General features: G+C 49.6%; 14 protein-coding genes across 20 annotated transcripts; 5 read left to right on the top strand and 9 right to left on the bottom strand.

The window, feature by feature from the left end:
* Window positions 1-39,642: 39,642 nt before the first annotated feature.
* Window positions 39,643-44,250, bottom strand: JKAMP (JNK1/MAPK8 associated membrane protein). The gene is made up of 7 exons (XM_064461011.1): window positions 44,141-44,250; window positions 43,898-43,989; window positions 43,126-43,280; window positions 41,919-42,125; window positions 41,310-41,491; window positions 40,508-40,584; window positions 39,643-40,194 (listed from the first exon to the last, which is right to left on the bottom strand). The coding sequence occupies exons 1-7, from the start codon at window positions 44,151-44,153 to the stop codon at window positions 39,976-39,978; spliced, it is 945 nt and encodes a 314-aa protein (XP_064317081.1). The 5' UTR covers window positions 44,154-44,250; the 3' UTR covers window positions 39,643-39,975.
* A 62-nt stretch (window positions 44,251-44,312) lies between these two features.
* L3HYPDH (trans-L-3-hydroxyproline dehydratase) lies at window positions 44,313-47,846 on the top strand. Of its 2 annotated transcripts, none has more exons than XM_064461012.1 (5): window positions 44,313-44,846; window positions 45,147-45,316; window positions 45,659-45,781; window positions 46,664-46,805; window positions 47,345-47,846. In XM_064461012.1, the coding sequence occupies exons 1-5, from the start codon at window positions 44,318-44,320 to the stop codon at window positions 47,464-47,466; spliced, it is 1,086 nt and encodes a 361-aa protein (XP_064317082.1). In that variant the 5' UTR covers window positions 44,313-44,317; the 3' UTR covers window positions 47,467-47,846. The 2 variants fall into 2 exon arrangements, with proteins under 2 accessions (XP_064317082.1, XP_064317083.1); XM_064461013.1 differs by having other exon boundaries at window positions 46,715-46,805.
* Window positions 47,847-49,408: 1,562 nt separating this feature from the next.
* GPR135 (G protein-coupled receptor 135) lies at window positions 49,409-52,113 on the top strand. Of its 2 annotated transcripts, none has more exons than XM_064459999.1 (2): window positions 49,409-51,651; window positions 52,027-52,113. In XM_064459999.1, exon 1 carries the CDS (start codon window positions 49,451-49,453, stop codon window positions 50,744-50,746), a length of 1,296 nt encoding a protein of 431 aa, XP_064316069.1. In that variant the 5' UTR covers window positions 49,409-49,450; the 3' UTR covers window positions 50,747-51,651; window positions 52,027-52,113. The 2 variants fall into 2 exon arrangements, with proteins under 2 accessions (XP_064316069.1, XP_064316070.1); XM_064460000.1 differs by having other exon boundaries at window positions 49,409-51,127; window positions 51,462-52,113.
* Window positions 52,114-61,842: 9,729 nt separating this feature from the next.
* On the bottom strand, window positions 61,843-158,538 carry DAAM1 (dishevelled associated activator of morphogenesis 1). Of its 5 annotated transcripts, none has more exons than XM_064461016.1 (27): window positions 158,456-158,538; window positions 140,147-140,244; window positions 122,518-122,741; window positions 108,371-108,460; window positions 95,959-96,030; window positions 92,929-93,023; window positions 90,752-91,085; window positions 90,173-90,283; window positions 89,952-90,055; window positions 89,437-89,503; window positions 88,976-89,093; window positions 88,715-88,853; window positions 88,173-88,231; window positions 87,656-87,843; window positions 87,027-87,335; window positions 86,808-86,915; window positions 81,804-81,833; window positions 80,282-80,385; window positions 74,953-75,037; window positions 74,100-74,206; window positions 72,275-72,363; window positions 71,891-72,059; window positions 71,017-71,124; window positions 68,827-68,887; window positions 68,045-68,176; window positions 65,140-65,310; window positions 61,843-64,685 (listed from the first exon to the last, which is right to left on the bottom strand). In XM_064461016.1, exons 3-27 carry the CDS (start codon window positions 122,698-122,700, stop codon window positions 64,476-64,478), a joined length of 3,243 nt encoding a protein of 1,080 aa, XP_064317086.1. In that variant the 5' UTR covers window positions 122,701-122,741; window positions 140,147-140,244; window positions 158,456-158,538; the 3' UTR covers window positions 61,843-64,475. The 5 variants fall into 5 exon arrangements, with proteins under 5 accessions (XP_064317086.1, XP_064317085.1, XP_064317084.1 ...); XM_064461015.1 differs by having other exon boundaries at window positions 158,434-158,531; XM_064461014.1 differs by having other exon boundaries at window positions 158,430-158,531.
* A 27,514-nt stretch (window positions 158,539-186,052) lies between these two features.
* On the bottom strand, window positions 186,053-187,554 carry LOC135315059 (inositol 1,4,5-trisphosphate receptor-interacting protein-like 1). The gene is made up of 2 exons (XM_064461021.1): window positions 186,551-187,554; window positions 186,053-186,333 (listed from the first exon to the last, which is right to left on the bottom strand). The coding sequence occupies exon 1, from the start codon at window positions 187,461-187,463 to the stop codon at window positions 186,882-186,884; it is 582 nt and encodes a 193-aa protein (XP_064317091.1). The 5' UTR covers window positions 187,464-187,554; the 3' UTR covers window positions 186,053-186,333; window positions 186,551-186,881.
* A 71-nt stretch (window positions 187,555-187,625) lies between these two features.
* On the bottom strand, window positions 187,626-189,262 carry LOC135314962 (inositol 1,4,5-trisphosphate receptor-interacting protein-like 1). Its single transcript, XM_064460011.1, has one exon. The coding sequence runs from the start codon at window positions 189,260-189,262 to the stop codon at window positions 187,679-187,681; it is 1,584 nt and encodes a 527-aa protein (XP_064316081.1). The 3' UTR covers window positions 187,626-187,678.
* A 1,876-nt stretch (window positions 189,263-191,138) lies between these two features.
* Window positions 191,139-192,775, bottom strand: LOC135314963 (inositol 1,4,5-trisphosphate receptor-interacting protein-like 1). The gene has a single exon (XM_064460012.1). It carries the CDS (start codon window positions 192,773-192,775, stop codon window positions 191,192-191,194), a length of 1,584 nt encoding a protein of 527 aa, XP_064316082.1. The 3' UTR covers window positions 191,139-191,191.
* A 1,876-nt stretch (window positions 192,776-194,651) lies between these two features.
* LOC135314964 (inositol 1,4,5-trisphosphate receptor-interacting protein-like 1) lies at window positions 194,652-196,288 on the bottom strand. Its single transcript, XM_064460014.1, has one exon. The coding sequence runs from the start codon at window positions 196,286-196,288 to the stop codon at window positions 194,705-194,707; it is 1,584 nt and encodes a 527-aa protein (XP_064316084.1). The 3' UTR covers window positions 194,652-194,704.
* A 1,876-nt stretch (window positions 196,289-198,164) lies between these two features.
* Window positions 198,165-199,703, bottom strand: LOC135314946 (inositol 1,4,5-trisphosphate receptor-interacting protein-like 1). The gene has a single exon (XM_064460001.1). The coding sequence runs from the start codon at window positions 199,694-199,696 to the stop codon at window positions 198,218-198,220; it is 1,479 nt and encodes a 492-aa protein (XP_064316071.1). The 5' UTR covers window positions 199,697-199,703; the 3' UTR covers window positions 198,165-198,217.
* A 1,974-nt stretch (window positions 199,704-201,677) lies between these two features.
* Window positions 201,678-203,216, bottom strand: LOC135314947 (inositol 1,4,5-trisphosphate receptor-interacting protein-like 1). The gene has a single exon (XM_064460002.1). It carries the CDS (start codon window positions 203,207-203,209, stop codon window positions 201,731-201,733), a length of 1,479 nt encoding a protein of 492 aa, XP_064316072.1. The 5' UTR covers window positions 203,210-203,216; the 3' UTR covers window positions 201,678-201,730.
* Window positions 203,217-205,190: 1,974 nt separating this feature from the next.
* Window positions 205,191-206,827, bottom strand: LOC135314965 (inositol 1,4,5-trisphosphate receptor-interacting protein-like 1). Its single transcript, XM_064460015.1, has one exon. It carries the CDS (start codon window positions 206,825-206,827, stop codon window positions 205,244-205,246), a length of 1,584 nt encoding a protein of 527 aa, XP_064316085.1. The 3' UTR covers window positions 205,191-205,243.
* A 13,329-nt stretch (window positions 206,828-220,156) lies between these two features.
* On the top strand, window positions 220,157-221,964 carry LOC104040657 (inositol 1,4,5-trisphosphate receptor-interacting protein-like 1). Its single transcript, XM_009508690.2, has one exon. It carries the CDS (start codon window positions 220,232-220,234, stop codon window positions 221,903-221,905), a length of 1,674 nt encoding a protein of 557 aa, XP_009506985.2. The 5' UTR covers window positions 220,157-220,231; the 3' UTR covers window positions 221,906-221,964.
* A 10,450-nt stretch (window positions 221,965-232,414) lies between these two features.
* LOC135314948 (inositol 1,4,5-trisphosphate receptor-interacting protein-like 1) lies at window positions 232,415-234,222 on the top strand. The gene has a single exon (XM_064460003.1). The coding sequence runs from the start codon at window positions 232,490-232,492 to the stop codon at window positions 234,161-234,163; it is 1,674 nt and encodes a 557-aa protein (XP_064316073.1). The 5' UTR covers window positions 232,415-232,489; the 3' UTR covers window positions 234,164-234,222.
* Window positions 234,223-244,677: 10,455 nt separating this feature from the next.
* LOC135314950 (inositol 1,4,5-trisphosphate receptor-interacting protein-like 1) lies at window positions 244,678-246,485 on the top strand. Its single transcript, XM_064460004.1, has one exon. The coding sequence runs from the start codon at window positions 244,753-244,755 to the stop codon at window positions 246,424-246,426; it is 1,674 nt and encodes a 557-aa protein (XP_064316074.1). The 5' UTR covers window positions 244,678-244,752; the 3' UTR covers window positions 246,427-246,485.
* The last annotated feature ends 7,456 nt before the right edge of the window (window positions 246,486-253,941 follow it).

Raw genomic sequence — 253,941 nt, forward strand, 5'->3', positions numbered from 1 at the left:
CATACTGCCTGGGTAAAATGGCAGAGGAAGGGAGGGCATTATACTATTGTCTTCAGAACGTTCCTTGCCAGAGAAACCTGGCCATAACACCACAACACTAATGCTTCAGGACTCAGGTTGTCCCCCTTGTTCAAAGGCTGCTTTAACAAGATATGCCAGTGTATGGATGTTTTGAAGACCCATCTAACCAAGTGAGGTTGTTCAGGTGGTTGGAGTTAGGTATGTGCTAAATACCTTGCCCAAGCAGCATCTCTCATCCTCTGTCTCCGGGTGGTTTGAGATGCTGATACTCCTTTTCTGGAGAGGAAGCTGATAGGTTTCTAAGGTGGATGTCTCAGCTAGGAGGCTTGTTTAGATGCAAGGACAGGCCTGGATCAGGCCTTTCCACAGGTGGGAACTGGCTGGCCAATGTAAGGAAGACAGTTGTGTGTTGATCTGCTTAACACAGTTCTGCCCTTCAAAGAAGATAACAGGTCTGCCTGCTGAGCTTTCCTTTGAAAGCCATCCCAAATGACTGTGCTAATTTGAACTGAAACCAGTTTAACTCTGGCTTGGGGATATGTAATTAGGAGTTGCATGCTGGTGGGAAAAAAAATTTTGTTAGAACGTCTGCATATACAAATGTGTCTCCTTTAGGCTCGATGACTTTAAAATGTCTTCTCCATGGTTTCACCTGTACCTTCCAGAAACTTCATAAGCCTGCTCCTAAACTGCTGCCTGTTAAGAAGTTTGATAGTTACTGAAGAACTCTGTCCGTGCTTTATGTCACTTGAATATCTGTCTATATGTACCTTGAAATGAAGACTCCATTGTAGTTTGATGTGAAATGTGGATACTCTAACATTGTTGGTTTTGAGTCCCTGCTTCTTGGTGCGTCAGCAGTATTCCACTCTTCTTCTAGCCTATTTTCCTCTGAGCTGTTACTGATCTCTTTCATGCTTCCTCTCCTCTTTAATATTAATCTAATGAGAGTAGGATCATAAAACTCATCAGTGTCAGGAAAGCCTTGGAACTGGGAGGAGATAAGAATGATATAATTGTCTGTGAGCAGCTAAGCCAGTTAAAGAGAGTCTGTCTTCTTCCCCACAGCTTTTGCTATTTCCCTGCATGCTTTCCGATGGCAGCTGGCTCCCATCTCTGCCCTCGTGGGTTACAAGTCAGTCAACTGTAAGCTTATCAGCCTTTCCTTCTCCATATGGGCCCAGGGAAATATGTGACAAGCCCATGTGTTTGCCCAGTGCAGCTTTGCAAACACCAAGTGGGATGTATTTCTTCCTGGCTCTTCTTAATATTTTCTTTTCTGAGGCACAGAATTAAAAGATGCTCCATCAGTGAATGTGCATGTGAGCTTCCTGGGATGCCGGGAATCAGTGGAGCGAGGCTGCTGGCATGAAGGAGCCTGGTGAGATGGGCTGGCACATGCAGCCACTGTGGGACATATGGCATTTGGATAAGGGTGAGACATGTCCACTGATAAAAGAGTCAATAGCTGCAGTGCCTGAAAACGGAAGGAGGAATGATCTCTACTTATTTCTGCCTGGACCTCTTGCTGCTCAACACCTTTATGGGAGAGAGTGGCAAAACTGTGCTCTCTGCCATGGTGGGGGAAAGACACTGAGAGTGGATGTTCCTTCTCCACAGGTGCACACGGAAATTGGAGTTAGCTGTCAGTGGGTACATGGGCTTGACCTGCTTCTCTCTCTTACCTGACCTATTCATTTACCTGTCTTTGGTGTTTGCTTGTAAACGAACAGCCAGCTCACTTTCTCTTGGTGCTCTCCTCTGGCCAGCATCTAATCCAAGTAACTGCAGGCTAGTAAGTCAGATGCCTGTGACTTGCTACTTCTACAACTCTCTTCTTTGTATGGGTAGCTGATTTTGGGGGAGGATGAGCTCTGTAGAGCCAGAAAGGGCACCTGATCCCCCTGAACCTGCTGCAAGCACAACTATCTTCACCACCTCTGCAGCTCCCCTAGAAAGAGTGCTAAATCTACAAGCATGCCGGATTTATAATCTGGGAGACATCACCGTGTATGTGCAAGGCAAGGTAAAGTTACATGGGCAGGTAGGTTTGTGGGCAGACTGTTCTGCCTAGCACCCCAGCAAGCCCCCGCTGACTGGGATGTGCCCATTCTGCATTTCCCGTGGTCTCGTCTTCCCTTTCACGCCTGCTCCGCCTCAGCCAAAATGCTGGGAGGTGCTGAAGGGACCAGGATGAAAGTAAGAGGATGGAATAGAGCTGCAGGAGTCTATCTAAGAAAACCAAATGACAAAGTAGCCCTGTGCTGACATGCTTTCATTGCTTTTCCCTCCTGTCTGCCTCTTAACTAGCAAGTCAGACTCATTTCTCATGTTCACTGAATATCAAAGTGATTCAGCCTCAAGGTTGCAATTTATGCCTCCTCATGGCTCTTTAAGTTGAAAAAATAATTCAGTCCAGTGAAGATAATCATCATTCATGGTAAGGCCCCTCTCCATTTATTTCCCTTTATGAGGGAGCTGTTAAGAGGATATTAGTTACAGTTTTACTTCTTTTGTACAGCCCTCTAATTTAGCTAAAGTGATGTAAAGTAGCGCAGACCAGTTCACAAATGTCTATAATGTTTTATAGGTGTAACAACAACAACAACAGAAAATGATATGTTACATACAGGCAGCAGTGACTTGAATGGCAGATGTCTTTATACAAAAAACTCTTCATTTGCCAAGTTAGATAGGAGGCCTAATTTCATTTCTCCTAATTCTCCTAAAGATGTTTGGAGAAACCACCATCCACATGATTACTATCCTGTTAAACTAAGTGAAAGACGGTCACCTTCAGCACAGGCTAAAAGTGATCACTCAACAGTTACCAGCAGAACATCAGCTTAACTTGTTAATTATCAGCAAATTTGCAGCACTTCATTAGGAAGCGGTGGGGCTGTAACCTTCTTGGAAAAACTCACTTGAAAAAGCACCTCTTCTGTTCCTTCTTGTTGGAAAATTTGAAGTCCTGGAAACCTTCCTCACCTCTCTCCCCCCTCAAAACCTAAACAATTCACAACTTTTTTTTCAGCTGAAATATAAAGTTGTAATGAACTATGGAAAGCAAAATTATCAAAAAGTATACTCCAAGTTTTCATGTCAGCTTAAAAAAAACTTAAGGAGTATAAAATTCTGATACTACTAGTGTCACTTTTGAACACCAGCCTTTCAGAAATAAGCTTAAATTTTAATTCTGACATCAGGAATCTCTTTTTGTCTCAAGTGTTTTTTCTCACCCCCTTTCCCAACAGCAGTCACAAGTCTGTGACTCACATGCTATACCAATACTGCAAATTAAAAGAAAACGTTGTTTCTACTGCCGTTTAGCCAAAGGTACTCCTGCAGCTCTCCAGTCACAAGAGGCCTGAGTAAGTCTGCCTTCTAGAGTGAAATGCTGTGGTCTCTGTTACGTGGGATGAACTATGGTGCCATAACTTAAATTTTGCAGAAGAAATCAGACAGAGAAACTGCTGTAGAACTGTGTACCTGGAGCCTCTGATACAGTGCCATGAAAGAAATTATGAGTGAAGCAGATAAACCTTTGATTAATAGAAGATTTTAAGGAGATCTTCAGCAGCAGATGGTAATTGGTAGCATTAAAAAGAGAGGTCAGTACTGAAATTTCCCAAGTATCAGCCATATTTCAACTTTCCATACATAAAATGAAAATAAATAAAATGCCCCTAGTGCAGATGCTAATGAGCTTTGCTAAAGATACAGAGTGGTGAAGTATCAGAGGAGACCACTGGGATGCCATATGGAAGGAGCTGCATAATTTTGAAGCCTGTGAGCAATAAAAATTGGACAATATTTTGCATCAGAAATGCGACATTATGTCCTGGATTGATAACAGAAAATTCTCTTGTTGGCTAGAAGCAAATGTTGATGAGAAAACCCTGGTCGAACACAGTATGAAAGTGCTTTTAGGGGTATCCAAGGGAATGTAGGGACCTTTACAGGAGTGGAGTCCAGAAGAGTTTGGCTTCATTATACTAGCAGAATGAAGGGTAGGAAAGGGGGGATATAGTTGCCCTTTACATGTAGACTGGGAGGCTGAAAGCTGTTTAGTGCTGACACAGGAACAAAATTACATTCCATGGTTTTGGTTTGGAAATTAAAATTTATTATTTGTCAGGGAAATTACCTCTAGCTCCCAAACAGGAATTAGAAACAAGCACTGCGAATCTAAGAGTCACTCAAGGTAGGAAATAGGTTACATACAGAAAGCAGATAAAATAAATTGATAAAATAAGCAGATGGCAATTCCCCTTGTGGCTCTTTTTGTGCAGAAATTGAGATTACAAAAGAGGATTGCAGGGAATCACACAATTTTTTTGCCCAGCAATTATTACACTAGTGCATTAACTATTAGAAAGCGTCTCTGTTTATTTAGCAGGAAAGGAATATTACAGATGCTCATCTGATATGGACAAGTAGATCTACTGGATTCAGAGCAGCTCTCTCCAGATCATATGAACTCAAAATTTGGCCCATTCTCTTTGGGAAGAAAAGATTGCCATTGTCATTTATTATTAACTACTAAAGTTTGTGATTCCAAGAAGGGTATTCCAGGCTCAGGAGAGACAACCAGGCACCAGTGAGGCCATCATTAGACTTGTGACAAAATTTTAAAAGCTTGCCAACTCTTGCAAATGAACATGGGGCTTCATGCCTCCTCTTGTTTCCTGGGAGTTAGGAAGATGCCATGAAGAAAGACTGGTCCATGTCTCACTATGAATCCTGTTTGTTGTGACATAATTTTGTATGTAGGGAAAAGGGCAACTGGATTATATTCAGGTTGTGATGGATAGGTTAGTAGAAATGAGTGAAAAAAAAAAACTTTTTTTATGGCAAAAGTAAATAGAGGAAGAAACAATCTACTGGAATTCACTTCTTAGTGTTTTCTCTAATTAACTTGTCAGGAAGAAGATGATTTATGAGACATGTAAATTTTCATTTATGTCGACCATGTATTTATTTTATCCATGTTTAGACTGTGAGTTGTAAAAGGAAGGAGGGACCAGATCCTCTTAGAAAGCATTACCCCTGCTTACTCAGACCTAATATCCTGGTAGCTCTTGTAAGCTGGTGCTGTGTTGCCCAGCTTCTCTCACCATAAGGCTGGGCAGGGATTTGACTTTTCTCCTTTGGTGATCAATGCAGTAGCTAAATTTATTTCTGATACAGGGCAGTAATAAATTCCTGGAAGTATGAAGCTATAAATCTAAGTATTTCTTAGCTTAAATGTCCTGCTGCAGTTGTAAAGCCATCCCAGTTTATGACCTGTCCTTTGCTCATGTATGCACTTTATATGTCTGTACCATATTTACAATGCTCATCTTTGACAGGAGTTTGAAAGGAACATCTGTGGATAAGACCTTGTTGGACTTGCACAGGTAGCATGATAGAATTTGAAAAGGCATGTCTCTAGGAGAGGAGATAGCCTGTGGAGGACGTTGCATGTAAAAGCCACTAGAAATTTTCTGTTAAGTGTTAAAGAGCTTGAAGGCCCTCACAACTGTGGAAGTGTTTTAAGTTCTAGTGAAGCCCTCTCTTGAAATATCTGCTGGGAAAAACAGTTACTGTTTCACATCAGAAGTCCTGATTTTGAGTCTGGTTTTGCAGAAAAAAAAAAAAAAGGTTGTATTTCATTAGGAAACTGGAAAGTTACTATTGTTTTTCTATTAAAATCTACAATTCCACTGATAAAATTTATGAAGCTATCTGTATCACTGCCACAATGGAATAATAATTTTTCAAAAAAACTAGGAAGAATGGCTAAAACTACGTAGAAATGCTTCATTGCTTGAAAAGGAAACAACCTATAGTTTTTCCTCAAGTATAATTTCCAGCTGAGGAGCTAAATTCACCAAAGGAATTGAGAATTTCTCGCCAGTACTTTTGTATTATAGAAATCAATTTGTTTACTTGGCCCAGAGGTGCCTGACTTTCAGCCAGGTACAAAACTGCTTGTACTCTGCAACCACTGAGTTCATTGAGGCCTGACTCCTGCCTGAGGCTTAAAAAGATTTTCAGAAAAAGAGGGCCCTTCGCTTCTTCCTAGCAAAATTTTATCTTGTAGTTACCAAATTGGCTGTCATGCAATGAACAGACACTTTCTCTTTTTTAAAGCCTGATAGGATAGGTCTTCTACCAGCCCAGGTCTGTGAGCAGGTCCAGAGATTACTATGTTGACCCAGATAATGGTATTCTGCCTGCAGTGAAACAAAGACATGGATCCATCTATTCTGGTACTTTGCATATTCAAAATGCAGAAGAGCATTACCACAGCCTACAAGGCAGTGGACACTGGTTGCTCACATTGTCTGCAAACATCAGGAGGAGAGGAGGATGCTCATCTCACTTGGGATCAGGTCCTGTGTATGTACCCAACACACAGGATGAACAGCAGATCATTTAACACATGGCTGTTCTTGGCACAGTTCAATTTCCAAAGCAATTTCTTGGAGTGCTGGAGGTGAAGGATGGCGCCACCTTTGCTGATTGTCCCTTGCTGAGCCATAAATTGACATTGATTGTGAATGAAGAAGGTCTCCAGTAATAGCTTGGCAAGGTGGCAGCAGCCATAAATATGTAGGAGAGAAAGGGGCCAACTCCTAACAAGATGGTTATCTCCAGAGGAAAGTTGCAGCATTTTCTATTAGACTTTTTTAGATAATTAAAAAGACGTGATATTGTCCTGCTGTTTATTTGTCTTTATGAGCTTAGTTCACATGGAAATAATCAGCAGTGCCACCTGATATTCCCTCATACAATCACTATTTTATCTTCAATTCTGAATAGAGGATACTTGTTCTTGGAACCCCTGTTTTTAGTGACAACTGTAAAACACACATGACTGCACACACAGATGACTGCATTTAAAAAGATCCATAGGAAAACTTCAAAATGCAAGTCAACTGCAGCCTGCAGGCTTGGAAAAGCAAATAAAAAAATCTAAGCTTTATTATAAGTATATTTAAGTCTTACAGTTTTTGAAAGGTTAGGATGCCAGCATAATCTCCAAGACCAGAAATTATAAAGTTTAACTGCTAGGACCTAAAAGTACAGTATGCAGTATGTTTTGTGAGAAGGACATTTCATATGTTGGCCAAGACTCTTCTAGGTTTACTGTAATATTTTGATCTAATCTTGATGTGATTCATTATCTTTGACAGAGGAAGGCCTTGAACCAGAAGCACAGCGGTTGCAACAATGAAGAAAATTCCTGGTCAATCATCTGCTCCCCCAAAATTACTTTTACAAGGAACAACAACCCGGCCGTTCTCCCCATGGATGCGATGCAGGGAAGATGGCGAGGTCTTCCCCTGCCCAAAACATCCCTTGGATGCCTGTGCATGTCATGACCTCCCCATCTGCGCCTCCACAAGGCTGGCATGGGTGGGGGCTACATCTCCCCATAACCCTGGGTGGTCTGTTGTGGGGACAAACCCAGCCCGAGCCCTCGGGACATCTGTCCATCTGCCCTGGTCTGAGGGGATGTGGTGCAGCCCTGGGCCCTGAGGGCCTGGTTACCTGGCAACGGCGAGGTCTGGCTTGGGCACCACGTTGAGGCCTGGTCCGGCTGCCATGTTGAGGCCTGGCCCAGCCACCATGTTGAGGCCTGGTCCATCCACCATGGCACTCTCGTCCTCTGCGGTGGCGCCAGCCGCCCTCAACCGCCTGCAGAGCCTGGGTGGGTTTGTGCAGGGCTTGGGGGGCTGCTGAGGTGCCTCCTGCCCCTGTACTGGGAGAGAGGGCTGGTCTCCCTAGGGACAACCTCCCCCAGCCCCAGGCAGGCAGAAGGAGGGAAACCCCAAACCCTGTGCTCTAAATATATTTTGTACTGTGAGGATGTGTGGAGCCAGGGCTTAATAGGGAAAACGGGTATTATTTTGCCTTAGCATTGGTTGCCATTTTAAATATCTGCCTAAGAAAATATGGCTAACATTATGCCCATGGCTGCAGTGGCCATGGACTGTCTTTTCCCGTCTATCTGAAGCCTGGTTTACTAGCGTTCATGTAGAAGACATAAAATCTGAAAGGAAGAGTCACTGCGAGTGTTTGGTGGGGAAGGGCCCTGGGTAGGTCATGTTTTTGTAAATGAGATGGCTGTCATAGTTAATGCATTTCCTCCTCGTCCTTTTGGTTTTATTATCACATATGGGGCCATCTGGTTCCTCTGTGGGACTCCCAAGACTTTTTGGCAAACACATATGTGATGATGTCTAGGGTTTTTCCTCTTCAAGCCTTTTTACTACATCTTATTTCTGGAAACCTTGCTTAAAAAAAGAGTTTTCATGGACAGTTACAGTCTCTACCTGTAACACAAACCTCCTTGCTACCAACAGTGCTGACATTGTAGGTCAGCACTGAGAAAAATCCTCCTTCCACTACAAGTCTGGTGGCACATTAAGAAGGCAAATGCACTTTGCACGGTGGTTCAGGTGCTGTGGCAGGTGGTGCGAGACAGATGCTTGTGGTCCCCTCGGCCTCTGAAGTGAGCATGTGGCATGGCATCTGAAGGGAGAAGCATTTTAAAAATGCACAAAGCCCAAATTAATTCCTTTCAGGTCTTGAGAAGTTAGAAGCCCTTGAATGGTCTTGAATACTATTTTTTTTCCTGAGCCGTATCAGACAAGAACCTGCTTATGGAGCTGTTAGGCCTTCTTGGAAGATAAATGTGACCTATAGAATCACATTTATCACGGTGTCTCGTAAGAAATACAGCCTGCTTTCAGGGTAGCTGGATGGATTACAGAGATGTAAAACTGGAACAATTCAGCAGTCAGCAACTTGGTGCAAAGGCCTTCATGAAGGAGATGAAGCAATGACTAAAAACAGAATAAATTTGCTTTAGAAAGAAAGATTAATCATCATGCAAGAGAAGGATTGCTTCAAATGTAAGCAAGGAAATTGCGCTATGAGTAATAAAGTTAGCCAGAAAAAAGGCACCAAATAAATTAAGTACCAGGAGATACATTCCAAACAAGTTCTATCTGGCTCTAAAATACTCTTCTTTGAGAGGTGGGGGCAGACATGTATTAAGGCTGAGCTGCCTCGAGGGAGGGATTCCATCCTGGGGGACACTGCCTCTGGTTATAATTTCAAATTTTCCAATTTCAGAACATTCAAAACTTTCCATCGCTGTCAAATCTGTTTAACTGTAATGGAAAGTTATTCTTGTCTAACAAAACTGGTTTCTTATAAATAGGCAGGATTGGGTACAGCTTGTGGTTATAGATTTATATCACAAAATATTAACTTCTGGGAACCTCAGCTGTCAGACTAAGGACTGTATGGGACTAGGGCTGAGCTTCCGTTACCTCTGAGATTACTTGTAGGGCATTATCTCAATAGCTTAGTTTCAAAGGCTGTACAATTATAATGATGTCCCTCAAAAAGCTTATAACCTAGGGGTCAGAAAAAACTATACACAGATGAGACAAATGGCTTGGGGTGACATAAGCTGTAGTATGAGATCTAAGATCATGTGGAAATACTTCACCAGTCCATGGTCTCAGTACTCTTCCCTCCCAGCCACTGCCAGGTTGCAGTTCATCCTGTGTCCAAAGGAGCCACGGGGGTTGAGGAGAGATTTCAGGTGGGACAAAGCAGTAACTATAGTGTTTGAGAATGTGATATGCAGGTAACGCTCTGCTGTGCAGGGAGGATGAAATGCTGCTGTTCTGAAGCCAGAAGTTTGTGCCTGTGGCACTGAATGAGAGGCCAGGAGGGACAAAAAATGGATAGCTGACATGTTTTGCATATCACCTGGGGAGTTTTGGCAGTGAAGAGGGTGGGATAAAAGGCTTCCTGAATTTTGGAGCGGCATGTAGGAAAAAATAGCAAGACTTTTCTGAGGGATTTTTTTTTTTTTAATTAAAAACCCTGTATCTGGGGAACCTATACTTCACTAATGTTAGTTTACATTTGGCTTTTAGTTTTGGTTTAATAACAGCCATAGAAGGAAATTGAAAATATCTGAAAACTTTATTGCAACTTTTTTCTGAAGGAGATGTTTCACCTAGGAAATACAGATTTTGAGAAAGCAAATGTAAGCACAAAAAAGGAGAGAAATTCAAATAGAAAAAAAAATCAAGAGAGGGGCTGGAAGAGAGGAGACCTAAAGGGCTGGAAAAAAAGACTTCACAAGTAGAACTTAAAATAGATTTTTAGCATTGATTTTCATCTATGCACAATGAGTCATATATTTTGTTATGTTTCTGAGGAAAACAGCTCATAGTTCTGTTGATTTTCAGATGGTAAAAACTCTTTGATTTCAGACTGCTGTCATTAGAAAGAATTGTCTGGAATTACTACTATATTGGTGAAGCTGGGGCAGATTCTGCAAATTATGCCACCCACTCTGCTGTTTGCTGGATATATGGGTTCGCTTTCTGACATCTCTCCTGCTGAGAGTTCACAGAAAATGCCATAAGGGTAGGTGATCATCACCAAGCCTGAAGGTGAGCAGAAGTAGTGGCTGCTCCTGGCCTTTGCACCCACCAACTCTGGATAGAGATCCTAGTGAAATGAGACAGCTGCTAGTTTTCAAATAAGTTAGTAGGTCAAATTAAAAACAGAGCTCTCATCTCAACTGGCTCATTGCTTTGCCTTCACTAGAAATTCACTTATGCTCGGATTAAGAATTTTCTTTTTTTACACCCATGAGGATTTAGCCTCTGTTACAAAATCAGAGTATATAAAAAATTTTATGCTACTGTAACAGGTACAATAATCTTTTGGATGAATTCAAATCCTTGCAATTATTATTCCAGCTCAAGCTAAATCAAATTTAACAATACAAAAAGTAGCTTTTGGAGTAACATAAATCTCACTTCAGGCTTTGATGAATCTGGATTCGTATTTTTGGTGGGAAAGAGACATAATGAAGCCATGACTGCTTGGAAAAATTCTAAAGATTATCTACACCCTCGTTAAAGGGAAATTATTTTGATCCACACCTTTTACTTCAATTTAATAACCTCTCTAAACTTCTCTGAATTATTCTTTTAAAAGATTAATTCTTCAGAATTTAGATTAGAAGCATTTTGTGACTGAAAATTTTACCAGGTCCTGTAGACTTCATATGCCACTTGTGCATCTGCCTTTTCTGTGCACCAGGAACAGTGTGAAAGATGCTGACCTACTTTAGAATGAAGCAAAACAGATTTAGCAAATAATTTAAAAATAAATCCTTCTCTTTCAGAATCAGTATTGCAGAACAATAGAGCAATATTTGAAGCTTAAAGACTATAAATTTTAATTTCACTGTATTTTTCGTTTAGAAAAGCACTTGAAAAATGAAGACCCTGCCTTTGGTGGGGAAATTGTGCAGTGTCTTGAAGACACCATTGCTGCTATTAAGAAATTGGTAAGAAAAATCTAATATTTAGTTTTAAGTATATGGGAAGGAGTTTGTTGGTTACCATGAAATAAATCTTCTATGATTGTAATATTAGAAATGTTCTCTTGAGCAAGTTACATTCTACATTGAGAGAGATAGGCAGTTTGGAGTGAAGTTGGTGGATGCTTGCATGCACTTTGCTGCTTGCAGAAGTTCGGCTATAACAGAGCAAACCAACGTGGTTAGCATAGATCACACAGCCTTAGCTTCCCTGCTGGTGTTTTAATGGGGGAACAGTAGATGCCATTTATACCAGGGGCTAGTGAAATTTGAGGAGCGTACAGACTTCTGTTGAAGTAAAAAGAGGGAGAGCCTTATGGTCAGCAGAGTAAGGGGCTCAGGGTTGAGGTTCTGGTCCCCAGTTCTATTGTCTCTTCATAGATGATTGCTTTTGTGCAAGAGGTGTAAGCTCTGCACCTACAGCGACTTAGGAATATCACAAAAATTACCTGAAGGCAAAAGTCCACTTGTGTAGAGCTTTTTACATCATAAGGGCCTTAATGCAGACGGTGCAAGGGAGGAAGATAATGCTTCCCTTTCAGGGCTGCTGTGAGGATACACCCACTAACATCAGTGCATTCAACAGAGGGTACTGAGTTCAGCAGGTAGGTGGTTTGCCCTATGACTGAATGCAAAGGGATTTTTTTGTTAACAGTTTGTCTTTCCTTGAAACAATTGCATTGTGTGTGATAATAAGAGACCTTACAGCAATGGTGAGCTGAGGGTGGCTGTTCATAGGTAGCTAACTTTTGCTTAAGACCTCTGAAGCCGTTAAAGCCAGAATGGCTTCAAGCAGAAGGCATTTTAAAAGTAATGTATTTGTCTAGGTACTGTAAATCTTGTAAAACTTTCCTTCCTCCTTCGGTAGGTCTCTAAATCATCTATTTCAGACCAGCTCTGCTTTAGTCTATCAGATGAGTGTTTTATGTGACATGCTGAAATCATAAAGCTGTTTTCTCTTCCACTGCTTCAGCTAAGTGAGGATGTAACTCATATGAAATTAAAACCTTTTACACATTTATTTTACACCTCTAAATATTTCATCTTCCTAAGGAAAATGAGAGTAATTTCTATGCTTGCATATAGAACTTGCTCTGTAGACAGGAAAATTCAACAGTATCCTTTCTTCCCACAGTGTCTCAGCTGGTGATTGTAACTGCTAGCAAAACTGGAGGAGAATTATAGGATTGGTTTTATGCATCAGTTGTGATGCCCAAGTCAACATCTGTTTAAGAACTGATTTATTTTCCCAGACATTCACGGCTTCATCAACCCACCTACAACTCTCAGTTGTACAAATCTGGGGATTCAGTTGTTTGAGGGCTTTTCCCACAGTCAGTTCAGTCTGTTTTCTCTTGCTCCACCATCATTCTAAAAGTGGCCCTTCTCATGCCATGAACCAGAAGATGACTTTCTAGTGTGTCTCAAGGCCATCTGGAGTCCCCCTTCTTCAGTGTAACTTCAGGCCACAGGGAAATGAGGCTCTTCTGTTGATTAAATAACCCTTTTCATGCACCATGGCAGAAGCTGACAGCTAAGACCTTCCCTGCCATCTCAGCTTTTGTAGCAGAGATGTAGGTAACAGTTTTCTGAAGATTTTTAAGAGTCAGAAGCCAACTGCTCCTGGAGACACATTGGTTTGTTCAGTTATCTGTAAAACTAGATACTTCTTATTTTGAAGAGTGAAGGAAAGGAGGAAAGAGCAAGTATGAGCTAGGGGAATGATATATCTAGGCATGGAAAATATTTGGTATCAACTAACTAAAAACAATATGAAATAAGGGTTTGTAAGGAAGAAGTGCTTCTTCATCTGTTGCTGTATTACTTGGTTCTCACTTGTGGATTTTTGAATTGTCAGGAAGAAATTCGAAGACATACCCTTGAATGCCTAGAAGAGGAGACTATAAAAACCAGCAATCTTCGCTTCAGAGCGCAAAATTTTCCAAGAGAGATTATTGCAGAGATGACAGGTAGCACTGACTTAACCAGCTCTGAAAAACAAAAGACTTGAATTTTCTCTGTGTTTAAACAATTTGAAGTATTCTATGAAATAAATCTTACTGCTAAAGGTAAATAACTTTCAGTAATAACTCATTAATGAAAGAAGGTAAGTGTTTGCTGATGTATGATACTGTAGGGGATTATTCTCTCACATAAGAGTGTAAATGAGAGATATCTTCACCGAAGACCATGCACAAGCACTAGAGGAATGACTAGAGAATTGCAGCATTCAGTTCTGATCCCAGCCCTGATGCAGCCTTTCTCTGATACTTGAGGTGGAGCACTTCAATGCTCTGTGCTGCAGGTTCCCTTTTGGTGAAGCATCTGATGTGATATAACTTTTGGGCGGGGTTCACCTGACAAAATATTTATCAGCTGTCTCTTTCAGACAGTAAAGAGGCACTTCTAGGCATGATTCATCTCACCCTATAATGGATATTTAAAGCAAGTCAGAAGAGTCTTGAAGTGCCTCTTTCTCTCCACTGGCTATAAAGGGAGGCTAAAGCACTACCTCAAATATAGGTATCTAGATGAAAATAAAGTCTGAGCTCAATTTTTCTTTTTTTCTCAGGTATGGCTTCACTTTTAAGGTGACCAACCCCTATTCTGCCCGTCTACTTGCACTGTAGTCACAAAGTGAAGTGGTCAGGGGGTTGATCTAGATGAAGGTTAGGATTTGTTTTTGGGAGAAGCAAGGGAGTTGGAATTCTTTACCCGGCTAAGCACGAGGCTGCATGATTGTTAGTGGTGGCACAGGAGGAGGGATGGCAACGTGGCAGGGTGGCCAGGGAGAGTAGGACTATGCCTTTTGGAGTACTATGGAGCTAGATCAGATTTAGGTTCATCATGAAACACCAAGCAGAGCTTTTATTTTTTTTTTCCAGCTACATTCTGTGTTTGTTGACTACTTTCTTATAGTCAGTTTCCTCCCTCACCTTCTCTCTGCCTATAGCATGTGGTTGCTGTGCAGTTAGTCGGTTGTTTATACTAGCTGCTCCCATTCTGCACTGCCTAAGTGTTTTTGTGTGGGTGGATGTACACTAATGTGACTGTTACCTCAGAAGCTGAAAAGATGTTGTAGTACAACACCCCTGCGCAGAGGAGCTTTATCCACACAGCCTCTTCATGCAAGCTCTTCAGTTTCACACAGTGGTGCCTCTTCTGGGAGAAATGCTACTGTATTTCAAGCAAGGTGATCCTGCTCCTTGTCCCTGGCTGCCAGAGCTGGTTGTGCAGAAGATTTTTTTGGGGGAAAAGGAATAGTTTTTATTAGTTCACTATATGTCTAGGGTATTTCTTAGACATAGAGTATGAAGAAGAGCAATAGTTCTGTGAGAACACAGCAGGCTTCTTGTTGATAAATGCAGATGACTCAGGGAAACTGTGATAAGACTAAACTACTGAAATTATTTCAGGGATGTTAATGCCTTAGAATCACAGCTATCCCCTACCAGGTGACAGTACCTGTAGCAGTGAACTAAGGATTATGGATCAATCCCTTAATGCATTATTCCATATATACCTTTTTATAGCTAAGAGGCTTCTGCATATTTTGTATTTATTTTTTAGCTCTCGTTACTGCTGCACGTGAATCTAGTACTGCTAAGATAAATCAGCTGCAGTCTGCACTGAAAAGCATTTCTGATGAAATTGAATTACTGGATGAGAAGCAAACCCTTTGTGAAAGACAGAATGCTGCACTGCGGTATGTATTCATTTGAACAAGGAAAACCATACTGGCAAGATGATTAAGGAGAACTGAAATGTTATCAAAACATGGTGAGTAGTGCTTGTCCCTCACCCCTGCAGCTAGCCGCAAATGTTCCTAGGCAACTCTTTGCTGCAGCACCAAGCCTGAGTTTTAAGATCTTGTTCCTTGAACAGCAGAGCCTGCCTGCTGCTGCCTGCCCTCTGAGAAGCTCGCTTAGGGGAAAGTGTCTGCAGTTTCGCTTCTCACACTGGCGGGGAGAGTTTACTTTTTCAACAATTAATGTTAAGGTACTACTACTAACAAAAATCATAGTTTTCAGTTTAAAAACAAAAACAAACCAAACCAAACTGTGGAAGGAACTCAGGAAGGAAGGAATCAGTAAATGTGCTAGAGATACATCTTCCTCCTCAAGAGTTACCCCAACAGGATACAGAGACTTGGGAGATATTTGTTTTCTCCCTGCCAGATTTCATGTTACTGGCACGTTCTGCCATGCTGTAGAGCTGTTCAGAAATAAATCACAATGCATTTTCCTAGGCAAAGCCTGCTTTCTTCATTCTTTCAGTACTTGCAAGCAGCCCTTCCATTTTTAATTAAACTTGGGGAAAATAATCACATCAGAAAAAGTAAAACTTTGAAAAAGTTACAATACAAATAACTGAAAGCTGTTTCATTGGAATGCAAGGTCGTAGATGGTCTTCATCACAGGTACTGGTGCACGTCATGCTTTATAGTATGCACAATGCTATAGTAGACTAAGTTGCCAACGCATGGATAGGCAAGTATTCATTTCAACGAACATCTGAAGCAAGCTTTTGATCTGAATGAATGGTAAGAAATATAATTTTCACCTCTTCCTTATTTTTTTCCAGGAAGGAACAAGAATACTTGCAGACACAGTATAAAGAAAGAGTAGACTTGCTGAATGAAAGGATGGCAACGAAAGTTAACACAAATGTTCTCTTAAATGAGACTTGCAATAAAACAAGAGATATGGAAAAAGAAACAATCAGGGCAAAGGCAGCTTTAGCAGAACTGAAAGAAAAAATAGCTGAAAAAATAAGTAAACTTGAGAAAGAGAAAGAAGAATGTGATAAAAAGGTAAAGGTTTTGAAACGTACTTCACAGTTTTACAGATAGTTATATAGTGCCAAAACTGAAATGACCTTAGAAATTATTCCAGATGTATTTTGCTTTCTCATATGGAGTGAACATATGTCTCCACAGAAGCACAAATAGAAAAGTGACTCTCTTGACATCGGGTGCACACATGCTGTTTTGACTTCTGTATACACGTGCTTGTGTGTGTGTGTGGTCTGTGTGTATATATATGCACATACACAAACTTGCACACATCAAAATTGCCTGGAATATGAAATTTGTGTTCTAGCAGTGCATCTCAGAACGTCATGTCTGTACTGGGGCTTCTTACTGACTGTGGGACAAATAATCATGTACTGGGAATTCAACCCCTAGGCAAACTACTTGAAAAGAAGGTACCTGTATTTTCCAGCAAGCTATGAGATAAAGTTTTACCATTTTTTATATTCTGCCCTACTTTTAGTTGTGTATATTTGATAACCTGTCTGAATGGTAACATAAAAACAGATGATCAGATTAAAAGAAAACTTTCTAGTAGAAAATATGGTATAATCAGGTTCCTACACTGGAATAAAATCACATGAAATTTTGACAGATCGGGTCCTAATTGGTTATATTAATTAATTATTGTTTCTTTTTCTTATTGAATTTGGTAATTTGGTACATAGCTGTGGCTATGTGCCAAAAATTATTTTCTTCCAGTCTAAATTTAGTGGTCATTCAATTTTGGGAGGCTTCAGATGTTTTAATATAAATTTTTAAACAATGCACAGTAATTTGCTCAACTAAGTGTATTATTTTTAATCTAGAAGACAGAAATGAAAAAAATCCTTGACACTCAGGAGGCAAAAACTTCAAAGAAAAAGCTTGAATTTGAAAATTTGAATAAAAAGTTTTTGGACCTACAGCATTTGATAAGTCTGAATTCAATGGTAAGTTATATAAACATTTTTTGTATTCATTAGTGCAAAGACCAAAATTCAATTTCATAATTGTTCAAAGTGAAGGGAATTTATAGAAAAAGGCAGTCCCTACCTTTTAAGAAGAAAAATAAGCTTGCATGATGTCTAATTGACTGATGTTATTATCTGATATTACTCAGTTATAAAGTCGCTTTCAAAAATAGAAGGTCCATATAGACTGTTTTTACCTGCTCAGTGAAACAGTTGGCTACTCTGTGCTGGTCAGTATATTTATCAGGACATTCTTAGAGGGAATATTAAAAAAAGTCAGTGAGAGGATGACTTGGATCCTAGTCCAGCACATGCCTCTGGTGGAGCTAGTTGGTGGAGTAGCTGAAAAAGAGAAATTATTATCAATAGATATTTAGTGGACGCAAACTATGATACAGTGCGAAGAAACTGGAAGAAATTTAGAGAACTGTCCAGGTATTATTAGTTTGTACTGGAAAAGTGTTGTAGGAACTAAAATGCGCAAGATTATATTATGCTCAAGTGCCTAGGAATGCATTCAGCAGTGTAAGTAACTCCACATTGGTGGGCATGACAACTTTAAGGAGGTTCAGGATTTGGAAAGTCAAATCTAATAGGGCTAAAAGACAGCCAGGCATTCTCTGTCTGCCTCTTATTTGAAATTTTCTTCCAGTTCAACCCTGCCTACTCTAGAACTGGTTTTCCATTCTGCAGGGATAATTCATCAGAGAAAAGTAAGGAAAGATCAGTGTCTCCTTTCCTTTTACAATTTCTTGCAGAGTTAACTGAAACTATGCATTCTGTTTAACATCTGCTGAGTTACCTCAGCTCTGCTGAAAGCCACCATACTGCAAAACTAAAATTTGTGTAATGAGTTGAGCCACACTGAGATGTAAAACATAATTTTCTGCCCTAGTCTTGCCAAATTCTGTTAGAAGCACTGCTGCCTTCCCAGTAAAAGTCCTTCCTGTCTGAATGAATATCATGTTGGTAAAAATTCCAAGACTGTACTTGAGTTAACTCTGCAGTGAGGTTCCTTTAAATGACAGATTCCACAGGTTACTTTTTTAAAGTTTCTTTTCATTACTGACCTGCACTGATATTTTTTTAAACTCTTTCAGTGATTAAATACAATAAATACAGCCTTTATCACTGCTTCCTCAGTATTCTTTCTTTGCAGGCTGTAGTAGTTTTGACTGTGAAATCTCAGAGTGGCTAGAAAAATAGTTACGTCTCATACAGATGTTATGAAATCTTAAAAAAAAAACAAACAGCAGCAGTAAAGGGATTCATTAACTGCTCTTTTGGAAATCTCATATGTTTTGACATAGTATGTTGTTTTTTTTTTATAGGCTATATTTAATGAGGAAATTCTCATAGCAAAACTGAAAGAAAAAAGCAAGCAACTGGAAAAAACCTTGGAATTTAAAAAGACAGACATGCTGGCACTCTCAGAAAAGAAGTAAGAATTATTAGACCATTTGATTTGATCTTTTTGTTAAATCTGCATCAGTGTTTCCTGAGGGAATTTCTCCCCAATATTTAAGAAAAGCCAGCCAAATTTTATAAAGTATGTGAATTATATAATGGGAATCTTTCTATTGGCTTCAGCGGGCATACAGTAAAGACTCGGAGGACAGCCAGACTTAATCTGAATTCACTGTCAGGGAACAAATATTCACAAATTGTGCCCTTTGGACTAGAGTTATACTGTTATTCTAACAATACGCATGGTAGGAAAGTCAGTCATTACTCCTTGTATATGCTATCATCGTCCTATCAGCTGTAATACTTAGCTTTGATGTGGTACAGAGATTTCTTCTTCTGTGTGTTACCTGAGATGCAAAGCATCACAAATTGTGTGAATAAGCAAAATAATCCAAATATCATTCTATGGGCTTGTCTATGTTACACCCATGGAGCTCAATGTGGAGGTCCTCAGTTTAGTACTATCCAGGCTAGCTTCAAAGCTGCTTCTCTTCTGACTCTGCCATAGGCCTTCTGAAGGGTTATATGACCAAAGTGATGGGGAGAAAAAATTGAGACTTTTCCTGGAGATTCAAACTTCTAGTTTGAACCCATTTCCCTCTACAAGCTGAGCTAAGAATCCCTACAAAGAAGAAAATGAGTTCTTGGAAACTTGGGTAAAATTATTGCTCTGAACTCTACTATTTTTCTTGATGGCAGAACTAATTCATTAATGTCATAATAAAATTAATGTTGCCATTAATTAACAATGTAATTACCGTAAAAAATGAGCTGCAGCCAGCATCTGGCCGTGACCCTTGATCCTGTAGGTGGTTATAAATTTCTTATCTTTACTCTCCTGAGTATTAACTTCAGTAGGAATATCCATGCTAGGGATGGTGAACATACTTATGTTTTGAGGGTCCAAATAGTTATGACCTGGTGATGGCCACAGACATGTGGGCTATGGCCAATTTATAGCCTGAGTGTAACAAAAGCATTGTCTTTCTGGTTTTTTGTGCTGTATTTTTATAGATGCTCAGTGCTGTGAATATCTTTATTTTAGAGTGTTTGTCCTTCATAAGTCATTCGACTACTTGATTTAACAGTTGAGTTAAAGGATCTGATGAATGTATTTTTCCTTCGCAATGGCAGATGCTTGCAAAGCCTGGTCAATATGAATTTCTGCTTCTATATTTGTTTGCTATGAAACTACTAGGATGTTAGGGCTTTCTCTTCCTTCTTTTTCTGATATCCTCACCTTCTTTCTTCAAACATTTCTTTAGGTAGGCTCATGCTTCTTGCATGACTCCTGGTTTGTATAGAAGATAGAAAAAGGAAGTGATTATCCCTTGTTCTGACTATATCCTGTAAAACATACAAACACACGATGTCCATCAGAAGGAAGAAGAGTAAATCTATGCTCAAATTTTCTCATTTTAACCTGTAGACCTGTTGCTGGTAGGACTTATCTACCTGAAAGCCTGTCTGCGTTCTCCTTGTGTACTATTTCTATCAGTTTGTCTATAGACAATATTGCCTCTCCCCACAAGCCTTCCTTGGCTTGTATTTTAAGATCTTGCAGTAGAAAACCTACTAGTTCTGTATGTCCTTACCTTCTTTGCAGGTTTTACCCTCATCAGATATATTAGAGGGAAGTAACGAATAACGATGTCTGAATGGAACAGAGCTCAAATGCATGCAGACATTCACATAGCTTATGTTCACATGAAGAGCCTGAGAATAAGAATGTATAATTTTTAATAGTTCTAAAAATATTTTTTGTTAATATGCTCCTAAATATGTCTACATTGGCTTTGTTTAATAGAACTCAACTTGATTCTGATTTATTGCTTTTACAATTAAAAATTGCCCAAGAAAAGGAGGATTTCGATAAGAAACTTGAAAAGGTAAGAGAGGTATTTTTATTCTGGCTCAGAGTTTTTATCAGGCCATGTCTTGTTGAAACACTCAGTAAGAACAGGCCTGCACAGTGTAACATGTGAGGTGCTTGAGGTGCTTTGATTTGCCTGTGCCTCTGTGCTCAATGAGTGCGAGCAGGGAAAAGGGGTGCAGACACTTGCAGGACATGTGGCCTCTGCCTTCTACTCCACTTGGGCTCCAGAGGTAGATCTGGAGGTAGAGGCAAGATCTGCTCTTCAACTGAGACCACGGGCTGGTGTTGAAAGACTTAAGGTGGGGTGAGTTTGAGGGTGTGGTCTTGTGACCTGGGATGCAAGGGAATAGACAGTTATGAGATCAGCATGTTGATTTGGGAGAGAGTGTATGTGCAGTAAGAGAAAGGGGCAGACAGATACATATAGGAGGATTGTGGGGGAGACTTATTAAGAAGGAGGTGGTTGGGATCCTGGTCTGGAAAGCTGAATGTGCAGTTTTCATAGTAATTTTTGCTGACTTGCTCCATGCTTTTTACATCATTATTAACTTTTATTGCACCACTAGTGGTGGCACTCCATCTGCTGAACCTGTGAAGGAACGATGGCTGCCTGAGATTATTGTTGTTATATAGACTACGCACATCTATCAGGGGGTGGATTCCTAGTTATGTTCATAACCACTCCTCCAGAGGTGTACATATCAAACAAGGTGGTGGTCTATCAACAACTCTGCCACACTGCCATTAGGCAGCACTAGGTGGGACCCACATTCTCCCCATCCCATGGCCACCCCACCTGCATTCCTACCATGAAAAGCCAGGACCGCAATCATCATCTTCCTATTTCCTTTTTCTCTTCCATCTTCCTGCCCTTTCCTCTTTCAGCCAGGACCCATGACTCCTATTTCCCTCCACCTTGACATTGTGCACCCACCATTCTGGTGTTCCTTCATAGGCAAACCTTCCCCATTGCCACTTCACCTCTTTGCGGTCCACACAGTGGAAGTCACTACCTCCAGCTGGAGCAAGGCACTGTGTGTCTGGGAGCAGCACACAGCTTGCAGGCTGTTTCAGAGTGGTTGGTTGAATGAGGCCATGGAAATGAAGATCCAGAACCATGATCCTGATGTGATAGCCGTATATGTTAATTACATACATGCCATGAATCTTGATTCATTATAAAGTTCTCTAAGATGTTTTGATGAAAGGCACTATAGCAGTATCGAATGTTATTATAAGGTAAAACAGAGACATAAATGTTAACTGAACATCTGCGGTCCTTATTTCTAGACTAAGGAAGATCTACGCAACGCTAAATGCCTGAATAAAAAACTTAAATTAGAAAATAAAGCTGTGCGCCAAAAGTATGAACAAGCACTGGAAGAAGAACAACACTGGGCTATAAAAAGGGATGAGACGGTGGCAAAGTAGGTTTTACCTGTCAGCTTTTGAATAAAAATTTTTTTTAAGTTCGTGATTTTTTAACTAAGGCTTTTCTTGCCACATAGTGAAATCATGTTTCTGACAAAGTTTCTAACATTTCTTTTTTCTTCTGGTAGATCAGGGAAATTATCTGTTTTGTTGGAAGGAAAGCTTGAATTTCTGGCAAATCATATGATGGAAAAGCAAAACCTAGAGAAGGAAATTGAAAATCTTGAAGACAGCCTACAGTATGTAATCTTTCAATATTGACAATAGTAAATGGTCTCAGTACCGTTTACTCAGGAGTTCAGCATGTTTAAGAGATTCTGAAATGTAACATTAAATAAGGAAGTAAAATGGGTTTATAAACTATACTAGGTAGGCTGGTATGAAACTTCATATCACAAAGAGGTTAGCTGCCAGTGACCCTAATTTAATCTGCAGTTTCTTATCACCAAGCAATGAATGTAGAACTATTGAAGAGTATTGAAGCAGTGCAGAATGTAAAACTTCACAAATGGTTGTGACTGAATTCCATACTGTGGTACCAGGTCTTGGACCAAGCCATTACCCATTTATAGTGGTATCTAAGAAAATCTGCTTTTACTCAGATAATTCTAAGAAAGCACAGATTTGCTCTGTGTACAGAAGTGCTCTGAAAAAGAAGTCTTTGGCTTGTGTAGTCTAAGCAGAACAGACATCCTGTGCCCTGTGCAGTGGGGTATGGCTTGGAGGAGCGTGGCTGAAGCACTGCAGCATTCTGTAGCCTGTAGCTGGTGGAAAAGATTTGGGATTTGGCTGCCATAGGTGAGGGCAGGCACGTGTATATTGACCCCAGATATCCTGCATTGGACCCAGTTCACTTATTTGCTAGAGAATCAGGAGACCAAAGCCTTATGTTGTACACTAATAATCAAATTCTGTCATGTAGGAAGGGTAAACCTGACAGAAGGGAGAGCTTTTCGTCTCTGCTGGAGTGTCATCCTTTGCCAGAGAAAGTAAAAAGTTTCATCTGGTTAATCTTATGTCCCCCAAACCTAGCAGAGCCAGAGTTGCACACACTCTGTGTTTGGAGTGACATCAGTTGTGCTGGTTCTGTGCGACACTTTCACAGTGTGGCAGGGAAGGGGCTGTGCTCTTAGGGTCTTCCTGTTATCTGAATTCTCCTGAGGAATGCTTTGTTAATATGGAGTTGCCCTACTTATGGATATAACTAAAAAGTAAGAAAATAATTGCTCCCCTCCCCTTTCATACCAAATAAGAAAACATACATTTATTCTGCTTTGTAGGAAAAGTAGTACATTTCTATCTTGATAGGATCAATATCTGCATTTTTCCTGATAAATGAGGTATTGTTGCTATGTATTGATGCAAAAAATAAGACCATGGCATATCCACACACTGCTAAAAAGGAGGTAGCCATGCACTGGTAAAGAGGAGAACTTGTAATGAAGTGCGATGTAGTCTACAGTATAAAACTAAGTTAACAAGATAATGAGGTGAAATAATTGTCACAGAGTATCTTGACACTAATTGAATATCTACATTAATGATAGTAAAAGAAAGGGCTTTCTCCCAGAGTCAATCAGCTCTTAATTTCAGAGTTTTAAACTAGACTATGTAGAACCGTACAAAATGCCTCGCAGCTCTGACCTCTTAGAAGAACTGATTGAAAAATCCCCATATCCCAGTCCCTTCTTTGCAGAACCCCAGAAGCCCCATACTTCCCTAGGTTTTATGTTTGTACATAATTATCTTGCTGTGTGAATTTTCACCAGCCTCACAACATCCCTTTACATCAAACCCAAAATAACTTAACTTCAGTGTACATCACACAGATCTCCCAGTAACTTTATCAGGGCCACCAAAATGGAAATCAAAATTAAGATCTCTTGTTAGTTTTTATTTTCTCTAAAAGTAATATACAATGTATTCAGAATCTCACCATTCACCTTACAACATTGACCAATTAGTTTTTTAAATGAGCAATTTCAGATTAAGTCTGTCATGTTTCATTCAAAGAGGGTAGTATTTAATTATTAAACCCCCTGAACTGGGAGAACCACTGACCTGACAACAGTGAACATAGTTTTGGAAAGTATGGAATAGAAGTAGTATGATTTTTCAGAGGTATCTAAGAATGATTTGGGACAGTCCACTACTATTAAAATGCTTTACAGTAGTGGCTTGATACCTTTAGCTTTGCATTTGGAACAATACAACCTCTGGAGGATAGCCCCATACTACCTCTTTGTAAATCCTCATGGGGTTTGGAGTGGGTGCTTCCCCACTACCTTTGTGTCTCGAAGGAGTGAGAATCACTGGTTTCACACTGTCAACGTTTTCATTGTATTGCACTCTCCTAGTATGTGTTGAATACATGTAAATTTCATGCATTTGAATATTTACTATACATGATACACTAGAAAGTACATACTAAGAAATTCAAATAAATTGACTTGTCCATCTGCCCAGAAGTTCTACTTCTGAAAATACCATTTTCCCAGTACTTGCTACTAATACATTGGAGTAATTGTTCATTTCTGAAACATCTCTGTTTTGCATTTGGTTGTTTCTGGCTTTAAAAAAAATACTCCTGGATCTGGCCTGGTTCCTAACAAGAGCCTCTTAATTTTAAGCTGATGTTTCCAACCACAACAATGTGTTAATGGACAGCTATGGCTGAACACTATGATTTGTGTAGGTTTGAGATGTGACCCACAGGCACCTTATTGTCTCTCTCCAACTAGAGCAAGTGCTTAGCAAATTGGGTGGTGGGAAGGAAATTTTGAAAAACTATACTAAAATTTTAACCTAGAGTAAGCACTTGACTCAATCCACTGTGGGGTTGCACAATTTAGCAGAAGTTGAGCCCCCTTGCTTTCTAACCAACCTCAGGTAATTCTGGGTGGCTAGGGGCGGCTGAGCTTCACTTCTGAGTGATGTTCAATTGGATGTGTTATCGTGACCAGGCTTCTTGTATTCTTGGGAACAGAATTAAGACTCAAAACAGAGCCAAGTGCCAAGTCACTTTATTTGGCCGCCAACAAGTACACAAGAGAAAAGGGGGGGGGGAAAAAAAAAAGAGAGACAGTTACAATAGCTACCACCACAGCTCTGCAGCGTCCCGTCAGTCCAACGCCTCTTCAGCCCTGCGAGAGAACACCCACACCGGCCTCCGCTGGTTCCGCCATTTATAGCGTTGTCCCGCGGCAGAGTCAATGAGCTGGTTTGCATGGCCGCACCTCCCGCCCGGCAGTGGGGCGCATGCGCAGTATCGTCACTAGAGGGGGCTTGACCGTTCCAGAGGGTTCCAGGGGGTCCAAGCCCCCCTCCCATATGTTGTAAGATGACCCTGGGGCCCGGGGCATGTGCAGAGGACTGGGCCTGTGTGCTCCGAGACAACGAGATATAGAGATATATATATTCCTGTTGGGTAGAACTTCCTTAGTTGTCGTTGTGGTGAAGACTTGGTAGTCAAGCCGTTCTGCCGACATCGTTGAGACAAGTTTCTAGTCCCTTACAGCACTCTCCAAAGCTTCATCATTACTTCTGAAAGTTTATCTTTCCCCCCCCCCAGAAATATCAAGCAGCGCCATGCAGAAGAGCTGGCATCTCTAAAGCAAGATTTAAAGACAGAAAATAAGATGAGGTAAGATAAACTAGGAAGTGTGCGCTGTATCTTTAAAACAAAGCAGCAAATTAATGAATTACTGCATTTTGTTGCTGTTCTTATAGCAGAGTTATAAAACCAGAGCCTTACTTTGCAAATATTCAGTGATATAATGGAAAATGAAAGGGCATCTTCTCAAGTATATCCATGGTTTCCTTTGAATATTATTACTATACTGCCAAGTGGTGAGAACCACTGAACTTACCCTACTAGTGGCTTTTAATCATTATGACACTAAATGTTCTACTTTATTTTATAACCTATTTGGGATTTTCCCTGAATATGGGCACTTGTATAAACTGTAAAACTGGGTTTTTAAAAAATTTATTTATTTTAATTCATATTAATGGATGTTCACTGGTAGCGGATCCTACACCTTTGAGGTCAATGAGAGCTGGGGCATTGAATTAAATGAGAAAAAAGTGTCTCAATTCCCTGTAATATCAAGCTCCCACAGCTCCAGCCTGGCAGTATGGGAGCTTTGTGTGCTGAGCACCTTTCAAACTCAGGTCCTCAAACTAGTGGGATCTGAGGTTCCAGCTGTCATACAGATAAATCCTTTGACAGAATCAGTAATAATGAGATATCCTTGCATTTTCAGGCATTTCATCTTTCTTCCTTGGACTTAATTATTTTTCATTAGTTAAGCAGTGTCTTCTATGGAATCTGTCTTTTTAGGAAACTTTTAGAGAGAATTGTAATGAGTATGTTACTCATAGTCTTTTCCAACCTTAATGATTCTGTGATTCTATGATAGGTCACAAAAAGAATAAGGGTTATTTTATTTATATTCAGAACATCTGGCATGAGGTAGTTTGCATCACTCTTCATCTATGCACACATACCTACCCACAGTGGTGTGAGGTACCTATAGAAAAAGCCTTGAGTGGGATAAATCTAAGTGAATTATTGTAGCTGGAGCTAAAGTGAGAGTGATATAAAGCTTTGCTGTTAGTTTTGAGTTTCTCAGCAACTGCCATATTTTAACTGAAGCTCTTGGGGGTGCGTTCATACTGTTCGTCTAAACTCAGTTTTGTGTGTCTGGTTCTTGATGCGCTATCATTCCACACCAATATGGAGACACCTTCTTGTCAGAGCATTAAGACCTATGTACTTGAGAGGTTTTAGTTTTGGGTTTTTTGTTTCCTCTTCCATTAATGCTTCCTTGTATGCGAGAGCCCTGAGGGGTTTTTACCTCCTCTTTACTATTGGCAAGAAAAAAAGTGCATTCCAGAAGGGTGTTTAGCCCCCTACAGCTGGTAGGATACTCTCCAAAACAAACCCATTGTCTCCTCAGCTACTTCAGACTAGCTCTGCAGCTCTGATTTCTCGTTTGATTATTCTGCCATGTAAGGTGCAAAGAGATCTGGAGATTTCTTTGTCACCTAGTTCAGTCTGGTTCTCCCGACGATTCCATCATAATTTTGTCTTAAAAAAATAATCATGCTCAATCCAAAAAGCAGTTGTTTCTTCCCCCCTTTACTCTCATTAAGATGTCATTCTAAAATCTTATTCTTTTGATAACTAACAACAGTTTTTTCTGACTTCCAGTCTGCATTTTCACATAGACAGCTAGTGTCTTTTGGGGTTTGTATCGGTGTTGTCTTTTATCCTTTTCATAGTTACAAACCATGGGTTTTATGAACATGAAGTCTTGTCCCTTCCAACCTTCCAGTTTGCTAAATTATCCAGATTATTTGGTCCAGACTTATACTAACTAATTTTAGGCACATAACAGAAGCACTGAAGTGAGACTAGTCACCCTAAGACTCCTCCTCCAGGTTCAGTACAGAGAGACACTTTAAAAGGTTTATATGCCTTTTCATGCATCTCCCCTAGATTTTGTCAGGATCCCAGACTTCTATTTGAACCACTTTGATTGTATCCTGAAGTTACAGGAGACACATTTGTGTCTTCCAGTCACTTAAATTAGGCTTGCAGTGCTTCTGAGCCTCTGATAATGTTGTCTCTCTCCTCTCTTTTTCTCCCAATTTCAATTTATTTCTGCTTATGTGTCTGTCACTAGAGTATTGCTTCAGTGGAAGCTACTGTACTTAGCAAAGCGGAGAAAACACTTTTTCTCAGAGGAGGAGAGCAATAACAGAACAGTTAATGAAAGAATAGAGGCTGGCAAAAAAAGGCATGCTGAACTACTTCTGGAGGTATGTTAAAGAGAAGTTATTATAACCCATTACATCCACTGTTTTGATACATTCATGCTGTACATAATCAGAGTAAACTGATACCTAAGTAAGTAGTGCGCAAGGGCCAATTCTTCGTAAGCTATTAAACATGGTATCAGGTCAAAAGGCCTTCGGTGTCTAAATACCTCTATTCTTGGAGATAAGCCATTTGGACATGGTCCTGGGCAACTTGCTGTAAGTGGCCCTGCTTGAGCAGGGGGATTGGACAAGATGACCTCCAGAGGTCCCTTCCAACCTCAACCATTTGGTGATTCTGTGATCTGACTTTAACTCCTATTAATAACAATTTTAAAGCAATTATTTACCGTAGCAGATACTGTATTTTATATGCAGATTGCTTTCAGTTTGCTCTAATTGCTTATTTCTGAGTGGTCCAGAAAGACCCTAAGTATTTCAGAAATCACTGACCTTCATTTTGCTTTCCATTATGAGACTGAAGACCTTGAGGAAGAGCTTTTTCGGTCTGAAAACCAACTCAAAGCCCTGAGTGAAAAAGCAAGTAAGAGGGAAAATGATTACAGGAATTATAATGAGGATTTTACTAACAAAATAAAATGTCTGGAGGTAAGTTTTATTGTTCTTTTTATTAACATTGGGAAGATTTCTGGTGGATTAATTGGTAGTGTTTGTTGCACCTCATTGCAACTATGCTCATTGGAGCTATGGTCAAATGTGACCGATCTGTCAGTAACCGTTTCAAGAAAATTCTCTACTCAGGTTGGTGTTTTGGGTTTTTTTAATGGTCAAAAGCACTTAAGACCCTCAGATTGAGACACTGGAACCAGTACACAACCATATATGTATGTGTACATATATATATTCATGTACATATGATTGTTTTGATATTTTTTGACATATGTCAAAAGAATGCAGTGAAGGTGTTTCTCAGAAAGGACGCCTCCCATTTTAAAATAAAAATATGTGCAGGACTGGATTCAGTCCTGAGATGAGTCTGGTTTAGCTTTGTAGTGAGCCTCCCAATGTGTAACCTGTTCACATGGAATTTGTTTCACCATTTTTCAGTAAACAGGCCAACATTCGCGGAAATATGACAGCTTGATTTTAGACACTGGTCAAATTCTCCTCTGAATTATTGTTGTTGTAAATCCATTGGAGTGACTGATGGTGCGCAAGACATAACCCAAGGCTACTTAGTGTCAGTGTTCTTTAAAACACTGATGAGCTTTCTTTCGCAAAGAAAGTAGGACACTGAAATGCTGAACATGAGCTATGCAGAGCTTTCAAATATTTCAAGTGCTTATCTGATCTTTGGTGTATAGCATATGCTCTATCCCCAGGGAAACTGTCTGACTCTTGGTCAACAAGTCTGATTTCAGATAGGGTAGATCAGGTGCAAGGAGTGTAGGAAATATCCTGTTTGTATGTCTGACCTTAGAAAGGTAAATTTGCAGAAGGCCTTGTGGATCTTTTTCATTTTGCTGGTGGAGAGGTTATGCTCCCATATCACGCAAGAGAGTTATGATCATGTAACTACTCAAGCTTCCCTAAAAATTAGGGCTGAGGCTGTCACTGCTAAATAAACAATTGTGCTGCATTCATTCTCATGCTCTTTCTGGCAGTTGAGCTATGCAGAATATACAAAAGAGATGCTAAATATACCTTGACTCTCTCTGTCTTCAGTAAGATCCCTTCTAAAAGAATTTTCCCTTCATTTAATATAGTGTTGATGAAACTGTTGTCAGAGGGTTGCCCTTTCCTTTGTGGCCTAGACAGGGCCAGGTTGAAAAAACAATTGCAACTGTTTATTTTCATTCAGTGGCATACTCTGACATTTTCCCATTTTTTAATTGTTTTCCAGGGTTGCTTTCATTTCCTAGCATTTTGATGAAACAATCAAAGTTGTCTTTTTTCTTCCCCATTTTTTTTCAGCTTTCAGCATTTTCTTGCGCTTGCTCTCCATGATTTTCATCTGCAAAATTTTTCTGTCTGAATGCTGTCTTATGGAGACTGTCTGTGTAAGGGGAATAAATTCCTTTGTAAGAGTCATGTCAGATCAGGTTCATTCTGCTCTGTCTGGAGCATCATGATGATGCATATTATCAAAGTAGTCCACAGAAATGAGACTCAGATGACCTTTCTTTCTCTGCCTTCTTCACATACCTGTATCTGCTAAGGGAGCCATTGAGTCTGTTCTCCTCATATTTTCCATTTTTCTCTTTCTTTTTGCCCACCCTCCTGCTACAGTCCTTCAAAAAAGAATACAGCTCATGAGCATATCCAAACATCTATACTTCGAGGTTTTCTGGTATTCCTAATTTCTGAGCACAGGAGTGGACATGACTTACCTGACTTCAGAGTCTTAGAGGGAACAAAAACAGGCAATGCAGCATTTGACATTAATGTCCTCTAAAGAAGCGAGTTCAGAGTCATGGTGTTACTTTACATCCTGGGCCCATTTTAATTTCTTTGTATGGCTTTATTTCCTGGGTATCATCTTGTCTCTCTCTTAACACTGTTCTTCAAGTCTCCCAGCCTATATAGCTTGTTCCTCTTCTGCCTTTCTGTGTTTTCATCTGTTGCAGCAAAAAGGAGATTTTTTTTTCCACTGAAAAGTCATTCAACTCGTTACTTGTGTTCCTTTGGCCATAACCAACATGAAATTCAAATATGCTGAGAGATGCTTTAAAACCAAAAGTGAGATTTTTTTACAGCTAAGGAGTGAGGCAGAGAGAGATTAAAATGTACAGATTTGTGATGGTATTTAGGTGATGATCTGCTTAGTTGTTAAGAGCTAATAGTTCTTCTTCTCCATGTTGATGTAAGAGAGTGCAAAGATTCCCAGGCTGGTAGGTCTGTGCAGGCCTGTGATAGTGGGATGTACAGCTCAGATCCAGGAACATTGTAGTTACATCTGTATTGAACAAATATTAGTATGATTGAAAAAATATGCTTATGGCTGGGCATGGAGCAACACATGAGACAGGTCAAGCCACAGAATGACGTGCTGATAGGAAAGGACATGTGGAATAATGTGAAAGCACTCCATATTTGTGGTAAGGCAAAGAAAAATTGAAGCTTGTTTTGCTTCACTGATGGGTCAGCAGAATCAAATGCCTGGTATGCTAATGCCAGTGTAAGAAAAGTAACATCTCAGGCAAGGATAGAGAAGGAACCAGTTAGCAAGTGTACCTAGAGAACTTCAGGTCATCTGAGTGTAATGAAATTCACCTTCAGGTAGTTAAGTGGCTGAAGCTATTTCAGAGTTATTCATGATATTTAAGTACACGTCAAGAATAAGTAAGTGAAGCTCAAATCAACTTCAATTCCCAAAATAGCCATGCTGGGTAAGACACAATGTTGGTCCTACCAGGATCCTGTCTTCTGCAGTGATCAATAGTTCTGCTTGAAGAAGTAATGTAAGAGCAATCAAATATAGAATGGACCTTCTTCTGTATTATCTCCATGACAAATGAAGTGTCAGGAACTTCTTTGGATGGAGATGGTATCTGCATTTAATAGCTTTTGATGGAATTTTATGCTATGCTGGATCTTCAGTGCAATATTCTCCTACCACTGATTGATTCTTTTAGCTCACATAGACATTTATCCTCCATAACAACCTATAACATATAATTTATTTAATAAGGACAAGAGTTTTCTTTTGTTTTAGACCTGCTCTCTCAAAACTTTATTGGCATCTTGCAGTACTTGTGTTATGAGACACAGTGAATAACTGTTGTCTTCTCATGAATAACTGTTGTCTTCCTATCTTCTCCAGCAAAGGTGTATGGTTTTTACACACCTTTATTGTATGTCCCTTCAGTTATCACTTTCCCAGGCTGAAGAATCCCAGATACAAAAACAGTTGGAAAAATCATCCTAGATAGTAGTTCCCCATGCTTTACTGAAAAATAGAATAATGGTCCCCATAGTTTGTGGGAGGTGTGCTCTCATATTGAATTAATCTGTTTTTTCCTTAATGACTCAGGTGATAGGATAGAGCGAATGCTTGTCAGATCTGCCGATGGCAAACACTATAAGAGTGGGAGCACCCTCTGCAGGGCAGAACTAGAACTTATAATTATTTTAGCAGGTTGAACAAGTAATTTGGGGGAAAAAAGGTCACAATAAAAAAAATGCATATTTTTGTGTTTAGGTGGTAACAGTTGTCTGTGCAAGTGCATCATGAGGAAGATATTTAGACAGTGATAAATAGTACTGAAGCTGAAAAGTTGAACACAAGTCCACAAAGATTTGTAGTAATATAAAAAGCAACTGTCAACCTAGTTTGTACAAAAAGGCAGACAGTCTAGCAAGGCTTATGATGTAGGTTCTCTACTCTAGCTGGTTTTGGTAGGACAGAGCTGGAGTACAGTGTCCGGTACTGATCTCCTCATTTAAAGGAGATTGTATATTATTTTGAGATCCGAGAGGAGTTCAGTAAAGATGATCAAAAAAAGGTTGAAGAAATGTGCAGCTTTTCATTTTAAATAGGTAAATCTAAAAGAAGACGTAGTAAATAAGTGTTATTACTTAATATGACTAAGTACTAAGTTACCAAATAAATAAAAATTCATAGCAGGATGATAAACTTTTCTCCTTGTCCACTTGTTGAGACAAGTAATTAAGAAAAATTTAGGCCCAAAGAGAGCATTGACAGCACAAATAGTAAGACCCTGGAATTAGTTGTCTGAGACATGGTATCTCTACCACTAGGGTTTTTAAGTACAAATCAAACATCTGTCATGGGTACTTAGGTCTAATTTATTCTGCTGTAGAACAGAGAGATGGACTAAGATGACCTTTTGGGATCACTTCCAGTAGTCTATTCTCTGGGTTTTTTTCCTCTGGATATGTTGAATTATTAATGCATTAAATGCTGCTTAGATAGATTATTGATTAATATTTAGTTTCATTAAAGAATGACATCAAAACTGCAACTGAAAATCTACTTAAAAAAGAACAAGAATTAAACATAAGCAGGCTAACGTTGGAAGAAACCCAGAGAGAAACAGAAGAGAAGTATACAAAATACAAAGGACTGCGGAAATCATTTTTAGGTAAGTATTAAGTAGCTCCTCTGCAAAGTGGGGCTTTCTCTTGCTGTTTCCAAAAGTGGTACGCCATAGCCCTTTGTCTGCCTATGGCTCAGGTGAACTATGAAACACATATAAATTGAGCTCTTTGCAACAGCTGGAATCTCTAGACTTGGCCATAACACAAATATAAAGCATTTTTTAAAAATGCCAGACCAGTTAAACAAGACACTTACTGATAGAATCTAGTTTTATTTATAACAGCTTAACTCTAATGTTCAGTCATTACGCTGTCTAAAACCTGTTTCTCTGCTTTGTAGAAAAGAAAGATGAAGAGGAACGAGTAAAAGGAGCCATTCAACAGTCAATCAAAACTACTGGGAAGCTCAAGGAGGACACGGTAATAACTTAAAACTTAGCTGTACTACTTCTGCAAAGTTACCACCACCAGCTTTATTTCCTCCCAGTAAAGAGCAGGCACCCATGGAGAGTGGTAGTGGGGGAGACAGGCCAGGTCTGGAGACATACCTTCCTCTCTGCTGCTGAGCTCCCGCCTGGGGGATGTCTCAGACCTCAGCTCAGCCTGTAACCCAGCATTTATATCAAGCTGCCCTTGCGCTTGATTTTGCTTTCCTTAGGCACATGAGCAAGTCCAAAAGAAGCTGGTGCACTAAAGGCATTTGTGAACCTGTTTCAGTTCAGATGGTTGATATTACTAGGGCAGGAACATCTGCCACTTAGTAACTCAGATTTGAAAAATCTTTCTGTATCCTTGCCTCTTTACCTGTATTTCCCATTTCTGACTTCAGGCATTCAATCAGCACCAATGTGAGGAGAAACAAACTTGTACAGCTATGGGGGTAGTTGCAGCAAGTCAAAATGCCTGAGGCATGGGACATCTACAGCTCCCAGCCAGAGCATCCCTGCAGAGCTTGTGCAGTGACTCTGCCTGACAGCCACCCCCAGACTTGCTATAGCTGATGAGCCTGATGCAGTAGCCACAGTGCACGCCAGACCTGCTGTGCCCACGCTGGCCTTTTCTGTGGTGCATACACAGCCAGTCCCAGTATGAACTGGGGCTGCTGGGCATCAGGCAGCCTGGCCAGAGTTGCTTCAGCTGGGCTGTACATTCCAGGCAAACAATTAGATGGCTTTTGTTTTCTGTTTCTCTGCCAGAGCAAAACTTTCAGGTGGAAGAGGAACACAGTCACACCTTCTGCTGTTAGTAGGAAGAATTAAAGTGCCTTTAGTTACCAAGAAGCATAAAACAAGCTTCATAACTACATAAAGGGCTCTTAGGAGGCCGATCAGATTGCAGGATTTGTTCCCTAGTGGGCAAAGCTCTCTGATGAGCTCCACAGAAGCCACATCAACACAGAAATTGTCTCTGTTCAGAAGAGGGAGACCTGTTTCTCCACCATAGTAGAATAGAATAGTACAACAAAAGAGTTGTGTACCCTGAGCCTCCCATGACAGAAAAGTGATGTTCCTGTCACTGGGTGACCCTGCAGCAGGAAGGTCACTTCATGGCAGAGCAATTTCCTTTCTTGTGGACCATAAGCAATCACTTCATTACTCCGTATCTCTTCCTCCTGTTGGTAACAGGGCATAGATATGTGTCTCAGATGGTACTTTGAAATTTTTAAATGAAAGCTGCCGCACAACAAAAACTGTTTTCACTTTATTTAATTACAAAAATCCTATATAAAGATCAGTTAGCAGTGAAGAGTTTATTATTAACAGCTGGAGCTGAGGAAGGAATTGCGGATCAAGCGTGATACTGCAATTGGCCAGTTGAAAAATCATACAGAGAGTATGAAGCTGCTAGAACGAGATATCTATGAGATCAACAGGAAACTTGACATTGTGAACACTGAGAACTGCAGATTCAAATTAGTGAGTATATTGAAGCTTGACGGTGTTCCTTCTCAGTATGAAGTTCTCTGTTTTTCATTTCACAGAGAAGTAGCTGTGGAAGATGATGAAACATAAACGGCACAGGGCAAACCTGGCCTTTTAAATGAATGTGTGGGGCTGTGTTTAATTTGGAAGGAAACAGAGGAATTATCCAAGGGCAAGGCGTCTCCCTGAGGCGTAACCATTATCGTGTATCTGTTGCATTCATTCAGGGATTGTAGGAAAAGGCCTTCCTTTCTCATGAAAGGGGCTGAGTTGAACGTGAGATGTACAATAGGCCTGTGCAATTTGGAGTATATACTTTTGAAAATATTCTGTATACCTTCCAGGCCCTAAGCTATTGGAGTGGTAGAATATCATTCCCCATAAAACATATGAAGTAGAATTGGTCTTATTGCCAGCTGTTACCAGGCTGCCATCCAGATCTGAACCTGCATTTATGCAGCCACATGGACTATGCTTCTGAGGCAATCTGAACCTGTGCACTGTTTGCCTCCTGCAAGCACAGAGCTCTATTACTGCTAGAGCAGCTGCCTGAATCTGTGTGTGCTAGCACTGCCAGCTACTCGGCAGCTCTATCTGATCATATCCTTATGGAAAAAAAGGCTTTCCTCAGGAAGAACACTCTTGGTTACACTACAAACATCCCTCTCCATATGTTCACTAACAGAAGCTGAGAAGCTCTGGTTTCTCTAATGCGTATATTACACCAGGGAATGCTGTTTATTGTGCTTGACCTGGGCCACCTAAAGCATTGTTTGGTTGGTTTTCAGCCAAACCTAGCACAGCACAATCTGGGTGCTGGTAGAGCTGATCCAACATGAATGAGTCCATCCTATTTTGGGGGAGTGAGTGAGGAAGAGTTTCCCGGTTTGTGCACGACCTGTGCTGCTCCAGCATCTTCATCCATTTTATTCGGTAGCATAGACATAGTGTTGATTTTGGCAACCGCTAAAATTTGTTCAACAAGATGAAATGGGTGCTGTTGTTGAAAGAAAGTGTGCCCAAAGGAATGCACTAACCTTTGTATTTCTGTAAGTTGAAGCTCAGCTAATTCTTCCTGATCTATCTAGAAACAGTGAAATCACTTGGAAATTATTTAGAAAACTGTGGCAAGTAATCTGTTGTAATTATTTTTTTCACAGCGCAATGCACAGATAAAAGCAGATATTTTTGCAATGGATTCTGAAGCAGAAAAGCACAAGTCAGCAACAGTCAAAATCCTAAATGACCTAGCAGTGCTTCATGGTAACATATTAATGACCTCAAAACAAAAAGTGACATTCTTTTAAGAATATCTTTCAGTCCTTATGTCTTTTTTTGGCACAGCAATCTAACACATTTTAACTGTTGCTTCTGTTGTAGATCTTCTTGTGAAGGGATGGTCGGAAGAGAGCCTTATTCAAAAGGTAAATTTCAATTTTCTATCATACTGTTTTGCATAAATATTTTTCAGTTACCATGTAAAAAATAAAATTTCATATTGTAAATAAAGCACTACATTTTGGGAAGTCAAGCAAGGGCAAAGTACTAAACTTATGTTTTCCAGCATTGTATAAAAGTCCTGGCTATAATATTTTTTTCCTAATATTGTTCCTTTTGCTGGTCTTATATTCAGCCCTTAAACCTGTGCAGTCTCCCTGTATGTAATAACTTGTTGCTGTTCTACATTCAGCTCATCAGCCTTGTAATATTTTTCCAGTTGGGGATAGCCTTCATTCTGAACAGGAGTTAAACCAAACTATCATGTAAGAAAGTTATTCTGTTAGAAAGGCGAACTTTGCTTTTTTTATGCAAGGCTTGGTTAGCTAATGAAAACTATCAGCAAAGCTACAGGTCTCAAGCTGTGGGAAAACAAGATAAACCAAGTTTCTTAACTCTGTGTCATTACAGAAATTTCTGGAGAAGGAGCAGGAAATACTGAACACAGTGACAGCTCTAAAAACAAAAATTCAGCGACGAGAGGAAAAGATTGGTGATATTAATAGCAGGCTACAAAATAAGCTGGAAGGATTGACTTCTCTGCTTGACAAAAAATCTAGACTAGATGATCACTGTAAGATACCCTAAACTTTTTCTTTTTTGCTCTTTTTTCTTTTTTACTTTTCTTTTCTTAAATCCCAGAACATGTTAATTCTTAGCAGTTTGTGATAGAACACAAGTAGTACAGCCACGTTCTATCTGGTCACTCTGCTGCAGATTGAGAGCTAGTGGTACATTTATTAGAAGAACTAGGCATGCTTTATAACACAGCCTGGATATTATTATCGTTAATTTCCACTTTCTAAAAGCTTGTGATAATAACAGTGAGGGGGCTGTAAAATAGTCTGAGCATCACTGATCCTTCCTGAACTCTATGTTTGCTTTTCCACGAAGGATAAATGAAACTAACAGATCCCCCTATTCCCGCAGCTTGTGGTTGTGTGGTTATCGCTGTAGGACTATATAGTTAATTAGTGTTTACGTTCTCCAGAATTTTATGTGTGGGCAATTTGTACTGCTGTTTCCATATTCTATAGTCTTGTCTTGTGGAGGGGTGATACTACACAGGGGGCCTCAGTGCATAAAAATCACTTGTTTCAGAGCCTCCTTTTAACTCAAACCTGTAGATACCTGCTCATTCACAGAGCTCTCATTTGTAATGAGTCACAGGTTTGGTCACTGTATGACTGTTGTCTTGTTACAGAATGGGGTTCTTTACATATTAAAGCTGAGAGGCTATGGCATACAGGCTGCTTCGAAATCATTGGGTCTGGGTAATGTGACAGGAAAACAGGGAGATGAATGATGAATTTTTAGAGGAAGGGTATGTCCCTGGGTGGAAGTCAGGCAGAGAGGGGAAGGTTGGTGAACATACAGCAGAAAAGAATCCCGCTTCATCTGAAGGCCAGTGCCAGTACTATTTTCTGTGTCAATTGTGCAGGGCAGGTTTCCTCACAAAGAGTCTGCACAGAAACATTGCTTAGTCATTCAAAACTGCATTTATTAACTTCGTTGCACCCACCTAACCTGTTGACTGCCATTACTTCTTTTTTTTTTTTTTTACGCTAGCGAGAGATGGTGATAAAAAGAGTTTATTAATTTGTATTTTACATTGCAGGATTTGCTGAAGGCTAAAGCACCGGGGGCCAGCAGGAAGGTCAGTGTCTGGTTATGCCATGCAAGGGCCGTGGGGTGCACTGCTTTCCTGTGAGCTCTGCTTGTCAGAGTCCCTCATTCTGCAGCCTTTAAAATGAACACAGGATTCTCAGACCTATCAAAAGATGTACTCTTTACTACAGCTAATGTTACCTGGGAGTTGTTGTTACTTTTCTTCTTAAAAACAAGATATAGCCCAACATTTAAACCCAATACATATAGTCCATACATGGAAGTGCACATAAAAGTGTACAGTCCTCAGCACTGCACCTCTGCAAATGGCTTTTCCCACAGGGTGCTGTACTGGCTGCTCACATGCCTGCTGTGTGTGTACCGATGTGACAGCTGGGCAAATGTAGATGCAAAACTGGTTTTAGGACATTTTAAATAAAAATATGCCTATGCCTCTGTCAGTTATGGAAATGGTATTTTAACACGAGTTTTAAAACCATACTTTTTGAACTGGCCTCTAAAATTGTGTGTCTGCAAATTTCATTTTGTACTTAGCAGTATAGACAGAACTTCCTTAAGGAGCTCACTTCCTTCTTTAATCCCTAAATAAAACCTCACTTCTGCATGCAAGACCTAGTTTGTTTGCACGCTGTTTTTAGAAGCAGTGAACCTGTCAATTGGCATGACACAGAAAAAAGCTCAGTGAAGGCGTATCAGATGTAATGAAATCAAACCTGTGGAGAAAGAGAAGGGCGACATCTCGAGGCAGCATGGCTGACATGACACCCCTCAAAGCCCCTGAGCTTGGCAAGCTCTGGCCTTAGCAATGGTGACAGGTAACGGAATAAAAAAGGCATTACTGTCACATTCAAATATAGACACAGCTATCTGCACTGCTACAGCCAATGATCTGTACAGAGTTTAAGTTGAGAAGATCTTCCTATTACTTGTCCTGCTCTGTTTAGACCTTCAGCACTGCTCTGTATCTTCTTCTAGACCCTCTATAGCACTAAGTTACTGGTGACTAATATACAGGGTACACACTTTGGGTATCTTCCTGTACAATAGAGAGAGAAGACTAGAGTCTGTCAGTGGGTATTTGGCTTCAGCAAAGCCTAAAACTCACTTCTTAACAGCCTCAGAAGCTTTAGCAACTCTTATCAAGGTGCTCACGTAACATGTAAAGGTTTTGATGAACATAGAGCAGCGCTAATGGTGTCTCTTTAAGGAGATAAGGAAGCCCCAATTCTTTTTATTAAATCTGTGCTGGTTTTGTACTTCAGTCATCCCAGAAGTTTCTATCATCATTGCAGTGGTGATATTGTATAGAGCTGTTCCTTTCTCAGCTGCTCAACCCCACTCCTGTCCGACCACCACTGTTGCTGTATGACAGGTACAGCTGCTGCCACACCGCAAGAGCTGTGAGCTGTTGGTATCACCAATACACAGATAAAACAGGCACGAAGCGCACTGCCAGGAGAAAGCCAAGGTGACTGTGCTGGAAGGTGCAGAGATGGCTTCACCCATATGTAGTTTAACAGCTGCTTTGCAGGCTTACCCACACTCACCTGCAGCCAGCAGGTTGCTGACAAAAGGTGCAGGCCTTCAGAAAAAGAAGGCCTTTAATCTGATCTTAGATGGAAAAGTATAGTCAAATTATAGTGGGAAGGCTACTACTGTTTCATGATCACTGGGAAGTGGTCTCCATACATGAAGTACACGGAGCACAAACTATACTTTGTGGAGAACTTTACAACGTATTTCCTTTTCTTCCACATAGCAACCAGACTGAAAACCAGAATCTATTATTTTATTCAAACAACACCTGAAATATTGTATTAGGAAATAAATACATACACACAAACTGCTCTACTAGAATGTGTCACAAGCTTTTTATACAGATTTACAGTGATAAATAGATACAAAGACATTCCCTTCGACCTATACCAGGTATTTGTGAGGAATACAAAGTGCAGCCTTTTAATATTACACAGTCTCACTCAGAGGTGGTTCACCTAGAAGGCTCATACATAAATAACTTCCTTTGTAAGCTTCTGTTTTAAAGCATAACAAGCACTGATATTGCTTCATCCAGATCATTAGGACAGTGCTGTTGGCATGGGCTTCTTTCAGTGCCCATTTCCACCTTCTGAGAGTATGCGTGATGGCTCGGTGTACTTTGCTGTCAGTAGGTAGAAGAGGGCAGGTGCGGGTACCAAGGCAAGCAACGGGAGGTCCTGCTCAAGCTTATCCAGTTTGGAAATGGAGATGATTCCATAAGCATGAAGTAACCAGTGGCTGACAAGGACAACAAGCCTTTTCTTCCTGACAAGAAGATCCTTGAAAGACTTGGAAAACAGACACAGCATCCTGTTAGCATTCAGCCTGTTACCTAGCACCCACTGTTTAAGAGACATTATAGGTCATGCACAGAGACTGTATGAAGCCTCCTGGGTTTGAGCCCTTCCAGCGCATAATGCAGTTTCTCAGTGCGCCACAAGAGGGAAGTCTCCCCACAGCTTCCTCCAGCTAAGAGAAGTCATAACGGTAGAGGCTTACATGCACAATACATAACTGAGAAAAGGCAAGATACAACGTGGGCTCTGCTTGTTCCAAGTATTTTATATTAGGAGTTTTAACGTAGGAAACACGTTTACCTACCTCCACTTCAGAAGCAGACATGTACACAGCCAGCGTAACCAAAGACAACACCAGTATGATGTAAGGGAAGGCATAATCTAAAGGCAAATATTGTACACATTAGCAGAAAAAAGAATGCACTATATACACTTCAGCAGAGATAGGTTTTCCACATATACCATAGGTGTGAAGTAAACTGAGCTCCTGTAGCCCACCTCTTGTCATCACATCAGACATGCACTGCAGTAAGGGTCAGCCAAGCACAACTGTTCAGTGCTTCCAGCTTGGGTTTTCAAATTCAACTTCTGTCACATGCAAGCGATGCAAGTATTTCTAGCTGGAGTTGCTGTATGCTTAAACCACTAATTGAAAAAGGCAGATAATGCGAAAAGCAGGCTGCAGGGGGATTTTGTGGCACCTGTCCCTGTTGTGTGAAATATGCTGGAAGCTAAACCAAAAAGAAATGATCTCCCCAAACTTATACTTTAATCCATCTCTGAAATCGGACAAACTCTACCCTAGCAGAAAGTGGAATTAATTCCCTCTGAGGTAATTTCCTCTCATACCCCCTCTATTCCCTTTTTCAGAAGGGGACAGTCTCTAGCAGCACCAGCAGAGGTGAAGCAGTGCTGGGCCAGAGCCTGGTTAGGACAGGGCTACTAATGAGTAGCCTTTCCAGGTGAGAGCCCTTCCAATAACCTTAAACAATGTCCTTATTCCCCAAGCAAAAGGGGCGTCATGTCCCTTCCTTCCCTCCCCTAAGTAATTCTTTAGAGTGTGTGTTTATGGGTATGTTTATTAGTGTTATTAGGAGAGAACTCACAGAGCAGGCCTCCTCCCACGGCCTGAAGCACGGTGAGGATAGGGAAGAAGTACAGCGCTGCGTAAATGCTTTTAAATCGATCAGACTTTCCTAAACCACAGGCAATTTTCTTAACCAGAAGAGGCCGAAGTAGCATCATTAACACAAGACAGAAGGCGTAATATATAAACACAATGGTGTACCTGGGGGGGTGGGGGGAAAAGAAAAAAAAAATAAATTCCTTAAAACATGCAGTTCTTTTTCTCCAGCAGGCTCAACTCAGAGCCAGGGAATCAGCCAAGTCAATTTACGGTCAAAGGTTTGTAAACACAGAAGGACAGGCTCACTTTTCCTAGCGGAAACTGACAAGATCCAGCAAAGGGGAACAAAAATGAAGTCTTAAGCTTCACAGCTAAATAAGCTTAGACTACACCACCTTCTTGGCAACTCAGAAAGTCATTAGGTGTTGCTAAGTGTTTCAGGCATAAAACAGCCGACGCACAAAAAGACTTCAAGGACTGATACTCATTGGTCCACGTTATGTCTGAACACTTTGAGAAGAAGCACAGGCAGAAACACGCTTGTATGAAAGGCAGGGACAGACAGGAGTACAAAAGCCTTTAGACTCACAGGGGATAGACTGCTTCATGAGTGCAGTGCACTGTGGTGATATAGTCAGGACTTGGGTTGTAAAGCATTGTGTACCAGTCCGAAAGCTTCTTCACCTTGCAGGAGCGGATATGCAGAGAGCCGACGGGGTCGCTCACGAGCAGCGTAACAATTGCCGCGATGCTGCACTCGAACAAGGCAGTGACATGCTGCAACAATGCACTGGAACTGTGGAAGGAGAGAGATTTACTACTGTTTTGCTAAACGCCGACTGAAAAGTGGAGGCCCTTAAAGTACACAGAACCTTCTACACAGTTAATATTCACCATGACCAAGGATAGGACAATGCTGGTTGAACAGAAGTATTTGAAGCTGAATGTGGAAACTCATTTACAATCTCAGATGATTTAGTGTATGAAGTGTGACTGAACAACATTCTAGCTCCTTAAATGAACGCTTGCTGTAGCACAAGCAGCCTGTCAGGGGAGGGACAACACCGCTGCTGCTGTTGCAGTTTCGAAGAAAGGAGCAGCGAGGATAAGACACGACACGTCTTGGAAGGGATGACATTGTTACATATGATATAAGCAAAAAAAGCTGCAAGTCCTTGTTAAGGATGTGATATATTCATATATCACACTCCATCAGTCCCCTGTGTTTTCTGTGTTTAGTACACCCCGGAGTCATTAGTTCTTAAAAGTTCCAGCCTAGCACCCAATGGCTACGTGCATCTGTGGTTTTAAACCCCTGTTTTACAGAACTTCCTTGATGCACCACGCAAACCTAAAGGTTATACCAGCTACACTATCAGGACCAAAACCCAGAATACATATTCCTAAAAAGAAAACTCAAACCCATTCTCATTGCACGCAGGCAGCCCACTGACTGGGGCCGCTGCAAGTGGTGGGTCTGGTGTGGAGAGGGGGTGAGGTGCTCCTGCATGCTACTGGGAAACCAGTCCAGCCCAAATTGCCAGAGGGACTGGGCACCGCCACACTAAAGAGATACCAGCCATGTCCTGAGGGCAGTGACTGGCAAGGAAGACCTGCAGGGGTCTTACATTTGTAAATAAAACCCACCTCCAGCTGCCCAAAGCGTATATTCTACCATATCAGCTCAACCAACAGCATGAACTGCTGGACAGTTCAACTCAGCATCTCAGACTCATCAGTCATGGATCGGAGATTTCCATTTTTAAATGACTTTTTAAAAGGAGGAATATACAAACCTCTTTTTTCCTGAATACCATTCAATAAAGAACCAGTGTAAGACCAGGGGAAGCATGGCCATGAAACCAAGGTACAGCCAGTCATAGCGGTCCGGAGACCCCATACACTCCCGGCAGATTTTGTTGTCATCGGTTCTTTGACCCCTAGGGCATACCTACAAAAAGCAGAGACTGTATTTACAAAGCACCTGAGTACCAATAATGATCCGCTGCAGTTTCTAGAAAAAGTTTGGAGAAATATCAGAAACATTGACCTCAGTGATTTCTCAGCTTGCACTGACCTCACTCTCTGGCTCTTGCTTCTTAATATAGACAAAAGCAAATTATGTTTAAAAGGCTTCATCCAAGACTCCTGTCTCCTCTCCTGCTGCCACTCCACCTCTCTCTCATCACTAAGCTCACCCACCAGGCTGCTCACAACCACTACCCCGAGTTTCTTGCTCCCCGTTATTCCGCTCTACCCGGATCTTGTCTCCATTAGTATTTTACAATCAAGAGAGCAGAGCTACTTCAGCACATCTCTCCGTACCGCCCCGTCCGGCTCCAGCCTTCGCAGCCCCGCCGCTCGCCTCCCGTTTCGCACCAAGCCCTCAGCACCTCCTTCGGGGAACGTTGCATCGCGCAGCTCCTGCTCTGGGTAAGGCAGCTCTGCCACCCCCCACCACGGCCCTCATCGCACCCGCTCCCCACGGCCAACGGCGGCTCACGGCGGGGACCGCGCCAGCCTCCAAAGCCGGGGCCGCCCCCGCCCCAGGCCGAGTCCCACACTTACCCCACAGTCCCCGTAGGTCTCCAGGGAGCCGTTGACCGACAGGACCGTCCTCCCGCAGTACAGCCCGAGGCAGGCAGGCTGGATGTCCACAGCTGTGGGGAGAGCGCAGCCCGCCTTACATCACCGCGCCGCGGCTCCCCGCAGCCGAGAGGCGCCACCGGCACCACACCCACCTCTCCCACCTCTCCCCCCCCCTACCCCCCGGTACCGCCGACCCCGGTGCCCCCGCCCGCCCCGTCCTACCGGAGCGGACCATCCCGGTAAACAGCCCAGTGCCCTCCTCCCTCCGACGCGCTACTTCCGCTTCCGACGCGGGGTAAGCTCCACCCCGCCGGGGGCGGGGGGCGCGGTCACGCAGGAGAGGCGCGGCCGGCGCAGGGGCGTGGCCGGCACGGCGCCCGCCCCGCCGAGGCGTGGGAGATGGCGGCGGTGCGGGAGGGCGGCGCGGGAGTGTGGCTGCCGCCCCGCTCGCCCTCGGGGCTGGTGCTGCAGACGGTGGAGATGCACACGGGCGGCGAGCCGCTGCGCATCGTCCCGCGGCTGGAGGTGGCGGAGGCGGCGGCCGAGAGGGGCCTATCGCTGCTGTCGCTGCGGCGGGAGGTGGCGGCCACGCAGGACCATGTGCGGCGGGCGCTGGTGCACGAGCCGCGGGGCCACGCCGGCATGTACGCGGCAGTGGTGGTGCGTGGCGGGGCGGCAGCCGCCGGTGCTCACCTCGCGGCACTCTTCCTGCATGGCGCCGGCTACAGTGCCATGTGCGGCCATGCCGTCCTGGCCCTCGGCCGCTTCGCCCTCGACTACGGGCTGGTGGCGGCTCCCGTCAGCCCCGAGACTGCCGTCCGCCTGCGCTGCCCATGCGGGACCGTCACCGCCTTCGTGCCCTGGGACGGCAGCCGCAGCGGCAACCCGGTCCGCTTCCACAGTGTGCCCGCCTTCGCCGCTGCCACCGGTGGGGACCGAGCCTGCCACGCTGGTTTTGGGGGGTGGGGGGCATTGGTGCTGGCCGTGCCAGGGTGGGGGCTGGTGGCCTGTCTGAGGGGCATCTGGCAAATCCCTGATTCCCTTGTCTCCCAGATGCAGGATGAGGCCATCAGGGATGGCACAAGGCATCACATGCCGCTCTGTGGCATGGGAGCACTTGAGTTGTCATCCCCATCCCCTTCCTTGCATGCAGCTTGGTTTGCTCCGCGTGCAATCCCATGGCTCGGCACAGTTTCCCCTCCTCACCACCCTCCCTTTCTCTGCCCAGACTTGGCCATTGACGTCCCCGGTCACGGGAAGGTGGTGGTCGACATTGGTTACGGTGGCACTTTCTATGCCTTTCTCAACGCCGAGCAGCTGGGCCTTGATGTGTGCTCTTCAAAGACCAGAGACCTCGTCAATGCGGCAAGCGCTGTGACGGAAGCAGTGAAAAAGCAGGTATGGTAGCACGCTGTGGTATTCTGGCAGGTTCCCTTCGGGGTGACTGCACCAAACAAGGCCCTTTATTCCCCTGAGCCGCTTAGGGTGGGAGGGATTCCCCATCCTTCCAGCCCCATGTTGAATATCTCAGTCCTCCTCCAGCCTCACAAGGATGTAAGAGGGAGTTTTTTTGCTTTCCTGCTGCTGTGTCCATCTCTGTTACCAGAGAAGCAGAGGTGCAAACACAGCAGTGTGGCCTTGTCCCCTTCCCCTGGTCCCTCGAGGAAGCTGTACTGCACTTACTGCTGACTGCCCAACTGCTGCACGCATTTTTGGTGAACCTGTCTGTGCTGTTCCCAGTTCAAGCTTCATCACCCTGAAAGCGAAGACCTGGCGTTCCTCTATGGCACTATACTGACGGATGGGAAAGACGCCTTTAGTGAGGAGCCCACCACCAACATCTGCGTGTTTGCAGATGAGCAGGTACAGAAATGGGCTCTTCTCAGACACACAAGGTGCCACCTTTTTCCCTTCTTACATCTACTGCAGAGATGAGGATGGTTCTGTTTTTTCTCGTTTTGGGTCAGTGATCATTGCTTCTGCTACAGCAATGGCTCTGAGGAGCTGAGTGTCACCACAAGCAGTTTAAGCTCCTAATGACAGAAATAATTCTGCTAATCTTAGGTGGTGGCATTTTAAAAAGGTTGATACCCACACCCCATAGCTCAGAATTTCCCAAGAGCTAAGGGGCTGAGGTGGGATCCCAACAGACATAGCGTGTGTTCTTCAAGTCCTAATCTAGGGAACAGCTGCTGGGGATCAACAGAGCAGGAGGGAAGAGAGAGGGTGTGAAATTTTATCCTTGTCTGCCGTGGATAAGGTATCACATAAATAGCAGGGGAAGTTTCAGTTGGACTTCCTAGCAGTGAGGAGCGTGGAGCATTGGAACAGATCGCCTTAGAAGCTGGCCAACGTGGTGGTTCTGGAGGTTTTAAAGACCAGGCTGGCCAGCTGCTCTCACAGTTAGTGTAAGGAGAACTGGTCCTACCTTGACACGTGAGAGTGGGGAAGGTGGCCTCTGCTCTTCTCAGTCCTTTTGCTATGATGCTGGGAAGCTTTCAAGCACTCCCTAAATATCCTCAATATTTATCAGATAACTCATCCCTACCAGTTTGCCAAAGCTGATCACAGTCCAAAAGTACCCCAAACCTGCGTATTTTGTCTTCTGGCTTGTGATGTATCCTGATTCTGTAGAAATCCCTGGGCTCAGTGGATTTCCCCCAAGCACAGTATAACTGGGAGCAATATTGTTTTCTGTTAAAACCCAAAATACAAGAGGTGGTTTGTCTTCTCTTCTGAATGTAGGTTGACCGAAGTCCAACAGGTTCGGGTGTGACTGCTCGCATTGCCTTGCAGTACCATAAGGGACTCATCCAGCTGAATCAGACCAGGACCTTTCGGAGCAGTACCACGGGGTCCTTGTTCACCGGGAAGGCAGTGCAGGCAAGTGGCTTGTGCTGGACTTTGCCTCTGTCTTGAGGACGACTGGAAGAGCACTGTTGCCTTGGCTCAGTGGAGAAGCCGAAAAGCCTTTCTGTTCTGGGGGAAGGGCATATGGAAGGAGGGAGGTGCCTGGGGTCTTGCCTTCCCACAAGCCTCAAGCTTCAGGATTTTTATTAGGGAAGCAAGTAACAGTAAGACCTTGTTCTGCTGTGTGGCTTCCCTTCAAATTGTCCCTCAGCCATCGGGAAAGGACTGGGCACCTCAGCAGCTTGGCGACCTCCTTTGAGGCAAACCCAGGCTGTGGCAGTGCCAGGGGCTCGTGAGCTCAGCGCAGGGGCAGCAGCAGTTGTGCAGGTGTGGAGCTTGTGCAGGCAGGGTGAGGTGGTAAAAGGGCTGCTGCATCCTTTGGGATGTACCTGGGCAGGGCAGAGCGCTCGGTTAGGGGTATCTGTGAAGTGCCAGGTAGCGCTGGCATTTCGTGGGGTTGGGAGAGAGGAGAACCTCCTGTCACCCCTGTCCTGATCCTAATCCCTTTGCAGGAAGCCAAGTTTGGGGACTACAATGCTGTCGTTGTGGAAGTCTCAGGAGAAGCCTTTTACACCGGTACAGCCACCTTCACTGTCGAAGAGGAGGACCCGCTGAAACACGGCTTCTTTTTCAAGTGACCTGAGCCACTGGGCAGTGGCAAAGCCTCACTTATGGTGCTGCGCTTCTCCTGCCCACGCACTCCTGTTCTGCTTCTCCACACGCCTCCTCGCAATATGCCAGAGCAACAGGAACAGCCTTTGGTGGTGTGACAGCATCTGCCGTGTTACAAGATAACAGGCAGTTCCCCTGTTGTGATTAGCGTATTGGGTGCAATGTGATTAGCATATATGGGCTGCTCTGAGAAGCCATAATCTTTTTCTTTTTTTTTTTTTTTCAATAATTATTCACAGAAAATTGAGCTGATCTTGGAGACCTGTCTTCAGATTTATGTGCCTTATCTATGTCTGCAAATTACTAATTTCAAAGCCAGCTTCCTATTAAACACCAGCTGAAGGCACTGCCTTTCTCCTCTTGTTTTTACTCCTTGAGCTCATTTCCAGGACTCACGTGTACCGTGGCTGTTGGTTTGGATTGCCTGCTCTTCCTTGATGCCTCCCACTCGGCTGGCTGTGCTGCTCCATCTCGTGCCCCAGCTTTCCCCGCTCAGGACTGTCCAGACACCCCATTTCCTCACCACACTCGCTTCACCCCTGCCAGAGCCCTCCTGCATCCTGGGGCTGGGTGCAGGTGCTCAGAACTTCCCACTGTCCCTGCTGCGTGTCCACGTTATGCTGCTTCCCTAAACCTTCCTGTCTTGCTAATCTTGGATCATTGGTGGCAAATACCCTGTGGTTAACTTTCAACAGGGGTAGGTAGCTGTATTTGAAGGTCTGATCCATTGTGACCTTTGATTGCAAAATTATTTAATGATGATTTTGACTCAGCCCAGGGGCAGCTTGTGCAGCAGAGTGCAGTCAGTGTGTGCTTTGCCAGAGTCCATCGAGGGAGGGTTGCTGGTAGAAAAAACAAACCAAACCCTGGCCCCTGGAAGGCATTTGCAGTGGCAGAAGCAGAGCTTCAGACCACTTGGGGCCTGTAATTTTCACTGTGTCTCTGGACAAAATGGTGTTTGTTTATTGAAGACACTCATGGGAGTGTGCCTTGTTAAAATGAGACATGAAAATGAGAATGATCATCTCCCAGTAGCTCTTACAGCAGAAGGGAGCAAGTTGCACTTGGAGAGCTTGGAAGAGGTTGGCATGGAAAAGCCTGAGAGGAAGATCTTCTCTCAAATTGAAAATTACAACTTTGGAAAAGGAAGAAACAAAATTCCCCACAATCAGAGAGTGGCTGCGCTGTTTTCCAGGTTTTCCAGGCTGGTGTCTGTGGCTTTTGCTCCCAGCTTTCCTCTAACACCCAGGTAAATCCTGTACAGCCTCTGGTCGGGAGCAAGAAGTGACACACACATCCTCTGAAGGAGCAAAGTCGTCAGCATATTTCTAGCTTCTGGGCATCTTCCTTGTGATCAGTCCCCCAGCCTGGCTCCTGGAGAACAGCTGGGGCAGCAAGTCATGAAGCCCAGTGCAGAAAGGTTGGAAGCTCTTCAGCCATTAATTCAGTCACAGCCTTTCTTATCTATTCACTGTCCCCATCCCTAAGAAATTTCTCCCGTAGGGGCAGGCAGCTCCAGCATGGCTGAAAGAGGGGGGACAGGGTCCTGCTACCTATGTGGGGGTCCCCGGCCTGACCTCTCCACCCCTCAGCTTGTGAGACCCCAACCTGGAGAGCATGGGGGGTAGTCCCAGCCTCCACCTTAGTGTCTGGGAGTAGCTGGCCCCTGCCCCTTCGTGATGGGCTGCAGGGCCGTGAGGGGAGAGGGGCTGTGGGGACCCATCCCCGGCTCTGAGACGGGGCTGACGCCGCTGTGGGGTGAAGGGGGGGGCTCCCTGTCCCCAGCCCGGCCGTGCCGGCCGGGGTCTCCGTGCCCCGCCCCCGGGCGGCGGGGCGGGCGGGCCGGGCCGGTTCCCCGGGCAACGGCGGCCGGGCGACGTCAGCGGCCCGGGGCGGGCGGGGACCGGGGCGGGCGGGCAGCGCCTCTGCGGCCGCGGCGCGGACCGGGGCATGAGGCTGCGCATGGAGCCGGCGGCGGCCGTGCCGGGCAACCTCTCCCGCAGCGGCGGCGGCGGCGGCGGCAATGAGAGCGGCGGGGCGGCGGCGGCGGCGGGGGGGGCGGCGGCGGGGTGGTCGGCGGCGGCGCTGGCCTCGCAGGCGCTTGCGCTGCTGCTCATCTTTGCCATCTCGGCGCTGGGTAACGGGGCGGTGGTGCTGGTGATCGCCCGGCACCGGCAGCTCCGCACGGTCACCAACGCCTTCGTGCTGTCGCTGTCGCTGTCGGAGCTGCTGGGTGCCCTGCTCTGCCTGCCCCTGGCCTTCCTCAGCCTGCTCAGCCGCCCGCCCGGCGCCTGGCTCTTCGGGCAGCGCCTCTGCCTGGCCAGCGCCGCCCTCCACGCCGGGCTGGGCATCGCCGCCACCCTCACCATGGCCCTCCTCTCCTTCGACCGCTACTGCGCCATCGTCCGCCAGCCCCGACACAAGATGGGCCGCCGCCGCGCTGCCCAGCTCCTGGCCGCCGTCTGGCTGGCCGCCCTGGCCCTGGCCGGACCCTGGTACGGGCTGGCGGGCGAGGGGCAGCGAGAGGCCCGGCCCGGGGCCTACCGCTGTGTCTACGTGCTGCCCTGGGGCTCCTCCCGGCTGGGGCCGCCGTACGGCGCGGCCCTCATCGTGCTCTGCTACCTCCTGCCCTTCGCCCTCATGTGCTTCTGCCACTACAACATCTGCCGGGCGGTGCGGCTGGCTGAGAGCCGCGTGCGGCCCCTCACCACCTACGGGCACCTGCTGCGGGCCTACGGGGAGATGCGCACAGCCACCACCGTCCTCATCATGATCGTCTCCATCATCTGCTGCTGGGGGCCCTACTGCATCCTGGGGCTGGTTGCCGCTGCTGGCCGCTTGCCCTTCTCACCCACCATGGACGCGGTGGCCAGCGGGATGGCCTGGGCCAATGGTGCTATCAACCCCCTCATCTATGCCGCCCGCAACCCCAACATCTCTGTGCTGCTGCGGCGCAGCCGTGAGGGCGGCTACAGGACTAGGAACAACGTGGCGGCCTACCTCTCAGCCTCAGGCCACCGGCCGGAGCCCCGGAGCCGGGCTGACCGCGTCCGGGAGCGCTATGTCAACCGGCAGAGCGGCCCCCAAGGCAGTGCCCCATCCTCCTCCAGCCCAGTGAGTGGGGGAGAGGTGGCCATGTGGGCCTGCAAGAACCCCGCTGTCCTCTTCTGTCGGGATGGGCAGCCAGACACCATCTCTGAGGCAGCCTTGCAGGCCAAAGTGGACACTGTCAACACCAGCCTCTGAAGGGATTGGGGTCCGGGATGGAAGCCTTGGGCCCTGGGGCCCTTTCCCTGAGGAAATGTGGGGACCCCTGGCCCTTGGAGCCCTTTGCAGCCAGACTACCAGGAAATTGGAGAGACAGGACTGTGCGAGTCACAGTGTGATTTCTTCTCCATCGTGTGAGCTCTGGTTTGGCGACCTAGTCTGCCAGGAGTGAGAGATCCATGGGTAAAGGGAGCGCCTCTTCCCTTTCAGCAGGCCTGACACACTGGTGGTAGCCACTGAACCCAGCCAGCACAAGAGTCTGACTGCAAGAACAAAACAGGGTTTACTCTGGTCCTGCAGAAAGTGCCGCAGTGGAGCTAAGAGGCAGACACACAAATACAGCCCAAACCAACTGACTGTGTGAGCTATTTGTTAAGTGCCAAAGAGGCAATTGAAAGCTGAGCACTGGCAGCTGGAATACACTTGGAAAACACCACACTGTGAAAACTGCACCATGGCAGGAAAATGCTGCTTTAACAGTTACACATGGATGTGCTGATAGTCAGAAAGTCATAGACTGTAGGACAGGCTAAAAAAGCAATCTATTAAGATGATTGATTTTTTTTTTTCAAACTCCCAAGCATAACAAAACAGTAATTGTTGTGACAGGGAAGATATATGATACTGGGAGGGAAGGAAAGGAAGATGAAACCTCAGTTGTCAGAATTTCAGCAGCCTTTTCTTTTTTTTGCAGGTACAGTCAGCTTAAAACAGTATGAATATGAGAAGTGAGAGTTCTTCAGACAGACTGAGGAAAAGGGTGTGGGTGTAGACTATGGTATCACTGAGTTTGTGCACAAGGTGTGCATTTTCTTTTTGAGCTCATCCGAAGCGTCTCACATCTCTAAGAGTGTAACCATGTTTAGAGGAGCCATGCGAGAGAGGTGAGTATCTGAAAGCAGAGGTAAAGCAATTCCATGCGCTCTTCGTGTGCTCTTAAGCATGTGAAAATGTGTATATGCAGAGAACAGATATTATTGTATTGATGGTGGCAATCCATCTGGAGTGTAATATTTAAAAATCAGCTGTTTGCTATTGAAAAAAAGGAAAATAACACAATGGAAGTGCAATTGCATGGCATAAATTCAAATGAATTTATCAGTATAATTTTTTTGTTCAAAGGCCTAAAGCCTTAAATTAGTATTTTGAATCAGAAACTGAGATTGGGCCTTCCTTTATCTTTGCCAGAGTTAAATATGAAAGACAAGCAGTGTTTTTCCTTGTACAGGCTTTAAAAATGCAACGTTACTGCTTTACAGGCTTTTTCAACTGTTTGTGACCCAAGTGAACATACTATCGTTATTTTGTAAGTGAGACAAGAAATAAATTGTCTTCTATGCAGGAGATTTAAGTGTCTCAGCCTGGCATCATTCTCAGCACAGCCTTGAGAAGGGAACTTCTGTAAAAATTTGCCAGATGAATGATAGTAGAGAGAGACCTAATTGTTTGTGAAATTTTAATGCAGCCATTTTTCATGCTGTGAGCATTAATGTAATGTCCTTCTGTGATGCTCCTAAAGTCCACGAGGAAAAGATTTGACCTTTGACTACTCCTCAGTACAGATGCTTTGCCCTACAAGTCTTGGATTTTGCAAGTTGAGTGGTGTATTCATACTGTTTCAGAGAGAAGCTGCACAGAAAACCCACAGCTTTTCACAGAAGCTGCTTGGACCCTAGTGACCTGTTAGAAGGGTAGGACAGGAATTTCTTGCATACCTGCCCTTCCACAGCAAGGTATGGCTAGTGTAAAGTGAAAGACGTGGTTGTGAATGATAAGATTAGATTTAACTCTTACCTAGGTAGCTGGCAGGGGGTAACAAGGAGATTGGTGCGGGCTAATTTGCCATACAGAGTTCTCTGGTGTTTGAAACAGCTTCAAGAGCTTTTTGCCTGAGTTCCAATAGTCATTAACTGTTATATTATCTATAGAAAAATTCAGCTGCAATCCAGGAGGTAGACAGCAAAGAAAACCCGCAGGGGTCTGCCTTCCCAAGAGGGATGTTTCTCCATGAGTTGTAGCCATGGTCCTTGGAGTAAGTTCCTGTGCTCTGTAATGTAGTGGGGAGGACAGATGCAAGGAAAACTGTCCAAGCTCAATACTCATCAGCCTTAATGTGTGTGTAGTATAGACAGTGGGCAAAGGCATACCGCTTGTAGTTTGTGCATCGCCTGCAGAACAGCATCCTAACTCAGATCCTCTGGCCGTGGTACAAGTAGCATGTTTGACATGAATCCGTTATTGTGATAATAAGTCTGTGTCGCAGGAGAAAGGATGTTGCTGTTTGTAGCTTGGCTTCTCTGCAGCTCTGACGCTGAGCCTGCACTTCGACCATTAGTGATGATTTAGAGCCTTCTTACCACCACACAGATTTACAGGTTTGGGTTTTTTCCCCACACTTTTTTCATGCAAGAAGAGCTTTGCCAGTTGGAACAAACTTGGTAGGAATAGACAAACTAAGGGATAGTTCTTGGGTTAAGAAAACAAGTAAGATGAAGGTCCAGCACTGCTGTGCCTGACTCATGGGGTGCTATGGCTGCATTGATCATATGACTAAAAACCCCTGAAAAGGGTGGTCGTGCTCCCCTCAGTGCTCAACTCTGGCCACCTTCCCAGTCGCTTCTGTCTGCACCACCCAGCTGACTTGCTAACCAGCTCAGGCACTAAACAGAAAACCATTGATTCCCTCCTTTGCATGCTGGTTTAGTTTTCTATGGATTTCATGCCCTGACCAGCGTACCACAGGCCAGGTAAGCATCCTTGTGCAGTTACTACTGGCAAGGGCAGGGCTGGGTTTTCAATTCGAGTTTAACAAGCGCTGGCCAGTGCTTGTACTTCGGACTTGTATGTGCAGAGCTGAATGAGGGCAACTCGCGGTGGTCTTTGAGCTGTCACAGATCAGCACTTTTCTGTTAAACACTAACTTGGGCTGTAGCAAGGGGAGATTCTTGACCAGATCCTTTTTGACGTGGACCTGCTGCAGCTCCAGTACAGAGCCAGCCTGTGCTTTAAAGCTGTGCTGGTCCTGCACTCCTCATAATCACGTGCTGTTGAGCAAGTCAGATACAGGAGTGCCTACAGCTGCATTTTTAAAAGTGTGCTTCAAAAAAATACAACCAAAGGGTGAAGTATCTTAAATAAACCACAAACAGCAAAGACAGACACACACAAATGCACACAGGGTGCACACAAAACATGCCAAAGGCTGCCTGCTGAAACGGTACTTGAAATGCTATGTGTCCTGGCTGTGCTGAAGGTTGCTGCCTCTCACCAGCAGTGCAGACCAGCAGGGCGAGAGGGTCTTGGCCGTGCTAACACAAAAGCCAGTGTGTCAGTCTGTCCTTGTACCCGACAACAGCTCCATGGGTTCATCCTGGAGAAGGAGACTTGAGGGTTACCTTGCTGTTTTACCCTAGCTCTGAAAGCTCTGGCCATGGTTACAACTGCTTGTTCCTGGGTAAGAAAACATTGCAGGAGGTGGCTCCTGGACAAGCCTCTATGGGGACATCAGCTTCACACCTCTTACATGACCATGCTGGTGTCACCCCACTTAGATATTCCCTTTCTCTGGGCTGAAGAGGAACTCAGAAGGTGGCAAGATGCCAAGGGTTTAGACAGTGGAAAACTAGCTTTGAGGCTCCAGCCCTCCAGCCACAACTCTGCTAGACTTCTTCCCTTCTTCCTCCCTTGAGCCTGGATGCAAGGCAAACTGCAGTCTCATTAGCACAAGGATTCTGAAGGATGTTGGGACGCTTTTTAGCACCTCAGTTCAAAAATCATGAGTGATTCAGTGCAGGATATTCAGCATAAGCGAAAGAGCAGACCACATGATTTGAAGATCACGTCAACCCTGGATACGAGTGACGTTAGTCAAAGTCAAATCTAAAGATTAGTCCTTGGGCTGTTCAGGCCCTTGTCTACTTTCCAGCATACTTACCTTCCTTCAGTTTAAGAGTGCCATGCTATTTGGCAATGATACACATGGCGCTGATACATCTTAGAAGGGAAACATTAAGTCTTGCTGAATGAAAAGTACTTTAAAAGGTACTGTTCCAACTGGTGTCAGTGTAGTTTTGCCATTGATTTAGTCATCAGATTCATTCAAGTCATTATTTTCCCCTCTCTTCCTAAAGTCTAGACGAAGTCTAGGTTCAAAACAAATGCTTTGTGCATAACTTAGGTAGTATGAACAATTAGCTGTTTGTAAGTGACAGCCTGATGGCTGTATTAGCTGACAATAATCACCAGAACTGGAACAACTCATGTGAATAAGATCCCCCATCCCCACTTCTCTCTCAGCAGTGGTTTTGGTTTGCATATCCAGTAGATGCCATCAGAGATCTGAGTAGCCAGCACTGCTTTTCCACTAATGACCCTAAGAAAAGCCTCATCCTGTTAATGAGATCAACCACTCTCCCCTCAGGACTGCCACGTCCCAGATAAAAACATACAGAGCAAGGGTTGCGACCAATGCAGTGCAAGGCCTAAGTGTACCTCTCTGAAACCTAGTTTCAAAGATGGATTCAGTAGTCATCATTAAGGTCAACACATGCTGCTCTTTGAAAGGTTTGTTGTAGAGGCTGAAATGAATAATTTGGAAAGCACATCAGAAAAGCGGCATTGTGTGCAACACTGGCTAATGTCTGTGCTGCACGCTGTCCAGAGCTGCAAAAGCTGCAGCCTGGATGCCTGGTGAGATCAATCCTGATGCTGGCAGCGTGCTGAGTTCAGCGGCAGAGCTGCCTCTTCCCTCTAGATACATTCGTAGTTTTACATGGTGACTCTGATTATCCATAATAAATGGGTGAGCCTCTAGAGCTGCTTGCAAAGCATTACACAGGAACAAGGTAGTAACTAAGTGCCGGAAGAATAAAATGGTCCCAAATCGTGCAGGAGGAGTAACCTGCAGTGGGATGCAGGCTTGGGTGACCCCATGCCCAGCTGCGCTGTGCTGCTGCAAGCTGCGGGGATCAGCAGAATGAGTCCCAGTGGTTTCACTGGGGCTCAATGTCAGAGGATGAGGCACTACCCATACTGTGGCCAGCCCTCTTGCTGTTCCCAAGTTGCAAAGGAACAATGGGTTGCTGTGCTGCTTGCAGCACACTGCCTGAGTCTTGAGGTGTCTACATTCACCCCAGCTGAAGTGCTTGGTGAACAGCTCTGCTTTCCTAGCAAATCACCACTGTGAGAAGCAGGAGGAGAAATGGCATGGAGAGACAGACTGTAAATCCCTCTCAGTGGTATAAAATGGATGATTCACTGGGGAAATCAAACTGAAAGTAGCAGAAACCCCAGGGTCTGCGTTAGTCTGGCTGGAGAGTGATGGATGACCCCAGGAGGCTTTGATCAAAGCCAGAGGGTATTTAGCAAGAGGACTCAATGGTGGAATACTGGCACAGCATGGTGTGCGCTGGGAGTCAGATCCTGCACTGGATTCACTCGCAAAGACCCCCTCTCCATTAGGCATCTGTGCCAGAGGGAAGGCAGGTGGTGACACCCTCCAGCATTTCTGTCCTGGGGAGGTGGCAGCCCTGCCCTGCTCCTGTACCCATCACTGTGGGCATCGCCACTCTGTGCTCAGCTCCACACACACCTGAGGATGGGTTTTTGGCTGAGCTTTAAACCCAGGCTCTTCTAGTGCAACCTGTAATAGCCACAACTGAGGAACAATCCATGTGTTTTCTGCAGGGATCGTTGCGCTCATCTTGCCACCCCAACTGGAGGGGTCATGCTGGTACTTGCTACTCAGGCAGCATTCAAGCCCTGAAGCTTGGCTCAGGCTGTTTGAACTGGGTGAAGCAGCACATCAACATGCCCACAGGCTTCTGGGCTGATCATGAAAGATGAGCTGGATCCAGCTATGATTCAGCAGAGGAAGTAAATTCACTCTGAGAGGAGCCATTTGTTATTTGAGCTATTTCTTGTCTCTCTGGGACTGAGCTCTTCCAGGTTCAGCTGGTTTCAAAAAGGCAAGCACTGGCAGAAGACCACAAAACAGATCAGGGAGCAATTTCCAAATACTTGAGCTCCTTAACTTTATGCATCCATTATCCTTGCCTTTATGAGGTATTTTCAACCTTAGCTCTTCCATAAATAGTCGGCTCAGAAACTAATAAACAAGGGAGCATCTAAAGATATTCAGAGACTGAAAAATTGGGGGTTTTGTTTTAAAGCTTTGCTCTGAAAAGAGGACTGCAGCTTTTCTCAGAGGGGTTTTTACTGTTGTGTGCACTGAAGAGTTAAAGGCATTTGCAAACTTCAGTGCTTCACATGTTGTGGGTGCTTTCCCTTCAGACGTGGGGACACCAGCTCCTTGACCCTGCTGTAAGAAGCAGAAGGGTGCAGCAGGGGTAACTTTGGGGCCATCACTTAGGAAGACAATGCTCCTCAGCTCCTGGGGTGGAGATCTGGAGTGGAAATATTCAGCGCTACTTTTCTGCATCTGGAGGAACATTTCTGCTTCTGCTAGGGGCTGGAGCAAGGCTGGGTGAAGGCAGCAGGAATCTCTCCACCTGCTTCTGCCAGTAGTACTGATGTGCAGGCTTAAAGACTTAGTTTTATGCTTGGGGGCTTGACCAAAGGGCTTCACTGAAGTGTGAGCACTCAGAGCAAATGGAAATTCTCCCCAGGCTGGGGCTGCATGTGGGTGCTGGGCTGGCTCCTAGGCGAGGCTGAGAGCTAGCACCGGGCTGGGCCATCCTACCACACCACAGTGGAGAGCAGCTGGGGAGATGCCAGTGCTGCAGCTGGTGAGGGATGAAACCCCCTGGATGAGTCCTAAAAATTAAAAACCCTCAGGGTCATAGACGCAGCAAGATAAATTTATCTTAAATCTCTCACCCAGCAATTTCCTTGCAACCATGTAAATGTAATTTGCTTATCTGCTCTAACAACATATTCTGAACAAATCTCAGCATCAGGGAAAAAAATGCTCTGAGTAACCAGGTCACTTATTTCTCCAGTGAAATCTGATGTGCTGTGGCACTTGTGCTCCTCCCTGACCTGTGCCTGTGGCTGCTGTGCTGTCTGGTGCATTTTACAGAACATTTGGCAATATACTGTCCCTGAGGTCATGCCAGGTTTGAATAAAGCATCTGAATTGTGGAGTCTTTCCAGAAAATGTAACTCAAATAGTAATTGCCCCCTGCTATTAAATTGGAAAGATTTGCTGTAGAAACTAGGTCTTCCCTGAGTGCTTCACACTCCAATTTCAAGGTAAAAAGGGTCCCAGGCAGAGGCTGGGAGCTGGGCAAAGCATATAGCTGGAGCTCCCTCACCTTTCCTTCGGCCCAGGGGATGCTCTGTACAGAGCTTGGCAAAGTAAATCCATGTGAAATACACAAATGCAAATTCAAGCAGAAGGAAATCTCCCAGTACCCCACAGCACCCAAAGCCAGGGGTAGGTCGTGGGCACCATCCCAGCCCAGCTTTGCTTACAACAGCATCTTGGGGAGGGACCCCAAAGGGATGGGTTAGGCAGTAGGAGTATAGCTATGTTCAGCTGTCCCGTGTCCTCCAGACTTGCTGTTGTGGTGCCCAGGGTAATCTTGGTTTAGGGCAGCTCTGCTGTGCTTGCCATTGCCCAAATATACAGTGCATGTGCCCTATCCCTCCTGCAGAGCCATGGCTGAGCTGAGAGCATGGGCATAGGAGCAAATGCTGGAATATGGGCTGGTAAAGTAAGTAATGGAAAAAATGACAATTCAGTGACTTATCTTCATAGACCTACCTTGGGAACTGAGAAACCACCCTGATGTTGAGTTCATGCAATATGACAACAGAGTGCAAGGAAAGCTGGGTTTTAGCAAGTGGGGGGTGCTGCAAGGAACAGGCTCCCAGCAGAGACCCTAGTGTCAGGAGAAGTCCTGGGGGGACAGTGTTGGGGACTCTGATTTCAAAAGCCATGGCGTTAAGTTCAGATGAACCATGAAACTATTTTGAGTTAGTTTACCTTATACATACATGCATTTGTGTTGCCTGCATGCATGTGTGTGGGTGTGCACACACACAGAGACACAGACAGACAGACATGCACACGCAGGCAGAGTGCACCAACCTGAAGCTCAGGCAGCACCAAAAGTCGCAGAGAAGCCACGCATGGTGACCTTTGGCTATTTGACTCCAATTACGACAGACAGAACTAAAATTATCCCTCCTCAACTACGTTGGCAGAAACAAATATAAAATTCAGCATTTTCACCGTTCCACAGTTAGAGAAAAGTGAACTTTTCACACTACAATAGAGATCTGGCAGAGGAAAGCAAGAGGCAGGATTGATTTTATACTCAAGACAACTCTAAAACTGTGAAGTCTGGAAAGTGCCGGCAGATGGTGGTGCTGCCTTTCCTGAGGCTCTGCTGGGGCCCAGCAGCACAGGCTCCTGGCTTTCTCCCCGGCCAACCTGCACGCACTCATCAAGCCTGCTTTAAGGCTAAAAATAATACAAAATGCGCAGAGCTCTCAGGTCAGAGCACCTCTGATTAAAACGGAGACCTCTCCTTTTCACATGCATATATTGCAGGGCCCCGAGCAATGCCAGGGAGAGAGCTTGCAGGAGAGATGTCTGTCTACAGGATTTGCTGCAGGAGAGGGGATGGTGCTGGCTCGCAGCCTCCCTCCTGCACCCATCAGCCTTCGTGCCAGCTTGGCCTCTCCATCCCCATCAGAAGCACAGCTCGAAGGGCATGTTCACCCCACTGCACAGACTGGTACATAAATACCCATGCGCTTTTATGGGGTTTTATTGCTACACTGGTCTCTGCATTGAGGGATGAGCCTGTGCTTGGGGCGCTCCAGCAGGGCCAGCCCTGCACAAGGGCCTTAGATCTGGTGATTGGGCTGTGAGAGATTGTGACATTGGCAAAGTGCAATTTTACCCCAGAACATCTGCTTGAGCTGTGACATAGGCACTGGCATCAGGGCCAGAGGCAGGCCCAGCCACAACACAGCTGGGAGGGGGACTGGCAATGCTTACCTTGTCCTGAGGGTCCCCAAGAGGGATGTCAAAGCCTGACAAATCCATGCTCCCATTGAACCCTCCCTTGGGAGTAATTATTTTTGGACATGAAGTTTAGCAAGCTCCTGCCGACCCGGCACCCTGCAACCCCTTGCCAGCGGCACCAAAGCAGCATTGCTGCCAGCCGGGCTGGGAGGCTGGTGTCTCTCCATCGAGCCATGTCTGTGCTACTTGCTGAGCGGAGTTTTGCATGGATTGCTGTCTGTGTCTGCATCAGGTCATTGCCCCAACCTCTTGACTCATCTTTTCCAAGCCAGGGCATGGTGCCAAGGACAACAGGTTGAGTGCGGGAGATGACACCCGACACGCCTCGCTCCGGCAGGACTCTCAGTTGCCTCAGCCTTCGGCAACAGGGAGAGCCACTGGGCTGGAGCGGAGCACAGCCAAGGCTGGCTCAGCAGGTTTGGTGCCACCAACCCGAGTGGCCCCATGGGGCAATTCCTCTGGGAGCGCCATGCCCAGCAGCTCCCCTGGCACCGGTGTGTCTGGGCAGGTTTGGCCCATCCAACACACCCTCCTCATGGCTTTCACTGAAGGGAGCAGCCAGAATTTGAGGCGCAGAAGATGGTTTTCAGGCGAAAACCCAGACAGACAGGTCATCAGTGGACATGAGCTCCTGGTGACTTGGGCTTACACAGCACAGCCAGTCCAGCACAGTGCCACCCCACTCCCCTTTCCTCTGGGATGACAAATATTCTATCACAAATTTATGTTCTCAAGCCATAGATGCTGCTATTTCAGTCCTGAGGAAGGGTTTGCGAGCTAGGAAGCTTGCACATTACTAGGCTTTTTTTTTTTCCCTCATAGATCTTGGTTGAGTAAAAAGCTATGCCCTGTTCTTGCTCACATCTCCCATAGCCACTCCATCCATGTCCTAGGGACTGTCCTGTGTCACACACTGGTGTGGCCCAGGAAACCTGCAGTCTGCCATCAACCAGAATTTCAGGTCTTCATTGGCTTGGGGTTTGGCCGGCTTGTTTGCATCCATTTATGGATATACCCCAGAGCACCCCTGTGCTGGGGACACAGGGATTAATGAAGGAAAGAGCAGCTGAAGCCTCTCCCCTTTTGCTTGGGTCCTTTCACTACACAGCCCAGGGCTGCTTTTGCATGGCATCACCAGCCCACCTGACCGCCGGGTGCTGTGATGGTAGCTGTGCCCATCACCACCCCCCTGTGCTCCCCGCCATCCCACATCAGACCAACCCTGGGTCATTCAGTGCGTGGTAGGAAACATCAGATATAAATAGAAGCTGCCATATCTGCCAGACCCGATGCTGGGTGGGATAGCACCAAAGGAAGGCCCAACAAGTCCAGGAATGTGTTACATGTCCCATCTGTGCTGGCTTGGGGCCAGCTTACTGGTTATACTGGGGAAAGGCCTGATCAAAGTGGGAAGCATATGGGTCTGAGCATGATGCAGGTGCACCCATCGCTACAGACAGTGAGGTCTGGGGATGCTGGGTGCTGCAAAGGTCACTCATTGCAAAGAGCATTGGAAAAAGATGAAAAATAACACAGAGCCCAGATGGAAAGGTGTGCTGGAAAGGCAATGGTGAGTGTGAAAAGGCCAAGAAGGGTTTGGGCTGCTGCCAAGAAAACATCTCTGCTGCGTCTAGATAGGCTTGCTAGAGGTGCGCTGGCCAGCCCAGCCAGCACCGGCTTGGCTCCGTCAGCTGGAGAAAGGGAGGCAATCGGATGCCGTGATGCAAAATGGGCAGCTGCCTCAGCGCAGGCTCCTAGAAAAGCCCGTCACCAAGGTGTGAACAGGCATTAGCAACAACGCAGCAGGGAGAAATGAATGGGGTCACTAACTGGGAGGTGTTTCAGAGCCCAGTAGTGGGTGACCATGAGGATGCTGTGAGCCAGGAGGGTGGAAAAACCCCCGCCTGCCTAAAACACAGCAGGGAAGTGGTAAAGTGGGGTTATCAGCCAACCCCAGCAATGTCTGCAAATACACCTGAAAAAGAACAACCCATGGAGGGCCTTTTCTTCAACACCTGTCTCAATCCCCAAATATCCCATTTCTTTCCCCCCCCAAAGAACTCGTGGCTTTGCCATGTACACTCACCGAAGTAATTTTTCTTTATTGCATATTGCCGTCTTAGAAAATGTACAGTCTCATAACATTACACAGCATTTCCTGCTAGCTAAGACTACTAACATCCTTGCACCTAACAGACTACCTTGGTCACTACGAAGCTAATAAGGTCCAAGACATATACTTCAGTTTACAAATTATTATGGAATTTTTTTTTTCCTTTTTGGCATTGTTAAAAAAAAAATCATCTTTAAAATACACACCCAAGAGAAAAGAGTGGCTACTTACACCAGCACCAATCTAAAAGTAGTTTTCAACAATGGCACATGGAATTACCTGCACACAGCCTTTGTAATTATTTATAGAGATTTAATTTTTTTTTCTTTTTTCTTTTTTTTTTTTTTTTTGGAAAGAAAACAAAGAAATGGCAAAGTCAGCCTCGTAATGAGGCTGTTGTAGAACAATAAAGAAAAAAAACAAACCGGGTTTGGAAGGGCAAGAGGAAATCTGTCAGGAAAGGTCCTGATGTGGCACTGGGGTCGTGGAGGCAGGAGCCGGGGTGGGTGCTGGCGGCTGAGCCCCGCACCCAGGGACCCCGGGAGGCGATCACCCTGTCCGACTCCCACCGCCTTTCGAATTAAACACGTGTGACCAACCATTCCTTAAACCATCAGAGGCCAGACTCTTTTTTTTTTAACCTTTTTTTCTTCTTTTTTTTTTTTTATATTTTAAATTCCCCCCCCCAAGTCCATTCCCTCAATTGTATCAGCCCCATTTTTTCCAGCCATAAATAAAAAATATAAATAGAGGCACTTTAGTTAAGGAATAGTATTATCATTACCTTCTGTCTTTATTTCCCCCTCCTTCTTAAAGCAAAGTGCTTAACTCCACCTTTGAACATAATCTGCAGGTTTTGCAGCTGCTTGGATACGAGGTGCTGAACTTTTTTTTACGCTTACCTGCTTTATTTATTACTGCTTTAAATGCTACTCAGAAAGTCTTTTTTTTTTCTTTTTTTTTATCTACAGTGCGTCAAAAGTTGCAATGAAGAAAAGAACAAAATGGTAAAACCACAGCTCTTGACAATTCTGCTTAGAGAGAGATTTCACAGCTTTCACTCAGCACGCAGACCCCACGGCCTTCTGGTGCTTAGAACCATATTTTTTTTATACAAATTAGTTTAAACAGCACTTTTGCTATACAGTACATATAGTTAACTGACATCCCATACCCCACCAGTAATACCGATTATCTGACCAAAAAAAAAAACCAACCAAAAAAACAAACCAATCTTATTTCAAATAGTGTTAATATCTAGTGCAACAGGGACAAACTCATCTCTCCACAGGAAAAAAGAACAAACAAACAAAAACCCAAAAAGGATCAAAAAAGTGTTGGTGGTATAAAAAGGTTTTGTTTTGTTTTCTTAAAAAACACACCACAAATAAATAAAAGTAAAAAGTAACAGTCCTCTATATACTCAGCATAATTTAAGAATAGAAATGTTAATATGTTAATGGTGGTTACTTTTTATTCTCCAATTCTTAATTTTCTAAACCTTTAAATTATTACTCCCTGAGAGCTTTGAATTATTTTTTTTTGTCTTTTTTTGGACTGACATTTGACAGGTAGTTCTGCTTACAAATTTGCAATGACAATGAACAGCAAACCAGTCAAAAAAGGACCTGGCTAAGAGACGAGTGTTTCTTGGCATCGCTGCTTCTGTGTGTCCGATAAAGAAAAGAGAAAAGAAGGTAGGTGAGAGCCAGGGGGTTTTGCACCAGCCCCTTTGTATATCAGAGACCTTCGGTCCTGACCCACCTTTACAGAGGATTCAGTTTGTCCCATTGAACAGAAAGCAAGAATAAAAATTACAACACAAAAGTTTATGCTCCTCGTCTCCTCTGAGAACTGACCTTTCCCACCGTCTTGGGCCAGAACACGTTATAAAAGTATAAATACATCTGTGTGGCGTTAGAGCGATAAGCACTTTGGGGTGAACTTTTTCCTTTAGGAAGATGGCGGTAAGAGGAAAAAGAGTGTTTCCCAAGGACGACGGGAAGAGCATCACTGGGAGCGCCTACGGCGCCAAGCTTGGGAGCCAGTGCGAAAGCACAGATCTGCCAGTTTTTTTGAATAATCACAACAATGAGAAAAAAAACAACCAACATATTAAAGTTCAGTCAACTTTGTTTTTTTTCCTTTTCTTCTTTAAACTGCTCGGTTTGTGTGCAAGGCGTCTCCTGCAAATGGCCCGGGGAGGGTCCGAGCGGGAGGGTGGCGGGGAGCGGCTTCCCATTGCCTTTGGGGACCACAGGGACCGCCGGCATCTCTGGGATGGGTCCTCTCTTGCTCCGTGGATGCGGCATTGTGCTTGTGCATGGGGAGAACTACTTTATGGAGTGGGTCAGAGGGGAGGAGGTGGCGCTGGCACCCATCAAGGTGGGCTGCCCACGCACCTCCATCCGTGACCCCGACCCAACTATATACACAGTATATACACTCACACACACTCGCCCGCGGGGAGAAAGAGCGTGACACTGTTTTGCTTTGAATTGCAAGGCAGTATAATGGGAATAAAAAACCCCACTAGCCACTTCAAAAAGACTAACCCGCGTTTTTTATTGTGTTTTGTTGTTGTTGTAGTTTGTTTTTCAGAAGTTGAGCTTGGTGACGGGCCTCTCGCGGCCGCTGTCTGCCAACTGGTTGGCGATGCGCTTGCGGTTGCGCTTCAGCTTGGAGAGGTCCTTGTCAAAGACTTCACCCGAGCGCAGGGCTGAGACGAGGTCGTCGAACTCTCCACCTTCCTCCCCGCTCTCCTTTGCCTTCCTCGCCTTGCGCTCCCGCTCCCGCTGTTCCTTCAGCTATGTGCCGTGGCAGGGGTAGGAGGGAAAGGAGACATCTAATGCAGGTGGTTGTGGGGGTGCCCAACACATGCATGGTGACCCCCCAGACTCATGAAACATGAGCGTTTTCCCACCCTAGTGCTTAGCACACGAGAGCTGGTCAGGGTTATTGATACGACCTGTGGGCTGAAGTCTGCAGCCCCATGGTTGCTGCTGGTGGGTCACAGCAGCTCACAGGCAGCACTAACACTGCTGCACATTTTAGCTCCAAGATCTCACCAACCCAAGGTCATTAGTTAATTAAACAATCAGCAGTAAAAAGCAGGTGGGTCTAAGAGCGCAGAAGCTCCATGCCCAGCCTTCAGTGCTCCCCGTGCCACTGTGGCCAAAAGCAACTGTTGGGGACAGCATGGCAAGGCTGCAATCTCTGGATGTCCTGGGGTTGCTGCCAGACTTGCCAGTACCCACTCACCTGGGCCTCCATGCGTGCCCGGCGTTCCTCCTCCTCCTTCCTCCTCCTCATGTTCTCATTCTCCTGCTTGGCCTCAGTCACAGCTTGAAGGAACTGGTCAAAGATGCCAAAGAACTCATCGGGCTGCATTTTGTCTGTGTCTTCTCCGAAGTGCTTCACAGCCTTGGAAAACTGGAAGAGAGAAGACAGGGGTCCGTCAGTCCCAGAGATACCCTCCGCACAGGCAAAATCCTCCGTGGGAAGCCTTCACCCTGATGGAGCAGAGAGAAACACTTCCAGTGGCCATGGCAGAGAGCAGGGATTTGCTTCATCAGGCCTTGACTTAAACATTAAATAAACCATCTGATATTTTACCTGTTGCCCTGTAAATGCTGACCTGGATGTCTCCTGAGCCCCCTCTCCAAAAACATCTCCCACACAACCCTTCTCGCCTCCGGCGCTGCTGAGCCTCCCCCTGCCCCAGCTCGACTTTATTAACTAAGCAGCAGTAAAAACAAGGAAGCAAAATATTGTGGGACTGAAGGCTGAAGACATAAAACTAATAGTAAACACGGCAGGGGAAGGGAAACTCGCACTTTTAAGTTTTTCTTTGAAGTATTTTTGGGGTATTATTTATCATTGCCACATGCTCTGCTATTGAAACCAAATGTGTTGGTGAAACTTCTAAAAGACGTTTCTACCCAGGCTCAGGCAGAGCCCTGGGTAGGGAAATAGGGAGTTTTCCGGCCTTTCATGCTGTTTGCACACCATTAATGTAAGGGAGTCGAATGAGGCCGTAGCAAGGGTCAGGACAGGACATCCATGATCTGCTGATGCGTCCTGGTCCCCAAGGAGCCCATGAGTCATTCTTGGGACTGACATCCTTTGTTCTCACTTCCAACTTGAAGGAGACTCTGTCCATAGAAAGTTTGTTAAAATTGTGACGGCGCATTCTGGAGATAAGCACACTTAAAAGAAAAGAAAAACAAAATCAAAGCACAGATTTATTAGTTGCTTTGATTTTGCTGCGTAGATCGAGAGGAACATTTTTAAAGCCTGCCTACATGATGTAGTTTTATTTGCGGGGGTGCCCAAGGCTCTTAAAAAGACATTTAGGGCATTTTTATTTTTTGTTTACTTAAGAGACTTAGCACTTCAAGATGCAGGGAGGAATCTGAGAGGAGTCACTATATAAGTCAAAGTAATTGAGGTTATTGTTGATTTTCATCAAGATACTGGATTCTCTGCCATGTTGCAGGAGATTCTGGTGGGAGAAAGGCTGAAAATGTTATCCTTGCAGGATGTAAACTTTATAAAATAATGATGTTTCTGCTTTCCTAAGAGAAAGCAGTAACACAGTTTGAAACTGGACGTGTGTTTAAAAAGTGAAGAGCTGGAACACTTTGCACAGCCCATCCTACACAATAACCATGGGACCAGCTGTGCTTTGCTTCAGACTGGACTTCGATGGGCTCTGGGGACCATGACCAGGCCTTCTCCTCCAGATCCAGCCAAGTCAGCAGAAGATGATACAGTTTGCAGAGCATTTGTCACCACCTCCACAGTCCTAACTCACTGCAGGCAAGGTCTGCCAGCTTACTGTCAACAGGTTAAAAGGAGGGCCTGGGTTAGCCATGGCCTCAGGACGGCAATGGTCAATCATAACGCCCAAGCATGGGTGGATGGTCTGAAGGACAGTGCCAACTGGACATTGGTACAACCAGGGAGAAGGAGGTAGCAGCACTTAGTAACTTCAGTCTTTGGAGAGGTAGATCATGCAGTGGGACAAGGATGGGACCTGTAAAATGGTCTGTGCTGGACTACCTCCCTGCTACTTCAACCAAGATGAAGGCCAGGCCAAAGAGGAGATACTGGAGGACTGTTCTTGGAGGAAATGGAAACGAGCTGTGTGCCCCTTTCCTGAAAGAGGGGAAGCAAAAGGTGCTTGGGAATCACAGGTGTCAGCCAACGGCCATCCCTTTGCTGTTATTTAAAACAGTGGTAGGGACAAAAGGACAACATGGCAAGAGGTCACTGCATGTGGCTGCGAAGCACTCACCAAGGCATTACTCTGGGGAAGGCAAACATTTTAAGTAGCTTTTCTAACCAGGTCTGAAGTTGGCCTCCATTCATGTCACTGAGCTCCTCTCCCTCTTCTCTGGAGAGAAGAGCTGGGCAGGTCTCAGACTGAAGTTACCCATCGGATGTTATTTTGCCCTGCAGAAGTGGTGTCACTTGGGCAGCCCATGTCGCTCTGATATCAACCTTTGGGTGACCTCACGTCCAGACTGAAGATCTGGTTGCTTTTTTTCCTCCTCTTCCAACAACACCAGACAGAACTCCCACTTTCTTGCCACCTTCAGCCTTCACTGGCCAAGATGACCCAATGGCCACACCTCTAACTCTAAAGCCACCAAAACTGGGATATTTCCACTTTAAGACAGGGAAAGCAAAGCAAGCCCTCTAGGCTTGAGTGAAAGCTCTTCACCAAAACTCAGATCCTTACAAATGACCTATTATCTCCTCTGCCCTTGGACACAACTCTCCCATAGCTAGCTCCTGTCTTGCACTTCCAAAATACAGACAGGTATCTCATGGCTTCCTACAGCACATCTTGCATCCCAGAAGCAAGCAGTCTGTTGGCCTGACCTTCAATCCCTTGGCATGTTGGGTTGTGAAGCAGGAGAAAGACCCTGGGGACAGACAGGGATGTATCCGCCCACCCACTCCAAACAAACCATGAAGAGCAGCCCAGCACCTTTCTCATGTCATGGTCTCAGCAGGACACTCACATGATCTCATGGGGAAGGTATCTGAGATGTTAGAACCCAGCATATGCTCTGGGAAGGCCACGACCATCCCTCCCCTGCTGGCTGGAGGAAAGGCTGAAATGCTAACCAGATCTCAAAGATGTTGTCGACCTTACCAGTTCTTTTGCTTCCATCAGGAGATCTTCAACATCTGAGAAGCTGAAGCTGGCTAATGTGATGAACTGGCTGACAACAGATACAAACTTGTCTCCCGTTTGCTGAACCTGAGACTTCTGGAAGTCCAGCTCCTTTGGGGAGAAAATATGTAAATCTGGTCAGGTCTTGGCTGATGAGGAACAAAAATACCATCGGTCTCTGGTAGTGCTGTTGGGTGCGTGCCTACATCAGTGCCACGGGTACTGGCTGCACTGCCACTGCTGCTCTCTCCTGCCATGTGTGAGACCATGGATTACCCTGTTTTACAATACTATGCCTGCAGTATGCTTTTCAGGCCAAATCCTGCAGGAAAGATTGTGGAAGCAGCATAATTTAGCAAGACAGTGAGTCCTTCGGGATACCTCCACCATTTCATCACCACTCCAGCTGGGCTGCAGAAGTGCTCCCCAGCCCGAGCCCCAGCCCTCTGCAGTTTTACAGCCAAAGGGAGACCCCTCGGCACATCACAGGTCCTCCATGGGCATCATCACCAGACTTACTCAGCCTCCCTTGGCGTATTAGATATAAACCACGCACGTGCCTAACCACGTACAGTAACTTCAGTGCCAAAACAGCCCTACGAGGGTAGGCACACGTGCAGGACAGGAAGGAAAGACAAACAGATCTCCAGGATGTGAGATAAAAGCAACTTCGCTGGGAGCTCCCTCGCCTGCCTCCCTAAGGAGGGATGCCACGGTGCTTGGAGCCAGGCTGGACTATATTTAATTTAAATAATACTTACAGTCTCCACCGCTCTCAGGCCGCTCCTCAGGGTGTTTATTTCTTTCTCCAGCTCAGTCATGCTGTTGGAAATGACAGGATGTTAATTTTCAGCCTTCCCCAGCAAATTCTACAGCTCTCCAACCAACTCGACCATGTTTTTCCACTGAAAAGGCCCCAGCACTGCACGTATTGCCTTGTGTCTGCAGACCAGCATGTTTTGAGCAGCAAAATGGGCTGACAGCCTCTAAGCTAGGGCAGCCACCCATCTCAAAGTGGCTGCAGTTGTTTGTTTTAAAGCAAAGCACTTTTCTGTATTTTTAATCAAGGGGACTGTGCAGGCTTAGCAAGCTCAGCAGCCTCCAGACCTCTCCACGCAAAAGGGGAGCTCAGGAGAGGGTTTTGTTGGGCATGGATTTCTCTCTCCCTCTCGAGGGCCAGCAGAAGGTAGGCTGCTTGTCTCATTACACAGCTGACTTTTTCAGGGAGCGATGGTTAGGTGAATGCCATGCAAAGCATCCTTCTGAACAGCAAGGCTTTCATAAAGAGAGACAACCCAAATAGAGAGAAATGAAAATAAATCATCACGTCTGGTGCTGACTGTGTTTACACAAGGCTCAAGCCCCTGATGAGCATCATGTTCAAGTACTTAAGGGTTTCTACCACTACATCTGAGTGGAAGCTTTCTCACAAAGACTTGATGACCACAGGCTTGACGTCTTTCCAGGGGTGTCTGTCCTATGGCTGGGGTCCCTGGAAATATTGACGCTGGGTCATGGGGCAAGCGTTCCTGGCAGGTTTAGTCTGGGAAAATGCAGTTTTGGGAGCCCTGTGCTCCAGCAGTTCATTACTAGTGGTGGGATTGACAGAGGCGGCAATTTTGCTTCGCAGCTGCAGGGCTGGGGGGAATTTAGGGTTTTCCAGAGCTTTAGAAACTTTTTTGTTTCACTCTAGATTGGACCAAACCCAAATATTACATATGCTGTCCAGTTTAGAACAAAATGATAAACTTCGGGGAGGGGGGAAAACCCTCTATGCAGACGTTTTCTTTCCTGTACGTGTATCTGTACAACAGCTGCAGATACACGAGCACGAGAAAACTGGAGCCTCCACCTGTGAGGAGCGTGCCTTGCTCAACCATGTTCTCAGCCAGTGCCTGTGGGTGCAGCCGCTACACACTCCTCCTTACACGCCAAGATTTGTCCTGTCACTTTGTTTAATCTCTATGGTTGACAATTATTTTACATTTTAAACGTGAGGATGCTTGCTTTGCACATTACAGATCTTCCATGAGGAAGCCACCATTCCTACAAGAGCACTTTGAAACTTGAAAGACCCTTGAGCTCCTGTAAACTCTGTGCATATTTGCCATTCCCTCTCTACAAAGGTGCAGTTTCAGGTCCTTTCATGTCCACAGCTAACACACACGTGTGCTGACTGCAGAAACGTGTGATCTTTGCTGCTCAGGTCCCCAAAGCAGCAAAGCCGTAAGCTCTTGCTGAACTTTAAAACTGAAACAGAGCCTCATTGATTTCAGAGGGACTTCAGCACATACTCGAGGGCTTTGCAATGCAACAGCAGATTCCTCCTGCACTTTTAAGTTCAGTGTGTGTTTAAGGGCTTTGCTGAACGGGGGCCTCCGCCTGCAAAAAGACAGCAGCAGCCTGCTCCAACAGGTCACCGGGAGGCAGGCAGGGTTTAAAAGCTTGTTGCAAACACCAGAAGCTCCATGGTGGTGGTGGAATGAGGGCCAGGCAGGACCCAGAGGCAGGTGAGCCCCTTGTGCTGCTGCCTGGTCCTGCCTGTGCTGCAGGCAAAGCCTCCCAGCCACACGCAGATAAACAGCTGCCCTTTATCTGCAGCCACACCGCAACCGCTTCCTCCCAGATTACTTAACGTACCATTAGAAATTAATTAAATGCTTCTGCGGTGAGATAACAACAGGAAATGGCTGCTCCAGGCAGCTCCCCTCCCTCGTGGTCAGAGGCTCGCAGCCCTTTGCTGCAAGGGCTGAGATTTAAAGCCATCAGGTGATGTTTGCTCCAGCCTCCAGGGCTGCTCTTGGGCCAGCGTGGCTGCAGCACAGGGCCCAGCCCAGCAGCCAGGATCTGGCTGGGAGCACGAGCAGGGGAGGATGACACGGAAAGGCAGGCTGGAGCCAAGGGAGAGGCGCACCCGGCCCTCCCTAAGCACCACCTAAATCCTTGCTTACTTGACTTTGGCTGCTTGCGGGATGTCTCGCAGCTCCTCATGCAGGCGGAGGACTTTGGGATATTTCTTTTCAACGATAGTGATGAGATAGTGCAGAAGGGTGATGTTCCTAGGAGAAAGGAACGGCAAGGTTAGTGTGGCAACACCATGGGGAGCCAAGAGCTCAGTTGAAAACCCTGGTTAAATCCCAACCCCGGTAATGAACTATTCTGGGATTTCTGCAAGGATGCTGCTCACTGCCTGTCCGGGGCCACGGGATGGGCCTGTCCCATGCACAGCCACAGTGCAGAGCAGCCTGGTCCCTGCAAGCAAGGGCCCTCCACAGGAGGAACCCAGGGGAGGCAACTTGAGCATCACTGCTCCCATCCTCCATTGTCTTTACTGCTGGATGAGACCAGGCAGATTTGAGACCTGACCCAGCTCCTCTCACTCTGTTCACGGAGCTTGATGGCTGAGAGCGAACCAGGTGATGGCTGCAGCAGCTTGGGGGCCTGCAGAGGGGGTTCCCGTAGACAGGAATCCTTGGGACCCCTCCTCCCACCACTGTGCCACAGCATGATGGCTTTTGGCTTCTCAAAGGGGGGAAAAAGCATTTGGAGGGGATGATCCTTCCTATCAGCCTTGGCTGCAGTTTAGCCAGCCCAGGAAGGAAAGCCCCCGCCGATCCTCATACTGATTGGCAGCTTGGCTTGCCTTGAAATCTGTCCTGCTCCAAAAACGAGTGCTTGTACCATGAGGTGTGCCAGATGGGGGGATGGAGGGAGGGGACTGCTCCCACCTACCCACATCCCAGAGGCAACACTAATGAACCCTCTGTTCCCCCTGCATCCCGGGGGCCGTGGACGATACCGAGGACGAGAGCAAGGGCTGCTCACTTGTCAATGCTGGACTTGGTGTCTGCGATCTTGTTGAGGCTGGAGATCTTAAACCCAAAGGCGTTGCCCCTCTGGCCTTTGTTCATGTAATTCCCGAAGGCCAGGACCACCTCCAACAGCTGCTGGAGGCTGCTGCTCTGCAGCACTGCCTTGGAGCCGGCACGGATGGCTGAAAGCAGAGAGGTGTGGGACATTACCCCCTGCCCTGACAGCACACTGGGCCCTTGCAGCAACCCCTTCAGTGCCCCCATGGTCAAAGAGCAGCCACCAGCTCCCTCCCTTCCCCTGCATCACTGCAACCTCCACAGAGGGATACTCTTTCGACAAACACTCCCTGTGCCGGCACAGAGCCCCTTGGCGACCTTAGCAGGACCAGTCACTTGCCTTCCACCTTGGGTTTGACCTCTGCAACTCTCTCTGCAAACTTCTTCTTGAAGTAGAGGGACTGCAGCCTTTGTTGATAATGGTTTATCCTGGGAAAAAAAGAAGAGGTGCAGGTTGAGGTTTGCTTGCTCCAGGCAGAGCTCAGTTGCTCTGCTGCTTGCAGCTGTGCTTACAAAGCGCACTTGAGCCACAGTGATTAAAAAATAATGACCGCATTTCTCCCTGAAACTATGCTGGGATGGGAAAAAAATGACAACTGAAGCTACAGCTGTCCTGGGGTAGATCCAGGTGGGCTCTTAAGCACATGCTTAAGCCTATCCTTAATTCAGCAGGTTCAGCAAGTACATTTTCACACCCTACTGCTATGAACAAACAGTTCATTTACGACCACTCCTTAGCAAGGATGCTGATGAGGTCTGGACTCCCAATGGTTTTGTGATGAGCTGTAGCTTGACACAGGCACACCAACAACTAGCACTAACAAAACTGGACCTTCAGATCCTCAGAATGATGGCCTGGGCTGGAAAGCCACCAACACAGCCCAATCCAGCCCTTTCCTCAGCAAGTTAGGGACAGCTCTGCTCATGTCAGTTGTATTTATGCTAAACAAGATCTCACTTGTATGCAAACAGCAGTCTAATTTGAGTAATTTGGACCAAGGACCCATGGGAGATGTGCTCACAGAAAAGGCCATGGGCTGCGCTGTTGTTGCACTAATCAGAGGTGACAAAGACATCACACTCGGTTACAGACCACAGGGCAAATTAGAAAGCCAGAAATCAAGGAAATTATTTGCATCGGCACATTGTGCTTTCCAAAAGATGAAGGCATGGGAGCAACACTTGGGCAAGAGACTGTGAAGAAGAAAGGTGACCTGCAATAGGAAAGCTAATTCTGAGCATCTTCCAGCCCCGAGGGCTCAGGTCTGAACTTCACAGCTCTGTCCTGCTTGCTTTTGACACTCAGCAACTACATGGTGCATCGCCCCAGTGTTCATTGGTGCATTTCTCAGGGAGGACAGGAGCGTTTCTATTTTTGATCTCCCATTGTAAAATTCACTGACTTTGCAAACAAGTGACTTTCTTGAAGTTCACCTAAGAAATTCAAGGAGCTCAGTACTCAGTTGGATTTAAATAAGGAGCTTCAAGATTTTAAACCAGCACCTCTAGAGGATGTGCGGGCAAAAGATAAGGTTATTCATCCCTGAAGACTTCTAAGCCTCAATGATTGCTACCAGGAGCAGGAATAAATGACATTTCTTTTCCATCTCATATATTCTCAAAAGCCCCAGGGACGAGTCAATCCTGAGGTTAGGAGTGGGACTCGTCTACACAGCAGGGCAAAATTTACATACATCAGCCTTGATTTTTTTATTAGGATATGTTCATGTGAAGGGGAAAGGAGCATTGCATTATCATTCAGAAAGCACTTCCCACCTGGGCGATGATGCAGACAATGCAGTCCTTTGCAGAGCTGTGCCACACTGAGCTTTTCTCCCCCAAATGAGAGGGCAAATGTGTTGGGACATGACCTCAGAAGCCAGCACCTGTCTTGAGAGGATCCATCTCTCCATCCCTCCCCCCTGCTCTGTCCAGCTGCTGCCTGCCTGGGATGCACAACCCTGATTTTAGGAGCACAGCAGCATCATGAGCAATCCTTATGGGTGGGACCACCTTGCTTGCCCTCCCATCTGTTTGGCCCACTTATTTCTTGATGTAAAAAACAGTAAGCAGGGCTTATTTCCTAACAAGGCTCCATGAAACAGCTACCTCGTGACCAGCCCGTGCAGCCACTGGCTAAAACACATGTCCCCTGGGCCACCCACCTGCTCATTTCGAAGAGGAACCGGTCAGCCTTGGCCATGCGGTCCAGCTCGTGCTTATGCTCTTCCAGCAGGTCAATGTCACCCTTTTCAGGAACAAACTTCAGGAGCTAAACAAGGGAAAGCACACTGGTGGACATGAGGTCCGTGCAGAGATTTTCAGGAGACAAATGGGGATTTAGTTGCTTGAATCTACTACCTTTCAGTGTGCACAGAAAGTGACCCCAAAGCACCTATGAAATAAGTGTTATCACTGTCCCTCAGCCTCCCTCCTATAACCCCACCACATTAGTGCCCTGCCATCACTCTGGTTTTACAACAGATGCACTACATCTGCTCCAAGGAGTTTTCAACATCACCTCTGCCAGAGGGGATCTGAGAGGCTCATTTGCTGCAACCCTACCTATATGCAGATGGAAATTTTGTGCAATGAATCCTCCCATGTCTCTGCTGAAAGTGCAGTTACCAGCTCAGCTTTAAGGACATGCAGATAAATGCTTCCAAACGGATTCAGAGGGGGTGAAAAATGGGATTCCCTTTCTGACAACTGCACAAATGCTGAACAAGCTTTCAAAAATAAAACCACACGAAGCATGAACTTTAAGCTGCAGCCACAAAACAGGCAAGTGGCTCAGCCTTGGGGTCCCAAGGTAGACCATGATGCTCCCAGCGCTGATGCTATGACTGAGCTGCTTTCCTGCTGCTCCAGCCCACTTGGGTGGTTTTTCACCATGCAGCTGGTAAATAATGTGGGGCCCTGACACACTTCTTAAAGCTGCGGTTTGGTCCCGAGCGCCTTGCACAGTGTGGTCTCGGCATGAGGCAACCATGGAGGAGCACAAGGCACATTGCCCACCTGCTCCAGCATGTCTTTTGGGAGGTCCTCCTGCTCATCCATTGTCAAAATTGCTCGTTTGATCTCGTCGTTCGAGAGTTTCAGCCTGGGAGGTGGAGGGGAAGAAGAGTTATTCCCAGCCCAGCAATCGGGCAAGGTTCAGGAGCATTTCGTTACACACCCATGCAACATGAACAGCTTAACTCCTGGCCAGCAGCATCATCACAAATAACACCATACAGCGTCTTATGAAGGAGGATGCACGAGAAACATGGTAGGACTGTGCTCTGCCAAGGCACAGGACAGAGCAGCCCTGGCCCTGCTGTGAACAGGGGGTCAAACCCCACCAACCAATTCCCTCTCCCTGAACCACAGCTGCCATTCCCTATTTTATAGTATTTTATGTAAGTATTGTAAGTGCTATATTATATGTGTATTAAATATATATAGCTTCTATATGTAACTCTTGCCCATAACAATGCTGTTCCTACAGTGCCAGCATCCCCAAGGGCCACGGGGCCAGAGGGGGTCACACTTCGTGTTGGCAGCCCAGCCCGGGCTCAGGAGCACAGCTCAGCACTGCTCCTGAACTCACTGCCACAACTCCTAAGGAAAATTTGGCCAATTTCTGCTGCTTCCTCTTGGATTTTAAAGTTGTCTCCCCCACCTCTCCCAGCTGCCTTTGGTTGGAGTCTCCTTCTAGGAAGAAAAAGACATCAAAAATTTGGGGAAACGGATGCTCAGCATCCCAGGAAACCCATCACTTTTTTTGGCGGGTGGGGATTCAATGTGTTTCAAAGTGTAACAGATTGGAAAACAGCACCCCCCTCCACCTTTTTCTTCCTCCACTTCACGTAACAGGAATTGAAGATGTAGCCTCAAACTGGATATTTCTAAATATGGATCATTCTATCACAGCAAGCAAAAACAGGCTGGTCTTACCCAGCAGCCCACACTGAGCTGAGGGAATAGATAGATTGAAAGACGCCCTCAGCAATTCCTGGGCTAGAGCAGCCATTAATTACAGTTTTATACGTCTGCAGCACTCCCTGTGACCGCTCCCTGCAATGACTTTGATTGCAAAACCACACATATTTTTCTTCATGTTTTTACGTTGTATTTCATAAAATAATCTAAATGCAAAAAAGGGAAAGCCTAGAAACTCCTGCAACTATGGCTGCCAATACCCTACCCCCTTGCCCAGCTTGCAGTGATGGTTAAAGCCACTGCAATAGATATAGTTTAAAAAAAAAATCCCCCGTTCTTGCATGCAGGGAAAAGTCACACAGTTGAAAAGACCCATTCATGGGCTTTAAGGAAACCCATCGCCCCAGTCTTGGTGATCAGTGCTGCCAAGGGATGCTGAAACACTGGATGTGGCTCAAAGGAATGAGCTGAAAACAGAAACACATCCTATGGCGGGATGTGACACCTTGTGTCAACCTGATCAGCAGATCAAAAAGAAGATTGAGAGCTGACTTGATCACTCCAAGTAATTAAATGAGGAGGATGTTTTTCATCCTGGCATTTCTTCAGCTGTGGAGCTGGCTTTTGGAAGATGAAGCTAAAACAGGAAGGGTGCTGGGCTCTAAGATGAGGGTTTGGTTTAGCTTGAAATCTTTTGCTCAAGACTGGAAGTGAAGGATTGGCATGTGTACACCTGGCAAGTAAATATTTGTTTCTTGTAAGCCCATGTTTCTTGTCCCGCACATGGTCCTCTCTCACCTCCTGCTAGAGGGAGCCCCCCAAGAGAGGGTTTGTTAAATGAGTTGTCAGTTAAAATCTCACCTCAGCCAGGGAAGGAAGCACAAAGGTTGCACTGAGAAGCAGCCAGCACAATTGCTAGGGTTGCTGTACAAGGAGCAAACCCAGGATCTGTGGAAAATGTCCCCTTTGCTGCTTGCAGTGATGGGAGCCATGTCCTGCGGACACCCTACCTGTCCCATATGTGGGCAGTGGCCAGGATGGACATGACCCGAGGTGGGATATGAAGCTGCACCCAAGCAGTGACACAAGAGCTCAGACCAAGAACAAAATGTCACAGGTGAAAAGTGGACACTGGCTGGGTTTGGACATTTGGGGGATCCCTGGGAGGCAAAAATGCTCCTGGGAGAAGCAGGCAGGTAGGCAGCTACCCCTCATCCAAAGCCAAAGTGAACACCTAAAGCACACACTTTCCACCGTGATCATCTCCAGGAGGCCGTGAAAGACGAGGTTGACTTCTGTAAGCCCTGCTCATTAAAAGCAAAGTCAACAATAAAATATATTTAAAAAGAAAGAGGTTGAAAAAAATTTTCTCAGGAATCATCATAACCCAATGCCAAGAACAAGAGCCTGCCCCGGCACCGGCAGAGAGCAAGCATGGGGCGCCAGAAGAAAACAGCTTCTCAGACGATTTGATGGGAAAGGGGCCAGTGAAAGCTAGAAGCTTATCTATAACCACAATAATTATCATTGTTGGCAGCAGCTGTCGAACGTGAGCCGTCTGAGAGGAACGAGGTCACAGGACTCGCTGTCACAGGGATTTAAAGCCAGCAGCCTGCTGATGCGAAGTGACAGCTCGCCAGCCTGACAAGCGTGGGGCTATTTTGCGTGGCTTTTATAGAATCCCGCAGAGGACGTAGTAAGTGTGAAGGGGAAAAACCAATTCTGCCAGGGAAAGGGACGCGCCCTCTTGAAAAGCCACATTCATTTGAGAAAAATGCTCCACGCTGCCTCACTGGAGAGAGGAATCAAACGAGCCATTCACAACCAGCACAGGCAGAAAGCGATGGAGCAAGGGCTTGATTTGCATCTTACAGAATGCAACACTAAAAATACACACATGTACACAGGGAGCAAAAGCAAGGACGTGGTGGGTACATGGAAGAAGATCCGATAATGCACTGACATTGGCAAAGCATTCCTCAAAAAAAGAAGAAAAAAAGAAGAAAAAAAGCAAGTGTTAAAAAAATTCTTGTGCTGCATTACAAGCCAGAAGAAAATCCAGTGATCTCACTGTGCAGTAATTTCTCTCAAAGCAAGGGAAACAGGCAAAAAAATAAATCTACAGAGAGAGATAAAGTATCTCACTGGCCGTAATCTTTCCATGCTGCAAGCCAGACAATGCCTGGTGAGCTTACAAACGTCTGGGCTAAATCAGGGGCCAAGCTTGCAGGTCCTTTTGCATGTGAATGTACTTGTCCCTGTGGTGGCTGCGAGCGAGGCCGGAGAGCAGCAGCCCAGCTGCAGTGAGCCGCCCTGCGAGACCAGTCACTTTGCAACACTGGGACCAGGGACCCGCTGCGCTGCCCAGATTAGGGATGGGCAGCTGGGGCAAGCAGAGGTGAAAGTGTACGCCCAAGGTCACACGGAGTCTGCTGGAGATGCAGGGGCTGGACCTGAGCCCACCAGCAGGATGCTTGGGCTTCATCCCGACACTGCCCTTCCTTTTAGCCACTTGGCATAAAAAGTAAATCACCCAAAGGGATTTTGGGGACAGAAACTCGATTGTGGTCCCCTGCAGAAACAGGGGAAGGAGCAGATTTGGCTGCTTCTGCAGTGCTAGAGAAACGCCTTGGCTGGCCGGCCCCTCTACCCACACATCCCTGGGAGCACCATGGGATGAACCCCAAAGCACCTCCAAAGCAGCGGCTGGCACAAGGCACTGCTTCCCCAGAGCCAGTTGTCCCTGCAGGGCCCCGATGCTGCGGGACATGCCTGGGAAAAGCTGTATGATAGTCCTGGGGACCACCCTGCAAGGCAGGCCTGATCCCACTTCTCCCTTAGGAAACAACCCAAAGGGGAGGGCAGACAGGCAGCAGACTCTGTCTTGCTATTTTTCTTGGATTAATTACTGACAACTCGTTTCCAGCCATCACTTTCTTGGAAGTGAACGATTTGCTGGTGAGATGAAATTAAGACCTTTACTCAGTAAGACACACAAGATGCCTTTGAAGTTAAGTGTTTGGGTAGCTCCCCTTCCCAATGAAGGGGCTATTTGTGTGCTTAACTTTCAATTATACACTTAAACCTCTGGCTGAATTACACCTAAACCCACTCTGACTACGCTCAGCCTAAGTACACCAGGGAGCAGACCAGCCAGTGCACCGAATCCCATCGCTTTACTTGCTAATAGCTGGCTGCCACAGATGTACTCATTTCCCTGCTTCTTTAAACGCTGCTTTCATTGTCATCCTTTTTATTTGGACTGCTAGGAAGTACAAAAATCCCCAGAAGCAACCCAGAGCAGAGACGGCCATAAACACAGCAATTTTACCACCAAATGCTGCGGCACACGGCTCACTGCACTCATCGCTCCCGCTGCCCACAGGGCTGTGGACCACCTCTGGGAAAGCTTAAAGAAGCACTGGGGACTGTGAGTTACCCACACAGAGGGTTGGGGTTTTTTTGCAGACATCAGCCTCTGCATGCTTTCTAGGGAAGGAAGCCAGCCAGGCTGCCCAGGTAAGGCACCAGCTCCACTGACCCACAGTCCAAGAGAATACAGAATTTGGGTGCTGTGGCTGCAAGCCCAACATGCCAGTGATGCTGCTCCATCCCCAGCTGGACCTAGATGGCACAAAATAAGCTTCTGCACTTCCAGGCAGCAGAATGAATTTTCCGAATGAAGCTATATTTTGCTACTGTTGTTTTTTCTTTTTTTAATGTGGGTCAGAAACAAGTGGCATTTTCTGCTGCTGTTTGGGTTTTTTTTTTCCAAGTAGCTACACTGATGGTTGATCCTTTCAGACCACTGCAGCCTGGCTTCTCCTTTCTCAGAAGTCTTATTGGTATAGTTTATCTTGCCAGAAAATGCACTTTTTGTCCTCTTGGCAGCAATCTGGGGATTGAATTAAATTGCTGGTAGCAGTGCTAAGCAGTGCTAAGCCTGCCTGGTTAGCACTGCCCTTCCCAAAATCCAGATGTGCCACAGGACACCCATGCGGGCAGCCAGGACCTGACTTGAATTACACTGCTGCTCCCTGCACCCTGACATACCCAGCGCTTTCCCAGCCCAGCAGAGACTCTCTTCAACCACCACCAAAGAGGAAAAAAACCCAGGCTGAGGAAGATAAGAGGTGAAATCAAACCCTGTCCCATACCCTGTAAAGGCTCTCTGGGTACCCCAGCCCCTCTGGGGCTTTCCAGGGACACTGAATTGCCACGTACCCAGTTAACTGCATTTCCCCCCTGTGCCACCCTGCCATGAATGGTGTAAGGCTACAGCTGGGTTCAGGTGTCACTGGCTCTCCTCCCATGCTGGCTCCTGTCATCAACCCTCCCCCAGGATGAGGAGAACCCCTCCAGCCCAGGGAAGGTTATCAAGCGACCCCCCACTCCCCAGAGGGCGAGAAGGTGTTAACTTTACCTGGAGAGGAGGATATTGCAATTCTGAGCTCTCCGGCCGTCTATGACTGAAAGCTCCTTGACTTTATGCCGGGAACTCAAGGTGTCATCAATAGCATCTTCCTTCTACAAAAAAACAGGGGGGGAAAAAACAAAGCCTGGAGAAAAGCCATGGAGGAGCAAAGACATTTAGTACTCTCAGCACATAGCAGCGTGATACTTAGCGGACCCCCATTAATCAGGATTGTCACCACAGGTTACAGGTAAAACCCATCGCCTGTAACTGAAACACAGTAAGTAATTTCATAAAACAGAGCTAGCTTTGAAGCACTGGTTAGAAATGTAAATATCTTCTCCGACAGGGAAGATTTAAGAATCTGCAACACACAGGTGCTGCTGAATAAATAAAACTGGGCTTTCTTAGCATACATATTTGTGATACTTCATTAAATCCTCGCATGAAATATTTCATTATGGGCTGATGCACACACTCAGCATCACTCTTGTTCTTCACCCCCGCTCCAAACATCTGCAGTTGCCCTTCACGCATCAGTCCTCCTGAGCAAGCTAGCCAATACAAGCCACCAGACTTGCAAATGCAACCTGCAGCATTTGCTGCTCTTTCAGGGAAATTCTCTCCAAATAAGGGATTTGAAAGCAGGAATTGGTGTGGCATAAATACCTACATCTCCTAAGCAGCTTAAGTATGTTACCTTCAAATGAGTAACAATATACCAAATTGCAGTTGCGGGCAAATGGGCAGATCTAGATAACAGCAATCTTGCAGGGTTGCCCAAGGGATTCATGTTGCCCCTGGTTTTAATTTACCATATTGCATGTTTTATTAAGGTTAATCAATTAAAAGCCAGCTATTTAATCCTTCTGGAAGGAACACAACCTGGAGCTGCAAGGTCCCTTGCGCTACAGACCCGCACTAAATGTCTATGAGCATAGGAGACCTGGCATGCAGCCACTGCACGGGTTGAGAGTGAGCACAGAAGTTGCCATGTTTTACTCTTATTCTTGTTTGAATGAAAAAAACCAGCTATGAGAAGTGGGAAGCTGCTGGGACAGGTAGTGTCAAGCAAACGCAGTGGCAGGTGAAGGAAGGTGTGCCCCAAGACACCTACTACCAGCTGCCCTTCTCATGCACCTTGCCTGATCTGACCGCAGTGAAACAGAGAGCTTCAACCCACAGGTATGAGTTTATTTATTTCCATCTTTTGAAAAGCGAAAATGCTCAAGTGTAGGAGCTTCTCTGTGTTAAGCTGCATCTGAAAATTCAACCCGTGGACTCAGATGTTGGCTGCAACATCCAGCCAGACATCAGAGAGGGCACCTTTGTACTTACCAGCCTCCCTGGCATCAAGGCATCAACACTGAAGTTGCTCCTTCTGGTGATCTTTGTAACTCTCTGATTAAACACCCATTTCGCTGCACATTAACCCCTCCGCAGCACTGTGTGCATCCCTTGTGTCCCCAGCCCCATGCTTGCCCTGCCCTCACCGCTCGCAGGTGCCGGGCTACAGCAGGTGCTCGCTTACCTGTCTGGAGCTACCGTTCACAAAGAAGTCCTATGGCCATAGCAGAAGCATGGAAAAAGGCAGTAAAAACACATGCAGTTCAGTGATCTCAGCAAAACCAAAAGGAACTGAAGCACAGTCAAGGGGAGGGTGCAAAACAGGGGTCTCGGCAGCACGGGAAGGCACTCGGGGTCCACCAGTGCCGAAATAGGGGGGATGCACATGAAAATGTGGTGAGGATTAAAGGATGCGCTGGAGGAGAGGACTGATGGGAGAGAGAGAGGCGGCTCCATGAATGGGTCAGGCAAGGTGCTGGTGTGCAAGGAGGTGAGAAGGGGACATGGGACAAGGTGGGAGGATGCTGGCCAAGCCCTGCCACTGCTCTGCATAAGAGTCAGCAAGTGCTGGCCCAAAGGCACAGCACTGCCCAACCCGCTGTGCCAGGGAAGAAAATTGCTAGTTTTTGTGAATCCAAGAGACTGAAATGCCAACGTGACTGCCAGGAAAAACAGGGCTTTCAAGTGGAAACAACGAGAGGTTCATCCCGGAGCAAATCTGGCCACAGCAAAATCACCATTTGCCGTGGCAACACGTTTCCCCTTGATTTCTCCTCTGACAGGGACAACTCCCCTCCTCCAGGGCTTGGCAGCCTGGCCAAATGCCACCCTGACACCCTGCTGGCACCACTGGTCCTCCGAAGACCTGGTTGTCCTGCCAGGCTCCCCCCACCAGACTGAATGCATCCATGGCAAAGTCAGCACACCACACACACACACACACACACACGAGGGTTTTCCCTCCTTGTTCCCTAGGCTGCATCTTTTTTTCTTTTTGTGCTTGGCTCAAGAGACCATCCAGCAGCTCCCTGATGGGGAGGGCAGTTTCAAAGGTGCATAAACGGTTTATTTTTTTTTAGTAGAAGGGTAAGGCAGTCAGTGAGTGGAGGAGGTAGGTGGTTTCAAACACAGCTGGTTTATAAGGGCACTTCCCTCCAGCCCCTCCGTGCCAAGGCAGCCAATGGCCCATGTGCCTTGTTCAAGTTGATAATTTCCAAACACAGACCATCACTGCTGCCTTTTTAAAGGAAACCTTTTTACACAGGTTTTCCCCTGACCAGCTGCTGAGGCTGGATCAGCCCAAGACCCACACATGGCTCTGGGCAGGAGGATGGGAAAGGGCTCTGTTAGACGCCACCGAACACCCAGGGCTGGGGTACTGGCACCTGCTGGGGACTGAACTGTGCTGATCACAAACCCTGTGGCTAAAAACCAAAGTGTCAGGCTTTCCTTGAGGCCACAGAGATGCTGTGGCTATGAAACAGAACAAGACATGCCAGGAGGCAAAGAAACGTCAGCCAAGAAAAGCAGTGACTGACCCTTTCTTTGGCAGAGGGGTGGGCACCCATGGGGTGCAGTGTGGGCACCCCACTGCAGGTGCTGCACTGAGTAGTTCCATGAGGCAGTGTAGCACCCGTCTGCGTAGAAAAGTGCCAAAGAGCTGCCATGACCCTCCCCAGGAACAGACATCTGGCAATGCTACCAAACTGGTAGCAAGGCAAGGGGGACCTGCAGACCCTGAATAAGGACACCCAAGCTGCCACTGCCGTACTTCAGGGAGGTTAGATGAAAAACGCTACAATTTAGCTGGATGAGAGGCTGTTGCAAAGACAGAATTAACTCCATGGATCAGTCAAGGATGTAAAGGATTGGTGTTTCATAAAGCAACCTCTTCCCAGCAGGCTCCTTCATGGGACAGACACAAAGCACACACACAAGCAGCAATGAGAATCTTCTTGTTCATTTAACTGGTCCTTAATTAGGAAGCCCTCCTTCTGTCCTGATGCTCAGACCTGCCCCATGATGCTCAGACTTGCTCCATGCTGCTGGAGAGGAGGACGCGGTGGTCCTCCTGCAGTCTCCTGCTCCAGGAGAGGGAGGGCTCCCCATGCATTAAAGTAGAGAAAAGGCTTGTTACAAACCCCCTCCCTCTCTGCCTCAAACTAGCCTCATCTCTGCCACTTCCCCTCACATGAATTCTGATTAGCCTCTGCTGCAGGATGGTTGTGTAAGAAGGAGTAGCTTTAAATCTGCTGTCACTTCCCCCACAAACATTCCCCACCCCTGTTGTCTCTGGTCCCTGCACAGGTCGCTCTCACTTGCACAGAGGAGCTGGAGGCTTTTCTTCTTTCATCCCTTTTTGGGAGATGAATTATTTACCAGCTCACTGCTAAGCCCCTGGCTCAACGACATGTATTTTTTCCACTTGGCCCCAGCTCTTTTACATCAGTCACCGCTGTGGGACCTGCCAGGACTGCCCTGGCTGTGTCACTGCCACTTATCAGCACCACTCCCAGCCTCTTGCCCTTGCAGGCTCTCAAAATATCTCTGCTGGAGGAGCAGACCCCTGTGTAACACATCTAAGCCCTGATGGCCCTAAGACTTGCTTTTCTCCATCACCACATGCATGTCCTTAAGCAGATACCCACAGTCCTGCTGGGTCCTCATGCCACAGCCTGAAATGCAGAGGTCCTGCAGGTTTTTCTATTATATCTAGCAAGATTGGTAAATGCTGGTATCACAGACAGCTGTGTGGCCAAGCCCTCTGCCCGGGATGGGGACATCTGCAGAGCTTTGCTAGCAAGGATGGGGAGGATATGGACTCTCCTGACAGCATGGGGCAGGGATGCTCCCAGGCTGAGCTCCAGGAGGCCCAGAGAGCTCATGTCCTCCCTGTGCGGAAAGGGCCTTTCCTGAGAGCTCCAGAGCTCACTTTATAGACTGTGTTTACATCCCAGCCTGTGACATGGGAAAAGCATTTAAAGAGATGCTTAAAATTAAGTACCTCATTAAAGTCTCAGGTCTGTGCACTACTTAGGGATTATCAGGCCCTATGTCAATAAAAATAGCCAAGACCCATCAACAGCAGCCCTGCAACAGCTACTAATGGGGGGTCTGAGAGCTCTCTGCCACACACACCTCTGCATGCTGGTCCCAGACACTGCTGGGACATTGGCCACAGCAATGTACCACCCAGCCATGTGACTTCGGAGCCCCGGTTTGCTCAGGGCATGGGCGGGCAGGCAGGCAGCTCCTGATGTCCCACGTTGTGTCTGCAGACAAGTGAGAGGTGTTGTCACCAAGGAAGTGATTTTCAGCCAAGGGCTCAAGACAGGGAGCAGTGAGAAGAAATACCTACTCCTCCACTGCTTGCTCAGAACAGAAACTAACTTTTGCTAGAGCTCAAAAACGCTGCAAATTATTAAGGCATTAGGTCATCCTCCTTCCCTGCAGGGACAGGTCATTTGCATGGAGCTCCCCCAGCCCCATGCCATGTGCAAAGTGCCCCATGGTGCATGTGCTATGTCAAGGAGTGCATCTAACCCTGCGTGCTGGTGCATGCACAGCAGCTGTCTGCACAGCTGTGCTGCCAGCAACACTGGGACATGCAGCCAGGCACCCCCTCCCCATGCTGGGACTGCAAGTGGGGGCACCCTGGGGACTTGCAGGCGAGCAGTTATATGACCTCAGGTCCAGGGGGATGTGTACCATCACTTGGCTCACACAAAACAGTGGTATGATGTAGCCTGGGTGAGCCACAAGGCACTTGTGCATCATGCTCCCAAGGGTGGCTCCAGCCCCAGCAGCACCTCACAGGTGGGATTTCATCTCCTTTTTCCCAATATCCCTTCCAGATGCTCTCACAGCAGCTTCTGCCAGTCCCTGGCTCCCACATTCAGCTCCGTTTTGGTCCTTATCCCATCTGGGGTGAAAGCCTGTGTCACAGCTCTCCTTGCAGTATCTTGCCCTACTTGCTGGCCCTGAACCTAACCAGACGCTTCACCCAGCAGAACCTTGGCCAAGCTGAATTATTTTCAGACTCCTGCCTGGCAATAATCTGCAGCACACCAGGTGATTCATAGACTCAGGCAGACAAGCCAGAGGGCAAACCATCCCACTGACACACCAGGTTTTTATTGCATTTCCATCTCATCTTCAGATGTGCCCTTCAGAAGGCATGAGTTAAAGCTCCAAAACACTGGGGGAAAGAGCCAGCACTGTGGTCACCTATTCCCGAAACACAATGGGGCAGCATGCACCTTTGGTGGGTTACTCTTGATATTTGCCCTGCTCTAATCTGCCCTGATCTTTCCATCAATTAGTCTCTGTAAGAGATTAAGCTCTCACGTTGCCTAAGGAGCTTATGTGTCGGGTCTATTCCTTCCCAGAACCGTCCCTCCACCTGAGCCTGGCAAGAGCGGGACAAGCTCTTTCTCTCCTCCCAGCAATGCAGCCAGATGTTCAGCAGGTGAACATGACTTCTTCAGCTTCTCTCCTTGCTTTTTCTCCTGCCCTCTTGAAAAACTCATTGCTTTTGCCCATCGTGGTTCTGCTTGGGGTAAAATAAGTGTCTAATTTTCTTTGTGTGCTTTGATGCCTTCCAAACTGGGGCCATATTGCTTGAGCAGGAGATTAAAAAGCAGAGACTTTTGCCTGCAGTGTCATTATTTTGGTTTGGGATTTGATTTTTGTTCAAAGTTCACATTTTGCTCTGGGCTCACTACAAAAATAAAAAGAAGAGATCCACCCATGGTAGATGTGGGCAAAACTTAGTCCTTCTTGGCCAGAGCGGGATAGAAATTTTCCACCCAATAGGGACACATGAAGCAGTTGCTCTTAAGAGTGATCCAAAAATATTACCCAACCATGGCCACATCTGGGGGCTATTTTCATACATTCCCTGTCTCTTTTTTTTTTTTGGTTTTTTGGTGATCCATCTTCATGACACACGTGATCAGGTGCATGGGCAGGGGTGAAATCCGGCACAGCGAGCTGTGAACGGCCACTTCAATGCAAAGGCACCGGCACGCGGATGACAGGATAACACAGATCGAGTTGATCTGGCAAATGCAGCGTTGGTATGAAATAATGATGGGAGATGTGTTTTGAAACCACAAGAGAAACTACATGATCTCATAATGGCGGCGCCTTGCCCAGATGCCCGAACGCGCCCCAGGCCAGCCACTACCTGCTGTCTTTGGTAGGCGGAGAAGGTCCTTTCCAGGTCTTCGAGGTCCAGGATTTTAAAGACTTTTGCGTCATCTATGTCAGTCCACACGGTGCCTGCCAGCTTGTTCTGCAAGACAGCAGAAGCACTGTAGGTTGGGGATCCCCGCCCACCTGCCCTTACATCACTGGGTGGCTGTCTGGCACCTCGTTTCACTGCCCGAATTATTGTCCAGCTTACCTCTGGCAGCTTGGACCAGTTGAAGGACTTAAGGGCGTTCGTTGGCTGTGGGATGCTCTTCTTCTTGAGGGCCAAGCCCAGAGGTGCTCCGGGGGGAGGCATCACCCCATCCAGGGGTGGAGGGCCGGGGGGAGGTGGGGGACCACCTGGAGGGGGTGGTGGTGGGGGAGGTGGTGGGGGACATCCCCCTGGGGGTGGTGGTGGTGGTGGTGGGGGAAGAAGGGATCCGGGAGCTGGAGAAGGTAAAGGGCCACCAGGGGCCCCTGGTGGCAAAGGTGGTCCTCCGGGGCCAGCAGCACAGATCGCCCTCTGGGAGAGAAAGAAGAGGAGGGATCGGTCATAGGGAGCTGGGGGACACCACCCAAGAAACATCCCTACCCTGATTTTTAATTTTTTTGCCCAAAATTTCACCAGCATAGCAAGCACTCAAAGGCTTCAGCATTGCTGACTGAAGTTTGGTGCAGCTGAAGAGGCAAAATCACCCCATCACCATGGACAGACATCTTGGTGGCCCTCCCAACAAGCACCCTTCTCAGCCCCCTGTGCAGCTCAGCCTCCAGAAATCACCCCATGGTGTTTGCAGGGGGTTTGGGACTGGGCCACAGTGGGGAGGAGGTTCGGGGCCTCACCCTGCTCATCTCATGGAGTTGCGCCGTGAGATCTGCCACCTGCTGCTTGACCTGCTTATGCTCACTGGACTCCTTCTCCAGCTTCTCCTTCATCTTGTTCAGCGTCTGCATCATTTCTTCCTTCTCCTGGGCCTTGGCATCACACTCTCGCTCCTTCTTCTCCAGCTTCTGCTGAAGCTCAGTGTGCTCTGAAACAGCCCCATGAAACCACTTTTGGGTGACAAACACTCCCTTCTGGCAAACGACAGCACGCAGGGGACTAAACCCCATGGTGCCCTGTGGAGAAGCTGCACAGTTAAGAAAAGGGCGCGTGTGCTGTGCCTTAATACCCTGGCCAGGGCTTCCCCATGAAAAATTAGTATCCGCTTTGCTTGTTTCCCTTGTAAGCCCCATAGGGTGATATTATCTCAGCCACTCAATAAAGCCTGCAGAGTCCATCCAGCTAAGTACGTGATCTGTTTAGCTTACCATGTCCGCTAAGTTTAATGTTAACACTGTATACCTCTCTATCACTCACCTTTTCGCATTTTTTCTGCTTGCTCTTTCCACTGTTTCACTTCATTTTCGTTGACTAACCTAAAAGGAAAAGATGTGTAGCATGTGAGACAATGCTACCGCAGTAAACAAGCAACTATCACCAACAAGAAACACGACTGAGCAAGTCTGGACAGTAGAATTTAATGCTCCCAAAATGGTATTTCTAACACCTCTGCTCTGCCTCCCCCCGGCAGGGTTTTGCAGGCTGGGATGCAGTGGTGTCTCAACAGCTCCAGGGATGCTGGCTTGTCCAACCAAGGAGCAGAAACTTCACTGGCTGACAGTAGTGATGAATAAGGAACAGTGACAGCAGCAGTCAGAGGAAATAGCTCACTGAGGACACAGAGGCTCAGCTTAATTCACCTGCACATTGTGCTTAAGAGGTCACAGTGATGCCAGCGTGGCAGAGATAACCCCCAGCCCTGGCCCTCTCATCTGCCAGAGCGGGAGGCAGCAAAGCCACGGCGGTCTGTGTTGCTGCTGCTCAGCAGCCAGCCCTGGGAAAGCCGGATGAGCACTTACATTCGGACAACGTTTTTAATATTGAAGTTTTCCAGGGGAGTGGCGTCGGGGTCCTGCCCTTTGTCACTCTGGATGACAATCTGCTGCACGATCCTGTCGAGCAGCAGCCAGTACTGGACAGTGTTGCCACTTCTTTTATCTGTAGGGGAGAAGGGGAGAGACTGAGGGGAGCGGCAGGGAGGTTGCTGCTGCCCCTAGGGAGGAGATGTGGGCTGCCAAGCCCCTGGCAGCCGCAGTTTCCTTGACTGCCTCGGCACTCACAAGGCATTTGGAGACAGTGGTGCAGGATAGACATAAAGTGCGGGTATGCCTCGGTGTGTGTCAGCCTCTTCCTTGTCAACTCAAACATCTGCGTTGCACTTTTGGTGTCGATGTGGACCTGTGGACAGGAATGAAGTGAGGTCAGGCCATCAGACCAGCGATGGCACTGCCTGTTTCCTGGAAACAGGGTCTGAGTTCCAAACCCCACGAGCCATGCCCTCCCCATGCCTGACGGACAGACAAGCTCCACTGCCCTGCAAGGGGCAAAGAGTTCTGGTCAGCAGCCAGGGATGAAGCAGGCTGTAGGATGGAGGCCACAATAGAGGAGGGCAACAGGAGGCAGATTTCCAACCTCCAAATTTTATCCAAAAGATGGCACTTCATCCCAGGCCACATAGGTGCTTTTAAAAAGAACCGTGACATTGAGTGCCGGTATCTGCATCAGCAATGTTCACACTCACCAGCTCAAATCTTTTGGCAAATTCCAGTTCGTCTTCATTTCTAAGCATTTCGAAAAAATCTAAGTGTCTGAGGAAAGAAACGGGGGAAAAAAGACTATTAAAAGTAGATATGAATGTGACAATTAATAAATCGCAGGCAGTCAGTCTGGCAGAGCTTCTAAGGCAGCCCAATAGCTGGAAGCAGCCCAGAGAAAAGCAGGACTTGAAACATCAACTGGATCTTCAGTCTGGGAGCTCTCTCCCAGTCATTACAGCCTTTCCAAGGATCTTCTGGGATAAGAAGAGAAGGAGCGCTGGCAGCATCCCCCAGGCCCACAATGGCTCAACCCTATGTTAGAGCATAGTGAAATAGCGCTGGGGTTTTTCCTCTCCCTCTCTGGTAAGAGCGAAGAATTTCCTCAGGAGGGGCCAGATCGACAGTCTAGACTCACATGCTTTCCCCAAAGGCCAGGTCCAGAAAGCAAGGGCGCAGGGCAAGGGCAAAAATAATTGTTGGGCTGTGGGTTACTACTCACCGGTCGAGGGTTGAATTTTCATGCTCTCGTAGTTTATCAATGACTGGCTGGATCCCAAGCATGAGAAATTCGTATCTCAGGTGGAGTCTGAAATCCAGGCTTTCCTGCAGGGCACAGTTGTGGGGTCAACACAGCAAGGTGCACGTCCTTGGAGGCCTTATTGAAATATAAACACCCAAACCCACCAAAACACCTCCCTCTCTGAGAGCCCCGGTGCTCACCACGCCTGCCCCCTGGCTCAGGACTGCATTGATGAAGGACATGATGGCTGTCTTGAGGCTCACTTCGTCCCGATACCGCCCTGTGCTCTTGTCCAAGTCATTGATCAGCGTCTGCCAAACACACAACATCAGTTACATGCCCACTGACAGCCCCAGTGCAGCACAATCGGCCACGGGACACATGCAGGAACAATTCCTTGTGGTGCTCCAAAACCCCCCACAGCAACCGACTGGTGAGGGATCATCAGCTGCTGCCTGCTGTAATGCAGCCCACACCCGCAGCCGTTTTGACTAACATCAGCCCATCCAGATGTGCTACAGCCTTGCCAAGCTGCAATCCCAGCGACCCTGCACAAGTAAGCATTCCTTTTTTGGGGGGGTGCTGCCTTAAATAACTGGTTCCTCACTCTTTGCTCAGCTACAGACCTCATCAGACATAGTTCTGGAGTAATTCCCAGAGTATCTAAGTTGCAAACGGCCATAATAAATCATTTGCAAGTGGCATTTTGATATCCAGAAGGAGAAAGGGATAAGAACACTGAATTTTGAGAGCCGAAGCGCAAGTCAGGACCCACCTACCTGAAAACGAGTCCGTTCGCTGGCGTATTTCTGGTAGTGCAGCATCGCCTCCAGTACCTTTTTGTGGCCCCCAGGAACCAGGCACACAGCGCCCATGATTTCCAGCACTGCCACCTTCGTCTTAATATTCTCTGTGCTCAGACTCTGAGCAATTACGTTAATACTCTCCGAATGGGCCAGGACGTGAGCCCGGCCTAGGGAGTTGTTCATTAGTGCTTTTATACATCCAATGAGCGAGGTATGTATTCGAGACTCTGCTGTCTCATAGTCCATGCTTTTGAGAAAGTTAAGAATACACGACAAGCCATCCAGGTCGATGAACCGGGTTACAAACCTGCCAGAAAGAGGCTTTTTAGCTTTAAAACCAAATGCTGAAGGACCCTTTTAACCTCAAACAGGGCTGACTTGTCTGTTGTTGCAAACCCAGAACCTTCTTATCTATTTTGTCCTGGACTTTGGCTAGCAGAAAGCCTGCAGGCTTAGAGCACAGCGACAAGGTTGCAAAAATCTTAGCAATTTAATTGGTGCCTGGTAGCATAGGCAACCAGGCACAAGGTTGTCCAGAGATAGAATATTAGGAAGAGAATGAGCTAACCCAGCCACCAGCACAAGTGCCAGGGTGGAGGTTTGGAGTTTGCAGTCACGCTGCTGCAAAACCTTCCCAGTCCCCAACCTGAGTCTTAAACCCCACTCACTTGGGACCAGTTTTGCACAGGACTGGTAGAAGCTCCCAGGCCTCGGGGTCACCTCCTCATCAACCACAGACACCCCAACATCAGCTGAGCCCATATCCATGACGCCTGTCAGACTTTCTGCCTCCTGCTACCTCTCCTGCCTCACCACCCACATCCTTCTCCTCCCTTAGGCACACCTCACCAATTTTAAGGGATTTCTGATTTTTGTGATGACTTATAATGTCACTAAATAGAAAGCAGACAGTAAATGCACAGCAGTGCCCCAGGCAGATTCACTAGAGCAGGCAGACATAACACTGCATGCTGCTCAGGCATTTTAGGACCTCCCTGCCCAATGCCATCCAGGCTGGGTGTATTCTGGTTTGGCAAAAGGCATAGGCTCAGAAAGCAAATGAGCCAAGAACATCCCAGCACTGGGATGATTTTAATTCGAAACAAGCCATGCTGATGCGCAACAACAAAAGGGGTAATTGCAGGCTTGGGGAAAACTGATTTCTGTGCTTCAAAGCCTGCTCTTCTTCCAGGCAAAGTCAATAGGAAATTTGATGTTCACTACCCTGGGAGCAAAAGCAGGTCCAACAGGTAAAATTTTCTGTAGAGCCTCCTGGATCCTTCTGACTTGCAGTGAGACACTCACAAACCACTTTCAAGGCCTTTGCAAAGTTTAATGGCTGGGTACCAGCCCTGCTCCCAGGGCGCTGCAGGGAGCCAGCACCCAAGAGGTCCAGGTTTCACAGGAATCAGGTGCTCACCCTCGACCCTGGGAATTTCTTACTAAGCACCATCACCAGAATCATTGCAAAAGAGAAATGGAAGAGGGGAATGTATTTGCAAGCAATAACAAATTTTTTTCTTCCATAACCAGGTCACACATTTCTTAATGAAACATTTTCCCATCAGAAAATGTTGACCTGAAGCATTAAAGGTTTTGCAGATGTGGGTGTACAGACTCCAGAGGAACTGAATTTAGGAAAAACTACAGACATGTAGAAAGAGTCCCACCCTTTCTTTATCCTCCCATCAAAACCTCCTAGCAACTTTTTTTTTTTTGCATTTCATAAAAGCCTGAAGATTCATGTGATTTTATTCCTTTAAAAAGTGCAAGAGAAGTTGAAGTTGAAACGAAGGGCCTGGTTGACCAACAAAAACTGGATTATGTTTTTGAAAAATTCAATCTGGAAGGAATTTTTACATTCTCTTCCAATGAGAACAACAGTAAATTTTAAAAAGAACCCCAGAAGTCGCTTGATTTGCCTGAACAGATGTGAAGGTCCTGGTGGCCCCTGGCCCCTAAAAGGACTGAGGAAAAGGAACAAAATGACAAAAGGTGAATTGAAAAAAACAAGTGCTGTTTCAGGGTCCTTGCCTCCCTCATCCTGCGCAGGCCCCATTTGTATTTCTATTTAACCACCCGCTCTGCTAGAGAACTCATATCCAAAGCCATGACCGTGGCAATAAAGCCAGGAAAGAGAAGGGAATTGCCTCATTGGTTTCGTCCGCAGCGCAGTCTTCAAACTTTCGATTGTTTTATTTCTCTCCTCCTCATCTTCTTTTTCCAAGGCGATCAGTGATTTTCTCTGCAAAAGGAGAAAGACAGATGTGAGAGGGGAGGTCTCCCTGGGAAGCTCGTGGCTGAGGAGTGGGAGCACCCACTGCCTCGCTGTGCCAAGCTGCGGGGACAGAGCTGGGACCCTAAACCAACTCTGGAAGTCTAAAAGTCCAGATCCTTATGGCAATCGCAGGACTCGGGAAAAGGGGCAGTTTGGAAAAAGCCCCGTGGTCTGGACGGAGACAGCCTGGTCTGGGAACAGCGGGGTGAACATGTAGCTTTAGGCTGAAGATGCTGCCTGCAAGCACACAGACAGCTCGCTAGCACATGTAAAATTAAGCTGCAAGTGTTTGGGGCATCACAAGTCAGCAACACCCCAACCCACATCGGCTTTGGAGCCAGGTTGCTGATGGCCTTGCATCTCCCTGGCCACTTAGGCTTTGTTTCAAAGCAGTGGAAAACAAATATCGGCTGGTGCTGAGCAAGGCTGCAGGAACCCAGTGCCCTCTTCCCCAAACTGGTCCTCGCTCTGCAGCAAGCCCTGGCAAGACTCCAGGCTTCGCTGCCCCGAGACGATCAGGACAGCGGGATTGCCACCTTGAGAGGACATGCTTAGCACTGTCCTGCATGATCATTAAGCTACAGAGTTAATGTCCTGCAGGTAGGAGTGGTGCCACCCCACATTGCTGACCTGCAACTCATCCAGGCAAGCCCACGTTGGAGAATGCTCTTGACTGTCCACCTGCAACCCTCAGACTCAAAGCAGTGAGAGAGAAAGGCTGCAATTCAGGAGACGAGCATCCCAACTCATGGAATCTGGATGTAAATCCTGGCATGTCCCCTACAGCCCACAACACTCCAGGAAACACACTTTTTAAAAGAAACGGGTAAATAAGTGCATCACAGTATCCCATAAGAAAGTGTCCAGCTGAACCCTGCTTAGAGATGCTGCAGGTGGCATCCAGGTGGCAGGAATCTTTATGCATTTCCAGATGATGATCCCAGGGCTGGAGGGGGATGTGAGGATGCAGGGGGCTAAGCCAGCACTAATTGGGGGTTTACAGAGGGAAGGTGCTAAATAGGGGCACAGAAGAAGGAGGGGTCCTTTAGCCTCCCCTGGTAATCTGGGTACCCAACAGGTACCCATGTGCCCCTGCAGAGGATGGGGGGCTCAGGGGATGCCCCACCACCTGGAAGGGATAGGATGCTGCATCCATGCTCAGGGTCAGCCAGGTGGGTCCTCCCAACCCTGTCGGTTCCAAGTCTCCCAGTGCAACCCACCAGTGTACATCTGGGTTGGGGACAGCGGCTGTGTGCACAGGATGCCCATGGCATCTCCCACACTGGATTTCACTGTCCAGCTGGCACTGGGGGCTGGGACCCCAACTCCTGCAGCTCTACCTGGGTAACACAGCTGCCTCCAGCCCTGGGCATGCATGTTAGTAATGGACACAAGTTGCTCTTGGAGAGATTCCAATTGGACATGAGAGGGAAATTTTTCACAGTGAGAACAGTCAACCAGTTGAATAATCTCCCCAGGGAAGTGGTTGATTCTGTCACATTGGACACTTTTAAGATTTGGCTGGACAGGGTGCTGGGCCATCTTGTCTAGACTGTGCTCTTCCTAGAAAGGTTGGACTAGATGATCCCTGAGGTTCCTTCCAACCTGGGATTCTGTGATTCTGTGGTATATGACTTGCTCACCCCAACACATGCCGCCAAGGCCACAGCTAAAGCAACACCCTAGGTGCTCCCTGCAGCATCTGCTGGTGCTGGGCACTCAGAGGTGTCAGGGTGAGCCCTGCCAGCACTGGCTGAGGCTAAGCCAAAGGAGAGAGAAAGGGTCCCAGCAGATATTAAGAGCTGCGCTGACCCCCGCATTTAACCCAGCTCCTCTTTGGCAGCGTGTCAAGGAGATCAAAGCCACCCTCCAGGCATCTGGCAGGCTTTGATCACAGGCTCTGCTCAGGCTCAGGGCTTCGTCCGGCTGGCAGCCCATGGCCAGACCCCTGTGTCCCTGCCTTCCCGGAGAGGAACAGCACACTCCCTCCTGGCTCACAGCCCCTGCTCGCCTCGATGTCCCTGCTCCCCCACCCAGCCCTACCTTCCCTGTCACCCTGTCAGTGTGACAGCAGGGAAAACGGGAAGAAAAAAAGAAAAATCATGCTTTTCTTTTTCGTTTTCCATGCTACTCCCATCCCTAGTGCAATGGCCATGAACCTTGGCACCTTCAGCCTCTGAAAGCAGGAGTGAGGATGCAGGGGTTCTGAACTGCACAGCCCTGCAGGAAATACAACTGTGTTTCCTACACAAAACAGCACTATTTCTGTCTCGCCTGGCATGAATTTGACAATAAAGTATTTCATAAAATTACATCTAAACATGTCCCTCATGGGACAGACAACCGGCAGCATCGTGTTTTGCCGTGGCTGCCCAGCACAGAAGGGTGTCTCGGGAGCAAGGCGGTAGCAGGCATCCATGAAAAAGCCCAGGAGCTATCAGCTTCAATGCAACCACAGCAGCTTGGTGCCCCAGCAGCACTGCACAATCAAATGGGGTCTTTAAAAACCAGCCTGGTGCCTTTATAGGAAAAGCTGCTGTTTGCCATCCATCTCGCAGCCTCCCAGCCTAGGGCAAGATGAAATGCCCTTCCTGCCATGGAAAATGCCTCTGTTTTCCAGCTGTATCCGTTGGTCTAATGGAGGATATCCTTAAATCCTTACATCAGGGGTTTCTGAACTGAAATTGCAAGCTACTGCGAACTATAACTGGCAGTATTATTGACTATTATTATTGAGAAGTCTGTAGACCCAAAATGCTAAAAACAGCCAGGTCACAACTTTGTGGCTACACACTCATTGCCCTCTTGGGCATGATGCTGGCTGTGCTGCAGACTGTCACCACTGCGCTGCTGCCACATACGGGGTTCACAAGCACCGCCAAAGCATTGGGAAAATACTTACAGCAGCCATTGAATTCAGCTGATCGATATAAAACTCTGGCCAGCTGGTAGCTCCTTTGTTTTCTTCCTGGTCCTGGATGGGGGATGAAAAAGTGAAACAAAGACAGCAGATTAGTGGAATTAGCATTGACATCCCCTGCATTTCATGACCAAGCACCTCTGAAGTGCTCTTGAGCTCTTGCATTACTTTATATCAATATAAGCTTGACATTCTACATTCTGAGCTCACCACTGACAGCTCCAGCTATGGAAACATTACCTGATTTATTGAACTAGCATATTTTATATACAATTTATGTTACACCTGTGACCAAACTCCGCCCCAATGATACTTCATCTTCTTGTAGTTATCAGCTTTGGAGAAACCACACTGCAATTTTACATCCAGATTTCTCTTGAACTGACTCTACAGTGCCCTTGAAGTTTTGGCCGCAGAGCCTTGGTGAATGCCCTGTGTGGGGAAAAAAGAGTCTCTTACAAGTAGCGAAGAGTGAATAAATGCGACATGTGCTCGGCTTCACTCTTGAAGCCGGACCATGACTTACTGTCATGGTTTAACTGCAGTCGGCAACTGAATACCACACAGCTGCTCGCTCAACCTCCCACCTCTGTGCCAGAGGGATGGGGGAGAGAATTGGAAAAGAAAAAGTAAAACCGATGGGTTGAGATACAGACAGTTTAATAGGGCAGCAAAGGAAGAGAAAATAATAATATTAATGATAAAAGAATATACAAAACAAGTGATGCACAACGCAATTGCTCACCGCCCGCTGACCAATGCCCATCCCATCCCCGAGCCATGACCGCTGCCCCCTTGGCCAACCCCCACCCCAGCTTATATACTGAGCATGACGTCATATGGTATGCAATATCTGTTTGGCCAGTTTGGGTCAGCTGTCCTGGCTGTGCCCCCTCCCAGATCCTTGTGCACTTGGCAAAGCATGGGAAGCTGAAAATTCCTCAACAGTATAAGCACTACTTAGCAACAACTAAAACATCAGTGTGTTATCAACATTATTCTCATACTAAATCCAAAACACAGCACTATACTAGCTACTAAGAAGAAAATTAACTCTGTTCCAGCCGAAACCAGGACACTTACCAACATTCTAAGAGTGACTCCAGGCACAACAGACAAGTCCTCTGGGGGCTTAGTTTTTAGGAGGCAATATGCACCTGGCAATGCCCCCTGTGTTACTCCTGGGCCCATGATCTATGACACCAAATGATGCAGAGCCTCATTTGGTCATCCTGGTCTACAATGCCCTGCATCTGGTGGGACTTATAAGGGGTCTTCAGGTTCTACCATGTTCTTGCAGGTCATGACTGAAGGACGTCTGAGCCCAGCTCAGATAAATAATGCTCTACGTCCCCAGGGACTGCTTGGAGCAAGTAGGCAGATTTTGAGGGAATACTTCAAAACCAACCCTTTTCCCCACTGTATTCTCCTAAAAACATATCAAAAGAAGAAAGAGGATTCACAGCAGAAATGCCACACATGTCTAGGCTGGAGTCAACTGAAACTATGCAAACCCCAGACGTCTTCCCTTCATCTTCAGTTCACAGCCTGACTCGCTGCACAGCTTCGCCCCCTCCCTAACTTTGAGATGTTTGCAAGGGTCATCCTACACCGCAGTTGCCTGCAATGGTGGGACCTTGATGACCTACTCTTCTGCCCCCACGTCCGTGCATGCAGACAACTACCAATCCTCCGTCTGATTTCAGCAAGCCCCAGGAGCAAAGTCCCAAATATTTACTGCAGTTCAAGAGGCATATGTGGAAAATATTTGTGCATCCAAACTTCCCAAGCTGCAGCTTGCCAAGATGAGAACACACGGAGTTAGCGATAGGTAATTTGGATGTGACTCAGCTCCCCCAATGGGCAGTGCAGCCCATCCCTGCAGACCTGACCCTTTGCTGTGCCTGGCTCCGGAATGGGGACAAAAGAAGTTTGAGAGCAACCAGGGACCTGGCAACCCCTGCTCTCTGCTTTAACACTTTGGGTTGTTCTCCCCTCCTTCTTCTGCCAAGAACCGAGGTTTTGAATGAAACACTTGATTCACCTGCCCTCCACATTTCATTTTTTTTAATCAAGTGGGAATTAGCAGAGAGTGAGAATTTTTCTGAGATGTTAGAAAAACAACAAAAAAATCTGTCCTACCCATGCTAGTGCCAAACCTAATAAACCTGAAGGAGATTCCACCACCTGTCTCTGCATGGATGGAGGACCATTCATAGTCATGCTCTGATGACTAGTTATTGGAGCAACAAATAAAACCATCCCCTTCCTGTCCAAATAGTGCTTAAAAAAAGAGAAATGCTCATCATCTGGCTGAGTGTGCAACACCCACCCTGATGGGGAGAAACACGGGTGCCTTTGGTCTTTTCACAGCCAGGGAAAAACAGGATGCGCTGGCTTTGCTCTGCCTTCCCCTCTCCCGAAAACTAGCCTCCAGCAAAGGCAAGAGAACGGACGGGCAGAGACCTCTTGCCATTTGCTGGCAAATGGACTTGGTGAAGCAATCCTCTCCAAATAACGCAGGGACCGTCTGGCTGTCCATCCTGCCACATCTCTGGCCACGTCTGCGTCCACATGCAGCAACTGTCACCTTCCAGCACTGAGTCTGGCCACCCGAAGCCATGGCCAAGGGGAGATTTCCGCCATGGTGGGGGAAACCCAATGCCTTCCCAAAGGGGTGGGAAGAGGACACCCCTTTTCAGCTGTCTGGTTGGTCAGAGCTTTCCACCACTGGATTGTGCAGAGAAGCACCTGCCATGCCTGCAGGAGCCCTGGCAGCTGGCGTCTCCATTCACACACAGCCTGCCAGAAGTCATCCTTGTTGTCAGAAAGATGCTCAGGAGTACAGAGAAAGTGTCAGGGGGCTTGAGAAACAGAGGTGTAAGTTATATTTACAAGTTGAATGGAAAGGCACAAATTATACCAGAACCTCTCACAGAGCTGAAGGAAGGTCTTCTGCTTCTCCTGAGCGGGGTGGGAAGAATAAACTGCCATATTTTGCAGAGTATTTGTCACCTCTGGGAAACACATGTCATTTCTGCAACCTGTTGGTTAGAGCCCTTGCTTTAACCCAGGGGGGACCAGCAGCCCACAGGAGCGAGGTAGAAGCAGGATACGGGGGAACTGCCCATGGCCAACCACCTTGGTGATGCAGGGATGTGAGGTCACGCTGCACTTGATGGCAGGTTCAATCTGCAGAGCATCGCTTGCATTATTTTCCTGCAACTGAAGGGCAGTTTCTTGGTGCTAGTCCTATTCAGTGCCACACACCTGTCCTGCTGGATGACCCCATGGTCCCTCAGTGGTGCCAAGCAGCCGGCATGAGGCTCAGGCCACCTTCCTGCTCAGTGAAGAACCCATCTGACACAGACAGCCAGGTCTTTCTGGTTTCTCATCTCACATTGTGTGCCTTCCTAATGGACACTCTCATCCACTTCTGTGTGCAAAAGCACACCTCTCCCTGGTATACACAGCACACTGCTATATGCACCAGAAACAGGAACGAGCACGTACACGTGGCGGAGGCACTGAAGAAGAAGGGAGGGGTGCTGTGGAGCCCAAAGCCCTGTACATGTCTGCCAATCCACCCCTCTGAGACATCTTACGCTCTGCTACAGGAAGGCTCCACACAAACCCTGCAAAGCCTGTGGGCAAAGACTGTGATTTTTCCCCAGCTTTCCTGCCTCACTTTAGAGGCTGGCATACAAATGGTGCCCTGGGGGATGGCAGAGCCAGGGTAACCCACATGCACCTTGAACGTGGCCCAAAAAGGGACCAGCCCCTGTCACCTCCTGGAGACATCACTAGAGGGCCTCTCCATCACTGTGGGGTACCATCAGCACCTCTTATAAGGAGCATCCCTCTTCCACCAGTGCTCCCAGCAACACCAGCTGGGAAGGATGGTGAGGTCCCCACCACTGCACAGCACCAAGAGATGATGGCCTGTACCCGGACGGAAGATTTGGGCAGGGAGCAAGACCCATGCTGAGGAATAAGGTGGGAAGGCAGCAGGAGCAGCTCATCCTGTACCCCAGGACCTTTCTGCATGGTGCAAACACCTGCGAGGCAGGCAGGGATCTGGACCTGCTGCTTGTTTAAGGCTGAAAGGAAGCGGTGGAGCAAAAAAATAAAGGTCTCCAGGGGGGTGGAGGGGAGGCTGAACAACAAAATTGGCTAAACTGCTCATTTATAATTAACATGCTGCATTATAAATATTTCCCTTTGCTCAGCTCCCTCAGGCTCTCACATTTCCTCCCTGAAACCCCCAATTTAGAGAGCGCTCTCAATTAAGTGCAGCAGAACCTCATTAATTCAGATGAGCAGCCGGGCAGGCTCCTTGAAGAGCAGCTTCCCAGGCAAAGGGGGACTGTACAATAAAGCAGGCAAAGATCAGGACCTGGGTTTCCCTCAGCTCGCTGCAGGACATTGCTCAGTGGTAATTACTGTGGCTAATGGTCTACAGCACACTGTTAAGTGTCCTTTAGTGCATTCGGTGGCAGTAAAGAAATCCCCCAACAAAGCTACTAGCCCGGAGGGAAGTGACTCACAAGCTTTGCTCAGAGCCAGGAGGAGGGAGGAACCTCTCCAGGCATCACAGTTTGAAAGGGTGAATTTGTGAGATGGTGCTGGGGATATGAGTTTTGCAGCCTGCCTTCGACAAGGGATGCCCAGCTGCAGAGCTGAGTACTGCTAACGTCAGCTCTCCAGGATGCTCCATCGCATCCTGTCCAGCTGGCACTGGGGAAACTAACATCTCCCAGTTTCTTCTCTGGGCTGCATTTAGGTCTTTGCTGTGTTTGCTCTCAAGAAGCGTAGAAGTGAGGGCTGATCGGAACCCTGCTGACAGCCAGGTGCTCTGCTGCTGCGGCTTACTATGAGCTGCTCTTTTAGAGGCAGGCTGATGGCTGTAATTGCACAGTACAGGAACGGGTATCCCTTCTCGTCTGTAACATCTGCACCAACATCCCTTGCTCTCCTCCGGGAAGTGGCCCAACATGCCACCACACACATGCTCTGCTGCAAAAATTAGGAAACGCTGAAGTCGTGTAGCCAAAGGCAACCTTTGCCCCATTCCCCACTTTGTTCCCACCTGCTACCCCTGAAACCCACTTCTTCCTTCCAGGCATCTGGCAAATATACAGATCACATCAGCTGTGGCCCTGGTGTCACTGTGTCCTCTCCCCGCCTCTGCTGCCCCTTTGCCCCGGGCTCCGTGCACGGGGCTGACGGATGCTGCTGCTTGGCTGTTTCATACCACAGTGGCTGGGGGGGTGTCATGGTGTGAATCCAGTGAACAAGCTCCATTCTCTCCATTGGCACTGCGTGCCGCAGGGAAAGCAGCGCCCAGTCAAGATGCTTCGTTAATGGGAGCTTTTCCAAGCAAAGGTCACCAATCTGCCAGCTCCAGCCATTCCTTTGCCCTTCCTGGTGAGATTTGATGCTCCCCAGCCCTGCCACATCTTGGTTACAAACTTGACACTTCCACAGCACGCTTGCCTCCCCCTCGGGGTGTCGGCAGCTCCCACAGCCAGAAGTGCCCTTGCTCTTCCCAGTGACCCTCCTTGGGACACCGGGCCGCAGCACAGAGAAGGTGGTGGCACTGGCCTTGGCTGTATTTAGGCACCATTATTTGCACCTGGAAGGTGCATCTGCATGACCTCCTGCCCCTCTGACCTGCAGGAATGCAGCCACCGGATGCAATGTACCCTCCTGCTTGTAACATGTCCCCACGGCAGTGGGGAGAAAGATGCCTGTGAAGCTCCTCTGTGGTTCATCACAGCCACTTTGCTTCCAAATCAAGCTTCTGGCAATGCCTTTCAGGTGCCCAGCCTGTGAGTGATGTCTTTGATCCAGCAGCTTCCTTCCCACACCTGCAGCCTGTGGTGGTGGTGATGGATCTGGAGCCGCTCTGCAATAACTGAGCCCTAGAAGGCAGCTGGCCAGGTTCCGCAACCGACTGATGTCCAACATACCAGATCAGATCCTTCAAGGTGAAACCAAGTCAGAAGGGCTGGCTTGCAGCAGCCAGCTTCAGGCAAACCCCAGAGAGCCCTTTAGCAACAACGCTTGTGACTTTGATGGTTCACTTCCCTCTTGGCACCACCTGCAAGGCTGGTCTGCCCCAGGGGAACTTCTCACCAGGGAAGTCACAGCAAGGGGTTAAAAAAAAAATCCTCTTCAGTATGCTGCAAAAACAGAAGCAATCCCCTTTGGTTTTACACATCCTCCACATTGCATTTTTATTTTGCAGTGTTCCCCATCCCTCCTTGCTGCTCCATAATGGTGGAGCAAGGGAAAGCTGGCAGCAGCTGGCAGCCCACCATGCTTCGTCAACCCCCCCTCCCTGCCTGCCGCAGATGATCCACCTGGATGCTGTTTGCAAGGTCAAAAAAGAAGTAGACAGTGGCGTAGATGGGTTTTAAGCCAACAGGTCTGCAGCCTGCATGGGAAATCTAAATCCAGCCCAGCTCTGATGACATGGCTGAGCCTTTGCCAGGCACGCTGTGGCAGAGGTTTTGGCCCACCGTAGCCCTCCAGGTCTTCCTCGTCCCTCCAGCTGCTCAGCTCCCCCAGGTATCCCTGCAATAAAAACTAAAGGATGCAACTAAAGCTGTTCCCCCGTGCCCTGCCAAAGGGTCGCTGCAAAGGGCTGTAATTTCATTGGATTCTCCCCGAGTTGGGATCTTAGGGTCCAAACCATCCCAACTCAGACCACTCTGGTTTTCCATATGCTAACATTTCCTATACCCTCTCCTCTAGAAATACACACATGCCCTCATACACTTTTCCCAGGGTTTAAAAATTATGCTCCCCATAAGCAAATATAGCATGACCAGATGCCTTTCATAGTCAGCTGGTTCATTGTTTGAAAAGCTTCACTTTAAAATCCAAAAAGATTGCTAACAGATGCATTTTTTGGCTGGAGAGGGAGAAAAACCTCGCTTAAACAAAAGTGTGTTGTGATTGGAACTAAAAAGGGAATTACCTTTAAAGATAAAAACTATAAACATTTCCTATTGAAAAATACCCCCAGCCATGCAAACAGCCTGTTTCCCTTGGTCAGCCCAAGAAAATGACACCTGAGATGATATTTCAACCTGCTGCTGCAATAACTGCAGGAATATCTGCATGATCAAGCACCATGAAATGTTTCTTATCGATCCCAGGTGACCCAGGAGCACAGTAAAACACCAAGCTTTTTTTTCCTCCTTCCCTTGCATGCCATCTTTGTCAGCTTTGGCTCTTAGTTCTGCTACTGCAGCTTTTTGCTTAATTTTTTTTTACAATAATGTTGTTTTTTAAATGAGGTAAATAGAAACACAAGCCCTGTGAACAACCCACAGGACTGATCTGCAAGTGGATGAGTGAGCTGGAAAGCAAAGCTCTCTGGAGGGAGTGGGTCAAAGGCACAGTCAAAGAGGAAAGAGGCTGTCTGGCTGGGAAAAATAGTATTACTGGAGAGCCACCACTCGTTTCCCTATTTATCACATTTTTTTCCATTCTCCCCTGCAAACACACCACTGCTGCCTTCTCCTAACATGAAGGGATCCTAGTTTTATATCTGATGAGGAAATTTTAAATGTAAGCTTTGCTTGCCAGGGACAGCTTAACACTCCCTAGAGCTATGCACCCAGCATTAGCGATGTCGACGGGTTTTCAATATGAGCTTAAAGAGTGCAGCATTGCTTGGCATCCCTGCAGGTCATTTTTCCCCAACCCCGGCTTTACAGATGCTCAGAGAGCTCAGCCGAATCGAAAGGGAGAGGGGCAGAGTCAGATCCTGCATTTGCCTGAGCTGGTTTTCCGTACCAATCCCTTCCACCTGGTTATTTATGCTGAGCTTCTGCCTGAACACCTCTAATCCACCCATATTTTGAGGCACATGAAAATTCCCTGGTGAGCTGCTTTATTAGCTTGACGTTATGTACATCAGTTGGCAGGAGCCAAACCTCCTGTAATTAAGAGGTGCTGTGGAGTAAGTGCAAAGTGTGAATTATTAACTCCCTTTGGAGTGTGGCCTTCTGAGAAAGGCCATTCTGAGTCACCCTCTTCCACTGAAGCAAATCCACAGCCAAAGAAACAGTAAAGCTGGAAACCCTCCTGCTTCCTCCCTGTGCTTCCGAGCAATATCCTCTCCTGGAGAGCGGGACCAGCAGGGAGTGAAATATTTTGGGATGAGGTATGAAACAAGTCATCGTCCAGAAATACCACTTCTAAAAGCAGATTTCATCCCGCTGTTAATGCATCTCCAGCTTTGCATTTCTCTGCTTTATTACAGCCATAGAAGAGGCTGACAACTTCAAAGACGGTCTCTCCAGTAATCTTTAAATCTCTCTCTTGACCCAAGTGCTGCACAGCTGCTGGATTTAATGCAGACTTCAGTTCTCGTGTGGGTCCCTGCTGACAGATTCACCAGCCCCCATCATGAGATGTTTTTTATCCCTTTGCCTCCCCCAGAGCATCACAGGGTGATGCAGGTGGGACAGAACCGCAGGGAGTTCATCTGGTGCATCCCCCTGCTCCAAGCAGTGTCTGGGCTGGGATCAGACCCGGCCTCTCCATGAATGGACAATCAGGGAGGACAAAACCTCTGCTCTGTCAAGCAGGTACTGTGGGCTGGGATAAAAACAGCTGCTTGAGCGGCAGAGAAACCAGGATATGGAGCTGCAGGGCAGGGGAAAATATGCCAGGGAAGGATATATGATGGTTTTCCTGTATTTCCTCTTGAAAAGCTCTGCTGAGGCCAGGTGCTACCAAGTCCCTTGCCAGGACAACCCAGCACAACAATGTCTCATTTTGTTCACCTTTTACCAAACCTTACCTATCATGGGAATATATAAAATGTGCAACAACTGGGATATGTTCTGCAGAGCTGAGCATGACGGGTAATGCTGACAGCAAAGCAGAAGTGCCAGAGACGGCACACGGCAGCAGGGAACATGCTGAAAGGACAGATAGATGTTTTCTGTGCTGCACTCACCTTTGACATCAGTGAATGCAGGGGGAATGCCCTGGCTTCTCAGGTTACGGACAGAGCACAAGATATTTTGGAGCCTGGCAAAGCTGATTTTCAAGGAAACCCCGTGGGAGAAGGCTGGGCAGCATCTCTATCCTACCTCATACTGCTCTTTTGAGAGGGAGCTTGTTGCAACTGGTCTCAAACTGGACTTTCAGACTCAAAGTCTCACTGAAGTCATCTGCCTCTCAGCAGCTTGTTTCCAACAGGAGCAAAAATTGGAAGCAGAGGAAAGAGCAAAAACTGCTCAGGGGACAATTCTGGATCCTTGGTAAGTCAGGCATCTGCCTGTGACTGATGTCCGCCTTCGCCAGCCCCTCGGGACCCACCAGGCAAAACTGGGTGTTACCAGCATCTCAAGTGATGACTTGCTATTAAACACAGGCAGGCCAAAGGGTTTGGGTGCATCCTGGACTTCCAAAATCACTGCCACTCAGCCTGCAGCCAAGGTGGGGAGGTAGGACCCTTGCTCTGCCTCCAGCTCTACTGCCCTGGTGAAAACACAGCCATTGCTCTCAGCTGGAGAAGCCCAGCCCCCCTCCTCAATGCCAGGCTACCCCGCAGGTAATTTGTCCTCATAAAAACATAGTACACAAGTAAGTTTTACCATGAGCCACTGGGATAGCCACCAATGTTTCTGCTGCCTGACAGCCCTCATCACATAGGAGCAGGACTACCTAGAGCCTGCTGTGCATAGAGACATGTTCTCCAGCCCATGTGACTCCTGGTTTCCTCCACTGCTAAAGCCTTCGTTGATAATTTTAAATTCATTTTTAATTAAAAAGCAGGAGAAAAGCATTTGTCTCCACCAGCACATCTCCTTCAGAGCAAGCAGTGGCACGTATGCTCTGCAGCTCATCGAGATGGCATCGTGAGTAGGGAAGGAGCAGCTGAGAGCGGCCAGAGGAAGGAGGACCAGGGCAGAGCAGCAGGCAGGATCCAGCCTTGGATGGGCTCCCCCTCCGAGGACCTCTGAGGATGCCACAGGGTGCTTCTGTGGCTCCTTCCTTCAATATCTCCCAGGAGGAGGGAGTTTATCAGCATGGTTTTTAAAAAATGGTGAGTGCAAGGAGGTGCTGGAATAGGAAACAGGTACTATCAGCCCCATCTAAACCCTTCCCCCAGAGATTAGATAGCACATAATCTCCACTCAGAATAATAATGACATGGCTTTGCTTGATTTCGGTCTCCATTGTCTCCCCTTATCCAGACACACCAGAGCATGGCTCCTCCACTTATCTGACAGGCAGTGACGAGCAAGCATCTCCTGCCTGTTTTCTTGTTGATTCAGACCAGTGCCTGTAATTTGTTAACATCTCTTCTCCCCTCCGATTTAAATCTTGGGCATGGCAGGCCTCTGTCTAACAATAATACAGGGATTTCAGGGGTATTTATGAGAGGTTTAAAATTTAATCCTACATGAGCAAGGTAAGCCTGCTCTTGGCCTAAAATGCAGCTGGGAAATCTGGTGCCATTGCTACAGCAGAAGAAAAGAGGCATTAATGGCAGCGAGCGCCCTTCGAGCAGAGCCAGGCAACCGCCAGCACTGCTGAGCCAATTCCTGCAGCCAGGTTAGGGGACGCAGTGGTGAATTTGGGAACTGAATCACAGAATCATAGGATGGTTTGGGTTGGAAGGGACCTTTAGAGGCCATCCAGTCCAACCCCCCTCCCATGAACAGGGACATCTTCAACTAGATCAGGTTGCTCAGAGCCCCGTCCAGCCTGGCCTTGGATGTTTCCTGGGGTGGGGCATCTGCCACCTCTCTGGGCAACCTGGGCCTGTTTCACCATCTTCATTGTAAAAAATGTCTTCCTTATATCTAGTCTAAACCTACCCTCTTTTAGTTTAAAACCCTTCTCCTATCGCAACAGGCCCTGCTAAAAAATCTGTCCCCATCTTTCTTATAAGCCCCCTTTAAGTACTGAAAGGCTGCAATAAGGTCTCCCCAGAGTCTTCTCCAGCCTGAACAGCCCCAACTCTCTCAGCCTTTCCTCATAGGAGAGAGGTGTCCCATCCCTCTGATAATTTCTGTAGCCCTCCTCTGGACCTGCTCCAACTGGTCTATGCCCCCATCTGGGGGCATTTCCCTTGCAGGCCTCGGTGTCCTTCCATCTGCTTGCAAAACTAAGGATTTTTGCCCCGTTTCTCCCCACAGTGTTATGTCCTTCAGGATCTCTGCTTTGGCCAAGGCTGGGAGAAAAATGAGTCCCAGCTCAGATAGCTGGACCTAACTCCTGTGCCAACATACAGGGGCAAAAATGTTCAGTTTACTGGGGAAAAAAAGAGTGATTTTGGCTACCTAGGAGGTGGTCAGCCTGTGGTACCTTGCAGCACTTGGGCTGCCCACCCCCAGAAGCAAAAGCAGATGAACTGAGGGAGAAGGGTAGCAAGGCAGTCTGCTCCATCCTGGACTGACCATGAGAGGTGGCACCAGCCTTGCTCCATGCCGCAACCATGAACCTGCCCACAGGCACCACAGGCTTTGGCCACCCGGGCTCTGATTTAGCAGCAGAAATACAAACGAACCTCAATTCTTGACCTCTATCTAAAGGGTGACACAACCAAGCTCAGACATCAGTGTATCTCAACATTGGGAAGACGTCCATGCATCTTAAGTTTTCAGCTTAAGACACGTGGCCGTGAGGGCAGCATTGCAGAGCTGCGTCCCGACACACCGGGAGCTCGGCAGACAGATCAGTGACTCTCATCAACCCTTGTCTCTTATTAGTGACATCTCAGTTACACCCATGAGGCTAGAGTCCTTCATTGCCCCAGGGGTGAAACAGCTTCACCCTACAAGCAAGCTCTGCACTGCCGGACCAAATCTCTTGCAGGCTGCACTGTGGGCACACAGCCTCCCCAGCGCCACTTTCCATTTGTGCAGTCCTCCAGGAAGAGCTGGTGGGAGGAAAAAAAACACCCAAGCCTGTCTTATTGCAGCAAACTGGAAACCCAGGGGAGGGGAAGGCTTTTGGGCAGGCTGTAATCAAGCCCCCAGACACAAGCAGAGAAGAGCAGGGCCAAGACACATGGCGACCAGAGCAGCCCCTTGCCCCTGCAATGCCAACCTCAGTGACCACAGAGCTCCACATGGCCCTTCTTGTGCTGGCAGGGATGAGCACAGAGTGGAGGACACCCATGTGGGGTGTGGGCCACCTCCTCCAACCTGAATGGGCTCAGGAGGAAGAGCTCTGCATTTTGGAGACTGAAGACATTGCTTCCTCAGGACCACCCCGGGGAACAGATGCATTTCTGTGACACCCCAAAAAACACTGATCATCCCAAGAAAGCTGTGTCCCTCCCCACATCTCCTCCCCACCCTGCACAGGAGGGAAAGGGCTCAGCCCCTGACTGCAGCGTGGAAGGGTCTCTTACTTTCTTCTTGCTGCAGTATATCTGCCACTTCTTCTCCGCCGGCAGCGCGAACATGGCCTCTCTGTGCTTGTCCGTGAGGTCAAGTTCATCCTGGAAAGGGGAAAAAAACCCACAAAACATGCAACATGAGTACACAAATGGGTAATGGCCCAGATACAACCCCAGATAAGTGGTGTAAATCAATTTGGGCCACACCACAGCGCAGTGGTAGTCCTGCAGCATCGCCCCGTGACTATCGATTTGTCAGGGCAATGATGCTAATTCTCATCCTGCTGTTGCTGACCTCCCCCTGACTCCTGGGCTACAGCTGGCTGCCGGGAGGACAGGGCTGCAAACCTCTCTGCCTTGCTCCCACCGAACATTGCCTTCATCACTTTTAAAGGCAGCAAGTGTTTTAGAAAGGACAGCCATGAAGCCAGTACAGCTGCCTGCAAGATAGCTTTGCACAGAAGATTGAGAGCTCCGGATGATAGAATATATCTAAGATATGTACAGTGGAGAAAAATTCAAATAGGACCTTTCTTTTTTACCACCCCAGGTAACTGCTTCACCACTGAGCACCCCAAGTGGCCCAGCCCATTTCCATCGCTGACATCCTCATATCATTGAAAATAGGGGGTTTTTTTCTGGCTTTTGGTTTGTTTTCCTGGAACTAGAATTAGAAAGCACCTTTCCCAATATCTACAGTTCATAAAGAGGTACATCCTCTCCATCAAAACCGGACTATGTATTGGCTGGTAGAGATAAAGCTGTTTACTGACAGAAACCTTTATTGGTTTATCTGATTTTATTTCAAAGGACACATCCATTTTTGACTTGGAGGCTCGGTTAGCAGCGTGCCCTCCACCGAGATGCCTGAGTATTATCAAAGCCTCGTCACTTCCTGTTGCTAGATGTAGGTCAAATCTTTTATCAGACAACTAACTAAATAAAACACTCAGGCAGGGCTGGGAGGCTCACTGCTAAAGCCAAATTGATCTTACAACCATGGATGTCTCTTAAAATCATCACCACTGATAACAACTCTCATGCTGGAGGAGTGTTGGTGCAGCGGTGGGAGCACTGTAGATGCTCTAGAAGGTCACAAGAGAGCCCTACCGTGGCATCCAGCCAACTCATCCCACCCAGCCAGTAGATTTAATTAAGAGGATCCCCATTAAAAATTACACTCTTAATTCCAGCAGCTAAAAAAGAGAAAGGAAAAAAAAAAAAGAAAAACCGTATGGTGACCCATTAAAGTTTCCCTGCCTGAATAATAACACTTATCAACTAAAGCCCCTGGTACCCCAAACAAAGGTAATAGCCCCATTTGGCAAAGTTTGAACAAGAGGCCTATGGGGAAAGATGGGTCCCTGAATCAGCCACTTAGAAATTCAGCTGATCTAAGTAAATCTCATATTGCAGCCAGTAGCCAAGGAAGGGAGCCTTCAGCTATCTTGTAACCCAAACCGAAGGGCCCTCCAGTGTAACACGCAGTGACAGAGGGCTGCGCATTGTCCTGAAGTCTCAGAGAGGCTTATACATCTACTTTAGGTATTAATCTAACTTCCCAATGAAATTACTCCTCAAAAGGAAAGATGTCATGAAGGTTTTCCTGATATGTACGCATGGAGGAGCTTTGTGTCTTCCTTTATTTTCTCCCCCCGTATCGACTGACTCTTCAGACCACCACAGAGCACACAGCTGATGTTTGTGGAGCTCTGGAAGCAGACTTGCAAGACACCCTTACAACAGAAATAAACATGCTGCCACAACAGAAGCTTGGAAAAAAGTGAGGACTGAGAAAGCCTGAGCCCAGTCTGAGACACCTCTCCTCCCCCTGCGCCCAGGGAGGAGAACCTGGCTTAGGGACTCCTCCAGCAAGTGCCGCTTTCAAACCTTGCCGTGCCCCTACAGTCTGGGAGGCCAGGGATTCATATCCAGCAACCAATCTGGGGCAAGTCTTGTCAGTCTTCCATGTCTTGTGCACGTGAAAAACAGAAATCACACACGATGCCCTTCTCCCTTTGTGTCTCCGCAGGCTATGAGCTGGTCAGACACCCAAGCTCTGTTTCAGCCCCAGATCTGCAGGTCTAAAGGTGGAAAACAGGATGACACCTGACACAGGGACTCAGCTGAAATTCAGCTCGTTGGAAAAGTACATCTGGGAGTGTGGGAGGGATCAAGGGTCTCCTGATAATTATTTACCCTCTGCAGTGAGGGTTTGAGTGAGTGCAGGAAAATGCTTCCACTGCGACCCTGCGGCCCTGCCACGGGAATCTGGGATTCAGGCATGAAAGCACCAGCCAAGCACATCTGTACTTAAGTTCTTAGAAAAATATTTATTGAAACTTTCAAAATACCCATACCCTAAAAATATAACTTGTGCAAATGTGAAGATTTATTAACCAAGGAAAAAAATATAAACTGAGCTGAAGCCTAAGCGGGAGCAAGAAAGAATAAAGCAGAAGAACATATTAGGTTCTGGTATATGACAATGTGCAAACACATCCAAAAAAGGTGCAGAAATGCTTCTGAGCCCCACACAGCATGTTTCATTGTGCCCGGGCTCTAACACGTTCCGTCATCGCAGCCCTGCATCACTCAGTGACACCTACCTAATGATATCTTGCAGGATGCTAGGGAAAGGTGTTTAAATAAATAATACATGGCACTCAGTGAATAAGAAAATCCTCATAATCAAACAGCGACTAATGACTGTTATTCCAAGCAGTAACAGTGACTTAACCGTGAAGAGTCAGGTCTTTGCTGGTTATATGTGCATGGGGATTCCTGCACCCACCTCCAGCCCCTTGTTTACACTCGCTGATGGGTATCTCAGTACTCCTTGGCCTCAAGCAGGCTGCTCATAAACTGCCCTTCAAACTCTAAAAGATCAAGAGGGGACACGAACATCAGCCATTTGCCGGTGGCTCACAGACTACTGTAAAAACACAGCTTTGACAGAGCCTTTTGCAATTGCATGGTAGAGTTGTAACATGGCAGAGGAGCTGTGCACAACCTCAAACCCATATGTGCCTTCAATTAATCAGCACGAGCTTGATAATTAGGTGATTCTAACTGGCAATTAATTTTATAGGCCATTTGCAAGCCGTGCACTCCCACTACAGCATGCGATGTTGGCGGCTGTTGAAGAGTGAGAAGATAACCAGTGAGTCAGTGTCCCTCACCCCTCACTTCAGCCTCACCTTTCACAGCTCTGCCCTTTCCACCTGGCTGCATCCCATGTCAGAATCTGCCAACTTTGCTATTTAAAATATTTTTTTGGAACTGCGTCAAAGGGACGTAAAATAACAGCCTCATTTTGCTACCAAAAGGAAGTCTCTGCCCAGAGTGTTTTTACTGGAAAGAAATATGCTTCTATTAAATATTTATTCCGTACAGTTAAACTATTCACCTTTAGATCAGGAAACATGTTTCAACATTAGATCTTCATTTGAATATGATTTAACAAAAAACTCATAGGCGAGACTTGATTCTCAGTATTTGCTATTTCTAGGAGGTAAAATACTTCCGTGTAGCTTGCTTTGCTGATGGCTCTTCGCTCAAGCTAAACAAACCTCCTCCTCTCTCCAAGCACAGCAGAGCTCCAGTGAAGATGATCCCACACCGTTCTCCTAAAGCTACCTTAGAAACATGTTGCTAAGCTCAGCATGCTGTGAGCAGGATCCCATGGGCCAAACAAGTTTTCATCTCTCCCTACACCTTTGCCTTGGAGGTGCTGAGGGGGAGATCTTAGAATAGAATCTTAGAATCACAGAATTATTAAGGTTGGAAAAGGCCTCTAGGGTCATCAAATCCAACCGCCAACCCAACACTACCATGTCTCCTAAATCATGCCCTGAAGTGCCATGTCTATAGAAGTGCCACATCTTACCATGGTCCCTACCTCCTCAAGCTGGCAATCAGGAGGTATGAGGAGCCCAAGGCACCTGAGGTCCTCTGGTCCAACCCCCTCATCAAGCAGGGCCACCTAGAGCCACTGCCCAGGACAATGTCCAGAGAGCTTTTGAATATCTCTGAGGGAAACTCTACCATCCTCTCTGGTTTGCAGTCAAGGTAGTCTCCACCCACCTTCTGAAGGCAAAGCCAGATGAAGCAGAAAAGCGAGGCACTGCTGTTGGAAGAAATGTTTGACTCTCCCAGCAGAGAAGGCATCAAGTCCAGCCCCTGTTACAGGGACGCTCACATCATGATGGTGTGGTCCTTCAGTGCAAGTTCCTGTCCCTGCAGCTTCATCCATGCCATGGCAGATGTTTTAATGAGCATCTTCCATGAGCTGAGAGCCATGGGCTTTAATGGGGGCAATGGCAGGAAGCCAGCAGGATGCTGCAAATCTCTGACCTCAGAAACAAGCTCCAGGATGGGCTCTCAGAGCTGGATGAGCTCATGTGCTGCCCACCCATGGCTGCAACACCCCAGCACGACCATCACTGGTTCTTTCCCTACGCTCCACGAGTCCTGCAGGCCACCAAAAATTCTGCAAGAAGTAGCTGGGGAGTAGAGATTAAGTAAGGGACGACCCCCTTTACAGGGGTCTGCACCTCCGGAATATCTTCAGAGGGGGTACGAAAAAAGATGAAAAACGTATCAGTCTAATGCACCTTTCTGGCTGATAAATTGTGTAACCGTAATACATGGAGGTGACAGGGGAAAAAAGGAGTTTATCCGTTGTCATAACTGAAATAAAAATTAATTAAAATTTGCTGGCCTGTTCTGGGTTTATGTATACATACATACGTGTGCATTTATATATATACACACACACATAATGACAGACATCACTGCATCAATAAATGACCGATGTAATACAGAGCAAGTGAATTTACTCCCGATGAATGGATGCACAGAGTTTAGAAGCTTCTGAAAGGACACCAGTGAGACTACAGCACGTAGAGGCAAGATGTTCTGCATCCTCTAATAAAGCATGAGAGATCTGAGACTGCTCAAAAAAGAAAAAAAAAAAAAAAGAACGAAACAAGCAGGAACTTTTTGGCAACATTTGGCATTAACTGGTACAGCATGGGAATTAATAAATAAATAAATAAATAATGGCCTGTTGAAGCCTGCATCAGCTTCCTTTCTCAGGGGTCATATCGCTTTTTCACTCTCTTCCAGGCATTCTTCTCCAAGTTCATCAATTTGATTTATCCCAGAATGCTGCAGTGTCAAGGGAAATGGCAATCAGCATTTTTCCCCCTGTACCTCATCTAATCACTTTCCACTGTGTGAAGGCGCTGCCTGCACAGCCAGCTGGGCAGCTGCCTGCCCACGACTGCCAGCCCTGACTGCGATCTGCAACGGCACATGATAAACCTCCACCTCAGAACTGATCTTGCTTAGCTCGTTATTTTATTTTTAAGCTGTTTTCCTAAAGAAACAGGCTTATTAATCAGCGGCTGTTACAGTGTAAGCAACAACCGCCTTCACATGCATCCTGCACCACAGGAGGACCTCCTCTACCTGCAACCTTTATTTAGGCAATTACAATTCTCAACATATGTGGATTTATCTTTTTTTTTTAATAGGAACGTAGTGAATGAAGCCTTTTATTTTTAGTATTAGTAATAAAAATACCTCCTCCCTAGCACATGTCTTTTCAGCCATAGGACCCTGAGAACTTAAAAACAACCTCCCAGACAAACTGGTTCCAGCCAATATTATCACTATATATTTGTAATTTACCCATAACAACCTGCAGCTGGAATTACAGAATATGAACAAAATGCAACTATTTATATTTATTAATGAATAAGCACAGAATCATATAATCACAGAATCGTTTCAGTTGGAGAAGACCTTTAAGATCACTGAGTCCAACTGTTAACCCAGCACTGCTAAGCCCACCACTAAACCATGTCCCTAAGCACCACATCTACATGTCTTTTAAGTACCTCCAGGCACCGTGACTCGACCACTTCCCTGGGCAGCCTGTTCCAATGCTTAACCACTCTTTCAGTGAAGAAATTTTTCCTAATATCCAAACTAAACCTCCCCTGGCACAACTTGGGGCCATCTCCTCTTGTCCTGTCGCTTGTTACTTGGGAGAAGAGATGGACAACCACCTTGCTACAACCTCCTTTCAGGTAGCTGTAAAGAGCGATAAGGTCTCCCCTCAGCCTCCTCTTCCCCAGGCTAAACAACCCCAGTTCCCTCATCTGCCTCTCATAAGACTTCTGCTCCAGACCCTTCACCAGCTTTGATGCTCTTCTGTGGACACGCTTCAGCACCTCCATGTCTTTCTTGTGGCGAGGGGCCCAAAACTGAACACAACATTCAAAGTACAGCCTCACCAGTGCCGAGTACAAGGGGACAATCACTGCCCTGCTCCTGCTGGCCACGCTATTGCTGATACAAGCCAGGTTGGCCCAGCAGATAGGTTTGTATTAATTTTGCCTTTATCATGTAATTAATTTTTTAATAAAGGAAATTGCCCACAGCAAGGGAATTAGCAGCAGCAACAAAGAATAATGTGTAAACACTTTGAAGTGCTTACACCTAGTCGATCTCCTCCCACACTGACATTTTAGTCCCAGACTGGAAGAGGAAGGACCCTGATCCACCCTGCTCTGCAGTTTTCAGTTATTGACCTGAATGTATTGGACAGACGTAAATAAAATATGTATTCCTTTCTTCTTCTGCAGGAATGTCATCAATAGCTGATTTAGCTCCTGAATAAACTCTAGTTGCAGCTGGTTCATGTTCCCATCAGTTCAAACACCTAAGGCAGACAGCACATACTGCTTTAATATTATTTCATTTAATTATTTTAATAGGCTACAGGTTCTAAAAGTGTTCATATTCCAATATTAATGTCTTTTAAAAAAGAAGTATCTACTTAGATTTCTCAATCTCTTTTTATTTTGTAATATGTATCTATAACTACGTATATAAATTTTTTTTATTTCTTGACCTCGGCCTTCTGTGACCTTTTCACCGACATTATCTGGAAAACCTTTCTCCCATTTTAATTAACACAGGGTACTTCTACAGCCTGAGTTATTGATCTACGCAGTTTTACCCTGAAGAGAACTCTCAGATCTAGAAGCCCTGCAGGTGGACCACCAGAGTGCTTTTTTTCCCACACAATTGTATATAAACCCTGAAAACAAAAAAAATAAGATGTATCAGCCCATTATTTACTACTGTGTTCACTAAAAGTGGATTAAATTCAAGTCAAACACAGTTGGGCATGACTGCCCTTTGCTGGGTGCACCTTGTACCATAATAAAGCACAGAGCTGGCAAATAAGTAAGACGGAAGTTTCAGATGTGGATTTCCCACCTACGTATGTACCCAAAGAAGCAGCTCTCTTTTCAATCAGTTTTTAGATGCCACCTTCACTGGTATCTTTGAGAGCTACTGAAGTTGAAAGTCAAACCAACAGGCCAAGTATAGCTTCAGATGTCACCTGCCTGATGTGGATGCTCACTTAGGAAAGCTGTGCCTGGTTAGTCTGGGGCTAAACTGCCCCAAGGTTTCCCCAGCTAAGGCCCTAGGGAGGACATTGAAAAGGGGCTGGATGGGAATTAGTGGCTGCAAAGCCCCACGCCAAGTCAATCTTGAAAGCTTCCCAAGATTTGTTGCTCTGCACACGGGACCCTAAGGATGTGTCTGAGGGGAGCAGGAGCCAGCTACAGTCTGATGCTCATGCCAACATAAGATGGAAGTGGGCTCCTTGCATACCTGTGGTTTGGGTGGGACAAGTGGTCCTCATTTCCCCACAACCATGGCTTTGGTCACACCCAGCATCCTCAGGTCATTTTTAAGAACTCGAGCAGGTTTAAAGCAGAGTCACCCTGCAAGGAGGCAATTTCTGACCGAGATTTGACATCCAGCAAGATGCCTAGTGCAATCAGGTATCAGATGGGCTTATAGATGTTAGGTGTTACTGGGGAAGGGAAACTGATCCCTGTAAGTAACAGTATTGATTTGAACACTGGAGTTGATGGGAATTAGGACCACTGGGCGTTCAGGCAGGATCCTGCCTGTGGAGCTGCAGAAAACCTCAGCTGCCAAAAGCTGACCTTGGTGATGCTCACATGCCAAGGACTGCCCAGCACCTGCCAGTGACAGATACTACAGTGTATGAACAGCTTTCTTTTGCATCTGCAAACAGATACGAGGCAGGCATGGGCTATTCCCAGCAGGAGCACTTCCTGCTGAGGTTGGTGATGAAGGACAACCCACATGCTGCTCAGTCCTGCCCGTAACTCCATCACCACCACCCAACCACCAAGCAACCAGGAAGGAGAAGACCACTGCTCAGCAATGAGGCTGGTACCCTCCGTGGTGACCTGCGCCAGAAACACTTGGAGCTGGTGCAAGCCAAAAACCTAAATGCCCCAATTAAGGTCACAGACGCGTTACCGAATGAGCTGCCCAGGCATCTCCCAGGGATGTGGCCTCCTCTTTTATGAAGTGCAAAGTGGAAAGCATTTAGCAGGTAGACCATATATTTTTTCCACTTCAGCTGTACTTCTCTTGAAAACAAAGGGGTTTCTTATGTGCTCTCTACCTTCAGCTGGGGTTCACATTTTGCTATAACACGGCTCCTTTATAAAATTACGGGTCAGGAGCAGCATGGTTTTTGGGCAAGCCCCCTACTAGTTTGTAGCTGTAATAGATATTGCAATTACACGAATGCTTCAGCTGAAATATAGTGTTCCTCAGTGGATTACTTCATTCAGGTCCGTGGAACACATGTAGGCAGAAAATCCTTATTTTATCGCTAAGTAAGTATGTGACTGCTGTATCAGATGCTTACCTATCAAAATATATGTTTAAGAGATTATCTGTGAGGGAGTAATGCCATGAGGTGACAAGACCAAGCACTGTGAGCGGCAGCCTGGGACTAGAGTGTGGCAGGTCTGGGCTGTTTGCATCTAAAGAGCAGAACTTGGACAGCCCAGTAAAAATGTCCGCATGGTTCCCTGCGGAGTGAATTTAAAAGCAGACATCACTAAATCACTTAGTTTTCTTCCTTAAAAGCGATTCTTAAGCTCAAGGGAACTTGGTCTTGGGAGACAGTGGTGGGATGTGGTCAGGAGCCCTGTGCTGAGTGTCTGGCCCTGGACAGACTCTGCAGAAAGAAGTGTTTTGCCCAGGACACAAGGGCTGTTGTAATCATATTTTTTCTGGGTACCAACTGCATACTTTTTCTTTGCAGATACAGGGGAAAATGGCTCCAGCCACCATTTAGTGGTTCTCAAAATCCTGAAGTCCTTAATGCTGCAAAGACCAGGCAGCAAAAAACGACAGCTGACCTGCAAGCATAAAATGCAAAGCTTGGCTTTGCAGCTGATCCCTCAGCTGTTACTTAAAAGCCGTGTTGTTTTGCAAGGCCCAAAACCTCATACTTTCTCCTTATCGGATTAGAAACCGGGGGAAAAGCACATTACTTCAGTTCCTAAGTAAAACTGGACATCACTACCAGTGAGTTCCCAACCTGGCGCTGCTATTAACACATAAGAGCTCTCACACTGACTGCACCACCACCTTCTCCTCACATGAGAGTTGTCTTCCGCTCCCCATTTGAGCAGTATATAAAATAGCAGTCATCCTGGCACGCCAAGAGGGCGGGAAGGCACGGCTCTGCAGGACAGTTATGCATGGAACATCTTATGCGAGCACCCCACATCGCGAGCCACAGACCGATCGCCCACCATGAAGCATTTTAAAAGCGACACAGAATTAATCTCTGTGACGGGGGATGCTATCTCCTAACAGATAGCATCCAAAGAGCGGCTCTGATGAAATGCATTAGTTGCCCCAAGTACAGCAAAAACAAATGGTGGGATAAATCTTGTAAGCAGCCAGAGACCTTTTTTTTTGTTTCCCAGGCTCCCGAGTTTCCACTACTTTATAAAGCAGCAGGGATGGAGCAGCCTTCCATGTTGCGGGAGAGGAAGGCATAAAGCCCAGCACTTTGGAGACTGTGTGTGAATATCTCCCCTCCAGCAGATCCCTGTGAAGGCAGTCACTAACCCTGTGTAAAGTCAGTGGGCAAGGGTCTGCACCCGTCTGAGCCCAGGGGGCTGGGGACACTGCACAGCCACCAGCCACCCGCCTCAGGGCGTCACCTCCCCAGGTCTCTTAAGACCTGCTGGCTGCTGGAGTGTGGGCAGAGGGACCCAGGGAAGGTTACCTGCTCTGGTTTCATAGGCTAAAAATGAGCTGCTGCACATCATGGGTGGGATGCGGGGCTAGATGGCACTTGCTCAAATTTATTCTGTATCGCTGATGGCAAGTTGGAGGTGAAAAGTCTGCAAAGCCCCATCGGTACAAGTAACTGGAATTTCTTCAAACCCCAGGTATTTGGGAGGGCAAGCCTCGAGCGGTGGCTGAGGCAGCACCTCTTCTGAGCCATTCCCTCCACTGGCAGGGATGCGAGGAGTGGGACTGAGGGGAGGCAGCACCTTGTGCTCCAGGGGCAAGCGAAGCAATGAAACCACGCTGGACCCAGCAGCTCCTTCGAGTATCCGGGCGGTCTGAGCAGCTGCTGGAGCAGTTGCTCTCGTGCTGCCGGGATGGGGACCCTGCTGTCACCCGGGAAGAGCCAGTGAGGGGTCCTGGGTTGTTCCAGGGCTCCCACTGCCCTCTCTGGACCAAACTGTGCAATCCCCCCATGGCTCCACCCCCTACCCGGTGCACGTCCCATGGGACCAATACACACCACCACACACAGAGCGTTTCATTACAAACCTCAGAGTGACAAGGAGTGTTAAGCAGATATAAAGGACATCAGTCATTCACCCATCTGGTGGAAAGTCTAGCTGCTGGCAGAAAATAGAGAGGATTGTTATGGCAAGATCTACCATATGGCACCATTATGTGGAGCTTTGCAAGTGCTTTCTCTGAGCGTGCAAGCAAGATTTCAGCCTTTGAAGAAACGCTGTATTGTTAGCCTGGATATACAGGAGCCTCTTGAAAGAAGCCGTGGCAGATGGCACAGCTTTGTTCTCTTGGTTCGCAGGCAGCTCGTGCAGCCCCAGATATTCCCCCTTGCTGGGGCTGAGCAGCCCCACAGCAGAGCGATCCTCCTGATGTGTCCTACAGGAGGACCAATGGCTCCAGAAACTCCTTAAATCTGCTGGATGTTGCCTGGCAGGTCCCACACCACTGTATGAGCCCCAGGAAGCAAACACCGCCGACCCGAGATGGTGGGGTACACCGGTGTCGATGCAAGGAGAGCTGCACAAAATTGCAAAGCCTTTTCCCAGCTAAGGGAGCTGCAAATTAGTAACCTTCCTGAAATACCCAGCTTTTGTCTATGCCTCCCTGCCAGCACCTGCTCCTCCCTGGGTGGCTGAGCCTGGCCGGAGCCCCGGCAGGACAGCGGACAAAGAAAAGCCTTTCAGATGCGGCCGGTGCCCGCTTGAGCGACATCCCAACAATACCCTGACGAAAACCCATTCAGCCCAGGCGGGGGAAAAGGAAGGGAAAAGGAAAAGGTTCCACTGGGAGGAAGCTGTCATAAGTCACTGACCACAGCAACAACATTTGCAACTGTCCTAAGCCAGAGGAAAGCCCCTGCCTGCTGTGTACTGCTGCCTGGGACAGGGCACACTGTCCCTGCAGCTCATGATGGACATGGGGCATTTCTTACAGGCTAATTGCTCCTGTTGTGCCCAGGGAAAGAAAACATCTGGTTTCCCTGTTCCTCCTGAGAAGCACTTGCACAGCCACAGAATAAAACCTTCACTATTTAACTATTCTAGTTAACTAGTCTAGTTAAAATCCAAAGTGTCCATCTAACATAAAGCAGGCCATAAAACAGACACTGGGAGAGCAAATTGAGCCTTTAGCTGACCTTGGAGTCACAGCTGCTCCACATCCCTCTGCAGCTCAGGCCCTTGTCCTCTGCCACTGGCACGGGACAATCACCGATTTCTCACGCTATGGATGTTTCCTGACTCAGATGAACAGGTACACTTAAAACACCCGAAGCCCAGAGAATATTTTGCAGGATGGCTCCGAAAAGAAATAGTTTCTGCCCTTTAGTGTACACAGCAGGCTGGGATCTGCAGAGCAGGGACCCTGCTGGATTGTTGGTTTCTGTGGGAGGATCGTCCATCCAAGTGACCAAATCCACTGCTGCAACATCCCCAAAGATACTGTCCATCCCAGGCCTGAAATCTTCCACCCCTGCTACTCTAAGTCCTCAATGGGAACAAATGGGGCAGAAAGGTCACTATTAAGCTGCAAGAGAAGAGCTGGCCAAGGACCAACCTGAGCTGGCAAAGTGTCCAGATCCCCTCCAGCCCCTTTGATTTCCCTCAACCCAGCTGACTGAGCTGACTGAGACAACTGAGGACTTTGGAGGGAGTCCTGGTCCCACAGAGTGGGCACAAGCCGTCTTGCCCTGGATGGTCGAGCGTGACAGGCCGGGTGGCATCAGGCTCCTGCAGGCGTAAAAATCAGCCCAGCGCCTCTGAGTGCTTTCTCTGTCTCTCTTCCAAATGTTACATAGTGGGTTTATACAGAAACAGTGGGACATTTTCCAAACCATTTAACTAATGCTGAAATTTAATACCCCAACACCAACAGGTTACTGAGAGAAAGAAGGAGCTGTTGTAATGGGGGGGGCAGGGGATGATTTGCAACTTCATTCCCCGCAAATGGGAATCTGCCCTCTTGTGCCCATGGGGCAGAGCTTGGCTTCCCCCTCCCTCCCACCTGGCACTGGCTCAGGTCGAGATCTGCCTGATGGGTTTTTTGGGGAGCCAGAAGGTTGCAGCTGCTTGCATGGGAGCATGGAGGGCACCCGCTGTCCTCTCCTCCCTATATGACTTCAGTCCCTGGGGAGCCAGCACAGCTCCTGCTGCCGGTGTGCCCTGGAGCAGCAGCCATCTCTGAGCCTTATTCTCACCCTTGGCTGAGAGACAAAACCCAAAATCTCAGCAGCATGGAGCAAGGGATGGAGAGCAGAAGGGCCACACCAGGGCGTGCCCCGGGCCCAGCTGGTCCCTGCGAGCACCGCTGGGCTCCCATCTCACTGCACACACACAGCGGTTCCCTGCAGCACAGCCTCTGCATGAAGCATCTGGCTCAATTTTGCAGAGATGCTTTGAAAATCCTGGGCTGAGGAAAGCACTGTGGGCATGCAGGTTTGATGGGGCTCCAGTCCATGAGCCTCTGCAGATGCCGAGCCACAGCACAACAAGCCCTTACACTGCCTTTGGCTAGGGCACAGCGTGAGTTTTCCACGGGAAAGAATTTCCCTAGAAAACTCTGATTTGACCAAGTTATCAGTGGAGAAAAATGTGGACCAGAGGTGTGTGTTTGCTCCACCTGAACAAACCAAATCAGACTGGCAGCGTTTTGCTTCTTTGCAAGAAGAGGTCCTGCTGCAGGGACGTCTTATGCCCACCATGTCAGGTGCCCCAGTCTGCCTTTTCATCTCACCCATGGAGAAGGACATCTGGGCAAAACTGGCTTTTGTAATACAACCTGGAGCTCTCTATCAAGTGGCGTAGCCCATCAGAACCATGCTGCCTGGCATCTAGTGGGACATGCTATACCATGAGGTGTGACCAACCAGTATCACAACTCCCAGCTCCCTCTATGCATCAAAGCACCATAAGGACACCCCATTTCACTACTGCATCAACTCAACGTGGAGCACTCTGGGTCTGTCCAACAATCCACACCAAAATGTTTCTTCGCTTAGGGGAAATTAAAGCTTTTTTGGGCTGTCAAGGTTTTTTTGATCCATGTTTTTCACAGTTTTGGTACAGAGGAATAAAGAAACAATATCCTGACTCTCCAAATCTCAATTTAGCCCACACCCAACGATTACTCCGCAGCAGACTGCCCAGCAAGTAAAGTCACTTTGCACCTGTGGGGGACAACCTGCTTCACCAGCTTGGACACCCCTGCATCACCCTGGAGGTGCACAAAGCGAGATGGCCCTCAAGCTGTGCTCTAAGAATCAAGATTTTCTAATGAGAAAGAGAAACCACCCCAAACTGGCAGGACTTCAGGGACAAGCAGAGCTCAAGGTTCAGTGCAGAACCGCTCCCAACAGCAGTCCCTGATGCTACCTTCACACCAAAGCTTGCCTGAAAACTCAAAAACAAGCCTTGAGAGACTAGAAAAAATGGGAGGAAAAAAAAGAAGAAAAAAATAAAAAGCATCCTACTTACCACCAGCTCAGTGAACATGACATCCAGCTCCTCCACCGGTGGCATGGGCAGTGCAGGCTCCATGGTCTGCAGGGCAAAGCTGCTGTCATTGCGCAGCCGGTACGTGATCTCAGGGTGGTCACTGCTGCGAAAGCAGCAGAAGATGAAGGAGATCCCCCGACCGCTCCTCTTCCTTGGGGCCATGGCCAAAATCCTCTGCGTCCCTCCCTCCTGGGCACTAGATCCTGAGGGGAAGAGAAGAGAGGAGGCTCTAGCAGCTGCCCTGCAGTGCTGCTCTCCCGTCCCACGAAGGGGAGGAGGAATCAAAGCCACCCACGCGCTCAGCACTGAGGGGAAGAGCGGAGACGGTTTACATGCCAAATATTTCTGTTCAGATTTGACATTTATGGCCCTGGCAACCTTGACTACCACGTGAGTTAAAAAGATGCATTTGCTTGCCTCGTGCCGAAGGAGGCAGCAGCAGGGGGGCGCATCACCGTTCCTGTGGGGAGAAGGGTCCTGGAGCCCCACCACTGCTGCAAATCCCAGCAAATCCCTGCCAGCCTCCCTGTGCTGTGGCAGCCAGGCCAACCCCCATCTCAGTCCAGCCAGGGGTATGGCAAATCTGGGAGGCTGCTGCCAGGAACAGCTGGATGTGCTCGGGGCCACCAGGTACGTGGTCCCTAGCACGGGTGACTCAGTGCTTGAAGACCTCATGTGGCTCAGGATGCCCTGAGTCACAGAAGGCAGCAGAGCTGAGAAAATATCCTAATATTATCCCCCAAGCTCTTAAACGTGTCCCTAAACATCCACCACCAAACACCAGTTGGGCGGCTCTTTTTCATGGAAAGTTTTACTTGGCTTTAATTAGATAAACCCTACTTGAAATTCCAGTAAATATTTACAAGACGTGATTTCAGCTGATAAAAATCACACGGTGCTGGTAGCTCAGACTTTCCTACGCAGTGCTTATGTTGGGCACCACTTGCGCTGGCAGACGCTTGGGTTTTGCTGATTTCTGAAATTCAGGTTGGGAGTAAAGCTCAGGGCAGATGATGTGTCTTGCCTGACTGATAATGGCAAGGACCAGGCAAATACTGCCCAAAAATTGGGACTGTCAAGCCAACGATACAAGAGGAGGGCCACCTACGAGGAAGCAGGATGGCAGCGAAGCACCCTAACGAGAAAAATCAACCAGCAAAGTAGAGAAATTTTTAATAAGCCTGAACATTTGTCTTATAAAGCCACACACCCACACATTTATCTCTGTGAAAAAAGACGCTGAGATGTTAAGAGACAGGACAAACAGCCAAGGTTAATGCAGAAGGCTGAAATATGGATGACTCAGATTTATTAACAAAGCTATGAAGAGACTTGGGAAAAAAGGTCAGCATTTGGAGAGGAGAATCTGATCTCTCTGGAGCCAGCCATTCCTGTCCAGCTATGGATTTATATGTCCGAATAAACAGCTGCTGCGCCCTGTGGAGAGCCAGCGCTGGAGGCAGGTTGGGGCAGACCTGGGGTTGGACCCTGCACCACCGCTTGCACGGCAAACACGCTGCCCTCTCGAAATAGGGACATTGCAGAAAATTCAGGCTCTACCCACATTACTTTAATGGAGGATCTGACCCTTGAAATTGTCTTCAATTGCATATTTTTAGCACATGGTGTAATCATCTGCTGAACCACAAACAATGGGAAACAGTCGTTGGGTCTTCATGGGGGATAATCCCAGGCTGTGCAACTGCTCTGTGCCTCCCCTCCCCAAAAAGCCCTAAATCTCATTTCACATTTAGCATCTTCTATGTAGAAAAATGCAGCCACTGGAGGAATTTCAGCTGCCATGAAACCTCTCTCATCACAGCTCCCCGGCAGCCAGCACCGCAGCAAATCCATTAGCAGCCTGCTGGCATCCCTTTGGTGTTAGGCGGGTTTTGGAACCTGCTGGGGACTTTCTTTCCTAAACGAGGGAGGGAAACAAGAAACCAAAGGCAGATAGACCTCTGTTTCCTCCAGCATGGGGGAAAACATTGCAGGTTTGGGTTTTAAAGATCCATGAGGAGCAGAGCGCAGAAGGAAATGCTGGTGGCTACCCAGCGCTTCGTGCCTGGTGTGGACCTTGGTCCTGACCCACATATCCTCAGCTGAACAAAGTTCGGTCACTTGGTCATTCCCAGTTCACAGGTAGGGCTGTGCATGCCCAGAGCAGGGCCTGATCCTGATCCTGCAGCCAGTCTGGAGCAAATGGACCTGTTCTCCTCTCCACAGGGCATTTTCCATCCCCTTTTCAACACCACATCAGCCTTGTCCTTGAAACCTGCTGCTACATACAAGCTCTGACTTGGGCTTGCAAAAATGTACAGTAAGCTTTTACCAGAAAGACACATGCTCTTCAGAGATACACACTCCTGATGATGTTTTACGAGGAGTTTGAATGACAGTCCAAAAGGCAAGATTTTATTCTGGGTTTTAAAGCAGGCAGTCATGTAGCAACCAAGACAAAGTATTTTTGAGCTGCTTCCAGCTTTGGAGCTACTGAGGTTCCTCATTTTCATGTATAAACAATTAAAAAAACCAAACCACCCTATAATGTAGGCTGAGTGGGCTGTAGGTTATAGCAACCAAGGCTAAAAAAGGTTAGAGAGAGAATATGCTAGCTACCAGGCAAATAGCATTAAACCTTCCGAAGGATTATGAATATTCATTGACATGATGGATCAAAATCAAAACACAGCTTCCTGGCAGGTCGTGGGGAGCTGCAGACAGCACAGATTGCACTGTCAGAACAAAGTCCAGCTATGCAACCTTCTCCTTCCCTGCAAACCCTACAGAAATCAGTTATTCTTGGGGAAAAACTGACAGCCCCTGGCAACCTGGAGGCTTGCGTTAAGGAGAGCAGAAGGGACTAGTTCCACGCAGCATCGCATGTTAAGTGTCCTGCCCCCACCTCCCATTTATACCTTTGAGTGCTAATTAGTTCAATAAATTTAAGTCAGATTGTGATCTAATAGTGCCTTCTGGCCTCTACTACTGAGCGGGTCAGAATAAATTAAGTCTAATTGCCCCTATACATACAGAGCCAGGGAAGACAGGATGGGAAGGGTCATTGAGGGAACTTCTAGCCAAACCCCAAATCCCATGGAAGGACTGATGGGGCTGAATCATTCCCAAATAACGCTGCTTTCACAGAAACAAGGGTGGAAATGTGTGTGTAATGGGCTCAGCCTGAAAGACCAGGGAAAGGAGGAGGAGGAGGAGGAGCTTAGCCCACATGTGTCACCAGGACTGACCAGGGTCCCCACACAGGACAGAGGCCATAGGCTGCAGCTCAGTGATGCACAGAAAGATGAGTCTTGTTTTTCCCAGCCCTAAAATAAAGCGCCAAGCCTACATTGCCCTGAGCAGTGCTTAAATGAAATCAGTCATTAGGAGAAAATTGGACCCTGGTGTCGCTTCCGCCTTTCCTTTAAGGAAACAAGAGCAGCAATTAACGCTTGCATATTCAACAGCCTCCTCAGCAAGCTAAATTAGCCCGCGTGGAGCAACACACTGCCAAAGCCTGCCTGTGACCGATGCCCCAACAAGCTGGTTTAAAGCCAGCACTGGTATTGCAGTGTTGCGGTCTGCAGCCTAAAAATACCCAGCAAGGATACAAACGCATGCAAAAGAGCGTGCACACTCCACTTCACACCCGCCTCCAAACCTGCCCAGAAGCTAGGAGCTAAATCTTCAAATGTGAATATTAGCGTGTTGTTTTTCTGGCTCCTCTCCCATCCCCTCCCAAATGAAGGATGCAAGGTCCTGAGCGAGCTCTTTCTCAACAGTGAGCTTTATTTCAGCGCGTTGCACAAGGGAAGAGTATTTTTGTGCAAGTGCAGTAACACTCACTGGCCGTCTCTGCTGAGCCCTGAAAGATTCCAGCATCTTGGATCACACCAAGCTTTGCCACTCCCCACCCCACAGAGTTTTGGCGCAGCCTGGGATGCTCCTGATGGATGGAAATTTTCTGCCTCTCTTCACTCACTGCAAAATGACCTCCTTGGCTGGCGGTGGCTGGGAGGTGCTTGGCCTTGGTGATTGCCTTTTCCCCCTCCATCCACTCGTGAAACAGCAGCCACAAAAGGGGATGAGGACAGGACCCTTCCCATGATAACACAGGAAAACCAGCTGCCAGGAGGAGCCTGACTCATTGCTAAATCACAAGAGCCATAATTATCAGCGTAAGCAAATCTCAAAGACTTGGGTTTCATGGATTTATAAATACATCTGCCAAATCCCGAATTACCCCAGATCCTCATTCCCCTTCCCAGAAATCATGTTACACTCCCTGAAACCAACAAAGAGCATCTGGCATCTCCAAGCACTGCTAGGGCTTCCCAGTACCTGAAGGCCAGCGGCATGTCACCCCTGTGATGGGCAGGAGCTGGCTGCAGTCACAGGCTCTTGGCTCGCTCCCAGAAAGCCCCATCTGCCAGCATCTCAAAAACCCAATGCCTGCCTAAAATGTGTCGCCTACCCTTCGTATTCTTTCCTTTTATTGTGGCATTCGTCACAACCTAAAGCATGTATCTGGGCCTGCTCTCTCACAAGAAACCATTTTGCTCTGCTCAAGGCAAGGACAGATGAGCTTTGGGGGGCTCAATGGTAAAATTCAGGTTGCAACAAGAAAAATTAAACCAGGTTATTCACAGAGCTAGTAAACACTGATATGTTCACCAGTCAGGTAAAAGAAAGTTTCACAAATTTGTAACACACAAGAAAAAGCCTTCCTTTTTCCATCTAAACAAAATTTACACCTACTACAAGCAGCAAAAGTGCTGGGAGAGACTTTTATTGTACATGTCTGCATGGGGTTCCCATCTGGAGGTGTTGATAATGCTACTTGGGGAAAAGAGCAACAACTTCCATTGCATTGTAAGAATATCATGGTCCAGCTTGCAAGTTGCCTCTCCAGCGCCTGAGCGAGCTCCCCGCGAAGGGAAGCATACACGCTGTTGACTCTGCAATCCAGTTTTCAGAGGGAAGAGCGTGGCAGGTTGAGACGGGGTCTGTCTTAGTGCTCACCAGCTGAAATCAATGCTTGGAGCAGCGCTGCTCGGTTTGGCAAGCCAGCAAAAGACCAGAGCAGGGGATGGCTGCTGGCATATTGCAGGACCATGTCTGTCCCAGGGCATGGAGATAAGCTTGGGTCCACAGCGAAGATGCTGCAGCATCCATCAGCTGCCCCGGGAATCCACACACAGCCTTTCTACCCCTGCAGTCACAGAGAGCAGCAGCACAGCTCTGCACAGACAAATCTGACAAAGGAAGATGCTGCTTGCACTGAAACTTTGTTTAGTTTTTGAGGATTAAAAACCAAACCTTGCTGGAAGTTTCCCAGGCAGCAAGTGGTGCAGTAACACTGAAGGAGGTCACGAATTCTCCATGAAAAGGGTGAATTTAACCGGTCATGAGCTGAGTACTGGTGCCAGATCCTCTAAACTGCTACAGACTGCTTCTTATGGGAGCTCCAGCAGATCAGCTCAGGCAAATGCCATTTATTTCAGGAACAAGGACAACAAGCATGGAATAACAGACAAGACCCAGTTTGGGAACCTATCTATATATATATATATTTCTTAATACTCACTAGGGTGTTAAATGACCCAATTCTACAAGCGCACACATGACTTTTTTCCAGCAGCCGGGTGGATTTGTGCTCTTCCTTTAGCAAACCAAAAAGTGGGGTGGGTTGGCAGTGGGAGAAACAATGAGTTTAACTCGTGTATTCCTCCCTTAAACACCCTGAATGATTTGCATCCCAAACCCAGGCACAGCACTTGTTGGAGGTGGGTTGAGCCCAAGAGACTTCCAGGAAGGTGGAGGGAGGCGAAGGCAGCAGGAGGCTCTCCAAGGAAGGATGCTGGAGCATTCCCCTGCCCTCCCCATGCCCCAGTCCAGCTTCAAAGGGCAGCATAGAAAAACCCAGCAGAAAGGAAAGGCAATGCAAGGGGCTGTCCCTCCCAGTGCTCCCCTCACCCCGCTCTTGTTTTGGGGGTGGCAGCTGCTGGCACTGCATTGTGGTGGGGCTCCAAGGGGCAGACACAGACACAGCCCTTTCAGAGCTGAGGTCACGCGCAAGGAGGGATTAGCACTGATCTGGGGCTCTCCTGAAAGCCTGCAGCCTTGTAAAGAAGGCCCTCAGAAAAGTTGTCCTTTGCCATTTGAACCTGGTCTCTCAGGGACCTTTTGCAAGTGTCTGGGCTAGGTGATGCCAAGCCTCGGCCAGGCAGCCCTCCAGGCTGAAAACAGTCAAGAGAGGGATACAAGACCGCCTGCGCAGCTCAGGGGGCTGCTACAGCACTGCAAAGCATCCCAGGGCAAACATCCTCCTCCATCCTGGCTCCACCCTCAACACACAGCACAAGCACAAGCCAACATCCACCCCCACTTCATTTCCATGGCTGGTTTTGGCCCCAACAGGGGGAAAACACTCACACAAAGCACAAAACATCTCCAGGAGGCTGACAATACCAGGCTGTGAAGCCCACCCCAGTGCATCACAAGTTACATATAATTAGCCAGGAAAGAGCAGCTCCGGTGATCAGAAACCTCCCAACACGATGGGCACCTGGACCACCTCCCAGCCCGGCTGCTGGAAGGAGACCTTCCCTCTCAATACTTCCCTCTCTATCTGAAAGGACGTGGATTTAAGTCACTTCATTTCCAAGATCACTCCCAGCTCCGACTACTCCCTTTGACGATGCAAAGCTTTTGTCAATAAAAGCTCAACAGCCTGGCAAGTGGGGAGAAAGGAGCTGTATTTCCCACTGGAGGAAGAAATTTGTTTGCCAATTAGCCTTTTCCTGGAGAACAATAGTTCAATAAAGACCTTCCTTTACTTTAATTCCCCCTTTTTGCCTCCCCCCAGCCTCAAGCCCTGCTCCTCCAATGAATATTTAGGCTATGACTTTGATTTATCTTATGCAAAGCCTCACTGCTGAGCTTTCCATTTCACTGCTCCCCATTTCAGCAGTAATCCCCCGGGTGAGACAGGCTCTCCAAGTATAAAACGGAGGGCGAAGGCAGGCAGACTTTTCCTCTCTTAAAGCCTGTTAATTAATTTGGTTTTGCAAACTGGAGTTTCCAAGTTGCTCGCCAGCAGATGCTTCCAGTCCATCAGCACAGTGACATCTTCCACAGGGCCACACCATGGCAAGGCAACAAGGAGCTACCAGCTGAGTCCCACAGGCTAGTTTTGGGTTGTGTTCGGAGATTTTTAGGATTATCCATGCTTAAGGTGGGGCTACTGGTGTTCATGCAGCTTGTGGTGTGTAGCAAGCCAGTTTTATTTTCTCTTTCAAAATGCAAACTGAGCGGAGGCTGCTGTAAATAAGAGTCCTTCCTAACAGGGACCCTGATGGGTAGATATCACTAAGCTTCAAGATATCATTAAACCTGTAGTCCAGAAAGTGCCCAAAGCAAACAAAACACATTTGTCAGATCTCTCAGCTGGCCTACCCATCTGCAATGCTAATTTTCCTTTAAAGATTTTTAAATCCTGATGTTAATCCAGAGTGATTTTTCCCCCTAAAGCATGAACCTGGGTTGAGAATTCCTTGATAAATATGTGCGATGACAGAAATGGCCCCCCAGCCGCTTTCCTTCCAGTATGACACTAATACCTCCCCATGCTTCAGCAGATGAATGCTGAAAAACAATATATGTGAGCTTGCATCAGGCACAACGGGATCCCAACAGCTCCAGCACAACGCCTGCTCCCACCCAGCCTGGGAAAAAGCAGCAATTTTTTCACATTACACTAAAAGACTGTTTGCATTTAAACATAATAAAGAAAAGCAGGCGAGCACAGCAGGCGAGACTAATTGGAAGGCTTGATTGTATTTTTTAAATGTAGATGCAACTTGATGTAGCTTATGGCAAAAGCCCCACTTTGACCAGGATGGAGCTGCACCACCCCATGAAAAAGGACAGTGGGACTCTGGTTTCCCAGTAGACCTGCTCAAACCCACCACCTGCAATTCGGAGAACCTGGCTTAACAGAGGCACAGAGTTTTAACTGCCTAACTATCCTGCCTCCCACTGATGGCAAGGAAAAAGGAAGAGCTTGCTCCAAAGTCAGCCAACCCATCGCTGCATGGGGTGGACTGAAGAAAGGTCCCTCTTTGCCGGCGGGAGCATCTAGAGGGGAACATCCGTCCAGTGGAGATCCAAAGGGGGTGCATTTAAAAATCAGTAGAGGCTATTTTAAAATAATTAATTTTCTGGATGAATGCTTAATCCAGAAAAGTATCAGCATCAGCAGCATCAATACAAACCAAATGTAAACACACTGAGTACACGCACAGGATTTTTATTTCCTGTGTGCCCACTGCTATCTCTGCAGAGATGCTGCATGGTTCAACACCACCACTTGCCTTCCTGCATCTTTGAACCAGTCGTCAATACTCCTGGCCCTTTCCAAGCTCACAACTCCTTGCAGATGACTTCTTGCTTGAGGTTGGAGTCCACCACTCTGGCTAGCAAAGTGAAAGCACTTCTCCCCATCAACACCAGTCCGGTTTACTCATGATCCAAAGCAATGGAGAACTTCACCTCTTTGAGGGTTCCAGAATCCTGGTGGTGGCAGAGTCTTGCAGAGGTCTTCACATCTGCCACCAGGGCAAGGCTTCATTGTACCACTGGTGATCAGCACATTCCTTCAAAGCTCACCTCCTTTCCTGGCTTCAGGGCATTATATTCAATGGATATCAGGTCTGCCCAGCTCTCCTGCAATAAAGTGTGTCCCCGACACCCCAGAACAGCCCCCCATTCCTTTAGCAGCTTTGAAGCTGAAACAGCTCTAGCTGCAGAGATCACGACTGAGGTTCTTGCCGAGAGGAGCCATTCAGGGCTGCAGCTTTCCATTAACGCAGCTCAGACAACACCGTTGATAACAAAGTAGGGTGCAGCAGGTCCAACCAAGCTTGAAACTCAGTGAGATGAGCCTTATTCCTTGATTTGTCCTTCCTCATTCCCACACTATGAGGGTCACAAGCCAGGCAAGCCATGTTCATTGGCCTCCTGAAGTGGCTAAGCAGAGCCCTTGCAACAAAGAAGCAAAGCCAAGCCAGCAGGGTTGGTGCTTTTCAGCCCAGGGCCTGCAACAACATCAGAGCATCCCTGCTTACAGACCCAAAGGTATAATTGCTGTACGCTTTGCCACAAGATGGAGGTCACCATGAGCAGGGGCTGGATAAGAGGCAATTTTCTGCTTAGCTCTTCGCACAAGCACACCCATCTCAAACCCTCCCTAAAATGGACAAGAACACGCAGAACCTCCAACATCCAGAACCTCCATCTCAAACCCCTCCCCCTACAATGAAGAGCCTGAAGGTTTGCTGCCTAGCCACTGCACTAAGCCTTGAAAAACATTTTCCTCCATATCTAACCTCAGTAGCCCATTGCTCCTGATTAACCTGCAGTTTGGATGCCCTAAACACACACTAATGAAATAACTCCAAGAGAAAGCAACCCTGAGATCATCCGCAACCTTGTGACTGTCCACAGGGGAAAGAAATTAAATGGCTGTTGGATAACAAATCTTTGCAGCATTTTCCAGCAAAAGACTTGTAACATTGCAGTGAAAGCTTGAAGAAGCTGCACATTGGATTTAGGAACCTGAAAACTCCAGATTCACTTTACTACCACAGCACATTGCCACAGAAAGAGAAATCATCCTGAAATAACTGCTTCTACAGAAAAAAAACCCATTAATGCAAGTTTTTAGAGCTGGCAAGAGCTACCCATCTGCATCAACTGCAACACAAGCTCTGAGAGCAGGAAGAGAAGAGAAAAAGCATCTTCCACGCAATGACAGGCATTTTTTGCCCAGTTAAGTGCCTTGTGGGGGAGCAACCCATGCATCAACAGGATCATTCGAAGCACAGTGGTGCTTTATAAATTCACTTTCAGTAGATTTACCAACATGTCATATAAAGAAGGAATGTGTGCTATGCAAATCCAGCCCCAGACTGCTCCTTGCCTAATCTAGCTTTAGATTCAAATGCTTATTACCATGGCGTCTAATCGGGTAATGCGTAATAGACAGGTTTGGTTTGGGCTCCCAGTACTTCAGCTCTGTTCTTACTAAGGCAAAAAATGGAGGGAAAAAAAAAAAGAGAAAAAACCCACACTGCAAAGAATTCAAGCTCTGGTGGAAGCAGAGAATAAAAAACAGGCATGGAAAAAAGTATTGACACCTACCAGTAAAAGCCAGGCAGATATGCAACATTTGGCAGCTCACCAAGAACACAATGAATGTTGAGCCCTGTTTGCACCACATCATATCCTGGTAGGGAAGTAGGTGGCTGGTCTTTCAGGGTCTCTCCCTTTTCCCACCCCAACTCTGTGAGACATAAGGTGGTGCAAGGATATCACACACACACGTAGGGGACATATACCAGCAGCTAGCTCCCAGCAACACTGAGCACAGCTGGTCACACGGTAACCTCCAGACTACCTTATGGATCCTCCGGGCACCCACACCAGGACCTCCAGAGCCTGGGTAACATATGCCAACCAGAAGCTGTTTGCTGATTTGGGGAGGAAGGGTTCCCTTACTGCATCAGGGTCTGCAACAGGACACAAGGACCATGGGAACATCTTTCCTAGAGGCCACCACTTCCCTGTTTGCTGGCACCAGCCACACAGCAGGTCTCACGCCACTGTCAAGGTCATCTCTGCCCTTACCTGCACCAGGCAAGGTGATTCATTTCACTTCTAAGTTTGTCAAATACCATTGGTCTGTCCAAGCCACACATCACACATCCTGGTACCTCCAGGATACAACCCAGATGTCAATGTCTTACCTCTACCATGCAGCTACAACTCAGCCACTGTGCACCAGAAATAACCCAGGGACAGGCACACACCAGACCCACCACTCAGGCTTCTCATATTCGCCTCTTCACCTGCTGCTCATCTGCAACACTAAGCTTTTCTGCGATGGGAGATGGTGAGGTTTTCAACACCATCATCCAGCTCCCACCTTCAGAATGCTGAATCCCAGCAGCTTGCCCTTCCCTTCCTCCGCAACACTTAATGGCATGCAGAACTGCAACCAGCTTCAGTTAAGGGTCAAGACATGTAAATGTTGCTACCAGCCTCTGAAGACCCTACAAGACTGCATTGACTTTGCTACACTACAGAAACTACAGTCGGTGGGGTAAGCAGCACTAGGAATACCAACACTAGCAAAGAGGCAATTTCCCTCTGTGAACCTAAGCAATATAAGCCACTTTTATATTAAGGCTGCAGGATGAACTTACATTTAACAGACATCAGAGAATTCACATAGCAAACATTCCCTCTGCAACACCTACATGTCTGTGCATAGTCCTGCAGTGTGGGCTCTCTGGTGGCTCGTAAGATGGTAAATCCAGCTAAAGCACTCTTTACAGCTTGGATGTTCATAACACTCGTGTATTCCCTAGTGTCTAGTACAGACTGAGTTTTCACTGTATCCTTTCCCTTAAACAACCTCCACAATACCCTTCTAATATGATACCTGTTTTGACAAAGCTTGCAACAGCTCCACATATTTGAGATGAAAATCAACCTGGAAGAGAGGACAAATCCAGCCAATGGACTTGATGAATTGTCAGTGACGGGGGAGGAGAAGCAGATGGACAGACCAACTCTAAAGCTTCCTTTCTTTAGAAACTAAGCTAAAATCATAGGTTAACTTTCAATTATGCACATTATTACTGAGGAAAGTGAGGCAGCTGATACTCTGCCTCTCAGGCAGATGTCCTCTATGTTTCATCATTTACTGAATGAATATTCAAATGCTTTCAAAGGAGAAGGAAAACAAACCCAAAAATACCCAGAGGTTTCAGCTCACAGTGTTTTCATAAGCCTGTTCAAAGACCAAGCCAGATTTACCAGTGCCTGTGTTGCTGCCCGGCTACGTGGCGGCTGGCCAGGCTCTCCCTCAGGCTCTGCACCTCCCCAGCTCACGGCAGTGCCTGGAGCTGGTCTGGGAGACTTTTTCCCTCGCTCCTGTAGCCAAAACAACAGCAGGGGTGGTTAAACGAGGTGGAAAGACCCCATTTCCCATGCAGCCCAGCCCATGGGCAGAGAGATGAAGCCCTTTGCGAGACTCCCCACCCAAGGACATGGATGAAGAGGCTTGTGGGGAAGTCCTTCCCAGCACCAAAGAAGCCATGCAAATAGTATCTACCTGGCCCTGGGGACTAAATATCACAGCAAAGTCATACTCATTTGTGAGCCAAAAAAGAAAAAGTTCACATTCCTGTATTTACAGCCACTACCGCTTCCGGAGCTCTGTCTACAACAGTCTCTAGGAGAGGGTCATTCCCAGTGATGACAGTGAAGATGTTCCAGTGAAAAGGTCCTTCTCACCCCACCATGGCACAGCAACTCATGGACAGTTCACACACATGTATTTCCAAGAGAAAAAGCATTTCAAAGCCTCAGAAGCTGCATTTCTGCTGCTGTGGATAACACATATGTGAAGAGCATGGTTCTCTTGTGATAACACAGGATGGCAACCCACTTGGGATGTAAAAATAATTTAATGAATAAGTATATTTAGATTTATAAACCCACAGCAGCTTTATTTATAGAGATGCCAATCACTTCTACAGATAGAAAATTGGCTGGCAGAATGCCTTAGACTATACCCAGAAACCCATCTGTAACAAATCTAAGCCGTGATATCTCTGCATACGTTTGGCCAAACAGTAACGCTAATGCCAGCCATCTTGACTTTAAACATACAGATGGGCTGGGGGGGGGGGCTAACCAAGCCTGCCACATGGCCAAAGAAAGATTAATTTTGCTATCACCTACTATAAACTGGCTGGGGAAAGGACCAGATGAAGGAAAACCAGTCACTGTCTGGGCTGTGTGGATGCTAATACCAATACAATGCTGGCTGGAGAGCAAGCCAGCATCCGGCTGGCTACAGGTGAACCTCTTCCAAAACCTTTAATCACTGAAATGTGGAGCTATAAGCAAGGAAAAAAGACCCAGTGGAGCTCTGCAGCACCTTTAGAAGGTGAGGGGATTAAGCTAGGGCTCTTGCGTAGAGTTTTTTTGATCCATTGCTCAAGATGCAAAGCTGGGACAGAGGAAGATGCAGGAGAAATTAATTGAAAGTCCTCTCTTAGCTGTCCATGTCAAAGCAGGTGAGGATTTCTAGTGAGAATGCTCCTCTCCCACCACTGCCCAGGATCTCGCAGCTTTATCTAAACCTGCAGATGTTAAGGAAAGATGTTGCTGTTGATTTCCATGGGGCTGGTGTGACAGCATCCCAAACTACCCCATGTTGTTGGGGTGGATTTGGGAGCTTTCTGTTGCTCCCCCTCCAGCTCAAGCACGGACCAGCTGGAGAACTGAAAAGTCACATCTAATCACTGTTGAAAAAAACCTGTTCTTCATCCCAGTGGGGCTTCTGAGGTCTGGTTGTCTCAGAAATGGGGCAAAACAAGGATGGCTCCATGTCAAATACAGACTACAAGTAAATGCATCTCATCCACAAATTTTGCCGTATTTTGGAAATGCCAAGGCAGAAAAGGTTACTCTGGAATATTACTTTGAATAGCTCTGGGAACAAACCCAGCATTAATTTTCAATAGTTATTCAGCAAATGATTTGAATAAACTGAGGGAGGCTTGCACACACATACTAACAGCATTATTTGGTAGACTTTTGCCTCTGCTCCTTAGATAATTTATGAGAAAACAACTCCCAGCAAACACGATCGCCTTCCAGTTCGATGCATGGATTCAACTGACCCTGCCTTGGGAACAAGGTAACCTCTTAAGATCCCTTCCAGCCCAATTTTAATACCATTTTATATTGCAAACTATTTACACGCTGGCATTTGCTCTGATTCATCCCTGGAAATAAGTATGTCTAAAAGAGTAATTGATGGAAAGAAAAAACAGAAACCCAACAGCAGTTCCCTCTCTCAAGGACAAAGCAAAGGAAAACAACCAGACGCAGAGCTATGACATCCTAGATCCAAATGTTTTCCAAAACATTTCCAAATGTTTTCCAAAGCTTCCAGCTGAAGCCTTCACAGCTAGGCTGTGACTCCACCAAAGCCTCGGGCTACGGTTGCAGCCCGTGGCACTATTTGAGCGTGGCTTCATGGTGCATTGCAGCATGTGCCGAGGAGATGGTTGGCGATGACTTTTCCAACAACACACCTGCCAAAACACACACAAGACCACTGTGCAAAAAACACACCATTTTGAAGAAAAATTGCCTCTGCTTTCTCAACAGAGCATCTTCCAACGTAATGGAGCTCAATTGCTATGTGGGCTTTCAGGAAGAGAAAGTCAGTGAATACATGTGGCCAGATGTCCTCACCTTCACGGCAGGCTTCTGAGTTTATTTCAAGCACCTTGGGAAGTCACTCCTCTGCCTCTAATCCTTTGGAATGATGTAAAATAATAAAATTTTTAAAAAGGTAAAGTAGTAAAAAAAATATTTTAAAACCCACTTATGGAAAGCAAAGAGAAAAACATACATTTTCTACACTTAAGCAAGAAATGCTGAAGTTCTATCCAAACACCAAACGCGGACATTTATGGTTATTACACAGCCAAAACTGAAATGGTTGTGGGAGATGCTGGTCTGAGCCGCTGACTCCAACCACAGCTGCCAAAGGGTGAGCAACGAGGTCTCAGCAGTGCTCAGCTGCAAGAATTGACCACTCTGGGGACCAGGGGTATGGCACATGGCAGGTCCCCATCCTCACCCTCCTGCTGACACAACAGCTTCCACCCATGCTAATGGCCTCATCAGAAACAGCAGTGCCTGTAAAGCAGAGTCTCAGAGGTTCTTTAAAGTCCAAAGGTGATCTCCACCTCTTTTAACTTACTTCTGGACACCATCAAATCCCAGAGCAGGCTCCTTTCCGAAAGAGCCTTCCTATCAACGGTACGTGGGCTTTTGATTAGACCTTTTGTAGATTTGAAAAAAAAAAAAAAAAAAAAAGCCTTGCTCAAGGATGATAAAGTCTAGACACTACAATATACTTTCCAGCTGATCCAGCACACCTAAAAAGCCCTGCCTTGATCTAAGACTGCCATGATCAAAGCCATTATCCTGTTTGGAGCCCTTCTGAAACTTCAGCTTCCAAATGTGCAAGTTATTTTTAAAATCTAAAACAGGCTAACCCTCTTCTTTGGAGTTTTATGAGGAAAACGGGGTGTGCTCCTCCCAAACCTTCCCCCGCCACGTCTGGAAGTGGCTGGTGGGCACGTGGCCAAGGGCAAGAGTAAGAAAGCAGCCCCATGCCTGGGGGCACCTCAGTGGCACTTGGTGGCCATGGTCTGCTTGTGTGTGGGGACACAGCCCGTCCCCCAGGGTGGCTATGGTGTGTGGGAATATTCCCCATTCTTGATTGAGATGAAGTTTTTTGGTGAGCAAACATCCCCTGCATTCCCATCCTCAGGATTTGTGTCTGCCTTTGGCATCCTCCATCACAGGAGTGTGTTATTCTGGGGCCCAAGGAGAGGACACAATTTGAAACACTTTCATTTTCTACATTAATTAAATAAAACTAAGCGCTACAAATCTCCTTTACCAGGTAACAGGGCGCCCAACCACAAAAAGAACATCCAGTTCTGCACCAAGGGACAACTGGGGAAATAAGGTTTTCCAGAAAAAAAAAAAAAGTAATTCTCTCTAGTCTTTTGGAGGAGTGTTCCAGGTGGCTGAAAGGAAAGAAGAAACACACAGCCCTCCAAAAGCACAGAAAAGCCAAAGGGGCATCAGCTCTGCCTTACGTGGGATGCTCAAGGAGAGATGATGGAAGACCAGCCAGTGCCATGTGGTGAGCACCAAACTTCCTGGCATGCAGTGACCTCCACAGGAGAGGGGACCTGTGGTCAGTCCTGATCACCAAGGCTCACAGCAGCCGGACTGGGAGGAGTCAAGGGACAAGTGGTCTGGAGTGATGAGGAACTTGGGGAGAACTGGAAAGGATTTTTGAAAGCATGTGGCCACCAAGCTGCACTTCCTGTGTCCCACGGTGGACTTTAACAGGGGGGCATTCTTCAAAGAGAGATGGGGACAGGAGGTGACTCCTGCTACAGAAAGGAGAGATAGCAACATGGAGCATTCACATGCTCCAAAACTATTTAAAAGCCAAATGTAGCTCCCTTCATTTAACTAAGCAGCTCCTAAAGCACCAGGCAAACAAGCCACGTTGTCTCCTCCTCCCAGCATCCACCCCCATGATGCTGCCCACCTCCCTCCCCCTCTGTGCCTTCACCCTCAACTCCCAGAAGCTCTGCTCCTCCTCCCCCCCTCTCCCTCTGCCCAAGCCAAGCATATCTGCAAGAATGACTGAAGCAGGCAGGCACACACCAGTAAGATGGGGATTAGAGACTTGACACCCCCTCTGGCATCCCTTGCTGCAGCTGGAGAGGCCATGTCAGGCAGGAGCAATGGCTGTGCTGCACATCACACATCCCCAGCGCTTTGGAAGGTGTCGTCTGAACCTCTACCAGCTTTCCAGCTGGGTAAACATCAAAGGAAAAATCAGGTCGACAGCCTTCCTTAAGAATATTTACATCAAATCAGACTTTTCCCACCCCCACGGGCACCAGAACGGAAAAAGTGAGGGCCACTGGCAACCCGTTGCTAGCTGTGACAGCCACCATGTCAGTCCCAGAGGGGACAGAGGATTTGCTGGTGTCTCTCCAAAATCTGCTCAGGAGCTGTGTGAGGTGGACAGGACATGGGAAACATGTCCAGCTTCAGCTCTGCCACGGCACAGAGACCAACACATGCCCCAGCAGAGTGGTTCATCTTCACTCTCCCCAACAAATGCAGAGAGGAGATGGACTTCAACCTTAGCCTCCGTGCAAGCGTGTTTCGCTGAGTCCACTGAAGCCACCAAAGCCTCACAGATCCTGATGGTCCCACCTTGCCCTCACCCTAGCCCCTTCAAAATTGTCCAGCCTCACACTGCCATCAGCATGGCAGGTGCCTTCTGCAGGGAAAATATCATGCAATTTGTCTAGGTGCTGAGCATGAACTAGGCATGGGTTCAGCACCACATCTGTCTAATTATGAGGCTTTCTAGCCATCCCGTCCTCTTCTGCAGTGTTTTTCTGTGTCTTTCTCACCTCCCATGTTAAAGAGATGGGAAATGTGTGCGTCACCAAATCCCCTTCCCAAATCAAATGTGCAAATGCAGGCTGAAAACCACCCAATTTCCAATCCTGTCATACTTATAGCAGTAACTTATTTCCAGGCAGATCTGTGATTTTTATAAGGGATGCCACCGGGTTAAGGAGTCAAAGGTATAACTGGACAAGTGAAAGCAAAAGCCCTTTATTTCTGTAAAGATTTTTTTTTCCCCCCTCCTGAAATGACAGGGAGGAACACACCTCTTGCCAATTTGGTGGGGTATACATGAAGGCTTGGCTGAAAGCAACCTCATTAAACTGGCTGGGTCGTTAAGACCCAATCCAAACACACAGTCCTCTGATCACTGCATGATGGGCTGGGAACTAAAGGCAACTCACAATTAAACCCATGACAATCAGGAAAAAAATCCTTACAACCCCCCCCAGGCAGAATCCGCCAACACTATCTCCCCCCCCTTTTTTTATTTACTTACATAAGCAGCATGACAGATAACTTGGAGGAAATCAGATGCTTAATGATTAAGTGACACTTAGGCAGCACTCTGGAAGATAAATACGCCCTTTGGAAACCCTGCAACAAAAACAGAAGGTATAAACAGACAGTAACTAATTATTCTGATTAAATCTTGGAAGACCTGAAATACCCGACTGCAGCAGAACAAAGCCGGTGAGTGTCAGGACAGCTCACAAAAATAAGTCACACCCTTTTTTAAAAGAATTCACCCAAATAAACCTAAGTGCTTCTGTGTTGTTTTTGTTTGTGTTCATGTTTCTTAAGGTGTAGGCTGATAGGAAACCTCTGTCGTACCCTGGAGGGATCCCATCGCCTTCAGCTAAAATTAGACTTCAAGGAAAGGCGGGTGTCTCCAACAAGGCGAGACTCCCTCTGTGCGCTTGAGGAGTGGCGCATCAGGGTTTTTTCTCCTCCACTCTCATCGAAACCAAGAAGAGAGGGTTTTTTGGTTTAAAAGAAATTAAGGAAAAGAAATAAATAAGGCGTGCTCCGAGGGAGAAGGGAAGGGACAGCAGGCCTACCCTGCTGCCAGGCTCAGAGGGATCCCTGTGAGGACTGGGATGCAGGGAGGTGAGGATGCAGCTGAGCCACAGGGACAGAACACGATGCGATGGGATGCTCAACCCAGTGGTGAAAGGAATTTGCAAAGCCCAGCAGCAGCTCACCCACCATCATGGATGCAGAGTAAGGCACCCAGTTTATTGTGGTCCATGATACCAGCACTGGGAGCCTCTGTTACAGCAGACAGTGTGCAGAGCAAGACAGGGGATGTGCTCAGTAGACATTCCCCTGCTCTCCTTGCCTTGGAGAAAACCATAGTTTTCTTCCTCCCCTTCTCTCTGCCCTTCCCCCACCACATTAAATGCCAGCAAAGCTCAGGGGAATATTTAATCTCAAACCTCAGTAATCAATCAGTTCACCCTCACGCATGAGAAAGAGTCACAGCAGTAAGCACCAAATCCCATTTCTACCAGCAATACAATGTTTTAATTACATACATAAAATTTCCCTTTTAACATAAATCCTGAACAGATCCAGGCAGCCCCAGGGTTGTGGGTGGGGAAGGACACAGTGCCAGGGAAGAACATGGGGATGGGGTTGGGGGGAAAGGGAGGAAAAACCATCCTGGCAATTATTTTAAATGACAACTTTATACGGCTGCTCCAGTTTGCCGTTGGCATGATGATGCCTTGACCTTGCATTCACTGTCCCAGAGGATGGGCAGCAGCATGGCAAACAGCAACCCCACATCCAGCCCTGCCACCAGAAGCTGCATTGGTTTTATCCCGACATGCCAGCAAGCGTGCAGGAACATGGGGACAGAAGATGCAAGACGGACACACATGGAAAGGCTTAGGCCAGGCTGCAATACATGTAACAGCAACAGGGCCTCTCCACTGATGCAGTGAGACTTATGCAAAAGCCTGTTCACATCAGAGGGAGCTTTTCTAGCTGGGTTTGAGCAGGTTTGGGATAGTTCCCTGTAAACACTTGCTTTTTCCAAGTGCAAGCATGGCCAGACATGCAGGACCATCAGATGGCTGCCAGTGCAACAGGTAGGCAGCTGCAAGCAACATCCCTCCTTCACCCAACCAGACCAGTCCTGAGTGGCATAGATCACAAACAGCTATGGTAAAATATATACTTTTTTAAAAAAATATAAACACATGCACAGACGTTTCTCATATATCAGAACAAAAGAGGGGACACCCTGCTGAAACCCCGTGTGCAGCTCAACTGCTTTCTAAAGCGTTGAAGGAAATGAGAAGCAGAGACCAGGCACACACCCGCTTGCTGTGGCGTGGTTTGGCTCTGGAAATGTTTCTGGATTTCCCAGCATGAGCTCTGACCTCCAAGAGCTGCAAAACTGTCTTGGAAGCACTCTGGAGGAGAAGTGGAGTGGTCCCTGGGTGCTCAGCCAGGCAGGTGGAGTGGGATGGAGAGCCAGGCTCTGGGTACCCACAAGGACGGCTGACCCCAGCCCATGCCACATCAGCTCATAGGTCCCCAGAACAGTCATCATGCTCCAAGAACAAGTCAGAAACCACCTCCTGCACACAACAGCAGCCTTGCACCCCTCAGCACAAACACAACATCCCAAATGCATGGTGCGCAGCAGAAAGCAAGGTCCCCTCCCAGGGGATGAACCCACTCATGATCACTGCTCCAGCCCCAGCAGACCACGGTGCTCAGACAAAGCAAGGGGAACAAGTTCGGCATTGGGGATCTTGGGGTTATCTTTGACTTCTCTATCTGTAGCACAGCTGGGTTTTTGAATCCTCTTTTTTCAGGCAGATCCCATGGCAGGCTTCTTCAACACACGTGCATCGCTTTCAAAAGACATGCACCCTTGGCTTGCAGAAGCAGTTTTTGGAAGGGGAAGTGGTGTGGCATAACAGGAATTTTTCAATTCCTCTCACCAGGAAACATCATGCAGAGGTCTGCAAGGGAAACCTACCTGTACCAAGATTTCCACATCATGGTCTCCTTCCAAAGGCCAACACTCCCTCCCCCCCTTTAATTTTTGGCTTCAGTTTCCCCAAGACCTGTAACATCAGGAATTGCTTGCCACGAGGGACAAATTCCTCAAGCTCCACATGCATACCTAGAGAAACTATTGCACTTACGCCCTACCTAACCACTTTAGCCCACACTGGGAGATGCACAATTAACAGGGACTTGGCACGATCAGCCGCCCGCAGCATGTTCCTGGAGGATCCAGCTGTATCCCCCATCCTCTCCTGAAGAGCAGGACTTTGCAGTGCAATTCAGGACAGAGATATTCAGTGCAGTCTCTTGAGCAAGTTAAACCTCCCAGGCACAGCAGCAAGCATGGATTTAGATTCATGGAAAACATCCTTATAAATTACTTCATTCAGATCAATTGGATGAGACAAAACGAGGGCTATCCTCAGCAGCGGGAGGCTGCAACTTTATCATTTCAGTCCCGTACTTGAGAAAAAAACACTCTTTCAGTGCAGACACTTCTAATAGGGCTTCACAGGGCTGGCAGAGGACGATACAGAGACCAGCAAGGATCTGTGCCACATCTCACCTGCCCCCCACCTCTCTGCCCCAGAGCGGGTAGTCCTGGTGGATGATTTTTGCAAGCAAGTAGGTAAAAATGCTGCTTGACATCTGCTTTGGATCCACAGAAGCTCCATCTACACCTGCTTGTTAGCTCATGTGGGGCTGCAGTCACCAGGCAGGGTGGGAGGCAAGGTCTGGATGCAGAGGCTGCTGCCAATGGCATCCCATGTGCTGCTCACCCTAACGGAGCTGCCTGCTGTGGGGCAGGGAGGTGGGGACCTGGTGAGACGTGGCACAGATCCACACTAACCTCTTCTGCATCATCCTTCTCCAGCCCCACGAAGCCCCATTAGAAAATTCTGCTCTGGAAGAGCGATTTCTCCTGGAGTATGGGACTCCCATGCACTGCAACCTGTTAATCTTACCCACTTCTCTTGATGCCAGGGGCTGAACGCACTTTTGTCAAGCTCAAGCACCCTCCTGGAGCCACCAGCGGTCTGGACCCAGAATACCAAGATGAGGTCGAGGCCATTTTCTGTGAGTGTTTGTTCTACTGCTTAAATGGAGCTCAAAAATAAATGAATATACAGATGTACCTGTGCCTTGCTCTGGATAGCACACATCCGGCTTTGGCTTCCAGACATGGACTGTTTGATAGACTGAAGAGCTGCTGGATGCCCACCACTGCACCCCTGACAAAGTGACACACGCTTACATTTTTCAGCTTCTTGATGAAAAGACGAGAGAAGCACTCATGTTCCCCCAGTACAAAGCATTTCCTCAGCTTCTATGCACTTCCCCACACCCTCATCAATCAAACCGTCCCTGTCAAACACCGAGGGCAGGGCCAGGCACTGCCCTTCCACCACAGGCTCAGCAGCAGCTCTGCTCCCAAACTACCTTTGGAAGGAATGGTTGCAGCTGATCACGCCTTGAACTGCTTTCCACGGCTCCAGATCACCTCCTGGGATCACTTCCCAGCATCCCCATCTTTTAAAATTGGCACCAATTTGAGACCTACTTTAAAAAAATATCAGCGAAGACACTGAGTCATGTTGGATGCCTCCAGGATGGTACCTGCGGAGGTCTTCTAGGAACACCTCCGTCTCATGCAAAGTCCCCCGCTGGTAACATTAAAACCACAATTATCTCTGCAGATTAATAAAGGGTACCACATCTCTGGCAGCAGTCTGAGGCAGGCACTCCCAGCAGTGATGAGTTCAAGTTATCAGAGCACACAGGCACACACAGCTGTGTTTGTGGTCCCCATCGCTCAGACATCCACGCCTTGCCACACTGCTTCACCTGTTCCCCAAAACACACCTATCCATCCCCCTGGCACCAATCAGTATTTTGATAAACAAACATGTCTTGTCACATCTATTCGCTTAGTTGGCCATTGAGGGGTTGCCATTCCTATGTGCATTGGCTTTGCAGAATAAAACGCTCATATCCTCAGTGTGACACTGTTCCTCCTCCCAGCCCCAGGGCACGGTTCCTGGCTCCACAGCATTGTTCTGGCTTGGGGACTGGTAAACACCACCCTGGATGGACCAACTGCACCCATCCTGCTATTTGGGGGTGGTGGGGAGAGAATGGCTCCTTTACATGGTAAGAATGTTAAAAAAAAAAAAAAAGGATTTGTATGACTGCAGCAGCCTGGGATGCTTGCGATTGTCCCCTTGGAGCAGATGGGCTGTGCACAGCACCAGGGAGCATCCAACATGAGTGCAGGTGATTGAAATGAAAGGCACTGGCCCCTGCTCACAGCTCTCAGGGACACAATAAACAACACTACAGAGCTCAGAGCTGGGAAGGCTGCAAGCCCTGTCAGTCCTTCCTAGCCCAGGCAAGAGGTAGAGCAAGCTGGCACATGTGCTTTATGCAGGTCCTTACACTCCTGTCTACCGGGTCCAAGCACTTTCTGGTTGCACCGTCTCAGAAATTGCCCTCATTGCAAATATCTTTGAGGCCAGGCACAGCAGCATTCAGGGACTATCGCTCTCCACTGCAGCCCTAAAATGAGCTCTGCGCTCTCGCCGTGGCGTGGCTCGTACCCAGATGAGACAGGTGAGCCTGTGAGCACCAGATGCTTCCCTTCAGCTGCTGCCCATGCACACCCAAAGCAACACAGAAGAGGCAGAGATAAATGTTTAAAGTTGGTGCAATGCAGGAATATGCATCCAGCACATACCTGCTTCTTTGCTCACTGGAAATCATTTAAAATGGTAGAAAGGAAAGGCAGAGTGCAGGGCTGGAGCCAATGCCAGCAAATACTGTGTTGATGAAGGGGCAGAGGGCTGAGGACATGCCACCACCTGCTGCAGTTTTCACCCTTGCCGAGGGACCTTCTTCTGACTGTACAAGTGCTGCTCTGCACCAGGAAAGCACAAACTGCCCTGCCCTTGGAAAGCGGATCTCTACTTTTCTCAAGTAACAAACCCAGGCATTGCCACAGAAGCCAAGGAGCTGATCTTTCAAGGGCAAAGCTGATTTCCCCACCTTTTATCTAAAATTTGCCACCCCTCTCCATCTATAAGCCAAATCAGGGATAAAGCAGGTCAGTGGGTCAATCTTTTAGGTACCATGATGATAACTATACACACTTTTTTTTTTAAATTAAAGGGAAACTCATCCATGTAAACATTTCAATCGGCTTAATTATCCTCCAGGAGTTTGGATTTTGTTTTTGGTTTTTTAAATAACAGAAGCAATCAATCATCCCAGAGGGCAAACACTCATTTCCCCCGGAAGCCCCCACGTCCAGCCACGGCTGCAGCCATCCGGGCTCCTCCCGGCTCACCGGGAGAGTGTGGTGGGCCGGCACAGCACACCACGCTGGCAACACACAGGAGGATAAGAGGGTTAAATCCAGCTGCTCAAGGATAAGCTGGTCACATACAGCAGATAAGCAAATGGTGAATAGCGGTTTGCCAGCCTATGGCAAATAACTGCACAAGTCACTTGCATGACTGTCACTGGTTATTTAACTCAGAAGTTGCCAGTATTTGAGACCCTGAAGCCACATTTCGTTAAAGCTTTCCTGATGAACTGCTTTCTTGGCTATTTTTAAGCTTGCAATAGAGAAGGCCGAAAAGATGAAGTTACTCTTGGCTTTGAGGCTGGTACCCCGGAGAAGATGCAGCAGTGCTTTTTACCCGTTGTAACTTTTTGGTCTTCCAAGGAATCTCGTGCGGCCAAACACAGAAGAATCGGAGATGCTGTCACACAAGACAAACCTCAGGAGATAAAGCAGAGACCCACCCAGCAGCTCTGGAAGAGCACTAACCCAGACAGACTGGGATGCAAACAGGCGGCTCCCAACACGCACATGGTCACAACTTGCTGATCTTAATCCCAGGCACATGAATTCGTCAGTGGCACCTCTGGACTAATACATTAAATTTCCCCACTTGCATTTCATTTCCCTTTTGCCTTCCAAGACTAAAACTTCTTCCGATCGTTGCTCAAGCTGACCAACAGTGTTTTATTTTTTTGCACCCAGAAATACTGAACTGCTGCCTCTGGGAATTATGGAAAGAGGTAGTGGGCCCTTTTCTCTGTCCGGAAGCCACCAGCCACGTCCAGGTAGCTGCAGCACAGCCACTAAACTTTAAAACTTATCAGATGATGGGAAGCTTATGGCTACACTACAAGACCTAGTGCTTCCAAAATCCGCATTGCCTGAAAACTCTGAGCTAGAGATCTCCACACAGCTGCCTATTGAGCATCCTGCACCTTGGCCACGATCCAGATACAGTTTAGCAGAAGAGCGTGATGAGGGTCTTGGCCATGGGATGCCCCGTCGTGCTCTCCCCCAGCTCCATTCAGAGGCAGCCAGCTGCACCCTGCGTTAGTGTGTTTTGCATAATGAAAATTAGAGTTAGCCTCCGTAACCACAACTCAAAGGGTATATTTAACTCAACTAGAAGACAAAGCAGATTGGGTCCACCGCAGATTAAATTAGCTGAGCCTGCTTACGCCAGGAGCTCCTGTCTGCCATCGACCACGCCTTGCATGGATTTATTCCTCCTAGCTCCACAATTTGGCTCATCTGCAGCAACCATGTCTTTGCACAGGCGCAATATCATGATCCTACCATGAACGCCCCATAACCTACCGCCGGCAGAGCCCGCAGAGCTGGGGTGGCAGTGGTCAGCTGGCAGCCAGGAGGGCTGGGATGGGGAAAACAGGATCCTTTCCAACTAAGGGAGCACAGTTCACCCAGTGTTTTCTTTCCTTCCTTCTCTTGAGATCACTCTCCCCACTGTTTGGCCATGACAGAGAAGCCAGGCATTCAGGGAAGAATATATTAGGCTGTGTGCTGCTTGTCTGCAGTTACTTTATAAATAAGGGTGACCATAACAAACGTTTGCACCCTAAAAGAAATCCCAGTGCCCTTCCCCCACCTACATGTCCCAAAGCAGAGCACAAATCCAGCTGCTCTGCTATCTTATCTTGACGCAGAAACAGTCTGGGACAGAGATATAAAGGTTCCCCGAAGGCACGGTTTATTAAAGGCATCTTTATTCAGTCAGTTCCCTTCAAAAACACCACACTGAAGTGCTGTTCCCAGACCAGTTTTCATCACAGTGGCAGCACCCAGGCAGGGTCTCCAGGCCCAGTGATGCAAGATGCACCCCTGCTAAAAAGCAACTCTGGTCAAGGGGGATAAGCTCAGGCCAAGGCACTTTGGGGGACCCACAGCCAAGAGTCACCAGGAGTTCCCAAATGCACCCTGGTCTCACCCGAAGATGTTACAGGGATGGGAACCAGCATATTAATGAAATCCACCGGATGTTCCCTATTTATCCAGCAGCTCTGCCTCTGACCCCACGCTGGGCATGCTACCGCAGAGGTTTGCATACTAGCAGCCAAATATATCTAATCCCAGATTTCAAGAGCCAGAGCTACAAAACCATCGCACAAAGAGGCAGCAGTTCGCATGCATCCCAGGAAACCTCCCCGCAACCAATGCCTGTCTATTTATCCAACATGCAATCTTTACATGTTCAGCTATTTTCATCCCACCCGCTATTAATGGATGCAAAAGGCAGTTGGGTAAGGCATTCGACAAAAATCTCATTTAGAGATCAAGACAAGCTTAATTGGTTTCTAGCCAGACCTGCACAAAGATGGGTTACTCCACAAATACAGTTGCTAATCTGCCCATTATACTCCATAAGCTCCCACCAGCAAAAAAAGAAAATAAAGAAGAGATGCACAAAGGAATGCAGTATTTTGAGCATGTTACTTCCAGCAAGTAACACAGCAGAAGCGATGAATGCTGTAAGAACAAGGGCTTTGCTTCTCTTTGACAGAAAAATATAACAAAAGGTAAACAAAATAACAAGATGACCTAACATAGATCAAATCTGCATTTTCCACAGGCAATATCCATCCATTTCAGGTTCCTGAAAAGCATTTCCAGCAGCTATTGTTTCTGCACTCAGGCAGAAGCATGGGAAAAGCTTATGCAGCCGAGGAGACGTCACGCCACAAGTGACAGAGTAGAAAGGATAGAGAACCTTATGATTAAAAAGCACAAGACTGAAACCCTGGAGAGCTGAATCCACTTCCTATCTTAGCTGTAAAAAAGAAAAAATTGCAAGTTTCCTGTGTGATCATATCCTAGATGATTTATTCAAAAACCTGGTGTTGAAAAGCAAGGGAGGGGGAGGAAGCAGGAGGAGGAAGGGGAAGACTCAGTCCTGTGGGCTTTTAAGAGGCTTGGGGTTAGACCAGCTCTGGCAAGTGGTTAACATCCATCTCTGCTGGGCGCTGTGTGACCTGGAGCTGGTGCTAGGAAAGCACCAAGCATCCCACAAGTGCAGGTAGGAGACCACTCCTGCTCCTCCGCCCAGATGTATGGCACGGTCTCACCAATGCCAAAACTCCAACAGCAGCGTCCCACAAGCTTTCATAATGCAGAACTCCAGACAGAAAAAAAATGTGCAAAATGGAAAGGTTAGTGATAATTTCCCCTCTTGGAGCTACACAAGAATTTAGAAACAAGAATATAAAGCTGTCCTCCAAATGCAGCATATTTTATAATATATTTATATTAGACGGCAACGCAGTTACAGCACGGCAGGGCCAGCTGCAGCGGTGGCACAGGTAGAGAGGCAATGAAAGGGCCATTTGGTTACAACCTTCTCCCCTTGTGCAACAGTCTGGGACTCCCAGCTCCAGCTTAGGTGGCTTTGGAGGTGTGTTTATTTTCCCAAATCCGAGCCAGTTCTGCTCAGCGGGAAGCACTGCACCCAAGGGAGAGCAGAGCTGCAGATCCTCTGGCAGGACAGAGCCAAAAGCAAGGCCAGCACTGGAAAGGACAGCAGTGGTGTGTTTTGGACATTTACAGCAACATCCCTCAAGCTCCAGAGCATCTTTGGAAGAGCTTTTTGCAGCAGGTGGGTTCACTATAGGGCAGAGAGCCAGTAAGGTGTTTTTCCAAGTCCTTCCTCAACCATGATGGTTGCTTGTAAAACCAAGGCTTGGTGCAAGCAAAGGGCAGCCCAGTCCCCAGCCTTGGACAAGGGCTGCCAAGCATGGTGCTGGTGCCATCCCAAAAAGCTGCTGTGGGAACCCCAAAGTGAACAGATTAAAACTTTTATTTTCAGCAGCAAAAGCAGCTGTAATTAGCAGCACCGAGTACAGCCCAGAGGCTGGATATGGACATGCCTGTAATGTTTGCTGACAAGGTGACTGTTGGATGTGTTTTGTTTGGCTTTTTTCTACCCCCTGGAAAAAACAAGCACCCATTTTTCATAGGTCTGTCTCCCCCTGCTCCCTGTGTTACCCAAAGTCAATTTCCCAGAGCAAGAACATGCATCTCAGGATGCACTGTAACAGCCCATTGCTGTAGCTGTAGCTCAGCTCTTGGTATCCCCTGAGATGGGTTCCTCCTTAGTAGCTCCAGCATCCCACAGCATACCAGGGATGCCAGACCCCAAAGACACAGTCTCACCCCTGACTCCCACCAAAATGAAAGACGTAGTCCAACACACGAGGCAAAGGGAAGAAAATGTGGATGTGAGGCAACCGAGCCACAGCTATGAGACATCATCACCACTGTCTCACACGTCTCTCACCTAGTTCAGCCTCATCCCTTGTGCTAAGACAATAGACCTTCCTCTGATACAACTACAGCGATCCTTTGGAAATCCATCTGCTGAATATTTTGAGGTTAAAGTCGCTCTTTACTCTCTTTTTCTCATGCTGAAAGCTGTCACGCTATAGGATGGATTCAAAAGCCAGGGAGATATTGTATTTTATAGATGTAAGGAAAGTCCTGGCATGCCAACTAAGGTAATGGCACAATTTCATGACTACCCAAATCACAGCCCATCGCACATCACTGCAGTCTGAACACAACTATGACCACTGCTGCATCACTTGGCAATTTTGTTGAAGCTGGGGAATGGAAAAGCAGCATTTAATACAAAAAGTGAATGTAAGAAAATGATAAGCATAAAGACTCATTTCCTGCTCCATACCCAAAAGCAAACTGACTGTAGGGATAATGATATTTAGCATGCTCCAGAAATCTTCCTCAACATCTTTTTGCTCTGTATGATGGGTAGAGATTTCTCGTGGCTCCAGAGCCACCAGATATTTCACGCGAAACTTGCCAGGCAGCCTCTCCACAGAAGATAAAAGGAGCTGGAGTTTATAAACCGATCTGAGTTGTCCCCAAAAAGCCTCCAGTCTCTTTGCAGGATGCCTCTGGAATGCCAGGGCAAGGAGGCAGCACGTGGGCCGAGGTCTCAAAACCAATCTCTCATATCCAGGGACTTTTGGTAAGCAAATGGCTTACGTAAAATATCTGTCAGGATACCCGTTTGAAGCACCAGCTCTTGTAAACAAGCTTGCTCCAGAGGCACCAGGGATTAGCGCAGTTCAAACAGTTCTTGGCGTAACTTACCGGAGCACCCAGGAACAGATTTGCAAATTCAGCTTTTCTCCTGCCTGATGCTTGCCTGGCACTGCTGAACAACACCCAGGCTCCTGACAGCCTTAACCCTGCCAACTCCTGCACATGGAGGCTGAGAAACAGGGATGGGAGAAGCCCTGTGCTTGACCACAGGATCTGAAAGCAGAAGAAAACCCAAGGCAGCATTGCCATGGGCTGCTTTTCTCCCTTGCAGCTGGAGGAGCTCCAACATCAGGGTGTCCATGAGCAAGCTGGGTGAGAGTCCCTCAGCAGAGGCCTGGCAGCCAAAAGTTATGCATGGGATACGCAAGGAGAACAGTGCCAAGGAAAACAGGGCAGCTGAAAAAATCACCATGCATCTTAACCTGATATTAAGGCAGAGAGCAGCCTCTCTTCGCTGCACTGGGCACACAGCTGCAGCCAAGACACTCCTAGTGCCTTGGGGGCAGAGGGGAAAAAAACCTCAGCAAACGCAGCATCCTTTGCATGCAATTTCTGTGAAAACCGGGCACAGCGAGCTTATCTACTTTCCCAGCTGCATCTCCCCCATTCTCAGCTCTAGCTCAGGTGAGAAGGTGCTTCAGTTTCCAGGAGCATGCAGGAATGTGAAATCAAAGGGTGCCTGGCAGCCATGGGAGAGAAAGCTTTACGCAAACAGATTTATGGTGGCTTACATCCACACAAGTATCCTTGAAGAAAACAGCTGCACTGGACCTCAGCTACCACAGACTCTCTAGAGTGGCATGCAAGAGTTCACAGCTCCTCTAAGCACTGTTCACTTAGAAGATGCTGAGGCCAAGCAAGGAACAGGCACCCGAGGGGGGGCGGGGGGGAATCTCACGACTAGATGAAAGTCAGATGGACGCGTGGCTCCAGAGAGCCGCCTCGGAAAGGTCTGCACAAAAGAAACATTCAGAAGCAGCAGCAGGGCAGACCCACCACAGCCTAAGCTAAATGTCATGCAATAGATCTGAGCCAGAAAATAACCCGGCTACGCTGCCTCCACGGCCGTGCCATAGCAAGCAATTAATCTTGCTTGATTGGGGTGGGGGAAATGGTCTCCGTGTTCTTCCTCCTCCTCCTCCTTCCCTCTGGAGCTGGGAGCAAGATCTGCTGCTGGCAGAGGTTGCCCATAACAGACACTGACCTGCTAGGACATCACCTGAGCAGTATAAAACGCCATGGGTCTTTCCACCACCCTTGCCCGCTGCACTCTCCCTTACACCCAGACCCAAGCGATTGCAGATCCCACCCCAGAATGATGCCCCTCTGCATCCCCCATTCTCACACTGCAGTCTTCTTTGATTTTTAGGGCAACTACCATCCTCTCCTCCTGGCCCAAGCAGTGCAAAGCTGGGTCCTGGGTGCAGAGCACAGACCCAGCTCCTGTGCCCTGCAGCCTCGGGGTACGGGCTGTTTTGTTCCTGTCTAAAAACAGTGCATGCACTTTCCTGCTTGCTGATAGTCTACCCTCAAACGTTCAACCCTAAAATCTCTGAGGATGCCCCGCTTGCTCGAAGGACCTCCACCAGGAAGGCAAGCTGATCCTCACTCTTGCAAAGCACTGAAGGAACCAATGCCTCTGAGAGCCTTTCCCAAAAGCTGCCAAGCTCCATAGCTAAGTTTTGCACATTGGTACCGAGCCTAGCTGCTGGTGTTTCATGCAACACCCCTCAAGTCAGCCTCTGAATGGCATAATTTTGAATTGCCTTCCTGCTGCCATAGTGCCCCAGGGCAGGATCTGCCAGCAGCCCAGCCCATCGCCATGGGGAGACAGGCATGAAAGCCCCACATGAAGAGGCACAGCAGGGAGCAACAAACACCTGGAGGTCCTACTGCATTTTCCTCTGCTCTCCTGAGGATGGGCACAGGTCAGATGAATTAATTAGGTCCTTCCCCTCTCTTTATCTCAGTGTCTGGCAGCTGCTGCTGGGTTGCTTTGAGCTTTGGCAGGCCACTTTCCACCCAGGGCTTGTGCAAGAAGGGACGAGGAGCCTCAGTGCAAAACTCCTGGCAACAGCCCAAATCCAGAGGTTGGGAATTGGGTCACTGGGTTCAGCTTCTGAAAACCATCCCTTCAGAAGGGGTGGTAAAAGCAGTAACAGTCGCTCTTTGCCACTGAAGACAGAGTCCGGCACTTCTGCTGATCCTCCACCACACCCTCCACACATTATTTCATTTACCCTCTTGTAAAAACACTCGCATGTTGATAGAGCAACCTGGAGAGGGATAGCCCTGACTTTCAGGTAGTGAAGCTGTGTGCACAGAGAAGACATGATTCAGGTAAGCAGCACGTAGCTGAAAGCACCTCACTATGCAATGCTCACCCGGAGGAATGCAGAAGGCAAAACATGAAGCCACTTGTCTGGCAAGGCAAATAACCCTTCAATCATCTGCCAGGCCCTGCAAGCGCCAGAGCTCGGCGCTCTGGGTTGAGAAAGACGAGGATGTCTCCAATCAGCAACGTACCACCTCTTACTAGCCACACTGTGGATGTGCTGCTGTGTTTCCTCATTGCCAAGTCCAGAAGAGCTCAACAGGAGAGCTCCAAAATGACGTTAAAGAAAAGCACGATCAGCAGCAAAGCAACAGGCACTTCATCTCGGAAGACACAAGGCATGAAGAGCAACCCAGCTCCAGTGGTTTGACACATTAGTGCCAGTCAGATCTGCTGCGATGACAGGCTGGCATGTGCTGCGATGAGCAGGAACATGCCCGTCCACCAACACTGCCCCTCAAGTGGGTCAAGGCAATGTTTTGAGTACAAAGGTGCTCAAGGCAACTCAGGCCACAAGGAGTAATATATTGAGTCATGATAATATTACTGAGTCATGATAATAATGACTCATCAATGACTGTCACAAGGTTGGGCCACCCCATCCATTGGGTTGTTTTAGGAAGAGGCCAGGAACAACCTCCTTGCCCAGGTGCTCCAAGCAGCACAAATCTCTTCCATTTAGCAAATTCACAACAAACTCCTTCAAAGGGCTGGGGGTGAACGCAGGAGGGAGCACAAACAGGACAGGGTGATTGGAGATTCACGCAGAGCACACAGAGGTTGCTCCAGACCGGGGTGCAGTGTGGGACGGGATGACCTTGGGAATGACCCCACCCAACTTCACCACGATGAAAACACAGGCCAGATGTTCAGACAACTTCACATGTTAATTTGGTTAATTTGCTGTAATTCAGGTGGCTGGTGCTCAGGCCACACCAATCATGAAACAAAGCACTGTCAGCTCAGACCATGAAAATCTCCAGTGAATCACATCTTCATGGTGTGCCAGGCTGCTTCTCTCATTTCTATCTCCTTTGGTTTCTTCTCAGCAGCCACGAAGATGTGAAAGCTTTATGACTCACTGAGCTGAGATTTTTCTACACTACCCCAAAACTCCTGGTTTTGCAATGTATTCTAAAACGTTATGACACACCATGAGGATGGGAGATACCAAGGGCAAATGATGTCCTGAGAGGGCAGGAAGGTAAGAAGGCACCAGCACAGCTTTCCTCCCAACTCAGCCTAGGTTGAAGAAGTGTTGGGGGGAAAGAAGAATCGAAGGCAAACAGCAAATCACACCCAGCATCTTTTGCATGAAATAGAAAGTTGGAAATGTGTCATTAATGAGGTGAGGGAGCTAATGCAATATGCAGAAAAGCTTCTGCTGGCATATTTAACTTCCAACCCTTTACTAGTTGTTTCTCTCATCCCGTAGTATCGTAAGCACATACAGTAAGTAAACCTAAATGGCTTAGCATTTAGATAACCAACAAAGAAGTCAGGATCAGACGTTCAGTATCTCTTCCCCAACTTACAGTCCTTTGTTCAGATCACCTCTTTTTTCAGCACAGCACTGATATCCGTTGTGGTGCATGAGTGAAAAGTACACATACAATTATCTTAAGAAAGGGGGAAAAAAATCAATATGGACATGATTTGAATTTTACAGCATTCGGCTGCCATGACTTGCAAATAAACAGCTGTCCCAGCAGGTCCATGCAAGCTTAACAGCACAGCAGTAAAATGCAAGATTTTCCTTCCCCTTTTAAGAGAGCTTTAGCTATATAAAAAAGTGTATTTAAAAAAAAAAAAAAAATCACAGGCTGAAGAACCGTAGTTAGGTCACACTCAATTCCAGCACAACAAGAGCATCCTGCTTCACGTGGCCTCACCAGTCACTCCATGGCAGTGGCAGCTTCCTGAAGCCAAGTTTAGATATTCAATTACCAGCATCAAGTCAGAAACCAAAGCGTCCAACAAAATCCTCATTTGTGAGTGAAGCCTGCAGAAATCTCGTTGAGCAGGCTTTGGCAATCTCCAAAGCTGACAGCTGGATGCCCTGGCTTATCGACTGCTAGAGTGTGCACAGAAAAAAAAAAACAAAAAAAGATCTGAATACTTGCAGTGCTGAGCAAGCTCCAAGGCAGCCCTACTGGCCTCTTAAAAAGGCTCATATAAATAGGCAAGCTTCATTTATTAATACTTCTGAGATAAAAGTGTCTGTGTAGGAGTGGCTCAGTGTGTATCTGCACAGTAGGAGGATGGGCAGAAGACGACCACCCACTCCGGGTGGTGCATCTATCAGCATCCCCAACCTGTTTTTAACCAGTTCAGGTTATAAATGCAGCAGGTAAATTTGCTACCTGTGCGTGTGGCGGGCTGCCATAAACACATGAGCCAAAGATCTTCAGGCAGCAAGCCAGGACCAATGGTCGACACATGCAAACTGCAAAGCAGGAGTACGGAGCAAGCTCCTGGCTGGCTAGTAAACAGTACTTGCAAGGAGCCCAGCTGTCAAACAGCTCCATGTCTCCCCTGTGCTGGGTTCCCCAGCCATGGCAATGACAGCGCGGGAGAAGAGGGGGAAGAAACCAAAACAAAGCACAGAAGCAAAGGGAGATAAACATGACCTAGTTAGACCGGCTGTCCACTGCTCCTGCCCATCCTCGGCAGGAGGGCTTGTCTGAGACCAAAGGATCTGGCCCACTACCGCCATTCCCTTTCCTGCTCCCTCCCACACCCCTGCTGCAAACAAAGGGTCAGATAATGAGCCAGCCCAGGTCAAGACCGGTTTGACTCCGTTTCGAGCCCAGGGGAGCAGATTCGGTGCTGATTTTACACCTCACCCATCTTGTTTGCCTCCCTGGGGCGGAGGCTGGGATGCAGAGCAGTGTGCATGCCTGGCCGGCTGGACCCAAAAACCTCGGGGCTGTGGCAGGCACCACCAGCAGAGCCACACACCAGCTGAGAGCTGGCCGGAGCCAGGAAGCGTCAGTTCTTCCGGCTGTCCTGGTGTCACAAGTCGGGCAGTCGGAGATCACGGACTTTGGCTTCTGCTTCCTGCTCCTGACGGAGCAGGGGCAGGTCCCGGCATACAGCCACGGGGAGAGCAAGGCAAGTCACTCATTAATCAAGGAACAGCAAGGTAGATGCCCGACCCGCAGGGCTCAGTGGGCAACGCAAAATGAACCCCAGCACCCACGGAAAAAGGTCTAGACACTGCCGAACCCATTTACTCCTGGTGGGACCGACAGAGGAGCAGGCAGGGAATGCCAATGGCTTTGGTATACATTGTTTTCAAGGGAGGGAGGATAACTAGGTTGCATTGTGGCTCACCATGGTGGCCTTAATATAAACCACCACTCAATTTTGTATGCAGTATCAGAATCGACCTCTAGACAGGGGAAAAAAAATGAAAAAGCCTTGTTCTGCCATCCGTCCTGGTGCAGCCAGGAGAAGCTGGTTGTACAATGCTGAGCGTCTACAGTGCTCTGGACTGGCCGAAACCACAGGGGCAGCCCGGGCCCACGGGCTCCCCTTCCCTGGCACCTGGCAAAGGGAGCTCAGCCATACCCCATGATCTCCCACCTGCCTCCGATTTCCATGGGGAGCTCCTCAACCCCCAGTTTGGCAGCATGCAGCCTTGTCAGTTCAAGTGGCTTTCACCAGGAGGAGAATTATCGTCCATTTTTGCCTTAAATTAACCTTGATCACTTGAAGATGCAGAAAGCCTGTTTCAACCAGGCGCTGACACACGAGGCAGCGCAGCCGTCCGCAAGTGGTACGGACCCCAAGGAAGAAACCCCACTGTTAATACTGATGACTTTGTGCCAAGTGAGTCAAGATCAGGCATGATCCGAAAGCAGCTACTGCACGCTAGTGGCGGCGGGTGCCAACCCCTGAGGCTCACATGCAGCAAGGGCATCATCCTTCTTCATGCAGGCCCCCTGACCTGAATCACCCCAAATTTCCAGCCCGGTGCAGCCAACGACAGACCCAGCCTCCCTGCCTGGCAGCTCTCTGGCTGATGCCTGAACCACAAACCTGCTCATCCTCCGCTGCCAACGCAGCCATAGCCTGACACTGAGACACACCAAAATCCTGCTCCTACCCCAGCTCCCACATCAGAGCATCGGGCTAGACCAGAGCACGCCTGCAGCAAGGTGTTTTACACCAGTGCTGGTGGCTCAACACATACAGACGATTAGGCAGCCCATAATTGCTGTACCTGGTGGGGACTGGGGAGGCACGGTGGGGACTGGGGAGGGAGGGCCCAGAGACACCACCACCCCCAAACCCGCTTTGCTCAGCCAGGGGAACCCCATCCCTGGGGCTCTGCGGGTAAGCAGAGAAGGTCACACCCCTCCCCTGGGTGGCACAAGCCCGGTTTGGGAGGTGCCGCACGGGTGGGAGCCGCCGTGCCAGCAGGAGCCGGGGACGAAGCAGCCCTCGGAGGCGTTGCCATGGAGAAGGCAGCGCAGCAGCATCCCGCATCCCACGCCCGCGGGTGGGCGCCCCCTGCCCGGCGTCCACAGAGGCGGGCACCGCCCGGGCACAGCGTCGGGGCCCCGCTCCCCTCCACCCTGCCCAGGCCACACCGCGGCCGAAGGGCACGCCAGGCCCCGCCGGGCTGCAGACCCGGGATGGCGGAGGATGGGGCGGGGGGGAAGGCGGGGGCGGCTGGGCGCCGCGGGGCGCCGGCGCTCCTCACCTCCCCGAAGGCACAACCCCACGCAGCTCCCCGGGGTGGGGTGGGGCGTGGGCTCGGCTCCCCCACCTCCCATCAGGGCGGGGGAAAGGCAGCCCCCGAACTGAGAGAAGCCTCGGCCCCGCTGCCGGCGCTCCCGACCCCCGACCCCCCCCCCCCCGCCCCAGTACAGCCAGCGGCCCCGGGGCACGGGAGAAAGGCAACGCCCCCACCACCCCCCAAAAAAAAAAACGCGCAGAGGAGCGGGGAGGAGAGGAGGGGAGGGGAGGGGAGGGGAGCGGCGGTGGACTCACCCACCCGCGGGCGCGGACCTCCGTACCTGCCGGCGCGGCGCGGCGCTGCGCGGCGCGGAGCCCGCCCGGCCCCTGCCCACAATGGGCCGCGGCCGCCCCGCCCCTCCCCGCGCGGCCCCGCCCCTCCCCGCGCGGCCCCGCCCCGCCCCGCCCCGCGCGCTGACGTCACCCCCCGCCGCCGCACCCCTTCCCTCCCGCCGCCGGGAGGTGTAGTGAGGGAGGGCGGTGCCGAAATGGCGGTGGCCAAGCGGGTGCCGCGTCGGACGGGGGTCCCTGCGCGGAGCTGGGGGCACGGTGCGGGTCTCCCGCCGTTGCTTGTGCTGCGGGGGGACCCCGGGCCACCTCCTGGAAGCGGGAGGGTGCAACTCCCACCCAGACCCGCGGTGAGGATAGTTTCATCTGACTGGCAGCGCGGGTGACGACAGACGCGCAGGATCAGCGTCGCAGCTGCCTGACAAAGTTCTCCCAAGCTACGGCATTCTCCGCTTGTCAGCTCGGATTTAAGAAATCAATTTTCCAGGGGTTCCCGTTTCACGTAAATCAGAGCAGCAATCTGATATATGGCTGGATTTCCACATGCACTGGAATAACCTCGTTGCATGAGATAAGGGGCTTCTTTCAGATAGTTATAGCTTTTGGTGCAAATAAAAACTCCGGATCAAATTAATAGTGTGTAACATTTTAGCTTAAGTAAGCTTTTTTTTTTTTTTTGGCTGGATAAGAGGTCACGCTATTTATATCTTGTATGAATTATTTTCTCAGCAACAACCATACAGGAGGGTCTGAAAGGCTGGAAAGGATTTACAGGGATTGTTTTTCACATGGAGCCCACACAAATTGATAGAGAGACAAAGGAAGGGCCAATGATGGGAAAGTAGAGAAAGAGCATCCTTAGGGGACTTGATACCAAAGCATGGAACAAAATGTAACGTGAGAACCGGGATAGGTTATACACAGCCATCCAGACTCTTAGGTGGCCCTCTGTACAAGGGAGAGAGAGAGAAGTGTATGTATGTATAGAGTCTGTGCAAGTGCTAGGCATGTTAAGCACCTACAGGCCTGCCCATCTAACCTCCATCACAGGACTAAAAACCAGGGCCAGACCCGCAGGGTTTCAACCCTTCCTATACCATTTCAGTCCCAATTGCCATGCTTCATACCAAATTCCGTGTTCCAAACAAGTGGTCTATACCGTCCCTGGGGGAAAATGCAATAAGAGTCTCAGGAATGGTTTTGCCCATTAGAGAAATTTGTTAAGACATCAGCTGGACTTTTTTGTTTTCAAAGCAAGAAGGCATATTTATCTCAGCAAAGCCATGCTTTCAAAAAATAGATTTTCTCCTTCTCACTATGGCCAGTCCTTTTCCTAACCACTTCTGCTCTCCTGTAGCAATGAGCTGCACAGGATAATTGTGTCTGGCCAAGGAAAAAACTATTTTACTTTATTGGTCGTGAATTTCAAAGTCCAGCCCAGTTCCCTGTTACTGGGCTGACTTCACCTCTAAACTTTTTAAAATCTCTCTTCGCAGCCTAGCCTTTGCTAAACAAGGACCAGCCCTTGAGCTGTCATCCTGAGAATGAATCTTTCAGCAGGGAATCCATCCTGCACCTTCCTGGAAACTAGTCAATACTCTGAAAACTGAAATAACCCCTTCTGAAACCATCGACACCTTTCTACAGACATGCTTGTTTTGCCAATGACTTAGCCAATCCCCGGAACCACACAGAGATGCAAACTGCCAGAGATTCCCCAGAACCTGTCTCTGTGTCTGTGCTGGCCCACAGCAAGAGATGTATTACTGTAATTCCTGTTCTAATGCGATGTAATGCATGAGGTGTCCCATCTGGATCATGGTGGGGCTTGGGAGATTCCCAGTGTTGGGACCCTTCTTTGCAGAGGGACACGTTGGAGGCTTCACCTGAAGCTGAAATACCAGAAAAAAAGGCTCACAGATCATACTGACAAAAGGAATAATGACAAATTGCCACAACCAGCTGGTTTTTGCACAGGGGTACTGCAGGGACCCAAGGTGCAAATGGCAAAGCACTCATTGTAGTGTGCAGGTGCTCTTTTAACATTACCTTGGTGTTGGAGCAATGGGAGGAGGCAGTCATGGAGGCAGTTTCAGGATAAAAGGTGTCAAGGGCCGATTATTGGGAGCCGTAAGCCCAATGACGGTGCTGTAAAACTGGTGGGACACAAGGATAAGCATATCTGTACTGGGGAAGAGCCAGCGCAGCTTTTGGTGAGAGAAATTATAACTCTCAAAATCTATCGCAGTCCTTGGATGGAGCCAAATATTTGGTGGACAATGGAGATCTAATGGATATAACAGATATGGATTTCATAAAGGCTCTGACAAAATCCTTCATCAAAGGCTCTTGAGAAGAGTAGGAGCTATGAAAAATTAAGTGGCTTAAAGACAGAAACCAAAAAGGCCAGACAGGGATGGTCAGTCTCCTCAGCGGAGGGATGCCCAGGGGAGTTTGATGGAGATCTGTGCAGGGGTCTGTGCTGCTCAGCATGTTCACCAATGATGTGGAAGTGGGCATGGGCAGGAGGGTGGTGGTGGTTGCTAGTGACACTGAGCTGCTTGGAAAGGCCGATGGCAGCAAACTGCAGAAGGACCTCAGGTCACTTGGTGATAAAATGACAGATGAAATTCAGTGGAGGTGAGTAAGTGATGATCCTCAGAGGAAGCACTCCTAATGTCATGCACGCAGTGACGGGCTCTGAACTGACTGTCACCCCATAGGAACAGGATCTTGGGGTTATCACAGGAAATTTGATGAAAGCCTCAACTCATTGCTGAGCTGCAGTCAAGAAAGCAAATAGACGGGTAGGAGTTAATGAGGAAAGAGGAAAAAACTACTGTACACATTCCTGGTTTGCTCTCCTCTTGAATACTGTGAGCACTTCTGGTCTTTGTTCTCACCAAAGAATTAATGATCAAAGATATGGAGCATTTTTCACCTAGGTGACTGGCTAGACTAGGACTATTCAATACAGTATTTCTATACAAGCCTGGGGTCAAGAAGTCCTGGAGCTGCAGCCTGCTGCAGGCTTGGAGAGTTTACAGGAAAATATCTCTGTACACTTCTGATATTCTTGGCTTATCATGCATTATTGGCTATGAGAGAGAGAGGATGCTGGGTGGGATGGTCCCCACATCCAAACCAGCACAGCTTTTCTTACACTCTTGCATTCACCTTTTTTCCTCCACAAAATGTCCTCCCAGGACTCCCCTTGCCACAGCCCTCCTCAAGGACGTTCATTAAGTGATGGTTTGATCTGGAAGCTCCCAGCTTGGGCAAGCAGCTGTGTAACGGTTGGCATCTGGAAGTGCATCTTCTTCATCAAAACAGCTCAGCCATTTTCTTCTAATTGCCTCCTCAGAGCTTGTTTGGAGGCTGCTTATCAAGTCCCATTGTGTTGCTTTCCTGCTTGTTTTGCCAACAGCTGCCTATTAAATTAAGCTCCTATATTCAGACAGGAAAGCGCAATAACCAGCTGCCCAGTGCCTCTGTGGCTAAGTAGGACACATGCAATAGTCATCCCGTAAGATGGATAAACATCCAGCCCTAAGAAGGGGAGAATGTGGCTACCAAACCTGCCCTGGAGAACAGTCCCTATAGTGCCTTGTAACAGGAGGTTTTTGATAGGGTTTGTTCATTGGATGCAAAACTAAACCAGGACTTTCTTTGAGCTGAGGGAAAGAAAATGGGTTTCTATTTCTAAATCTGTAAGAATATTCTTGGTATTATTAATCATTAGCTGCTCACTAGACCCTATAAATGTTCTCTGAGCTCAATCCGTGTGAGATCAATACTGTTGTATCCCTGGGGGAGAGTTTTTATGCGTCTGCTCCAGTGAAACTTAAAAGGACGCTCTTGATTCGGCTGAGAGTAATGGAATATGGAACCCATCCCCTTACAAAAATTAAATAAAATTGATTTTGGAAGAAAAAAGCCCTCTCTTCTTGAGGTTATAGTCTTTCATGTTGCACAGATGATATGCTCAGCAGAAAAAATGGGCCATAGCTTTTATTTAATTGTTGTTTTGGTCTAAGCTGAAGACTTGCGCCAAACAAACAAAACCACACTCTGAGCTGCTACCACCATCCTGCTCCACTGGAGCTTACGGGAAGATTTCCATCAACTGCAGTCAGGGCTGGGTTTAGCTCAAAGGTAGGAGACAGCGTTATGCTTTTTGCTCTTTCTTTGATATGAGGCTTTTAGAGTATGTGTAGGACCTTTTGCAGCTCTGTATCTGAGCTGGGAGGTTCTGCTTGAAAACAAACCGCACCCTAAGCCAGCATTATCTCTAACAGCGCTGAGCCCAATCTTGCCCCAGGATTCACATCAGCTCCCGGCAGCTGGCAAGGGGAGGCGAAGCTTCGGCGTAATATTTCATAGCCTCAAAAGGGAAAATAAATGTATTCCCAAGGCAGGACTTAGCCATGCCTGTGTTGGCTGGGAGTGTTAGCAGAGACTCAGTGGATTTAGGCCCTGATTCTGCAAAGTCCTTAAGCTTGTAAGGAATTTGTAATTTGCTTGTAAGCAAATTCCCGTTCGCTTCAATGGCATTAAATCATATGCACATAAATGCTTTGTGGCATACAAGGGAGTTGTACCTTGGTGGAGGTGGGGAGCCAAAGCAACTGACTTCTTTTCCAGCATGTTCAGAGAAGGGTAAAATGTAAGAAATAATTAGAGAGCAGATTGTGAGACTTCTTGCAAACAGCTAATACCTCTTGTTGAGGTTTTCCTCCAGACCTGCCCTGTCCAAGCCCACTGTCTGCTGGGAGATACTGGGAGAGCACAGCCACTTCCCCTGCATAAACCGCTGTGTCCTGTGGGGAATGGATGACTCGGACGAGTGGCAGCAAGATATAAAGCACTTGCAGGCATACCGGGCGTGTAGGAAGCCATTAATAATCTCAGTGCTGTGGCCGGGGTCTTTCACCCCACACCTCTCTGTAGCTCCTGCAGTTGTTTTCCTTCCCTCTCATCTGCTCTCTGCAGCTGCCAGAAGCACCTCATGCTTTCCTCTCCATCTATCCTCCTGGCTGTCTTCCACAAGATGCTGTGCATGTGGCCATGCCCTGGTTTGGATCATCATCTTGTGCCTGGCCTGTCTTCAGCAGGCTCCTGCCACGTAGCTCCTGACTGCTCATGAAGCCAAGGGTGAATCCTTCTCCCTGGATCCTCCTGCCAGTGCCAGACTTCACTCACAGCTTTGTGCCAGCATCAGATGCTGGGTCTGGGTGAAATGTGCTGCTCAGGGTAGGTCAAGGGCACCACATCTTCCCCTCCAAACTCCTCACCCTGCTAGAAAGCAAGACATTCCTGATTGGGGATCTGTAACTTTGCCCATGTCTTTTTTTCTCTCCCCTATTCCTGGAGATTATTTTACTTGCACTGAATTGCTATCAAAGGTACCAGACAATAAAAAAACCCTGTTTCAAGGTAGATGGAGCAAATTCTCAATGATGAAAGTTCAGTGCCCCATTATCTTCCTCATATCCAGGGTTATTTATCTCCCAAGAGCAGGGAGAGAGGTAAGGTGAGGGGTAGTGGCCAGGGAAGATGTGAAGCAGGAGGAAGAGAAGAGAAGGGGTGGGAGAGGGGTGTAAATCAGTGCCTCTTTCTCAAGCCCAAACACTGCTGCAGATTTACACCAGCTGTTGCTCAGGCTGTCAGAAGAGGGTTTAGCAGAGATACATGCATAGACAGCCTACAGGGAGAGCTGCTTTTATTTGTTCACATCTAGCAGGGGTTGAATTTATTGCCTTTGCAGAGGGGCCAGCAAAAAGCCAGAGCATCACTTAAATCCCATTTAAAACCTCAGATTAAGGCTTTGAAGGAAGTGCAAATGGGGAGGTGGAAGTGGCCTGGCCAGATGCTGGCTCCATTGCTTGGGGGAGCAGGCTACAAACCCACCTCACCATGGTGGACAGGGAGGCAAGTGAGGCTGTTGCCTTATCAGTAGAGCATCATTTGCTCCAGAGCTGCAGCAGAGACAGAGTGAGGAAGTGCCAAGTTACCTTAGGCTCATGCTGAGCCTACATCCTCTTAATGGAGCATAAGACAGTTAACCCCCAGGTCACCAGGTGGGTCCCAGCCCAAATCTGCCAGCTGTTAGAGAGAGGAGTTTATCAGGAATTAGGAGCCCTCATCAAGGGCCTAGCTGTGTTTGAAATACCTTAATCCTCCTGATTTTTTATATGATTCAGTCTTCTAAGCACCTATCCTACATCTGTAAGATGCCTAAGCCAATTCTTGGCAGTGTTTGACCCTAGTGACTCAGCCAAGGTGACACGTGGAGCCTGTGGTCAACCTGGGAACTGCTCCCAGATACCCCAAGTCCTGGCTGAGCACATTAAATCACAAGACCTTCTCTATCTTGCTTGCTATTTTGGTCACCCTGATTTGTCCTGCATCATTAAATTTTTACAGTGCCTGACTCCAGATGACTTCAAGTTTGTGCCTCCTGTCTCCAGTAAGTGCAGAGCTAAGAGGTTTTTTCCTCTCAGCGCAGGGGCTGGAATGTGAAGGCTCAGTGACCAGCACAGGCAGGAAAATTTCTCCCATCCCTGGCAGCTGTGGTACTGGACATACATGCTCCCAGTATCTTTCAAAGCATCAGTGTGGCTTTTTCAGGTCCTTATCCTGGATTTCTTTCTAATAAGCAGGATTCAGGTCAGATCTGATACAAGACTTGAACAATGACGTTACAGTCAGCAGAGCAGTGGGTCCTGTCACATCCCTGTCGAGAGATTGCAGGGCAGGCGTCCTGCGTGAATGGAGTGAGCACAGGACTGCTCCAGCCTCCTTGTTCCATCCCTGGGCACTCCCAGGGTGACATCAGCGCCCTGAGATCATCTCTCTTGGCTGGGTATATTCACTCATGGGTTTTCCCTGGAGAGCTTCTGGTTGCTTTCCGGCTGCAGTTTCTCTGCTGGGAGGTCTTTCACAGGCTCACATGCCTTTTTCCATGGTACCCAGATGCAGCTCTACCCCTGGGTCTCTGTGCTGCTGTGGCTTCATCAGCTTGTCAGAGCCACTGTGCTGGGAGCAGTGTTTGCAATGGGGAAGAAGTATTGCAGCCACCTGTGACTGCTCTAGGCTGCACCTGCAGGAGTAGCCAGGGAAGTTTTCCTGGCTGGGAATGGGCTGCACACCACAGGAAAGCTTTTCTCTTTCCTCTGCTCAGCCTTTTCCCTCATTACCCAAGCACACAAACCTCTCCTTCTCCTCCATTTGCCTTGCAATAATTTTAGGCCCATGCACAATGCTCTGTCTGATATCCTGGCAGGACTGGTGTCCTCAGCACCTAAAAGCTGTCCATGCTGGTGCTGCTTGGAGGTCTCAAACTCAGACTGTAGCCTTGGAAGAACGCCACCTCCCCAGCACAGAAGAAGCCCCTGGGAGAGCGGGGGTGAGTGGCTCTGCTGTGTGGTGGAGGGCTAGGGGTTGTAGGAGATGCAGCAGTGACAGCAACCGCCCTACACCACCTGCCCCAGTGAGCTGGATGAACCCTGGCCATTCCCTCTCTGCCCCAAATTGTTGGTGACACAAGGGTGTTGCCAAGCTGGCAGAGAGGGAAATCATGGTCACACCAGCAGCAAGAGAGACCTCCCCAGTTGCAACCTCCTTAGTCACTGCTGGATTACTAACCCCATTCTTGTATTTTCCACGGAGGCGGCATGAGTAAGAGCTGACTCCTAGGGCTGGTTGTTGCCTCCAGAAACCCTTAAGGAGAGAAATGCTGACAGGACTATCAGGCTGTTTAAGTTTCAGGCCAAATCAGGGGAGCCAAATGGTTGTGCTAGGTGTGGGATGCTGACTCAGGCACAGGACAGAGCCAGCCCAGAGGGGCTGGGATGGAGAGGGCTGCCCCAACCACCCTCCAAGGCAGTGTCACTAGGAGGGGATGTGCATGCATAGCTCAGCCTTTTCCACCATCTCTGAAACACCTCAGTCCCTCCAGAGATTATATCTGGGACACGGACCTGCCTTGGAGAAGAGCCCCCAGCTCCTGCAGCAAGCCGGGTCTGCTCATGGCTCTGCCCATTTTGACCCACAGCAAGTTGGGGGTGAGATCAGGTCTTGGGAGTGTTTTCACATGTCCCAGATGCCTGGCTTACATATAAGGGACAACACAAATGATGAGCATAGGTTATAGGTTTCAGAACTCAAATACATGCCAAGTCTTGCACACCTCCTGCAGCTCCCAGCTGTGGGTATTGCAGCAGCCCCGGGCTCCTGGCTCCAGCCTCCCCACAGCTGTCCAGGCGTTTGCAGTGCAGGAGGTGGGAGATGGCCGACCCCCAGCTCCCTCTGGGGCTGCAGTCAGGTACTGCCCCCAGATCCTGGGGCAATTCCCCTCCCTGTGCAGACCTAGGAAAGGGAGGAAAGGCGAAGAAGAACTTTCCCACTTGGGCTGAGACGATGGGAACAAAACCTCACTCGCCAGGCACTGACTGCCAAGGCAGTGGGAATGTGAGCTCAGCCCCCAGGCAACTTAATGGGCTTTTTAAAAAAACCTTTGTATCGGATCCATTCTTCTTCCCAAAGCTTGCTGGCTTTGCTCCAAGGGGAAACCTTTGATTCTGCAAATACACCACAATTATCATCCCTATGAGTCTCAGCTATTGGGCTCCCCCCCCTCCCCGAAAGATCAGCAGGATGCTGGAGAGGTGCTTAAATCATTTCATCCTAAGAAAGCCTTGGGCTGTAACAGCTTCCCTTTTGCTCTGAAAAAGCCACCCCTCTCCCAACATCTTGGCTCCTTTTTTCTTCCAATGATACCATCGCTAGTGGAGGCAGGGCCGGCAGTGCTGCGGAAACCGGGCCACTGGGGTTCCTGGTGATTTCATCAGTCCCGAGACCTGGGCTTGCAGTGATTTATGAGCTTGCAAGAATCTTGCCGTGGAGTTATCTCCCTCTCCCCGCTTTTTATCACTGTGCAGACAGGGATTCAGCAATAGAGCTCTTCTGGGTACCATAGCAAGCTCAGTCTCGTTGACAGTTGCACAGGTCCGTGTGCACAGGCTGCCCTCACCAGCATTGCCACCACCCGGCACCAAGAAGCCCAGCTTGGTCTGGGGGAGCCCAAAACCCAAAGCTTGCCAAGCCCAGCACCCACTCCCTGACTCTTATCCCTTGCTCACAACTCCCCTAAGCTCCCGCCATCTCCTCAAGGTAGGTTTTTTATTACTTTTAAATGGCTGGCATTTTTTTTTCCAGAAATATTTTTATTTTCTTCAGATTATACAAATCCTGCTCTTCTGCAGCGCTCTCCAGTCTAAGGCTGGGATTTTTGAAGAGGATTTAGGGGAGTTAGGTGCTCCGCTTCCAACAGGGGCCCAGCGCTTCTCTCCTTTTTGAAATCCCCCTTTAAAGCAGGTCATCAGTATTTTTCTGCAGCTGTTTTTCTTAGCAGTCTAAATAAAGCTTTCAAGTAACAGCTCATTGATGTGAGGCCAGATTCAGAGGCTGTCAGTTCCTTTGTGTATCCTCAACTTGTCCGGGGGTGTTTTGTTTTATTTTGGGATGGCTGCTTGCTTCTGAGGCTTGCTGCAAAGCTGTGCATTTAGCAGTCCCCTCCCGCTATGTCCACCCGCTTGCCACTGATGGCGTAAGCTAGCAGCACTGGTGAATCCAGCCATGTAGCTCCCTTGCACTGTGCCTGCCTTTCTGCAATGGCAAAGGATTTTGCAAGCAGGAATTTGCTGTGGCCATGGGATCACCCTTCTTTTGACACTACAGGAACCCCAGGGAAAGGTATGCTTCACTCTGGCTAAGCAGCCACAGCCAGTGTCCTTCCCAAGCTGCAGTTGCAGCCCTTGCAGCCCCAGGACACAGATGGAGTTTCTTCCTCATGGAAATTAATTATATGAGGAAGGCTGATCCCCTTTGGTGACACATAGCTATTGCCACGCGGGTCTAGCAGAGGCTGAAAAGGAGGCTGAAACCATGTGGCGTCCCCTTCTCCTCCCCATCCCCGTCCGGCCTCCATGAGCTTGCCCTGGCCATGTGCCACTCATTTGGTCACACTGGTGTGGCCGAGCCAGCCAGTTTCCCAGGCCAGACCAAGATGAAGGCGATGGGAGTGCAGGAGGCTGAGCCAGCTCTGCCACCAGGAGAAACATGGACCCACAGCTTAGGGACCAACACAGCTCACCCCAGAAATCTATAAGAAAGCAACAGGCTGAAACCAAAAATCCACTCCTATCCTTTATCAAAACCACTGCCACTTAGTTAGGATGCTCCAGGCATGATTCAACACTCATTATCTTCATTGTGCTGGAGATTAGGCTGCAATCTTTCCAGATAATAGCTGTATTAGCTCTGTATTATTCTTTCTACATTATTTATTTACACTAAGTCCAGAACACTCAAAGCTTTCACTGGGACAGTAAGATCAGTTCAGCGGACAACATTTTATGCTGTGCTTTTTACACTAGCAAAGATCCTGTGTAGAAGAAGCTATCCCAGGCCAAATGTGCTCTTGCTGATGAGGTATCTTTGGCTCAGTGAAGCTGTACATGTTATGGACACCTCACCAGACACTAATAGTGAGGGAAGGTAATTTCCTAGGGCTTCAGCACAGGCAATGGGCTGTTGTGTCCCTTTAACTGCTGCACTGGGCAGATGGCTCTGCCAGGGCTGCTCCTGGCCAAGGCAAGAGCAACACCCGTGGTGCAGCTCATGGGGGGGGTCTTTTTTGGGCTCCCATGACCCTTCTGCCTCCAGCCATCCATCCTGCTCTGGCACCAACCCTCTTTTGGCTGGGACAAGCTTGCACTCTCCCCCACCGCTCCTGAAGCAAGGCCTGGAAAAGAAATTAGGCTCCACTAATTACTGATTTAATAATAATTGCATGGGCTCCTGTCTTTGGGTTTGCTCACCAGAAAAGATCATACATGGGCCACTGCAAAACCATGGCAGCCGATGTACCAATCTTGGGTGTGAGGGCTTGTTTGAGTCAGCCTCGGGAAGGGCTGTCCGGGAGGTCCTGCTGTGTACATTGGCAAAATTACCCAGCCCAGATTTTCCTCTGACTTGGCGTCACCATAGAGGATGACCGCAGGGGTAGACAGTAGATGAGTCTCCATTCATCTTTGCCCTGTCCTTGACAAGCTTGGTGTGAAAACCAGGAGCTGACAGCCTGACCCTCCGACAACCAGCTTCTCTCTGAGATGCAGTGGTCTTTTTCTGGCACAGGGTACTCAACTCCCTCCATTCTTTTCTAAGTGACTCTCTTTGCAATTAGAGGTGCCAACCATGCTATTAGCACACCTTCAAGTCTGGACTAAAGGGACCAAAATGAGGCTGACTGTTTTTTTGGCTCACAATCTCCCTATCGGCTCTTGGTACCCATTGCTTCTGGCACTGAGCACTGGCCCTTATGACACCTGACACGCTCCCTGTGGAGGATGCTCCAGGAATGTCCTACCACCCGCCTGAGTCCAGTAACTGCAGAAGAAGAGCTGGATACAGGCACTTCATGCATGTTCTTAATAGCCCCAAACGGCCTCATTCTCCCCAGTTCACTCCTGGAAGAGGGATTGCAACTTGGGGAGTGAATGCTTGCGACCTACCCATGACACAGGCACTTCAGCTCCCCCAGAAAATGTGGCAGACGCTGTGGGCTAGGTTTGATGTGTATTTCTTTGCTATTTGAAACAGTCTCTCCTGGAAGGGTTTGGACTGGAGGCTGTATATAAAAGCTGCTGTTGTTTTTATTGGGCTACCATCCATCTTTTTAAAATATGGATGCCTTGAGCAATTCCGCTGGTGGAAAGCGGAGGTGAAGAGGCTCCTTTGGATGCACTCGGAAATCATCTCTGCATTCAGGACTCCTTTTAGAGATGTTTAACATCATCCATCTTTCAAGCCTCTCACAGCACTGCCACATCTCTGGGTGTTTGGTATAAACACTCAGCTTCAGAGGCGGTGAGTGCAGAGTGGGTGGTGCAGTTATGAGATGTCCTGCGTCAGAAGTGGTGCAATCTGTAGCTGCGTGGAAACGCCCCAGCAGAGAAACAGGGGATCTGGGAGATGCACCTCTCCATTCCCGGCCCAGCCCAGAGACAGCCTGCCAGCTCCAGAGCTGGTGCAGCAATGCTGCCCCCTGCTCTGGGAGCACAGGGACGAAGCTCTAATGGAGGTACAATAGAGACTGTGCTCGTTTGTGTTTGCTTGCTGTCTGTACTCCCTATCAACCAGAGCTGTCTGGAAGCAAGTTCTGGATAATATTTCCTGGACTGTTACTCTTCAAAAGCCCAGTTCCAGCTCTCTGGCACTGCCAGCAATGTACTGCTCTGGCACTTCCTCTAACTGAAGCTCTAGTCAGCCAAGAAGGGACAAGTTGGCTGGTACCTCCTTTTGAACCACAGGAGGGGAGTCTCCATTCCTCTCCCCACTTGTGATCCACCTGCCTGTATCCCACCTTGGACTCTGCTACCCGACAGCCAGCTGTCACCACCCAGCCCAGCTCCATCTGCTCCTCTCTCCCACACCCATCCCTTTGCCATCGGGACATACCTTCCCTGGGTGCAGATGCCCAGGGAGGCTGCAGGGCAGCACAAAGAGAGTCCTGGTCCCCCTTATGCCTCTTGCAGCCACAGCTCCTGGGACTCAGACTGCAACTAGATGACTTGCCCAAGACCAAGAAGTGTACCAGTGTCAGAGGAGGGAGGTGGACATCCCTCTCAGAGGCTGTGCCTCTGACCCAGCCTCATTCTATGTGAAAAGCGCACAAACTGGACATTCAACTTACCACGTCTTTGCACAAGGCTGTCCGCCACTGGGGCTGCCAGGGAATTATCAGATGCTCTTGTGGCTCTGCAGAGAAGCCAGGAGTCTAAAGGAAGGGTTACTGATTGCATTTTGGCCCTGGGGAGCTGTGTTGGACAAACTGCTGTATAATCACTGCACAATCCAGCCTGCAGAACAGCATTATAATATTTTTCTCTTATCACCATGCAGCTTTGGAGGCTCTTATTTGATCTCCTTTATCCATGTGAATGTGTCCAAGAATGCAGCAGCCTCTGCCTGCAGAATGGCTCCTATTGTTCCCTTTGTTCGTGTATCTGGGCTGTTCCTCAGCCTCCACTCTCCCTTCCTGCAAAAAGACAAACTCTGCATGGTTAAAAAGTATCTTTACAGTTTGATCTTAAATATGAGGACAGCCATGGAAAAGGCAGAGGGCATATTTTCTCGAATATGGCAGATAGGCTTTCTGTGATCCAGAGCGGGGTGTGGTGGAAGGTATCCTGAGCTCACACAATGGATTAGCTGCATTTAACTTTGACCAGGATCTACTCACCCATGCCCACAGCAAACTGCTCTGAACTAATGCTGAAAATAGACAGCATGGGACCGGGCATTTTGGCTGATTATCTGTTCTTCCTGAAGTGCTGACCTTTCTTCTTTGAATAAATCCACAATAACACAGTAAATCAGCTTGGAAAAGAAACAAAGAATCTGAGGGACATGAGAAATATAGCTCTGCATTTCAATTTTTTTCCCTGCTTTTTTTCTGATACAAAAGCTTTTACATGTCTTCATGGTGAAAACAAGCTGGAATCAACTTAGGTTTTAAGAGTATTTAACTTAGAGATTTTTTTTGTAAGCATGGAACTGGATTCAGTGTTTTTCAAAACCATGCCTCCAGCTTTGCAAAAGTCTCTCCAATTTCTAGATCAGCCCTTTCCACTTCTCATTTCAGATGGGTGTGCAGCAGTTTATCCTAATGCAATCTGTGCAATCTATACACGCTGTTGAGCACACAGTCTCAAAACAAACCTCAATCAAATCTCAGCTCCTTCTGAAAACTCATCTCCTCTTAATCCTCCTCACAGAGAACCTGTAGGAAGATGTCAAGTTATACAAATAAAAACTTTGGCACAGCTGGGTTAGAGTAGGCTGAATTAGTCATTAAAGTTACAGCTGGAGATTGTTAATCTGTTGGTGACTTCTAAGCAAATTATTTTTATTTTCTGTTTACAAAATAATAGAATGAGATTATTGGTTAGGCCTTGTAGCATGATGCATCACCGTCAGTGGTAAAACAAAGATGATGTGGAGCTTGCTTGCACGCAGATGAAGGTGTGCTCCTTCGTTAAGCGTGAGTCATCAATTCCATTAGGAGCAGGAGTGAAGGATGGTGCAGAAAGGCTGTGCATGCACCAGAGCTGCTTGCTGCTGTGGGACTACCAGCAGTGGCCAGTGCCTGCTGAAAGTCCTGATCCTGCACTTTGCAACACTCTGGCTGTGGCACGCACAACTGGTGAGACAGGTTGGAAATCGCTGGCTCAAGGCTGGATGCGTGCTTTGGCTTTCCCATCTGCCTTGCTGGGAATTGCTCTTTAGACTGAGCTTGCGTGGGCTGGAGGCCAAAGGCTTTTTTTTTTTTTAAGGTCTTGTTACTTTTTTTTGTACTGAATTCAGTAGGGGAAATCACTTACTGCTGTTCAAATCTCATGGATAAGCAGTGCTGTTAATCTCAGACTTCACAAATTGTAAATTAAGCTTCCCCAAATCATGAGATTTTTTTTTTAATAACAGAAGTTTGCCCTCTTCATTGGGGTTTTGTTCTTTCAGAACACGTCTTGGCTTTTTTCCCTGCACATGTAGCAGCTGAAACAACCCCTTCTGCAAAAGTTAAAACCTATAACACAATTGCCTGACTCCAGAAAAAAGAATTTAGAAGAACACCTACTTCCTAAAGACCCAAATTAAACCTTTGGACATGGGCAGTATAGGTGGGAGCAGTCATTGCAGGTGTCAAGCTCTTTCTGACCTGATCTCATTGCTCATAGCAGAGGACTTTTTAAGACTGCCATTCCTGGGCATCTGTTATTTGATCTGCAGACTGAGGAAAAAAACCTCAAAGAGAAGCTGATTTTCAGCGTGGCCTCTCCTCTGCTTCATGGCAAAGCCCCTTCCCACAGTGCAGAAAGCAGCAAAACCCTCCTGACCTGGTACTTCTGCGTTCAAGCAATGTCAGGGTGAATTGCCCCGCTAGATAACGTGGTCTGCATGTTGGCCACCCAGTTTTTCATGAGCTTGCCTGCTGGTGAGGAAGAGCTGGTGCTCCATTCCCCAAACTTGTCGCTGAAATGGGAAAACTGAGGTAAACGAAACACCTTGGCATAGGGACGAAGGAGCAAATAACTACCAGCCGGCTGAGCCCCAAGTGTGTCTTTCCTCTGCTCAGCTCACAAAACAAGAGCAGAGAACAAACCTCCTTTCCTGTCCCTCCACAAATCCCTTCATACTAAGGAAAGAAAAGGTCAGTTTTGACAGTGTTGAAATGAAGCACAAGGACCAAAACACCTTCTGTGCCTGGTGCAGGGTGCTGAAAGCGCCAAGTATGAATCAACATTTTCCAGAGCCTGTATCAGCTTGGGGTGACTGCTTTGGCTTGCCAGTGTGCAAGGAAGGAGCCTGATTTCAGGAAGCAATTTCCAACGAGGCCCTTAGGAGGCTAGGGGAAAAAAAAGCACCTGTGAGTGGGTCATAGCTTGGCCTCCCCAGACAGAGGTTTGAAAAGTGTCTGACAATTTGGGAAATTCAAGAGGTGGTAGACAACCCCCACCAGGAGGATATTGAGGAAATCTGCAGCTTGCTATGCCAGAGAGTCCTTGGTGAGACTTCCCCAGCTCAGCCCAAGGTACCTGCTTCCCTCCTTGCAGCATCTGTTTGCCAATCCATCTGTGCAGCCAAGCCCCGACCCAGGCCTGTGTCGTCCTCAGCGTGAGTGCATCTTCTCAAATGATGCATGAGGAGATGGTGTTTCCCACCCCACCACTTTACTCACCCACCTCACCTCTCTGCAGCTGTCTGCCATCTCAGCTCTCCCCAGCACATCCATAACTTCTTTGCTTCATCTCCATGGCCCAGCAGATGCTCTCCTGGCCAAGCATGGGTTTGGTCAGTGGTAACCGCCTTGCTCCACTTCCGTTCCACCACCTTCCTGTTTTCTCCTGTGCTTCCCCTCATATTTCCTGTTAACATCTTGTCACCCTCTTTGAGACCTGCCATGGATCATCTGCAGTGATGGATGTAGAGATCACAGCTGGTAGTGGCACCCGAAGTGTTGAGGCTGTACCCTCATGGAGAGTATACTTTTCTGCATCCTTGTGCTTTTCTGTCTGTCCACCTCCATCCACCACTTATCTCTGCTCTTAAATCCCTAGGCACCCTGGTGGAAGGAGATGCCCCTTTGGTCTGTATGTATCCACCATCACTTAAAATGCTGTCCTGGGACCCAAGCAGAGCCTGGTGGGCTCTGTGCAATGTAGACCTCGAGGGTGGCTTGAAACAGTGGAGTGCCAGGCTCGCACATTTGTTCTGGGCATTAGTTGGAGCTCACTTACTCCTACAGCTGGTCAAGGACTTTGTGCTGAAAGGCATCCGTGAGGGAAATACCTGTTGCTGCAAACAGAGACACCCTATAGGATGGTGCCAGTTGTGCTGATGTTTTCCTTTTCCTTATCTTAACCTGAAAATAAACCATTTTTTCCCCCTCGTTTGGTCATTCCAAGCTTCACTGTTTCGGTTTGGCTAGTTGCTTTTAGCTGCTGTGAGTTTGATGTTAATCTGTGTCCATCTGAGTTGCTTTTTACTTGGGTGCATTGTGAGAGATACTGCCTAAGCCTGGGCAAAAAAGAGGGGCAAAAGCCCCTTGGGACCAGCATTGCAGTGAACAGCTTGTATGCTGCAAACTGAGCAGGTCTGGAAGGTTTAAATGTGTCCAGAAGTTTGTGACAAATACTGTTCTGTGAAAAATAGGAATATTTTCCCTTTTCCTGCCCTGATTTGATATCAAACCAAGTGTTTAAAGAACCTGACTTTTCCCTAGGAATGGGAAATTCGATTTTTGACCAACCTCCCACTTGCAACCTTCAATCTATTTTAGCATGAACCTTTCTTTTTTTTTTTTTTAATTCAGTGAAAACAGTCATAATTGGTATACCCTTCAAATACTCCTTTCTTATGTACCAACAATGCAAGACATTTACCTTGGCCTACCAGGTACAATGGTGCCCCGAGGCAAGCTGAATTAAGCCCTGGTGATGAGTTACAGTGCATAACACTTCCCAAATGCAATCACTGCAATTTATGACCATTGACATGACAAAGATTTTGTTTGGTAGTGAGTGGTGATGGCTGATGTCCCTCTAAATGCTTATAATTTCTGGCAGCTTAATTGAATACCGTTAACAGATACAATAAAACTGAGAAACATTTCTCCTGCTAGCAGCCCTCATTAGACCAGCAAAGCCCAGTGTTGGCCGTATTTCCCTGTTTTCAGGTATTTCCCTTTGAAGTCAGAGGGTGCAGAAATGATCTTCCTAAGAGAAATATGCTACAAAAGGAGCATATTATTCATGTATTTGATGTTAGGACACCCTGGCAGGAGAGCAGCCTCCCACGATGAGTGGTAAGAGGAAACCCTTGGCAAGTTGCTGCAGTTTTCCACTGTGGATTGATGTGTCCCTTATTCAGCATGCAGAGGACTTGGGCTTAAGTCTGACTTGGAGCCTTGCCCTCCTCTTGGGGATTTTGAAGCTCTTTGGACCAGTTGAGCAAAAACCCAGATAACCGTGACAGCCAGGGTGCCTAGCCCTGGCCTGCAAGGCATTTTGGGAGCAGCTCTGCAACACAAGAGATCTGGTGGATGGGTGGAAGAAGCCAGGCATTTCTGGCAGATTTGCAGGCAGCTGGGAGCTTTGCAGGAGATCCCACTCCCTTTGGGCGGCCTGAGCACTGCAGGAGGGCAGCTTTTGCTCAGCACCCAAGGGAGCAGCAAACCCAGGCCCACCGGAGTCAGGTGGATGGAGAAAGCTCATTACTTCAAAGCTGCTCTGTGCAGGAAGAGGCTAACACGTGGGAGATGGTTTTTAACAGGGTTCTTCAATAGCAGCAATAGACTCCTGTGGCCTGGAGTGACTTTTAGAAAAGATGAAGTTATGCACACAGTGGGTCCTTTTGTAGCAGCTGAGTTGGGCTAGTCTCTCATCCAGCTTCATGCACCAGGGTGTTATCTTTTTCTTGGGAAAGCCATGGAACTGGGTAGAATTTAAATTATACCCCAGAGAAATTGGCTTGCTTCTCTGATGGAGGTTGTAATGAGGGAGTCAGGATTCCAGTTATAGCTCAGCACAGCAGATGTAGCTGGTTTTGCAGATGATAAAAATACAGCCTTGTCTCAGGAATGCTGCAGAAGTAAGGCACGCGTGTGGGTTTGTTTTTTTTTTTTTCCAGAGCAGCTTTTTAACTCTGGCTGTACTGTACAACAGTGGTTCCCATTGGGAAATCAATATTTACAGAGCAAACAGCAATGAGACATGGGCTGGGTGCCATCCAAGCATGTAACAGCACCTGCTCTGTCAAATGCCCGCACCTCAAACTGTAGAAAATGTTACTCTCTGCTCTTTTGGGATAGTAGTTTTTCATTACCAGTGATGAATACTGTTTTATTTTTACTCTGTGTGCTTTTCAAGGCCTGCTTGCAAGGAAGGAGGCAGCCACTGAAATATAGGAAGCTACACTATATACTCTCCTATATCATGCACAACTCACCTCTTCTGTTCAGAATTCAACACCTGGTGCACAGAATTAGCCATCCCCTCAAATAAAAAGCAATTTATTTCAGAAAGGAATCAGAACTGACACTTTAAGTACGCTAAACTTCCAGCACAAGCTGAGCTTCTGCTTGATCTCATTTGTATGTTGGGGACCTCCACACGGCTCCTGCAACTCCACTGCCTACAGAGACCTTCACCTAGGGGACAAACACTGCCCTACAAGGATCATATCACTGCTGGGGTGAGGCTTAGCTGGGACTAACACAAAACCAGCTATGTGGCCTTGGTGCCTTGCTGGTCCACGAGGTATTGCCAGTGGAGGAATGTGCTGAAGGCAGAGCAGCACTGCTGTTCTTACTTTAACCTGGATGCTACGATGAGTCTATGACCTCCTGTTTTGCAACAACACTCTTGAAGCTGGCTATGTAATTCCTTCCTGTTTGCAGAAGCGTCTCACAGCTATAAGGAAAACTTACTGTTCTGTCTCTAATCTCTATTTATACAGGATGGTGATAAAGAAATTCCTCAACAATCACTTAATCTCTCTTTGGGCTGACACCACCATCTTTGCTCAACCCAGCTCCAAAGCAACAACACATGTAAACACACCACAGTGCTTTGTGGACTAGGGAAGGACCATCACGTGAAGACAAGCTCTGTACCAAAGTCTTTCACTGATGGTGATGAGCGAGCAGCCCTGTGCACTGCAAATGTCCCCCAAAACAGGCAGGATGATGCTGAGAGGAAGGGCAGCCCCATCGTTGGGAAGCTGGCATGTGTTTGAAGCACTTGCCCATTTTTGGCATGTGGTTTGAAGCAAGAAGCTTGCTTTTGGGTGGGTTTCTGCTGGTTGTGCGCAGCAGTGAGGTGCCACTAGCAGACATGCCATCCTCACCGTGAGCTGGCCTACTCGTGTAAGTAAGCTCTGAGCAAGCTCTGTGTGAACTCACTGCCTGGCCCTAAAGGATTGGAAAAACAGGAAACTCTTTCAAAGGTGTCTAAGGATTTTATGTTGACGTCTGAATTTCCCTTTCATATCACTGCAACATTTTTGTCCAGGCACTTTATCCTGCACTGCAAAGCTGTAATTAATTTCTAGTCAGAGATTTTGTGCTTTTGAAAATAAAGCCAAGGAGGACAGAAAATAAAAGTAGTCCAAGATACTTCAGTGCATTATATGAGTGTTTATTTTGGGAAGCCAATCCTTTCCAACCCTCAGGGAAAAGCATATCTTGTCTACAAATAATTTAAGAAAAAGCAAATCTATTCTGCCTACTGAGATTTTTGGTGCTATACAGTTTGAGGAAAAAGACAGAACATACTCATGAGTAGAAACAGTTATAACACAGTGACAATAACCTAGAGGGAGCTGAAGAGGACCTAGGACAGACTGCATGGCCATGCAGCTGGGAAAGTGGCATCCTTACTCAACCAGGCCCTGAAGCAAGGAGATGGGCTGAGAAAGCATGGCAGGGTTGTTGTGGGGGGTCCTTTGGTGACAGTCTCACCTGCGAAATGGGCTCCATTTAGCAGCAGGTTGGAGGCTGCGGGCATGGGAGCAGGAAGAGAGCATCTTGTCCTCTCCCCAGGAGCTGCTGGGAACCAGGTCCCAGAGCAGCAACTAGCAGCAACAGTTATTTAAAAATGCACCCTTGATGCTGCAGCTGGAGCTGGCTACATTCTCCTGCCAGAAAATTGTGCATTGGGAGGAACTGTGGAAAAAAGTCCACCAAGAATTTATGAATGTAATCCCTTAGGTGAAACTCCATCCCACTTGTAACCCAACTCAGCAAATGTTAATGCCCTGCATTCACGTTCCCATCAGAGCCATTTTCCCCAGACAATGGCTTTCTTTGCCCTGGTAAACACAGAAAGTAAGCATTTCCTCAGAGGAAGTTAATTTGGATTTTTAGACAAAAAAATAGGAAGAGTGGGAAAGAAAATCTTTTCACTAATCTGGGAAAGTATTATCAGACAAGACCTTTTCTGCTAAAGGGAAACACTTTCCCCGGACCTCAAGACGCTAAGGACCAACATGTTAGTTTAACATTATCTTTAAATGAAGAAAATGAGATAGTCCTGCATTTCTTTTTACCTGCATTTACACATACCATAGCCATTGAAGTCCTGACTTTATTTTAAAAAAGTGATTCATGCATTAGCTTTTGGTTTATTTCTGTCTTAGTTTTGGAGCCATAATAAATCTCACTTTGGAGGTGCAGAATGATTAATTTCTCAACCACATTTTTGCTTTTAAGTGTCTATTGGCTGTTAATAAAATAAGCCCTTTTACATCCTCTTCAAAGTCACAAAACACAAACACACGTGGATGCTTTGCACCAAAGGAGAGAGCTGAAAATCTGTCTGGCAGTGAGAATTTAGCTGAAATGAGGAGGGGGACTCCTATCTCACCACCCTGGGGAAGAGTGCTGCATTTGTTCAGCCAAAACCACTGCATGAGGAGTCAATAGGAAAGTCGAGACTCTGGGTCTCCAGAGCTCCTGATTTAGAGGGTGGAGTCTGGGGGAATGAACATTACATTTTGTTAGAAAACCGCTAGTATTTTTACAGCACAGATTTAATAAAGCTAATTTATGTCTGACTGAAAGTTAAATGCCTTACAGCCCTGCACTTAACTTTTACTTAGTGGCATATACTGTAGGGTCTGTGTCTGACCCACAGCTGGTTTAATGATGTGTCTAGAAAGACTCTTGCCTCTGAGACATGGAGAAACATGTGGCAATCAGAGGAGCAAATTCCCAGCTGGCCTAGCTGGGCTGCCACCCTCTGAAGCCACCAACTCAGGCTGGCTGAGAATGAGCTTCAGGCATGCGGGGGTTAGATTTTTTTACAAAGTGCAGAGAAAGAACGGAACGCTGAACTCAGGCGCTGATGCTCTGGGCTGTTGCAGTTGCGCAAAGGTCCTCCCATTCTTGGGGAAGGATTTCTCCAGGAAAACAGGCGGTGCACAGCAACCTCCATCCCAGGTTGGGAGCTGCACTGCAGGCATGGCATAGAAGGGGGAAGAAGGGGGGGAAAAAATCAAAGCAAGCTGGAATTAAGTCAGGGACATCCCATCAAAGGGATCTCTCTGGAAGATGTAGTTCTCAAAAAAAAATAATCTTCCTTTTGCTGAAATATTTCCCATTTACATTAGGGAAAGCCACATTTAGCTGTTTCATTTCAGTCACTTAGTTCTAAACCAGAACATGCTGCTGAACATGACAGGTTTCAGTTTTAAAGGAGCTTAAGATCATCTGACAGTATTTCCCTGTGATGCATCTGACCTATAAGAGCCACCTTCCAGAGCTCAAGCCCCTTCTTAGGGGGAGGACACTTCGGAAGGCTACCTGTCCTATAAATATCCCACTGCTAAAATTGTGTGATGTAGTATGGGAACTGCCTGACTTTTGAAGTATGGTGGGAGAGGAGTTTTGGGCTGGGAAGCCAGCTCATCGTGGAGAAGAGGAAGGTGATGCTCTTGGACTGCAGTTCCCATGACTCAGTGCAAAATGGGGTAGAGGAGTGGAAGAGATTCAGGCTGCCAGAAGGTGTTTCCATGTAAGGAGAACCTTTCTACTAAATACACAAAAAAAGGTTTATATTTTCACTATAAAAGCAGAAGGAAAAAATCTGAATTTTCTTTGTACAAAATTTTAGGGTTGGGAGTGAAAATAAGTGCTGGAATGTCCCAGGATGTCAGTATGAATTTTTCTATCCTACAAGGCCAGACTTTGCAGATGGGGTCCCTGCACCCAAGAAATCCCTACTTGCTCTGTTGCCTCCATGGGACTGCCAGCTGCCAGCACAAGTGAGAGTCCTCCCTTGTGTTCAGCAAGGCCCCAGTTTGGGCAAACCCTGAATTTCCTATCAAAGTTTTACACTGGCATGAAGGATGATGACAGAAGACTGGCAAGCTCAACAAGATGCTAATGCAGTATAGCTTAGGCTACAGCTTTCTGCCTTTGTACCTCTAGAGCCTTAAAGGGGAAGGTTGGCTCATACACGGGGTAGGCTGACTTTCACCAGCTCTCCTGCTAACAGCACAGGGCACCCTAAGGGTTTTTTGCCTCACTTGGTGTCTCAGCACAGACAAGAGCCTAAATAAACCCACAGGAGCTTTCCCACTTGCAGCAGTGGGAGCATGGACCTGAGCAATGCCAGAAGCAGCAGCCATGAACCACAGCAGATGCTGAGCACCACTGCCAAAATTAACCGAAACACCTGTGAGAGGTGTACAGAATCCCCTCACCCACCTTGCTGTATAGATTTGCCTTCTACATCCTCCTTCTACTCTCAACATGTCCATTTTCTCCAGCTGAGTGTCACCTGGGGAATGGGTCCTAAGCTGGGTGATCCAAGAAGCCTCACGGCTGAGCTAACCAGAGGCTTTCACCCAAATCTTACATTCAGGCACTGGTGAACAACTCTGAAATCACTCAGCAGTGAACACCCCTCCATATTAGCAACAGTGAGCATTTAGACATAGCAGAACAATAGCAAAGTGCACTGTGCACTGCAGCACCGGCTCAGACCTATAGCTGGGGAAGCAGGAGAAATGATAGGGACATTATTTATTAGGGACTGAGCCAAAACCCTCCATCTTTCAGGCCCAAGTGTTTCATTTTTTGCCACTGCTAAAGAAGCCACTGCTAATGACAGGATGAACAACTCGACAAAACATATACTATGAAGCCAAAGGTCCTCATTACAAAAAAACCCGATTCTACTGTCACAGAGCGAGGCCAGAACGAGCGTTACCTGTCCTGCTGCAGGTCCAGTGTCCTTTCCCCAAGCGATCTCTGGCACCACTTCAGCCTCCTGTCTGCTTGGCAGGGAGGACACAGGTGAATTCCTCCCCTGCCTTTGCAGACCCCTAAGCTAAGTGAGGAAGAGAAGTGTGCAGGGAAAAAGCCATCAGCAGTGTACAGCAGCTTCTCACAGCCATAAATCTCAGAAACTGCAAACATTTATTAATTTTTTTTTCTTTTACAATAAGATCTGTGGCATTTTCAGTGTTGGAGACCTGGATTTTACTTTGCTGCTCTCAGTCCTGCCTAGATCAGTCTTGAAAAGGTGCCTCTGCCTCTCTCTTTCCTCTGTTATGGTATGCGATTCTAAGGGTTTTAATGGGTAACACCAATTCTCTCTCCTCAGCTTGTGCTCAGGAGCTGGGAGAGCAGCTGACCCCCCCACCTTTAACCTGAAAGCAGGCAGGGTTGTGCAATAGGGTAACTGAACTGTGGCATATTGCCAATGGGTTCGCTGCCAGCACCATTCCTAAAGCGGTGTCCTAGCCTATCTGGAAGACTCATCTGTATGGCTGGAGTCAACTCACAGCTGCCAGCACCTGGGCTATATCCTAGATTGATCCCAGATTGATCCTGCCAACAATTTGGAGGGCTGCAGCAGTATGGTAGGGTGGAAATCAAAAGGGACTTGAGCAAATCAAGTCTTCTTCATGCCTGGGCTGGCTCTGTCTTCTTCTGCTCCCATGGCCAGCTTAACAAAAACTTGCCCTATGTAAGAAATATTGAAATAAAATTGGAATAATTTTAATAATACATAATAATACACAATGTTATTATAATAACTCTATTGTATGATAAACAATATTGAAACAATACAGAGTCATAACACTTGCACAGCAGTTTCCATTAATTGTTACATGAAACATGCATGACTCCAGGAAGCATGTTGTTTGGAAATAGCAACTTTTCCACCATTCCCTACTAGCGTTTTATGTACATGTCATTTTAATCTGCTTGGCAAACACAGGCTGTGATTGATGTGGCTAAGAGACTTTATCCATTCAGTCGCTCAGCCTGTTTTTAGGTCTGTGCTTTCTGTGATTTGCCTTTAGCTTGCTGATCATCTCTTGCAGCTTGGAGCATTGAAAGCATGTGAATAGGGACTACAGGTATCACAGCCTTTTCTGGAAGAAGGTCTAGCCCTGGCAGAGATAAACCAACCCACTGCCCCCTGGCATGAGACTTTCCCACTATCTCTGACCCCACCAAAGCCTATTCTCCGGTCCAAGGGTGAGGGTAGAAATCAAGATGAGGAAAGCACATGGAAAAGGAGCTGTGTAAACTCTAGCATCAGAGTGAAGTTGCTACAAGTGACCTTATGAAATGACTCTACATAACACCATTTCAGTCAAAACCTGCTCCCTACCATGCCTCTAGCTCTCACCCACAGCTTGCCAAACTCATTAGGAAAGCTTCAGCAGTGTCATCGGCCACTGGTTTCAATAGTCTTCTGCAGAAATACAAAGACATATTCTCCTCTGAGGTGATGCTTTGGCCAAAACTTAACCCTGAGGAGATGCCAGTGCTCACAGGCAGCACGTGCTGTGGACAACTCAGTATAGCACCATGAGGGGCATTGCCGTATCATGCTTGCACAGAGAGCATTGAGCCACAGTGGTTGCAGTGAGGCCAGGATTCAGGTTTGCCAGCCTGCAAACGTCTGGAGACCTTGGTCTGGTTCAGGTTTGCCCTTAGGAGCTGCCAGTTGCACTTACAGTGGGACTGGCTCAGTGGTGACCAAAAGGCCCTGGCAGCATATGTGTATGCTTTACTCATTCTGTGTGCTGGGGCAGACAGGTCTTTCATGCCACTGCTGCCATGGCCTCTTACAGCACTCCATGCTTAACACAGGCATGTTTCATTCTATCCTGTCCTTTGCAATGGATTAATACATTAAACCCTGATCTTTGCAGTGACCTAACTTGTTGTCTGATTGATGGCTCTACTTTTTTTCTCGAATTTTGCATCACCAACACAAGTGAAAGGATCACCATACAAAAGAAACAGCTGCTAGAGAGGAGGAAAGAAATTCGGCAAGTATTTTATGGGCAATTCCCATCCTTTGTTCCACAGTAGGTGTGATTTGGAGTAGCCAAACATTTGGAAATGGCTGTTTCTCTCTCTTCCACAGCTCATGTTGCTTTAACAAGACTACAGAGGAATTACAGACAATGGAAGACTGACATTCAGGAGAGTGCAAGAATGCCTTCAGCCATTCACTTGTTATGCTTCTTCATGACCATAGTGGAATGCATAAATCTCTGGCTCCAGCTAGAGGCCATTCGTGGCTAGGTTTCTAACCTGAAAGGAGCTCTCATTACAAAGTATTGCTATGCTGTATTAAGGTGCATGTTGCAATATACCAAATATACCAAAGAGAACGAGCAGAGACCACGGAACCTTTCACATGCTGTCCACCCCAGACAGCAGGAATTTCCTCCTTGTCTATCAAGCAATAAGACAGGATGTTGTTCTGTTCTGTCCATCTATGTTATCAAGCCAATGAGCCTTGCAATATATTAACCCTACTTGACATTGTGAAACAAGATCACTGTTTGACTGAGCTATTGCCCTGGAAGGTAAGCACAAAGTCTGCCTGCTCTTTTAGAGGTGAAGCCCTGCAAGCATAATGTGTGCCTTCCCCAGCTGGGCAGGAATCAGGTAGGACTCAATTCGTGGGCAAGACTTGTGATACTGCTCAAGCGTCACTGCATGTAGCAAGCAAGGCACCCCAGCTGAAGACCAGCATCATTAAGGAGGGCTGATGGCCAGCCAGTTAAGCCCAGTTTCTGTCCTCTGTGGGTGAAACAGTGCCTGGGCAAGTGGATGTGCTGAGGGATGCTGGCAGACAAGGTCACACTGTGGGGAGTGGTAGCAATACAAGGGGATGTGCCAGTGAGCCCATTGGGCAGAGACTCACTCCCATGGTGTGTTACCACAGCTAGAAGCCAACCCAGCTGGGGTATGCACTGTACAGCTAGACAATGAAGGAGGGAGGCTACTTTTACCCAGGAGCTCACATGGAGAGACCAGAAAGAACAGAGGAAGAACAAGTTGTCCATATCAGTGGGAGCTGAGTCAACTCCCCAGGTGCAAGGGAGGCGATTCCATATGTTTGAAGGACTGGGACCTCAGGGCAGTTCCTAGGAACCTCACATCTGACAGCATGATGCAGTCACCTAGTGACAGGTATGGGTGGCTAAGGCTGGAAGTATAGGCAAGATGCATGAGAATTACCAAGAGAATTAGGATTGTGGAAAATTAAAGACCAGGATAAAAAGCCCTAATGGGTTGTAACTGACAAAGGTGCAGAGGAGAAACAAGAGGACCAAACCATGGTCTGGAGACTCCTGCTCAGCACTTGTGGTTTGGGGAGTTTCCAGGGGACAGTGCAGGTGTTTGGGAGCCCAGAGGGAACACCATTTCAGGTGAAGTATGAGAGTGCCCTGAGGAATCTGACACAGAGGAGGGTATCTTCTGGGGTCTTTGTCCCGATTTTGGCTAGGGTAGAGTTAATTTTCTTCCTAGTAGATAGTATAGTGCTGTGTTCTGGATTTAGGACGAGAATAATGTTGGTAACACATTATGTTATAATGTTTTAGTTGTTCTGAGCAGTGTTTACACTAAGTCAAAGACTTCTCAGCTTCTCACCCCACCCCACCAGTGAATAGGCTGGTAGTGCAGAAGAAGTTGGGAGGGGACACAGCCAGGACAGCTGACCCCAACTGACCAAAGGGGTATTCCATATCATATGACATCATGCCCAGTATATTAACTGTGGGGAGTTGGCTGAGGTCATCATGGCTTGGGGACCGGTGTCGTCAGTTGGCAGGTGGTGAGCGGTTGTATCACTTAAGGTTTTTTCCCCTCATCCTGAGGTTTCACCTCTCTCTCGTTATTTTCCTTTTTCATTATATTATTATTACTGTTTTAGTTATTAAACTGTTCTTACTTTGACCCACGAGTTTTCTTACTTTGGCCCCCATCCCACGGGAGTGGGGGGAGCGAGCAAGTGGCTCTGTGGTGTTTAGTTGCTGACTGGGGGCTAAACCATGACAGCAGCGGACCCTCTGCTTCTTGTGGAGCCCCCATCCACTGCCTTGGCCCCGGGGACGAGTTGACGACTAGCCGAGCTGTCCGTTAGAGCCAGGAAAGGGACTGTGCCCTTCCCGCGCGCACCGCCGCGCGCACCGCCGCGCGCACCGCCCGCGCACCGCCGCGCCCTACTCCCCTTCCCTCCTGGTGGCTCGCGCCCCCTGCCGATAGCCTTTGTACGTGCGGCGGTTTTACCGCCTTCGCTCCTGTCCCCGCCCACGCTGAGTCAGGACTCCCTCCGCTCAGGAGCTCACCACTTCCCGCTCTGAGGGGGAGCCTGGGCTACGCGCCCTCTCCCTGTGCTTTTGCTTTTGAATTTCCGTTTGTGCCACGGTTTTGAGGTTTTAGGAAGACTCCTCCGGCACACCCCTCCGCTTCAGAATCCTTCGGCTCGGTGGCTTCACTGAAACGGCAGGTACACAGGAGTCTTCTCTCTTCTTGCCCACGCCGAGTCGGAGCTGCCCCCTGTCAGGAGCTCAACACTTCCAGCTCTACAGAGAGAGGGGTGGCTGGGCTACCCTCGCTCTCCCTGCGCCTTTACTTTGCGCTTTAACCGCGATTTTGCCGCTGTAGTAAGGCTCCTCCGGCACAACCCACCATCCTTGACCTCAGTGGCTTCACCGAAACGGCGGGTACACTAGCTTATAAACTGCAGCCTTCACTCTTCTCCCCGCCCAGGCCGATCAGAGCTGCCTCCCATCAGGAGCTTCTTCTCGCTCTGAAGGCTGGGCGGACCTCGCTCTCCCTGCACTTTTGCTTTTGACTTTGCACGTTTTGCTGTAGTCTTGCCGATTTACATAGATCCTTCGGCACAACAGTCTGTTTCGGAACCCTTCACCTCAGTGGCATCGAGGCCTGGCCCTGTGCGTGAAGATGTGCACCTCTGCCATAGCACAGCTCTCTGGCCACGTCCCGCTGATGGTAAGCCTGGCCTCTGCCTACTCGATGCTCAGGAAGGTGTCCGAGTCACCTTGCTTCACCCCAAACAGCATCTCAATCAGGAGGGGACTATCAGAAGCATCCACAACCCGGAGCTTGCAGGAGCGCCTGGAGGGCAGCGCTGTGAGGTGGCTGTGTCGCGACCGAGGCAAAACCTGCCAGGCTGCACATACCAATATCTGGAACCAGCGTGTGGTTTTCTCCACGTCTAGGTAGGGGCCGGTGCAGAGGGTGCCTAGCAGGCTGGGACCCTGATTTCTCCTCAGCTCCTCCTTGGGGTGGTGGAGGAAGCACAGCATGTCCTTCGCCAGCCGCTCCCTCATGCAGGTACACACCAGCTCCACGCGGAGGCGGGAGTTCCTTGCCGGCATCTCCTCATCAGTGCCCAGCTCGAGGTGGAAGGCGTGCCCGCGGGGGGCCTGCAGGGGCACGAGCAGGCGGTAGACGGCGTCATCCTCACGGGGACTCCAGCCTTGGCAGAAACTGCCCTCCCCAATGGCTGGCATCAGTCGCGGCATGAAACTATTCCTGCAGAGTCTTCGGCAGGTACGCAGAAGTTCATCCACCAGCTCTTCCACCATGACGAATGATTCTGGCACGTCCAGAAGGCGCTCCGCCAAAATTCTGCCCACATCCAGAGCAACACCGGGTTTTTCTTCTTGCTCCTGCCTGTGCCCCTTCTTTCTGCAACTGCCTTTCTTGTTGCATGTGTTCTCCCCTCTTTTTTCCCTGCAGTAGGAGGTCACTGTCTGCCGTTGGCTGTGAGCCCTGCAAACACAGCTCTGGAAGACCTCTTTCAGTTTCCATAGATCAGCAGTCTCGTGAGCCGATCACGCAGCTCATAGAAGTCATGCAGTGCCTCAGCATGGGCAGCTGGATCCTGCGCCAGGTGCTGGAAGAGGTTGGGTGGCTTGGCCGCTTGTAAAGCTGGGGGCAAGACGATCTCCTGGGGCATGTTCTCATTGCCAAAGAAGAAGTGGTCAAGGCGTTTCTCCTCCAGGCAGCAGCGCAGGTATCGCATGATATCCTGCAGCCGCAGCAGGAAATCCCTCCTGCGCCAGCCTGACAGGGGTATGGTGGTCAGGAGGTGCATCACAGCTGTGTTCAAGGTATAGGTGGAAAAGCCTGTGCCCACCATGGCGCGAGCGCAGAGCTGCAGGCATCTGAGGTGGAAGCTGTCACGTGGGACCTGCCGGGCTATGTGCCTGAAGAACTTCATCTCAGCCACAGCGTAGCTCTCTGACCAAATTGTGCTTGGGGTGAAGATGGCCTCTGAACTCTGGCTGCTCAGGAAGATGTCCGAGTCGCCTTGCTGCACACCCAACGTGATCTCAATAAAGAGGGTCCTCCTGGAGGCATTAGTCAGCTGCAGCTTGCAGGAGCAGCTGGAGGGCAGCACCTTCATATTGTAGCGACCGGACAGAGGCATCAGCATCCAGGCTGACCTCACAAATTGCTGGAACCAGTGGGCAGTTTTCTGCACATCTAGGTAGGAGCCTGTGCAGAGGGTGTCTAGGAGGCTGGGGTCCTGATTCCTCCTCAGCTCCTCCTCGGGGTGGTGGAGGAAGCACAGCAAGTTCTCCACAAGCTGTGCCCTCATGCAGGTGCACACCAGCTCCACGCGGATGCAGGAAACCTTCGCCGGCGGTTCCCCCACGGTGCTCAGCTCGAGCTGGAAGGCGTGCCCACGGGGGGCCTGCGGGGGCACGAGCAGGCAGTAGACAGCATCGTCCCCGTGGGGACTCCAACCTTCAAAGGCGCTGCCCGCCTTGATGGCTGGCTGCAGCACTGGAGAGAAACTAGTTGACCATTGACCTTGGAAGACATGGAGGAGGTCACCCGCCAGCTGCTCCACCACACGTCGCCGGTAGGCCAGGTTCTGCACTGGCCACTGGATGCGCTTTGCAAAAGTCCTACCCAGATCCCTCTCATCATCAGGACCTTCCCCATCACTTTCTTCCTCCTCCTGCACCTCTTCCTGCTCGTCTTCTTCCTCCTGCTCCCTGTCACTGCTGGAGCTCTCCTCGTTGCTTAAGATCTGCTTGTCACTGCTGCCGTCCTGTTCATGGCTCCTTTTCCTGAGCCACCACCAGGGCCCAGAGAGCAGGACCAGGACTCCAGCAATGGCCCAGAACTGCCACTGCTGCAAGGCAGCAAAGAGCAGGGCTCCCCATGCCACGCTGCTCGGCTCCTGGCTGCTCTGCTCCAGCTCCTGCAGCAGCCGAGACGTCTCCAGGCTCAGCAGCTGCGCACGTTGCTGCATGCGCTCGCGCATCGCCTCGTCCAGCTCTTCACCGGCTGTCTGTGGGTACCGGACGATGCAGTGCAGAACCAGAATGAGGAATTTTGTGGCAGCCATGGCCTGCAGGCGGAAAACCATGTCCCTTGGGCTGACGGGTGCTGGGCACGCGCTGGGGCTTCTTTAGCACTCAGACATATGGAGTTTGTTTGATGTGACAGTTGTTGAAGATCCTGCAAATCCTGGCCCATCTACCGTCACTGCATTTCCACTGGAGGTGTCCCAAATGCAGGTTTGAGTGCACCTCCTCTGCCACAGAGCTGCCGTCAGGCCAGTGCTTCTCATAAACGTGGCGTGGACTGCACAAGTGCATGCCCTGAATTGGAGACCTCTCAAAAGCTTTCTCTAACCCTGCTGCACGTGTTAAGTTTCCCTTGTCAAGGTGGCGGGAACCCGAGCTTGCAGGTCACGAGAGGGTGTGGTGAATGAGTGTCGAGCTCGTACAGGAGCCAGAGCCCTGCTCGGCAGTCGTGACGCTTGTCCCCTGTGCAAAGGGCTCCCCACTCGGACAGCGTGATACCCACGTCACTGAGGAGGCCCCAGGGCAATGCTGTGGGGCTCCCAGGGCTTGGTTTGCATATGGCTGCAAAGGCAGCCGCTTCGGGCTCCTTGTGGCTGCAAAGGCAGTGTGCACAGCTGTGGAGGGTGACAAATGATCCTGACGGGCCCAAGGCAGGAGCACAGAGAGGCTGGTGATCCTCAGTTACAGAATCAGTGAAACCAGAGCCCGCTGCATCAGCTCTTCTGCAAAATGGTCCCTGACTCTGTGGCAGCTGAGCCGTCAGCAGCCTATGCCCGTGTTCTTTGACAAAGTGATGCACAGGCGCTCACCAACGCAGCGTTTGTGTGTTCACGAAGTGATTTGTTGGTATCTTTGCACCGGGTAAAGCTTTCAGAGGGAAGAGACTCTCTTGGATGGGGAGGGCAGTCACCGTCCAGGTGATATCTGGAGTATGTGTCGCAAGCCTCCTTGCAACAGCCCCTTCAGCTGCATGGGGTCCCGCTCCCCAGAGCGTGCTTCTGCGGAGGAAAGGCGCAGCAGCAATTCCCACTGCTGACGGAGCTGTGTGTTCTCCGTGTCCAGCGTGCTTGGTTCTGCAGGACCAGCTCCCCGGGGAGTGCCTCCATGCCTGGCCGTGTGCATGAAGATGTGCACCTCTGCCATAGCACAGCTCTCTGGCCACGTCCCGCTGATGGTAAGCCTGGCCTCTGCCTACTCGATGCTCAGGAAGGTGTCCGAGTCACCTTGCTGCACCCTAAACAGCATCTCAATCAGGAGGGGACTATCAGAAGCATCCACAACCCGGAGCTTGCAGGAGCGCCTGGAGGGCAGCGCTGTGAGGTGGCTGTGTTGCGACCGAGGCAAAACCTGCCAGGCTGCACGTACCAATGTCTGGAACCAGCGTGTGGTTTTCTCCACGTCTAGGTAGGGGCCGGTGCAGAGGGTGCCTATCAGGCTGGGACCCTGATTTCTCCTCAGCTCCTCCTTGGGGTGGTGGAGGAAGCACAGCATGTCCTTCGCCAGCCGCTCCCTCGTGCAGGTACACACCAGCTCCACGCGGAGGCGGGAGTTCCTTGCCGGCATCTCCTCATCAGTGCCCAGCTCGAGGTGGAAGGCGTGCCCGCGGGGGGCCTGCAGGGGCACGAGCAGGCGGTAGACGGCGTCATCCTCACGGGGACTCCAGCCTTGGCAGAAACTGCCCTCCCCAATGGCTGGCATCAGTCGCGGCATGAAACTATTCCTGCAGAGTCTTCGGCAGGTACGCAGAAGTTCATCCACCAGCTCTTCCACCATGACGAATGATTCTGGCACGTCCAGAAGGCGCTCCACCAAAATTCTGCCCACATCCAGAGCAACACCGGGTTTTTCTTCTTGCTCCTGCCTGTGCCCCTTCTTTCTGCAACTGCCTTTCTTGTTGCATGTGTTCTCCCCTCTTTTTTCCCTGCAGTAGGAGGTCACTGTCTGCCGTTGGCTGTGAGCCCTGCAAACACAGCTCTGGAAGACCTCTTTCAGTTTCCATAGATCAGCAGTCTCGTGAGCCGATCACGCAGCTCATAGAAGTCATGCAGTGCCTCAGCATGGGCAGCTGGATCCTGCGCCAGGTGCTGGAAGAGGTTGGGTGGCGTGGCCGCTTGTAAAGCTGGGGGCAAGACGATCTCCTGGGGCATGTTCTCATTGCCAAAGAAGAAGTGGTCAAGGCGTTTCTCCTCCAGGCAGCAGCGCAGGTATCGCATGATATCCTGCAGCCGCAGCAGGAAATCCCTCCTGCGCCAGCCTGACAGGGGTATGGTGGTCAGGAGGTGCATCACAGCTGTGTTCAAGGTATAGGTGGAAAAGCCTGTGCCCACCATGGCGCGAGCGCAGAGCTGCAGGCATCTGAGGTGGAAGCTGTCACGTGGGACCTGCCGGGCTATGTGCCTGAAGAACTTCATCTCAGCCACAGCGTAGCTCTCTGACCAAATTGTGCTTGGGGTGAAGATGGCCTCTGAACTCTGGCTGCTCAGGAAGATGTCCGAGTCGCCTTGCTGCACACCCAACGTGATCTCAATAAAGAGGGTCCTCCTGGAGGCATTAGTCAGCTGCAGCTTGCAGGAGCAGCTGGAGGGCAGCACCTTCATATTGTAGCGACCGGACAGAGGCATCAGCATCCAGGCTGACCTCACAAATTGCTGGAACCAGTGGGCAGTTTTCTGCACATCTAGGTAGGAGCCTGTGCAGAGGGTGTCTAGGAGGCTGGGGTCCTGATTCCTCCTCATCTCCTCCTCGGGGTGGTGGAGGAAGCACAGCAAGTTCTCCACAAGCTGTGCCCTCATGCAGGTGCACACCAGCTCCACGCGGATGCAGGAAACCTTCGCCGGCGGTTCCCCCACGGTGCTCAGCTCGAGCTGGAAGGCGTGCCCACGGGGGGCCTGCGGGGGCACGAGCAGGCAGTAGACAGCATCGTCCCCGTGGGGACTCCAACCTTCAAAGGCGCTGCCCGCCTTGATGGCTGGCTGCAGCACTGGAGAGAAACTAGTTGACCATTGACCTTGGAAGACATGGAGGAGGTCACCCGCCAGCTGCTCCACCACACGTCGCCGGTAGGCCAGGTTCTGCACTGGCCACTGGATGCGCTTTGCAAAAGTCCTACCCAGATCCCTCTCATCATCAGGACCTTCCCCATCACTTTCTTCCTCCTCCTGCACCTCTTCCTGCTCGTCTTCTTCCTCCTGCTCCCTGTCACTGCTGGAGCTCTCCTCGTTGCTTAAGATCTGCTTGTCACTGCTGCCGTCCTGTTCATGGCTCCTTTTCCTGAGCCACCACCAGGGCCCAGAGAGCAGGACCAGGACTCCAGCAATGGCCCAGAACTGCCACTGCTGCAAGGCAGCAAAGAGCAGGGCTCCCCATGCCACGCTGCTCGGCTCCTGGCTGCTCTGCTCCAGCTCCTGCAGCAGCCGAGACGTCTCCAGGCTCAGCAGCTGCGCACGTTGCTGCATGCGCTCGCGCATCGCCTCGTCCAGCTCTTCACCGGCTGTCTGTGGGTACCGGACGATGCAGTGCAGAACCAGAATGAGGAATTTTGTGGCAGCCATGGCCTGCAGGCGGAAAACCATGTCCCTTGGGCTGACGGGTGCTGGGCACGCGCTGGGGCTTCTTTAGCACTCAGACATATGGAGTTTGTTTGATGTGACAGTTGTTGAAGATCCTGCAAATCCTGGCCCATCTACCGTCACTGCATTTCCACTGGAGGTGTCCCAAATGCAGGTTTGAGTGCACCTCCTCTGCCACAGAGCTGCCGTCAGGCCAGTGCTTCTCATAAACGTGGCGTGGACTGCACAAGTGCATGCCCTGAATTGGAGACCTCTCAAAAGCTTTCTCTAACCCTGCTGCACGTGTTAAGTTTCCCTTGTCAAGGTGGCGGGAACCCGAGCTTGCAGGTCACGAGAGGGTGTGGTGAATGAGTGTCGAGCTCGTACAGGAGCCAGAGCCCTGCTCGGCAGTCGTGACGCTTGTCCCCTGTGCAAAGGGCTCCCCACTCGGACAGCGTGATACCCACGTCACTGAGGAGGCCCCAGGGCAATGCTGTGGGGCTCCCAGGGCTTGGTTTGCATATGGCTGCAAAGGCAGCCGCTTCGGGCTCCTTGTGGCTGCAAAGGCAGTGTGCACAGCTGTGGAGGGTGACAAATGATCCTGACGGGCCCAAGGCAGGAGCACAGAGAGGCTGGTGATCCTCAGTTACAGAATCAGTGAAACCAGAGCCCGCTGCATCAGCTCTTCTGCAAAATGGTCCCTGACTCTGTGGCAGCTGAGCCGTCAGCAGCCTATGCCCGTGTTCTTTGACAAAGTGATGCACAGGCGCTCACCAACGCAGCGTTTGTGTGTTCACGAAGTGATTTGTTGGTATCTTTGCACCGGGTAAAGCTTTCAGAGGGAAGAGACTCTCTTGGATGGGGAGGGCAGTCACCGTCCAGGTGATATCTGGAGTATGTGTCGCAAGCCTCCTTGCAACAGCCCCTTCAGCTGCATGGGGTCCCGCTCCCCAGAGCGTGCTTCTGCGGAGGAAAGGCGCAGCAGCAATTCCCACTGCTGACGGAGCTGTGTGTTCTCCGTGTCCAGCGTGCTTGGTTCTGCAGGACCAGCTCCCCGGGGAGTGCCTCCATGCCTGGCCGTGTGCATGAAGATGTGCACCTCTGCCATAGCACAGCTCTCTGGCCACGTCCCGCTGATGGTAAGCCTGGCCTCTGCCTACTCGATGCTCAGGAAGGTGTCCGAGTCACCTTGCTGCACCCTAAACAGCATCTCAATCAGGAGGGGACTATCAGAAGCATCCACAACCCGGAGCTTGCAGGAGCGCCTGGAGGGCAGCGCTGTGAGGTGGCTGTGTTGCGACCGAGGCAAAACCTGCCAGGCTGCACGTACCAATGTCTGGAACCAGCGTGTGGTTTTCTCCACGTCTAGGTAGGGGCCGGTGCAGAGGGTGCCTATCAGGCTGGGACCCTGATTTCTCCTCAGCTCCTCCTTGGGGTGGTGGAGGAAGCACAGCATGTCCTTCGCCAGCCGCTCCCTCGTGCAGGTACACACCAGCTCCACGCGGAGGCGGGAGTTCCTTGCCGGCATCTCCTCATCAGTGCCCAGCTCGAGGTGGAAGGCGTGCCCGCGGGGGGCCTGCAGGGGCACGAGCAGGCGGTAGACGGCGTCATCCTCACGGGGACTCCAGCCTTGGCAGAAACTGCCCTCCCCAATGGCTGGCATCAGTCGCGGCATGAAACTATTCCTGCAGAGTCTTCGGCAGGTACGCAGAAGTTCATCCACCAGCTCTTCCACCATGACGAATGATTCTGGCACGTCCAGAAGGCGCTCCACCAAAATTCTGCCCACATCCAGAGCAACACCGGGTTTTTCTTCTTGCTCCTGCCTGTGCCCCTTCTTTCTGCAACTGCCTTTCTTGTTGCATGTGTTCTCCCCTCTTTTTTCCCTGCAGTAGGAGGTCACTGTCTGCCGTTGGCTGTGAGCCCTGCAAACACAGCTCTGGAAGACCTCTTTCAGTTTCCATAGATCAGCAGTCTCGTGAGCCGATCACGCAGCTCATAGAAGTCATGCAGTGCCTCAGCATGGGCAGCTGGATCCTGCGCCAGGTGCTGGAAGAGGTTGGGTGGCGTGGCCGCTTGTAAAGCTGGGGGCAAGACGATCTCCTGGGGCATGTTCTCATTGCCAAAGAAGAAGTGGTCAAGGCGTTTCTCCTCCAGGCAGCAGCGCAGGTATCGCATGATATCCTGCAGCCGCAGCAGGAAATCCCTCCTGCGCCAGCCTGACAGGGGTATGGTGGTCAGGAGGTGCATCACAGCTGTGTTCAAGGTATAGGTGGAAAAGCCTGTGCCCACCATGGCGCGAGCGCAGAGCTGCAGGCATCTGAGGTGGAAGCTGTCACGTGGGACCTGCCGGGCTATGTGCCTGAAGAACTTCATCTCAGCCACAGCGTAGCTCTCTGACCAAATTGTGCTTGGGGTGAAGATGGCCTCTGAACTCTGGCTGCTCAGGAAGATGTCCGAGTCGCCTTGCTGCACACCCAACGTGATCTCAATAAAGAGGGTCCTCCTGGAGGCATTAGTCAGCTGCAGCTTGCAGGAGCAGCTGGAGGGCAGCACCTTCATATTGTAGCGACCGGACAGAGGCATCAGCATCCAGGCTGACCTCACAAATTGCTGGAACCAGTGGGCAGTTTTCTGCACATCTAGGTAGGAGCCTGTGCAGAGGGTGTCTAGGAGGCTGGGGTCCTGATTCCTCCTCATCTCCTCCTCGGGGTGGTGGAGGAAGCACAGCAAGTTCTCCACAAGCTGTGCCCTCATGCAGGTGCACACCAGCTCCACGCGGATGCAGGAAACCTTCGCCGGCGGTTCCCCCACGGTGCTCAGCTCGAGCTGGAAGGCGTGCCCACGGGGGGCCTGCGGGGGCACGAGCAGGCAGTAGACAGCATCGTCCCCGTGGGGACTCCAACCTTCAAAGGCGCTGCCCGCCTTGATGGCTGGCTGCAGCACTGGAGAGAAACTAGTTGACCATTGACCTTGGAAGACATGGAGGAGGTCACCCGCCAGCTGCTCCACCACACGTCGCCGGTAGGCCAGGTTCTGCACTGGCCACTGGATGCGCTTTGCAAAAGTCCTACCCAGATCCCTCTCATCATCAGGACCTTCCCCATCACTTTCTTCCTCCTCCTGCACCTCTTCCTGCTCGTCTTCTTCCTCCTGCTCCCTGTCACTGCTGGAGCTCTCCTCGTTGCTTAAGATCTGCTTGTCACTGCTGCCGTCCTGTTCATGGCTCCTTTTCCTGAGCCACCACCAGGGCCCAGAGAGCAGGACCAGGACTCCAGCAATGGCCCAGAACTGCCACTGCTGCAAGGCAGCAAAGAGCAGGGCTCCCCATGCCACGCTGCTCGGCTCCTGGCTGCTCTGCTCCAGCTCCTGCAGCAGCCGAGACGTCTCCAGGCTCAGCAGCTGCGCACGTTGCTGCATGCGCTCGCGCATCGCCTCGTCCAGCTCTTCACCGGCTGTCTGTGGGTACCGGACGATGCAGTGCAGAACCAGAATGAGGAATTTTGTGGCAGCCATGGCCTGCAGGCGGAAAACCATGTCCCTTGGGCTGACGGGTGCTGGGCACGCGCTGGGGCTTCTTTAGCACTCAGACATATGGAGTTTGTTTGATGTGACAGTTGTTGAAGATCCTGCAAATCCTGGCCCATCTACCGTCACTGCATTTCCACTGGAGGTGTCCCAAATGCAGGTTTGAGTGCACCTCCTCTGCCACAGAGCTGCCGTCAGGCCAGTGCTTCTCATAAACGTGGCGTGGACTGCACAAGTGCATGCCCTGAATTGGAGACCTCTCAAAAGCTTTCTCTAACCCTGCTGCACGTGTTAAGTTTCCCTTGTCAAGGTGGCGGGAACCCGAGCTTGCAGGTCACGAGAGGGTGTGGTGAATGAGTGTCGAGCTCGTACAGGAGCCAGAGCCCTGCTCGGCAGTCGTGACGCTTGTCCCCTGTGCAAAGGGCTCCCCACTCGGACAGCGTGATACCCACGTCACTGAGGAGGCCCCAGGGCAATGCTGTGGGGCTCCCAGGGCTTGGTTTGCATATGGCTGCAAAGGCAGCCGCTTCGGGCTCCTTGTGGCTGCAAAGGCAGTGTGCACAGCTGTGGAGGGTGACAAATGATCCTGACGGGCCCAAGGCAGGAGCACAGAGAGGCTGGTGATCCTCAGTTACAGAATCAGTGAAACCAGAGCCCGCTGCATCAGCTCTTCTGCAAAATGGTCCCTGACTCTGTGGCAGCTGAGCCGTCAGCAGCCTATGCCCGTGTTCTTTGACAAAGTGATGCACAGGCGCTCACCAACGCAGCGTTTGTGTGTTCACGAAGTGATTTGTTGGTATCTTTGCACCGGGTAAAGCTTTCAGAGGGAAGAGACTCTCTTGGATGGGGAGGGCAGTCACCGTCCAGGTGATATCTGGAGTATGTGTCGCAAGCCTCCTTGCAACAGCCCCTTCAGCTGCATGGGGTCCCGCTCCCCAGAGCGTGCTTCTGCGGAGGAAAGGCGCAGCAGCAATTCCCACTGCTGACGGAGCTGTGTGTTCTCCGTGTCCAGCGTGCTTGGTTCTGCAGGACCAGCTCCCCGGGGAGTGCCTCCATGCCTGGCCGTGTGCATGAAGATGTGCACCTCTGCCATAGCACAGCTCTCTGGCCACGTCCCGCTGATGGTAAGCCTGGCCTCTGCCTACTCGATGCTCAGGAAGGTGTCCGAGTCACCTTGCTGCACCCTAAACAGCATCTCAATCAGGAGGGGACTATCAGAAGCATCCACAACCCGGAGCTTGCAGGAGCGCCTGGAGGGCAGCGCTGTGAGGTGGCTGTGTTGCGACCGAGGCAAAACCTGCCAGGCTGCACGTACCAATGTCTGGAACCAGCGTGTGGTTTTCTCCACGTCTAGGTAGGGGCCGGTGCAGAGGGTGCCTATCAGGCTGGGACCCTGATTTCTCCTCAGCTCCTCCTTGGGGTGGTGGAGGAAGCACAGCATGTCCTTCGCCAGCCGCTCCCTCGTGCAGGTACACACCAGCTCCACGCGGAGGCGGGAGTTCCTTGCCGGCATCTCCTCATCAGTGCCCAGCTCGAGGTGGAAGGCGTGCCCGCGGGGGGCCTGCAGGGGCACGAGCAGGCGGTAGACGGCGTCATCCTCACGGGGACTCCAGCCTTGGCAGAAACTGCCCTCCCCAATGGCTGGCATCAGTCGCGGCATGAAACTATTCCTGCAGAGTCTTCGGCAGGTACGCAGAAGTTCATCCACCAGCTCTTCCACCATGACGAATGATTCTGGCACGTCCAGAAGGCGCTCCACCAAAATTCTGCCCACATCCAGAGCAACACTGGGTTTTTCTTCTTGCTCCTGCCTGTGCCCCTTCTTTCTGCAACTGCCTTTCTTGTTGCATGTGTTCTCCCCTCTTTTTTCCCTGCAGTAGGAGGTCACTGTCTGCCGTTGGCTGTGAGCCCTGCAAACACAGCTCTGGAAGACCTCTTTCAGTTTCCATAGATCAGCAGTCTCGTGAGCCGATCACGCAGCTCATAGAAGTCATGCAGTGCCTCAGCATGGGCAGCTGGATCCTGCGCCAGGTGCTGGAAGAGGTTGGGTGGCTCGGCCGCTTGTAAAGCTGGGGGCAAGACGATCTCCTGGGGCATGTTCTCATTGCCAAAGAAGAAGTGGTCAAGGCGTTTCTCCTCCAGGCAGCAGCGCAGGTATCGCATGATATCCTGCAGCCGCAGCAGGAAATCCCTCCTGCGCCAGCCTGACAGGGGTATGGTGGTCAGGAGGTGCATCACAGCTGTGTTCAAGGTATAGGTGGAAAAGCCTGTGCCCACCATGGCGCGAGCGCAGAGCTGCAGGCATCTGAGGTGGAAGCTGTCACGTGGGACCTGCCGGGCTATGTGCCTGAAGAACTTCATCTCAGCCACAGCGTAGCTCTCTGACCAAATTGTGCTTGGGGTGAAGATGGCCTCTGAACTCTGGCTGCTCAGGAAGATGTCCGAGTCGCCTTGCTGCACACCCAACGTGATCTCAATAAAGAGGGTCCTCCTGGAGGCATTAGTCAGCTGCAGCTTGCAGGAGCAGCTGGAGGGCAGCACCTTCATATTGTAGCGACCGGACAGAGGCATCAGCATCCAGGCTGACCTCACAAATTGCTGGAACCAGTGGGCAGTTTTCTGCACATCTAGGTAGGAGCCTGTGCAGAGGGTGTCTAGGAGGCTGGGGTCCTGATTCCTCCTCAGCTCCTCCTCGGGGTGGTGGAGGAAGCACAGCAAGTTCTCCACAAGCTGTGCCCTCATGCAGGTGCACACCAGCTCCACGCGGATGCAGGAAACCTTCGCCGGCGGTTCCCCCACGGTGCTCAGCTCGAGCTGGAAGGCGTGCCCACGGGGGGCCTGCGGGGGCACGAGCAGGCGGTAGACAGCATCGTCCCCGTGGGGACTCCAACCTTCAAAGGCGCTGCCCGCCTTGATGGCTGGCTGCAGCACTGGAGAGAAACTAGTTGACCATTGACCTTGGAAGACATGGAGGAGGTCACCCGCCAGCTGCTCCACCACACGTCGCCGGTAGGCCAGGTTCTGCACTGGCCACTGGATGCGCTTTGCAAAAGTCCTACCCAGATCCCTCTCATCATCAGGACCTTCCCCATCACTTTCTTCCTCCTCCTGCACCTCTTCCTGCTCGTCTTCTTCCTCCTGCTCCCTGTCACTGCTGGAGCTCTCCTCGTTGCTTAAGATCTGCTCGTCACTGCTGCCGTCCTGTTCATGGCTCCTTTTCCTGAGCCACCACCAGGGCCCAGAGAGCAGGACCAGGACTCCAGCAATGGCCCAGAACTGCCACTGCTGCAAGGCAGCAAAGAGCAGGGCTCCCCATGCCACGCTGCTCGGCTCCTGGCTGCTCTGCTCCAGCTCCTGCAGCAGCCGAGACGTCTCCAGGCTCAGCAGCTGCGCACGTTGCTGCATGCGCTCGCGCATCGCCTCGTCCAGCTCTTCACCGGCTGTCTGTGGGTACCGGACGATGCAGTGCAGAACCAGAATGAGGAATTTTGTGGCAGCCATGGCCTGCAGGCGGAAAACCATGTCCCTTGGGCTGACGGGTGCTGGGCACGCGCTGGGGCTTCTTTAGCACTCAGACATATGGAGTTTGTTTGATGTGACAGTTGTTGAAGATCCTGCAAATCCTGGCCCATCTACCGTCACTGCATTTCCACTGGAGGTGTCCCAAATGCAGGTTTGAGTGCACCTCCTCTGCCACAGAGCTGCCGTCAGGCCAGTGCTTCTCATAAACGTGGCGTGGACTGCACAAGTGCATGCCCTGAATTGGAGACCTCTCAAAAGCTTTCTCTAACCCTGCTGCACGTGTTAAGTTTCCCTTGTCAAGGTGGCGGGAACCCGAGCTTGCAGGTCACGAGAGGGTGTGGTGAATGAGTGTCGAGCTCGTACAGGAGCCAGAGCCCTGCTCGGCAGTCGTGACGCTTGTCCCCTGTGCAAAGGGCTCCCCACTCGGACAGCGTGATACCCACGTCACTGAGGAGGCCCCAGGGCAATGCTGTGGGGCTCCCAGGGCTTGGTTTGCATATGGCTGCAAAGGCAGCCGCTTCGGGCTCCTTGTGGCTGCAAAGGCAGTGTGCACAGCTGTGGAGGGTGACAAATGATCCTGATGGGCCCAAGGCAGGAGCACAGAGAGGCTGGTGATCCTCAGTTACAGAATCAGTGAAACCAGAGCCCGCTGCATCAGCTCTTCTGCAAAATGGTCCCTGACTCTGTGGCAGCTGAGCCGTCAGCAGCCTATGCCCGTGTTCTTTGACAAAGTGATGCACAGGCGCTCACCAACGCAGCGTTTGTGTGTTCACGAAGTGATTTGTTGGTATCTTTGCACCGGGTAAAGCTTTCAGAGGGAAGAGACTCTCTTGGATGGGGAGGGCAGTCACCGTCCAGGTGATATCTGGAGTATGTGTCGCAAGCCTCCTTGCAACAGCCCCTTCAGCTGCATGGGGTCCCGCTCCCCAGAGCGTGCTTCTGCGGAGGAAAGGCGCAGCAGCAATTCCCACTGCTGACGGAGCTGTGTGTTCTCCGTGTCCAGCGTGCTTGGTTCTGCAGGACCAGCTCCCCGGGGAGTGCCTCCATGCCTGGCCGTGTGCATGAAGATGTGCACCTCTGCCATAGCACAGCTCTCTGGCCACGTCCCGCTGATGGTAAGCCTGGCCTCTGCCTACTCGATGCTCAGGAAGGTGTCCGAGTCACCTTGCTGCACCCTAAACAGCATCTCAATCAGGAGGGGACTATCAGAAGCATCCACAACCCGGAGCTTGCAGGAGCGCCTGGAGGGCAGCGCTGTGAGGTGGCTGTGTTGCGACCAAGGCAAAACCTGCCAGGCTGCACGTACCAATGTCTGGAACCAGCGTGTGGTTTTCTCCACGTCTAGGTAGGGGCCGGTGCAGAGGGTGCCTATCAGGCTGGGACCCTGATTTCTCCTCAGCTCCTCCTTGGGGTGGTGGAGGAAGCACAGCATGTCCTTCGCCAGCCGCTCCCTCGTGCAGGTACACACCAGCTCCACGCGGAGGCGGGAGTTCCTTGCCGGCATCTCCTCATCAGTGCCCAGCTCGAGGTGGAAGGCGTGCCCGCGGGGGGCCTGCAGGGGCACGAGCAGGCGGTAGACGGCGTCATCCTCACGGGGACTCCAGCCTTGGCAGAAACTGCCCTCCCCAATGGCTGGCATCAGTCGCGGCATGAAACTATTCCTGCAGAGTCTTCGGCAGGTACGCAGAAGTTCATCCACCAGCTCTTCCACCATGACGAATGATTCTGGCACGTCCAGAAGGCGCTCCACCAAAATTCTGCCCACATCCAGAGCAACACCGGGTTTTTCTTCTTGCTCCTGCCTGTGCCCCTTCTTTCTGCAACTGCCTTTCTTGTTGCATGTGTTCTCCCCTCTTTTTTCCCTGCAGTAGGAGGTCACTGTCTGCCGTTGGCTGTGAGCCCTGCAAACACAGCTCTGGAAGACCTCTTTCAGTTTCCATAGATCAGCAGTCTCGTGAGCCGATCACGCAGCTCATAGAAGTCATGCAGTGCCTCAGCATGGGCAGCTGGATCCTGCGCCAGGTGCTGGAAGAGGTTGGGTGGCTTGGCCGCTTGTAAAGCTGGGGGCAAGACGATCTCCTGGGGCATGTTCTCATTGCCAAAGAAGAAGTGGTCAAGGCGTTTCTCCTCCAGGCAGCAGCGCAGGTATCGCATGATATCCTGCAGCCGCAGCAGGAAATCCCTCCTGCGCCAGCCTGACAGGGGTATGGTGGTCAGGAGGTGCATCACAGCTGTGTTCAAGGTATAGGTGGAAAAGCCTGTGCCCACCATGGCGCGAGCGCAGAGCTGCAGGCATCTGAGGTGGAAGCTGTCACGTGGGACCTGCCGGGCTATGTGCCTGAAGAACTTCATCTCAGCCACAGCGTAGCTCTCTGACCAAATTGTGCTTGGGGTGAAGATGGCCTCTGAACTCTGGCTGCTCAGGAAGATGTCCGAGTCGCCTTGCTGCACACCCAACGTGATCTCAATAAAGAGGGTCCTCCTGGAGGCATTAGTCAGCTGCAGCTTGCAGGAGCAGCTGGAGGGCAGCACCTTCATATTGTAGCGACCGGACAGAGGCATCAGCATCCAGGCTGACCTCACAAATTGCTGGAACCAGTGGGCAGTTTTCTGCACATCTAGGTAGGAGCCTGTGCAGAGGGTGTCTAGGAGGCTGGGGTCCTGATTCCTCCTCATCTCCTCCTCGGGGTGGTGGAGGAAGCACAGCAAGTTCTCCACAAGCTGTGCCCTCATGCAGGTGCACACCAGCTCCACGCGGATGCAGGAAACCTTCGCCGGCGGTTCCCCCACGGTGCTCAGCTCGAGCTGGAAGGCGTGCCCACGGGGGGCCTGCGGGGGCACGAGCAGGCAGTAGACAGCATCGTCCCCGTGGGGACTCCAACCTTCAAAGGCGCTGCCCGCCTTGATGGCTGGCTGCAGCACTGGAGAGAAACTAGTTGACCATTGACCTTGGAAGACATGGAGGAGGTCACCCGCCAGCTGCTCCACCACACGTCGCCGGTAGGCCAGGTTCTGCACTGGCCACTGGATGCGCTTTGCAAAAGTCCTACCCAGATCCCTCTCATCATCAGGACCTTCCCCATCACTTTCTTCCTCCTCCTGCACCTCTTCCTGCTCGTCTTCTTCCTCCTGCTCCCTGTCACTGCTGGAGCTCTCCTCGTTGCTTAAGATCTGCTCGTCACTGCTGCCGTCCTGTTCATGGCTCCTTTTCCTGAGCCACCACCAGGGCCCAGAGAGCAGGACCAGGACTCCAGCAATGGCCCAGAACTGCCACTGCTGCAAGGCAGCAAAGAGCAGGGCTCCCCATGCCACGCTGCTCGGCTCCTGGCTGCTCTGCTCCAGCTCCTGCAGCAGCCGAGACGTCTCCAGGCTCAGCAGCTGCGCACGTTGCTGCATGCGCTCGCGCATCGCCTCGTCCAGCTCTTCACCGGCTGTCTGTGGGTACCGGACGATGCAGTGCAGAACCAGAATGAGGAATTTTGTGGCAGCCATGGCCTGCAGGCGGAAAACCATGTCCCTTGGGCTGACGGGTGCTGGGCACGCGCTGGGGCTTCTTTAGCACTCAGACATATGGAGTTTGTTTGATGTGACAGTTGTTGAAGATCCTGCAAATCCTGGCCCATCTACCGTCACTGCATTTCCACTGGAGGTGTCCCAAATGCAGGTTTGAGTGCACCTCCTCTGCCACAGAGCTGCCGTCAGGCCAGTGCTTCTCATAAACGTGGCGTGGACTGCACAAGTGCATGCCCTGAATTGGAGACCTCTCAAAAGCTTTCTCTAACCCTGCTGCACGTGTTAAGTTTCCCTTGTCAAGGTGGCGGGAACCCGAGCTTGCAGGTCACGAGAGGGTGTGGTGAATGAGTGTCGAGCTCGTACAGGAGCCAGAGCCCTGCTCGGCAGTCGTGACGCTTGTCCCCTGTGCAAAGGGCTCCCCACTCGGACAGCGTGATACCCACGTCACTGAGGAGGCCCCAGGGCAGTGCTGTGGGGCTCCCAGGGCTTGGTTTGCATATGGCTGCAAAGGCAGCCGCTTCGGGCTCCTTGTGGCTGCAAAGGCAGTGTGCACAGCTGTGGAGGGTGACAAATGATCCTGACGGGCCCAAGGCAGGAGCACAGAGAGGCTGGTGATCCTCAGTTACAGAATCAGTGAAACCAGAGCCCGCTGCATCAGCTCTTCTGCAAAATGGTCCCTGACTCTGTGGCAGCTGAGCCGTCAGCAGCCTATGCCCGTGTTCTTTGACAAAGTGATGCACAGGCGCTCACCAACGCAGCGTTTGTGTGTTCACGAAGTGATTTGTTGGTATCTTTGCACCGGGTAAAGCTTTCAGAGGGAAGAGACTCTCTTGGATGGGGAGGGCAGTCACCGTCCAGGTGATATCTGGAGTATGTGTCGCAAGCCTCCTTGCAACAGCCCCTTCAGCTGCATGGGGTCCCGCTCCCCAGAGCGTGCTTCTGCGGAGGAAAGGCGCAGCAGCAATTCCCACTGCTGACGGAGCTGTGTGTTCTCCGTGTCCAGCGTGCTTGGTTCTGCAGGACCAGCTCCCCGGGGAGTGCCTCCATGCCTGGCCGTGTGCATGAAGATGTGCACCTCTGCCATAGCACAGCTCTCTGGCCACGTCCCGCTGATGGTAAGCCTGGCCTCTGCCTACTCGATGCTCAGGAAGGTGTCCGAGTCACCTTGCTGCACCCTAAACAGCATCTCAATCAGGAGGGGACTATCAGAAGCATCCACAACCCGGAGCTTGCAGGAGCGCCTGGAGGGCAGCGCTGTGAGGTGGCTGTGTTGCGACCGAGGCAAAACCTGCCAGGCTGCACGTACCAATGTCTGGAACCAGCGTGTGGTTTTCTCCACGTCTAGGTAGGGGCCGGTGCAGAGGGTGCCTATCAGGCTGGGACCCTGATTTCTCCTCAGCTCCTCCTTGGGGTGGTGGAGGAAGCACAGCATGTCCTTCGCCAGCCGCTCCCTCGTGCAGGTACACACCAGCTCCACGCGGAGGCGGGAGTTCCTTGCCGGCATCTCCTCATCAGTGCCCAGCTCGAGGTGGAAGGCGTGCCCGCGGGGGGCCTGCAGGGGCACGAGCAGGCGGTAGACGGCGTCATCCTCACGGGGACTCCAGCCTTGGCAGAAACTGCCCTCCCCAATGGCTGGCATCAGTCGCGGCATGAAACTATTCCTGCAGAGTCTTCGGCAGGTACGCAGAAGTTCATCCACCAGCTCTTCCACCATGACGAATGATTCTGGCACGTCCAGAAGGCGCTCCACCAAAATTCTGCCCACATCCAGAGCAACACCGGGTTTTTCTTCTTGCTCCTGCCTGTGCCCCTTCTTTCTGCAACTGCCTTTCTTGTTGCATGTGTTCTCCCCTCTTTTTTCCCTGCAGTAGGAGGTCACTGTCTGCCGTTGGCTGTGAGCCCTGCAAACACAGCTCTGGAAGACCTCTTTCAGTTTCCATAGATCAGCAGTCTCGTGAGCCGATCACGCAGCTCATAGAAGTCATGCAGTGCCTCAGCATGGGCAGCTGGATCCTGCGCCAGGTGCTGGAAGAGGTTGGGTGGCGTGGCCGCTTGTAAAGCTGGGGGCAAGACGATCTCCTGGGGCATGTTCTCATTGCCAAAGAAGAAGTGGTCAAGGCGTTTCTCCTCCAGGCAGCAGCGCAGGTATCGCATGATATCCTGCAGCCGCAGCAGGAAATCCCTCCTGCGCCAGCCTGACAGGGGTATGGTGGTCAGGAGGTGCATCACAGCTGTGTTCAAGGTATAGGTGGAAAAGCCTGTGCCCACCATGGCGCGAGCGCAGAGCTGCAGGCATCTGAGGTGGAAGCTGTCACGTGGGACCTGCCGGGCTATGTGCCTGAAGAACTTCATCTCAGCCACAGCGTAGCTCTCTGACCAAATTGTGCTTGGGGTGAAGATGGCCTCTGAACTCTGGCTGCTCAGGAAGATGTCCGAGTCGCCTTGCTGCACACCCAACGTGATCTCAATAAAGAGGGTCCTCCTGGAGGCATTAGTCAGCTGCAGCTTGCAGGAGCAGCTGGAGGGCAGCACCTTCATATTGTAGCGACCGGACAGAGGCATCAGCATCCAGGCTGACCTCACAAATTGCTGGAACCAGTGGGCAGTTTTCTGCACATCTAGGTAGGAGCCTGTGCAGAGGGTGTCTAGGAGGCTGGGGTCCTGATTCCTCCTCAGCTCCTCCTCGGGGTGGTGGAGGAAGCACAGCAAGTTCTCCACAAGCTGTGCCCTCATGCAGGTGCACACCAGCTCCACGCGGATGCAGGAAACCTTCGCCGGCGGTTCCCCCACGGTGCTCAGCTCGAGCTGGAAGGCGTGCCCACGGGGGGCCTGCGGGGGCACGAGCAGGCAGTAGACAGCATCGTCCCCGTGGGGACTCCAACCTTCAAAGGCGCTGCCCGCCTTGATGGCTGGCTGCAGCACTGGAGAGAAACTAGTTGACCATTGACCTTGGAAGACATGGAGGAGGTCACCCGCCAGCTGCTCCACCACACGTCGCCGGTAGGCCAGGTTCTGCACTGGCCACTGGATGCGCTTTGCAAAAGTCCTACCCAGATCCCTCTCATCATCAGGACCTTCCCCATCACTTTCTTCCTCCTCCTGCACCTCTTCCTGCTCGTCTTCTTCCTCCTGCTCCCTGTCACTGCTGGAGCTCTCCTCGTTGCTTAAGATCTGCTCGTCACTGCTGCCGTCCTGTTCATGGCTCCTTTTCCTGAGCCACCACCAGGGCCCAGAGAGCAGGACCAGGACTCCAGCAATGGCCCAGAACTGCCACTGCTGCAAGGCAGCAAAGAGCAGGGCCCCCCATGCCACGCTGCTCGGCTCCTGGCTGCTCTGCTCCAGCTCCTGCAGCAGCCGAGACGTCTCCAGGCTCAGCAGCTGCGCACGTTGCTGCATGCGCTCGCGCATCGCCTCGTCCAGCTCTTCACCGGCTGTCTGTGGGTACCGGACGATGCAGTGCAGAACCAGAATGAGGAATTTTGTGGCAGCCATGGCCTGCAGGCGGAAAACCATGTCCCTTGGGCTGACGGGTGCTGGGCACGCGCTGGGGCTTCTTTAGCACTCAGACATATGGAGTTTGTTTGATGTGACAGTTGTTGAAGATCCTGCAAATCCTGGCCCATCTACCGTCACTGCATTTCCACTGGAGGTGTCCCAAATGCAGGTTTGAGTGCACCTCCTCTGCCACAGAGCTGCCGTCAGGCCAGTGCTTCTCATAAACGTGGCGTGGACTGCACAAGTGCATGCCCTGAATTGGAGACCTCTCAAAAGCTTTCTCTAACCCTGCTGCACGTGTTAAGTTTCCCTTGTCAAGGTGGCGGGAACCCGAGCTTGCAGGTCACGAGAGGGTGTGGTGAATGAGTGTCGAGCTCGTACAGGAGCCAGAGCCCTGCTCGGCAGTCGTGACGCTTGTCCCCTGTGCAAAGGGCTCCGCACTCAGACAGCGTGATACCCACGTCACTGAGGAGGCCCCAGGGCAGTGCTGTGGGGCTCCCAGGGCTTGGTTTGCATATGGCTGCAAAGGCAGCCGCTTCGGGCTCCTTGTGGCTGCAAAGGCAGTGTGCACAGCTGTGGAGGGTGACAAATGATCCTGACGGGCCCAAGGCAGGAGCACAGAGAGGCTGGTGATCCTCAGTTACAGAATCAGTGAAACCAGAGCCCGCTGCATCAGCTCTTCTGCAAAATGGTCCCTGACTCTGTGGCAGCTGAGCCGTCAGCAGCCTATGCCCGTGTTCTTTGACAAAGTGATGCACAGGCGCTCACCAACGCAGCGTTTGTGTGTTCACGAAGTGATTTGTTGGTATCTTTGCACCGGGTAAAGCTTTCAGAGGGAAGAGACTCTCTTGGATGGGGAGGGCAGTCACCGTCCAGGTGATATCTGGAGTATGTGTCGCAAGCCTCCTTGCAACAGCCCCTTCAGCTGCATGGGGTCCCGCTCCCCAGAGCGTGCTTCTGCGGAGGAAAGGCGCAGCAGCAATTCCCACTGCTGACGGAGCTGTGTGTTCTCCGTGTCCAGCGTGCTTGGTTCTGCAGGACCAGCTCCCCGGGGAGTGCCTCCATGCCTGGCCCTGTGCGTGAAGATGTGCACCTCTGCCATAGCACAGCTCTCTGGCCACGTCCCGCTGATGGTAAGCCTGGCCTCTGCCTACTCGATGCTCAGGAAGGTGTCCGAGTCACCTTGCTGCACCCCAAACAGCATCTCAATCAGGAGGAGACTATCAGAAGCATCCACAACCCGGAGCTTGCAGGAGCGCCTGGAGGGCAGCGCTGTGAGGCGGCTGTGTCGCGACCGAGGCAAAACCTGCCAGGTACTAATATCTGGAACCAGCGTGTGGTTTTCTCCACGTCTAGGTAGGGACCGGTGCAGAGGGTGCCTATCAGGCTGGGACCCTGATTTCTCCTCAGCTCCTTCACCAGCTCCCACCCCAGCCCACCCTCCCCCCTGCCCCCGGGCTACTCTAGGATCTCAGGAAAACTCTTATTGTGTTGTTGTATTGTTCATAATGAGTTGGCCTCGAGCAACCTCTGTGCATTCCTGGGCTATGTGCTGCCTGAATGGTACATCAGGACCACCCTGAGATCACAGGATAGGCCCTATCTTAGAATCAGAAAATCATAGAAACGTAGGATGTTGTGAGTTGGAAGGGACCCACAAGGACGATCCAATCCAACTCCTGTCCCTGCACAGGACAACCCCAAATTTACACCATATCTCTGAGGGCATTGTTCAAGTGTTTCCTGAATAGCATCAGGCTTGGTGCTGTGACTGCCTCCCTGGAGAACCTGTTCCAGTGCTGCACCACCCTCTGGATCTTTCTGTTATCTTGGTCATAAATGCCAGGCAATCTCTTTCCAGACCTGGACTATCTGCTCCCTGAATTGTGTACCAGAACTGTGGCCAGAATGTAAAATATTGACCAAAGCCAATGTCGTGGTTTAGCCGGCAGCTCAGCCCCACACAGTCGCTCGCTCACTCCCCCACCGGTAGATGGGGGAGAGAATCAGAAGGGTAACGCCCGTGGGTTTGGATAAGAACAGTTTAATAATTAATATTAAAAGAAACAACAACAGAAATGCAATATAAAGGAGCACAACAAGAGGCGCAAAGCCCTAGGGGAGGTGGAAGGGAGGGGAGAGGGGGAACGAACCGCCAAAACAAACTGCCCGCGCCGCAGCCGCTCGCCGCCCTCTGACCCGACGCCGCGCAGCTCCCAAGCTGCAACCTGCCCCCCCTCAATATATTGGTCATGGTGTCACATGGTATGGCATGAACCTGCCATTGGCCAGTCGGGGTCAGCCGTCCCCACCATGGCCCTGCCCCTCCCAGCCCCCCCCGCCACGCGGCAGAGCGCGGGAAGCTGGAAAGGTAGCCGACCCCCACAGTGAGGAGAATTAACCCCTTCTCAGCCAAAACCAGCACAGCCAATCATTTTGATCCTGTAAATAGCGACCCAAAAGGGAGACCTTTTGAACTCTCCAGGACCACAGCAGACTGTGTGACCCAGTATCTTACCATGAGCTGGGATGCCTCTCAGGGTAGATTTTGCAAGGGTAAAGGATCGTCCATTGATGATTTTGTGAGGACTAAAAGGCCTGTTTTTGCAAGATTCACTGGCCATGTGTTGATGAATGCCAGCACGTCCAAGTGACTGATCATGAAACTCATGAAAAGGCAAATTCTACACACAGGTTAACCTCAGGGTGTGTGTGTGTGCAATTTGACTATCTATCTATCTATCTATCTATCTATCTATCTATCTATCTATCTATCTATCTATCTATCTATCTATCTATCTATCTATCTATCTATCTATCTATCTATCCATTCATTCATCCATTTATCCATCTGTGTCTCTCTATTATCCCTATTCCCATAAGCTGTTGACAAAGTCTGAGACTAAGAGTGGACCTAGCTGCACCTAGACTCCTCTGTGAAAGGAGTTTAGGAAGCAAGGGGGTCTATTCTGAATCTCGTGACTCAAGGGAGGGTCCTCCTTATCCCCTGTGTCCATGATTCCTCTGTGAATTGTTCTAACTTGAGCATAACTGGATTTTCCTTTGTGCACTTCTTCTATGTAAGTAATAGAGTGAACCTTGTCAGTCTCCAGTCTTTAACTGAGTCACGATCTTGACTGTAAAAAAACCCATCAAATTGCCATTTTAAATTGGCAATGTCTTTAAAATGGCCACAGGCCTTACCATTAGCTCTCTTGAGAATTAGAATTCAACCAAGATCCAAAGATGGTGTAAGCCCATATGAAATTTTGTGTGGCAAACCTTACCAAATTCCTCTCATCCCAGGGGATATGAAGGTAGCAGGGGAAACAGTTTTACAAGTGCATTTGATTTCTTTAGGAAAAACTCTTGGAGCTCTCCTGAGATATATAGTGTTGACTAGATTGCTTGCCTTGGACACGCCTAGACATCAGTATCAGCCAGGTGATCTCATGTACACAAAGACCTGGAACTCTGAAGCAATGCAGGAGAAGTGGAAGCGAGCCTTCCAGGTACTGTTAACAACCTACACTGCAATCAAAGTAGAAGGAGTGGAACCATGGATACACTACATTTGAGTGAAGAAAGCACCATCATGGAAAATTGTCAATAGAGACCCTGAGACTGCTAAATTGACTTTAAAATATGTATAAGTTTTTCTGTAAATGAGTGTTTGTTTTGGTGTGGAAATTTTCCTGTAGGAGAAGAGGAGATAAGTGCAGAGGATCAAAAAAGGGGTGATGATTTTTATAAAATGACAGGGAGATGGGAGATTGATAGTGTTAATGATTGGGATTGTGGATACAAAGGATCTGGAAACTTCAACGGCAGAGCAAATAGTTGAGATTCCACAAAAGATGTCAGAGGAGAATCTGATGATTGGACTGATAAAAGAGTTTGCTAATTTGCAGAATGTAACTCAAATTATTGCATGCCTCACAGTTCCAAGAGCTGTAGGTGAATCAATTCCATGGGGAATCCTGACAACAAATTTGAGTAGTGTGACCGACGATAATAGTTATTGTGAGCAAACCCCTGTTGTTGGGTGGACAGGTGATCCAGGAACAATGGTCCAGATGATCATCAACACAACTAAGGGATGTGAAAAGCAAACTAAGGAAAAGGAGGCAGTTCCAGGGGGTTCAATATGGTCTATGGCTATCCTATACCAATTTCAGTACATGGCCAATGCCTCTTGGTGTTTTACTTGGGATGGAATGATTTTTTTGGCTTTCCCAGCTACTGAAAGAGGAAGCACCTCTCAGGAAAAGGAAATTATTGTACCCTGGTGGAATTGTAAAAAGATATATAAATGTAGCACAGTTAGTAAGGCAATACAAGATGTTCCACCTCTAGCAGCTGCACTGAAGTATGGATGTTGGTGTAGGGGACTTAAAAATTACTTACAACTGACTAACACGTATAAGGCCAAGAAAGGGATGATATTCAACTCTAGAAAATCTACAATTCAGAGTCCAGGACACTTAGTTTGGGCAATGAGTGACGGGACCTGGTCCACCCACCTACTGGTGAATGGGAAAGTGAAACAAATTACCCTAGGGATGCCTATGTTATGTCCAATTTGGAAAAAGGCTCCCTTTAGAGGGAGTGCTGAAAACCTAGAATCAGTACGGACAAAAAGATCACAAGCTGATGATGCTGAATGGAATGAACCCTCTACAGGAGTAAGAACTGGATGGGCTTTGGAATCTTTACTAGCTCCCTTGTCAACCTACAGGAATAGGGCTTGGTTATATAAGCTAACTGGACAAGTAGAAAAGTTGGCTAGTGTAACCAAGAAAGGATTCAAACAATTAAATTTGCAATTACAGGCCACTTCATGAATGACATTGCAGAATAGGATGGCCTTAGATATGCTTTTGTTAAAAGAACATGGAGTCTGTGGATATCTGAGGGATAAGATAGATCATTGCTGCATCCATATCCCAAATGTAATGCAGGATGTCGAACATGATTTGAGTCCGTTAGGACAAGTAGAAAAAGATGCTCACAAAATTCAACTGGATATGCAGGAAAATTGGATTGTTAAGCTATTTAACGGACTGGGATGGAATCTCAGCTCTTGGGTAAAACCTATAATAAGCACAGTGTTGCTCTTGCTGGTCGTGGTTCTCATAATCCTCCTTGTCTATTCTTGTCTAAAGAGGGTTCTAGCAAAAGAGATGGCAATGAATCAAAAGGTCACTCTTGCACTGGCAAATGGAAAATATGGTCCAGACAATTCTGGTAGGGAAATCCCTATCAAATAGCGGTTAACAGGCATTAATATTGTAGGGTAGGTAGAGGGAGTATATTGAGTATTAGTTTATAGTGAAAGTGTTGAGAAAAATAATCTCAAAACTTTCAAAGGGAAGAAATGTCACCAAGAGAGTAGTGGTTTTGTTAGGCATTGTTTTGACCTGTACCTTAGTCTTTGAAACCAAGGTGATGGAACAACTGAAAACGCTAACATTATTGCTATGGGATAGTTAAAACACTAACACTATTGCTAAGCTACTACCGATGTATCCTATCCACTTTAACAATAGGTTGACCAGTGTTACATTGTAACTAAAGTAACCGGTTTGTGGTGTGTTTTAGAAACCTTGGTGAAGGGTGTCCTACCTTGCATACTTTACATTCTGCTTGGGCTATGGAGAAAGAAACAAATTACATTAGCAATGCGCATGCACGCAAGAAGGGGTCAATCAAAGGACACTTGATACGACCACCAGAGAGCACCGGGGACCACCAGAGGTGCCCCTCAGCTTTTAAGGACGCATGCGTAATGACTATGTAAATATGATCATTAGTTCCGGGAAATTTGATGCACATGTATGTAACCATACAATATACGTTTTGCTTGATGTAATCTGCGGTATGCACGTTAGGAGGACGGAACCCCCGTGCAGCTGGTGCCATGATTAAAGAACGCCTGCCTTTTAACGCTGCATTGGTGTTATGAGGTTTATTCCCGATTTTGGTGACAATGCTGTTTAGAGTTATATACCCTAATACTGTGATCTATCTCAAAAATTACATTGCTAACCAAAGCTGTGTAAAAGATCACATTCCTGACAATTTGGCATAGTCGGCAGTTTCCACAAGGCTTTATGTGCGACAATTTGGAGTAGTTGGCCATATCCACAAATCTGTATTTGCAACACACAGCTCTGTGCATGAAGAGCTCTTTCTCCTCTCAACGGTCTCCCCAGCGCAGCAGCCGGTGACAACTGCAGTAGTGACAAAGATGACTTTCCTCCTGCTGTATTGGGAATTGCTGCCGCACCTTTCCTGCACAGCAAAAGCACACTCTGGGGAGTGGGACCCCATGCAGCTGAAGGGGCTGTTGCAAGGAGGCTTGCGACAGAGTCTCGGGTACCACCTCGACAGCGACCGCCTTCCCTCTTCGAGAGAGTCCCTTCCTTTGGGACTTTTACTGTGTGCAAAAGTGCCCATAAATGACGTCTTTGAACAAACGCTGAATCTGCGAGTATCTGTGCACCATTTTGTCGGGGAACACGGGCATAGGCTGCTGACGGCTCAGCTGCCACAGAGTCAGGGACCATTTTGCAGAAGAGCTGATGCAGCGGGCTCTGGTTTCACTGATTCTGTAACTGAGGATCACCAGCCTCTCTGTGCTCCTGCCTTGGGCCCGTCAGGATCATTTGTCACCCTCCACAGCTGTGCACACTGCCTTTGCAGCCACAAGGAGCCCGAAGCGGCTGCCTTTGCAGCCATATGCAAACCAAGCCCTGGGAGCCCCACAGCATTGCCCTGGGGCCTCCTCAGTGACGTGGGTATCACGCTGTCCGAGTGGGGAGCCCTTTGCACAGGGGACAAGCGTCACGACTGCCGAGCAGGGCTCTGGCTCCTGTACGAGCTCGACACTCATTCACCACACCCTCTCGTGACCTGCAAGCTCGGGTTCCCGCCACCTTGACAAGGGAAACTTAACACGTGCAGCAGGGTTAGAGAAAGCTTTTGAGAGGTCTCCAATTCAGGGCATGCACTTGTGCAGTCCACGCCACGTTTATGAGAACTGACTATATCTGAGTGCTAAAGAAGCCCAGGCTTCTTGTTTTCATTCACATGGTGCGGAACACGACCTGTTGTTCTATGACCAGATGGAGCGCAAAGCTACCAGAAGCCTCCTCGCCTAATGACAGATCTTTGGAAAATGAAGTTAAAATCGAGATGAGGGGCTACCTCTGTGTCTTTCACAACAGTGGTTTTCACTCTCTGGCCTGACTTTTCCCCCTCAAAAGTTTGTTTTTCTGCAAAATGGCCATAATAACACTGCCGTTACCATACATCTTTGCTGGTTCAAAGCCGTAAAGCACATTGGCAAGAAGAGGAGCATGTTATTTGAGTAAGACCTCCTATGTGAATTTTGCCATTTGAATAGATCCATGATATTCTTGTTTGGAGCTTTGCAACCCTCCAGCTTCAAAGAACAAGCTCTGAGCTACAGTTAATGACAGCGTGATGACCGCTTCTCATTAACCCGTTGCTTGTTTCTTGGGGCTTTGTTTCCCTCTTGTGTACCTTTGAGCTTTTAAGCCAATGAAAACTCTTACCTAGCAGGTTCATCCAGCATCACATCTCTCCAGGAAGGAAGGCTGAGGGAGATCTAAGTGCGGTCTTCCACTATCCAGAGCCTGTCTTGCCTCGGGGATGCACAGTGAAAGAACGTAAGGCAATGGTCACACATTGCCCCAAGTGAGGTATGCCATGAAAGCAGGTAAGCCCTGGAAGAGGTAGCCAGAGCGGGTAGGGAACGTCCTTCTTTGGCAAAGTTAAAAGTTCAGCTGGACAATACCCTGAACGACATGTCCTAACTTTGGTGTTAGCCCTGCTTTGAGTACTAAAGTACCGCTGCCTTGGACTTCAGGAGGGCAGACTTTGGCCTGTTTAGGGCACTGGTTGAGAGAGCCCCGTGGGAGGAAGTCCTGAAGGGAGTCCAGGAAGGCTGGGCATTCTTCAAGAAGGGAGTCTTGCGGGCGCAGGAGCAGGCTGTCCCCATGTGCTGCAAGACGAACTGGCAGGGAAGACAACCAGCCTGGCTGAACAGAGAGCTTTTGCTGGCACTCAGGAAAATAGGGAGAGCTTACCACTTTTGGAAGAAGGGGCAGGCAACTCGAGAAGAGTACAGGGATCTTGTTAGGTCATGCAGAGAGAAAATTAGAAAGGCAAAAGCCCAGCCAGAACTCAGTCTAGCCACTGTTGTAAGAGATAACAAAAAATGTTTTTACAAATATGTTAACAACAAAGAGAGAACCAAAGAGAACCTCCATCCTCTATTAAATGTGGGGGAGGAACATTGCCACCAAGGATAAGGAAAATGCTGAGGTACTTAATGCCTTCTTTGCCTCAGTCTTTAGTAGTCACACCAGATATCCCCATGGTATTCAGCCCCCTGAGCTGGTAGGCAGGCATGAGGTGCGGAATAACCCCCCCATAATCCAGGAGGAAGCAGTTTACGACCTGCTGAGCCACCTGGACACTCACAAGCCTATGGGGCCGGATGGGAACCACCCAAGACTACTGAGGGAGCTGGCGGAGGAGCTCGCCAAGCCACTCTCCATCATTTACCAGCAGTCCTGGTTAACAGGGGAGGTCCCAGATGACTGGAGGCTTGCCAGTGTGACGCCCATCTACAAGAAGGGCCGGAAGGAGGATCAGGGAACTACAAGCCTGTCAGCTTGACCTCGGTAGCAGGGGAGGTTATGGAGCGGTTCACCTTGAGTGAGCTCACCAGGTAAGTGCAGGACAACCAGGGAATCAGGCCCAGCCAGCCTTCATGAAAGGCATGTCCTGCCTCACCAACATGATCTGCTTCTATGACCAGGTGACTCACCTAGTGGATGAGGGAGAGGCTGTGGATGTTGTCTACCTGGACATTAGCAAAGCCTTTGATACTGTCTCCCACGGCATCATCCTAGACAAGCTGGCAGGCCATGGCTTAGACAGGTGTAGTCTTCACTGGGTAAAAAACTGGCTGGATGGCTGAGCCCAGAGAGTTGTGTTGAATGGAGCTAAATCCAGTTGGCAGCTGGTCACAGGCTGGGTTCCCCAGGGCTCAGTGTTGGGGCCAGTCTTGTTTATCAGTAATGTGGGAGAGGGGATCGAGTGCACCCCCAGTAATTTTGCAGATGACACCAAGTTGGGCAGGACTGTTGATCTGCTCGAGGGTAGTGTCACCAAAAGCCGGGAATAAAACTCATTAAGACCGGGCGTGTTAAAGAGGAGGATTACTTTATTCGGCACCAGCTGAATGGGGGATAATTCCTCCTAACATGCACACCTAGTGGAGTTCAATTTTGACATTTATACATGAAAGTTAACACACCATGCCTATCTAATACAGAATCATTGTCCTGACTGGGCGTCCCCTTCTTCCATTGGTCTGCATCTTCTTCGCTTAAGTTTAAAGCTACAGTGTGACTTTAATTCACTGCACATGCTCAAGAGGAGTCGGGGGGGGGCGGTGGGCAGGGTTCAGGGAGGGTGCAGGGATTGGTCCTTTCATCCCTCAGCTGAGTCAGTGGTCATGATCTGCCCCTCCCGGAATTACCTTTCCCCCAGTTACTGTGACTCTCACTGGTTTTATTGTTTCATGATTGTGGATCCCTCTGTCTTCCTTGTGGAGAATGTTTCTTTCCATTATCAGTCCCTGAAGTTTCTCTGCTCGTGAACCTTAAATTCCTTTCACAGGTTGGCTCATTGAGTCGTTTGTGTTTCTCAGGATGTGGGTTTAGGTTATTAACAGCTCGAGCTGCAAGTTTAACCCTTTAGTTATTTAAACAGTAGGAAGGCTCTACAGAGGGATCGGGACAGGCTGGATTGATGGGCCAAGGTCAACTGTACGAGGTTTAGCAAGGCTCAGTGCTGGGTCCTGCACCTGGGTCACAACAAACCCATGCAGCGCTACAGGCTTGGGGAAGAGTGGCTGGAAAGCTGCCCAGCGGAAAAGGACCTGGGGGTGCTGGTCGACAGCCGGCTGAACATGAGCCAGCAGTGTGCCCGGGTGGCCAAGAAGGCCAACAGCATCCTGGCTTGTATCAGCAGTAGTGTGGCCAGCAGGACTAGGGCAATGATCATCCCCCTGTACACAGCACTGGTGAGGCCGCACCTCAAATACTGTGCTCAGATTTGGGACCCTCACTGCAAGGAAGACATTGAGGTGCTGGAGCGTGTCCAAAGAAGAGGATTGAAGCTGGTGAAGGGTCTGGAGAACAAGTCTTATGAGAGGCAGATGAGGGAACTGGGGTTGTTTAGCCTGGAGAAGAGGAGGCTGAGGGGAGACCTTATCGCTCTCTACAGCTACCTGAAGGGAGGCTGTAGTGAGGTGGGTGTTCGTCTCTTCTCCCAAGTAACTAGTGACAGGATGAGAGGAAATGGTCTCAAGCTGCATCAGGGGAGAGTTAAATTGGATATTAGGAAAAATGTCTTTACTGAAAGAGTGGCTAAGTGTTGGAACAGGCTGCCCAGAGAGGTGGTTGCGTCACCATCTCTGGAGGTGTTCAAAAAATGTACAGATGTGGCACTTTGGGACATGGTTTAGGAGGCCTGGGGGTGTTGGGTTGATGGTTGGACTTGATCTTAAGGGTCTTTTCCAACCTTAATGATTCTATGGTTCTGTGATTCTTAAGACCTCAGAGTCTCTCCCAACTCAGATTCTCTCTGTTACTCTGACTGTGACGGTGAGGACCAAATGGCCTTGGTGACCTTGTTGTGCAGGTGAGAGACCTTATATGCAGGTGTTTCCATTGCTCTGGAGGTGTTCAGGTGCAACTATAAGTAACGAAAGCATTGTCCAAAGATTGTTGAAGGGGCACTGCTGATGGTGGGGGGAGTCTTTTCTTTGATTTTCTCAACAGCATGGATGAGCTTGTATAAAACTGCATTACTGGAAACCCTAATGTATACGATGAACAAAGAAAGAGCCAGCACAGATCCCCAGATGAGCTATTAGTGGTGGCAGGTATACCCCTGAGGAAAAGGAGGTGCTGTTTACAGTCGCTAACACTGAGGCCAAGAGTCACCCAGCATTGGGCAGTTTTCCGTGCTAGGCTGCCTGGCACAGTGGCCCATACCTCCTGCATCCTAGAGCTCTTATCTCAGTATCAGCCAGCCAGCAAAGGCAAGCGACCAGCTTCAGCATTCTCTTCGTTCATGGAAATCAACCTATTTCCTTGACAGTTAATAGTTATCAGCAGGAATTTGGCTTTGCAGTTCTTAAATAACAAACCAGGAAGTCTGAGGACGTCTGTTGCAGAAAGCTTTAGCATAAGTGTTTAACAGCTTGGCATAAGATCACAGCATAAAAACCAAAATGACCTGTGTTAGAAGACTGAACATTCTGTCCGCAGTTTTGAGTAACAGATATCTATAGAACTGTAAGCAAGTGTAAAAACAAGGCTCGTCTAATGGTTTCAGCCCTAAGCACAACAGGAAGTACAACCACAATCACATGGTAAGGCATTTCCATGGCAACTGATAACCTTTTCCATTAAACTGGAGTTAATTTCAGGCTATAATCTGCCAAAGGACAGGGAATGCACAAGGACGAAGCAAGATAGCTAACACCATATGTAGAAAAAGGAAATGGCTGAACTGTGGGCGTGATGGGAGTGGAAAGGAGCAAGAGCAGGACTCGGCATAAGAAAACCCTGTCTCAGCGTGTCACGTCACAGGCAGGAAATGCTCCCTGCACTCCATTGCCACTGGATGTCACTACGTGGGTTTCCCTGCAATCGACTGTGTAAATAACGCACGTGCAAGAAGTCTGCATCGCTTCGCTTTCCCTGGTCCCTAAACGGTGTCATGGGTCTCTCCTAGCTTAGGAGCAAAAAGTATTAATTAACTGGCTTACGAGATACGCTGCCTCCATGGTTGCCAGGGCCCTGACCAGCCCCCCCAGGCCTTCCCTCCGCCCTGTCCATGGCCCAGAATCCCCCTGCAGCTCAAACCAGGGCTGTCAGTCCCCGTCAGAGCGACACTTCAGGTTGTCAGTTTCCAGCTTCCCCCAGCCTTGCCTGGCCTGGCCATGGGCTCCGTTGAGCCAGGCCCACCAGTGGGCCAATATCCCAGCCTGGCCTCGGCCTGGCCTTGTCCCCACAGCCCTGAGCTGCAGGTTGACTTCCTGGCCTGAACTCATCCTGCCTCATCACCGTGAACCTGCTTGATGATCTGCAGGCATGAGTGAACCTGCCAAGGGTCTCCAGGCCTGCCCCACTACCTGGGTGGAGGTGGTGGGACAGGCCTTTGTCTTAGCACACTCAGCTCCTGACTTCCAGGCCCTGAGGGAGCGGCTGGCCCTCGCTGTACCCTGGCACAAGTGTCCAGAGTGCCATGATGCCTAGGTTCTGCTGTAAGTCCTTCCCAGGAAACTGCACCCCAACCCCCCACAACCCTCTGCACCCTAATAGATCCTGTTGTTGCGGTACCTGAAAGCTACAGATTAAGTGGCCGTGGGGCAGTCCCAAAGGAAGGTTGAACTGGACCACCAGAAGCCCTCCTGTCAATTTAAGAGCCGTGGAGAAGTGTCACTGCTTGATAGCTGGACCTGTTGGTTTCCCACAACTGCAAACTACAGTGATGACGCCTTACAGCCACTTCTCCACATCCCTCTTGAGGAAAAAGCAGCATTGAATAGGTCTACCACTCCAGCTGGCCCAAGGTCACGGGGAATGTGAGAGAAGAGCTTCCCTAACCAGCAATTTGTTTTAATTAACTAGCGTTCCTTCCTGGGAAAGGTTGAGGGGTTCAGCTGTTTGGAAGGCAGGGGGCAAGACGATCTCCTGGGGCATGTTCTCATTGCCAAAGAAGAGGTGGTCAAGGCGATTCTCCTCCAGGCAGCAGCGCAGGTATCTCATGGTATCCTGCAGCCGCAGCAGGAAATCCCTCCTGCGCCAGCCTGACAGGGGTATGGTGGTCAGGAGGGGCATCACAGCTGTCATCAAGGTGTTGGTGGAAAAGCCTGCGCCCACCGTGATATCGACTTACCCAAGTGAACCGAGTTGATTGTTAATAAAGTAATTTCCCCAAATCGAGTCACCCGGCCTTGTCCTGCCGGGTGGGTCTGCGCTTTCTGGCTGTCAGGGCTCTGGCTGCCTGGGGAGCTGTGAGTTGCTGCTCCGGGGTGGGGCCGAGGGGCGGGGCTGGCCGGCGGGCGTGCCCGTGATGCGCTCTGGCGCCTGTGACAGCAGAGGGGACGAGTCACAATGGGGGCGGTTATCAGGGGCGCCAGCAGGACGCCCTGCCCCAGTACAGCCTGGGCCAGCGGTGAGTGCGCACGCAGGCAGAGGCTGGGCTGGACGAGGGCCGGGGCAGAAGCGCGCGCCCCCGGTGGGGTGGGTTCTCACCCTGCATCGAGGGCACAGCCGCTCGTGGGAGCGCCTTGGGCAGGGCACGGTGATGCCGCTGCCGCGGGTGGGCGCAGGCCTTGCTGCCTCCCAGCTGCCTTGCCCCCTCTCCTCCCTGCCCCCAGCTCCCCCCGCCACCACCTCCCTCCCTTCCAGCCACACTCAACCCCTTCTCTCCCTCCTCCCGCAGGCCATGGCTGCCACAGAATTCCTCATCCGGGTTCTGCTAGGGACCATTTGGTACCCGCAGAAGGTCGGTGATGAGCTGGATGAGGCCACGCGCGAGCGCATGCAGCAACGTGCGCAGCTGCTGAGCTTGGAGATGTCTCGGCTGCTGCAGGAGCTGGAGCAGAGCCGCCAGGAGCCAAACAGCCAGGAGCCGAGCAGCGTGGCCTGGGGAGCCCTGCTCTTTGCTGCCTTGCAGCAGTGGCAGTTCCGGGCCATTACTGGAGTCCTGGTCCTGCTCTTTGGGCTCTGGTGGTGGCTCAGCAGAAGGAGCCGTGAGCAGGATGGCAGCAGTGACGAGGAGAGCTCCAGCAGTGACAGGGAGCAGGTGGAGGAGGCACAGGAGGAAGAAGAAGGAAATGATGATGCCGATGACCTAGGAAGGTTTTTTGAGGAGCACATACAGTGGCCAGTCCAGGACCTGGCCACAGAGTGCCAGCTGGTGAAGGACTTGATGGACAACCTCGTCCTTGTCTTCCAAATGCTCTTGTCAAATAGTTTGATGCCGGTGTTGCAAGCAGCCATTGGGGTTGGCAGCGCCTTTGAAGGTTGGAGTCCCCGTGAGAAAGACATCACCTATCGCCTGCTCGTGCCCCTGAAGCCCCCCCGTGGGCATGCCTTCCACCTGGAACTCTGCACTGACGAGGAGATGCCAGTGAGGTGCTTCTGCATCCGCGTGGAGCTTGTGTGCACGTGCATGACAGAGCAGCTGGCAGGAGAGATGCTGTGTCTACTCCACCACCCCGAGGAGGAGCTGAGGAGGAATCAGGACCCCAGCCTCCTAGACACCCTCTGTACAGGCTCCTACCTAGATGTGCAGAAAACTGCTCGCTGGTTGCATCTGTTGGTGAAAGGTGCCTGGGTGGTTTTGCCTCAGTCGTCCAGGTGTCATCTAATGATGCTGCCACCCAGTCGCTCCTGCAAATTCCAGGTGACAAAAGATTACAGCAAAAAACACACCATTGAGATGATGTTTGGGGTGCAGCAAGGCGACTCGGACATCTTCCTGAGCAGCCAGAGTACAGAGGCCATCTTCACCCCAAGCACAATTTGGTCAGAGAGCTACGCTGTGGCTGAGATGAAGTTCTTCAGGCACATAGCCCGGCAGGTCCCGCGTGACAGCTTCCACCTCAGATGCCTGCAGCTCTGTGCTCGCGCCATGGTGGGCACAGGCTTTTCCACCTATACCTTGAACACAGCTGTGATGCACCTCCTGACCACCATACCCCTGTCAGGCTGGCGCAGGAGGGATTTCCTGCTGCGGCTGCAGGATATCATGCGATACCTGCGCTGCTGCCTGGAGGAGAAATGCCTTGACCACTTCTTCTTTGGCAATGAGAACATGCCCCAGGAGATTGTCTTGCCCCCAGCTTTACAAGCAGCCGAGCCACCCAACCTCTTCCAGCACCTGGCACAGGATCCAGCCGCCCATGCTGAGGCACTGCATGACTTCTATGAGCTGCGTGATCGGCTCACGAGACTGCTGATCTATGGAAACTGAAAGAGGTCTTCCAGAGCTGTGTTTGCAGGGCTCACAGCCAACGGCAGACAGTGACCTCCTACTGCAGGGAAAAAAGAGGGGAGAACACATGCAACAAGAAAGGCAGTTGCAGAAAGAAGGGGCACAGGCAGGAGCAAGAAGAAAAACCCAGTGTTGCTCTGGATGTGGGCAGAATTTTGGTGGAGCGCCTTCTGGACGTGCCAGAATCATTTGTCATGGTGGAGGAGCTGGTGGATGAACTTCTGCGTACCTGCCGAAGACTCTGCAGGAATAGTTTCATGCCGCGACTGATGCCAGCCATTGGGGAGGGCAGTTTCTGCCAAGGCTGGAGTCCCCGTGAGGATGACGCCGTCTACCGCCTGCTCGTGCCCCTGCAGGCCCCCCGCGGGCACGCCTTCCACCTCGAGCTGGGCACTGATGAGGAGATGCCGGCAAGGAACTCCCGCCTCCGTGTGGAGCTGGTGTGTACCTGCACGAGGGAGCGGCTGGTGAAGGACATGCTGTGCTTCCTCCACCACCCCAAGGAGGAGCTGAGGAGAAATCAGGGTCCCAGCCTGCTAGGCACCCTCTGCACCGGCCCCTACCTAGACGTGGAGAAAACCACACGCTGGTTCCAGATATTGGTACGTGCAACCTGGTGGGTTTTGCCTCGGTCGCGACACAGCCGCCTCACAGTGCTGCCCTCCAGGCGCTCCTGCAAGCTCCGGGTTGTGGATGCTTCTGATAGTCTCCTCCTGATTGAGATGCTGTTTGGGGTGCAGCAAGGTGACTCGGACACCTTCCTGAGCATCGAGTAGGCAGAGGCCAGGCTTACCATCAGCGGGACGTGGCCAGAGAGCTGTGCTATGGCAGAGGTGCCAACATGCCAATAAATCACTTGTTGAACACACAAGCGCTGCGTCCCTGAGGTTCCATGCATCACTTTGCTGGGGAATGCGGGCATGGGGTGCTGACAGCTCAGCTGCCACACAGTCGGCCAACATTTTGCAGAAGAGCGGGTGCAGTGCCCTCTGGTTTCAGTGATTCATTGGGCCTTGCCTTCCCAGGTGGTGCAGGCTAATCCTAGTAGGCAGCTTGGCATCACGCAGCTGCTCAATCCCTTGCCAACAGTGGGCAGGCTGAGTGCATCAGCAGGGTGAAAGGGGGAAGACTTGTGGGTTGAGAGAGGACAGTTTAGCAGCAAAAGCTACGTGGCCAGGTAAAGCAAAACAAAGAATCCGTTCACTACTGCCCTGTTCTGCTGAGCAGACCTGCCTTTACAGGAAGCGTTCACCTCCCTGCAGCTTGGGTTACCAGGAAACTTGCTAGCCTTGTACAGCGGCCCTCAGATTATTGTCAAAGAGCCATAGAATAGCTCAAGTTGGAAGGGACCCATAAGGATCATTGTGTCCAACTCCCTGCTCCTTGCAGGGCTACCTAAAACTAAGTCATATGACTAAAGAGCATCATCCAGACGCCCCTTGAACTCTGGCAGGCTTGCTGCCGTGACCGCTTCCCCGGGGAGCCTGTTCCAGTGACCAGCCACCCTCTTAGTGAAGAACCTTTTCCTAATGTCCAATCTGAAATTCCCCTGACGCAGCGTCAGTCCATTTCCTCATGTCCTAGTGCTGGCCAGCTTGAACTCTAACCGAGCTTTGGCTGCACAGATTTTCCCCCTACAGTGGCAAGCCCCATCTCTGTCGTCTTCCCGTGTCGCCTCTCTTTCCTTGCTTCCAGTGTCCGTACACTTTCCTTCTCCACCTATGTTCTTGAAGAGGATCCCTGTTCAGCCAAGCCGGCCCTCTGCCCCACTTGCTTGACTTCTGACACCTTGGAATTGCCTGCTCCTGCGCTCTTAAGAGATGGCTCTTACAAAGTGGCCAGCATCCATGGACAGCCAATACCCGTGAAAGCAGATTCCCAGGGAACCTTACTAACTGCTTCAGCAGCCCCAAGTCAGCTCTCCCCTCATCCAGGCTCCAAGTTCTGCTGGCAGCTTTCCTCTATCGCCAACGCCTGGGAACTCCATTACTTCGTGGTCACTGTAACCAGTGACCAAGACAGCCACCAATCACCACGTTGCCCACCAGTCCCTCTTTCTTTACAAGCAACAAATCTAGGAGGGCACCTTTCCTGGTCGGCCCCCTTAGCACCTGCACCAAGAAGTTATCTTCAGTGTGCTTCAGGAATTTCCTGGACCTGTATATCGTACAGGAATACCTGTACGATATTCCCAGTTGACGCCTGGGAAGTTCAAACCACCCATAAGGAAGAGGGCAGTTGATCCAGAGATATCCCTTACTTCCTAGTCCAATAATTCATCGGTGGCATCACCCTGGCTGGATGGTCAGTGGTAGGCTGCTACAAAAGCATCCGCTTTATTTGCTTTCCCCTTCACCCTTAGGCGGCGGCTCTCAACCATGCCGTCCCCAGCTGCAAGCCCTGTGCACAGTCCAGCCCCTCCTTTCCACCCAGTGCTACCCTGAGGCGCGGAAACAAACTCTACAACTCACGGAGAGTTATAAAGCAGGTAGGTTTATTGCAGCCCTGGGTGCAAGGGGGGTCGCTCCTCCTGACTTGCACACTGCAAGTCCTGATGGACAAAGCTTATATTGCTCAGTTATATACATACGCATTAGATTTCCTGGCACTAATTATAATACTTGCCTCTTAATTACGCATGCATTTTAAGTCCCTTCTTCCACATATGGTCGGTCATGAGTTGGCCCATCCAGTAATCTTGCCAGTGTATTGCAAGGGGTGTTGGTTTCAACAGGTGTTCTGACTCTTATCTAGATGGAGATGTCCTTAGCTCCTTTTGTCTTGGTTTTGAGTGGCACCTGCTGCTAGGTTGTTTGCATCCCCCCCAGGATGTTCCCCATCAGGCTTGGGAAGATTACATCCTTGGGTGCATTCTTGCCTGAGGCCCCTTAAAGCAGTGGCAGTCTGAGGCTGTTGCCTGTTTGTCCCGGGTGCTTCTGAGGGGAACCTCAGGGATCACGGGGTGGTTTCCAGACAGGAGTTTGGTAGTTCTGCAGCGTCCTTATAACTTTGTTTAGGCGCTTCTTGTCCTGACGCCCCTCTGACTCCCCCAAAGCAACAAGTTTCCGTCATCATGCAAGCTCTGCCTGTTACCTTACAGCCCAAGGCTACCTCGTTATCCTGGCTGAGTTTTGGCTCCGGGCCCCAACATTTGTTGCGCTACACTAGATTGCATTGGTGACGTTTAACTATGCATTCCCTGAATCAACCCCTCCGCCTCGCCTGCCCTGCCTCTCTCTCCTGAAGAGCCCGTAAGCGTCTGCCACGTCACGGCACACCAGTCACAGGACTCATCCCACCAGCTTTTGCGTACGCCGATGACGTTCTAGCTCTGGGACTGGGCCAAAGCTTCTAGCTCCTCTTCTTTATTCCTCCTGCTGTGCGCATTAGCGTAAAGATATTTCAGACGTGCTCCGCTGTACTCAGCACATCAGTCAGAGTGGTACGCGATGGTATCTTCCCCAACACCCTTTTTCCCTTAACCTAATTTATACTATTTTTTACCTTTCAGGTGGAGCTTGAGTGACTCTAGTCATACGCACCTTTATTATGATTGGTGTAAAATTCCCTTGCTTTGCCCAGTGAGGGGTGGTTGCATCTTAGAGGCAGGTAGTGAAAGGACTAAACCCCTGACAGTCCCTGACTCAGACCTAATTGTACGCATCCTTCTTGTCTTGTGGCTTCCTCCCTTGCAAAGATAGTGTTAGGTATTTGAAGAATGCCACTTGGTGCCTGATAGGATTAAAAGGACCTTGAATAAGCTCGTAAATTCATCGATAACATAGACTCGGGACATCAGTGCCGAGATAAGCATCAGCCTCTTGTGATAGTCCAAGGCCAAAGGACTGATGAGATAATTCAATGACTATATATAGGCAAAGGAAACCCAAAGTTCAACCATCGGACAGGTGAGGAAGACCATCGGAGACCACTGGAGGACCCCCGAAGACCACTAAAAAGACAACTATGCACGCGGATTGAACTTTTCCATACGTTAATGAATCCTCGGGAACCTTATGACTATGCATGACTTTATAGCATAATAATCTTTGGAAGTTTACCGAATCACTGGAGCACTCGTGGTGGAGCAATCCCCAGTGCTGCCCAGCGCTGTAATAAAGAATGCCTGCTTAATAGTGTCTTTGTTGCTATTGAGTTTTATTTTGGGAACTTTCTGGATACGCCGCTTCCTCTTACGGGGAGGCTCGGACCTTGAAGGATAGTATCCGCAAACTTTTGTAGCAGTAGCTTTTGGGACGGAGGTGTGTTTTGGTATTATAATGATAAAAAGGACAGCATTTTGTCAAAACCATGACAGACTGTTGGCTCGGGGTAGCAAACGTGCAGTGTACCAGCTCCGTGGTCACGGAGCCTGGGCAAATGTGCAGTGTACCAGCTCCGTGGTCACGGAGCCTGGGCAAATGTGCAGTGTACCAGCTCCGTGGTCACGGAGCCTGGCCATGGTGTCTCCACACCGTTCCACCCTCCGGACAAACCCTCCTAGAGTCAGAACACCAAGTTCTCCTGGCATCGCTGACATCTAAGGTTACGAGCCTAGGGGACTTCCATGGAATGGATTGCTCACCTGTCAGCCGCACGCTACCCTGCAAGACTCTTCCATGCTGTACCTTTTCTAAAAACATAAGTTTAATTTCTAAGTCACCCCCACCGATTATTCCACACATCTTCCACTGGGTCAGGTTGCTCGGCGCCCTGTCCAACCTGACCTTGAATGTTTCCAGGGGTGGGGCATCTACCACCTCTCTGGGCAACCTGTTCCAGTGTTTCGCCACACTCATAGAATCTCCAATTGCTAATACCTGACGTGCTTTCCTGGTGGCACCGGTTCTAATGCAGGTGATGGCTCAACTTTGCCCGCTTGAAGTTCCTGGATGCTGTCCGTTACTCCCGTGCTCTGAATTCTCCAATCCCACACGGTCACATCTGCATCCAAGCCCCTCTAACAAACACCTCTGTGAAAGCCTCCCGTTAGCTGGCGTCATAGATAAGTACCTGTAGCAAGACCAACTCCAGGGTCGTTTAGATCCAGAAAGAACAGGTGGATGGTGATGCCACAGAACGACGGCTGCTTTGCAAAATAGTAGTATGTGTGTGTTAAGTAGCGCTTGGTCAAATCACGTTGTGCCTGAATGCTAGAGAAAGGTATAAGAACCTCGTGTAAAACCACGTTTGGAGTGCCCCAGTTTGCATGGGACACCTCATGCGCATGAATAAAGAATTTCTCTTGTAATTCTGTACTTTGCACCCTAGCCTCTCTCCTGAGTCGGTGCGGGACAGTTGCGAAAGTTTCCTAACACTTCCCATGGTTGGAAGCGGTTGCGGGGACAGCCAGCACCGCCCAACTCTCCCAAGACCTGCTGCCTGCTGGCCAGGGCCTCCCGCGCGCAGCCCAAGGCCGTCAGGCGCACAGATGTTGTCCGAAAAGCGGATTCGCTGCCCAGTGTGCAACGAGTCGATAATCACACCCTCAGGAGAGACATTGCTAATTTACTTCAGGGTTGCGCAAGCCTGGCTGCTCGGTGGTTTTCCACAAATCAAGCATAACGTAGCCGGCTACCTCATTATATTTATACAATAGGTCCAGACATATTCTACCTATCCAATACCTACCCATTCTCATCTACAGAGGCATTTGCGAAGCAGTATCTCAGATGCTGTGGCAGGCTTTCATTTCCCAAAGCCCTTCTGCAGGATGAGGCCCATGGCAGGAGCACGGACAGGGCGGGCCATAGTTAAACAATCAGCGAAACCAGAGCCCACTGCATCAGCTCTTCTGCAAAATGCTCTCTAACTGCGCCAGCTGAGCAGGGAGCACCCCGTGCCCATGTTCCCCAACAAAGTGGTGCACAGACACTCGCAGAATCAGCGTTTATTCAAAGACACGATTTATTGGCACCTTGGCACAGAGTAAAGGTCCCGGAGGGGACAGTGTCTCTCAGAGAGGAAGGGCAGTCACCGTCCAGCAGGCAACGGGTGTCTCTGTCGCAAGCCTCCTTGCAACGGCCCCTTCAGCCGCATGGGGCCCCGCTCCCCAGGGCGTGCTTCTTCTGCGCAGGAAAGGCGCAGCAGCAATTCCCACAGCTGACGGAGCTGTGTGTTCTCCGTGTCCAGCGTGCTTGGTTCTGCAGGACCAGCTCCCCGGGGAGTGCTTCCACGCCTGGCCCTGTGCGTGAAGATGTGCACCTCTGCCATAGCACAGCTCTCTGGCCACGTCCCGCTGATGGTAAGCCTGGCCTCTGCCTACTCGATGCTCAGGAAGGTGTCCGAGTCACCTTGCTGCACCCCAAACAGCATCTCAATCAGGAGGAGACTATCAGAAGCATCCACAACCCGGAGCTTGCAGGAGCGCCTGGAGGGCAGCACTGTGAGGCGGCTGTGTCGCGACCGAGGCAAAACCTGCCAGGCAGCACGTACCAATATCTGGAACCAGCGTGTGGTTTTCTCCACGTCTAGGTAGGGGCCGGTGCAGAGGGTGCCTAGCAGGCTGGGACCCTGATTTCTCCTCAGCTCCTCCTTGGGGTGGTGGAGGAAGCACAGCATGTCCTTTGCCAGCCGCTCCCTCGTGCAGGTACACACCAGCTCCACGCGGAGGCGGGAGTTCCTTGCCGGCATCTCCTCATCAGTGCCCAGCTCGAGGTGGAAGGCGTGCCCGCGGGGGGCCTGCAGGGGCACGAGCAGGCGGTAGACGGCGCCATCCTCACGGGGACTCCAGCCTTGGCAGAAACTGCCCTCCCCAATGGCTGGCATCAGTCGCGGCATGAAACTATTCCTGCAGAGTCTTCGGCAGGTACGCAGAAGTTCATCCACCAGCTCCTCCACCATGACAAATGATTCTGGCACGTCCAGAAGGCGCTCCGCCAAAATTCTGCCCACATCCAGAGCAACACTGGGTTTTCCTTCTTGCTCCTGCCTGTGCCCCTTCTTTCTGCAACTGCCTTTCTTGCTGCATCTGTCGGTCTCATGGCTCCTTCTGCTGAGCCACCACCAGAGCCCAAAGAGCAGGACCAGGACTCCAGCAATGGCCCAGAACTGTCGCTGCTGCAAGGCAGCAAAGAGCAGAGCTCCCCAGGTCATGACGCTTGGCTCCTGGCTGCTCTGCTCCAGCTCCTGCAGCAGCCGAGACATCTCCAAGCTCAGCAGCTGCGCACGTTGCTGCATGCGCTCGCGCGTGGCCTCATCCAGCTCATCACCGACCTTCTGCGGGTACCAAATGGTCCCTAGCAGAACCCGGATGAGGAATTCTGTGGCAGCCATGGCCTGCGGGAGGAGGGAGAGAAGGGGTTGAGTGTGGCTGGAAGGGAGGGAGGTGGTGGCGGGGGGAGCTGGGGGCAGGGAGGAGAGGGGGCAAGGCAGCTGGGAGGCAGCAAGGCCTGCGCCCACCCGCGGCAGCGGCATCACCGTGCCCTGCCCAAGGCGCTCCCACGAGCGGCTGTGCCCTCGATGCAGGGTGAGAACCCACCCCACCGGGGGCGCGCGCTTCTGCCCCGGCCCTCGTCCAGCCCAGCTCTGCCTGCGTGCGCACTCACCGCTGGCCCAGGCTGTACTGGGGCAGGGCGTCCTGCTGGCGCCCCTGATAACCGCCCCCATTGTGACTCGTCCCCTCTGCTGTCACAGGCGCCAGAGCGCATCACGGGCACGCCCGCCGGCCAGCCCCGCCCCTCGGCCCCACCCCGGAGCAGCAACTCACAGCTGCTTCAAGCATCCATAGCTTGACAGCCCAATGGCTCCCCTTACAAAGCAGACAAAAGACCCCTGAAACCCTCACCAAACCTAAGATCCGGTGACATGTGCCATGGATACTGTCAGTGGTTGAGCACAGCTGGGCACCAGGTCTCACCAAACCGCTCAATCATTGCCGCTCCACATGACTGCAGGAGGAGAAAATTACAACAAAATGCAGTGCTTTTCGATAAAGACAGGGAGATCACTCAGCAATTACCACCACTGGCAAAACAGTGACTCGATTAGGGGAAATTACTTCATTAATTTATTACTTTATTACCAATTACTTTATTACCAATCAACTGCATTACTGGAATCCCTAATGTATACGATGAACAAAGAATGAGCCAGCACAGATCCCCAGATGAGCTATTAGTGGTGGCAGGTGTACCCCTGAGGAAAAGGAGGTGCTGTTTACAGTCGCTAACACTGAGGCCAAGAGTCACCCAGCATTGGGCAGTTTTCCGTGCTAGGCTGCCTGGCACAGCGGCCCATACCTCCTGCATCCTAGAGCTCTCATCTCAGTATCAGCCAGCCAGCAAAGGCAAGCGACCAGCTTCAGCATTCTCTTTGTTCATGGAAATCAACCTATTTCCTTGACAGTTAATAGTTATCAGCAGGAATTTGGCTTTGCAGTTCTTAAATAACAAACCAGGAAGTCTGAGGACGTCTGTTGCAGAAAGCTTTAGCATAAGTGTTTAACAGCTTGGCATAAGATCACAGCATAAAAACCAAAATGACCTGTGTTAGAAGACTGAACATTCTGTCCGCAGTTTTGAGTAACAGATATCTATAGAACTGTAAGCAAGTGTAAAAACAAGGCTCGTCTAATGGTTTCAGCCCTAAGCACAACAGGAAGTACAACCACAATCACATGGTAAGGCATTTCCATGGCAACTGATAACCTTTTCCATTAAACTGGAGTTAATTTCAGGCTATAATCTGCCAAAGGACAGGGAATGCACAAGGACGAAGCAAGATAGCTAACACCATATGTAGAAAAAGGAAATGGCTGAACTGTGGGCGTGATGGGAGTGGAAAGGAGCAAGAGCAGGACTCGGCATAAGAAAACCCTGTCTCAGCGTGTCACGTCACAGGCAGGAAATGCTCCCTGCACTCCATTGCCACTGGATGTCACTACGTGGGTTTCCCTGCAATCGACTGTGTAAATAACGCACGTGCAAGAAGTCTGCATCGCTTCGCTTTCCCTGGTCCCTAAACGGTGTCATGGGTCTCTCCTAGCTTAGGAGCAAAAAGTATTAATTAACTGGCTTACGAGATACGCTGCCTCCATGGTTGCCAGGGCCCTGACCAGCCCCCCCAGGCCTTCCCTCCGCCCTGTCCATGGCCCAGAATCCCCCTGCAGCTCAAACCAGGGCTGTCAGTCCCTGTCAGAGCGACACTTCAGGTTGTCAGTTTCCAGCTTCCCCCAGCCTTGCCTGGCCTGGCCATGGGCTCCGTTGAGCCAGGCCCACCAGTGGGCCACTATCCCAGCCTGGCCTCGGCCTGGCCTTGTCCCCACAGCCCTGAGCTGCAGGTTGACTTCCTGGCCTGAACTCATCCTGCCTCATCACCGTGAACCTGCTTGATGATCTGCAGGCATGAGTGAACCTGCCAAGGGTCTCCAGGCCTGCCCCACTACCTGGATGGAGGTGGTGGGACAGGCCTTTGTCTTAGCACACTCAGCTCCTGACTTCCAGGCCCTGAGGGAGCGGCTGGCCCTCGCTGTACCCTGGCACAAGTGTCCAGAGTGCCATGATGCCTAGGTTCTGCTGTAAGTCCTTCCCAGGAAACTGCACCCCAACCCCCCACAACCCTCTGCACCCTAATAGATCCTGTTGTTGCGGTACCTGAAAGCTACAGATTAAGTGGCCGTGGGGCAGTCCCAAAGGAAGGTTGAACTGGACCACCAGAAGCCCTCCTGTCAATTTAAGAGCCGTGGAGAAGTGTCACTGCTTGATAGCTGGACCTGTTGGTTTCCCACAACTGCAAACTACAGTGATGACGCCTTACAGCCACTTCTCCACATCCCTCTTGAGGAAAAAGCAGCATTGAATAGGTCTACCACTCCAGCTGGCCCAAGGTCACGGGGAATGTGAGAGAAGAGCTTCCCTAACCAGCAATTTGTTTTAATTAACTAGCATTCCTTCCTGGGAAAGGTTGAGGGGTTCAGCTGTTTGGAAGGCAGGGGGCAAGACGATCTCCTGGGGCATGTTCTCATTGCCAAAGAAGAGGTGGTCAAGGCGATTCTCCTCCAGGCAGCAGCGCAGGTATCTCATGGTATCCTGCAGCCGCAGCAGGAAATCCCTCCTGCGCCAGCCTGACAGGGGTATGGTGGTCAGGAGGGGCATCACAGCTGTCATCAAGGTGTTGGTGGAAAAGCCTGCGCCCACCGTGATATCGACTTACCCAAGTGAACCGAGTTGATTGTTAATAAAGTAATTTCCCCAAATCGAGTCACCCGGCCTTGTCCTGCCGGGTGGGTCTGCGCTTTCTGGCTGTCAGGGCTCTGGCTGCCTGGGGAGCTGTGAGTTGCTGCTCCGGGGTGGGGCCGAGGGGCGGGGCTGGCCGGCGGGCGTGCCCGTGATGCGCTCTGGCGCCTGTGACAGCAGAGGGGACGAGTCACAATGGGGGCGGTTATCAGGGGCGCCAGCAGGACGCCCTGCCCCAGTACAGCCTGGGCCAGCGGTGAGTGCGCACGCAGGCAGAGGCTGGGCTGGACGAGGGCCGGGGCAGAAGCGCGCGCCCCCGGTGGGGTGGGTTCTCACCCTGCATCGAGGGCACAGCCGCTCGTGGGAGCGCCTTGGGCAGGGCACGGTGATGCCGCTGCCGCGGGTGGGCGCAGGCCTTGCTGCCTCCCAGCTGCCTTGCCCCCTCTCCTCCCTGCCCCCAGCTCCCCCCGCCACCACCTCCCTCCCTTCCAGCCACACTCAACCCCTTCTCTCCCTCCTCCCGCAGGCCATGGCTGCCACAGAATTCCTCATCCGGGTTCTGCTAGGGACCATTTGGTACCCGCAGAAGGTCGGTGATGAGCTGGATGAGGCCACGCGCGAGCGCATGCAGCAACGTGCGCAGCTGCTGAGCTTGGAGATGTCTCGGCTGCTGCAGGAGCTGGAGCAGAGCCGCCAGGAGCCAAACAGCCAGGAGCCGAGCAGCGTGGCCTGGGGAGCCCTGCTCTTTGCTGCCTTGCAGCAGTGGCAGTTCCGGGCCATTACTGGAGTCCTGGTCCTGCTCTTTGGGCTCTGGTGGTGGCTCAGCAGAAGGAGCCGTGAGCAGGATGGCAGCAGTGACGAGGAGAGCTCCAGCAGTGACAGGGAGCAGGTGGAGGAGGCACAGGAGGAAGAAGAAGGAAATGATGATGCCGATGACCTAGGAAGGTTTTTTGAGGAGCACATACAGTGGCCAGTCCAGGACCTGGCCACAGAGTGCCAGCTGGTGAAGGACTTGATGGACAACCTCGTCCTTGTCTTCCAAATGCTCTTGTCAAATAGTTTGATGCCGGTGTTGCAAGCAGCCATTGGGGTTGGCAGCACCTTTGAAGGTTGGAGTCCCCGTGAGAAAGACATCACCTATCGCCTGCTCGTGCCCCTGAAGCCCCCCCGTGGGCATGCCTTCCACCTGGAACTCTGCACTGACGAGGAGATGCCAGTGAGGTGCTTCTGCATCCGCGTGGAGCTTGTGTGCACGTGCATGACAGAGCAGCTGGCAGGAGAGATGCTGTGTCTACTCCACCACCCCGAGGAGGAGCTGAGGAGGAATCAGGACCCCAGCCTCCTAGACACCCTCTGTACAGGCTCCTACCTAGATGTGCAGAAAACTGCTCGCTGGTTGCATCTGTTGGTGAAAGGTGCCTGGGTGGTTTTGCCTCAGTCGTCCAGGTGTCATCTAATGATGCTGCCACCCAGTCGCTCCTGCAAATTCCAGGTGACAAAAGATTACAGCAAAAAACACACCATTGAGATGATGTTTGGGGTGCAGCAAGGCGACTCGGACATCTTCCTGAGCAGCCAGAGTACAGAGGCCATCTTCACCCCAAGCACAATTTGGTCAGAGAGCTACGCTGTGGCTGAGATGAAGTTCTTCAGGCACATAGCCCGGCAGGTCCCGCGTGACAGCTTCCACCTCAGATGCCTGCAGCTCTGTGCTCGCGCCATGGTGGGCACAGGCTTTTCCACCTATACCTTGAAGACAGCTGTGATGCACCTCCTGACCACCATACCCCTGTCAGGCTGGCGCAGGAGGGATTTCCTGCTGCGGCTGCAGGATATCATGCGATACCTGCGCTGCTGCCTGGAGGAGAAATGCCTTGACCACTTCTTCTTTGGCAATGAGAACATGCCCCAGGAGATTGTCTTGCCCCCAGCTTTACAAGCAGCCGAGCCACCCAACCTCTTCCAGCACCTGGCACAGGATCCAGCCGCCCATGCTGAGGCACTGCATGACTTCTATGAGCTGCGTGATCGGCTCACGAGACTGCTGATCTATGGAAACTGAAAGAGGTCTTCCAGAGCTGTGTTTGCAGGGCTCACAGCCAACGGCAGACAGTGACCTCCTACTGCAGGGAAAAAAGAGGGGAGAACACATGCAACAAGAAAGGCAGTTGCAGAAAGAAGGGGCACAGGCAGGAGCAAGAAGAAAAACCCAGTGTTGCTCTGGATGTGGGCAGAATTTTGGTGGAGCACCTTCTGGACGTGCCAGAATCATTTGTCATGGTGGAGGAGCTGGTGGATGAACTTCTGCGTACCTGCCGAAGACTCTGCAGGAATAGTTTCATGCCGCGACTGATGCCAGCCATTGGGGAGGGCAGTTTCTGCCAAGGCTGGAGTCCCCGTGAGGATGATGCCGTCTACCGCCTGCTCGTGCCCCTGCAGGCCCCCCGCGGGCACGCCTTCCACCTCGAGCTGGGCACTGATGAGGAGATGCCGGCAAGGAACTCCCGCCTCCGCGTGGAGCTGGTGTGTACCTGCACGAGGGAGCGTCTGGCAAAGGACATGCTGTGCTTCCTCCACCACCCCAAGGAGGAGCTGAGGAGAAATCAGGGTCCCAGCCTGCTAGGCACCCTCTGCACCGGCCCCTACCTAGACGTGGAGAAAACCACACGCTGGTTCCAGATATTGGTACGTGCTGCCTGGTGGGTTTTGCCTCGGTCGCGACACAGCCGCCTCACAGCGCTGCCCTCCAGGCGCTCCTGCAAGCTCCGGGTTGTGGATGCTTCTGATAGTCCCCTCCTGATTGAGATGCTGTTTGGGGTGCAGCAAGGTGACTCGGACACCTTCCTGAGCATCGAGTAGGCAGAGGCCAGGCTTACCATCAGCGGGACGTGGCCAGAGAGCTGTGCTATGGCAGAGGTGCCAACATGCCAATAAATCACTTGTTGAACACACAAGCGCTGCGTCCCTGAGGTTCCATGCATCACTTTGCTGGGGAATGCGGGCATGGGGTGCTGACAGCTCAGCTGCCACACAGTCGGCCAACATTTTGCAGAAGAGCGGGTGCAGTGCCCTCTGGTTTCAGTGATTCATTGGGCCTTGCCTTCCCAGGTGGTGCAGGCTAATCCTAGTAGGCAGCTTGGCATCACGCAGCTGCTCAATCCCTTGCCAACAGTGGGCAGGCTGAGTGCATCAGCAGGGTGAAAGGGGGAAGACTTGTGGGTTGAGAGAGGACAGTTTAGCAGCAAAAGCTACGTGGCCAGGTAAAGCAAAACAAAGAAGCCGTTCACTACTGCCCTGTTCTGCTGAGCAGACCTGCCTTTACAGGAAGCGTTCACCTCCCTGCAGCTTGGGTTACCAGGAAACTTGCTAGCCTTGTACAGCGGCCCTCAGATTATTGTCAAAGAGCCATAGAATAGCTCAAGTTGGAAGGGACCCATAAGGATCATTGTGTCCAACTCCCTGCTCCTTGCAGGGCTACCTAAAACTAAGTCATATGACTAAAGAGCATCATCCAGACGCCCCTTGAACTCTGGCAGGCTTGCTGCCGTGACCGCTTCCCCGGGGAGCCTGTTCCAGTGACCAGCCACCCTCTTAGTGAAGAACCTTTTCCTAATGTCCAATCTGAAATTCCCCTGACACAGCGTCAGTCCATTTCCTCATGTCCTAGTGCTGGCCAGCTTGAACTCTAACCGAGCTTTGGCTGCACAGATTTTCCCCCTACAGTGGCAAGCCCCATCTCTGTCGTCTTCCCGTGTCGCCTCTCTTTCCTTGCTTCCAGTGTCCGTACACTTTCCTTCTCCACCTATGTTCTTGAAGAGGATCCCTGTTCAGCCAAGCCGGCCCTCTGCCCCACTTGCTTGACTTCTGACACCTTGGAATTGCCTGCTCCTGCGCTCTTAAGAGATGGCTCTTACAAAGTGGCCAGCATCCATGGACAGCCAATACCCGTGAAAGCAGATTCCCAGGGAACCTTACTAACTAGCTGCTTCAGCAGCCCCAAGTCACCTCTCCCCGCATCCAGGCTCCAAGTTCTGCTGGCAGCTTTCCTCTATCGCCAACGCCTGGGAACTCCATTACTTCGTGGTCACTGTAACCAGTGACCAAGACAGCCACCAATCACCACGTTGCCCACCAGTCCCTCTTTCTTTACAAGCAACAAATCTAGGAGGGCACCTTTCCTGGTCGGCCCCCTTAGCACCTGCACCAAGGAGTTATCTTCAGTGTGCTTCAGGAATTTCCTGGACCTGTATATCGTACAGGAATACCTGTACGATATTCCCAGTTGACGCCTGGGAAGTTCAAACCACCCATAAGGAAGAGGGCAGTTGATCCAGAGATATCCCTTACTTCCTAGTCCAATAATTCATCGGTGGCATCACCCTGGCTGGATGGTCAGTGGTAGGCTGCTACAAAAGCATCCGCTTTATTTGCTTTCCCCTTCACCCTTAGGCGGTGGCTCTCAACCATGCCGTCCCCAGCTGCAAGCCCTGTGCACAGTCCAGCCCCTCCTTTCCACCCAGTGCTACCCTGAGGCGCGGAAACAAACTCTACAACTCACGGAGAGTTATAAAGCAGGTAGGTTTATTGCAGCCCTGGGTGCAAGGGGCGTCGCTCCTCCTGACTTGCACACTGCAAGTCCTGATGGACAAAGCTTATATTGCTCAGTTATATACATACGCATTAGATTTCCTGGCACTAATTATAATACTTGCCTCTTAATTACGCATGCATTTTAAGTCCCTTCTTCCACATATGGTCGGTCATGAGTTGGCCCATCCAGTAATCTTGCCAGTGTATTGCAAGGGGTGTTGGTTTCAACGGGTGTTCTGACTCTTATCTAGATGGAGATGTCCTTAGCTCCTTTTGTCTTGGTTTTGAGTGGCACCTGCTGCTAGGTTGTTTGCATCCCCCCCAGGATGTTCCCCATCAGGCTTGGGAAGATTACATCCTTGGGTGCATTCTTGCCTGAGGCCCCTTAAAGCAGTGGCAGTCTGAGGCTGTTGCCTGTTTGTCCCGGGTGCTTCTGAGGGGAACCTCAGGGATCACGGGGTGGTTTCCAGACAGGAGTTTGGTAGTTCTGCAGCGTCCTTATAACTTTGTTTAGGCGCTTCTTGTCCTGACGCCCCTCTGACTCCCCCAAAGCAACAAGTTTCCGTCATCATGCAAGCTCTGCCTGTTACCTTACAGCCCAAGGCTACCTCGTTATCCTGGCTGAGTTTTGGCTCCGGGCCCCAACATTTGTTGCGCTACACTAGATTGCATTGGTGACGTTTAACTATGCATTCCCTGAATCAACCCCTCCGCCTCGCCTGCCCTGCCTCTCTCTCCTGAAGAGCCCGTAAGCGTCTGCCACGTCACGGCACACCAGTCACAGGACTCATCCCACCAGCTTTTGCGTACGCCGATGACGTTCTAGCTCTGGGACTGGGCCAAAGCTTCTAGCTCCTCTTCTTTATTCCTCCTGCTGTGCGCATTAGCGTAAAGATATTTCAGACGTGCTCCGCTGTACTCAGCACATCAGTCAGAGTGGTACGCGATGGTATCTTCCCCAACACCCTTTTTCCCTTAACCTAATTTATACTATTTTTTACCTTTCAGGTGGAGCTTGAGTGACTCTAGTCATACGCACCTTTATTATGATTGGTGTAAAATTCCCTTGCTTTGCCCAGTGAGGGGTGGTTGCATCTTAGAGGCAGGTAGTGAAAGGACTAAACCCCTGACAGTCCCTGACTCAGACCTAATTGTACGCATCCTTCTTGTCTTGTGGCTTCCTCCCTTGCAAAGATAGTGTTAGGTATTTGAAGAATGCCACTTGGTGCCTGATAGGATTAAAAGGACCTTGAATAAGCTCGTAAATTCATCGATAACATAGACTCGGGACATCAGTGCCGAGATAAGCATCAGCCTCTTGTGATAGTCCAAGGCCAAAGGACTGATGAGATAATTCAGTGACTATATATAGGCAAAGGAAACCCAAAGTTCAACCATCGGACAGGTGAGGAAGACCATCGGAGACCACTGGAGGACCCCCGAAGACCACTAAAAAGACAACTATGCACGCGGATTGAACTTTTCCATACGTTAATGAATCCTCGGGAACCTTATGACTATGCATGACTTTATAGCATAATAATCTTTGGAAGTTTACCGAATCACTGGAGCACTCATGGTGGAGCAATCCCCAGTGCTGCCCAGCGCTGTAATAAAGAATGCCTGCTTAATAGTGTCTTTGTTGCTATTGAGTTTTATTTTGGGAACTTTCTGGATACGCCGCTTCCTCTTACGGGGAGGCTCGGACCTTGAAGGATAGTATCCGCAAACTTTTGTAGCAGTAGCTTTTGGGACGGAGGTGTGTTTTGGTATTATAATGATAAAAAGGACAGCATTTTGTCAAAACCATGACAGACTGTTGGCTCGGGGTAGCAAACGTGCAGTGTACCAGCTCCGTGGTCACGGAGCCTGGGCAAATGTGCAGTGTACCAGCTCCGTGGTCACGGAGCCTGGGCAAATGTGCAGTGTACCAGCTCCGTGGTCACGGAGCCTGGCCATGGTGTCTCCACACCGTTCCACCCTCCGGACAAACCCTCCTAGAGTCAGAACACCAAGTTCTCCTGGCATCGCTGACATCTAAGGTTACGAGCCTAGGGGACTTCCATGGAATGGATTGCTCACCTGTCAGCCGCACGCTACCCTGCAAGACTCTTCCATGCTGTACCTTTTCTAAAAACATAAGTTTAATTTCTAAGTCACCCCCACCGATTATTCCACACATCTTCCACTGGGTCAGGTTGCTCGGCGCCCTGTCCAACCTGACCTTGAATGTTTCCAGGGGTGGGGCATCTACCACCTCTCTGGGCAACCTGTTCCAGTGTTTCGCCACACTCATAGAATCTCCAATTGCTAATACCTGACGTGCTTTCCTGGTGGCACCGGTTCTAATGCAGGTGATGGCTCAACTTTGCCCGCTTGAAGTTCCTGGATGCTGTCCGTTACTCCCGTGCTCTGAATTCTCCAATCCCACACGGTCACATCTGCATCCAAGCCCCTCTAACAAACACCTCTGTGAAAGCCTCCCATTAGCTGGCGTCATAGATAAGTACCTGTAGCAAGACCAACTCCAGGGTCGTTTAGATCCAGAAAGAACAGGTGGATGGTGATGCCACAGAACGACGGCTGCTTTGCAAAATAGTAGTATGTGCGTGTTAAGTAGCGCTTGGTCAAATCACGTTGTGCCTGAATGCTAGAGAAAGGTATAAGAACCTCGTGTAAAACCACGTTTGGAGTGCCCCAGTTTGCATGGGACACCTCATGCGCATGAATAAAGAATTTCTCTTGTAATTCTGTACTTTGCACCCTAGCCTCTCTCCTGAGTCGGTGCGGGACAGTTGCGAAAGTTTCCTAACACTTCCCATGGTTGGAAGCGGTTGCGGGGACAGCCAGCACCGCCCAACTCTCCCAAGACCTGCTGCCTGCTGGCCAGGGCCTCCCGCGCGCAGCCCAAGGCCGTCAGGCGCACAGATGTTGTCCGAAAAGCGGATTCGCTGCCCAGTGTGCAACGAGTCGATAATCACACCCTCAGGAGAGACATTGCTAATTTACTTCAGGGTTGCGCAAGCCTGGCTGCTCGGTGGTTTTCCACAAATCAAGCATAACGTAGCCGGCTACCTCATTATATTTATACAATAGGTCCAGACATATTCTACCTATCCAATACCTACCCATTCTCATCTACAGAGGCATTTGCGAAGCAGTATCTCAGATGCTGTGGCAGGCTTTCATTTCCCAAAGCCCTTCTGCAGGATGAGGCCCATGGCAGGAGCACGGACAGGGCGGGCCATAGTTAAACAATCAGCGAAACCAGAGCCCACTGCATCAGCTCTTCTGCAAAATGCTCTCTAACTGCGCCAGCTGAGCAGGGAGCACCCCGTGCCCATGTTCCCCAACAAAGTGGTGCACAGACACTCGCAGAATCAGCGTTTATTCAAAGACACGATTTATTGGCACCTTGGCACAGAGTAAAGGTCCCGGAGGGGACAGTGTCTCTCAGAGAGGAAGGGCAGTCACCGTCCAGCAGGCAACGGGTGTCTCTGTCGCAAGCCTCCTTGCAACGGCCCCTTCAGCCGCATGGGGCCCCGCTCCCCAGGGCGTGCTTCTTCTGCGCAGGAAAGGCGCAGCAGCAATTCCCACTGCTGACGGAGCTGTGTGTTCTCCGTGTCCAGCGTGCTTGGTTCTGCAGGACCAGCTGCCCGGGGAGTGCCTCCACGCCTGGCCCTGTGCGTGAAGATGTGCACCTCTGCCATAGCACAGCTCTCTGGCCACGTCCCGCTGATGGTAAGCCTGGCCTCTGCCTACTCGATGCTCAGGAAGGTGTCCGAGTCACCTTGCTGCACCCCAAACAGCATCTCAATCAGGAGGAGACTATCAGAAGCATCCACAACCCGGAGCTTGCAGGAGCGCCTGGAGGGCAGCACTGTGAGGCGGCTGTGTCGCGACCGAGGCAAAACCTGCCAGGCAGCACGTACCAATATCTGGAACCAGCGTGTGGTTTTCTCCACGTCTAGGTAGGGGCCGGTGCAGAGGGTGCCTAGCAGGCTGGGACCCTGATTTCTCCTCAGCTCCTCCTTGGGGTGGTGGAGGAAGCACAGCATGTCCTTTGCCAGCCGCTCCCTCGTGCAGGTACACACCAGCTCCACACGGAGGCGGGAGTTCCTTGCCGGCATCTCCTCATCAGTGCCCAGCTCGAGGTGGAAGGCGTGCCCGCGGGGGGCCTGCAGGGGCACGAGCAGGCGGTAGACGGCGCCATCCTCACGGGGACTCCAGCCTTGGCAGAAACTGCCCTCCCCAATGGCTGGCATCAGTCGCGGCATGAAACTATTCCTGCAGAGTCTTCGGCAGGTACGCAGAAGTTCATCCACCAGCTCCTCCACCATGACAAATGATTCTGGCACGTCCAGAAGGCGCTCCGCCAAAATTCTGCCCACATCCAGAGCAACACTGGGTTTTCCTTCTTGCTCCTGCCTGTGCCCCTTCTTTCTGCAACTGCCTTTCTTGCTGCATCTGTCGGTCTCATGGCTCCTTCTGCTGAGCCACCACCAGAGCCCAAAGAGCAGGACCAGGACTCCAGCAATGGCCCAGAACTGTCGCTGCTGCAAGGCAGCAAAGAGCAGAGCTCCCCAGGTCATGACGCTTGGCTCCTGGCTGCTCTGCTCCAGCTCCTGCAGCAGCCGAGACATCTCCAAGCTCAGCAGCTGCGCACGTTGCTGCATGCGCTCGCGCGTGGCCTCATCCAGCTCATCACCGACCTTCTGCGGGTACCAAATGGTCCCTAGCAGAACCCGGATGAGGAATTCTGTGGCAGCCATGGCCTGCGGGAGGAGGGAGAGAAGGGGTTGAGTGTGGCTGGAAGGGAGGGAGGTGGTGGCGGGGGGAGCTGGGGGCAGGGAGGAGAGGGGGCAAGGCAGCTGGGAGGCAGCAAGGCCTGCGCCCACCCGCGGCAGCGGCATCACCGTGCCCTGCCCAAGGCGCTCCCACGAGCGGCTGTGCCCTCGATGCAGGGTGAGAACCCACCCCACCGGGGGCGCGCGCTTCTGCCCCGGCCCTCGTCCAGCCCAGCCTCTGCCTGCGTGCGCACTCACCGCTGGCCCAGGCTGTACTGGGGCAGGGCGTCCTGCTGGCGCCCCTGATAACCGCCCCCATTGTGACTCGTCCCCTCTGCTGTCACAGGCGCCAGAGCGCATCACGGGCACGCCCGCCGGCCAGCCCCGCCCCTCGGCCCCACCCCGGAGCAGCAACTCACAGCTGCTTCAAGCATCCATAGCTTGACAGCCCAATGGCTCCCCTTACAAAGCAGACAAAAGACCCCTGAAACCCTCACCAAACCTAAGATCCGGTGACATGTGCCATGGATACTGTCAGTGGTTGAGCACAGCTGGGCACCAGGTCTCACCAAACCGCTCAATCATTGCCGCTCCACATGACTGCAGGAGGAGAAAATTACAACAAAATGCAGTGCTTTTCGATAAAGACAGGGAGATCACTCAGCAATTACCACCACTGGCAAAACAGTGACTCGATTAGGGGAAATTACTTCATTAATTTATTACTTTATTACCAATTACTTTATTACCAATCAACTGCATTACTGGAATCCCTAATGTATACGATGAACAAAGAAAGAGCCAGCACAGATCCCCAGATGAGCTATTAGTGGTGGCAGGTATACCCCTGAGGAAAAGGAGGTGCTGTTTACAGTCGCTAACACTGAGGCCAGGAGTCACCCAGCATTGGGCAGTTTTCCGTGCTAGGCTGCCTGGCACAGCGGCCCATACCTCCTGCATCCTAGAGCTCTCATCTCAGTATCAGCCAGCCAGCAAAGGCAAGCGACCAGCTTCAGCATTCTCTTTGTTCATGGAAATCAACCTATTTCCTTGACAGTTAATAGTTATCAGCAGGAATTTGGCTTTGCAGTTCTTAAATAACAAACCAGGAAGTCTGAGGATGTCTGTTGCAGAAAGCTTTAGCATAAGTGTTTAACAGCTTGGCATAAGATCACAGCATAAAAACCAAAATGACCTGTGTTAGAAGACTGAACATTCTGTCCGCAGTTTTGAGTAACAGATATCTATAGAACTGTAAGCAAGTGTAAAAACAAGGCTCGTCTAATGGTTTCAGCCCTAAGCACAACAGGAAGTACAACCACAATCACATGGTAAGGCATTTCCATGGCAACTGATAACCTTTTCCATTAAACTGGAGTTAATTTCAGGCTATAATCTGCCAAAGGACAGGGAATGCACAAGGACGAAGCAAGATAGCTAACACCATATGTAGAAAAAGGAAATGGCTGAACTGTGGGCGTGATGGGAGTGGAAAGGAGCAAGAGCAGGACTCGGCATAAGAAAACCCTGTCTCAGCGTGTCACGTCACAGGCAGGAAATGCTCCCTGCACTCCATTGCCACTGGATGTCACTACGTGGGTTTCCCTGCAATCGACTGTGTAAATAACGCACGTGCAAGAAGTCTGCATCGCTTCGCTTTCCCTGGTCCCTAAACGGTGTCATGGGTCTCTCCTAGCTTAGGAGCAAAAAGTATTAATTAACTGGCTTACGAGATACGCTGCCTCCATGGTTGCCAGGGCCCTGACCAGCCCCCCCAGGCCTTCCCTCCGCCCTGTCCATGGCCCAGAATCCCCCTGCAGCTCAAACCAGGGCTGTCAGTCCCCGTCAGAGCGACACTTCAGGTTGTCAGTTTCCAGCTTCCCCCAGCCTTGCCTGGCCTGGCCATGGGCTCCGTTGAGCCAGGCCCACCAGTGGGCCAATATCCCAGCCTGGCCTCGGCCTGGCCTTGTCCCCACAGCCCTGAGCTGCAGGTTGACTTCCTGGCCTGAACTCATCCTGCCTCATCACCGTGAACCTGCTTGATGATCTGCAGGCATGAGTGAACCTGCCAAGGGTCTCCAGGCCTGCCCCACTACCTGGGTGGAGGTGGTGGGACAGGCCTTTGTCTTAGCACACTCAGCTCCTGACTTCCAGGCCCTGAGGGAGCGGCTGGCCCTCGCTGTACCCTGGCACAAGTGTCCAGAGTGCCATGATGCCTAGGTTCTGCTGTAAGTCCTTCCCAGGAAACTGCACCCCAACCCCCCACAATCCTCTGCACCCTAATAGATCCTGTTGTTGCGGTACCTGAAAGCTACAGATTAAGTGGCCGTGGGGCAGTCCCAAAGGAAGGTTGAACTGGACCACCAGAAGCCCTCCTGTCAATTTAAGAGCCGTGGAGAAGTGTCACTGCTTGATAGCTGGACCTGTTGGTTTCCCACAACTGCAAACTACAGTGATGACGCCTTACAGCCACTTCTCCACATCCCTCTTGAGGAAAAAGCAGCATTGAATAGGTCTACCACTCCAGCTGGCCCAAGGTCACGGGGAATGTGAGAGAAGAGCTTCCCTAACCAGCAATTTGTTTTAATTAACTAGCATTCCTTCCTGGGAAAGGTTGAGGGGTTCAGCTGTTTGGAAGGCAGGGGGCAAGACGATCTCCTGGGGCATGTTCTCATTGCCAAAGAAGAGGTGGTCAAGGCGATTCTCCTCCAGGCAGCAGCGCAGGTATCTCATGGTATCCTGCAGCCGCAGCAGGAAATCCCTCCTGCGCCAGCCTGACAGGGGTATGGTGGTCAGGAGGGGCATCACAGCTGTCATCAAGGTGTTGGTGGAAAAGCCTGCGCCCACCGTGATATCGACTTACCCAAGTGAACCGAGTTGATTGTTAATAAAGTAATTTCCCCAAATCGAGTCACCCGGCCTTGTCCTGCCGGGTGGGTCTGCGCTTTCTGGCTGTCAGGGCTCTGGCTGCCTGGGGAGCTGTGAGTTGCTGCTCCGGGGTGGGGCCGAGGGGCGGGGCTGGCCGGCGGGCGTGCCCGTGATGCGCTCTGGCGCCTGTGACAGCAGAGGGGACGAGTCACAATGGGGGCGGTTATCAGGGGCGCCAGCAGGACGCCCTGCCCCAGTACAGCCTGGGCCAGCGGTGAGTGCGCACGCAGGCAGAGGCTGGGCTGGACGAGGGCCGGGGCAGAAGCGCGCGCCCCCGGTGGGGTGGGTTCTCACCCTGCATCGAGGGCACAGCCGCTCGTGGGAGCGCCTTGGGCAGGGCACGGTGATGCCGCTGCCGCGGGTGGGCGCAGGCCTTGCTGCCTCCCAGCTGCCTTGCCCCCTCTCCTCCCTGCCCCCAGCTCCCCCCGCCACCACCTCCCTCCCTTCCAGCCACACTCAACCCCTTCTCTCCCTCCTCCCGCAGGCCATGGCTGCCACAGAATTCCTCATCCGGGTTCTGCTAGGGACCATTTGGTACCCGCAGAAGGTCGGTGATGAGCTGGATGAGGCCACGCGCGAGCGCATGCAGCAACGTGCGCAGCTGCTGAGCTTGGAGATGTCTCGGCTGCTGCAGGAGCTGGAGCAGAGCCGCCAGGAGCCAAACAGCCAGGAGCCGAGCAGCGTGGCCTGGGGAGCCCTGCTCTTTGCTGCCTTGCAGCAGTGGCAGTTCCGGGCCATTACTGGAGTCCTGGTCCTGCTCTTTGGGCTCTGGTGGTGGCTCAGCAGAAGGAGCCGTGAGCAGGATGGCAGCAGTGACGAGGAGAGCTCCAGCAGTGACAGGGAGCAGGTGGAGGAGGCACAGGAGGAAGAAGAAGGAAATGATGATGCCGATGACCTAGGAAGGTTTTTTGAGGAGCACATACAGTGGCCAGTCCAGGACCTGGCCACAGAGTGCCAGCTGGTGAAGGACTTGATGGACAACCTCGTCCTTGTCTTCCAAATGCTCTTGTCAAATAGTTTGATGCCGGTGTTGCAAGCAGCCATTGGGGTTGGCAGCACCTTTGAAGGTTGGAGTCCCCGTGAGAAAGACATCACCTATCGCCTGCTCGTGCCCCTGAAGCCCCCCCGTGGGCATGCCTTCCACCTGGAACTCTGCACTGACGAGGAGATGCCAGTGAGGTGCTTCTGCATCCGCGTGGAGCTTGTGTGCACGTGCATGACAGAGCAGCTGGCAGGAGAGATGCTGTGTCTACTCCACCACCCCGAGGAGGAGCTGAGGAGGAATCAGGACCCCAGCCTCCTAGACACCCTCTGTACAGGCTCCTACCTAGATGTGCAGAAAACTGCTCGCTGGTTGCATCTGTTGGTGAAAGGTGCCTGGGTGGTTTTGCCTCAGTCGTCCAGGTGTCATCTAATGATGCTGCCACCCAGTCGCTCCTGCAAATTCCAGGTGACAAAAGATTACAGCAAAAAACACACCATTGAGATGATGTTTGGGGTGCAGCAAGGCGACTCGGACATCTTCCTGAGCAGCCAGAGTACAGAGGCCATCTTCACCCCAAGCACAATTTGGTCAGAGAGCTACGCTGTGGCTGAGATGAAGTTCTTCAGGCACATAGCCCGGCAGGTCCCGCGTGACAGCTTCCACCTCAGATGCCTGCAGCTCTGTGCTCGCGCCATGGTGGGCACAGGCTTTTCTACCTATACCTTGAAGACAGCTGTGATGCACCTCCTGACCACCATACCCCTGTCAGGCTGGCGCAGGAGGGATTTCCTGCTGCGGCTGCAGGATATCATGCGATACCTGCGCTGCTGCCTGGAGGAGAAATGCCTTGACCACTTCTTCTTTGGCAATGAGAACATGCCCCAGGAGATTGTCTTGCCCCCAGCTTTACAAGCAGCCGAGCCACCCAACCTCTTCCAGCACCTGGCACAGGATCCAGCCGCCCATGCTGAGGCACTGCATGACTTCTATGAGCTGCGTGATCGGCTCACGAGACTGCTGATCTATGGAAACTGAAAGAGGTCTTCCAGAGCTGTGTTTGCAGGGCTCACAGCCAACGGCAGACAGTGACCTCCTACTGCAGGGAAAAAAGAGGGGAGAACACATGCAACAAGAAAGGCAGTTGCAGAAAGAAGGGGCACAGGCAGGAGCAAGAAGAAAAACCCAGTGTTGCTCTGGATGTGGGCAGAATTTTGGTGGAGCGCCTTCTGGACGTGCCAGAATCATTTGTCATGGTGGAGGAGCTGGTGGATGAACTTCTGCGTACCTGCCGAAGACTCTGCAGGAATAGTTTCATGCCGCGACTGATGCCAGCCATTGGGGAGGGCAGTTTCTGCCAAGGCTGGAGTCCCCGTGAGGATGACGCCGTCTACCGCCTGCTCGTGCCCCTGCAGGCCCCCCGCGGGCACGCCTTCCACCTCGAGCTGGGCACTGATGAGGAGATGCCGGCAAGGAACTCCCGCCTCCGCGTGGAGCTGGTGTGTACCTGCACGAGGGAGCGGCTGGCAAAGGACATGCTGTGCTTCCTCCACCACCCCAAGGAGGAGCTGAGGAGAAATCAGGGTCCCAGCCTGATAGGCACCCTCTGCACCGGCCCCTACCTAGACGTGGAGAAAACCACACGCTGGTTCCAGATATTGGTACGTGCAACCTGGTGGGTTTTGCCTCGGTCGCGACACAGCCGCCTCACAGCGCTGCCCTCCAGGCGCTCCTGCAAGCTCCGGGTTGTGGATGCTTCTGATAGTCCCCTCCTGATTGAGATGCTGTTTGGGGTGCAGCAAGGTGACTCGGACACCTTCCTGAGCATCGAGTAGGCAGAGGCCAGGCTTACCATCAGCGGGACGTGGCCAGAGAGCTGTGCTATGGCAGAGGTGCCAACATGCCAATAAATCACTTGTTGAACACACAAGCGCTGCGTCCCTGAGGTTCCATGCATCACTTTGCTGGGGAATGCGGGCATGGGGTGCTGACAGCTCAGCTGCCACACAGTCGGCCAACATTTTGCAGAAGAGCGGGTGCAGTGCCCTCTGGTTTCAGTGATTCATTGGGCCTTGCCTTCCCAGGTGGTGCAGGCTAATCCTAGTAGGCAGCTTGGCATCACGCAGCTGCTCAATCCCTTGCCAACAGTGGGCAGGCTGAGTGCATCAGCAGGGTGAAAGGGGGAAGACTTGTGGGTTGAGAGAGGACAGTTTAGCAGCAAAAGCTACGTGGCCAGGTAAAGCAAAACAAAGAAGCCGTTCACTACTGCCCTGTTCTGCTGAGCAGACCTGCCTTTACAGGAAGCGTTCACCTCCCTGCGGCTTGGGTTACCAGGAAACTTGCTAGCCTTGTACAGCGGCCCTCAGATTATTGTCAAAGAGCCATAGAATAGCTCAAGTTGGAAGGGACCCATAAGGATCATTGTGTCCAACTCCCTGCTCCTTGCAGGGCTACCTAAAACTAAGTCATATGACTAAAGAGCATCATCCAGACGCCCCTTGAACTCTGGCAGGCTTGCTGCCGTGACCGCTTCCCCGGGGAGCCTGTTCCAGTGACCAGCCACCCTCTTAGTGAAGAACCTTTTCCTAATGTCCAATCTGAAATTCCCCTGACGCAGCGTCAGTCCATTTCCTCATGTCCTAGTGCTGGCCAGCTTGAACTCTAACCGAGCTTTGGCTGCACAGATTTTCCCCCTACAGTGGCAAGCCCCATCTCTGTCGTCTTCCCATGTCGCCTCTCTTTCCTTGCTTCCAGTGTCCGTACACTTTCCTTCTCCACCTATGTTCTTGAAGAGGATCCCTGTTCAGCCAAGCCGGCCCTCTGCCCCACTTGCTTGACTTCTGACACCTTGGAATTGCCTGCTCCTGCGCTCTTAAGAGATGGCTCTTACAAAGTGGCCAGCATCCATGGACAGCCAATACCCGTGAAAGCAGATTCCCAGGGAACCTTACTAACTAGCTGCTTCAGCAGCCCCAAGTCACCTCTCCCCACATCCAGGCTCCAAGTTCTGCTGGCAGCTTTCCTCTATCGCCAACGCCTGGGAACTCCATTACTTCGTGGTCACTGTAACCAGTGACCAAGACAGCCACCAATCACCACGTTGCCCACCAGTCCCTCTTTCTTTACAAGCAACAAATCTAGGAGGGCACCTTTCCTGGTCGGCCCCCTTAGCACCTGCACCAAGGAGTTATCTTCAGTGTGCTTCAGGAATTTCCTGGACCTGTATATCGTACAGGAATACCTGTACGATATTCCCAGTTGACGCCTGGGAAGTTCAAACCACCCATAAGGAAGAGGGCAGTTGATCCAGAGATATCCCTTACTTCCTAGTCCAATAATTCATCGGTGGCATCACCCTGGCTGGATGGTCAGTGGTAGGCTGCTACAAAAGCATCCGCTTTATTTGCTTTCCCCTTCACCCTTAGGCGGCGGCTCTCAACCATGCCGTCCCCAGCTGCAAGCCCTGTGCACAGTCCAGCCCCTCCTTTCCACCCAGTGCTACCCTGAGGCGCGGAAACAAACTCTACAACTCACGGAGAGTTATAAAGCAGGTAGGTTTATTGCAGCCCTGGGTGCAAGGGGGGTCGCTCCTCCTGACTTGCACACTGCAAGTCCTGATGGACAAAGCTTATATTGCTCAGTTATATACATACGCATTAGATTTCCTGGCACTAATTATAATACTTGCCTCTTAATTACGCATGCATTTTAAGTCCCTTCTTCCACATATGGTCGGTCATGAGTTGGCCCATCCAGTAATCTTGCCAGTGTATTGCAAGGGGTGTTGGTTTCAACGGGTGTTCTGACTCTTATCTAGATGGAGATGTCCTTAGCTCCTTTTGTCTTGGTTTTGAGTGGCACCTGCTGCTAGGTTGTTTGCATCCCCCCCAGGATGTTCCCCATCAGGCTTGGGAAGATTACATCCTTGGGTGCATTCTTGCCTGAGGCCCCTTACAGCAGTGGCAGTCTGAGGCTGTTGCCTGTTTGTCCCGGGTGCTTCTGAGGGGAACCTCAGGGATCACGGGGTGGTTTCCAGACAGGAGTTTGGTAGTTCTGCAGCGTCCTTATAACTTTGTTTAGGCGCTTCTTGTCCTGACGCCCCTCTGACTCCCCCAAAGCAACAAGTTTCCGTCATCATGCAAGCTCTGCCTGTTACCTTACAGCCCAAGGCTACCTCGTTATCCTGGCTGAGTTTTGGCTCCGGGCCCCAACATTTGTTGCGCTACACTAGATTGCATTGGTGACGTTTAACTATGCATTCCCTGAATCAACCCCTCCGCCTCGCCTGCCCTGCCTCTCTCTCCTGAAGAGCCCGTAAGCGTCTGCCACGTCACGGCACACCAGTCACAGGACTCATCCCACCAGCTTTTGCGTACGCCGATGACGTTCTAGCTCTGGGACTGGGCCAAAGCTTCTAGCTCCTCTTCTTTATTCCTCCTGCTGTGCGCATTAGCGTAAAGATATTTCAGACGTGCTCCGCTGTACTCAGCACATCAGTCAGAGTGGTACGCGATGGTATCTTCCCCAACACCCTTTTTCCCTTAACCTAATTTATACTATTTTTTACCTTTCAGGTGGAGCTTGAGTGACTCTAGTCATATGCACCTTTATTATGATTGGTGTAAAATTCCCTTGCTTTGCCCAGTGAGGGGTGGTTGCATCTTAGAGGCAGGTAGTGAAAGGACTAAACCCCTGACAGTCCCTGACTCAGACCTAATTGTACGCATCCTTCTTGTCTTGTGGCTTCCTCCCTTGCAAAGATAGTGTTAGGTATTTGAAGAATGCCACTTGGTGCCTGATAGGATTAAAAGGACCTTGAATAAGCTCGTAAATTCATCGATAACATAGACTCGGGACATCAGTGCCGAGATAAGCATCAGCCTCTTGTGATAGTCCAAGGCCAAAGGACTGATGAGATAATTCAATGACTATATATAGGCAAAGGAAACCCAAAGTTCAACCATCGGACAGGTGAGGAAGACCATCGGAGACCACTGGAGGACCCCCGAAGACCACTAAAAAGACAACTATGCACGCGGATTGAACTTTTCCATACGTTAATGAATCCTCGGGAACCTTATGACTATGCATGACTTTATAGCATAATAATCTTTGGAAGTTTACCGAATCACTGGAGCACTCATGGTGGAGCAATCCCCAGTGCTGCCCAGCGCTGTAATAAAGAATGCCTGCTTAATAGTGACTTTGTTGCTATTGAGTTTTATTTTGGGAACTTTCTGGATACGCCGCTTCCTCTTACGGGGAGGCTCGGACCTTGAAGGATAGTATCCGCAAACTTTTGTAGCAGTAGCTTTTGGGACGGAGGTGTGTTTTGGTATTATAATGATAAAAAGGACAGCATTTTGTCAAAACCATGACAGACTGTTGGCTCGGGGTAGCAAATGTGCAGTGTACCAGCTCCGTGGTCACGGAGCCTGGGCAAATGTGCAGTGTACCAGCTCCGTGGTCACGGAGCCTGGCCATGGTGTCTCCACACCGTTCCACCCTCCGGACAAACCCTCCTAGAGTCAGAACACCAAGTTCTCCTGGCATCGCTGACATCTAAGGTTACGAGCCTAGGGGACTTCCATGGAATGGATTGCTCACCTGTCAGCCGCACGCTACCCTGCAAGACTCTTCCATGCTGTACCTTTTCTAAAAACATAAGTTTAATTTCTAAGTCACCCCCACCGATTATTCCACACATCTTCCACTGGGTCAGGTTGCTCGGCGCCCTGTCCAACCTGACCTTGAATGTTTCCAGGGGTGGGGCATCTACCACCTCTCTGGGCAACCTGTTCCAGTGTTTCGCCACACTCATAGAATCTCCAATTGCTAATACCTGACGTGCTTTCCTGGTGGCACCGGTTCTAATGCAGGTGATGGCTCAACTTTGCCCGCTTGAAGTTCCTGGATGCTGTCCGTTACTCCCGTGCTCTGAATTCTCCAATCCCACACGGTCACATCTGCATCCAAGCCCCTCTAACAAACACCTCTGTGAAAGCCTCCCGTTAGCTGGCGTCATAGATAAGTACCTGTAGCAAGACCAACTCCAGGGTCGTTTAGATCCAGAAAGAACAGGTGGATGGTGATGCCACAGAACGACGGCTGCTTTGCAAAATAGTAGTATGTGCGTGTTAAGTAGCGCTTGGTCAAATCACGTTGTGCCTGAATGCTAGAGAAAGGTATAAGAACCTCGTGTAAAACCACGTTTGGAGTGCCCCAGTTTGCATGGGACACCTCATGCGCATGAATAAAGAATTTCTCTTGTAATTCTGTACTTTGCACCCTAGCCTCTCTCCTGAGTCGGTGCGGGACAGTTGCGAAAGTTTCCTAACACTTCCCATGGTTGGAAGCGGTTGCGGGGACAGCCAGCACCGCCCAACTCTCCCAAGACCTGCTGCCTGCTGGCCAGGGCCTCCCGCGCGCAGCCCAAGGCCGTCAGGCGCACAGATGTTGTCCGAAAAGCGGATTCGCTGCCCGGTGTGCAACGAGTCGATAATCACACCCTCAGGAGAGACATTGCTAATTTACTTCAGGGTTGCGCAAGCCTGGCTGCTCGGTGGTTTTCCACAAATCAAGCATAACGTAGCCGGCTACCTCATTATATTTATACAATAGGTCCAGACATATTCTACCTATCCAATACCTACCCATTCTCATCTACAGAGGCATTTGCGAAGCAGTATCTCAGATGCTGTGGCAGGCTTTCATTTCCCAAAGCCCTTCTGCAGGATGAGGCCCATGGCAGGAGCACGGACAGGGCGGGCCATAGTTAAACAATCAGCGAAACCAGAGCCCACTGCATCAGCTCTTCTGCAAAATGCTCTCTAACTGCGCCAGCTGAGCAGGGAGCACCCCGTGCCCATGTTCCCCAACAAAGTGGTGCACAGACACTCGCAGAATCAGCGTTTATTCAAAGACACGATTTATTGGCACCTTGGCACAGAGTAAAGGTCCCGGAGGGGACAGTGTCTCTCAGAGAGGAAGGGCAGTCACCGTCCAGCAGGCAACGGGTGTCTCTGTCGCAAGCCTCCTTGCAACGGCCCCTTCAGCCGCATGGGGCCCCGCTCCCCAGAGCGTGCTTCTTCTGCGCAGGAAAGGCGCAGCAGCAATTCCCACAGCTGACGGAGCTGTGTGTTCTCCGTGTCCAGCGTGCTTGGTTCTGCAGGACCAGCTGCCCGGGGAGTGCTTCCACGCCTGGCCCTGTGCGTGAAGATGTGCACCTCTGCCATAGCACAGCTCTCTGGCCACGTCCCGCTGATGGTAAGCCTGGCCTCTGCCTACTCGATGCTCAGGAAGGTGTCCGAGTCACCTTGCTGCACCCCAAACAGCATCTCAATCAGGAGGAGACTATCAGAAGCATCCACAACCCGGAGCTTGCAGGAGCGCCTGGAGGGCAGCACTGTGAGGCGGCTGTGTCGCGACCGAGGCAAAACCTGCCAGGCAGCACGTACCAATATCTGGAACCAGCGTGTGGTTTTCTCCACGTCTAGGTAGGGGCCGGTGCAGAGGGTGCCTAGCAGGCTGGGACCCTGATTTCTCCTCAGCTCCTCCTTGGGGTGGTGGAGGAAGCACAGCATGTCCTTTGACAGCGGCTCCCTCGTGCAGGTACACACCAGCTCCACGCGGAGGCGGGAGTTCCTTGCCGGCATCTCCTCATCAGTGCCCAGCTCGAGGTGGAAGGCGTGCCCGCGGGGGGCCTGCAGGGGCACGAGCAGGCGGTAGACGGCGCCATCCTCACGGGGACTCCAGCCTTGGCAGAAACTGCCCTCCCCAATGGCTGGCATCAGTCGCGGCATGAAACTATTCCTGCAGAGTCTTCGGCAGGTACGCAGAAGTTCATCCACCAGCTCCTCCACCATGACGAATGATTCTGGCACGTCCAGAAGGCGCTCCGCCAAAATTCTGCCCACATCCAGAGCAACACTGGGTTTTCCTTCTTGCTCCTGCCTGTGCCCCTTCTTTCTGCAACTGCCTTTCTTGCTGCATCTGTCGGTCTCATGGCTCCTTCTGCTGAGCCACCACCAGAGCCCAAAGAGCAGGACCAGGACTCCAGCAATGGCCCAGAACTGTCGCTGCTGCAAGGCAGCAAAGAGCAGAGCTCCCCAGGTCATGACGCTTGGCTCCTGGCTGCTCTGCTCCAGCTCCTGCAGCAGCCGAGACATCTCCAAGCTCAGCAGCTGCGCACGTTGCTGCATGCGCTCGCGCGTGGCCTCATCCAGCTCATCACCGACCTTCTGCGGGTACCAAATGGTCCCTAGCAGAACCCGGATGAGGAATTCTGTGGCAGCCATGGCCTGCGGGAGGAGGGAGAGAAGGGGTTGAGTGTGGCTGGAAGGGAGGGAGGTGGTGGCGGGGGGAGCTGGGGGCAGGGAGGAGAGGGGGCAAGGCAGCTGGGAGGCAGCAAGGCCTGCGCCCACCCGCGGCAGCGGCATCACCGTGCCCTGCCCAAGGCGCTCCCACGAGCGGCTGTGCCCTCGATGCAGGGTGAGAACCCACCCCACCGGGGGCGCGCGCTTCTGCCCCGGCCCTCGTCCAGCCCAGCCTCTG

This window comes from Phalacrocorax carbo, chromosome 9 (genome assembly GCF_963921805.1).
Source record: "Phalacrocorax carbo chromosome 9, bPhaCar2.1, whole genome shotgun sequence".
In the NCBI taxonomy this organism is placed as follows: Eukaryota; Metazoa; Chordata; class Aves; order Suliformes; family Phalacrocoracidae; genus Phalacrocorax; species Phalacrocorax carbo.

Excerpts from the sequence above, each read along its gene's own strand:
- JKAMP (XM_064461011.1), bottom strand. Across the intron at positions 43,281-43,897 it reads AGACCTACGGGGACTGTGGG|GTATGCCCTAGGGGTCAAAG; the intron begins GTAAGTGTGGGA and ends TGCTTTTTGTAG. Across the intron at positions 42,126-43,125 it reads TGGTATTCAGGAAAAAAGAG|TTCCAGTGCATTGTTGCAGC; the intron begins GTTTGTATATTC and ends CTCCTTCCACAG.
- L3HYPDH (XM_064461012.1), top strand. The coding sequence starts at position 44,318 with ATGGCGGCGGTGCGGGAGGGCGGCGCGGGAGTGTGGCTGCCGCCCCGC. Across the intron at positions 45,317-45,658 it reads CGGAAGCAGTGAAAAAGCAG|TTCAAGCTTCATCACCCTGA; the intron begins GTATGGTAGCAC and ends TGCTGTTCCCAG. Across the intron at positions 46,806-47,344 it reads CGGGAAGGCAGTGCAGGCAA|CCAAGTTTGGGGACTACAAT; the intron begins GTGGCTTGTGCT and ends CTTTGCAGGAAG.
- GPR135 (XM_064459999.1), top strand. The coding sequence starts at position 49,451 with ATGAGGCTGCGCATGGAGCCGGCGGCGGCCGTGCCGGGCAACCTCTCC.
- DAAM1 (XM_064461016.1), bottom strand. The coding sequence starts at position 122,700 with ATGGCCCCAAGGAAGAGGAGCGGTCGGGGGATCTCCTTCATCTTCTGC. Across the intron at positions 90,284-90,751 it reads GCGAACGGACTCGTTTTCAG|ACGCTGATCAATGACTTGGA; the intron begins GTAGGTGGGTCC and ends TGTGTTTGGCAG. Across the intron at positions 80,386-81,803 it reads TGAACGGTAGCTCCAGACAG|AAGGAAGATGCTATTGATGA; the intron begins GTAAGCGAGCAC and ends GTTTTTTTGTAG.
- LOC135315059 (XM_064461021.1), bottom strand. The coding sequence starts at position 187,463 with ATGGTGGAAGAGCTGGTGGATGAACTTCTGCGTACCTGCCGAAGACTC.
- LOC135314962 (XM_064460011.1), bottom strand. The coding sequence starts at position 189,262 with ATGGTTTTCCGCCTGCAGGCCATGGCTGCCACAAAATTCCTCATTCTG.
- LOC135314963 (XM_064460012.1), bottom strand. The coding sequence starts at position 192,775 with ATGGTTTTCCGCCTGCAGGCCATGGCTGCCACAAAATTCCTCATTCTG.
- LOC135314964 (XM_064460014.1), bottom strand. The coding sequence starts at position 196,288 with ATGGTTTTCCGCCTGCAGGCCATGGCTGCCACAAAATTCCTCATTCTG.
- LOC135314946 (XM_064460001.1), bottom strand. The coding sequence starts at position 199,696 with ATGCGCGAGCGCATGCAGCAACGTGCGCAGCTGCTGAGCCTGGAGACG.
- LOC135314947 (XM_064460002.1), bottom strand. The coding sequence starts at position 203,209 with ATGCGCGAGCGCATGCAGCAACGTGCGCAGCTGCTGAGCCTGGAGACG.
- LOC135314965 (XM_064460015.1), bottom strand. The coding sequence starts at position 206,827 with ATGGTTTTCCGCCTGCAGGCCATGGCTGCCACAAAATTCCTCATTCTG.
- LOC104040657 (XM_009508690.2), top strand. The coding sequence starts at position 220,232 with ATGCCGCTGCCGCGGGTGGGCGCAGGCCTTGCTGCCTCCCAGCTGCCT.
- LOC135314948 (XM_064460003.1), top strand. The coding sequence starts at position 232,490 with ATGCCGCTGCCGCGGGTGGGCGCAGGCCTTGCTGCCTCCCAGCTGCCT.
- LOC135314950 (XM_064460004.1), top strand. The coding sequence starts at position 244,753 with ATGCCGCTGCCGCGGGTGGGCGCAGGCCTTGCTGCCTCCCAGCTGCCT.